Below are 274,369 nucleotides of genomic sequence, written 5' to 3'. Positions count from 1 at the left end.
AGTAGTTTTACATTTACATTTTTGTTTACATTTGTAACAGCTGGAGGAGATGATGGGAGTAAACTTAACTTGCATTTAATTTTCAGCATTGTTTCATTTGAATAGAAAACTAACCTGACACTGTTTTAATTGTCCTGAGGCAGTATGTAAACTCCCTAGATTTGAGCTTGGTGTCATGTTACCAATCAAGGACTTCACATAAATCACCTCCACCATTAGTCCCTGGTGCTGCGGGCCTGGGGGAAAAGGGGAAGGGTCATGGTCTCATCAAAACAAACCGTTTTTTAAGCATTAAAGTCCTCATGAATGTCTGTCTGAGAGCTATGCTCATTAGAAAATGCCAATTCTGATCTGAATGTGGCACTGGAGAAGAGGTTATGGGTTATCAAATTCAAAAGGGGTCTTACCATGGGAAACACAAATATGCACACCAAATTTCATGCCACTCCAGTCGTTAGTTTCTTTGATGTCTCGGTAACACTCAAACAAGTGGATGGCCAAATGGGCAATCTCATGACTTTGTGTCTTGACAGCAGTAATTAGATGATCTGTCCTGTTCCCTGTTGTCTTCCTAAGCATGTCAGCTTTGTTGGCAAGTTTCTTTCACCTTGTTTACATCATGTAGCAGTCTATTTGGAGATTTCTGACATGGGAGCTGTCAGTATGTCATCCAAATTTCAGCTGCCTTGCTGCCACATATCATCGAGAAGATGAAAGCTTGGGGGATGTGATCTTATCCCTCATAAGCCTGAATGAAGTGACAACAGCTCAGAGAGAATACACTGACACACACACAGAAAGAAAGATAATTTTGGGAGATTTTTTTTTCTAACAGACAGCAGTAAAAACAATATCTGAGGGAGGGATTAGAGCATCTGTGTTCTTCTGCTTTGAACTGCTGACAGATAAAAAGATGTTTTTGACACTAGCGGTTGCAACAGATTTGGGTGGATAATGGGGCCTGCAGTTGTCAGTCTAAATGTTTTTTATAGACAGCTTTGATACTTCAGCTTTAAAGGCTCTATACAGTGAAGCATAAAAAACTGAATGTTATTTCTAGACTCAGTTTTCATTTCATTCTGTGTTGTATTTTCTTGCGCATTGAGTTATACAATAGTCAACACACAAGTACTCACTCTACCCATATATATATATATATATATATCTCATGATTTTCTTATAGAGATAATATTCAGTATGTGAATTTGAGACAGGATGATAGTCACAAAAACTATTAGGTTTTTTATAATTTAGGGACTATTTGAATAATATAATATAAAATCATGGCCTATTCCTAATATTCAGTACATGTTGATATACTTAATTCTTAAATAGCCACACTTCATTCGATGCTTGAGAAAGACTCATCATTGTTTCTCATATTTGAATATTAATCCTTGCAATTGCATTACAATTGAGGTATTTGCCTCTGTTGGTGGTTTATATTTTACTTATTTAAGTGATATCTAATTCTTGTCATAGCATCACAAGTACAAGTGTAATTGATAACATTAAAAACGACTGCATTCTATTTAGTTGTGCTATTTTCAGGCATGATATTTTCAATTATTATATCATTTCTAACAAACTGTGTATTTTCCCCCCAGATGGCGCGCAGTGAGACGGTGTGCCGCTACTGTGGTGTCAGCTACCTGATTTTCCACGAGTTCCATCAGCTCCACACCAAAGTGGCTCAGTTGGAAGTTGAGCTCCAGGGAGTGAGAGAGACTGCACAGCAGGAGAAGGCCCAGCGAGAGGCACTGGAGCTGGGCAGGCTGGAGTGGGAGAGGGCACTTCACCTGGAGGTGCAGAGACAGGCAGAGGAGAAAGAGAAAAGCATACGAAAAGGGCTTGAAGAGAGGAACAAAGACATGGAGAGAGCTCTGAGAAAGGAGTTTGAAAAAACTTACGAGAGGAAGTGGAGAGAGATGAAAGAGGAGTATCAGAAAATCAGTGAAGAAAAAGAGCGACAACTTACAAGGGAGCTTGGAGACTTGGAGGCGGAGAGACTGAAGAAACAGAGAGAAGAGCTGGAGAGGAGGACCGAGGAGAGAGAGAAAGTTCTGAGTGAGGAACTTCAAACGGCCAATAAAAATTTAGACAAGCTTCGAAAATACTTCCAACAGCTGGAGAAGAGGTGAGGTTTGTCTGTGTTTGTCTGTGCTTCCTGTCCCTGGTGTGAAACGATCTCTAATGCCAGGCTTCATGTGGGCAATTATCCTGTGAGTCATGCTGTTAACACAAAATCACGTAAACACACTCTCAGACAAATCAGACATGTATCCACTATCTGGAGGGGGCATGTGCATCTCTAACACAAACCTTGCTATTATATATCCCACTAGCATCTTCTATCATCCAGTACATAGAAAAGGGAAGATAGATATATTCAGCTCATTAAAGTGTTTAATCCAGTTTAATGAAACAAGGCTGTTGTGCAACATTTATTAGGTTTGTTCACTGGCCGGAGTTGTTTTGCTCAACAACAAACATTAGCTGTCTGACTTAATATGAGAGGAAATAATGTGTTTGTATCCACAATGTATGACAAACATCCCTCTCATTTTATGAGAGAATTGAAAATGTTTTTCTTGCTTATATATTACCACCATAGGTAGTTGACATGGTATTTTCAAGTAGGAGCAGATGAAATGAAAACTGAAGTGGGCCAAGAGTGCTTCCTTGAGGAATACCACATTCAATACCTTAAGTCTTTGATAAGCACCCAGGCTGACAACGCACTCTCAGTTAAGCATTTCTGAAATTAATTATCAGAATATTTCTGACCTTTTAGTAGGGCGGCCTCTGTGCTGTGGTTTGCTTGTTATGCTATTTGAGAGGATGCCAAAATTAGTGATGCGTTTGCTATACATATTGAGTGCTTATGAAGAATGAGAGCACGTAATGGATGTATTGGACTGTTGAGTGGTGGAGAAAAGCATTGGAGGAGTAATATGGTTATCTGAAAAATGTTAGAGAAATGGGTTTGTCTGTCTTTCTTGGCTGCATTATTGTGAATTATAACTTTATCTGTAAAAACGTGGAGGGGACAGTTTACTTTTTCTCCATTATCAGGTTTTTGACAAATTGCAGCAGATTTCCATGGTGGTTTGTGGATTAATTGGCTGTTCTGTCTGTCCAGCAGCAACTTTATCTTGTGAGAATATTATTTGATCATTAAAATCACCAACAAGGTCATCAACTAAGCTAGTGGTGGACCAGTTCTTACCAGATTTTTTCTCATTGGTGGCTGTGATCTGTCTATACAACTGGAAGCGTGACTAGTTATACTGTTAATTCTCAGACCCACAGTATTAGAGAGGAAGAGCTTCTTTTGATACTCGCATCAACATTAAACAGTCACAGTGGAAATCAAAGGACCATTTTCTACACGGACAGTGGACTTAATAGACTAGAATGCAACAGAGACATTCGGCATGTTATAATTGAAAGTAATGGGTGCAGCTCCTTTTATTTTCATTACCACGTCATCTTTTATTGTTATTTCTCTCTCCACCTTCATATGTTCTGTATCTTAGCTGAATGCAACAGGTTCAGGGGGCTGAATGAAGCTATTCTAGGGAATGGTCAATGGTTTTATGAATAAGTTAGATATTATTAGCTCTCACTAATGTCAGAGCTCCTTTCAAAATAAATACATCCCATTTAATTTCAGTTTTTTAAGTGATACAGTATGATGTACACACACATGCACGCGGGTGGTGAAGGTACCTGTTGTGTCGCTTACATCAGCTTTAGTGTTGGTAATCAAATAGCAGGCGTCTGTAATCAAAGAGCCATCAGAGGGTAAGTTAAGTCTCTGGGAAATATGTTTGAAATGCTTGCATGCCATGACTCATGAGAAGGCTATGAAAGCCCAAAACATCTTAAGGCTCCCTTGTTGAAATTCAAAATAATGACGCCAATCTGAAGCCTTAAGTAGAAACCATTCAGGTAATGGCCTATACACCTCCAGCTCCTCCCAGCCTCAATATGAGCAGGGGTCTTATCAGCCACAATAACTGACAATATATATAGGGTTAAGCAGGGACTTCAAATTCTGATCCTACTTTATATTGTTTTATTTTGGTGTAGCTCTCAGGAAGGACTTGTCTTCTGATGTTAAAAAGAGACACTGGCCACCCACGCACTTGAACGTTATAGCAAAGTGGTTTGCTATTGTTACTGTTCATCACAGCTGGTCAAATTGCAAAGTTCTAAAGTTTTATTTTCATTTCATCCACTGTCCACATAAAAATGTAAGGTTTATCACATGTGTACCTTCCTATCTTTCCTCAACTCACTTATAGACCTTCCTCATGTGTTGGTAATTATCTGTGTATCCTACACTGAGCAATCTATAACAAGAAATTACAGAACAGAAATGTCAAAACCTGTCTCAAACATCCACTGTGAAAGGGTTCATAGTGGATGTTTTGCTGTTTTTCAGTCTCTGTTTGTGCATGTATGTGTAGGCCACAGCCAGTATGCTCACATGGCCTGCTGGGTTTCAGGTTGTCCGTATGTTGTTATGTGTGTGGCAGACTAGTGAGCCAATCCACTATCTGGTCTAATGTAAGCTGATTATCTCTCTCAAACACTGCCTCCTCATTGAGTCACAACCACACGCAAACACACACACACGCAAACACACACACACACACACACACACACACACAAACAACAAACACATGCTCCGCACAGTCCTGCTCTGGAGCCTTGGGGCCAAGCGTGGGTCAGGAGGTCAAAGTTCAAGCAGAGATAATGATGCACGGCACAGTGATGTGTGAGAGGCCAGCATGGGCTGACAGCAGTGGGTTCCCTCTCCTGCTCTTTCTTTCTTCTTTGTGTCTTTCTCTATTTTTTTACTTGCATTCTTTCCATCTCTGCCTGTCTTTAACTATCTCTCTCTCTCTTGCTGTATCTGTCATCTTGCTTTTATCATTTTATTTCTCTGTATACATCTCAGTGTTCATCTGCGTTAAAATATGCAATATTTCTTTTTTCATTTGAATGAAATATTTTATCAAATTCAGTCTTCTACCTCCCTCACCTGTTCATAAAACTAATTAGCTTTTTTACACCCTTTCTTAAACTCTCCTCTTTCTCTCTCTCTCTCTCTCTCTGTTGATCCCTAAATACTTTCACCAGCAATTTGGCAGTACTTTACTGCGATTGTTCACCATCACATACACAGGTGGTAATGAACAGATTAAAAAGCAAAAGAGGGAGGGAGAGAAAAGGTGAGAGCTAGCATGCGAGTGGGAGTTAATGAGGATGTTCTGAATGGCTGGCTGCACAGCAGGAGTGTGACTCTGTTGTTATGTGAGATGCGTTTATGATTGACGGCCCTCCCCTCCCTTCCTGAGTGACTTAATACAGCTTTTGTTGGGAGATTATGTAAGTTACCATAAAAAGACAATAGATTTTATAGGTAAATGTTTCTAGCCAGCAGGGTTCTGGCTTTTCCCAATACTGTTTTTGGATTTGAACCAGTTTTTTTGTACTGATCTACACCCTGACATACAACTATAACCAAACCCACACATACAGGTTTTCCTCTTCTCCTCTTAACATGTCACTGCTTTCTTCCTATAACTGACTTAGGTGTTTGATCCTGTGTTAGTGTGACAGGATGACAAAGGCGGTTGTGGTGTGTGCGCGTGTGTGTGTGTGTGTGTGTGAAGTGGGAGAGCCTGACTGGTAGCTTGATAACAACACTCCCCACACAAACCAAACCTGATTAAAATGTCACCTGTCAGACAGCATGTGTGTTCGTGACATCAGTGTTTGAGAGTGAGTGTGTGGATGACAGGAGTATGACAGAGGAAAGGAATGTGAGAGGGGTAGTAATTTGCAGAGTGCAATTACACCTGATTTTAAAATGTCACCTGCAAGACAAGTTCAGACACGGATGAGTTGGAGATATTTTGATCTGCCGAAGAGAAAGGAAGAGGGAGGGAAAGAGAAATAGACATATGCCATGTTCATGTCATATTACTTACCTTTTTTACCTTTATGATTTGTAAATACCACTCATGTCAACATCCCAGTAGTAATTATGACCTTGTATCTTCTTTCTGGTACCAATTCAAGTCTAATAGACAAGGAAGTCTTACATCTTCAATCAATCAAGATTAGTACATATAACTGATCATAATTCAAAAACTGCCTATAGCTCATCACCAGATTACCATTTACTCAGGGGTGTTAATTACAATCTTAAATGGTAACACTGGCAGTCAGGATCCTGAGGTATCTGATGGCCTACCATCTCATATGAGTAAGATGTGACAAAACCTCATTCAAACAGACACATGACACAGATCTGCTAAATTCACTTCCAGCTGTGTTAGACCTCCTCATATGAAACTCTTGGCCAAGGCAGGTGTAGGTGTCTTTCCAAGCCGGTTTCAGCCAAAGATCATTTGTATGGAAAAAGAATCGTCACTATGTAACCGTGAGTAGACTGTGTTTTTAAGGTTATTGAAATAGTATGAAGAATTACCCAGAGAAACATTTAAAGCCTAACAGAGGACTAGTTCAGGACTTCCAGTATTTGGAGCCAGCGGTTTATGAAGGGAAAGGCAAAGGAAAATGTATTTATATGGCACAATTCATATACAAGGCAGTTTCAAAGTACTTTACCGACATTTAAACTTAAGTATGAACATGTGTTTACATTTGGAGCTAATACTAATATAAAAAAGGAACAAAAAAATATAGCAAAATAAAAGCGCTAAAGACAACATTAGAGGTTAGAGGGTTTTTTAGCCTGTTTTTTAAGGAAGTCCAAGTTGCCATTCAAATCTGTTCTCAAACTATATTCTCAAACAACGCAAGGTGATTATGGAGTTTAGTTACTCTTAGTAACAGTAGTCACTTAGTAACTTTAAATGCTAAATCTTATTTATTTTGTCTAGGGATTCGAAGGGATTCAGATTTTGACAAGTGGATATGATACTGCATTTCGGTATGTAACCCTACACTTGGAATATACGCTGTCGTCACAGACTTAAAATACACACATTTGGTAAGCTGTCTCTCTCTGTCTCTTTATTTGGATTAGATGGGTAATCAGTTGAATGCCGTTCACACATCAGTGTAAAAAGAGATTACATTTCCGTCCCTAGTATAACCACCTGTTCATCAAAGCCCAGCAGTGTCCAACCTGCGGTTAGCACTGATCAGACGGAGGGTTAGGAAGCCAAATCAGATGCTGGGCGATTAACACCTTCAGATAGACCACCAATGTGTTTTTGACACATGTAGCTCTGTCAGTCAGAGAGTCGTTTTAGAACGAGAGAGAGAGTAGCAAAGAGAAGATAAATATATTAGAGATAAAGAAAATAGACATGAGTGTTATGAGAGGGAACAAAACAGGTATGGACAGTTCATCTGACTGAAGACAGGTTGAAACATATCAAGTAAAATGTGCGCATGCTTATGGAGCTGAGAGAAATGTCTGGGAATTTAATGCGCTCTGCTGGCTTCCCCTTGGCTCGCTGGTTTCAGTCTTGATCCAAACTGTGTGTCTGGGTGTGAGTCTGTTTGCGTCTGTGTGTGTTTGTGTCTGACTGTGTATGTGTGTGTGTGTGTGTGTGTGTGTGTGTGTGTGTATGTGTGTAATGCATTTGTGTTTGTCTGACCGTTTGTGTGTGCATGCGCCTGCTCACGCTTGTATACACCTGCAATGGGCAGGATAATCACTCTTGCACACAGTAACAAAAATTAGGTTTGGCAGTTATGAAGAATGAATCATAAAAAATTGTGAGAGCATGCACACACACACACACACACACACACACTCACACACACACATACACAAACACACCTGGGGCTGGATTGTAACGGTAGATAAGATGACTTGCAGGTGGGAGAGCGGGAGTGAAGGAGAGACAAATGAAGGATGACAAATAGAAAGGCATTCATTTGTAACAAGGAAGTGCTTCATGGCAAATTAGTTACGTACTCCTGTGGTTTTATTATAATTTCTGGTTTCCACTAGCAACCACAGAAACAATACACAATTCACTGTACTCTCCCGTCCTCTCTGTATGTGTATATGTTAGATAATATGTCAAGTACTATGTACAAATTCAAAAAGCCTTCAAAGGCAGCATGTGAGGTATTAGTACAGATCCAACTTCAAGTTCATATTACCACATCAAACACACAGACTGACACACAAACACAGCACTGTGGTGGCTGTGTGTATTTTAGCTGGTGGAGAACTCTCCCTGGTAGAGGATGACCTCTATTCAGCTCTAATGGTGGCTCAGCTTTACTGTGGGGCTCATGACAACAAGATAAACAAAAACAACGATATTAATGCGTATCTGACTGTGTGTCAGACACACACACTCGGATACACACACACACACAGAGTTTATTTGGTAATCAACAATAACATGTTGGAGCAGTAGCATAGCAACCCATACACAAATGAAACACAGTGAGGCGGGTTGCTTTTCTGAATGTGAATCAAAATTGACAAGCTGGAAGATATTTTCATATCCTCGGTTAGCCATAATATGATATAATTGTTTGTACTTGTACTTGTACTGTGTGTGTTTGTGTTTGTGTTTGTGTGTGTGTGTGTGTGTGTGTGTGTGTGCGCGTGTGCATTTATGCTGTTTTGATGATCATAATCATCGTTATGGCCTTACATGGTTACCAGATAACTTGGAGAAAAAATAAATAAATAAAAAAATATATATATATATATATCTGATTGACAGGCTCTTTTCATTTTGTCTGACTGCTCAGCTGTTCCTTAGATGATATCTGGCCATGTGCGTAGATTCAGCTGCCTGTCCTGTTTCCTTAAACAAACTAGCTGCAGTTTGTCTATTCTGGTGCTTAAAAACCAAGATGGCGAGGGCCATGAAAACAATATGGCGACGCCTGTACAGCGGGACTCAAGGCCTCAAAGTGGCGGTCCACAAACCAAGCCCCGAGTCCAGATAAAAATTCATACTTGAAATGTAAATACGAACATGGAATGATGCAGGCGGCACACAAACAGAGGCAGCGCTACGGAAACGAGTCAAGCTTGGCTTCCCCTATACCCGATCTTGCACGCCGAGTGAATCTGACAGCGGGGGGAACACCCTGCAGAAACTCGGCGGCTCAACTCGAGGCCTCTGTTGGTGAGGGACACCCGCTGCATCATCCCATCTAAGGGAGTGGGGTCGACTCCAACTCAGTGGGTTTGATCTTTTCAAGGTCTATATACAATCTTCCGTATGACAACTGGTGACATCATCTGTGACATCATATGTGAGGTCACCATTCCAACCAACTGTGACATCATCTGTGAGGTCACTAATCCAACATGGTGGCCAACTGTCATCAGAATCAGAATTCCTTTAATAATCCCCAGGGGGAAATTGCTTTTTGTTACACACAGCTCCAAAAGAATAAGAATAAACTTCAAACACACAAAAAAAAATCATCTGTGAAGTAACATAAGAGGCTAAAGCCTTAACACAACAAAAGACTAGGGCTGTACTGGAAATGGCCTACTAGACTGGCAGTTTGTATTGAATAGGACAAAATGTAGTTTGTCTTATACAGTTTGCAAACAAAAGCAAAATCTGCAGCATGCATGGGACCAGTCTACTTCACCTACTGTGTCCCACAATGCAAGGCGCTTACCGTTGTATGAACAGAGATGTTTCAGAAAGCCCTTTTTTGCCTCCGCTGCCCTAAATTAACAGTATTGCTGATCACCAAAATATTGTTTTAATTTCTGTAATGGTTAACCCACCAGTATGTTTAAGCTCTTTAATCAAAATGATGTATTTGAAATGATGTAAAAGGAATCTGGAGTAGTGGAACTGATGGACTGGACTTGAATCCTATCGAACAGATCTGGGATTTATTGAATTAAAAAATAGATCACACACAAATGTAATCCAAAGCAAGTCTCTGGGAACAGCTAGGAACTATTTGGAACTCAATAACAAAAGAGACGATCGAAAAGTCCATGAAAACAATCAGGGCCAAAGGAGGTCAAACAAAATATTAAGATTTTTGGTTAAAATATATGAATAAGGACTATTTAGTTGTTCCAGTTTGTTATTTGCCTAATAAATAATAATAAATTGTTTAATTTGAAACAAGTTTTTGACAGATTTCTAAAATATTTGTGTTTTCTAGTTTTTATGACAGGTGGTCTGATAAATTTGTTAAGCACTGTACATACACTACTCACAAAAAGTTAGGGATATTCGGCTTTTGGGTGAAATTTTAGGATGAACCTAAAATGCATTCTAACCTTTCCAGGTGAACTTAATGTGACCTTCTCTAAACTTTTGAATGCACATGTCCAACTGTTCATACATACATATGTATACATATATACATACATATGTATATACACTGTTGTCCGTAAAGTTGGAATAATTGTACAATACCCCCAATCTTGTTAAAGCCTGAATACACAGTTTGCAAAGGTTAATTGTGGTTTAAGTTTCACTGTGATGTGTTTGGAAGAGTTTGATCAATAAAGTTGAGAAGATATGCACTTTATTTATCAAGAATAAATCACATTGTCACAATCATTTCATGAGAAGAGGTAAAAAAAACATTTTATTCCAACTTTATGGGCAACAGTGTACATACACACACACACACATACACACACAGTAAAGGATTATGATGAGGCATTGATTGATCTAATTAAACCACATAAAGTTTTCATCAAAGCATTCAGGCGGTCTTTGACGAGCCTGAAATGTGTTTTAATTTTAGAAACATTTGAAAGCTTTACATGCACCGTGTCTGAGGTAGTGTGTGTTTATGCGTCTGCCTTTAGACGCATGTGCATTACGTTCTGTTTGCCCTCCTTTTTGGTCGAAGTAAAATGACTTTTAGCTTTGAATGTCCTGCCATGGTGTTGATCAAAACAGTCTTTTAAGTCACACACATGCGCACACGCAGTGGGTGAACAGATGACGCTTTGATATGGGGAAGCTTTTATGTCACTTCTAATGATGACTGGAAATGCCAGCACAAACACACACACACATACACACACAAAGATGCACCCACATTTCAGTGACTTACACTAATAAGATATCACTAAATAGTTCTATAGCAGATTCACCCTGACCACTGTCAAAGGCAAATGCTTGACAATCATCTCTAGTAAACAGGGCTCTAATCTGAGATCACTGTTGAGAGCAGGTCTCTTGTGGCTAAAAAATGAATTACACCAAATTTGTTTTGTCTGTTTGTATTGATACTGTAGATACTGCACCTTCTGTGCTTCTAGAAAAATAATGACAGGTAAAACAGCAAAATGATGTTGTACACATGGATGCTCACACGGGAAACTAGCAAAACAATACAGGCAATAATACTTCATAAACAATTAAAGGCAGTAAAGTACAGAGAGGCCTTAAAGCTATCATTTGCAGATGTCTCATAATCTGACACGAAGGGAAAGGATGTCCTAAACTTAAGGGCCAAAAATTACAATCACCCTTGAGTTTTAGCCTTAGTACAGAAATAGGAAAACAGACATAATGACATAGAACATTTTGTACACAGTTTGAGGCTTAAAATAAGCCCACTAGGGGAAGTTAAGTTTGGCTTTGTGATGTTGACCTTCAGTCCAAATCTCTGAAAATATGAAGGAGTACGAATCTGGTAAACTCACTGACACATGGACACTCCACAAAAGAGAAAAAAATGGTAGGTCACAATAAGACTGTGGCTGGCAGATCAGTAGTGTTGTTGATGTGTCTGTGTGTGTGTGTGTCTGTGTGTGTGTGTGTGTGTGACATGTCCTGATGAGGCAGTTGATTTGGGCTGCTGGTAGGGGGTACTCTAATCTGGCACGCACTCACTGGCACTGCACTACCTAGTTATTCCACTGACAGCCACTGCCCTAGGAACAGGAGCTCAGGCTCACACACACAAAGCACGCACAGATTTGTATACATAATACACACACATAAAAGTCACACACACACACACACATTCACGCAAACATACACTCACCCCTCTAGGGGCAGTGTTTTTTTACTGATCTCGCTTTGGGACTGGTGGGGACAGATGGGTGAACAGTGGGAGTCTGAGCTGCCATCACTTGAAAAGCAAAGGCAAGCACGCATACATACACAACATTTCACACAGACACACACCGACAGGATCACAGGCTCACCCATACTTGGTCAGAAAGTGGCAAACATACAAGACAAGGCAGGCTAAAATACACATTAACAAGTCTAACTCTCTCTGTCACACACACACACACACACACAGCGAAGCCACAGTCACACGCATACTTATTTACTTGTAAACATGGCCTCTCATTCATACACGCACACTCACATGCACATACACTTTTACTAGAAACATGCATACTTACTCAACCCATTCTCATCCCACACTGCTTGTAATCTCCCTACTGTACGTGAAATTCATCAAAGATAAAGAGACAACATGATGCAGTTCAGGCCAAAATAGCAGCATAAACATATTACAAGAACCAACATAGAGCCGACATACATAGAGACAGAAAAGGAAGGCATATATTAACAGCAGGCTTATTTAAACACACAATTTCTCATCAGAGAAATAAATGTATGCATTTCAGTCCTGGTCCCGCTCGAGCACACACACACATTTAAACTGCTTTTTTGCACTTCTGTTATATTACACCACGAATAACTAAGTCGTGCTCTGTGCGCGGATGATCATTCTTGACCTTGTGGAACATTAAATAGTGAAAAGAATCCAAGCTGAAAGACCCACTTACTTAATGATTCTGAGCCTCTAGCTATATCTTCATTCAGCAAATGGAGCTATGTAACGTTTGAAAGCTGTGAATCATTAGTAAATAAAACTTTAAGCTGTGATTAAAATTCAGCTTAAGACTGCTCATGTGTTTTCAGGTCACTAAAGTAGCAGTATTTAGATTATGATGCCAGTTAGTTCCCCGCTGGAGTAAGAATAGACAGGTGTAAGTGAAGTACTTATCACCATGTGTTCATGTTTATCTGTTGACTCTGTACTGTATGTGTCCTCGACATAACATGTCAACACAACTGACATTGTTACTTCAGGGCGAGCAGGGCAAGGCTGGCCAAATACACCACATGAATATGATAAGACTGGAAGATTGTAAGTTTACCTCAGAGAACCGTCAGCATGCAGACAAAGCAAATCACCTGCACATCAAAGGGGAATCGCTAGCATCAGTAATATCTCTCCTACACTGTCAAATTGTCTTGCCTCACATTTGTTTCTATAGTGCTGCCAATAAGCAGAAAATCCCCTGGCAGGATCACTGCATCTCACTCAAATTACACTTCTTGATTAAACTTTGTTGGTCATGATTAGTACCTGTCTGGTTTTAGCCTCTATTTGTCTAGTCTGCTCCTTGCCGTACTCACTACTCATTATGTTTATTCCTCTCTCTGTCTGGCTGTCAGTGCTTATTTGTGGTGTTTTAGGAAAGAACAGGATGTGTTGTCACTGTTTTTCTTAGGTGTCCAGATCACACAATCTCACTGTTTATGTGTCTGGTTTGTTTGCTCTTTGCTGGAATCTGTTGGATTTGGTTGCTCCTATCTGGAATCAATCAATCAGGCTGGCAAATGTGTGCTGAAAGGCAGTGCAGAGTAAAGGGCCATCCCATTACCCTTATTCATTAGCGAGCACTTCTTTTCCTATGCAATTTATCTCTGTTTTGCACTTCAATCCTATTAAAATTGCTCATATTCAAATAATAATTTATTATGTTTTGAATTATCTGAAACAGGATAAGATGAGCTAAGCAGGGAAGCCCATCTCTTTATATCAATTACCTCTGAGGAACATTTAAATTTTTCATCTCATCACGATCATCCTCTCCTCTCTATCATTAATGTTGCATCATCTATAAGCTCATTTTTCCCCATGGGAGTGCAGTGGCATTACGTTAGGCTTAGGCTCTCTAATGACTGAATATTGCTCACGACCCTCATTCTTCCACTCTTCTTCTTCCTCAACAGGCTGGAGATAGCAGCTTCCACGAAGAAGGAGGCAGAGCACTTGCTCGGAAAAGAGAAGCAGGAAGGGGAAATTCTCAGGTAAGACAGAGAGGATGCAAGGAAAGACGAAATGATACAGTGGAAGAGGGGTGGGATGGCGCGGTAAAGGTTCGGTAAAGCCAAAGCAGGATAGAGATGAAACACAAAAATGAAAAATGAAAAAAAAAAAAAAACAGCATGGGCTTCACATCACCCTGATTGGCTGTCTGCTCCTTGACCAGATGCATGGCAGGAAGGCCGGGGCAGATGGGAAACAACTGTGAGAGATGATAGAGGGAAAACAATAAAAGAGAGAGCAGAAAAACAGAGGAAGAAAAGTTAATTCAGCCTGACCCACTGGCTATTTCCTGGAAATAAAATGTGAGATTGAAAAAGACGTGGGCAGTTAATGACAGGAGAGGAGCAGAGGAGAGAAGTGAAGGTGAAGAGAGTGGGAGGGAGGAGATGAGATGTCAAAAAGTGCTTTTCAATCAGGCGGCTGACATTGAAAGCTGATAAATGAGTAAACCATCGGCTGAGCAAACGCATGCAGTCCCTGTCTCTCTTTCTCTGTTTTCACTATCTTAGCCTTATCACCGTTGACAGATCTGGCTCATATCTGTTCCTCCATTTGGTGCTGTCAGCCTTATGATTTATGTCATCTGACATTATAAAACTGGCTCTCGTGACAAGCAGTGCCAGTGCTCTCCTCCACTCCGCACACACACTCACACACTCTCAGGCACCGCGGAGCAGCTCCCCTCTCATGGCGTCTCATCTCGTCTGAGACTGCGTTCATTTTTGATCACCTTAAGCCACAAACCCTGAATAAGAAAAACAACAACCACTCAAACCCCACTGAGCTCTCAAAAACTGTCACATCACTTTGCACGGAAGACCCAGCCGTGTTCATGAGGTTTGTCTGTGAGTATACAGGCGTGTGTGAGTGTGTAACTCCATGTGTGCCCCCCCATGCCTGCAGTGTATCCATGGGTCTGTGTGCGCCCACATATGTGTGTGTGTGTGTGTGTGTGTGTGTGTTCAGTGTGCTCACACCAACATGTTCCTTTTAAAGTGTTCTTGGAATAACAGAATGTTCTATTCCAGCGCTCTAGTTTTCCACGTCCCTGCTTTGCATGGGTTTGTGACTTGATTGAGCGTGTGCCTGCACGTGTGTGTGTGTGTGTGTGTGTGTGTGAGCTCAGCTAGTGATCTTTCATGTTGCTCAAAGTGCTTTTTCGTCTGAACATATTTCAGAGAGAGATGGAAAGGGAGAGTACTGTAAAACATGGCTGTGCCCTTTCTTTTAAGGGCGTAATAGTTACATTTGTCCTCACTGACCCTCTATCTCTTTTATTCACTCTTTTAAAATCTATTTTATGTCCTGTCTACCTTTTTTCTCTGTTAATTATCAAGTTATCTACTGCGGAGGCCATTAGATGACAAAATAACTGATTTCATAACATATTATTCACTGTTTAGTCTGCAAGTCGTGAGAGAGCCTTCAGGCACAAATTTGTAAGAGGAGAATTGTATTTTTAAACGAGTAAGGACACAATCGTGAGCGTAACGAGGGGAAATGTACAACCACGTTTGAGCAAGTAATAAGACTTCTCTTGTTCACCTTAAATGCAAGCTCCAACTGAAAGCAGAGTGTAATCACGTGTTCAGTTTGATCTGGATGTGAAGTGGATCTCTCAGTCCATTTTCAAAATAAAACGACAAGTAAAGGTCAAAATGTGTTGATACTAAACTACTAATGTTAGAAAATCGAAAAGAAAATCGGAAAGTTTTAAGCCAGAATGGCAGAATGATTTTTCCAGTCCAATTAATTCAAAAGTAGTCCTAATAGGTACCATTTCTAACTTAATTTCCAACCATTTTTAATTAGTTATGTCTTTAAAACTGTGATTTTGCTTAATTTTAGATGGACTTTAGCCAAGTAAGTTTCTATGTTCCTCCCTTTTTTATTTTTTCATTTTCAAGAATGATTTTTGCCATTATTTGATAATACAGGATATAGTTCAGAGGCAGACAAGAACTGTGGGGAGAAAGAGAAATGATGTGAAACATAGATCCCCAGCTGGACTCAAACCGCAGACGTTGGGTTTAGATGGTATTCATCTGTTCAGACAATGTACACAGGATCCGGCTGTGTCTCAGCTGATGGAGACAGTTCACCAGTTTGTGTGTGTCCGCTGGCTTTGTGACCAGAGTATCTCTTTATTTCTTTTCCCCACTCATCTATCTTTTAGCTCCAGGTCTATTTTTGCTGAAGCAGCCCAGATCTACAAATGCTTATAATTTACTCCACATTAATTAGCGCAGCCGGACCCTGTTGCCGTACGGCCATGATCCTAACATCCAGCGTGTTCAGAGCCTGCCAATACAGCTACAAACTAGAACACACAGGATCAGGACTGCACGCTCAAAACTCATCCGGCTCTTAGAAATCTGGGTCTGCACGCTCTCAGATGTTGACTTACAGACTGAACATGTTTTGTGCTGTGCAAAACTCTTCGCAGCGACATAGCAGTTGCACTTCTATGCAGGGAATGTTGTCACAGTATGCTCTTTTCCAAAAAGGCTCTGCTTTAAAAGCCCACAGTTACACAAATTCACACCAGGGAGCAGTAACCGCAGTCTTCTGCTCTTACACACTGATAAACACCACTGGAGCAATTGGGGATTAAGAGCCATAGTCAAAGTAGGGAGAGAGAGAGTCGCACAAAGAATTTCACCAGCAGTTTGGGATTTTAAGTGCAGAGCCACACCTTTAACGTCTGATGTTGTCTTATTTGCGCATTTGTCACTTTAACAGCACTTGTTAACGGCTACCGTGGTAGACGTTACCAGTACTGTCTCAGTCTTTATGTGACAGATGATATTTTAGCCTTCTGTGAAATAGCAATCAAACCTTAAATACTCTCCTGGAAACTTTGTTCAAACTGAGTTTTCATGCTGCTTTTTTTTTTTTTCGTGCTTTTGTGTGTGTCAGAGGTGTGTGTGTGCGGCAGCAGAAGGCCCTTCAAGCGACTGTATCCACGCTCCGCTCCTCTGACAGTGAACTCACAGCTATACGGGGTTTCCTCAGCCAGATGATGGGGGCCTGGCAGGCCTTCAAATCTCAGATACTGCAGCACAACACACAGGTGTTCTCAGGTAACACACACACACTCACGCACACCAAATGAAGCTTCGCATTTTAGGGAAATATAAACAGGATAGAGTGAGAGAGAAACAGAGATTCAGATGCATGAGGATAATTTATGTGTATTTGAATACAGAGCGGACATGAAAGAGAAATGTTGGGGGAAAAAGGAGGCAGGAGGACTTGAGCAAATAATCTCTCAGCAGGAATAAATATTAGTTTAACTGTGGTGTGGATTCTTTTAGTTCTGAGGGCAGCGCCCACAATGGATGATTATAACGTGTGCATATACGTGTGTTTACTGTCGATACACAAACTCTTGTAACCTTTAGGCAGGAAGGGTTTATGTGTGTATGTGTGTGCGTTTTTGGGTTTATGTGTGTAAATTCTGTTAACTAACGGAACTGTTACTGTAAACTAAAGAGAATAGAACTACAGGCTGTGTCTGTGTGAGTGTGTGTGATCATCGCTGACAGTCAATGCCCAAAGGAGAGCTAACCTCCGGCTCACCTCATGGGTGGGACTCCTTCTCTGTGCTGCACGTTCCAAACAGCTGCCAAGCGTGTGTGTGTGTGGTGTGTGTCTGTGTATGAAAGGGAGGGAATGAGGGAGAATTTGATAGAGGAAGAGGAAGAAAAAGAAAGTGGTCTGCTGTTTGTATTGATGCCGTGTGAGTATTTGTTTGTTCAGTGACGTTAGCATGAGAGGCAGCAGCTGCACGAACCAACAGATGCACTAAAATACACACCCAGGAATTCACACACACACACACAGACACGCACACACACACACACACATACATGCACACACTACATATGGTCACAGAAATCTATATCTTCTCCCAAACACATCTATTTCATGGTTGGTGATGTAAATGATATAATGCTTAGATGAAGGAAAGTGATGTTTTTTTTAAAAAAAAAAGAAAAACATTTTTAAAAATAGACTATTGTAATACTTTATTCATACAATTATTCCAATTGTCTTATCTAATTTAATCAAGAAAACAAAAACATTTCAGTATCATGTGGTAAAAATAACAGGCTAGCAGGGACTGTTGGGCATTTTTGCTTGAAAAGTAAACCACGCTTGATTATCCAAATAGTTGACTGTTACTCCAACACCAATCTATCGTAACAAATATATCGCTGTAAATTCCTGAATAATATAAACATTTGATATTCTATAGCTGTGTTTATGTATGACCAGATCCTGCCGTATGTCCATGAAAGGGGGCCTGAACCTGGCCTCTATGTGGGAAAACCCCCAGGCCTTGTTGGACTGACACGCAGACCTCTACAAAGCGCACACCTTAGCCAGTCACCTGCATGTGACTCCAAAGTGATATGGGCGTTAGCTGGCAATTAAACTGTGCTACCTGTCTATCAGCGTTCTGTGGTTAGCGTCAAGCAGCAGAAGAAAGGAGAAGGAGAGGGGGGAAAAAAAGACGGAGAGAAACATAAGGAGGTTGCCTAATGTGAACAGATGAATGTGGTTTATGGTTAGGTGGAGAAGAGGAGGGAGGAGACGAGAGAGCAACCTCAAAGGGTGTGGAATTTTACAGAGAGCAGGACAAAGACGAGCTCTGAGAGCAGAGGAAAACATAATTAATCTCTGCTCATTTTGTGCTGATGTCAGCAGCTGTCTCTTACAACAACTTGATTTGAAGGTGACAGTTTGAGTGTGAGTTTTCATTCAACATTTTGGAAAAGAGAAGAGAGGTTTGACACTGAAATTAAAGTGAAAGGACTTGAAAAAGAATGACTAAGGCTGTATAAATTTGTGTGTGTGCGTTTGTGTGTGTGTGTGTGTGTGTGTGTGTGTGTTTGACCGATCTCTGAACCGCAGCCATCTGCCAACACCCTGGGCCATTCTTAGTCTATATGGTATCTATTTCCCTGGAAGCCAACTGTGTACGTGTGTGTTTGATTAGCGACAATACAGAGACATCAAATATGTTCTCACACAACTTAGCAAAGAGTTTTCCCTCCTGTCATGGGCCTGTTCAGCACACTGTCCACGCCTGTCCACTCTGTTAGACCTGTAGTATGAATAGTGCTATTACATAAACGTCCAGGTAGGAAATACACACACTCCAAAATGTATAAAATCATATCATAACAAAGCCTAGTAAGACAAGTTTCCTTGTACATGTGGCCACTTCGTTGTAAGTTTCTAGGAGGACAAATTCCGTAGTATTCTAGTTAAGTGAAACTCATCTTGAGGCTGTAGCAGCTCCACTCCTCCGGGTCTCTGCAATCTAGCGCTTCCATGACTTCTTTCCATGCTGCTGTGGTTTAGAAGTATTGCTTTTATTACACATAACAAACTAGGCAGACACCCAAAAATGTTTGTGGTACCCAACCACTTAAGAATGTGATATTATTGTAGACTCTCGTAAGAATTCCAGGCTGCAGCTGTGTGTGTGTTAATAGGTAACTGTAAAGGTACCTGTAATTTACAGGACCCTACAGTGTCACAGGGTCCTGCACATAACTGTTACTTACAGACAGCTCCTGATATATTGTAGATCCCATCATCCAATCAGAGAGAAGCCTCAGGTGTGTCTATGTGTGTTCATGTTTTTTTAGGAGAGGGTGTGAAAAAAATGCTTCATGAAATGAGTTATGTGACGTTATTGTGGAACATAGTAAATTCTGTGGGAAAGGTCTCACCAGTTGTATGTGGCACTGTACTGTGTTTCTTAAATCTTTGCTTTTTATCTTTTCCGTCTTGTATTGTAATATCTAATCTAATCTAAATTTAATATCAGACTGACTTCAGCAGTGAAGTGCGTCTAAAATGTCTAAGGTCGCTTTAACAGTGTTTTCCTCTTCAGAAAATGGGCTAGTTAAGTGTAAGTGTAGATTTTTTATCTTGTAGATTTCTCATACAGTGACCTTTTCCGTCATGTTTCATGATGACTCAGCAATTACTCATTACACTTATATATACCATCAAATCAGTGGCAACAGTATAATATATATACAAGAGGTTTGAGTAATAGCAGCATCTATTTATCTATCTATCTATCTATCTATCTATGATTGGTCAATCAAATATCCATCGGGATTCTTTCTAGTTTTATCACTGTGTAAAGCATTAAAACCTGACCTATTATGTTAGTGATTTTCCATAAATATCTTTAGTTATCAGACATTCTCTTCACTTATAACTTTCCCTGGCCATACCAGTGTTTGAGTCACTCAGAAAGGATTGTTAAGAAGGCATTTGTTAAGAAGACTGGTCAACTTGTCAAATGGAAGGAACACTATGTATTTATGTATTTACGATTAAGGTTTTATATTCTGTTTTTTTTTTCTTCAAATCATCACAATAGCAGTCATTACAGTACATGTACTGTGATTCACTTTACTGAAAATTTACTTGCAAACACATATGTATCCTGCAAAAAAACCCACCCAGTAACCGTACTGTAAAACTGCTGCAGTACCTCGGTGGCCAGCTGCCAGTAAGTTGCTGTAATATTTACAGCCGCCTTGTTGCACCGTATCTAAGCACTGAGACACATAATAAAAGCACCGTAGAGAGAGTCAGACACCCTGGTTTGCTTTCATTGCAGGGCCTTTCTGCTCCATCAAGCATTTATATACTTATTTCTGTTTGAATGTGTCTATTACTGTGTGTATTTGTAAGTATTTCTGTATGTGTTTTTGCAATGCCTGTGTGTCTTTCTATAACCAGTGGTTTGTTGCATGTTCTGCATTATGTCTCTCTGAATCTGTGTGAGTTTCTGAGTGTCTGAGTGTGTGTTGCTATACCCGGGTGGACCTTGTCATGTCACAGTGACCAGAAAGCAATTATTGGTGTATTGCTGCTTTGAGGAGGACCTCCTACACTCCCCTCTTCCTGCTGAAAGAGAGAGAGAGAGAGCAGCAAGATGAAGTGGGTAAGAGAGAAATAGGAAAACAAAAAGAGAGGACAAGGAAGAAACAGATGAAGAAAGACAGAGAGGAGAGAGAGTGAAGAGAAGACTTAAGAAGAGAAAAACAATATGGGAGAGCGAGGAAAACAAAGACTCTTAGAAAGGGAATGTCAGGCTGACATTGCTGGATCAGCTTGAGAGCTCTCCAGAGCCACAGCCAGGGTGCCCTGCCGCACCACTCCGAGGGACCCTCACTTACAACTCTCTCAATATACAGTAGACACACACATGTGCACACACACAAATACAAACACATAATACTTGTTTGACACACTCCTGTATCGACACTGCTAGCCTGCAAACAACTTGCCAGACACCCACACAGAGCCTTTGTCTGTTGGCTTTTTTTTGGCTGCTTTTTAGCTTGTAAAACAGCAAGGACAGGCTTCTTCGATAGTAGTTATAGTAATGCTAATGCTAATATGACCAATTTTAGCACTGATTGTATCTCCGATTCTCATAAAACCGATGCCAAATGGCAAATACCAATAAAATACTTCGACCGTGCATTCTCTTTCACGATAATAGCTGCGTCAAACATGGAAGAAAAGCAATCCCGAACAACTTTTAATCCTCCTGCAGAGGAGCAGTTCTTGCCTTTAAATTTATCTGACTAAAGTTAAGCCAACAAAGACAATATGGAAGTTGGGAACTTAAGTACTTTTCTCTGGTGTAATATCCGCTCTTGCCTGGTGCTGCAATAAGTCCATGGATGAGGCCTAAATATTGCAGTTAAGCATTTCTTCCAAGTCTGTTTTTTAATAAATGTATTCACCGGCCCTGTCAATGTGATTATGCAGAACAGAACGGCACAGGTTCAGATTCAAGTGAGTAGAAACTACCCATAAAAATATTTCCATGAATTCATGTTCTCCTCTGCTGCAGTGTTTATTAAAAGAAATAAATATTTGCATCTTGATCGCTAGATATTTTGTGTACACGTTGTATCTTAACTGTCAAGGTGAAAATGGACAGACAGTGAAGGGAGGAAACAGTAGCAATACAGCAGCTACACAACAACAAAGTCTGCCAGACTGCGGTGTACTGTTTCATGGCTTCCTCTGAGAACAAATTCCGTCATACTCCCTCCTTCTCAACACACTCCCCTCCTTCTGATCTTCCTCTCTTTCTCACTTTCAACTGCCTCCTCATGTCTCAATTTACCACCTTGGTTTTCTTTTCAGCCCCACTGTTTTTGTCACTCTTCCTCCTCACCTCTTGTTTGAGGTACTCTCGTGTTCCTGTCTGGAACTTCTATCTGTCTTTTGTGTTCCTCCTCCTCTGCCTCTTGTTTTGTTTCTCCTTCCAGTCTTGTCACTCTCGTAGATAGTTTCATTTGGTGTAGAGTTTCCTCCTTTGCTCAAGTGTGAAGTAACAATGGATGGAAAACTCTGCCTCCTGTACCTGTCTCTCTCTCCCTCTCTCTCTGTAAATCATACAGTCTAACAGCCTCTGGTGACAAGTCTGGCTTTGAGCCGGTGTTTTGTGCAGGCAAGCTTTTGTAAGCTTTTACAGCACATTCATTGTGTCAAGTAAACTCAAATCTATTGGTGTGTGTCTCTGTGTGTGTGTGTGTCTGTAAACAGTGCTGAGAGAGGAGCTGAAGCATTCCAGTGAGGAGTTTAAGAAAATGAGAGAAGAGAAAGAGCACCTAAGTCAGCAGCTGATGTAAGTGTCTACAGTATGTGGTAAAGCACACACAAACACACACATACATGAAAACACGCACAGATGGGGACGCAGGTGGATCTTGGAATGTGGAATATTGCGGGTGAAGAACAGGTCACAGCAGGGCTTGGCTCGATGTATAATTTTCCTCAACCAATCAGAACCTTTTGCATAGCCCCACTGGCACCGCCCAAACCAGGAAATGCGCATTTTCCACATACCGGGCCTGCTAAGCTGCAACAACAGAGGATTTGACTTGTATACACTCACACAAAGGTCTAGTCAGGGGTTTAGGACTTCAGAAAAAAATATGCCCCTGTGGCTTTTGAAAATATGCTGATGATGAAGCGCTATCAGTTCAAACGTTTTGCAGCTCCTTTGACATTTTTTCTCCTTTTCCTTCCTCCTTGATACCAGAACCTGCAGACAAAAATATACACAAACACACACAGACAAACACTGACACACACCCTCAGCACATACTACACAAATCCACCTGGAGATTCATGACATAAATCATATTTTACAGCTTGGCTAATGGCGTCAGCTGAGTGATAGACTGACAGGCATTGCCATCCCTAGGGCTGACTGAAAATATCTCAACAGTTATTGGATGGATTAACAAGGAATTTTGTAGACAGACAGTTGGGGTTCCCAGAGGATGAAATCTACTAACAACTGGATGGATTGCCATTAAATTTGGCATTTGGCAGATGCTTGAACACAAGGTAAACATTATACTGTCTAAACCTGATTGCATGACTTGTAGACTCGTAGTCTTGTTTATTTTATTTTCAAGAAGTGAGCCTCAAATGGATTATGCAGTAATTATGCTATATTTAACATTTTACTTGACACCATGTTGTATTGGTGCACAGCACAAGAAAATCAAGATGATTAGTTCGGAAAAATAGATAAAAAACCAATGTAGTTCTTTACCACAGAAGTCCTTACTCCATGCAAAACAGTATGTAGTGCTTTCTCTGACAACTGCCTATCTACTGCTACCGCAAGCACAAGAATTCTTCAGCTGGTCGTTGTTTTGGTCAAGTTTTGCCATCCATTAAAAATGTCTTTTTTGTACTCGCAAAGAATTCAAAATGGATAAATAATTCCATATTTGGTCCTATTTTGCAAATGGTTTGGACTGTACAGTAACAACTTTGCAGTGTTATCGTTATCCAACAGAGAACGCTTTTTAATCTTGGGTTAGTGATTCATTATATTTGAAAAATCAGCCACTTCAAAAGTAGACACAAAGAGACGCACAAACACAGAGATAGACTAAAACAAAAACATCCCCCTACACACTAAGGGAGTAAATGTTAAATGTTGCTTTTATCTGATAATCAGAAAATTAAAGGACTACTTGACCTGACAGACTGCAGATGAAGCACTAATTTGTTCACTAATGTTCCCTCCCTCTATAACTTCCTCACCATTCTCTCTTTCTCCATTCCACATGCTTTTGTCATAAAATTTCAGATTTTTCTTTTTCTGTCTTCCTTATCAGCAGTGCTGTTGCCCTCAGTTATGGGAAAGACTGTTGAATCTGTTGCAGCATGTGTATTTGGGTGTAGAATGGTAGTGTGTCAATCAATCAATCTTTATTTACATAGCGGCAATTCATAACAGTATTATCTCAAGACGCTTTCAATAAAGAGCAGGTCTAGACCAAACTCTTTAATTAAGAGAGAGGCCCAATGATTCAGGAATTCAAATTTAAGGATTCAAGAATCCCCACATGAGCAAACATCTGACATTATATTAGGCAACAGTGGCAGGAAAAAGTCCCCTTTAACGGGAAGAAGCCTCGATCAGACCCAGGCTCGAGCAGAACACATGCACCTCGCTTGCAGAGAAACTACAGATACATCTGGATGAATGTGCATTAAATGTTTGAATGTAATTTATGTCTATGTACAGCAAGACACATAACAACAATGGTTGTTTTACTTTAGTTCTATTTGATAAGCTGGGACTATTTGACCTTCTAGACATCAGATGAAACATTGATTTAATAATAAATAATTGATCCTCATATTCACCTCCTTCCACAGTAAGGTTTTTTTTATTTTATGCCTGTATCCTCTTGTGTTTCCCCCTCTATTGCTGATATTTTGACCGTTTTTGATATCAGCCAGATCTGTTTAATTCTCTCTCTTTTATACATATACTTGTTTCTTATTTCAAGGGATTTATATTAAACTAATGTAAACATCTGGTATTAAGAGTACTTTAACTTGATTTTTCAAGTTGGTTTTCTCTCCAAGAATCTCACCAAACCATTTCATGGAAAGATCAGTGCTCAGCTAATTCCCTTTTTTTTACTAGACAAATTATTATTAGACAATTTATTAGACATATTAGACAAAATAGATTGACTAGGTGTACACACCACTATGTGCGACTTCATATGCATATGGAATGTGCACGTCCGTCCAGTACGGGGATCAGGGCTGAGACGGGGAGGATGGAGGGAATGTTTGAAGTCTCACGCAACCCTGCAACCCACACAGACATATGGACATATGCTGTAGGGAGAATCAGCCTTAAGGCTATGTAGCATGTATGTGGAGGAGCAGGAGGGGGAGGAGGAGGCGGGTGTGTACTGAAGTCTGAGACTTTATTGCATGATAAGGTGTGTGTGTGTGTGTGTGTGTGTGTGTGTGTGTGAAGGATTGTGGAGAGGGAAGAGAGGCGCTCAACTCAGCTGTCTAATGTCTACACGGCAGCTCTGTGTACAATATAGAACCTAAGCTGTAGGCCAATGTTATCCTTAATATGGACAAATAGTCACGTACCTTCTATTTCTTTCCACCAATATTTCAAAAAACAACAACAACTGTTTTTATTCTAATATTTTTACACAACTTATTTGTAGGGTTAACTGTTCAGATGGAGTTTTAATTATTTTAACCTAATTTTTCTTTTTCTTTTTTTTAATTTTAATTTTATGAAATCTATGAAGGCTAAAGTCACAGTTTAGTCACAACAAGTTTGCGTCAGAGGTATAAGCATAATTTGCAAGTCCATATAAAGTGCGTTTTAGGTACATAGTAAAATTATGATACAAATCGTAATATTGTCTGTGTCACAAAAAATGGGATAGAAATATATATAATATATAAATAATAGACATTATTTATTGGAGGAGGTCTTATTATGTATTATATCATTATCATTATCATTAAAGTAGACACGTAGATGTGTAATTAGCATTTTTTCTGCTATCGAGGTGAAACTAATCTTTACTAAAGATCTTAACTTAATTTTGTAATGTACTTAAACAGCTCCAGCTGTCAAGTAAATGTTATGAAGTGGTATGAAATGAAAATCAAGTGAAGTAGCTAATTAATTTATACTTCTCTCTCTGTCCCATGCGTGACAGTCAGTCAGGCGAGGTCTAGACTGAGGTCCAGATGGGACGTCTGAGTTGATTGGCTAACCCTCCTTTCACTGTCCAGTCGATGCTGATTGGTCGTCTGTTCAAGCCCCTTCGTCCACAGCCGCTCGGTGCATGAGTGTGTTCTCTGTCCTTTCTGTCTCACTGTGCATCACAGCAGCTCCATCCCAAACCTCAGATGCTCGCTGAAGATCCAAGAACAAAAAATACCACTTTGTTTGTGTACAAGAGTTGTTGCCATGACAACTGCTGAACCTTTGACCCTCACCTCCATCAAACATCTGTGTTCCGCACCTGTTGCGTTTCTGTGGCGCCAGCGTGTTGCCCTGGAAACGCACATACACACATATTTCAGGGGCGGTGTGAGGACAGTGAGCGGCTGTGGAATCCTTCTGATCCTAGCATGCAATCTGATCAGCATGCCAGAGAGACACTCAAGGGCAGCTTGTTTTGTCATGACTGTTTACACACACACACACACACACACAGGCTTACACACTCTTCAGGAAGTTTTAGCTTGTTTTCAATGTTGCCTGTGCCCCTCAATCTTCTTGTATTCACAATATTTGTACATGGACGTCCCGTGGCTTGTGAATAGTGCTGTCTATGACGCTTGTATGATGTGATGATCATGTGATGTGATTTGGCAATTTGACATAGTTTGTCAAAGGATCACGGAGAACGTCACGAACCCCCTTCCTGTAACGAGTGGATGACGTGTATGTAAAATGTGTAGGAAGTCTTCCTGCTCCAGTCTGATTGACAGTAGACGTTGAGCTCATCTTTTCATCAGAGGATGAACACATGGATCATCCAACACAGACGCAGGCCAGGTTGAAAGGATGGATTAGAGGGAAGAGAGGGATAGATGAAAGACAGGATGGATGTGCTGAGCAAGGGAAGAGAGATGAAAGTGTGCACGATGGAATGAGTGAAGGTCAAGAGAGAAAGAGCAAAGGACTGATGTGATTGATGTGATACAGCTTGTTTTCATAAGGCAGATGCGCGCTGACTGCTCTGTACGTGTCTGACGTGCATGTGCATGTAAGCATTAAAGTGTGTGTGCTTGCATCGTGCTTCTGGGCCCGTCCGAGTGTTGGCAGTAAAATAACTATTGATCTTAGGGTGTATCGAAGGAGCTCGTTTCCCACAAGATCCTACCCTGATCTAACACACACACACACACACACACACACACTTCTCCCTCCCTAACCTCAGTCTTGCGTTTATCTCATATTAGATAAAATCAGTCACAGTCTTTCTGATTTGAAAATAATCCCACTCCTCTCGTTTCTCTCTCTCCGTCTCTCTGGGCTCTGTTATCATGTGAGCACATGTTGCAGAGAGGGTTTTGCCTCTTTTGTGGCTGTTTGGTATTTCAGTGACTTACCAGACACCACCCTGGGAGGAGAGGAGAGGCAGGGTGTCATTGGTACTTGGTACTTGAGGTCTGCCACCGGCCTGCTCGGACTGGATCAGCATTAATCTATGCTCCGTTTTCTTCTCTTTAATTTGTGGAGGCACACCCACATGTTTTTCTTGTCTGTTTCACTTTAATAAAACATTTCTGACCAGCTGACACAGCTAATTACTCAGGAAAAAAAATTATTTTAATCATGGCCAAGAAAGCAGAGTGGAGATTAATGTTTGATTCTTTCAGCATCTGTCATCCACAACAGCTGATTAACTCTCAGATAACTGAACAGGTACGTGTTCCATCTGTGGTCTGTAATTTGAGTGTCGAGTGTTGTCAAGCTGTGATTACACATACCAGATTCACAGTGGTTCCCTTGATTAAGTCTTGCTCAACCAGCAAACTTATGCAGTCCTGAACACATTAGGCGGTGATGGTGATGGTGATGGTTTCTTAGTTTATGCAGTGCAAGTTAATATGAGTGGAGCCCACTGATAATATATGATAATGAATTCTTCCTCATTTTCATCTTATTTCCATGTGCACTCCACATGCCGGCAGCCACAAAAATCCCCCAAGTGCTCCACCACTCCTTCAGTGCACTGTGCACTTGACAGCACTTTAAACCCTGTGCCTCACTGTAATTCACCCCGTTTTACTCTGTTATATTGGTTCAATCTCTCGTCTCCCTTTTCACCTTTGAAAAAAGGCAAGAACAAGAGACCGGAGGATAAAGACTAGTGGAAACAGCAGCTGGAAGTCAGATATCATGTCATCTCTGACCTTGAAGACAGAAAGAAGAGCGAGACGGAGAAAGACGAGGGACAGGCACAGCAGACTGCAAAGTACGGACAGTGTGCTGTAGCTAAATAGGAAGAATGTAGGAGCACTCAGAGGCCTGCTCTAAATCATCAGTAGCTGTGACAGCACGGGAGGAGAAGAGGGTTAAAAAAAGAGAGCAAGAGGGATAGAGAGAGGAAATCGGATGGAGTTGTGTGATGAGTGGTACAAAGAGAGTGAGGCTGATAACTGGTGCCAGACAGCTGTGGGTGTTATTCTGACTGTGTGTGTGTGTGTGTGTGTGTGTGTCTGGGCCTGTTTGTCTGTGAGTAACCTTCACATACTGTCAATGTAAAATGATTTCTGTCTAAAAATGACTTCCAAACATTATTGTATGTGGCTTTCAGCAGGATGTCAAGTTATGCAGGATAAATGTTGTTCCATTACTAAAACACTTAAAAGCAGTGATACTCAACTCAGGGCCCGCGGGCCAGATGTTGGCTCACCAGTCATTTTCTAATTCACAATGAAAACTGACGAATATGTCAAATATCACCACCTGCTGTTAGATGTAGTTGCCAGGTTGCAACAAGCTTGCCAACATCATGCAAAATGCTCTTCAGCGCTCAAACTGGAGGGAAGGGTGTCAAAGTGCACATAACTGTACTCATGATACGAAATCCATTCTTTTCCAAGAGCAAACTGTAAACTTCTAGAAACACTATAAAACAGTGAGAAGAACACTAATGACCATGTACCACGTAACAACTGTGATGATTCAGTACACGATTTAACTTAAACTTAATGTCCACAAACACATTGCCTCAAAGCATGCTAGGGATCTCTGCCGCCCTCCTGCCCCCAGCATGCTACAATATTACAAATTATAATATTATATTTGCACAGTTTGCACTGGCGCCATGAAGAATATGTCTGTGAGTTCACATTTCACTGAATCCTGATACTAAGGACTATTGTTCTGGACACATCGTAGCGTGCAGGAACCAATAGGGATTTTGTGGTGCATTTAAAGGCGCCTTAGAAACTCAGAAATCTGCACTCAAATGTTGTTTAAAGATGTCCTTTGTTTCCTTTGTTGAAATACATGCGTTTGTCGTAACTGTCTTATTGTTTTAGATAATTAAATGTTAAAATTATGAGACTATCCCTTTAATTTTTTCATAGATGATTGCTTAGAGGTAAAATTTGTTTGCAGTCACACAGACTGATTTTATTTTATTATTTGTTTAATCTGAACTGTCATGCATCTTGTTAATTATCGACCCTTAGTCCAAAATAGTCTTTTACCAGACCTATTGGTATGTATGTATCTATAAAGATGAAATTGGCATAATTGAAATAGACATTATAAGCAGCCATGTGACAACTATCGATTAGATAAATAACATACATGAATAAACACACAGGACAATACCAGATCAGCTATGGGCCATCTGATCAGTATTATTAGTCTTGGTTTATTAGCTGTCCCATGGCCTCCTGCAGTTTTGTAAAAGTGGCCCCTGTACAAGTAGAGTGTCCCAGCCTATAAGCAGTTACTATATAGATCTGATCAATTGTTAATAGAGTGATGAGCTGCACTGGCTGTTTTACTGAGTCCGCTTCAGTAAAATGTACCAATATTTCCACACAGTTGTAGATGGGCAGTGAAAACAGGCTGTCTGACTGTGAGCTTAGACGTGCGAGCCCTCTCACTCTGTATCCTCATTGCGTGTGGCTGCAAGGTCACAGGGCTAGACAGCCAGCTACACACTCTCACACACACTCACACACACACATGCAGACACACACACACACACACACACACACACACAGAAACACATTAACTGATCATGCCGCCAGAGAGGGGATTAGGCTGAGAAGCCGACAGGGTTAGGAGGGTTCGGCTAAAGTCTGTGTGTCTGTGTGCGTGCGTGTGTGTGAGATTGTGATTGTGTGTGGGCGTGTGCGCACAGGAGGTGGGAGTACCACATACTGTCATGGCACGCAGAATTAGAATTAAAACTGATTTCCAATTTACTTTCTCAAGAGTGAGGCAGCAGCAGCTGCACATGGAAGAAGAGGTGATTACAAAAACATAGCCACACACATGCACAGAGATAATTTACTTTGATTTCAGCAACTAAAAAGCCAAAAGCCACCCAGGGAAAGTTGTTCAGTTGCAAAATGGCAAGCACTAATATTTTGCAAGCCAAAAGAGTCATAATATACAGGAAGCTTTCTTAACTTTAGCTGATCCCAGAGGTATAGCAGTAGCAGTTGTATGGATTTGGTATCTTGCTCAAGTACTTTTCAGTGACACTTGAAATTGTAAAAACATACTCAGGGAGATTATATTTCCCTCTGCCTGAATGTGAAATGTGGCAACAATTTATGTGAATTATATTTTAGGGAAAGAGGAAAGTATTACTCTATGTTCAGCTATGTCGGTCTACAGTGGTCAAAATGGTGAAAGCTGACCATGTCATGCACTTTGTTGTCTCCAGGGAGCAGAAGACACAGAGAGAGGAGCAGCTGTCCCATCAGGAAGACTCTGTGAAAGAGCACAGAGAAGCACTACTCAGGTAAACTGACCTCTCCTCTTTAATTTCTCTCTCTCTCTCTCTGTGCTTTTTCTCCTCCCTTCTCCAACTTCACCACAATCCTCACAAGTACTCATTCCCCTCCAAATCATCGACTTCCTCCGCTTCGCTTCTCTTCCTCCTAGAAAGAGGCAGGGTCATTACTGTCAGCTGATGTGCTCTTGGATCAGTTGAGGAGATCTTAGGCTCCATAAAGTGCCAGTGACACAGGAGAGAGTCTCGTGTGAGGCTGGCGCAACAGATGGAAGCACTCCTTAGTTGGCGTGGAGTCATGTTTCTCTCTCTCTCACACACACACACACACACACACACACACACACACGCACTTGCTCTCATCTGTGCACAAAGGCACACACGTACTGTAGATATGCAGAGGCACAGTGTTGCTCCGACTGGAGTGCATCACAATCATACACAGGCAGACACATGTGCACACACACCCAACCCACATGTGTACACCCACAGACAGACATATACACCCAGAGCCTCTCATCTTTCCGTGGAGGCGTTAGATGTATGTGGCGTGTGTATTTTTTCACATGGTATCTGCTGGTATTCTTTTTCTAAGCCACTGGCAGCCTGGTGTGTTCAATTACACTGTCGATTTATTTCCCTTCCCACACAGCAGTCTCTGATCTCACCCTCTGGCTCCTATACAGCTCAACATATGATACCACTCCACTGGGGGGAGGGGGGGCTATTTCCGAGGGGATGAGAGTTTGGGGGGAGGGTGAAATAAGATAATGTTGTTCTGGTGGAAAAGTTTCGGTTTCTGCAGAGAAATCGATAAACAAAGTTGTTGCTGCTTTTAAGTTGAATTGGTTGTGAATGTGCACTTTGTCCAAATGGTTTTATGTGAGTTTTTGTGAATAGTTTCTTTTCCTATGTAGACCTGAAACAGATACCAACTGCCAGAACAGTGACCGTCAACATACTGGCATTAAAACTGTTTCTGTTGTCAGCCTTTTCTCAGAGTAAAGAGGAGAGATAAGAAATCAGCTCTACCTGTGGTTGATACCACTTCACTGCTCTTTCTCTCTTTTATCAGTCCACCTCTTTCTTTACTTGCCTTCTATTTCAGACAACATTTAATCCCACTCATTTGTCTGTGTGTATGTGGGTGACATTTTCCTCTCCTTGTATGTACAATATATTTGCATAGGTGTGTACTCTCAGTACTACTTTACATACCAACGCTCACTGTCAGAACACACTACAATGCTTCGGTACTTGGTTTGTTTCAGTAAAAAGAAAAACTTGTGTTTGAATTCAGGGTTTGTCCCAGTTTTGTATGTTTGTGTGTGTGTCAATCACCCAACTCCAGGGAGTCTGAAGAATAAACAGCTTTTCTCTTATGTAACAGACTTGCTCTGACACTTACACTCACCCACTGACCTCTTGCTGTGCCTGCAGGTGTGTGTGGTTGTATAAACATCAGTCCTACATGCATGCAGGCGAAAAATGTTTCCTCTTGGAATATTACTGTGTTGACAGTAATTGTGTGTGTTTAAATGTTTAAGTGCGTTTCTGCATCTTTTCAACAGGTTCAAAGGGGAGCTGGAGGAGGAGCACCAGAGGTGGTTGTCATGCCAACAAAGATGCAACACCATACAGGAGCAGCTGTTGTCGTGGCAGCAGAGAGAGGAACAAATGAACAGGAAGTGCTGCGCAGCTGAAGAGGAAGTGATACGATTTAGGGAAGCTCTGGAGAAGGTCCACCAGGAAGCAGGAGAGCTGAGGAGAGAAAGGTCCTGATCGGAATATTTGTTCTATCCTATCCTATTCTATTCTATCCTATCCTATCCTATTCTATTCTATTCTATTCTATTTTATTCTATTCCATATACGTATATGCTTTATTCATTTATATCCGATTCTTATAACCTAAAAATGGACAAACAAATGTTAGACCTTGAAATGTGTATGATGATCTACATATATACACAAACACACCCTTCTTAAAGGCCCAAGGCCTTAATTTTCTCGATCGGCTTCTGACCTTGGGTCATAGATTCATACATGAACACAATATTTTCTGCCAACGTTAGAACAGTTTTTCCTGTTTTTCTGTGTTATTCTCACTGGTTTGAAGTGGCCGGGGTTTCTTTTAGGAAAAGATGATGTCACGTACCTCAAAGCACCAATTGGCATTTTCAAACACTTGAATCCGAATCTTAAGATAGTTGGTGGGTTGTTTGGTTACTGTCAATCAAATCAATCAATCGATCAATAGATCAGCTAAGAAGAATACATGAAGAGTATAACAATCACAACTCGAAAAACAAATGAGAATGAAACAAAATATGAGGCTGCAGTGATTCAACGAAACATTCTTGCAAGAATTTACTATTGTATTATGAGTTTTTGGTCTTTGGTTTACTGGTCCTACTTGGAGCTAGAAAACTCATGTCATTTTGGGAAGATATGCTCAGATACTGAACTAAAATGTCAAACATGGCTGCTTTGCTTCCTGGGATCCAGCTTCACCACTCAGCTATCCTTAATTCTTCTGCTTTTCTTAACAGTGACACCACAACCACAGACCGGAGGCATTGTAAACCCCTGGTTGGGAAATAGACTGTTTTGTTCTAATGTTAAATATTTACAACCCCTTTGTGTCTGAGAGGACGTGGGGTGAATGCAGGCAGGAATCCTGTGAATGTTCATGTCAATGCAAAACCAAGAGCCTGCATCTTTCCATGAGGGCTGAGTGGGTAGATCTAATAGAGAGCTGGGAGCTGTGCCCAGTCTCTTACGTAAGGTGCTACCTCTCCCTGTGTGGCTGGCTCACACTGTCCAGCACACTGCTCAATAACCTTGCATTTATGGGTGTTTATCCATGTCAATACTGTATCTAGTTTTTTTACGACATGTCCCTGATTGCACTGTTACATACAAACCTCATGGGTATTACATAGTGCGACATTTACCCTTTATCAGGACCTTTAGGTTGAAATTATGCTTAAATTAATATTTTTCTAGTTAAGACGGGATCATGTTTTGTCTCTGGCATCAAAACAACATTATCTCTAATGTCTTATTCATTTTTAAGAGCAGAGGACAACTGGTTTTAGCTTGATGAAACTGCAGTTTCAGATTATCAACAGGTCAGAGACCTTTCTTAACCCGTATAAGCATGTAATGCAGTGTAATCATCATTTTATGTGAAATAGACACTGGACTGAAACCTTGCCAAAAGATAAAACAACACAAATTTGTCCTTCCCAGTAATTTTAATGTTGGTTGACACATTCAGCACACTGAACCTGTAGGCCTACCTGTATTTCTTCTTTTGTATAAATCAGAAACACGCAACAGTGTCTGTTACACTCTATGGCTGCTTTTATGAGAATGATCCTTTATTATGTTTTTTACCTATAACATACGGTTTTCTCTAAGTAACTCATAAAGTTAAATATAGATAAAAGAATGACATAAAAAATTAAAATGACATGGAAATAGACCCACACATGAGTATTTATGTCTCTCCATGCCGGTCAACTTCATGCTGAAAGTTATAAACCAATATAATATATGTAGACAAATACAGCTCTCCTGTGCTATCTAACATATATTTTCAGGGCCGGACGCCTCCAATTATCCTCTCTCACTTCTCAGAAAGAGATGTTTGTTGGATGAGCTGAAGGTTGTTATGCTTTCCCATAAACTTCTATAATATACGCACATACAAATCTGTCATGTATTGCCAGTGTGCATCCTTCCATGCAGGACCAAACAGGTGTAGGAGTTGACCTCAATGTGAATAGCAGACATTTTACATATTCAACTGTTGCGTATGCTTTAACTAGAATACCCTCCCCCCCCCCGGCCTCTGACGTCAGACTGCAACAAATCCTAAGGGTGCTTTGAACAGCCACTTGAATCACCAGTGTTCACCAATCACAGTCTTCCCAGCACCAGAGCTCTGTTCACCAGGACTGCATGTTCGCTGCATATTCTGAGACCAAGAGTCTCCGCTGAGGACAGACTGCAGATTATTTGGCTCATGACCTGCAGATTATGTGGTCGAGGCAACTGACTTGTAAGCTTGTGGCCCCAGGACGCTCCAACTGAGCTGAACCTTCCTAGAGATTTAGGTGACTCCTGACACACACAGACATTATATTTATTATTTGCTATCTGAAAGTCATTGTTTTATTTTTGATGTCATGTGGATGTGATACTTGGGCAAGCAAGTATCACATTTGATACTTGATGGTGTCATTTGTTGTATTTGAAAGAGACTTGCAGTTTGTCTGGGGAAACAGACTCGGCGCACTCTGCTGTAGACAGGAAGTAAATCTGTCAGCTGCCACATGTCTTTAGCTACCAACTGAAAAGTAGACTGAAATTGAAGCCATCACCTTCCTCTTTTTCATAAATGTTTGATTATGGAATGCCTAATCACCTTCAAGCTTGTATTACAAAAACATCAGCAAGATAAAAAAAGATTTCCTCAATGTTTTATGAGTCTTACACAAAATGGGCTGATAGAAATGAGCTGGGACATCACGCCAAATGTTTTATATCAACATGATGAAACAGCACCTTCTAGTTTGGCTGCAATAAACACTGTGGCAACCAACCCATGAGACAACCAACCCCGTTCTCCCCTACTGTAGTGCACAAATAGATGACAAATGTATGTATTAGTATAATCCTAATATCCTATAGGTGTATAGGACAGCTGCAACCCGTGACCTTCATCATGGAGTAGGCCACCAGCTGACTTCTTGCATAAGAGGGTTTTGTTTTCCTTTTTCAGGACCTCAAACTCACTATTCTGTGTTCTTTCAATCCTGTTGGCGAGGAGAAACAGAAGTGGACATTGTGTAATGATATCAAGGTCTTATGATGAGAAGGGATTTCAGGTCATTTGTGAAAACACCCTTTGATTTAATTATTCTATTGAACAGTCCTTTCAAAGAGAGTAAAAGCAGGCTGTAGATAATTAGAGATGTTAATATCAATAGCCAATTGATTCCCAAGACGTCGCAGAAATGTAATTATCTACCATCTGTATTATTTATGGAGTTCAATAAGGTCACAAGGTTTCCTACTAAGAACAAACCACAAATATGTGAGCACTAAAACTTTACAGGTTTGAATCTGCTGGCCGGCAGATTTGTGATTGGAGCTTTGAACCTTTCATGTTCTCGCCGTGCTTGTGTGGGTTTTCTCCGGATACTCCAGCTTCCTCCCACAGTCCAAAGACAAGCAGGTTAATTGGTGACTCTAAATTGCACGTAGGTGTGAGTGTGGATGTTAAGGGTTGTCTGTCTCTATGTGTCAGCCCTGTGATTAACTGGCGACCAGTTCAAGGCTTCCCTGCCTCTCACCCAATGACAGCTGGGATTGGCTCCAGCCCCCCGCGACCCTTAAGGATAAACGGCATAGATGATGGATGGATGGATGGATAAAACTGAGCGGGAGACATGAAAGTGAAAACATGCCCCTCGAGGCTGAATTAGTTATTTGATAGTAGTTATTTGATTTAATGGCATGGTGGGACACAAAGAGACACCCAAGAATATTTCTCTGCCGCGTCCTCAACTGAACTGAGTGTGTGTGTGTATGTGTGTGTGTGTGTGTGTGTGCGTGTGCGCCCTTGCCCCAGATGATCAGAGAGACTCCAAGAGGAAAAGGCTGGATTACTGACTTGACTGACTGTACTCACTTCACGTCCCGACCGCAGGCGTTCACACATATGTGCATGCAAACACATGCACACATTCCAAGACTCTTTTTTTTTTGGCCTTTTTATAAAGTCAAGATTTGACCATTTCTGTGACCTCCAGTGACTCATGAAAGGACACACTGTTCCCTCGTTCATACACTGCTCTGTCTTCCACCCTCACACATAGATTATCCTACACTTGCCTACAGTATATGCATTATCACCACTTCTCCTGTGCTTGCTCTTACCAAGCCTCCTATATTAATCTCATCTGATTCCATCTTTGTCCTCCTCTAACCCCTGTTATCTCATTCATACACACTCCACCCTTTGTGCCACCCTGTCACTGTATATTACCCTGAGTCAACCTTTCTTGTTTCTGATCTAACCAGAAACAAGAGTCACCTCTCCACCCTAAGGACCCATTTATGCAATACCATTCTAACTGTCTTAAATTGTATTGGAGAGTCGAATTATATTCCATACTGAGGAGTTAACACTTGAGTAATAAGCCCTTTACAGGGTTAATATAGGTTGATGTGGCCTTTTACATTCTCCAGTAGGAGATTGTAGCAACAGAAAATATTGCTTTACTACTGTCCCCATGTAATGGAAATATAGAGATATAAATATACGCCTTTTGCTGTAGTCAGGTGTCAAAAACTCTGACAGTGTAGCATTACAACGTAGCTCATTTAGAATGTAAGGTTGATGAGTTGATTCATCTCTTATGAAGACATTAGTACACGTCATCATTCTGCTTTGTACTACACTATAAAGCAGTATCATAAGTATAAATAAGAGTTCACTCTAGATTCTTTTAAAATAAAAATGACCATATAGCAAAATAACACATACACGTGAAAAATGAGCTAACGTAACAATTTATTCAGTGCTATAAACCAGGCCAGCTATTAGCAAAATCTGTCCTCCAAAACTGACAGTTTTATAATGAGGGCCAGTTGTATGATACTGAAGTCGAGACAAAGGTAAATTAAAGTCAAATTACTGCAGCTGAAAAAGGTGACTCGGTTACAGTAACAAGGATAATTACCCCGTTGTGTGTAGGTTGACTTGGAGTGACCTGCAGTTATCAATCTTGTATTGAGGAACAATGCAGACGGTGATGAAAACCAGTTGTAAGTGTGTGACACTGAAAAGACAGTGGTTTCCCCAGGCCAGGGTAGTGGGATCGTGGGATGGAAGAAAGTTGGGGAAAGGCATATGAGTGCAGAGGGAGGTAATAGAGAGAGGAGGATATAGAGTAGCACAAAAGGACACGAGGAAAGCGTAGGTAGGAGGAGAGGAGAGAGAGAGAGAGGGTGGGAGGCAGGGGTTGAGGCTTTGTTGTAGGGAGGAGGGATGGAGACCGTGACTGTGGTTGCAGTGGTTACTTCACACACTGTCTGGCTCTGGCATGCACACAGCCTGGGTCAGAGGGGCAGCACACGATCTACACACACACACACACACACATGAAACATGACAGCTTGCCCTTGATTCGGTATAACTGACACAAACTTAAAAATGGAGAGACAGCGCGAGAGAGGGTGAGGGGAAAAAGAGTGAAAGTGGCAGAAAGTGGAGAGAGTAAAAGATTTAAAAGTCAAGAGAGGTCAGGAGTATCTGTGCGGTTCCTCATCCATCTGTTAAATGCGAGAGGACTTGTTTCAAGTGGTCTCAAGCGCAGAGGAATGTTTTCGTGACAGAAATTATGATCCCAAAAACTCTCTTCTTTGTCTGTCCCCATACAGAGAAGCGATTTAATCCCTCAGGCTTTACACAATTAGGCTAATAAAAGACTATAAAAGATTAATGTCAGCATCACGTCTATACGATACTTCCTCCGGCTATGTTTACAGCTCTTTTCAGCTCTGTTTTCTCTCTTCTCTTGCTGTATTTTCTCAATTTTTCACCCTGTTTCCCAGTGGAAAGTATTATATCATCCTTGTCTGGGTTTTCTTTTATTGTGGCTCTTAGTCGTTTTTATTCACTTGTCATAAATGGCCATTGCTGTAAATTCATATGTCAAATTTTTTACAAGGCACTCCGTTCCCGCTTTGAAAAGCATGTGTGAGTGTGAGAAGATTTTTGATGTTGAAATTTTAATCATCTTTCCAGGTGTAGAGTTGCGTCCCTGAGAAAAGCATTGAGGATGAGATGATGTCAGCAGAGGTTCCTGTTAGCTGTTGATCTGGATTGTTGCTTCATACACAATAAAAACTATTTAAAATTGCCCTTGAGCGTCGCTGTAAAAATGGAATATCATTTGGAGTCGAGTCAGCCTTCTTTGTCTGCGTGCGCGTACAAAGATTGTATCAGCATAAAGTGGAAAAATGGAATGTGCCTTTTGATGAGGTAGCAGCCGCTCGCACGGCACATACACACACACACACACACACACACACACACACACACACACACACATATACACACTTGCCTGTCCTTAAAAGCAGTCTGGCGTGTGAGTGAATGAGAGAGTGCTCCCAGATTTTCCCATCATTCCTCCCTGTAATCCCCCCAGACCTCCTTCCGAGGGCTGAATTTGCACGCTCACGCTCCCCGGGGGGTCACACACACGCACTGGCCAACACACACACGTGCGTATCCAGGCTCAAAGTTGATTTTAAAACTTCTGGTATCTTTGCAGGGGTCTACTTTTTTTTTTTTTTTGGATGATCAGAAAGCCGGAATTAAATCTGACAGTGGGACACAAACACGCAAGTATTCACACACAGATACACACACACACAAACACGGTATGCATCAGCAGTTTGTTACATATTAAAAAGGCTTCAGCTTCATAAAACTGTCAAATCCCCACTTGCATGGGTTTTTCCACTGGCTAAGACTTAACAGGAAAACTGGTCGGTAGCATCGTAATGCTTGTTCAACAGCAACAGCCTTCTTTTAGGCTTATATCTCCTGTCTGAATCCCATCTTTTAACAAGCCTGGGACCCATTTAAATGAGCTTCAGGAGTCAGATCTGGGCATCAAACTTGCAACTCTTGGGGAGCGTTCATGCGTGGCTGTCTGTCTGCATCTATTTATGTCCTTCCCTGTGTGTGTGTGTGTGTGTGTGTGTGTGTGTATGTGTATATGCACGCGCATGTGTGTATGGTGAGTAGGCTGATGTGATTAGCCAAAGCCAGTGGAGTGAATAATATTGTGTCTGCCCTGACTAGGAAGAGATGGAATGTAGCTGCTGCTCTTTATTATACTGTAGATCATCTACTCCACTATCAGATGTACACAGAGTCAAGCGTGCGCACTCGTACACACACAGACATCAGCTCACATGCTTTTCTCATACAGATGGGCCCACTTACACAGAGTGCTATAAGGTAGTGGCTGTGTCACATTGGGGTACGCTGCTTTATGTATATGAATTTAAATGTTCTCATGCCATTGTCTGTGTGTGAGTACATACTCAGACGTCCGTTTGATCCAGTGCGTGTTTTCAGCTACAGTGGGGCAAAAAAGTATTTAGTCAGCCACCAATTGTGCAAGTTCTCCCACTTAAAAAGATGAGAGAGGCCTATAATTTTCATCATAGGTACACTTCAACTATGAGAGACAGAATGAGAAAAAAAAATCCAGAAAATCACATTGTCTGATTTTTAAAGAATTTATTTGCAAATTATGGTGGAAAATAAGTATTTGGTCAATAACAAAAGTTCATCTCAATACTTTGTTATATACCCTTTGTTGGCAATGACAGAGGTCAAACGTTTTCTGTAAGTCTTCACAAGGTTTTCACACACTGTTGCTGGTATTTTGGCCCATTCCTCCATGCAGGTCTCCTCTAGAGCAGTGATGTTTTGGGGCTGTCGCTGGGCAACACGGACTTTCAACTCCCTCCAAAGATTTTCTATGGGGTTGAGATCTGGAGACTGGCTAGGCCACTCCAGGACCTTGAAATGCTTCTTACGAAGCCACTCCTTCATTGCGCGGGCAGTGTGTTTGGGATCATTGTCATGCTGAAAGACCCAGCCATGTTTCATCTTCAATGCCCTTGCTGATGGAAGGAGGTTTTCATTCATGGCCCCATTCATTCTTTCCTTTACACAGATCAGTCGTCCTGGTCCCTTTGCAGAAAAACAGCCCCAAAGCATGATGTTTCCACCCCCATGCTTCACAGTAGGTATGGTGTTCTTTGGATGCAACTCAGCATTCTATCTCCTCCAAACACGACAAGTTGAGTTTTTACCAAAAAGTTCTATTTTGGTTTCATCTGACCATATGACATTCTCCCAATCCTCTTCTGGATCATCCAAATGCTCTCTAGCAAACTTCAGACGGGCCTGGACATATACTGGCTTAAGCAGGGGGACACGTCTGGCACTGCAGGATTTGAGTCCCTGGCGGCGTAGTGTGTTACTGATGGTAGCCTTTGTTACTTTGGTCCCGGCTCTCTGCAGGTCATTCACTAGGTCCCCCCGTGTGGTTCTGGGATTTTTGCTCACCGTTCTTGTGATCATTTTGACCCCACGGGGTGAGATCTTGCGTGGAGCCCCAGATCGAGGGAGATTATCAGTGGTCTTGTATGTCTTCCATTTTCTAATAATTGCTCCCACAGTTGATTTCTTCACACCCAGCTGCTTACCTATTGCAGATTCAGTCTTCCCAGCCTGGTGCAGGTCTACAATTTTGTTTCTGGTGTCCTTTGACAGCTCTTTGGTCTTGGCCATAGTGGAGTTTGGAGTGTGACTGTTTGAGGTTGTGGACAGGTGTCTTTTATACTGATAATGAGTTCAAACAGGTGCCATTAATACAGGTAACGAGTGGAGGACAGAGGAGCCTCTTAAAGAAGAAGTTACAGGTCTGTGAGAGCCAGAAATCTTGCTTGTTTGTAGGTGACCAAATACTTATTTTACAGAGCAATTAATTCATTAAAAATTCTACAATGTGATTTCCTGGATTCTTTCCCCCCATTCTGTCTCTCATAGTGGAAGTGTACCTATGATGAAAATTACAGGCCTCTCTCATCTTTTTAAGTGGGAGAACTTGCACAATTGGTGGCTGACTAAATACTTTTTTGCCCCACTGTATCTCTAAATCTTACTTAATGAGTTGTATGTCTTTATTTCTTGCGTGATTAGTTTTTCCATCAGAATCGTTGTTGCTGCTCCGTAGTGAGCTCCCACAAAGAGCCTTTCTCCCCCAAATGTGACCCAGTCAGTTCCTCAACTTGTCTCTGACTGGATTAACAGTGGTGCTGCCTCACATCTTATCGGCCTCACCAGCTGCTGAAATGATATTATATTTGGACAGAAGATCAACAAATCAATGAAATTCACCTTCTCTCGCTATCTCACCTCCATCTCACTCTTTTTTTCTTTCTTTCCTCCTCTTCCTCATCTCCCCCTCTCTTTCCCCAGAGGCTTTTGGGAGTGTTCCTGTTATATATTCTTTATGCAGCCTGACATGCTGAGAAATTCATCAAAAAAGAAGCATGTGTAAATATTATCAGAGCTTTTTGGATCGTGACAGATGCAGACGTGATGCTGGCTTACTTACTTATCTATTCAAGTGCAGAAAGTGCTGCGCTGTAAAAATGCTTAATGCAATCTCGCATGTGTGCACGTGGTGTGTGTGAGAGAGAGCATTTTATATTTGAGAGGTAAATTTTTTTTTTTCTTTCATGCTCATTTATCTGTCTGTGCTTGAGTCTCCTCATTAGCATCGAGGGCACGGAGAGTCTTCGTAAAACTCCAGAAGCTAAAGCAGCCAGTGACTGTGAACGTGTCATTTGGTCTCATATGCGACTCTTAAGGCATTTACAGCAGAGTGGTAATGGTTTTAAAAACAGATGGAAGACTGTTGGCTGCTGCTGTATGAAGTAAGGGAGTGAGTTATTTGGTCCTTGGGCAGTTGCTATTTGAACATGGTTTCAGATGTTGCTGTTGACCTGATGCCACATTTATCTTCTCATTAGTCTGCAGATGTTGTCAGAGGTATTTACATCAACACTTATCGTTATATAATGAGACATCTGAATGACGGAATGCTTCAGTGTGCGTGTGTTGCCCTGAGTTTTCATATACTATCTTTTTTCTATGTACGTGCACAGGGAGATCTTGATAGAGTCCCATGGCAGAGCCCGGACCAAGATGGAGGAGGACTACAGACAGCAAATGGCCTCAAAGGTGATCAAACTCAGCAGGAATGCGCTAAGCCAATTTGTAGTTTCGGGATCTGTCCCAATCCAGGCATTTTATTTAATAGATTAGCATCAACCATATAAATCCTGACACATTCCAACCCTGCATTTGCCTTTTGTGCTCTTTAAAAACAGTAGAACTTCACAGCATTGGGAGCGAGTTAGCAGCTGTCCAACATATCTCATTGCCTGCTAGTTTAGATTTAGTCCAGTGTAGAAAGAACGGTACACTGTGCTGCTATCTTGAAAAAAAGTGAACATAAGTATGATAAAATAAACACTGGCACAGACTCAGTGTCAGCATTTGGTCATTAAGGACTTGGATTGGGATGGAGTGCAACTAAAATGTAATCCAGTTGCCTTGTATAACTTGATATTAGTTTTATATGGTCTGCAGATGTAATGTTTTAATTATGCATGATGAACTCAAACAAATCAAACATTACTCAATGGCTTAGTGACTTTGGGTGTAACTGTTTATGACTGGCAGACATTTAGTTCCAGTGTATTGAAGTAAATAGACATTAGGACAGCATCCAAGCCATTGTCACAGTTCAGAGGAGTTTGGGGAGGGGAGGGGGTTCTGACACACAATGTGGATAAGATTATGAGGCTCCAAGACCACCAGCCTGTTTAACATCAGATAAACTAAATACACACACAAACACACACACGCTCACAAAACCAATCTGTGTTTTATTAGTCAAACAGTATAGTAGTGTCTCTTGCACTGTCTGACTGTCTGGCGGCAAGAGTCACTGAGGTTTAGTTGAAAGTCACAACAAAGAGGAACTTTCAGCAAAATAAAAGAATAGCAATAAATCTCTGCATCATATTTAGTGTCTGTCATTTACTGTTTGCAAATGATTCTTAATATAAGAAAAACATTATTGTTGTACTTTTAACTGTGCTGTGCCTTTGCTTAAGAAGGATGATCAGGTTATTACTGCTGTTAAAGATGCAGATTTCACAGTAGAGGTCCATTGCTGCTGTTGTCAGGTTATTATCAGATGTAACATTTGTGAATAGAATTTAAAATTAAAAATCACAATATAAATTCAACCAATTTTCTATAACTTGTAGTTAAAAAAAAATACTATCTGTCATGTCCCTGCATTAAAAGGCAAAGTGCTTGTGATTCTGTTCAGTCATGACACTCATTCTACACAACAGCTGCAAGGAACCATGTCCACTTTCACAAGCCTTTGATTTGCATACAGTCAGCCAGAACAACGAGAAATCTCACTTTATCACACACATTCAAAAGCACTGATGGATTGTTTTATGAGTAACGTACTGTTGAGTCAAAGGAATAAGTCTGCTCAGACTACAAGCTTTTTTAAAGTTATGCACAACACAATGTTGGGAATCTGTGAAACCAGTGGGCCTTAACTATCACTACAGTATGTGATTCTCTTGAGCCAAGTGTCAAAAGTCTTTCAACTTCAGTTCTGTTTGAGCACAATGTTTCACTTGATGTGTATTTGATCTTAACCACTGACCCAATTCTGCAGCAAAATCTCATTTAACTCCACAAATTGTATCATAGAAACCCACAATGTCATCAGGCATTTTGGGGGCACATTGATCAAAGAGAAACTGTAACAGAATGTAGACTGGAGAGAATTATGTTGATGTGATCTATGATTTATTCTATTCTAGTGCAGACCCCAAAAGTGCCAAACATACTGTAGATATAAAAGTATCACACACCATATGATAGATGTACACACACTCTAAACACATACTGCACATGTGAAGACCGATGTATGCGCTAGAGCAGCTCCCACACACACGTCCATACAGGTTATTGTTGATTATGGGCTTCCTGCCTCTTTTCCCACATGGGCTTATACCCATGGAAAGGAAGTGGTCATTCTTTGGCACTTTTTAGATATAAACAGCAGCTGTGCACATACACACATACACATACACACACTCACACACACAAAAGGATACACGCACGCAAACCATCCATGCTCCTCACACGTACATTCCCCCAGCAAAGAGGAAGTGGTGTTTTCTCATTTGATCCAACACACGCAATCATAGTTTTTCGTACAGTCTCTCAGACCGCGCCCACACACACAGGCTCAAATATACACATTTTCACACGCCAATCTTGTTTGTCTCCGACACCCACATCCACTATTTCTCTTTTTTCACACTTGCACACATAAATGCGCACAAGCACAAGCACACACAAATAAACAGACACACTCACATCCACAATGATCCCAGCCCACAGCACTAACACTCAGTTTCTCTGATCTTCTAGAAAACAAGGTGGCCTTGGCCAAGCCTGACTAAAAATATGTCACGCAGCTTCGGCCCCACTCTCTGGCGTTTTATCCCCCCAACGGTTCAATTGTTGAGTGCCAGAGTCTGATGACAAGGCCAGTCACACTGCTGTCATTGTCTCTCTGTGGGCCAAAGCTTTGGATAACCACATATGTTAAGAATAGGGTTAAGGCATTGTTTCTATTTAGAGCTCACACCAGCAATATGACACATAGCACAATATGGAACAATAAAACATTTGTCAGAAGTGTCTTTTAGAGGTCAGAGAGTGTGGATAGGACAGCAGCTTCTTGGGATGAAATGTGTTTACAGAAGCACTGAGATGTTTAAAAGGTTTAGAGAGCAATGCCAAATCTTTTCAAAAATCTTCCCTGGCAGTTCCAAACACTTTTGAAAGTTTTCATTAGAAATATTTTCAGGCTGTGTGAGTGTTTTGTACTCAGCAATTTGATACACTACTGCTGTCTCCTTATGTCTGTCTCTGTACTTCTTGTTAAACTCTGTGACAAAGCTTTGTGTGACCTTCCTCCTTCCTGTTTATATCATAAAAAAAATCAACACTTCACAGTCTCTTTTAGGACTCTGAGTTCAAGACAGGCCTTAGGATGTGGGCTAAACTGAACTTCTTCTTGAAGTTTTCATCACACCCTGTACATGCACGAATGCTGCTGCTGATGAAAAGAGTATTTTGAATGGTCATGAATCTCAGAGGGCTCTAAATGGAAAACTACATTGGCAGTAGCGTGTCATAATTGTGTAGGAGAATGAACGCACAAGTTTAAACTGTTGTGCAAATGTATCCTGAGCCTTCATTTTTGATATCGTAGCTTGCTGCAGTTCTGAAAGAGGAGAGGACCCAGAATGCTTTGCACCTGAGGGAGCAGATGGAGGCTCTTCGCAGGGAGGTGGATTCGGAGCTGAAAATCAACAGGGAGAAGAACCAACTTCTGCTGCTACAGTACCAGCGAGACAGCACGCAGCTTCAGCAGAAGGTGCGTATCCGTGAACTGAAAATAAAAATAAATAACAATCAGAATCAGAATTCCTTTAATAATCCCCAGGGGGAAATTGCTTTTTGTTACACACAGCTCCAAAAGAATAAGAATAAACTTCAATTTGACACAGTATCAGATGGCAGAAGTCAATAAGTTGTAACAGGCAGCTTATAATTAAGAGATTCTTTTCCCTTCCTCTTTAGCTGTCCTGTTCACATATTACATTTACTATATTTTGAGAAGAAGTCAGAATAGATGCTTTAAGATCAGTCTGTGTTTACAGGGAATATAACAACCATTGCCTTCCTGTTTTTTTTAAATAGAAATAGAAATGTAAGACCAGGCGTTCCCACTTTGTTCCTCCGTGTAATACTTGTCTGATCTGTCTATTACTGCCTGTGTTTCTGTTCATGCTGTATGTGTGTGATTAATTCCCTTAGATGCCCTCTGCATCACTGGAACAGCCACACACGCATGCAGGCTGTGTGCATGACATTGTGGTTTGTCTCTGAGTGTACTGAGGGAATGAAGAAGTAAGAGAGACAGAGAGAGAGAGCTCTGTCAGACTTTAAATCTAGCGGGGGTTAGACAACAGAAAACAATGACACATTAGAAAAGACTTCCTACTTAGGCTCACTCACACCCTCATGCATCTGCCCACAGAATAGTCTTTCACAGTATGAGTAAAACACAAGGAAGTTTCAATAGACATAAGACATCTAATATGACAGGTTGTGACCGTTCATGAATTTTCCGTAATGTAGTAAAATTGAGAAGTCCAACTCATCCCCTCCAGCTCCCACTGTGTCTGGCACTGCAAAACTCCCCTCCTGCCCACTTCCTGTGCGAGGCCCCCAATATATGACGCAGAACCCCTTCAAGCCAGCTAACATTTATGTCGTCTTCATTCCAGGATACATTTGCACAACACATTTGGTTGAGTCACAGTAAATATTTCATTCGAAATTCAAAAAAAAAAAGTAGCTGAGATGTCACATGGGACGACCTGTTGAATGAAATTCATGAATGAGTTGGCGAAGCTGTCCTTCAGTTCCTTCGCTGTGTGACAGGTTTTGACAAAACACACTGAACATGTGTTAAATGGGAATAATAAGCACAAATTGGAAACATTTTTCAACTGTTCTCCAGATGGAGGAGAGAGAGCGGGAGCTGCAAGGACTGCAAGACGAGCTGCAGGAGGAGAGGAGGAGCAGGGTGGAGGAGAGGAGGAGGAGGGATGAGGAGATACACCAGCGCTCGCAGCAGCAGGAGGCGCTGCAGCTGAGCCAAGCTGAAGCTGACCTACAGCTGATGGCTGAGAGGAATGCTGAGCTACAAGAGGAGGTGTGTGTCTGAGCATTTGTGCCACTAAAGTTTCTCCATCGCGTGGCGTTCAGTTGTCCGCACAAGCATAAGAAAGGCAGAAAAAGTTGTCACTGTACATGCAAAAACATGGACGGATTTGCATTTGCTTTATATTTTGCGCCGGTGTGTTTCCGTGCCAACGCTGTTCAAACAAAGCTGGATTAAATTTAGTAAGTGTGTGTTTGTGTGAGTGTGGTCACAGCAGAAGGAAGCGAGCGAGAGAGTTTAAATAGAGAGGGAGAGAGATGGAGACAGACAGAGTTCATATTTGCTTTGGCAGCAGAGTGTGCAGTGATGGATTTCTGTGCCAGCGCCTTCCAAATGGAGCTGAATTCAATTGTGAAACAAAAGTGAAAAGAGGGAGGCAGTGCACAGGGGAAGCAGGATGAGGCGCACATATGAAGAGCCCGAAGGAAGGAAGGAATGAAGGAATGAAGGAAGGCAACTGTGCGTGTGTAAGGGAGTGAATGGAGTGAATGTGAGAGGGAGCAAATTTGATGAAAAACAAAGACAGGACAGGAAGGAGAGCATCCCTAAAGTGATGAGCTTGACATTTTGTCTGTGAGTGTCTTTGTGTGTGTGTGTGTGTGTGTGTGTTGGGTGCCTGTCTCCAGGGGAGCAGTCACCACACATCTAAGCTGTCTGACCACTAACACACACACACACAATCACAGACAAAAAAACACCCTTACTGCCTTCTATCTCAACTTTCCCTGTGGTGCATTTCTCATTTCTCTTAGTCTGTACCCTGCTTCTTAATTTTTGTCTCTTTCTTTTAATTAATAATGAGGGAATGTGTTACAACTTAGAATGGGACTGGAATGTTTTTAAAAGTGTAAAATCTTTTTAGGAGGTGTGGATTCATTTTTTGGTCACGCTAGGGCGGCTCTTAAGTTGCTAAGTGCTTCACTATGTTCCCCTGCAAGTTGCTAACTGTGTCTGTCTACTGGTCGATTCTTGGCAGGTACTGTCGAGTTGGTTTATCAGAGTGTTTTTGCTGAAAACAAACTGCAGCTGGGAACAATGCTGATGAGAGTACAGTGAGAACTGAGGGGAACTGCATATCAGATAATAATTCTAAGTGGGGTTGTCACTGCAAGGGACCCCTCTCACATTACACAAAGTAATTTAAATATCAAAATAGCAATTAGTGCAGCTTTAAAATCTCAAATCAGAACATTACAAACATCGCATGCGTGTACAAACCATAATATCCTAAAAACATATAAAACTTGCTGGTGAAGGCAAACGTCAGCCTGCAGTGGAGTTATCAATGAAGGGGCAAAGATGCGTTTCATCCTAATCAGTTAGCAGTTGTCATGCAGCATAAATGTGACTATACTGTCCATTGTGCACCACCACAGAAAGCTCATTAAGAGCTGTGAACAGCAGCTCTTTCTGTTAAATTCTGAGGGAAAATGGTTCAATGTCAAAGCCGGAGGATGATTCAGCTAACGCAGGTGATTTGTTGATACACAAGTCGATTAATATCTCAGAAGGTGAGAGACGGGCATCCATTCCTAGTCTAGAAAGGTCACTAACTCCACTCAGTGCCTCCTATCCTCCTCTCATCACTCCTTTATCACCTCTTTTCCGTCCCCTTCCTTTTTGCTCTCATCCAGCTCAGCCTTGTGCTGCTGCAGTCTGACAGCCCTTGAAAAGCCCTCCCTTTTTGTCCACCCACTGTCTCTTTAACCGCCTCCCTCTCAGAGCGCCTGTCCAGAGAGGTTCAGCCAGTTCAAGGTGCCCTGATGCCAATTTCACAGCTGACATGCTCCTTTGTGTCATTCACGGACCTTCGGCACAGCAGCTCCTTCTCCCCACCACCCTTTTCTTTCTGCCCCTTCTCTTCTAATTTAAAGGGGCTTTTTTACTGTGCTGTGTCTGTAGTTTTAGAGCAGATCAATCAGTATAATCCCTTTAGATGACCTTTGTTTTTTTTTTTCTTTTTCTTTCTTTGTCTCTGTCTTTCTGTATTCAGAGCCTTTTAACTCTGCTCTTCAGTTCTGGCTCTAATGATCACTCCCAGTTCTTATCTAAGTCAAACGAAGCTTCTATCATCTATCTTCTATCTATTCTATCTTTTATCTCTATGAAGGTTTAATTGATCTATGTATGTTTATATATATGTGTGTGTGTGTGTGTGTGTGTGTGTGTGTGTGTGTGTGTGTGTGTTGGATAGAGGTAATCAGGTTGTGATCGTGACCTTGTGATATCGCTGTGTTGCCAAGATACCGTTGCAATGTCAAACAGGCATTTTCATCATTAAGTGTTGGAGCATGTAGCTGACCTTTCACCCAGTCAGTTTTCAAGACAAAAAAAAAAGAATCAATCTCTTTTGATGAAAGATATGTTTTAGGACTGAACACGAAAAAGAAAAATGCCAACCATGCTACTGGTAATATTTGTAATATTTGTCAAACTTTGTATCTCATAGGACGCTTCTTCCAACAAATGCCAAACCTGACACCTGCTGTGGTCTGATGCTCTTGCGTCCAATAAATCGGCAAAATATTGTCATCCCTTGGATAACTCATTACAGTGTCACCATTGCAACGTCATGGAACACATTCATTTAAAAACAGTGCACCTGTGTAAATATTCATACATTGAAAAATTGAGGATTTATTGAAAAGTTAAGTAACTAAAAAGTTCATATGTTCATAAATTATAAATTGTAGCTCAAAATAGCAGATGTAACAATAGAAATGCAATTGTTTTTATCTCAGTGCTACAGCATTTTTATCAGACTTTCAGTTTGTAGTGCCATCATTACCTCTAAAAGAAAGTGATGTCATTCTATGGCTGACGCAGTATGGAGACTAAGCTGGAAATAAAGCCTTAGTGTGTTAGTGTGCACATGGATACACACAATAACCCACACTCAAACACACTCTGGTATTGCCCCATTCAGTCTGAATCTTTGCCCTCCCTCACTGCTTTGTATTTTCTCTCTGCCCCACCCAAACTCTTTCTGTCTTTCCTTCTATTCTCTCTCTCTCTTTCTCTCTCCCTCCCTGTCTATTCTTGTCTCCCCCCCCCCCTCCCTCTCTGGCTATGTGGCAGAAGAACCAGGACAAGAGTCAAAGGTCACTGTGTCTGGGGGAAAAGACGCCTGACCTTCGACCTCCTGCTAACAGTGCTTAGGTCACACAACACACAGAACACACAACACACGCAGGGTCAAAAACGTGTGCTTGTGTGTGTCTCTGTATGTAGTCCCTCTTAATGCAAGTCTAAAAGCAACCCTACATGCAGTAAATGCAGATGACAGTCTTTGACTGTGTTTTTTGAACATCTGTACATGTAGTTTGTGTGTGTGTGTGTGTGTGTGTGTGTGTGTGTGTGTGTGTGTGTGTGTGTGTGTGTGTGTGTGTGTGTGTGCATGTATGTGTGTGTGTGTGTGTGTGTGTGTGTATGTGCGTGTGTGTGTGTGTGTGTGTGTGTGTGCTGGAATGTGGTTTACAGTGTTAGATTAAAAGCAGGGGCTCTGTGAGTCTGCGTGTGACTTCCATCTACTAGCCCTGTAATCCTGCTCTCACTAGGAGCCCCTAATGATGGCTGTCTCTCTCTCTGCAGCTAGACTGGCATGCACGACATCACAGACACACACACACACACACAAGCTGCACATGAACAAGCATGAGGGAGAATGACACTCCAAGTCTTGCGCACACACACAGAAAGGAAGTGGTCAGACACATGTGTGCCAACTGTCACACACACTCACACACAACGATTACATACAATGGCACAAGGCGTAACACACTGCACGTGGAACATGGATATAGTGGCATATAGGCGCCTATATTGAATATGAGTGTAAAAGCAGCATATACACATTTACTAAGTGTCCTTCGTTATTGGGGATTTCCCTCTGAACAGATTTGGACGGACACGCACAGTTCAGTAAAGAGTGTTCTTTCAACACATGTGCATACAGTGTTTTAGCACCTGTAGACAGATACATGCTGTATTTTACCCTCAGAAATTCCCATTGAGGCAACATATGTTATATATATGGTAGTCAGCCACCAATTGTGCAAGTTCTCCACTTAAAAAGATGAGAGAGGCCTGTAATTTTCATCATAGGTACACTTCAACTATGAGAGACAGAATGAGGGGAAAGAATCCAGGAAATCACATTGTAGGATTTTTAATGAATTAATTGGTAAATTCCTCGGTAAAATAAATATTTGGTCACCTACAAACAAGCAAGATTTCTGGCTCTCACAGACCTGTAACTTCTTCTTTAAGAGGCTCCTCTGTCCTCCACTCGTTACCTGTATTAATGGCACCTGTTTGAACTTGTTATCAGTTTAAAAGACACCTGTCCACAACCTCAAACAGTCACACTCCAAACTCCACTATGGCCAAGACCAAAGAGCTGTCAAAGGACACCAGAAACAAAATTGTAGACCTGCACCAGGCTGGGAAGAATCTGAATCTGCAATAGGTAAGCAGCTTGGTGTGAAGAAATCAACTGTGGGAGCAATTATTAGAAAATGGAAGACATACAAGACCACTGATAATCTCCCTCGATCTGGGGCTCCATGCAAGATCTCACCCCATGGGGTCAAAATGATCACAAGAACGGTGAGCAAAAATCCCAGAACTACACGGGGGGACCTAGTGAATGACCTGCAGAGAGCTGGGACCAAAGTAACAAAGGCTACCATCAGTAACACACTACACCGCCAGGGACTCAAATCCTGCAGTGCCAGACGTGTCCCCCTGCTTAAGCCAGTACATGTCCAGGCCCGTCTGAAGTTTGCTAGAGAGCGTTTGGATGATCCAGAAGAGGATTGGGAGAATGTCATATGGTCAGATGAAACCAAAATAGAACTTTTTGGTAGAAACTCAACTTGTCGTGTTTGGAGGAGAAAGAATGCTGAGTTGCATGCAAAGAGCACCATACCTACTATGAAGCATGGGGGTGGAAACATCATGCTTTGGGGCTGTTTGTCTGCAAAGGGACCAGGACAACTGCTCCGTGTAAAGGAAAGAATGAATGGGGCCATGTATCGTGAGATTTTGAGTGAAAACCTCCTTCCATCAGCAAGGGCATTGAAGATGAAACGTGGCTGGGTCTTTCAGCATGACAATGATCCCAAACACACCGCCCGGGCAACGAAGGAGTGGCTTCGTAAGAAGCATTTCAAGGTCCTGGAGTGGCCTAGCCAGTCTCCAGATCTCAACCCTATAGAAAATCTTCGAAGGGAGGTGAAAGTCCGTGTTGCCCAGCGACAGCCCCAAAACATCACTGCTCTAGAGGAGATCTGCATGGAGGAATGGGCCAAAATACCAGCAACAGTGTGTGAAAACCTTGTGAAGACTTACAGAAAACGTTTGACCTCTGTCATTGCCAACAAAGGGTATATAACAAAGTATTGAGATGAACTTTTGTTATTGACCAAATACTTATTTTCCACCATAATTTGCAAATAAATTCTTTAAAAATCAGACAATGTGATTTTCTGGATTTTTTTTTTTCTCATTCTGTCTCTCATAGTTGAAGTGTAACTATGATGAAAATGACAGGCCTCTCTCATCTTTTTAAGTGGGAGAACTTGCACAATTGGTGGCTGACTAAATACTTTTTTGCCCCACTGTATGTATAGTCTGGCTAGTCAGATTGTTAAAAGCTCACAGATGATCATGTCCCATTCTATGCTTAATCAGCTGAGTCTTAAAAACGCCATATTTTCATTTAATTCATCTGGCAGTTTATGTTGACTAAATCAAGTGGTTTCATGTGATATTTGAGTTCTAAAAGTGTGTTTTAAGACATGATGGACAATACAGAGCAAAGACAACACAAGTGGATCACATGAATGTTAGCCTAGAGATGTACTAGACTGGAAGTCTTTTACGTCTTTAGTGTCCTTAATGTTAAGAGTCATTTTCTTGACTAAACACAATTAGAGTGTAATACAACGATTATGGAAACTGCTATGCAATCGTCACCCAACTGCTGTTGTTTTAAAAGAACTTATGTGCCAAATGTGAGAGTCTGTGACTGATGATTCGTGTGGTGTGAATTACATTACAAGTCCACGCAGACTTCCCAACGGGGGATTCGCCTGAATCTTCCTTTAAGCTCCCTTTTAAGTTTGTCACCCGACCATTTTGGGATGTGTACAACACCTGTCTGTTATCAAACAACAGATGGCCATAATGATGTAAAACCATTCAAACGGCATGTGTTTGTAATTAAACGAGCCAGTGAGCAGTATTTATAGCAGTCGTCCATATTGATAGGAAATGCATGTAAAGTCATGAGAAAGCTATGAAGGGCCTTGCCAGAGCAGCTTTTTTTTTCTCCAATCTTTGGCTCCGTGCTTAAAGTGAGCAGCTTTCCTATTTCTGTCCGTCTGTCACATAAAAGCTGTAGTTTGTTTTAATCACATTTGACACAGCCAGAGAGGCTCTATTTCTCTGACCTGACTAGAAGATGTAAACAATATAATGTATCACATGTTGACCTCCCTGATTTTAGTGTCATTTGTTTGTGGTTCTGGAAAGAAAAATGCACACATACTGTATGTGTGTTTGTTTTTTTTAATGAAAAATTCATGTGTATCTGTTCTTGAGTCTGTACCTTGTTGTGTCTGTGCACTGAACCTCTGTGTGCAGCATCTTGTCTGCAGTTGATTGTGGGTTTTTTTTAGTGCATGACGCTGTTTATACTGGATCGCTATGACTGTGTTAGGGTAGCTTGCCTGTGTGGGTCTTGCTGACCGAGTCTCTTTGATTGCGCCAGTGTGTTAATGTCAGCGAGCTGTTCATAATGGCCACCTTTATCTTCTGCACAATTAAAAGCAATTGCAGCAGGGTTATCTAGCAGCTAATATGTATCTGTTGTCCCAGGGGAGGAAGACATTAAACAACCGCAGAGCAGAAAATACATTACACAAGTTGCTCTTCATATTTTATATATATTTTATCTTCCTGTTTTCTTCCTTCTCACATTACTCTTTTGCTTTTTCTTCCTCTCTCTCTCTCTCTCTCTCTCTCTCTCTCTCTCAAACCATCTCCCTCAGCTGCTCTCTTTCCTTCGCTATAAAGAATGTCCATCTTAAATCATCTAGCTTCATTTTAAGATGTTAGTGGGGGTCCAAACACCACAGGTGCTGCAACAGTGTTGTTTTTGTTATAACTGATATAAACAGAAATATAAAAATGTCAGTTTGTGGTTTTAGTGGGAGTTAAGCAATGGAGTTAATTTCTTGCCAAACCACAGATTATCCCTCCGCCCAGACACAGTCCATGAGCACGGATCCTGTTTTTTGTCTCTGTGCAGGCACGATGATACCGAACCTGGCTATCTCACCGTGATAACAACACTTCTTTGTTTTTGACCCAGCTGTTCTTTGCCAAGAAGTTCCATTTGTGTTGCGCAGCTCCCCGAAAACCACAAAATGGAGTTTTTGAATTTCTCTTAATTTACGAGTTAAAGGAACAAGATCCAACATGTTAGTTTGTCCGTTTTAGAGGTGTCGGTATGCGTGTGTTTGAACTTTGGACAGAGTTAGTTGTTTTCCCCTGCACTCAGCCTTTATGCTAAGCCAAGCTAAACACTTTCTAGTCACTCACAAATTCTAATGTTCTCATTTCACTCTGACATAGAAAGCAAATTAGCGAATATTCTAAAAATGATTATTGCTGTAATATTTCTTTAAACTGGAAATAGATGAAGTTATCCATTTTGCTCGTGTGAAGGAAAGGGAACAGACTCAGAACTAAACTAAATGACTTGCTGGATACACTGAATGCCTGAATGCCCCCCCCCCCCTTACTACCCTCCAGGTGGCGTTACTCCAGGAGACAGTGAGGAGGGAGTGTGAGGAGAGGGAGGAGCTCACTGCTGCTCTGTCTCAAGCTCAAGGGGAGCTCCTCAGGCTGCGATTCCCAGCGTCCCATCAGGCCTCCTCCAGATCTCCTCCAAACCCAGTGGAGAGACACACTCCCCCAGGGAACAAGCATTTCCATCTCCACAGCCAAGCCCGGTTACCTCTCGCTTGCTCTTCCACTCCCCCAAACACACTCCGACCTTCCTCTGCCTGCACAGACAAAGACGGAGGCCGAGGCACAGAAGGAGGAGGAGCAGGGAGGAGTTTGGAGTCCTGGAATCGTGGTGGGGTGAAAGGTGGAGAAAAAAGGCGAGAGGGGACACTGCTCAGACTGAAAGGGAGCGGCACAATGAGCGACGTCAAACGTAAGGTTAGTTTAGTGATGGAGAGGAAGGAGAGACTATAAAAAGATATCTGAGGGAACATATGTGTATGTAACAGTTATTGCAAATAAAACATAATTTGATTGTTTTGAAATATTATTTTCACAGTAATTTCATAGTATTTCAATATTAATCATTATCATTATCTTTGATAAGAAAAAATACAATTTCATAATAAGTGCGTTTTAGTCAAATATCCCTCTAATTGCCTACTCTAAAAGTCACACACGCACACACACATGTACAGAGAAACACACACTTTCTACACAAACACTGAGTCCCATTCTTACACCAGTAAACTCCCAGGACACACACTCTCCGACAGACATGCACTTGTTTTCTCACAACCCGACTCACGCAGTCTCCCTGGCACGCACAGGATTTCACAGACAAACACCCATGCACGCACATAGTATACACGCACACACACACACACATACACACGCACACAGACACACACACACACACGGCCTGTCACAAGGGCAGGGCTGAAGGAGCATGACAGCGTGTCCCCTGCCACCCGTGGACACAAACAAAAGGCAGGCAAACACAAAGGAAACTGTACGGCAGGCACCCCCAGATACACACACACACACACACACACACACACACACACAATTACCCAGCACTCTCCCCTCAGGCATTGTGTGTTATTGACATCATTCACTCCATGCAAGGTCTTTCCACCCCCCCTCCTTCCATCCCTCCCTCCCTCCCTCTCTTCCTCTCCCTGTACATTTGGGATGAATTGGCATGATGGGAGAAATGCGTGAAGTGTGTGTGTGTGTGTGTGTGTGTGTGTGTGGCATGGAACTAATTTCCCCGCTTGCTGGCACACATGGAAAGTTTTTAGCTTGACTTCCCCGTGTTCCTCTCTTCCAGTCCATCTGCGAGACAATGCATGTGCACGTCGCTCACACAGAAAGGTGGCATGATAATGATTTTATCCTGCCAGAGTCTCGATCCACACGGAGGAGACGCTCTGAAACACAAGACACTGGACACTGTGTGCCATTAAAACCTCATTTTCTACCTCGGCTGTGTTTGCAGAGAGTTAAACATTTACACATTTCCTTCTACACATAACAAACAGGTTCATGTATTTTTCCTGAAGTTGACTGTCTGGAGTTCTCAGTAAAAAAAATGAGTATTTAATTCATTTTTATAAAATGACTTCTTTTCATTCAACAAAATAATTGAAGGTTTTATGTATTCTTGACCTTTGAACCAGCGGATGACAAAACAGTCTCAACTCAAGGTCCACTTACTGGCTTGTTCCGAAGCTCCTTTGTAGAGAGTTGTGCTCAGCTGTTATTCTGAGTGTTTCTCGTTCATGGCAGCAGCAGCAGCAGCAGAAGAAGAGGATGAGGAAGTATTAGTGAGCCTTGAGTGAAGATGAATTTGTCAGCTTCGAAGTGCAGATCTCAATTTTGAACAGTCTAACCAGAGAGTAATTAAACAAGCCTAACATGCACAGGTGGAATTAATAGCATGAATGACTGCTGTATTTTATTTCAGTGAGCTGGTTCCGGGGCTCAGGCGCTGTGCATGCTGGGTCACTGACACATCTTACCGGGACACTTAATTGAATGGAGCCAGTGTTGATGTTGTTATTTACACCTGCGCTCTTCCTGATTGGACAAGTCAAAGCTTTAGCCGTGAAAAGGGCCCATTCTGACCTTTTGACAACTGCTCACATTCTCCCCGCACATGCACGTCTGACCGTTGACCTTTCCTTTTATCCCCGTTAAACTTCCTCCCACCGTGACCTGCACGTCTGCTGTGCATTTGAAGAGATAACCTCTCTCTGTGCCAGTCAGAGGCGTCAGCATATCCCACCCTATCCCACAGCACGCACACTCCCGCGTCTTTGACACGCTCTCTGCCTCCTTCTGACTCCCCCGAAACACAAGCACCGGCCTCTCACACTCCCTCTCTCTGTATCTGTGGCGCGCACACATAAATCTGTTTCTGTGTCAATATTCTTTTAATCTCTTTAGCCTTCTTTTAGTATTCAACCCCTCTGACACTGTTGCTAAAAAGCAATTCCCACCCAGCCTCTCCTCCCCGGCTATCTGTGCCATCACTTTATTTTTGAACCACTCTGCTCTTTTACTGGGGCTTTTTCCTTTGCTCATGCCTTTGCTTTGTAGCCCTTGACCTGGTGTCCTTCCTGGTTTGTGTGTGTGTGTGTGTTTCAGAAAGAGCCATGAGGTGTGTGTGTGTGTGTGTGTGTGAGAAAGAGAGAGAGAGATCAAGCCTGAATAGATTCATCTCCTTGAAACACTTGATATTTGCACAACAGGCGCGCAGCATAAAGCTCCATTACGTTGACATGAATGCCGTTTGGATCGCTCTTCAACATTCAAATTTAATCACCCTTAACAAATGCCCACACACAGAAACATGCATATGTACACACACGCATGCCATGCACACACATTTGGAGTGTGATCTCGTCGCAGTAATTATCATAGCGGGGCAGGCATGCACACGTGTCCCTGGGGAATCTGTGCAAGTTGCTCGTAAATACATACACACACACACACACGTACACTCCAGGGAGTGGCGTGTGTGTATAACTAAGCCCTTGTTCGTCACTGGGCGTCCCTGAACGCCTCTCTCCCGCGTCGTTATGGTCGTTCCGGAATTCTGCCGTCCCGTGAGCCCTCCCACACCCTATAATTAGTGTCACCCGGGCAACCAGAGAAAGAATGCTCAGTATTCTTGTCGTCGTGGTAACTGCGTAAGTGCGAGGGCCGGAGGTGCTGGTTGTAGGTGTTGGTTAATGACAGGGACAATGAGGCCTCAGTCTGCCACCCCATGTGGTGCATTAGTAAAGCCAAGGAGGTAAATGTGTGTGTGGACATCTGTCTGCCCCTTACATGCCACAGAGAGCCTCAAACAGGTTATGAAAGTAGGCCCTTATGCTGTGTTTACTGGATTACAGCTTTTGCTTACAATAGTCTACGACACACGCAGACATTCACATGCATGATACATATGAGCTCAGGAAATAACCAACCACGGCAGGATTTACCTGTTAGTGGGACCTGTGGCAATAATTTGCTCTTGGGCCTCCAGCGAAGCCCCCATTTCCTCCCTCTGTGAGGTGTATATGTACCCTGCTGTCCCCGTGCACACCGCACACAGCAGTCTAAATGTGGCGACTGTCCTTTTGACGGCAGGGCTGGAAAATAACCAGAGTTTTGTTGCTGGAAATCTACCTGGCCCCATGGTAAAAACAGCTTTATTAAGGAAAATCACTATTGGGTGGATTCATTCAATTCAATTCAATTCAATTCAATTTATTTGTATAGCCCAATATCACAACAGAGTGTCTCACAGTGCTTTACAAAGTTCACTGAAATAAACAAGTGTAAGCGAACAAACAATCTAATAAAGAGTCCAGCAGTCGATGAGGCCAATGGATCAGTCCGGTGGATCAGTCCGAGGCATCACCTGCCCTTTATGACCCTCCTTCTTCGGGAAGGAAAAACTCAAAAAACCCAGTGGGAAAAGAGAAACCTCCGGGAGCACCACAGTGAAGGAGAGATCCAGCTCCCAAGGACAGACAGGCTGTAGCCTTGGACAGACGCACATCCAATGGCTGATGGAGAACCACATCAGCAGGACCAGGACCAGGATCCATAGGAACCAGGCAACCACATCAGCAGAACCAGGACCAGGATCCACAGGAACCAGAGAACCACATCAGCGGGACCGGGACCAGGACCCACAGGAACCAGAGAACCACATCAGCAGGGCCAGGACCAGGATCCACAGGATCAACAGGAACTGAGAGCTGAGAAAGCACAGAAAGGCTCCGGGGAAGATAGCAAGTTAGAGGCAGACATTTGGCTGACATGAGACATAACGATGGAGAGGAAGAGGAGGATAGAGAATAGAGGAGCTCAGTGCACCATAGGAGTCCCCCGGCAGTCTAAGCCTATAGCAGCATAACTAGGGGCTGGTCTAAGGCCTGATCCAGCCCTTAAATATAAGCCTTATCAAAAAGGAAGGTTTTTAGTCTACTCTTAAATGTAGAGAGGGTGTCTGCCCCCCGAACCCAAACTGGAAGGAGGTTCCACAGGAGAGGAGCCTGATAGCTGAAGGCTCTGCCTCCTGCACTACTTTTGGAGACTTTGGGAACCACCAGTAGACCTGCATTCTGGGAGCGCAGTGCTCTAGTGGGGTAGTACGGTACTATGAGCTCTTTAAGATATGATGGAGCCTGAACCTTAAGAGCCTTGTTCATTCAGGGGATTGCAACTAGAAACTGTTTAATTTCAACAGGAAAAATGGTGGAAACCACTGTTATGAGCAAAATTAGTTAAGGTCTTAAAAACAGATTTTGACCAAGGGCTTTTCTACGAGACACGGCCTCAATGTTAGGTAATCAAGGGATGATCCAATGCAGCTCATATTTTGACTTTAATAATGTAAAATTCAAACTCAAACTCTCTTTGCCACCAAACCAACACAGACCACAATAAACCAGCAAAGAAATGTGCAACATGCGTACAACATTCACAGAAACACAGATATATTACAACACACACACTACAGCAGTGGCGGCCCATAAGCCACTTGTTGGCATTAAAACGGACTGAAGACTTAGACTGTATATCAGAAGGGATTCAGTACAGAGTTAGAGTCCTGAGAGCTCTCTGTGCTCCAGGAGGGAGCTCCCAATTTTGAGAAACCTCCACCAGTATGTCTCTAGTTCTCTCTGCTGTCTGTTTGTAGTTACTGCAAGGCTTCAGGCTATACAATCAGTGATTGAACACAATGTTCTCAGACCAATTCATAAGAAGAGGCACCAACACAGTAAATACCAAAGTCTAAAAATTAAGTACATAATTAGCACTACCTGGGTTACTGTATATTTAATCGGTTAAGTAAAAAAAAATGCTGACTATACACTACTGTACACTTGGAGTAAATATGTCATTCAATCACTGATTTCTTAGTAAAATCTTTTTTTATGTATTTATTTTATTTTATTTATTTATTATTATTTTAATTGGCGGATGGATATGTTCCAGAGGTAGTGGTGAGAAGTCTGGACTTTCCCGTAAAACACGTCACAGAAACCGTTGGTGGTGAGTCGTTTCCTCCTGCTGCCTTCGGGGGACATCGGAAACACCACAACTGTGGTACTGACAACGTTAATGTGAGACTTGTATTGCCAATGCGTGATGTAACGTTTAAGGAGCAAAATCTATGGGAGTGGTTGTGTAAATAATGGTAAAACTGACCGTCCGTATGTAGACAGCTAAATTGTTTGAGATACGTTAGTCATACATGCTTACACGTATTTTCTAGTGGAAGGTCTGAGCTTACAGTGGAGCTCATGAAGGAAGCATGAGAGAGTTCATTTGTACTTACTGATATATTCATGTTTATAATTAGGAAAACAATGGAAATATGATTGTATATCAGATCAATCTGTTTATTATCTAATATAATTCATTATCTGTAAAATTAATCATTAATTAACTTTGTTTAGACTGTGTCCGAGTCTATGGCTGTAATGTGTAGACAGGTGAGATTTGAAAATAACACATTTAAGAGAGGATAAATCAATTAATTTAAAGTAAGAGTTTTAATGCGTACTATATTCCAGTGGGGTATGTTAAATTTTAAAGAAATGAATCCCGTTTGTGTTCAATGATTTAATTTTGCGTAACTATTTTCCCACCGCGGATGAGCACAACGGAGTGAGTCTCAGTGGGAGAGTGACGTCACGTGCTTTGTCAGTCGTCCTGCTCCGCCGTCCGTCGGTCGAGGCTGGCTGAGCTGAAACGTGAGCTGTCGCTGGTAACCTCTGTCTTTCGGGTGAATATGGCCGCAGGTCCTCTTTCTGTATCTTCCAACGCATCCACAAACAACGATGGTATTCTCATTGGTGACAAAGTTTACTCCGAAGTGTACCTCACGATTGACAACTCGCTCATACCGGAGGAAAGGCTCTCTCCGACGCCGTCGATGCTCGACGGCCTCGACCTGAACACGGAGACCGACCTTCGCATCCTTGGATGTGAGCTGATTCAGTCTGCGGGCATTCTTCTCCGGTTACCTCAGGTAAAACCAATGGAACACGCACAATATGTTCTGTTAAATGTTATGGCGTTATGTTCATGTGTTTTCTAGTCCACAACACGTCTTAGCCCGGTTGTTAGCAGTTTGCTAACGTTAGCTCTTTGACGTTGGCGTGGTGGAGTTAAAATGGCGGCGGTCCATTGTGCGAGGTTAGGCCAGCCTGTACAAGACAAAGTGCAAACGTCCTGTCCTGTTATTTTCTCGACAGGTGGCAATGGCAACAGGACAGGTGCTCTTTCATCGATTTTTCTACTCCAAGTCCTTCGTCAAGCACAGTTTTGAGGTGAGTCCGTTCAAATTTACGGATCATTGTCAGGCTGATGGTTACTCGGTCATGTTAGCATAGCATCAGCATAGCACAACGTTATGGTTACGTTCATGGCAGCCATGTTGTCGATACGTTGTACCAGAGTATTTGAACTGCCGTAAGGAACAGAGGGGACATGTTGAAGATCAATTCGAAACAAATCACAATCTTTAAGTACAGAAAACAACGACAATTACTATTGTCCACTTGGAGGTCTTGTACATACATTTAATGCGGTACAGCTACCTGATAGTTAAGCATTTTGTAGATGTATAAGGTCGTTGGTTAGTGTGGCCTCTTACATCTGACAATTATATAATATTCATTTTGCAACCAAAAAATTCGACAAATAGACAAAATTGGTCTGTCTGAGAAAAGAAACCATCAAGTGCTGGTTTACAGGAGTGGCCAACATGGATATAAATCCCCTAAGACAATAAATGCACTTTTCCATTGTGATATAACATTTCCAATACACTGATGCCATAAATTAAGTGTTACGTCTATGTAGCAACCCTTCTCATAGAGAATACAGCCTCTGGCCCCAGTCTTCCTAGAGGTTTTGAAATGTCATAGAATAAAGAGGCAAATTATGGCAAGATCTCTTTACAGTCAACAAATTTATAAACTCCTTGTATACTTTATCACCTTGCCCAAACCTGCTGGTTACACGTGGCCACTCTTTCCCTGGTTGTGTTAAGTTATTGAACTTTTCCTTCCAACTATTTGCTTCAATCATTTTCTCTCCAGATTGTTGCAATGGCTTGTATCAACTTGGCCTCCAAGATTGAGGAAGCACCACGACGAATACGAGACGTCATCAATGTTTTCCATCATCTGAGACAGATCAGAGGCAAAAAGTAAGCACTGACATTGAATCCAGTCTCCACTGTTTGGAAATAACGTTTTTGTTACATGGAACAGTTGCATTGTATTTGTTTTTGCTTTTATCCAATATGATGTTGTATGATGTTGATCTGTTTTTGCTGTGTAAGTGCTCTTCTGTTTATCCATGTACTCTAAACCATTTTAAAACTTTTCAGTTTCCGCTTCACTGGTAGTTACAGATGTATTTGCCTACATGTAGCATCTGAGTTTGACATTACACTAACTATGATCACAACAAACTCACTTTAAAAATTGGAGGACATTACACACATTGTAAGACAAGGCACGACTACTTTAACTATGTGTGTGCCTTTTGTCTTCATAGAAATCTGTACATGTCAATACTTTAGGCCTTGGCATTAACTTGGCTTCTTTTTTCCCTTGCAACCAACTAACAGCGACCAGCTACATTTACCAAAGCCTGGGTGATGTGGAATGGTACGTAAGATGAAGCAGTCGGCATGACAACCATGATGCAAGGGGGTCTCTCCTCCCCCCAGGGCCACCCCACCCCCTCCTGTGGGAGACGCCCGTGGTCTGAGCCACCGTGGGGCACTGGGATCGGGGATGACAGGTTGGCCGAAGGTCCTTGGCCCCCGGGGCGCCTTGAGGACTTCTGTGGTTCAATCTTAAGCTTTGGGTATCTGTCCGTCAATCTGCGGACCATTGGGTAATGTAGTTTTCTTCTCTGACTGCTCCTCACCATGCATTTTGTTTGTGCTTCAAGAGCAAAACCCCATTCACCTACTGTTACCCATGGCTTTTATAGAAATATCACCTTGTTTGTTGAAGTTTGAATAATAAGAGACAAATAGGCTATGCAGGTTATCTGTTTTGTTTAGGGTCAGTGCATGCACTGTAGCTTTAATTATTGGGCATTATATACCGTTGATCTGGATCAGCATTAAAGTAACTATATCAGTTATCATGGCGCACAAACAGTAAGTCTGTCTTAGATGTGAATTTTGGCAGTAAAGCGTCATGTTTAGTTATGGACAGTACACTGATCCAGGAGAGCTTTCCATGCATGCGGTTTGTAGCATGACAACATTCACATTTGAATTATTGTTACTTGAGACATTTAAAATGCTATGTTTGGATCTTAAATGAGATCATTGTAGGTTCTGAAAAGGCCAAATGCTAAATTAGTACACACACACACGTTGTAGAAGTTGTAGGGATGTAGATTGTATCATAAATTGTACACCACGCAGGAGAGTGACAGCCTGTGAGCAGATTTGTAGACCAGAATGCATGCTTGCTTTGAGAAAGATGATTTTTTTTTTATTTAAACGATTGCCACAAAATGCCATTTGTAGAGCTGTTTGTCTGCATCTGTAGCATTTTAAATAATCGTTTTAATAAGCAGATGTTTTTTTTAGGTTATAATACGCGGTGCAGTGTAGTTGAAATATTTTTCAGATTTTCTTCAAGTCTTGATATCGTGCTGTACAAAAGAATAAGCAGGTGGTTTTGGTTACTCAACAGAGCGGTCTGTTAGAAAGGGAAGGATGTGAGGCGGATTGCAGTAGTTTTACAGTTTCATTTGAGTTTAAAGGCTGAAATGTTTATCTGTGTTGAGGTAGTGATGTAGGAGATGACCACAGTTGATATTTCTGTTAAAGCTGTGACACGGGGTGATTGAGGTCGAGGGCTGTCCCATAAGCTTTCTCTGGAACCACAGGAGTCCACAAAGCCCAGCAAACTGTCAGGGATTCAAACAGTTAAAACCTGTTGCTTTGAGTTGGTTGGAACGGAAAAAAGGAGTGCAAGAAATCACAAGGGCACTTTCTATTTTACTTTTATTTTCGAAGGGGGAAACCTTATTTCGTTTTGATTCCTTTTATAAACTAGGACTCCAAGTTCATTGATACTTGATCAGAACTACATAAATACCAAAAACCAAGTCATCAAAGCGGAACGGCGGGTCCTGAAGGAGTTGGGCTTCTGTGTGCATGTCAAGCATCCACACAAGGTGAGTTTAAGCCATACTTTCTAAACTGTACTGCAGCGTAGCTTAGCTTTTGCAACTGAGTTTGTACCTACATGCAGATGCAACCACACATGAAACAGTTTTGACAGACTTTTCTCATGTCACAGAACAGACTTGAGCTTGACCAGTATCAGACCAGGTGCTGCCTCTGTGATTTTACCATGCAATCGTTTTATGATTCCAGATCATTGTGATGTACCTTCAAGTCCTTGAATGTGAAAAGAACCAGACTCTCGTCCAGACGGCCTGGTGAGTTCCTTCCTAGTTCTCCACTGACCATTCCCCACAGCAGCAACCTGTGTCATGTCTGCAAGAAGTGCCACCAGACCTGGGCTAAAAATGGAAGTTGAACGAGTTTCAAATGGTTGAATTACTTGAAGAGCACCCGATTTAACAGCCAGGATCTTGGGTCACTGTCAGATAAGTGATATTCAAGTGCCCCCGCCAGAAATTTGAAAAGCATTCAACAACGATTTTGCCCAGGTCTGACTACGACATCCCCTCACTCCATTTTAACCCTTCCACCTCTTTTTTTTCTGATGGAGCAATTTGTGTTTTGCCTAAACCTGTTTCGTGTCTCACTCTCTTGTCTGCCCTTACATGGCTTTGCTGTAAAGTCTGTTTAATTTGCAGTGCCCAGGGAACTTGGTTTAACTTTGTCCTTTCTCTCTACTCTTTGATTAAAGGGTAGTCCATGCTGGTAAGTCACATAAAGAACCTCTGAACTCTGCCTCCTCCAACCACATGACCTCAGGAAGCTCCCCCCATTGGCTGGCTGCCCCTCTCCAGACAGCCAATCCCAATGCCGAGATTCACTGAAGGGGGCGGGCGGGCCTTTCCCAACAGCGAACATCGTCTTGTTTTCTCTTGGGTGTCCAAAAGGATTTGTATTTTTTTGGTCTTGCTACAAAGGTTTCAACTGTAATGCCAAGTAGCTACAGATGCATTTATAGTCTGACTTTTTTTCTAGTTTACTTGCATCTAGCAATGAAGTAAACCACAACAGAATAACATTTTTGACCAGTTTACCTGCCTGTTTTTAAAATAATTACAGTGGTATACTGTGTCCTGTCCCCAACTGACGTGGTGTCCAGACATGTGTCTGTTTTACAGGCTGATCCAGTTCTCAGGTTTTGCCTCCAAGGACCTGTCTCGCCCACCCAGCAGTCAGAACCCAACGGCCATGTGTTACCTATAGTTGCGTTGGCGTAGTTTCACACTGACCTGCCAAAGTGCAGGTTCTGTCATTTGTTTAAGGCAGGTTAGACTGGAAGTAATCCCTGTGCAGCAGGTTTTCATAAATCACTTGCGGCTGCTTCCATTGGAGCAGTAAATATAACTGATGGGTGGAAAGTGTTACACATAGTGTATACATACGGAGAAGTGTCACCACTGTAGAAATGATGTTTCACTACTTTGTGATTAGTTTTAGTATTTTTGCCTGGTTGTAATCTAAGTGGGATATGTCGAGTTAGTTTGTCGGGGTTTTACCATCATGTTTCTGTTATCACACGTTTTTTGTCTCTGACTTCTATGTTTCTTGAGGACATAGATGCTCACACCACCCTGTACTCGCCTGATTCGCATCCTGGCCATATTGTCTTTCCTAATGCTCCACTATGGCTAATCTAATTTGCCCATTGTCCCAGACAACCCACTGACACAATCTGTTTTGTAGCGCAGAGATTTCACTCGGCCTAAGTAGTGAGGCATAGATTTCCCACTAATGTCTTTAGTGTCTTACAGTGCTACGTAGTGGAATGGGTTTACAGATAAATGGAATCAGTGGTCATATGAGGGTCAGGTTGTTTTTATTTTAAGTGGAAAGTGGCTGTTTTGCATTTGAACCTTCCAGTCAAGATGAAGGTCACAATCCTCATGGCATGAACACTAAACATAGAAACTATACTTTTGCATTATGTGTAGCTAGTGTTGCCTCATTTGATTACATCGACCTGCCACTGACTCCAGAAGTGTTCAGTTGTGCATGCCACCATATGTGCTGTTCCTCCCTGTTCCCTCAGATCTAACAATCTGAAAGTGACAGCTGCATTTTCAAAGAATGTGTTACATCCGTATCCCTGCATGTTCCTGTCCCTTTCAAAGGCATGTGTCATTGTCTCGATCACCATCGTTCTTAATCTAGTTACTCTCAGGTCATAGTGTGGTAAGATGGTCTTGGCAGGGCTTCACCAGATTATTTCCCATTTGTGTCTTCATGCTTTACCTGTGACGTGCAGCACCCCCATGGATGCCCCAGAGAGAAATGGACAAAGTTAAACTCCACAGATGAAAATGCACATTTCACTTCAGCTCTGTGTTACTTAAAAATGCGGAGCTGTTTCTTCATGTTTAAGAATGCATAGCTGTTTCTTTATAGCTAAACAATGTGTATCCGTGTATATTTATCAGCTTATGCTGTCTGTGCCTCTAACGGTCAAATTCACTTGTTAATGCTTGCTTAAAAGTCACCAACCATAACGTTCTTGGTTTGGGAAGACTTGTCAGTTGTAAGAATTAGCTAGGGCTTATTCAGAAATGAAAAATAGAAAAAAATTTAAAGCCGTGATGAGGAGATGCTATGGGCTATAAATGTCACCTACCTACAGTAATAACGTAACGCTGCAACATGACCTTAAGGAAGTGTGTGTATGGGTGAGAGGTGGCTTTGTGTAGAGAAGATGCTATGTTTTGTTTCTATGTGTTCTTTCTGCCCTCATAGGAACTACATGAACGACAGTCTGAGGACAAATGTGTTTGTGAGGTTCCAAGCTGAGACTATCGCCTGTGCCTGCATATACCTTGCTGCCCGAGCTCTGCAGGTGAGAGAACATTTACATGGAACACCTTTTCATCTTGCCACAAAAGCCTCAACAGTTCTTCACCTTCAAATGTTATAACCTTTTTGTGCTGTTTTTTTCCAGATACCGCTGCCATCTAGACCTAACTGGTACCTGTTGTTTGGAGCCAGCGAGGAGGAGATAAAGGAAATCTGCATCACCACCCTCAGACTCTACACCAGGAAGAAGGTGGTTTTTGTTTGATTTGAGTAGCACAGTGTTGGTGTAACATTGGATAATCATATGGTTTACAGACATTTTGTGTGACAGTAAAAATCACATCAGCCCTGTCGTTTACAGTAGCTTGCACTCCAGCTCTATATGCCACAAGGGATACTGTCACAGCAAACCTATTAGCCAAGACAGCCCTGCCTGTTCAGTGTTGTCTGTGTGTAAACTGACTCTTTAAGGTTTTATTTTTCCACAGCCGAACTATGATCAGCTGGAGAAGGAGGTGGACCGGAGGAAGGTGTTCTTGGCAGAGGCTAAGCTGAAGGCCAAAGGCCTGAACCCTGATGGTACTCCGGCACTGTCCACACTAGGCGGCTTCTCTCCTGCTTCCAAGCCCTCCTCCCCAAATGTGGTCAAAGTGGAAGAGAAGTCCCCAAACCCTCAGACCCTCAAACCAGTTAAGAAGGAGCCAGACAACCGGACTCAGGTCAACAAGAGTCCACACAACGGGTAAGAAACACATACACACATGCACACACTGTATTTACGGTGAGGATGTTTCACTTATAGTAATTGTCATTTTTTTAATCTTATTCTTTTGTTATTACTTTGTTTCATAGGAAGAGCTGGCTCTTACAGCCAGTTATCAAATGTTTGTGTTCATCTCTAATTTCATAAGCCTTGTATAACTTTATATTTTTTCCCCTTCCAGGTTAAGGAAAGAGGTGAAGCTCGGTAGGAACAGCCGAAGCGGGAGTCGATCTCGTTCAAGAACACGTTCCCGTTCTAGATCCCGCTCCCCTCGCAGGCAGTAAGCTCACTTTGAATATTTAAAAACCTCTGCAGTTTACTAGCTTAAGAATTGATTTGCTTGATGGTGTAACCTTTTATTAGCAATGTGTTAACGGGTAATTTAGTTAAAACTGTAATTCTGTATTTCTCACCATCCTCTTGAACTGTTTCCACAGTTACAACAGCAGACGCAGTCGCTCAGGGACCTACAGTTCTCGCTCACGTTCTCGCTCCCACAGTCGCAGTCCATCACCTCGGCGACATCAGGCCTCTCCTCTCCTCCCCCACCTCAAGTCCAAGACGAGCCACCACGGCAACAGCGACTCCAAGCCCAGCGGACGCCACAGCAACAGCGGAGGAGGAGGATCTGGTCACAAGAGGAAGCGCTCGCGTTCTCGGTCCCGGTCCCGCACGCCAGTCAAAGTGGACAGGGAGCGGGACAGGGAGCGGGAGAGAGACAGAGACCGCAGCTCCTTTGACCTGTCGTCAAAGAAACACAAACATGAGCGAGGGGCCGGTCATCGGGGAGACAGGAGGGACAGGGAGAGGTCTCGGTCCTACGACAGGGACAGAGAGAGGGAGCGCAGCCACAAGAGCAAACACCACAGCAGTGGTGGACACTCAGGACACAGCCGCCATCGCCGCTGAGACGCACACACACACACACACACACACATGTCCACACACCAACAGACTAGTTCTAGGACTGATTGTCACAGAAGTATTTTCAGTTTGCTCAAATCAAAATCAAATCCGGCATGTTCTCTGAATGCTGTTCTATACAGTACACTGTCAGCAAATATCAGCAACTCCTCATCTGTACATTTAACAAAGTCGTGTTAGCAGGCACATCTCACACTTTGTCTAAAGGTTCAGTAATTAAAGGTGTCACAACTAATATGGAAGTAAACCAAATACCTGCTGCCAGCAACCTGACATGTCTCGAGGGTTGGGCACCATCAACTCGCAAAAATGTATCTTCATTTAAACCCAAATGCTGCATGTCTGCCATGATTGAGAGAACATGCCAAGATTGATTACATTTTGGTGATTTTACCAGCCTAATAGTTGGGCCTCTGGGTTTCTCATATGCATCCTGGCACTGACCATTTAAACTATATCATTTACAGGATTGTTGATTCTCTACAACCTTTAATTTAGTTGGCTTAAGCCAAATAACAAAACATTTAGATTTGTTATTGTGTGGATTTGTGTCCCTGTGAAGAACTGTATCAAAGCCTCGACAACGGAGGCGTTCTATGGAAACACCGTTCACATTGCCCGAGTCCTACACACAGCGTCTGCATGCACATGAGTCCTGGTGATAGAGTATTCATTGCTTTGAGTCGACACAGCAGCACACCTGTAGCTGATATTTGGCGGAGGTGGTTGATGTGTTTCTGTAGACTGAATGTGTGCATCTGAGGAACCCAGGATGCAGCAGAAACTACCAGCTGATTGTTTGCAGGTTCAAGAGCCTTTTTTGCTCCAACGTGGTCAGACACCATCAGTGGTTGAGGGAAAGCATTGATGCAGTGTGATATCAGTCCCAGACCTGTCATCGTCTCCTCCACCTATAGGGTTTGTTTTTTTTTCTTTTTCCTATGATGCCCTACACCCCCTCCCATCCCTCTAGCCGACCCTCGTGTTCTAGGTTTTACATGTAAAGTTATGGACTTTGGGAAAAAGAAACTTATTTACAGTGTAAAGATGGATTTATATCCGCTGACTAAATGTGAACGCTTTGATTTATAAAAGCGAACTGTTCAGTGGAAGGATTGAATGAATAATGTAAAATAAAAGCAATCATTCAGGAAAGATCAATATGTTTGCACATTTAGGGAATGGCAGGCGAGAGGTTTTTCTTTCTTTTTTTTTTTTGGACAGATGTATGTTGCTAAAGCTGTGTTTTGTACAGTTCCAAAAAAGCAAACTGGTTATAGATGTAATCTTGTTTTTCCTTTTTTTTTTTACAGCAGGGGATGCAGACTTTGTTTCAAAAATTTTACGGTCGTCAATTTGTTACACTGGTTTTTAGTCTGCACGTGTTCATGTCCAATTTTTATTCAGTAATAAATGAGTTATGCCACTGAACTGTATGGTCTTTAATGTATTGTTGAAGCAGCCTGACATGTTTGGTGTAGTGAGAGCTGAGACTCTTAATCAGGTTTGTATTACATGCTGCGTTTGATTCCTGAGAACAGAGTATTATGACCCTATAAGGAGCTGCATGTTGTCCTCAGCTCCTGGTTCTTGTGACAGAGACGATGATGCTCCGTCTTTAAGTCATATTTACCCCCGATGTGGAGATGAACACTGCAGACACCAGAGGGCGCTGTTGGCCTTAATACAAGTGCTCGGGTCTCCAAGCCGACTTACATTTCTGGAATTGAGTGGTGACGCATCTCCATATAGTCATATTTCGCAACAATCATAGTGCGCAACAAATAGAACTGAATGGAACTGATGACATGACAAAAAAATCACACCCCCATGTGGCCAATTGTAAAGGCATTTGCTGCAAACACACAGTCAGCATTTGAGGGCATTTGATTTGACCGGATACTCAATACATGATGAGGGTTTACAAAACGTCTCTTTGCCAAAAATGATGTATAACAAACGATTGCACGGAAAAATCCTCAGCCAAATCTTAATTAATGACAACTTTATAAACGAGATTAGTAGTGATCCTCCAGTGAACCGGCTCATGTGGAGCCATTTATTAAACAACATGTTCGAATTAGAGACGGGTTGTTGGAAGTCTTAAATGAATCACTGGGCTGTGTAAGTTACTGTCAAAATACATTTCTACAAAGGCTACTATTCTTTTTACACAGGCAGTGGTTTGGGGAACATGTTACGGAGACTCTGAGGAGTGAAATGGAAGCCAGTGCACACTGCCAAAGAATCGGGTAACTGTCTTCAAAGGTTCGTATAAAAGCACCTTTGCACACAGGTCACACACACACACACACACACTGCTCTGACCTGGTTAAGGGTCACATACACCACCGACAAATCCAGTGCAGTGATGAACCTACTGAAAACCCCGGCATGTAAAATCATCTGTGTCTCTGGTGAAACGGGGTAATATTCAGATATCAAGCATTTAGTCTACTGCTTCCCCTCTGACACAGTGGTGAGGAGAAATACTCTGGCACAGAAATGTTAGTCACCACCTAAAAAGTAAGGAATCGGTCCCTGTTACAGGAATGTGCCAGGAAAGCAAAACAATGTGTGTGTAGCTGTAAGACGCTGTGTTTAACTATATCTCACTTTTTTGTTTTATGAGTTGGAAGTGTGACATTAATGTGAGTTAATGGCTTTCATTCTCCTCCGATCAGTGTGAGGCCCCATGGAGAACACAGCATACTGTAAATGGTTTAATGACCGCCTGTAGGCACTCACATGAAGTATGGTACCAAATACTAACAAACGTGTTCGCCTGATTAATGAGATCATGCTTTCACATTTTTGAAATTCTAAGTGTTAAATTAATTATAACATTCTATATTTAGGTGACCTATAAGTTAGAAATGTTCTTTATCAGACATCGTAATAACTGATTTCTCCTTGCTTGTTGCTCACACATTTCATGGCCTGTAAACTCCTTAAACACAACTTTACTGTTTTGCTTCACTCTGACCGTTCTCAGCGTGTACGCACAAGCGGCCCGCCGAACGCCACACACCCGGCACCAAACGGCAGACAGGCAAACGCCAGCGACACGCAAGTGAACACAGTAAAGCATTTGGCAGCTAAAGGGTCCGATATTTCCCTCAGGAGTTGGTGGAGACCAAAAACAGAGCAACAAGGAGAGTTAAATAGACTTATTGTGTGTTTACCATGTGAACAGAAAGCCGCCTATGTGCTGGCTGTGTACACTGGCAGCTGTTTGCTAACAAGTTTTGGGGATGTAATTTGTAAGAAAATGTTTTTGATGCCCGTTTCTCCAGTGGACGCTAAAGCTTTTACATTTCTAATGTAATGATCGCTAACAGAAAAAATGTACTAAATGTGTGCTCAGTCTGCCACAGGTACGGGATGCAGTATCATCGCGTCACATATGAACAGAAAGACTCACAAATATCAGAGAAGAGACGTACCCACCGCTCATGTGATGAATCCTTTTGTCTGGCTGGCGGCTCGGACTGTTGAACTGACACTGATGGAGATCATCACGCATTTCTGGCAGGTATGCTTCCTGTTGTGGATGAGGTGTTAGGATGGGAGTTGCTGCATTTTTCTAATTCTGTGTGGAGACAGATGAGGAGGGAAAAGCACAGACACATGATTTATATTTTCCTCATCCTTGGACAGAGATTTCTGTAATGCCAAATAACTTTGTGTTGGGGTTCACTTGTGACTGACGCTGTGAAGGGATAATCTCCATGTGATTCAGAGGTATTCCAGTAACTGCATAAATACTGGCTTTGTGTTTTACACCAAACAACGGGGCTACGCTTGCACATGGTTGCCTCATATTTTTAGGGTGGACAAAGAAATGATTGTGGAGCATGTTATGGTCTGAACATGAGGGCATCAACGGGTGTCAAGCAATCATACAGTCATACAACCTCTGCTTATTGCCAAAGGATCCATAATACCTCACACGCTGAGCATGTCCAGCTTGTTGTTTTCCATTCGTGCACAACAAATCTGTTTCTTGAAGAGCTTTTGGACGCGTGAAGTTTGGGAAAGTCAAGTGATGGGCTCTGCCAGCCTCAGTTCAGCTGATGTGTGAAAGTGGTTTCTGGATCACAACGATCACGGCGGACTGACAGCGGGAGAGAGACCCAGTCATCAGGGGTTTGGAGTCACAGAGCTCCTGGGAGTGAACAAACAGATTCACGCAGGGCGGAAGGAATGCTGTGGTCTGTTCAGCGTTAGCATAGCACCTTCCTGCTGGTATTTACATTGTGGTTTAATAATGTGCTGATCTCCTGGAGGTCAGGGGTGTTGTGTACTGCTGCCAGTGTCTGTGTGTGTGTGTGTGTGTGTGTGTGTGTGTGTGTGTTCATCCTCTCCGATCAGGGAGTCCACCCAGTGAGTGAACTGACAAATTAGGTAAGGCTGCTCTTGCACAGAGACGATCCTTTGTTGAAATCACTGTCTCTTGTTCTTCTTGTGAAGATCCAGGAACCCATTATTCACTTTCCTTAGTTATCTCATTTGTGACCTAAACCAAACCCAGGTGCCCTGGAAGGACAGAAACAGAGAGGCATTGATTTCACTGGAAAAGATTTATTGTACAACTCTGTCAGGGGAAAAAAGACAAGAAGGCAGACATGCAACAGGCAAATATATAATCCACAACAGCACTAGTTTAAATGTCAATAAAATACAGCATTCATTTGTGTGCAGTATTAATATCAGAGTATCAGAGTACTATAAAAAACAATGGAAAAGAAAAAGGGAAGACAGCAAGGTAAAATTTGCCATTGTTTCAATACTTTCTCCAGACATGATTGAAGCTTGTAAAAAATACAATAAATATTGACCTCATATCACAAATCAAACATAAAGTCAAATGTAATTTAACAACACTCTAAAGTAAGAAAAACAAATTGCTATGATTTCTTTACACAAGGCTGATATTTATGCTCAAAACCTTTTTATACATTCAGAAACTTTAACACTTGTGTCAGTCGTCTCCACACAGACAGCGTGTGTGATTGTTGGACTCTACTACATGTAATCTCATTGTGCTTTAATTAGTCAAACAGCTCGATAGATAGATAGATAGATAGATAGATAGATAGATAGATAGATAGATAGATAGATGCTACAGTATCTGTCCTCCAGTCCATTTACACAGCTGCCTACAATATATTCCATTAAGAGGAAACTACTTGGAAGCTAGGCCAGCGTGACGGCAGAGAGTGTTCACACTGTTACTTCGAGACAACCTTGAGATTCATACGATCAGACGTTCACTTCAAACACCAAGAAATCAACACTGTGCTCTAAAAGGGTAAAGTTAGCTTCACGGTACATTCAGAGTTAAGGGCAGAGGACTTAAATGATTGCTCTCCAGCTGCTGCAACCTTGTCTGTAAATCTGCGAATGACAGTATGAGACAGTATGAAGCTCTGCTGAAGTGTTAAACACGTCGACAGGCTTCATTCATGCCACCTGTGTGTCCACCTCAGTGAGTCTAGTGAGGCTGCACAGGAGCACTGCAGTGCCCATGCTGTGTCGATGTTTAGCAGGTATTATCTTTACCATGATGTACCATCTGAGTTTAGCATAATTAGCTTTAAACAGGAAGCACAGCTGAAGCTGATGGGGATGTCAGAGGGATTTATCCTCTGGGGACCATGAGTGTTTGTACAACACTGAATCTTCATCCATCCAGTAGTTGTTGAGCTATTACAGCCTGGACTAAAAAGGTCCAGGAAGTGCGCCAGGCTTTGGAGCCATTTTCTACATAGAGGCCAAACTGTGTAATTACCACAACGGCGTCCATCACGTGATGCCACTGGGCCCAAACAGATTTTTTTTCCATAGACTCACATTGTGAAAGAGACGGCTGTAAATCAGCGGATACATTTCACAAGAGGGTCACAACCCCAAAAAATAACTTGTCTTATCAACAGAATTTGATTCGTTCAGTCAGTTAACATGTGCAAAGTCTAGAAGAGCTGCATGATTAAATCATTTCATTCTTATTTATCATGGCGAAGGACCAGCTGGCTCAGCAGACCTGAGATGCTAGTGCGCATGCTCCATGGGCCCAACAATACGCAAGATCCAGGTACTTTTATGCCAGAGAAGTCGAACGTTTTTGACACTCAGCAACAGAGTTCTGTTTATACATCCATGGGTGGACCAACCGGCAGACAGACTGACAGGGAAGAGCAAGGTTATAATGTTAAAATGATGTTGGTTTTTAGAAAATCCTTTATGAGTTATTGCAGGAAATCCCCCTGATGTTGGGATGCATAGCCAGCTGTGTATGTGGGCCATAAACCTAAGAGAAAAAGGAGGAGGGGGGGAGTGAAAAATGTGAAGGAGAAGCGTGGTGTAAATATTATGTGTAAGCAGATGCAGGTCACCTCTGCTGGGAGGGGGGGGGGGCACAGAGACAGCATAAAGTACAAACAGTGGCAACCTGACCCAGTGCGAAAGGCAGTGTTATGACTGCATGGAGGACAAACTAGGACCAAAGAAAATGTGCTTTTCTGTCACAGCAGTTAAGAATGAGACCACCTTAGGGATTTTCTGGGGGGGGAAGGTTTCATAACATTGCATTTTATATGTTTGACCAAAACCAAAAGCATTTGGTACCAAAGGGGAGAGCAGTACATTCACCTGTGGGCAGACACACACCCCTCAGATGTGGTTCCAGCTACAGATCCAAATCAGATCATACAAAATAATTGATTTGCTACGGCCGGATGTTTGTCTGGTTCCGGCAGTTTAGAGCTTAACTCAAGACATGCTTGTCATCTGCATGTTACAGAGCTCCACGTACAGTATGTCCTGCCACAAGCTGGGATCTTTCAGGTGGAAAGTAGTGAAGCTGTAAAGACAGAGACTAGAGGTAAAAGTGGAGCTCACATTTAACAGTCAGACTCTCTGTTCCACTTCATCCAGCCTCACTGTTGAAACAAAAAACAAGAAAATACTTTTAAACTAAGCTTTGGAAAGGCTCCGGTTTAAAATGATGGAAATGGAGTTTGCTGCATATTCCCGTCTCGTCTAAACAAAACCTTTCACCGAGTTGTTGTAAATCAATATGACTGAACTGGCACAGTTTCTAAATCCACAAGGAAACCACTAATTTATTTCAGTGTTTTCTTGGCAATCTGTAGATCTGAACTCCACGATTAAGCAACACCGCTCGTCATAAAACGCGGAATGAATCGCTGCAGACGTTTCTTGTTCGCAAAGGCCAAAAATAGCCCCATCCATACAGCATCGAGATTGCAAAAGACCAGAAATCTGAACGCTCTTGGGGGGGGCTTCATAAATCACTTTAGTACGAGAGCACTAAAAGAGGCTCGCACTGCATGTTGGATGAAACATTTCTGATTGTTACATAACTGAACTTAAGCTTTTGCTTACTGACTTTGGGGAAAAAATGACGTTAAACAGTACAAATCAAAAATAGAGAAAATGCATTTTGGTTTGATAGAGCTAGTGAGGAGAGACAGGAAAGGGTGGGGAAGAGAGCAGGGGAATGATATAAAAGATCGAGGCATAAAATGGGCACCGTACAGGAAAACACTGGGTCCATCAAGTACATCTATGTTCCACATTAGAACAATATGTACATTAAAGCAATAGTTAGATGACAACAATATCATTCACTCTCATGTCTGTACAGTAAAGATGGAGCTACAGCCAGCAGCGGGTTAGCTTAGCTTAGCTTAGCATAGCATAGCATAGCGGAAACGAGGGGAATCGGCTAGCCCGGCTCCGTCCATACATGGGGAAGGTGTGGTCTTATGGGGGTTTGTGTGTGGATTATGATTTATTGATTTTATCGCAGTGACCTTGAGGTTGCCAGGCAACCAGCAAAAAACCCAGAAGCCACTGCACCTGGCCAAGAAATAGCATGAGCCCTAGATCACTGTTTGTCTTTGGTTCTTGTGGAGATTAAATAAAGAAAATGGTTATTGATTAGAGAGCTTTGGAGGTGCTGGTTGGCAGAGTTTGTTATCTGTAGACAGAGCCAGGCTAGCTGTTCTTATGCTATGCTATGCTATGCTATGCTATGCCTTTGTCTTTACACTAAGCTAAGCTAAGCTAAGCTAACGGTCTTCTGGCTGTAGCTTCATATTTGCTGAACAGACATCATTTTACTCATGCCAAGTTAAAGCATAATTCCCAAAACATTGAACTCTTTCCTTAACACCATCCATACACCTCTCTCTCTCTCTCTCTCTCTCTCTCTCTCTCTCTCAAACACACTCACACACTCATTATTTGAATATTGAATGGCCTTCCCATCTGCTGTCCATTAGGCTCCTCTTCTTCATCCCTCCTGCTTTCAAGAGAAACGGTTCAGTCTCATTATTGCTACGAGTCTTTATGAGGTCTGTGCTCCTATTAAGTCTTTATTGCTAAATACTCCAAAACATCTCAGTCATCTCGCACCATTAAACACAAGAAATCCACAAGTTTCCACAGGTGCTGGTTTCGTTTGGTTGCTGAAGACACTACGTGTGGGCTCAAGCAGACGGGGTTGAAGTTTCCATAACGTGTGGCCGGCCCCGTCAGGTGAAGATCTTCTTCTCATCACGTTGTGTGTAACTTCAGCCTTTAACACTTATGATCGATAATATTCATTTCAGATGGTCCACAGTGGTGTAACAGTAAGTACAGGCAGTATTGTAACCATCCTTCATTCTGCTTGGATACACACCATACTGTGAGGCTTTTATCATTTTATTCAAAGTCTTTATTCTAAAAATACTGCATACGTTTTCTCTTTTTTGTTTGATTGCTTTTGATAGGTGCTCCATCGTCAACTGGATTAAAGATTTACTACCTGTTACAGACATAAAGTTGTGTTACTGGCAGTGGATGTTGTGCTGGATGTGTTTCTGTGTTCAGCTAAACGAACTATTAGTCAGCATATGTTTGTCTGTGTGTGTACAAGCTGTTGTCGGTAGCACAGTACGTGTCCACTGTGTGTCCAACTGTGTTGCAGTTGCTCTCACAGGTAGGTGGTAGCCTCTCTGTTCTCCCTCTCTCTGGCCTGAGCCACGGCCACGTTGATGCACTGCAGCCACTCCTCAGCGTGTTTCTCATCCTGAGCTTTCAGCACGTACGTCTTGCTGTCTGTGAAGATCTCAAAGGCCCGCGGCAGGCCGCGATCACGGCGCTTTTTGGCCACCACCTGTGGCGGAAAAACAAGGGGAGGGGGAGAAGGAGATGAGGAAAACTCAGGAAACTGATGGTTGCCTGGCTTCAAAGTATGTGGTGTCTGTCTAACTTACTTTACAGTAATTCAAGTATTAATCGCCCATGTATGATCAGTAGTGATCATAGTCGTACATCAAGGAAACTACTTAAAAGTCCTTGAATGAAAAAAAAAAAAGGTCAAGACCTTGAAAGTGCTTCATTCACTCAGCAGTAAACTGGTGCTTAAACTGGAGCCTTATCGGCTCCTTCAGCCAAAAATTCACCTACAATTCAAATTTTATACGTCTGGAGTGGTCGGCCAAGCTCGATGCACTTTGTTCCTACCTCACTCCCCATGCATCATATTCAGTGTAAAGTTATCTGTGTCTCTCTGCATTAAGGCTAAGCCCCTACCTCACACACCCGCCCTACCTGGTCAACAGTAACAGGAACGCTTCTTTTTCTTTTCAATTTAGTACCGTGGGTTAAGTGGGGACCTTGTGGCATATCAATAAATTACTGTTTAATTACTAATTAATCAATCTAATTAATAACACTAATGTCAATACCCTCATGCTAACTTGATAAATCAGGATAAACTACTTATCTGATTTCATGTAGCAAACGTATTTTGATTGGTAATATGTAGTTTATTTATTTAACATTAATGTTTGAACCAAGAATGATGAAATAGTTTCCAAAACAGTGGCTCTAAATCAATACAGAAAACTATTCATACATTTTTTTAAATAGTATCCACTTAATATGATGCAGTGAAGCGTCTGAACCACCTCAGATTATCTTTGATGCTTTTAAACACAGCTAAACTCTCCTTATTTCATCTTCAGGTGCACTATTGCCACCTACTGCTCCTCAGTCAGCCTGAATCACTATATAGTCCTGCCGCACAATGTTGTGTAAATATTAATATAAAATAGAAGAAGGACTAAAATCCAATATTAAGTGGTGTGTCCCATTTGTCCAGTTTAGGGTTAGAGCCACTAAGTCACATTACATGGAAGCTGTTAAAAATATGGCAATATCTTTTATTAAAATATTCATGTAATAGATATATAATTTAATGATGGTCCCTAAGTCAGCCTGCAGCTGCTCAGCTTGAGGCTCTGGGAGGTGAGCTAACCATCTTCCTGCTGTCAGCACTGGGTGAAACTGAGCAGAAGGATGCCAAGAGTTCGGAGTAGAAGTCTGTGGAATATCCAGCGTACCACAGCAGGGGAGGGACCACTTGGGAAAAGCTTTATTAGGATTCTCTCATGAATTGTTTGATTTCTGCTTATTTTGCTCCTTCTAATATTCTTTAACACTGACATCATGAGCACGTCCAAAGGGCCTAGAAATATATTGTTTTCCATACTATATGACACAAATTCCACTAAAGTTGATCAAACATTACCCATTTTTGAGTGATGTATGAGTTCCACAATGTTGGATCGAGCCATGAAGTAACAAATATTGTTAGAAAGCATTTTCCTCTACATATGATTATTATATCCCAATAAGTTGATTTGTTTTGTAGTGGTAGTTATTGATAGAAAAGAAAGAGTGCACTAAGGCCAGACATTAACCGTCCATAGTAATAAATATTCCTTTGTGCTCTCCAGAAATCTCTTTTTAAAATAACTTAAAACAATATTTTGACAAAAGCACCTGAGTATTACTGTCGATTAATTGATTGAGCTCAAAAAAGGAAGAAAAAGACTTCATCTACAGGCCTAAAAATGTCTCTACTTTATGAAAACTAGCACATTTAATGAGATACTGACTGATTTGCATTATTAAAAAAAAAGAAGACAAAAAGTCATACTACAAAACACAAAATGTACTGCATATTCACTGTAATCTTTATATCGCACCGTGCCGGGTTAGAGTGGAGCATGTGAACATCTATGTGAATTATTGGCCCTTCATTTTAAAATGACTTGTCCTTGAAAAGTCCTTCAAACGTATCATTACAAAAGAGTTACAAGCTGTGTGAAGTAAACCTACACATCTACTTTCTTCAGTTGTTTCTGGGGAGGATTCAGATCTTCCACTCAGTGCGCTGTAACATGTTAAAGTCTAAATGTTTTGGGAGCTGGTTTGTGAGGGACATTGTCAGTGCAACTCCTCACCTTGACGCTTTGCACCTTGCTCAGCTCAATGGGGATGTCATCCAGCTCGTCTTTCTGTGGGGAGGACAGACAGTGACAGAAATAAAGAACCCAGCAAAGCATGTGAATAAATGAAGTCTTTACTTTCCTACAGCTATTGTGCCTCATCAGCTGGAGCTGTACAATCTGTGCTCACTGAGTAAATACAGGTCACTGTCAATGTCACTGTCTGTTGTTGACTGAGGCAAAATGTAATCGTTTTATATTCTGTTGGATAGTTTATCTTATTAAAATCATCTTCATATCTTAAATCATACTAACCTATAGTGCAGTAAAACATCCAATATTTTCCTCTGTAATGTAATGATGTCCACACAAATATGGTTGATTTTTGCAGTGTCGTGTGAATTTTGTCAAACAAGTGTGTTAAGAAACCCCATCTACAGCCATGGTAAAAAGCTCTGTGTGCATTTTAAGCATGTCAGTACTTCTTGTCGCCGCGAATGTGAGACGTAGCCTCCTAATCTGAGCATCGCTGTGTCGCAGTGTTGCCTCCAGTCTGTTCTACCTCACAACAAACCATTTACAGGGTGAACAATTACCCTTTATTGTTCTGCTGCTTTTCCAGGGCAGGAAATGAAATCCTCCAGCTCTGCTGCACATCACGTCTCTGTTTTACCCCACTGAGTGTCATTCTGAATGTGTGTGTGTGTGTGTGTGTATTGCACTACAGCCATGTCTTCTTACCCCATAATTAGTTATGTGGTTATAACTGCATAGCCAGAGCTAACTGCAAGAATCATGGCAACTGCCCACAGTCTTTCTGTGGTGTGTGTGTGTGTGTGTGTGTGTGTGTGTGTGTGTGTGTGTGTGTGTGTGCGTGTTGAAAAAGCATTAAACTGGAGTAGACTTGCTCAGCGTTACCTCCCGGCTGGCTGTGCTGAGGGTCTGATTTGTGTTTCCCAAAGCAGAATCGTGTCAGTGGATTCATGTACTGATTCAAATGGACATGTGATTGATTTTAGCCATATGATGAACATTTCTATCGTAACCAGAAAGTCCATTAAGATTTTGTCTCATAGTACTTAAACTAAACACGCCTCACTAACCAGTTTTTGGCGGATACGTTCTACTTTTCATGTGTAACTTGTTTGTGCTCTCATTGCATATGACAGCTTTCATTTTAGGAGACAATGGTGCTGGTATGCAGCCAGAGACTAGAAAATCCTTTTGGATGGTGATGAGTACTCAAAGCGTCCCGACACATGAATGTATTTTTCTCTGTATTTGTTGAGACAGCAACATTATTCTATTTATATTACTACACCGTAATATTGTATCATTTTCCACATTTCTACGCTGACAAAAAAGTATTTCTTTCTTTTATTGCCACTGACATTTCAAACATGGCTCTTCAACAAAACCATTTAGTGCGCCAGCAGAATATCTTTATCCTTTTCATGATGTCTCTGACCTGCCGGGTTTTGGAGCTTCACAGAACAAGTCAATGAACCACAAGTAAGTGGCAGCGCAAGGAAGTTTTAAATGTTTTAACAGTGGAAACAAATGGGTTCCTAGAAAGTAGGAAAATGACTTTCAGCTGATTTGTGCAGCAAAAGCAATCAACAAATGAAACTTCCTTTACATTGATGTGATATAAAACAGGATGTGCCCAATTTTGCCACAGAAAAAGACTGCAGAAGAAAGAAAGAAGAAGAAAACTGTTTGTGTTCTATCCACATATCCTAGCTACTGTAGCACAAGTGACATTTAGACACATCATTCATTCTCATTTTCTCTCTCTGCTTCTATTCTTTTCTGTATTCCTGCATGAGGACTTGCTAAATCTAAGTCCTTGCCTGTCTGTAGTCTGGCATCACTCTCTGTCTGGTCCCAATTAAAGAAAAAATACAGTAAAGAACACAATGGAGCTCAGATGTAACCGATAGAAAATAGGTGTCCATCTTTTTAGATTATTTGATCCCCTTGGTACACAGAGATAGACTTAACTTTGTGTGGTGGTTTTGGGGAATGTTTCAAACCTCTCGGTGTGTCAAATCTGCTCGATCACTCAGTGTGGAGGAGTTTTTAATCTCAGTCCCCATGTGGGAAAAGGTCTTTCACAACATACCAACCACCTCCAGAACACGCTGGCAAAGACAGACTGAGCTCAGAGAACAAAGCCACAAAACCTTTCCAATTTGTGGCTGCTGCAAAAAGAGAGGAATAAATTACCATCTGGACAGGAGCACAAAGACTATTGTTTAGTGTTAAAAAAAAAATTTTTTAAAAAGGGAGAAAGCTCAACTCTACTTTTGCATTTCAGTATTCTCCCCGTTTCCAGATCTGTGATGTCATGCCTTGCTCTAGTTTTTGAGAGCTGATTGGATAAACATGGTACTGTCTGAAGATCAAGAAGACATCCGATCTCCTGCTGGCTGTGAAAATTATTTCCATTATTATTAATTGCTTGTAAATCACTGCCATAAACCAGGATATAGCACAGCTGTAGTAAAATTAGTGGATAAATTCAGACACACTTTTCAGCGTGCTGCATCTTCTCCATGTTTTTCATTGAGCAAACTTTTCCTTTGCACAGTAATTCTCTGTTCAGTGATCTCAGCCTTTGTTCAAGCTCGCAGTAAGTCACCAGCAAACACGGGAAAGTTGGAGGAAAAATCGTGCTGTTGGAGCCCAGAGGGAAACCTCCTCACCTTTGCTCAGATGAATGATCTGCCTTTCTTTCACTCACACTTTCACAAGACGATACCTCCTCTTGTGTGTTTGCTACTTGTGCGTAATGATATCTGCTTTGAGTTATGGGTGAGAGTGACTCATGTTGTTGCTGCAGCATGCTTTGGCCTTGGGAGTCCCCCATGAGTCCTTACCAAGGCCAAGGTTTGTTACAGTCGGATTCACCGGATGCTCCCGAGGGACAGTTTCGCTTATCACGGGATGAGATTTCCACTGTTTCATGCAGAGTTTCATCATGATTCAAATGACACGGAACAGGGAAACATTAATGAGGATTTTCTGAGTGAGAGGCCGGAGACAATGTGTATGTTCATCCATGCATGAGTGTGTTTGTATGTGAGGGGGCTTCGTTTTCATTGGCTACGTACTGATTTGCCTCTCCGGAAGAGCAGCTGGTTTCCTGCCAAAGTGAAGTAGCGGGTTTTCCAGCGCTTGATGAACTTCCAGCGGACCTGCTTCTCCTTCAGCTTCCCCTCGATCAGAGGCTGTCCCTCCTGGTTCACAACTAAAGCGCCACACAAACACATAACGACAGAAAGAAACAAAGGAGATAAAAATCAGAAACAAAAAGAATGAAATACAGGCCGAAAACAAGAAATATATTAGTGCTTCTTTGTTTTTGCCCATTCACTGTACATTACTGCTGACAATCGGTGGATTGATAACAAAAGTCTGCCTCTACAATGCATTCATGAGCCGGATGGAGGGTCAGATATCAGACTTGAATCAGCCACTGAAAAGCACTGTTTTCATGTGCTATGTTGCAAGAAACTCTAACCTGAAAGATAAACAATAAGCAACAATGGTGGTTGTGAAATAAATGACTTGACAGGTTTGGCGGCCGACCAGTTATAGTTCACTAACAAAGACCACGCCAATAAAGTTGTCGATTTCAAAAGGTTTATTAATTGGTGTGGAAGTGCGGCTGAGTTGGAGTAGGTAGGATGGACGGAGGGATGAGGGATGAAGGGATTGAAGTGGTGGTCTGTTGGATGGAGTAGGTAGATGGAGCGTGTTGGCTGGCAACATGAAGACTGGAGTAAACTGGGGTGTCGAGACTCTGGGTGGGGGAGCCGTCTCTTCTTGTCGTCTAGTTATTCAGATCCCCAAAATAACATACTTCAGATGGTGAGATGCTTCTGAGCATTTCGGGTGTCTTTCAGGTTGTTGTGGATGTGAGTGAGGTTTGCAGGTGAAGACCAGCGGCCGAGGATTTTGATGATGTGGTCTGGAACTCCCTGCCCAAAAGCGGTGGCGACTCCGATGCGAAACGAGTGCCCAGAGGAGATATTTGGGATCGGAAAAGGATTTGGCGAATGTGATGGTGGAACCAGAATCGTGTTGCTACTTTACCGGTTTCTGAGATAAACAGAGGGTCTTAGGGGGAGGCTTGACTGGCTAGTCTTAAGTTTAGGTATTCTCGATGAGACGAGCGTGTCAGAGGAAAAATGGAAATATCTGATGTGGATGCATGGTGAAATGGATCATAGACGTGGGTTGAAGTTGTGAAATCTGAGCAGTTCAGGAAACTGTCTACGGCTGCGCTGATGTCAGAGTGGATGGCAATGGTCTTTTTGACCATTCGTGCCCCCAAAGAATGGCTGCTATGACGACTGGGCACATTTCACAGATGGCAGAGGAGGGAGCGAGAGCAGAGGACTCAGAGGGCCGTTGGGCTGAGAACCACCTGCCACTGTAGTAGCCGCCGAAACCGACGGAATCGGCTGCATCTGTGAACAGCTGGATGTCTTCTGGCTTAGTCATCGTAAATGAAGGAGATGCTGTTCCAGGAGGAGAGGAATTGGTGCCACGGTTTAAGTTCCATCTTACAAGGGTCATCTAGCTAAATGTGGTCATGGAGAGAAGGAACTGAGGCGGCTATGGAAAGGAGGTGTGACAAGAAGGAGCGACCTTGTGGGATGATGCGGATGGTGTAGTTGAGGTGGCCTAGCAGAGAGAGACGTTGGCGCTTGGTGCATCTGTGGGCCGGAAGGAAATTTGAAATGAGTAGAGAAATACGGTTGATTTTCTCTGTAGGTAGGGATGCTTGGATTGATTGAACGGGGGACAGGCTGTGGAAAATGGCAGGGCTTTGTTTACTTGGAGCTGGGGCGCGAGGTATGGAGGCTGTGAGGAGCTCAGAATCTAGAGTTCCCCAGTACGTGCCTTGGTTGAACTGCTGTAAGCGTCCAGCGGCTTGAGGTGCAAAAGAAACGTGGCACGTATAGAAACCGTTGCTGAGAAGGCTGGTGTGGTGGTGGCAGCCGCAGCTGAAGTGGCCACGGAAGAGGGGACAGGAAGGGCGAAAGTATGGGAAGAGGAAGGATGCTGGGACCTGGCCCTCGGAGAGGGCTGATGTGGAGGGCCTGGCTTCTTCGGCCCAAGTGGGATGCGGCATGACGTCACCAGCGTTGCCGCGGACGCGACGCTGGGAACCCGGAAGTGCTCGATGTTTGTAGAAGGAGAGTTTTGTTTTGATGGGAGTGAAAAGTTTGAAAAGTTGTGCCTCATTGTCAGGGCGGTGGAAAGGGATGCTGCGCTGATTGAGAGCTTGCTTCTGGCGAGCGATGTGTTTGAAATGTTTGCAGGTGAATGACCCGGAATGGCGGCCAGGTGTGCTTCACCTATCGGTCGAGTGCCCGGATCCTGAGCGGGTCGGAGAGAGGCGTGTGGAGGGAGCGACATCTCTTGGACGCTGAAGGATCTTCCTCTGATGTTGGCGGGAGGAGACAACGCTGGAGTCGGAGGAGGATGAAAGAACGAGCGCGGTGGAGTGTGGACAGCTGATGGGATGGTTTGGGATGGAGGAGACTCAGAAAGTTCAGGAGGTGGCTGATCTTCGGAGGGATCGCTGTCTGAAGGGCTGAGGAAGAGCTGCTGATCCATGGTGGGGGTGAGTGATGCTGGTCATGTGAGTACAGATTCAGAGGGGGAAGAAAGGGACATGTGGAGCTTAAATACTTTGGTACAGACATGAGGCGGGATTGAGGCGTGGTCGTTGTTCCTGAACCTAGTTATAAAACTTCATTTGTCACTGTGATGAATTATCCAGCAGGTTTCAAGCCTCTACTTTATACTACAGGCCAGGCCAGATCCAGGCACCCGATAATAGAATTTATCATCACACCTGGCTACCTAATGTCTTTTCCTGTTTTGTTTATTTTACAATCATCACATCCCCGGAGTATAAAAAGCCTTTAATTTCATATATAAAATTTCTCAATGTAAGCAAGTCATTTACTCCAGTGTAAACCAAAATGTCTCTTCTTGAACCCAAGAGAAAGGCTGATCTGGAGGCCAAACAGCTTCAGTGAAGGTTGACTAGTGGCTGTTTATTCACATAGTTTAATGTGACATATTCCTGTTTCTCAAGGACAACAGTCTCAGCAAAGCCACTCTACTTAGTATGCAGAGCGATACGACCCAACTTTGGAGAGTGCGTAGTTTAAATCTAGGTATACGCCACAGGTGTGGAACATCTGCCCTCCTCGTGTCCCTGTACATCTGTAATTGACTGTAAAACTAACCAGTGAAGCGAGTCATTTTGTATTTTAAAGTTCTCTTCTCAATATCCTTTATTTCTATTCTCTTTAGTTCTTGGCTGTCATGTTTTATGACACTAAAGGAGTTTCAACTGTATTTGCGTGAAATTGTGCGATTCAAACAAACTTGAACTTTTCCACTTCCAGTCGACAACAATGGCTTGTTCAGTTCAATGGCACAAAAGCATTTTGTCTCACTCACTCATGTGTGTGTGTGTGTTCGTGTGTGTGTGTGTGTGTGTGTGTGTGTGTGTGTGTGAAGAACTCCCACAAAGTCATGTCTGGACTGGTCTGAATAGGAACACTCACTCACATCAACCTCTTGGACCAAGGTGGATCAAGCACAAATTTGTGTGAGTGTGTGTGTGTGTGTGTGTGTGTGTGTGTGTGTGTGTGTGTGTGTGTGTGTGTGTGTGTGTGAGTGTGTGAGTGTATTCATAATTGCATGCATCAGTGTGTTTATTGTGTTTATGTTCACAAACAGTTGTGTGTATGGCCTGTGTGTGCACGTTTGTGGCTGAGTTCTTCGAGAGACTGTGGCCAGTTCTAGTTTGGTGCCAGTAAACGAGGACTTAACCAGATGGTGATCGCCAAACAGAGCCGCTCTTTGTATCCACGACAATGAGTAAAGCAGCTCAGGGATTACTGCAATCTAATCAGACTGTGAATGTGGGGGCACGCTGGAAAGATGATTCACAGAGGTGCCCGACGCCAAACACCACAAACTTTTCAAAACCGTCTGAACCTCAAATGAGAAAAGAGGAGAAGCTCACTGTACGTCAAGTACCTTTCAGGTTTTAGACTGATAGTCAATCAAAGTTTTTATTACAGAAACATTATTTCAGGGTCTCAGAACATTTTATGGGTGTTTAGTAGCATGTTTTGACATTTAAGAGACTAAAAGATGAACTGACTAACATTGTATATTAAACAATAATGATAATAGAAATGATAATAATCCTACCCTGAAACTGAAGATGGAACAATATAAAATAGTAGAGAACATCTGGTTATGCAGGGCTGTAAAGGAAACACTGATTCCTTCGTTAAGCTTTCTTTTAAAGGATCAGTTCACCCAAATGTATTTGTTTCCTATCTTTTCTCTCTCACACCTCTTGTGATTTCTTGTCATGTCGTTAGTTTCGGTTTATTTTGTCCAGGTGACAGTAAAACATCTTCTCGTAAGCAATCTCAACAACTCAAAGGACACTGTCAAAAGGTGCAGTCAGTAGAAAGTAGCTTCAATGAAAATAATAAAACATAATTTTCAGTAATGTGAGCACAGCAAACAAAATGTACCTCCGTTGTACTGATGGAGGAGGCAGAAAACTCAAAACGCTGGCAAATAAAACCAAAATTATTACTACAGGTAAGAGAGACAAATTAAATCGAATGTCAAACAGATGTGCTCCCTGGACACACCACATCAACTTCCTGTCGGCCTGTTTGGACAGAAACACTGCTCATACACAACTGGAAGCACTCCCTCCACTGGGGTGCCGACTTGTCTGCATCATCCAAGAAATATTTCAGTATTTTGGTTGCAGAAATAAACTTGTCTGGTGCGTAAATCACGGTGCCTCGTGCCGTCACTTTGCTTTGATGCAGACACCTGGAAAGTGATCCTTGGATTTGTTGTCAGCCTCAGGCAAACGCCGTAGTTCACAACCCCTCGTCCAAGACGCGCACAATGAGACGAGGACGCAGACTGAGGATGTCCTCTCAGATAGTCAGAAGGAGCACTGCATTCACGTTCATGCTTTTATTAAGGTCTGCAACCATGTGTGACAGATCACCACTACATTTATTTCTAATTCGGATTCTAAATGAGACTCTTAAGCTACATTTTGAGCTTCATTGAAGATTTGAAAAGCTGACAGGAGTCAAGTGTCCAACTGAAGTCATTACCAAAAACAGCTGTCCCTCCCAAACATGTCTAATTACACCCTCAGGGCCAAATATGAAAATACCGTCACGTTGGAATTTCTCGTTTTGTTTGGCTTTTGTAATGCATGTGTATAAATGTGTGTGGCTTGGTGTTTGTAGTTTTTGGCTTGAGGACATAAAGCTGAGGCGTGAAGGGAACAGTTAGGGAACGTATCCTGAAAGAAAACGATGGGTTTAAGCCACAGCTGGCAGCACACTTACTCACCTTTGTTAACTATCAATATTAGGAAAATATGTGGCTGTAAACAAGTTAATTGCCCCCTGAAATGTCAAGTTTCCTTTTCTGAGTGACAGGATTTCATAAGTGGAAAAAATGCCAAGTCAATACAAAGAGAAAAACGGCTTCTTGTAACATGTCTAGCTTTGCAAACACACGTTTCAGAGTGGACAGAAATAGAAATATTCGGTTAACCAAGATTCAATCACTATAATTGATTTTGCTTTGTTTGTTTCACATTTTCACTTGCTTCCGGTAAAACCCCCAAAGGCTAATCGCTGTTGTTGTTCACCTGCATTGGAAGTGTGTTCATCTTACTGAAAAGCTGTGAACCTGGTCTTATTTTATTGCATCACTTATTATACTTATATCACTATAACTCTGGTTAATCAGACAGTCTCCTTGAAATCTCTCACAACAGGCATACCAGAAACAAAAAAAGTTAGACGAACAGTAGTCAAGTGAAAAATAAAAATGAATTATTATGAAATAAGAGTCATAAAATTATCAAATCAGAAAGCTACAAAACTTCAGATGGGAATGAAACCTGAATCCAGTCCTGCCACAGTTAGTGCATGCAGAACAGAGAACATAGGGTACTTCATATCTAAGGGCAACTATTTATTATTAGACTTTGTACGGCTGCAGTAAAGATTTATATGAGAGAAGAGAAGGTTTGACAGCAGAGCGTTATTGATAAATGTCCTAAATTTCCAACAAGCTTTTATAATGAACAGTTTTCCTTACTAGCACACTCCGGCCTGATGAGATTACCAGAATATTTTACAGCACCCTTGACAAATGCTGGCTTAAATAATTTAAGGGAATTTCTCAATCTCTCAAAACGCCATCATCCAATGACACTTAAACTTTGGCACAGTGTGTGTGTGTGTGTGTGTGTGTGTGTGTGTGTGTGTGTGTGAGAGAGAACTTCTCACTTCTCTCTTCAGCCAGTGAATCTCCTGAATTTGCAACATAATTCCTGGAGGTGAGAATTTCTGTCCAGTGTGTCTTCACTGATTGATAGGGGAATGATGGAGAGCCTGACTTGGGGGGTTTCCATTCCCTTTAGCAAACGGGGGATCTGTCTTCCAGACGTGAGTGAATGAATGTGTGTGTAAGTCCACATGTAGAGGCATGAGGCAATGAGGGGGATATAGGCATATTTTAAAGAGTATGTATGTAGAGTATGTAGTATGTTTGTGAGTGCCACCTACAGAGAGTGAGAGCGTATATGTTGAACCTGTGTACCTTATTCTGGCATGTCCACACATACAGTACATGAACACACACACACACACACACACACACTCACTCCGCTCATTACCGCTCACTTCAAAGACATTCCAGTAGTTAAACTCAACACTATATCATAAAGCATCATGGAGCTGCAGTCAGTAACCACGGGCTCCACTTTGGCCCTCACAGTGGAAAACACTTCACCTTTCTCTCTTTTTCTCCTTTACCATTAAAACGCGCTCCTTTACTTGAGTTTGTAACCTCTCTAGTAATCACAGCGAGCCACTCGGGCCAAGTCAGCAAGTTTTTATCATAATGAAGCAATATAAAGCGTTATAAAGTAAAACATTGGCGGGTGGCAGCTGGTAATGTGGTGCTTTTTGATGAAAACAAAAAAGTGGGTTGCCTAAATTTGAAACGTTCCAAATCCAAATTGCACTGGATCTGAAATCAAGTTGTTTCAGTGGGATGAGATCAGTTGGACAGGTAAGACAGTTTCCAGTGGACTGATTTGTTTTCTGTCTTTGACGACATCTTGTGAGCTCATTTTATGGACATTTTCATCTCGGCGAAAGACCTGTTAACATTTTCATAAACCATCTGAATTTGTCAACAGTTTCATGTACATGAATCGTTTGAATTAGCAAAGAGTTTTTGTCCAATATTATGTCCAGTACTGGGTTGAAAACAGAATGGATACAAGCACTGTGGTGCAAACAGTAACACTAAAGTATAAAAGTGTGAGATATAAATCCCTTCAGGTTGCAAAGAAGTTGCCTCTTAATTTGATGAGTTTGTGTACTGCAAAGCAATAACTGGCTCTTATTTTCTCCTGTTAAGCTAAATCTCACTTTACCGGCCACAAACTGAAACCCGCAGTATAAGATATCATATTTGTAATTCACAGAACCTATATGGTTCTAACAGTGGTCCACTGGTGGCCTGAGACGGGACAGGGACCTTTTCTACCTCCCTACATGTCCTGTCTGACTCCCAACTGCATATCACCAATCAAAGGCAGAAATTACCCAAAATGATGCTAAGAATAGTGTTCCAAATCTATTTGAATATTTTGAACAGATTATACTAATAGTTGTTAGAACTTGTCCTGCCCAATAACGACTACATAGACATAATTCACTGTATGATTGTTTTGCATAACATGTTACAAAGCCCCTTTTCCTCAGAGTAATGTACATGTGACCGTTGACAGCTGAGTAATGATCAGCTGCAGAAAGTGTTGGTTCAGGCCACTGAGTTCATGTGTGTGACACAAAAATATCCTCAGGGGGTAAAGGTCACACAGAGGTTACTTATTTAACAGTGCAGGACTGATTGAGTATTGACTGCCAAGTAGCATAAAGTAACTCCTTATTTCTCTTTTTTCTTTTCAGCTAAGAATATATCACACATACACAAGTGCACAAGTATGTTCTGGCTGTATGTATTTCACTCACACTCATTGATGCTCAGTTGACTTGGAACATGTTCATTTCCTGTTTCAGTGAAAAAAAAAAATCATTGGCTGGAGCTCCATGCTAATGATGGTGATTTCAGCTCTGCAGTTACAGGAGGCGTGTCAGACTCTGCTCTGTATGTCTGACCCGATTTCTAAAATGATGGGTGGTGGGTAACAATGTGTTTTATGGTGTCCAGGATTCACAGTGATGTGCTGGTTATTTGGAAAAGAATATGACAAGTAGACATATCATTGGTTTAACAACAGGGTGACTGCTTTAAAGGGTTAGGGAGTAAGTGAGGGGTAGTGGCATAAACTCTAATTTTGTAATTTGGGTGAACTAAGCTTTGAAGTTTTTACCTGACAGACATGCAGAGCAGTGGGGCCGAATGATTCAGTAAACACGTGCACACATGCTTCCAATCACACAATCCCTACGGGAAAATACTGTTATTCCTCTTCTAAATCCTCCTGTATTGCAGGAAGACTGGCGCGAATCTAAAAATCAATCATCCGTCCCTTGCAGTCATTCAGCAGTGATCACATTGGTTTGTTCCGAGCAGCAGAGCTGGAAGAATGGCTTCAATTTGGCTTCTGTACCACGTAATCTGCGTGCGTATTCTGTGCACGTGTGCGTTTGCGTATTTGAAGAAACGGGTGATGACAAGACAATGACATGTGTGACATGTCCTGTGAACCCTGCTTAATGACGGCTTCTATGTAAATGAGCCCAATCAATATAAATTCCATGTGAGTGGATAAAGATCATTCATCACTTAATAAACCGTCTTATATCTTGAATACCGATGGCTGTAGAACCATTTCCAAGCCAATTAACCTGTACACTATTATTCGAAGTGCTCATAACAGTAGAGAGGCATTTAACGTACCAGTCTGAACCAAACCAGATTACATGTTTGAGCTTTTGACAAATAGTTCTCTGAGTCCTTGTAAATGTTTTGTGGATGCTGTTTTTCATCCATGCACAACACAGTGCACCTAAAGCTAGTGAAACAATGTACTATGCTGTCGATGTCCATGCAGACTATTTCTGTTGTGAGGAGGACATGTTTTGGTTGCTTTGGGTCTCTGTTAGTCCCAGAGATTGGTGCTGAGCTGCAACGCTCCTGGCAGCGGAAATGAACACTGAAGTAAGACACAGAACTTTAACTGGAACTGATGGCAGGATCAAAAATGAATGCGGAACATAGGAAACGGTCTTATTGGAATTAGCCTCAATTATACATGAAGATTTCCTCTAATGCTGGGGATAGTTTATTATTAGCACTGACGGACAGTGTATGAGTGAGTTTCTCCAACCAGGACAAAGCTTCTTGCCTGTATCATGCTAGGACATGTAGCAATGCACCAAGAAAAGGCAGGAAAGTAGAAGACTGATAGCTAGAAAACATGGATGCAAACAATAGTGACTTCAAAATATTAAAAAAATCATCTTTGCAAGTGTTTTAGAGAGAAACTAACTTTGTGTGCAGGGAGACACCACACTGCACCTTTTTTAACTTTAATGGGTATTTAGAATTCTGAGCTACGATTGTACTTGTTTACATGCTGTGTCATTTGGGCGTAGTTATCTCACCAGAACACAATAACTATGTTGTGATTGTGAAATTTTACTGATGTAATAACAAAATAACAACAGGTATTTTCTCACATAACCCGTCATTATTATCAGGTAAACCCTGCTAGATACTGATGTGCTAATCACGTATAATCTAAACATTTCTCCTTCCAAAGCACATAAACATAAATGAACACGCGCGCACACACATGCACACAGTGAACTCTAAATGCATCCCATCTGCCGGTTTCCCTCCACCGCTAAACAGCTTCCTGCCTCTGGCTTTAACTTTCTGAGAAATACCTGCTGGCTTCTTATTAGCGACCATCAAACAGCGGAGCCCGAAAACACCATGTTCCTGTAAGGGACGGACGTTTACAGCTACTCATTAGTGACACCACACTTCCTTGATTTCAAGTTCACTTTCTAAAAGCCAGTCCCTCTCATTTTTACCTTCCACCCCCCCTCTAGAACATCTGCCACAAGCTGCCCTCTTCTTGCTCCTCTTATATAACTAATAACTGCTTCCATGTGAGACTGACAGAGAGATAGACGCAGATTTAAAGTCTGTTTCCCAAACTCTGTCACATTTGCTCTCCTGTGTGCTCCCCCAAGGCTAAAATGTCATTGATCAATAGATTCTGTGAATTTACTGTTTCAACACTCATCTACACACAAACGGAGATGGGCAACGGGAGAAAGATTGTTAACAGTGTAAATCAAGCCTGAGTAGGAAAGTCTACATAGGGAGGAGCGAGACAGGTGTATATAGAGTTGTTTTTTTATTTTTTATATATTTTGGTCACATTTTCTGAAGTTTTAAGTCTCCAGTGTGTAGAGTTGTTGAGTAGACAGACAGAAAACACACACAGAGTAATCTAAACGTGATTTAAGGATTTGGTCGTTATCCCAGGTCTGACTTCATCCGGACAACGTGCCCGTCAAAGGGGGTCACTGGTCCAAAGTAAACTAATCAGAACTGAGTCATGATGGCAGCAGCTGACTGATTACAGTGAGCCTTCATAACGACACTAAAATCAGACTGGCCGCTATTAAGTAAGAGCTGCTCTTTGCTCTGTTTTCCTTCAATGTTCTTGGAAAAGATTATTCCCCTTGAAGGCATTCTGAGTGAAAACATCCCCTGGACCTCTGCGGTGGTTTTAACATCAGACTCCAGGGAAACACAACTGTACCTGAGAGAGCTGGTGAGATGACCGAATATGAGGAAAACGTAGTTTACTCGTCATTTGCTCTGTTTAGAGAAGGGCAACAGGTGAGGCTACATTGTTTTTAAAGGTGGTGGGCATCAACATATTCCTCAACCTTCAACCTTTTCTCCCTGACTTTGTTTGGTTAGTTCAGTTGACACAGTGGAGAATGTAATTTTCTGGTTTCATAACTGCCAAAAAATAATCTGAAAATCTGAAAATGAAAAAAAAACAACAAAAAAACTGATTGTTGTAAAGGATAATAACGTGCAGGAGATGGAGGCGTTCCATTCCTGTGTGTGTGTGTGTGTGTGTGCGTGTGTGCATGTGTGTACCTGTGGCCTTCTCGGGGTTGTTACACATGAAGCATAGCCAGCCTCCCTCTTCCTCACTGAAGCCAAACAGGTCAAAGAAACGCACCTCCTCCAGCTGAATCTGGAGACTGTCCAAGTCCTGAAGACAAAAGCAGAGAAAACAGAATATTTAACTAAATCTAAACTTTCTCTAGTCGTATGTCTCTGTCAATACTGACAGTAGGCCTTTTTTTTTTTTTTTTTACAGAGGACATTTTCACAGGTGTAAATAATAAAACTAATAATGGCTGAATGCTGAATAACGGCTCCTGTTATTGTTCATGCTGGCTCACTGTGTGTCATGACTTATCGGGACACACTGACAGAAAAGAGTCATTGTTGATGTTATTAGTAACACCTGTGCTTTTCCAACTATCAAAATGTCTGCTCTGAAAAGGCCAGTTCTGAGTCTGATCCATCCATTCTTTATTTTTTTTTTTACCTACACACCACAGTGCACAATGCACACTTAGCCTACAGTAAGCCTGAGATTAAAATTCTGCCCTGATCCTGATCCCTGTTGCTCTTTCTAGTTCCTATTACACAACATGCAATGAAGACAAAGAAAGAAAGAGAAAACAATTACAGGAGAGGATTAACTATTCTGCAGAAAACTGTTAAAGCTTGGTGCTGTACATGCAGACACACACACACACACACACACACACACAGATAATCAAAAGTACATACACACAGATGATAAGTGACCCTCAACTCTAAGAGGTACTTAAAAGCTTGACATTCCAGTTATGGACTGTGCAAATATGCATCAGTCTGTGTGTGTCAGAGTAGAAAGCAATGGAAACCAAGACCCCCATTTCAAATCCCTGAAGACCCCCTGCACATGGTAAGACTTAAACTTAGCTTTACATACTCATAAACACACTTCAGTGACACTTAAACCCAGGAGATAATACATATTTATCTTATACTGCTTTGGAAAAAACAGGCACATTCAAGGAGATGATGGATTACTGTCATTAGTCTTCATAATAAATAGGCTGTCATTCCCTTGTGTGTGTGTGTGTGTGTGTGTGTGTGTGTGTGTGTGTTTGTGTTCATACTGTATTTGCGTTACTTAACCAAATCTCTCCATAATGAATTCACAGTTTAAATATCATGACCACCAACCTGGCAGAATACCCTATTTCATCATTTCTCTGAACTCTGACCTCCTTCACATTTTCTGATGATCCATTTAAGGAAAAGAAGCATTTCTCACTACAGCAACGTTAGACATGAAACGCCCAGAGGGAGCTGGATTTGAAGGAATGTAAGAAAAAACAGGTAGCTGTAATGCCTGAGCTACTAGTGTGTTTGACCTTTCGACATGCAGTCCTCCTGGCCTTGATGTTAATGAGCAAGGATGTAAATGTGAAAGATGTTTTTTACGTGTGCATTCCCGTTTGGACCACTTACACTTAAGACTAAAAGTCACATTTCGACACAAACACACACAGTACTGACCATGAACAAGAGCACATTTGATTAACAGAGTGTCAGATTATTGAGAACCATCCATATATCTGAGCTTTCTTTGTGTTGTTATTACTTGAATAATTGAGGTCAAAGGGCTTTGCCTGCGGATACAGGTAAACCAGGACCATGTGTGAGAGACGTGAGACAGATGAGCCATCTGTGGGTTTACATGACCATTAGTACTCAGACACGATTCATGGGACTGAGTGGTCTTCAGGAGACACATGCTGCAACGGTGAGCCCTGATCATGACTGTGAGAGACAGAGAGGTGGATGAAGAGGTGAAAGAAAGGGCAAGTAAAAGAGACATGGAAGTGGGAGAAAGGCTGGATAGAAAAGACAACAGAGAGAAAGGTTTTGATACTTGTACTTCACCTGACTATTTCCATGCTCTATAACTGTGTACCCCTACCCTGATAAAGCAGGAGTTGACCCAAAGTGCTTTGCAGTCGCAGCAGATGAGTTATCATATGCCTCAATACAGATGTACATGATTCAAGGAAGAGATACATAAAAGGCAATAATGCTTAATGTAATAAATCAATACAATAACAGATAAAAGGCAAATGAAAAACACCAGTAAAAGGATAAGATCAAAATCAATGTGCGAAGTTAACTAACTGGACAGAACTAAAAGCAAGAGAAAAAAGGTGGGACTTTAAATTTGATTTGAAATAGTCAATGGTGTAACAGGACTTTATGTGAGAAGGGAGGCTATTCCAGAGCTGGGGAGCAGCAACAGAAAAAGACTGATCAGCTTTGGTTTAAAGGAATGAGTGAGGAACAGAGAGGAGTTGTTGTGAGGACAACCTAAGTGACCGGGGCAGAAAATGGAATCAGTATGTATTGTGGTGCTAATCCATTTAGGAAATTAAAAACAAATAGTGAGATTTGTAGACGATTAGAAGGAGTGATGTGCTGTCTTTTTTTTGTTCCAGCTGCAGTTGCGAGGGATGACTGGGTCAACTGACTTGCTTGTTAAAATTCACCATCTAAGAAAAATGCCAAGATTTTTTTAGAACAATGCACAAATTTGAAGAAAGGGGCCCAGGCACAATACTTAGGCTTGTGACAGAGCTAGGAGAGCAAAAATAATAAATTCACCTTTAGTTGTAGGAAGTTTCTCGACATCTAGCATTTAATGTCGTTAAGGCAGACAGTGTCGTGTGTCATTGACATAACAGTAATATAAAGTATTGCATTTCTTAAACATACTAATGTAATACAATGAGAATCAAAGAGGCCCTAAAATAGAACCTTGGGGGATGCCAAATTTAATGGGAGTGAGGAATGAAGAACAGCTTCCTACAACGGCAGATGGATAGGTGAAGGATTCAGTATTTTCGAGTTGTGACTCATAGTAGGACCCAGAAATATATATAGGATATACTGACCTTTGCTTTGATTATGAGAACTGCAGAATTAATACTTTTTGAATGTAGGAATTTTAGTTGTAATGGAGTATTTTTATGTATTGGTCCTTTTACTGAAACCTGCAATCACTATCTAATACATTTATTGACAACGTCGTGACAGCGGAGTTCAATGGAGTTGATATGATGAACTTGTTGGCAAACATTTGCTTATTTACACACCCAGCAGTTATGGGGTTATATGGTAATTCATTTGGAGTCCAAAATTCACTCCTGATGTAGTTCTGCTTTTGGTCTTCACCAACTCCTGAGGGAAATATCTGGCTCTTTAGCTCTTACATGCTTTATTAAACTCACCAGCTAGTTGATAACTGTCTCTCTGCTGTTTGGTGCTGAGCAGATGGTGTAGAGTTGATTTTTCAAGCGTTTTTGCTCTTCTGCTGGCTCTATAGGCTCAATACTAGGAGCGACCCCTTTCATATTGTCATTTAATAATATTATTAAACATCTAATATTGTTATATATTAATTATAGCTGCTTTAACTAAAGGATCTGAATACTTCCTTCAATGAATGGTGATCATTTTAGAGACACAAAAATGAATCCCAGATACTCATTTAAGGAAATGATGCTACACAGATAAAAGTAATTAGTAAAGTTAAATTGTGCCTATAAGAACTGCCAATGTTGCCGGAACAGGATTTGCTTCTGACATTTACTTATTGAATAATTTTACAGTGATCTTCATACCAGTGAGTTTTGGCTTTTACAGCCAACGGAAAAAGAGTCTTTTCTGGACTTAACCTAATTTAACCTAAACAGATGCCATGGTCATTAAAATAGCATTGTTTACTGATTACAAAGCAAAGCTGATCTGAGTCAACTATTCTGTTAAACGCAAGAAGCCAAGGAAGAGAATGAAAGACAGACTGTGAGTCAGAAGTTGAGCAACAATGTGCAAGAGAGGGTAAATCAGTGACCATAGAGCCCAAATCTGCTGCTTAACACAATGAGAAATCAATCATAAACAACGTGAAGTGAGTGAAAACCACAAACTAAACTCAAACACCACACTGTAACACACACCTGACAGGCCATGATGCACAGAGTAGGTGTTTTTTTATTCGTTTGATTTGTTTAGAGTGACAAAATTGCAGCCGGGCAACACACCAGTGTGAATAAACACAGGGCCATTTTTGATTCACCAGGACCAGATCCATGGATTCAATAAAGAGAGGAAGAAACAATGGCTGGATTATGTGATTCTGAATATAATCTGTCTATCCTTATGCAACCCCCTTTACCCTTTCAATACACCCCCTCTCTCTCTCTCCTTCTGCACCTAACCCGCCCTCCCTCTATCATTGTTTGAAGATCATTATTATAATTTGATCAAGATGCAAGATTATAGTGCACATGACTGATGACGACTGCAGGCAGACAAAGGAGAGCTGGACCAAATCTGCAAAAACTGTCCAAAACAATTTTGTTCTCATATTCAGTTTTAAAATGCTGCCTTACAAAAATAAAATAAAAAAAAAACAGCCATTAGGGTTTGCGGGGTTGAGTAGTGGTTTCCACTATTATCCTTTTTGTCTTACTTATTTTTGTAATTTTTGTTAAAGGGGAACTCCGCTGATTTTAATCATCAGCGTGTGTCTTGGTAACCTTATGCACCAGATGGTTTGTTCCATCTGGGAAGTAATCCACAGACACTGTTTGCAAAAAAATAAAAACTTGATAAACCATCTGTCTAACACAGGCTAACTTCAACAAATCAGATCAATGAAACACATAATGTAGTTAAAACTCGCAGGAGAAGTGCCTTTCATTGCTCTTCTTTCAATGAAGAAATACTCTCTAGCTCAGATGTAACTGTTGCTTTAGCGGCACCTGAGCTAACCATTGCAGCAGCCATCGCTGTTTTTTGAACAGAAAGTTGCTTCTCCCCACCCACAGCTTACACTGATTGGTCCACACCATTGTCGTTCAGCCACAAGCGCCTCGAAAGATGGATTCTCGTGTGATGGTGATCTTGCGATTCCAGCTGATCCGCAAGGTATGTGTCTTGGGAAGTCTAAAAAATGTGTATTAAACCTTTAATGTCACCAGATTGAACCTTGGAGTCAACAACGGTTGGAGCTGAAGACTACAACTTTGAAAATGAAAAAATCTGTGGGTGTGAGTTAGAGAGATGCTTTCAGACCTCCGTCGTCTGCTTCTCATCTCAGCTTAAGCCAAGTGCCTCCAGGATACATTAGCAGCTACTATTATAACACACAAATCTCTAACTGAACTGATGGTGGGTAATGTAGGTGCCAGGCTTTGAATGTGTTGGTAAAAAATAACTGATATCTCTGGTTTTACTGCATCGTGTTTTGATACTTGGTTCTGATTTCTTGCTTTGTAAGTCCAGCAATGTTATAGCAGTGCAATGCTAAATCGGTGCACTATTGTTTTAAACTCCTGGATAAAATGTTAATTCGATTGGAAAAAAAAAAAAAAAAGGTAATTCTATTAGCAGATGTGTTATTTTCACATTTTAAAGAATCCTTCATTAACTGATTAAATAATTTGGCACACAACTAATTTTAAGTTTAAAGTTTAAGCATCGAACGTCTGAATTCAGTTAGACATGCTGGACTGGTTGATGAGATTGAACCTGGAGAGGAGAGAAGATGACAGCAGAAGAGGAGACGAGAGGACAGAGAAGATTTTTTTAGGTCGTCTGAATAAACTTAACCGGAGACAGAGAGGGAAAGGGCAGTGGGAGGTGGAGGCAGAAAGACAAGTAGAGAGGGGAGTGTTAGTCAGGAGACAGGTGAGTGGATAAGAAGTGGGAGTGTTGGAGAGGGGAGTGGAGGGGAGATTAATGAAGACAATAAACAAGGCACAGGCTCCACTTCTGTCTATTTACATAAACCTGTGTGGGCATACATGGATGAGAATTCAGGGGTCCCAAATCCTTTTGCTGCTTCAGCTCTTGCTTTCTTCTTCCCATCAGGCCCCCCCCTTTTTTTTTCCATCTTTTCCTTCCCCAAATATCTTTATCTAATCTCATTCCCAGCTCTGCCTTTAGCTTTATTCTATCTCTTGGTTCTCAGCCTTACTCCTTCATCCTCTTCCTCCACCAAACTTTATCCCCACCAAAGTTGTATCAACAAACGCTCCCGCTTTGGGCAAAAGACAGACAAAAGGTAAACCAATACTTGTTGAGTATCTCCCCTCTCAGACTTCCACTTTGCTCAGTCTGCCATCATATCTGGTGCCATGTCTTCCCTCTTTTCCTCTTTCCCTTCCTCTTTTCTTATACCACATCCTCTGTGAAAATTTTATACCAAGTCTCCACAATTGGCTGTTTCCCCTCCCTGTTTCTTCCTCTCCTCTTCAGTTGCATCTCTTCACATGTTCCTTTTCTTGCTCCTCATCTCTCCATGTCAGCAGCACATGCACCCAACTAAATATTCCTCTCCTCATATCAGTGATAATTGTTATTTCCATCTGATCCGTTCATCTCTCTCCTCATTACATCTCCAGTCACCCTTTTCTTTCTCAGATCTCTTTAAAGTTTAAACTTAAAATCCTTTTCTTTCACCCCTCTTTCTTCCCTCATTCTGATTTATGTCTATTGTGATAAACACAGTGATGGTGCAGCTCTCACATTTTGAGGTTCACGTTAGTTTAATCTTATCTTTCATCTTTATGTCCAAACCCAACCTTTTTTTTCACTATTTCCATGCTTCAAACCTATTTACCTTTTTTAATTACCAGATCTTTCTCAACCTTTACCTTCAGAGTCACCTTTCCCTCCTACTCCCCCCCTTGCCCATTCTTGAAGCTCTTACCTCTGCTCATCCCTCTCTTCCTCGCTCACTCTGGCTTCCTATTATCCTCGTTGTCATAAAACTAGTAAACTGAGTTGTCAGAGGCTGTTCATAAGTCCCTCTTAAATCTCTGAAGCCTCATAAAGCCCTACAGTCTTCCTTTAAATCTCCCTCTCAGAACAGACACGATCAATAACCTTCTCTGTTTAATATTTGTCATAGGTTTCCTCCCTTTACATCTCTTCTCATCTCGTTTTCCACTACATGTGTTTCTGATTGGCTGACAGTGACAGCAGTGAAGCTGTAGGACTTATAGGGAGGGCAAGAGAGAAGATAGGAAATGCAGAGCATATGAATGGGGGGGGGGGGTCGTAAACCGTCCTCCCTCTCTCCTTTTAAATTTATCTTCCTCTGTGGCTTCACCTGGTGCTGAAATGATGAGATGAGTCTAGTCTCAGACTCATTTGGCCATTTTAAATCAGTGTTAATGGTAAATGTAGTCCATTAAAGCAATAGATAGAAAAAATATGGTTTGGGTCTATATAGCTAATTTCCCCATAGCAAATGTATGTGAATTTTTATGACTCACCTATTCAAATAATGTTAAGGCTTTAAGTTCTTACTCACCATGAGAGAGCATCTCAAAAACTGCACACTAGCTGTGCACAAAACGTTCTCGTTTGTCACCTACCTCGTCATATGTCGGTGCTGGTGCTGTAAGAAACGTGAGATAATAGATTTGCAGCAGGAGAACTCTGATTCATGCACTGAGGTATTTATTGCTTCAGCTGACTACATTTACCAACAACGTACAATGTGGCAAAGTTTCCCTTCAACACACTGTCATTCTAGTTTACCCCGTCTACCTGGCATGTCTGTTGGATTGGACCAGTGCCTACATATTAAGTCAATTGGAAATATGCAAAACATCTCTGATCTACAGTTTTTATGCTTTGCTCTAATAATTTGAAACAGTGAGCTAATGTATGGAAAAGCTGCTGGTACATATACACTTCCTGCATGTACCTGTCGACAAACACGTTTTAATGTGAAGGCAGTCACTGTGAAAACTGGCTTTTGTATTTAATGGCTTTTGTGGTTGGCAGTATCCATTTTTTACTCCCCATAGTTTTCTAATGACAGATACATTTTTGCCTTTTTGGTTTTGAGGTTGTATTGAAACAGGGTAAAATGTCATTGTCATAACATGATATGACGCGGACCGACCGTTACATGTTTTTAAAGTGGAACTCGTTTTTTTCAGCACTGTGCACATAATCATCTAAACATCCAACAGAGTAAAAACAGCCTTTTCAGCTCAAAATCATCTCACACGTTTCAGTTCAATTAAGCGTAACTCTCTTTCTCCTCCCTAACTGTGACAAAACAGGCAGGACTCATATCTTTTTCGTACACTGACCCTTTAATCAGCTCCACGCAGAGAGGTTAACATATTTAATTAAATTTGGGGAAAAGAGAGCACTGTTATTGGTTCGGCACTTCCCAGCACAGCTGATATACTCAGTTCTGGTATCAGAATCAGTATCAGGGGAGGAAAGTCAGTAGGTGCATTTGTAGTTTTTTTACTACATTTTTTACAGTGTCTGTGTACAGCCTAATCAAGTGTTATGTTATGTGTTAAATAGTGAGCTTCAGAGGTGCTGGCATGTGGATTTTGTTACCTTTGGACAGAGAAAGGCTACCTGTTTCCCCCTGACTCCACTCTAAGCTAAGCCAACTGGCTGCTGGCTGCAGCTTCATATTGATCTTTTAACTCTCAAACAAGAAAATATGTAGTTTTTGAAATGCTGAACTATTCCTTTAAGGCACAAACAGTCCAGCTGGGGCTGCTTGAGAGCAGCAGGAAGCATATTTTACTGGTGACTGAGCAGGTAAATCACAGATTTTACTGGAGACAGATACAGTGAACGGGCGGAAGCTTACGACCATGTTTGAATCGTTGTGTGTCACACAGCATGAGTCCTCCTGCCCTGTGTACTGCTAGTGTGTGTGTGTGTGTGTGTGTGTGTGTCTGTGTGTGTGTGTGTGTGTGTTCATGAATAACTGGGAATGTCCATGCTCCATATGGTAACCACAGCTCGTACGTCTCATTTCAGCCACAACACACAATTAGAGAAACAACAGCTGTATTTTCTTTGTGGGTCTAATTGTTTCCTAGCGACTACTTAGCCTGTCACATTATGAAGGGGCAGCGTGAGGAACACCACCCACGTCCACACACTCTTACAAAAACAGTCAGTGAAATAGCCACACACAGACACACAGACACACGTACAACCTCTGTTTTTGGCTCGTTTCGTCAGGTTTTCTTACTGTAATTGAATCTTTCTCACACACACACACACACACACACACACACACGTATACAAGCATGATAGAGATGAAGAGATGAAGGGTGAGCGGAGGCCTTGTATACCAAAATGTCCATTTAGTGCTTTCCGTATTTAAACAAAGTGGATGTTGAACTTTGAACCTTAATTTATTTCACCACCGATGACTTCATCCCCTCTGCTGGAGACAGATAGCTTTTAGCAGGAAGCAGCATGTGCGCACACACACACACACACACACACACAGAGAGCACACACACACTGTGATCCAGTACCTTCCTGTGTGGGGTGGTTTGCTGTGTCATAGCCATGTGGAAGCTGTGAGCTCCTTTTAGCTGCGTCTTCTCCCAAAGAGAGGCAAGTCTTTGGACGTATTCGTCTCGGGAGTGCAGAGGGACACTGGACTTACTCTGGTCAAAAGAGAGAGAAAAGAATACAGCAACAAAAACTAGCTAAAAATGGAGCATTTTAGCACAGTGATACAAGTTTAGTAGTACTGGATGTGTATAAATGCTTTTAGACACAATGACGTGTGTTTGCAGCTTTCTGTGCACCTGTAGATGTAGCAGCATGATGTGTATCCAAAGATGAGGCTGTCGGCTGGTCAGGTTGAAACAGGACTTGGCGTACAGACAGTAGTGGCCCTTAAGAGGACAGGAGAACGACAGCTTGGCCACACATCCTCGATTTGAGTCTGTCGCACAAACACAAATGTACAATGCTGAGAAGCCGCCCACCTTAAAGCAAAATTCCCAAGCTAAATTCAGTTAGCCCTCTTTCTCTGTGTGCTTCTCTCTGTCTCTTGCACGTATATGGACTTGTGTAACCAATATAGTACATATTTACAGAGTGATTCATAGCGTGCAAGGACACTGCATCTCCTAATCATCAGTCTCCTCGGCCCACCACCACCACCTCCCTGCTCTCAGCCAATAAGAGGAAAACAGTGACAGGCCAACGCTTCACGTGCAAATCATCTAGTAGATCAGATTGGTGATCAAAATGAAACAATGAAGGTTTCTTTTCAAAATGCTTCATTTCAGTGTTTCATTTTATTTCATGTCACACAGTGAAAATGACGTTAGTTTGGCTGTATGTATGTAAAAATCAATTCTATGCAGTACAAATAGGTCTGACAGAAAGTGTGGCACAAAATCTCCCATAAAACAGCAAATTGTTATTTTCACACTTGAGTTTTGCTGGATATCTGCTACAAGGTTTAATAAGAAAATAAAACCATCGATGCTTCAGGTGACGGGAGTGGCTCAAAGTGATTTAGAGCCAAACTTCACCTTCATTTGTTATTCTGCATTAACAATGTTACATGCCAGAGAACGCAAGTGTCATAACTGTATGGATCAATAATAGAGCTAATGCAGTATTATATCGCATGCCTTGATCAGCAACGTCACACCTTTGGGATGAACTTGTGCCTTAAAAATGCACAAAGTAAATGTTCTCTTAAACTATAAGAGATAAATGTTTAAATCTACATGTGTAAGAACTAAAATATGTGTCTGTTCACGCCTCACGTGTCTCTTTGTTTGTATCCGATGGTCAGTGATGCTGTATATTTTTTGTGTCAGTGTGCGCGCGTGTGTGTGTATGTGTGTGTGTGCAGATGTTTGGATGAAGTATACATGAGCACTCTTCTATGAAATCCTCATCCCTTGGGATGGAGGGTCAGCAGCACATGTGTAGGTCAGCCAGCAGCAATGATGACATCAAACCAGCTGAGACCATCTGTGACATCATATCCTAAGTGCCTTGGGGTTGATTCTCATTAAGCGACTTAATACAAGAGAGTGAATGCAAAGCACCAATTATGGGATGAGGAATAAATGTGTGTCTATGTGTGTGTGTTAAAAAAGTGTATGTTTACATTAAACTTCAGATTTAACCAATTAAGCACAGGCCAAAGGAGGAGTTTGTTATTTTCTGTCTCGTTTCCTGCTTTAAGTGTGTGTCTGTGTGTGTCTGTGTTTGCGCGTATGACTCCTGGCTGCCTCTTAGTTAAAATGACATTAAGGCCAAAGGCGGAGGAATAACATCCTCTTCTGTCAATCAAGATATCATCACCTCTGTCTAGTCTAGTGCTGCGTGTCTGTGTGTAGGTAGGTGTGTGTGTGTCTGTGGGCTTTGACCGTTCTTAATACATTCAAAGGAATGAAGCCGTGTCCCCATAGGTGGGGCTCACTGCTGCAGATGGCTCAGACAGGAAGGATTGTACTGTTTCAAAAGTGTGAACTGGTGTGTATTGTTGACTTTGTGCATGAGAATGTCTGCACATAAACAACAAGTGTGTAACGCCCTGGAGTTCCTGTTGCACAGCTCAATGTATTTTGTGTCAAATGTGTCCATCTTGTCAAATATCCGTCTATATGCAAGACATTTTTTGCATTTCATTATATTTTCATGTTGGTGTCGGCTGTATTTAGCCGTATGATTTATGTTACAGGGTTGGGATTACTTTGAAAAACACCAGATCCAATATGGATAAGATGACAGAAACTGCTCAAAGATGGACACGAAGCTGTTTCTTCCAAGTGAGACTGAAGCAAGTCGAATTGAGAAATGGAAAATAAGCAGAAATCAAATAGGACACGAATGAAAATAAAATAAATCAAATCCCCAAATATGACAAGAATGAGAGGGAAAATGTGAAAATGGATTATAAACTTTTACAGAATGGATTACATTAGTTTGGAGACAGAAGAGGTTTCTCATTTCATTGTTTTTTTTTCACATGAACTGCTTGACCCCCCCCCCCCCCCATTACAAAAGCATGTGTGCACACACACACAAACTGCACCCATGTATGTAATGCATACTACACATGTATGCACAACCTTCATCTGTTTCTACTTTAACCTGACTCTGTTGTGTAGATGTAACTGAATATAATGACCCTGCCCACCTCAAAAACAATTCCCTGCCTCTGAACCTTGATTAATTTTCCCATTAGCAAATTAGCTCTGTGACATTTGGCCCACAGCGTTTGGCTCAGGTACATTCTTTCACTCCAGATTAAAAAGGTCTTGGGACTCAAAGCCACAGGTGGGGTGAGGAAATCAGAGCGTATTGAGAGAGAGAGAGAGAGAGAGAGAGAGGGAGAGAGAGGTTTTGGTCTTTTCTTTGAATTTGTTGCTAATATAAATACGTCCTTCAAGGTTGGTTTGCTGCTAATGTTTGACAGACAAAGGTCCATCATTTTTCATGTGATGCAACATGTTGAAAATCATTTTTCTAGTCTGACACCTTTGAGGTGACGCCAATCTGAATCGCAAAGACTAGATATTTATCACAATGTTTGCATCTATTGTGTTTTATGCTCGGTGGGTTGAATATAATGAAAACCCAGCGGGGGACAAAGATGACAAAGTAACAATAATGTTTCCCCTCTGGGAAAATCAAAGAGCCAATCTGAGGCCCTATTCTAGGGGGGGTTAATCATAATCATATGATGTCCTTCACCAGCTGGGCTGATTTGTACCCAATACCTGGAGACACAGCTCTTAACACAGAAAAAGCCAGACATACATCATATCAATCAAAGCTGTCTGTCCCGACAGAATTATTGGAGGCCAAAAAACAAGTATTCAGGACTGTAACTAATACTGAGATAGAAGTAGCACTTTATGTGCCCTCTGGATGGTATTACAACCACTGATCAGCACATGTAATATTAAAAATTAAACCCCCTGCAGAAATAAATCCCAATCCAAATGGGGCTCAGGAGATACTAATCAACTCACAAGTGACTGCTTTGCAAAGCTGCATCTGTGTGCATATGTGTGTACGTGGGATAAAGAGTGAAAGTGGGAGGGAGGGGGGCGAACAGGAGGCGTATTCATACCACATCATTAATCAGGCCCAGCCACCACATCTGACTGTAATCTCATTCAGGTTCAGCAGGTTACACAAACCCTCCCCCTGCCTCTCTCTGTCTACCACACTTTTATTATCCACCGACTGCATAGACCATTAACACTGTCGTCACATTGTTTCAAGAGCGTTGAAAAAGCTGCAGTCATGTTCACATTACCTTCTATCACACACTGCTCCGGTATGGGGATCTGCTGCACCATGTCTTTACAGAACTCCCTGATCGCCTCCATATTGTCTCTTAAATGGATGAAGAGTCTGTCGGCTTCACCCTGCTCCTCCTTCTCTCTGCTTTGGCCTCTCTCGGCCTCTTTGGCCCCTCTGTCCAGGGCAGCAGTGACGGGCATCGAGACGTCACCCGTCACTTTCCTCTCAGTAGGTGGTACTTCCTGGTTTTCGGAGTGTGAGTTCGCCAGCGTGTTGGAGAAGATGTTGTCTGGGCTTGGCTCCAGTCCCTCACCGTCCTCCCCGGTGTCTGAGTTTACGGAGCGTGAGCGTACAGCGTGGAGGGCGAGGCTCTTTGACCTGAGGGAGACCAAAAGTTATAGATCTAAACTATTTCAATTCTGTCTGCTTCCTGTTTTTGACACCCTGCACCAGGGTTTGGTTTGGCTCCAGGGTTCTGTGGGCAAATCACTGAAGCAAAAAGCTTCAAGTGGACACTGTTGACATATGAGGAGAAAAACATCAATCAGAATTACATAATTGTGGGCATAACCATACTTTTGACACTGACTTTGTATCTGACTTTTGAGTGAATGTCCATTTGGTTGTAAACAAACTGCTGTCATTAGCCAACTGCTTTTTAAGCTTAAAAAGACTTTCAGTTGAATATTGCACAGGGTAGTCACTTGAACTGTTGTGCCAGGCTGTGAGAGGGGGCAAGATGTGATGTTGTTTGTGCACACTGTGTCACTCCAGAAAGGCATTTATTGTGTTGCACGAAATTGCACGAAAAGCGACAGAAACAGTTGTGACAAGAGTGAAAAAATAGAGCTTAAGGGAAAAGTTCAAACTCTGGCCGGTTCTTTACTTCCGCACAGTTGTCCAATCACAGCCTGAGGTGTGTTTGAATGTTGAACTGTTGTCCAAAGCTACAGACATGGTCGGACATAGAAAGGGGAGGGGAGTTTCAAACAAGCATCTGAAGACCAGAATGAGGAAAAAGCTCCAAAAACTAATAAGAAGTCAAGATGGCTGCAGTAAAGGCCTTCACAGCAGCACCAAGGAAGACTTCAGCAAGTCATTCCCTGCTCAGGATTTGTTAAAAATCATTCTATACGATGATATGACGTTTATACTTTACCCAAAAAGATGAATTACATAGACGTGTGAGTAAAGAAAAAACACAACAAAAACTTTTGACGATAGTCAAAAAACGATAAAACGATCTTCTAGAGTTTTCTTCAATAAACAGACACAGAGTAATGTCTCCTTGGCTCGAAGGATCTCTTGTTAATTTGACTGAAAATCAATAAAATCCACCAGGCCCCACAGTGACAGTGATAACAGTCTATTCTTCATAAAAAGTCACATCTGATACTCAGCAGAGCCTCGTGCAGTTACACACCAACCGACCTGTTGAATCTCATCTCCCGTCTCTCCTCCCTGACGGCTTGGCTCAGGCTGTAGCGTCGGTGGGGCGCAGGGGAGTCTTCCTCCGCCTCCTCCTCTCCCCCCTCCTCCCCCATTTTCTCCTCAAAGGCCTGGATCTTCACCTGCAGCCGCTGCTCTGACCCCCCTCCTCCTCCTCCTCCTCCTCCTCCTCCTGCTGGAAGAGACGCACGGGGAGATGGCGGGCACGCCTCGTCCACTCTGTAGAACACACACACAGACACACACACACACACAGAGGGCAAAGGGCTGGATTGCAGGTGGTGGGCATGTAGATGAAGCTGGACAGAAACATTTGGATGGATTTCAGTAGCCGCATTATCCTCCTCCCCCCCTCCCTTCCTCCCTCCCTCCCTCCCCTTCTGGCCAGCTTTCCTGTAATTCCCATTTTTTCATGATGACTGACTCTATTTCTGTGTCTCTCACCCCATGTGTCCCCCTCTCTCCCTCTTTCGCTAGCTACATCTCACCTTTTCACCTCTCTCTTTGGCTTTGTTTTTCTTTGTCCCTCACTATGGTGCCTGTCTCCTCTCTTTTGCTCTCTAACACTAATTAATTATTCCCTTCCTCCCTCCATCTCTCTCTCTCTTTCTGTCTTTGTCCACAAGTGGCCTTTATAACTTCATTAAACACTCCACTTGTTTGCTGAAAGAGGACCTCCAACTGCCCCGTCGTTGTTTTTCTTCTGTCTTCACCCCTTGCTCTTTCACTATTGAACCACCCTGCCTCACTCAATCCCACGTTCCCTCTATCTTTCTTCCAGAAGACCCCAAGCAAAGCCTTTGGAAGCCTCCAATCCTGCACACAATGTTCTTATTTCAGAGAGGGCTGTGCTTGTCGTTCCTACACTGCAGCCAGATGACTCCCAGTCAACTTATGCACATTAACATGCAAACACATGCACACACACGCACACACCCACACAAACACATAAATCCACACAGACACATGTGCAAGCTGTCCTCTCATGTTGTGCATGCACAAGCACAGTCACTTTTCATGACTTTCGATATTGTACATTAAAAGACTTGCGAATTTGCTTCATCAGAGCTGTGTGTGGACTGAGCAGACGCTGCTTTACGACACAAGCAAACAACCCAACACTTATTATCAGACTCTGATTCAAATATTGTTCAATCCTGAGTGGTAAAGTGATGTACATGACCCATCACCTTTTTCTAACTTGAAAGCCCTGACAGGACCACAGGCTAAACAAAAAAATACTTAAACTGATGCAGGATGACATCAGCCTTAGAAAGAAGCTAGTTAAGACTAGAATGACTTATATGCCATCACCAACCTGTCAAAGCTGCAGTTTATGCACGTCCACACCCAAGATTAGTGTTTACGATTCAATATGCAACCAAATGTGAAATATGGTCACAATTTGCCTCTTATGGCTTTGAATAAAAAGGAGTTTTTTAAGAGCATTTGGCATATAAAATATCATCCCCCTCATCAGTTTATCTTATTAGTGTGAACTGTTATCATATTCAGCGTGTGACTTGTGCTGTGTTGTGTGAGGTAACAGTGGCCTTGACCTTTGAAATCTAATCAGTTTGTTCTTGAGTATAAGTGGATGTTTATGCAAAATTTTAAAGAAAGTCCCTCAAGTCCCATGCCTCCATAAACATAAGCAGAACAGTAGATCTCTGTAACGATTTTACAGACCATGAGGAATCCATTTAAATCTCCAAAATCAAATTCTGAATGAGAAAATAGTTTCGGCTTCCTCTGTTGTCAGATCAGTTTTCCTTTTCACCACAAAGATTCAGTTTATTTCATTAGTTTGTTTGGTGTTGTTTAATCCTGTGTCTTTAAATCCATACATTTCACAGAACAGTTCAACATCCTCATTAGCTTTCTTGAGAAAAGTTAGATGAGGAGATCGGTACCACCATCTCACGTTTGTATGTTACATATAAAGCAACAGCCAGCAGCCGGCTAGCTTAGCTCAGCACAAAAACTGGGGATTCAGCTATCGTGGTTAGCCAACCCGCACGTTGAAATTCAACTAATTAACATTTCATATCTTGTTTGTTTAATCTGTAGAAAAACAGAAATGTAAAAACAATAAGTGGTGGTTTTATGGGGAGTTACGTGCTTTGGAAAGAAAGCAAAAACACACATTATCCAAAATGCCAGAAACCAAAACTTCTAAGTATGTGGGGATAATTGCATTAATGTATACATGCATAATTACGCATGGGATTTTAGATAGATAGATAGATAGCTAGATAGATAGATGTAGTAAGGCTCTGTGGGTGTATTTATGGGTAGGTGTGCATAACAAACACACTGTAAGAGGATGTCAGTCCCTGTAAGTGTGTCTGTCCCAACCTGCAGTGCATGGCCGTGCTCTCCTCCAGTCTCCTCCCCAGCAGTCTGGCTATAGCAGTGAACGAGTTGCTCATCCTGTAGATGTCTTTACCGCAGCCTCCCAGTAAAGACGGGTAGCGGTCGGTCAGAGCTCTGATCTCCAGCAGCAGCGTGTGGTGAAAGCTGTGCTCCATGCTGCCCAGGAGGGACACCAGGTAGACCAACGAGCTGTGAGCATGAGTCTGCAGAGAGGTGATAACAGAGAGAGGGACAAAACGTTATGATGTTGTGGTCCATGCTGGCAAAAGCAACACGAAGGAGAAAGAAAGAATGAATTAAATGACCAGGAAGTTTAATCTACAAAAAAAAACCCCACCCAGTTCAATAGTAGTTTCTAATGTTGTGTACTGAAAGTCACAGAGAATGGGTCCAGTGTTGTAGAAAAGTCTCGTTCCACTGCATGTGTTTTGGTGAATAAACAGTGTGTTCTATCTTATTGGACACACATTAGTTTTACACTTCCAAGCAGTTTGGGGGGTTTGGTGGAACTTCTTTTGTTTCTAAATCACGACAAACAAAAATAAATGCAAACACATGCAGCTGGCTCTCAGTAAACTTCTTTTCCCAAACTTTTCCAGTATCAAACATACACCCACATTTCATCATTCTAAGCCTGCTGTTTGTGCAAACTGTACCCAGAACATATATGACCTGCCCACCTTTCACACAGAATAAGAAATCTCTGTTATGCATGTTGTTGTACTCATAAAGGTTCATTCTCTCTTTTATGTGTTTTCTGTAATATGCTAAATTATAATCAATACAGCCCTGCAAATGGAACATGCACTTTAATTGAATCTTTATTAAAAGTGAAAGGTTAACCTTACCCAACAAAAAACAGACAGAAGTGGTGTAAACCAGTCAAATCATTATGATAATGGACAAATAAAAGGGGCAGGATTCTTCCTCTTTTTTCCCTTTCTGTGTTTTAGGTCAGAACTAAAGCAGACAGAACTCCCCCATCTTGTGAAAACACAAGCACACTGCTTGGACTGAAAAAAGACCTCCGGCTGCTCCTCTGACTGAGAGACAAACGGATTGATTGATGGAGGGACAGGAAGACCGACAGAGCCAACCTGTGCTTGCAGAGCTCGAGCACACCTTGTAATGGGGAGAGAAGAATGCAGTTACTGCACAGTTTGGGCATGTTTCACAAGCGTAGGATGCTGAAACTACCAGAAAAGGTAGAACTTGACTTGGTACTGTAACAACATGCCAAGCAGGTATTTAGGAGTTTGTGAGGTCCAACACAAAAATGAAACAGCATGCCTGGAGCACAGGCTGCAGGTAGAAAGACTCAGTTCAGGCTTTTATTGTCAGTGATGTGACTTTTTAAGGACTTGCCATAATACTTCCAAACATTACAGCATAAGCACAACTTGCATCATTTACAGTTTGCAAGTGAAAGATTTTACAGTAAGACTATTAAAAGCCTGCCAGGTCATATGAAGCCCTCCCTAATCACCGAACGTTACAGATCGTGTTTAATTGTGTGGAAAAAGCATTTGGCCCTGAATTGATGTTCTAAACACATCAGTGGTTTAACTCATGACCAAATTCTTCTATAAAACCCTGCAAAAGAGGACAATAACAGGAAGTTTTAACAAAGGAACAGTTGTATTTAATTATAAGTTTTCGTGTTCTCCAAAAAGTTATGGTAGAGTAATTGGTACTCTTCCAAAGTGCCGATCTGACGGGACAGATGACGATCTGGAAAGGGAAATCAGTTCTTTCTGTCTCATGTGTGCAGAAATACACAAGCAGACCTACACATAAATACACATACATAAACGCACAACTTGGCCCATTCATTTTCATCACTCTATTATCATGATTCCAAAAACACTGGGAGCCAATCTCCTCCAGTAGTAGCACACGTGTTCGTGTGCAAGAGATATCTGTTGAAAAAAATTCATTTTAAATATATAAATATATAAAAAGAAAACACTGCATTACTCCAGTGACAAGCCAAATCCCTTCTCTTCTCACTAATCTGTTGTTTTTTTTTCCTTTCTTTCCCTGTTTGCTTGGTCGCTTAGTTTCCCCTGATTGTTCATCAGTGCGCTGATCTCTCAGCTTCCTTTGGAGCTGCAGTCTGGCACACAACCACCAACTCTCTCCCTAACAAGCCCCATGGAGATACTGCTGTGTGCATGAATGTGTAGTTTCTTTCCCAGAGCGCATTAGTTATTTGTGACGATGAGAATACATATCAAGGGAGAGATGAGTCAAACTTTGAAAGTGAAATCAAAACTTAATGTTAACTACTGATTGATTAATTAAATGCATGTTAATGAGGAATAGAGGAGCAAACCTCCGCCAAAAATACACCCAAACGCGTCTGTTTTTTTCAGTCAATTCAAACAGTTTGTGACTTTGTAAGTTAAATTTGTGAATTAATTCTCAATTTTTGTGTTGAAAATAAATGGGTTTTTTTCCTGCAGTTATGATCCTACGATCGTCCTCACCACCAGTGACTTCCACTTCCACAAATCAGCCATTTCTTCTCAACAGTTTTGGCTCATGGTACTTTACAACAAAATTAACTTTAAGCTATGAGCAAAGAGTGTAACACAATCTAGTATTTCACAAAACACTGGAGCGCAGTCATCTAGATCTATGGGTTCTGTCAGAATTCTGAGAATAAAGTCAGAACTCAAATAAATTGTCCTCATGGCCCTAATCCTCAGAGATCGTGCTATATCGCGGTAAAGAAGGCTCGCTATGGAGCCAGCTTTGCTTAGCTTTTGTTTGGTTCACACTGAACCAAACATGATGGCTAATTGGTCAACCCAAAGTGTGCTGTTGGATAGCCTACCGGCTTTCTAGAAATAAAAGAGGTGTGACGTGTGAGACAACACTGGTGTCTAGTGGCCTCCCATCCAGCCACCTCTTCCTTTTTTACACAGGTGTTGATTTAGCTCTGTAACTACCTCCACTGACGGGTCAAAGGCAAACAAAAATGACCCCCCAGTCTGTCTGTAAGTCAAGTATGCTGACCGTAGACGGCGAGGCAGAATAACAGAGAAGGCAGTGTAAAAGGGGCCAATGTTAACAGCCTTGGGGGTTTCTTTCTTTCAGCGCACTTTGATGAACATGGTGATATATGCTCATCTAACACACAATAAGACCAGAAACACAATATAGACTTACTCCCTTCAGGAGCTGAAGGAAGCCAGAGAGCATGTTGTGCAATCCTGTTACAATCAAGTACAAATGTGTAGGGCACAAACACGAACCCACAGGAGGTAGTCTCCACTGCCATCACCAGGAGGCCTCTGTGGAGGCATTTCCCAGAAAAACATGGGTTATTTTCCAAATGGTTCCAATGTGAAGAAAGACAGGACACTGAGGTCTGACCAACTGCGTGTGTGTGTATGTGTGTGTGTGTGCGCGTGTCGGTGTGTGTGTTTGTGTCTGTGCTGCAGCTGGATTGGCAGGTTCTTCGACAAAAAAGATTGAGCAGGAAGGGAGCTTTTGGAGGAAAGGTTGCCCTGGAGGAACAGAAAACTTTATTATGGTTTCCAGCGTTTTCCATGTGTGTGTGTGTGTGTGTATGTGTGAATGTGAAGCAGCTCGCTTCATCTAAAGACATTCATGCCATGTTTCCCCCTTTGGTTAATTTCCCCAAATTGTCACTAAACTGCCTAAAATGGACCCAGAGGAACAGAGAGAGTGGGAGCTCTCAGCCTGTCCTGCTGTCACCGTCATCACATTACACGCCGACTATAGTGTGTGACTTCATCCTACCAATCATTGCACAGCGTTGCGTGGACAATCGTGCATTACTTACTGCGTCTGCACAACACAAGTTGATACAATTATCTCATGCACTGTCAGGCAAGCCCCATATGTGACCTCAGCTCTCTGTACACACAGGCTTCTCAGCACAAACCTTATGGGGGACATACAAACTATTCATACTATTGTACTATCATTTATGCTATTTATACTATTTTTGGTGTGAATGCTGGCATCGCAATTTTTCTAATGTTTAAATATTTCCACTTTTTCATGCGTTTTCAGCTCTTCTCTACTTCTAAAAGCCTCCTTCAAACGCTGAAATGTTTAACATCTTTCATACATCCAAGGTCTTTTTCAACTTTCAAAATATTATCTAATATTAAATATCAACTTTTAGAAATACTCCGTTTTGTTTGAAGTAAAACTCACTCACTCTTCCGACTCATTCATACATTCACGTAGAAACTCCACTAAAACTGTGTAATGTTCACAACCCATGGGATTTATACTATTTCAACTTCTTCATATCTTTCTTACTTACTGGAACAAAATGTTCTCTGCTGGACTTGGTGACCATTGCTAGATTGCAGAGGAGGAGGTCTAAAGATCTACTCTTAAAGTTACTCTCACTCCCACAATTTTCACTTCACATACATGATTTATACATGAAAATGTAGGATCATTTGTGCTGGTCGCGGACAAACAACTATACAAACAAATGGTCTTTCGCATTTGATGCTACAAGCCTCCATGTGAGAGGAGTGCCAACCAACTGCCACATGATGTGATGACTGAGCAGAAAGTTGGGAGTCAAAGACATTTTAACATCGCTCCTTCTCACCGTTTTGACACTGCAAACATGTATTTTACATCCGTGCGTTCAGCAGAGTCTCCTCTCTCACACAATGAAAAAATCTTAGTGATAGGAATTACACTTTTTGAGTTTGACACCTTTATTGTCAACCTCCATTAAATAACGACAGCAGTGGGTGGAGTCTTAACTGATGTGACGGTGCATTCAGTTGTTGTGGGAAATCTCAGCACTCAAATCTTGGTCCCTCATGCCATGATCTAACTGTAATATAGTATAGGACTACTGGGGATGCAAAGTTGAAGGAAATCAGCAAATTAGTCCAGTTTGACACACAAACATACACACACAGTTTTAACTGTTTTCCAGCTTGCACCTTTCAAGGTATTTTCATGGCTGTTTAAATCCAGTATTTACGCGAACTGTGATCAGATACAGAACTGCAAAAATGACCCCACGTACCCTCAGTTAAATCTAAATGCATGTTAATGTGCAACACTCATGGAGAAAAAAACAGAACATGGAGTACATGATGAGAGCCGCGATGTCATTTGTGGATGTACAGGCTATACATTGTACACTATCAAGTGCATGATTTGTGTCATCCTTTCTATTGGTCTGTCTTCAAGTCTTGTGTCCTGGTAGGTTTGTTAACATTTACTGTGTTGCTATGTAACAAAAAGGTTTTTAAAGCCTCGCCAACAGAAGGATCTACTCTGAACCACTTTCAGATGGGGACAAAGATAATATAAACAGGAGAAGAAAGGTGTTAATGTAAACCATAGAAGACTTCTCCCACGTAAGCGGGCCTGTGAGGCCATACCCAGACACATCACTAAGTTAAACTAAAAGCTAACGTTAGCAAAATAAAATATTGACCAAATGAAATCTTCAACCCAATGATGGTTTTAGATCTAAAGCGAGAGGATGACCAAAGTTATTATAATCTATCCTGAGGAGGGCGTGCATGTCTGACCCATAATTTATGGCAATCCATCAGACAGCTGTTTAAATATTTCACTTTGGACAAAAGTGGTGGATGATGAAGCTTAATGACTGACCATCCACTGAGTGCACGTGTACGTTTGTGGCACATACATCACTCCCTACGTCAGCCAGCAGCCTTGCCACCTTGCAGTGTGCTCCACTTCCTAGGCTAATTGACCTGTAATCAGCAGCTCAAGTATTTTGCAAAGGGGTTCAATAACAGTCGCTTAATGGCTGAAACACCACTCTTTACATCAGTAGAAGTGCTATTAGGGGCAAATTAGCAGCCTAGTTTGCAGGGCGGCCAAATGTGTAACCTAAGGGTTGACCTGGACTAATGGGACAGTTTTAGACTCCTCTGAAACAAATATTGATAATGCATGTCCTCCAAAAATATATAAAAATGTATACCCACTGCAATGAATTGATGCAAGCATATAGTTTAGCACCCAGGAAGTTCAGTCACACAGGTAGTTCAGGTGAGATTGTCTCTTTTTGAATAATACATTTTCTCCTCTGTGATACAGCTGCTGTATCTTTTTTGAGGTGACTATCCCGTTAAATTGTGTTATGCCTGCACCATCAGGTTAAAGCCCACAGAGCTGCACCTTGACTGTTCTTTCGTATAAGATTTTTTCTCATCTAACCAGGATAGCGGTTTGTTGTGTTTCTTCATCTCTATTCAGCTGCAGAGAGACAGGACTCACTGAAGAGTTGACATGTGCTTGTTTAGGACAGACGCTCCAGATGAGCGCGGATGTAGGCGTTAGATAGCAAGTCAAAACCTCCGGATGTGCCCGGCCTGTCCGGTGTGTGAGTGTGTGTTTTATACTTGGCAGGACAACAGAGAACAAGTCATGTGAGAATGCAGCCGATTCCTCCCCTTATTAAAATAATCACTCCTGGCTGTTTCAGTGTGTAGGGGTGTGTGTGTGTGTGTGTGTGTGTATGCCCACTGCCTAGCAGACTTGAGGTGCATTAATAGTGTTATTTCCATGCCAATTTTACATTAATGCAGCCTCTTTGTTTGCTACAAACATCCAATGCAACAATAACACAGACACTTGCTGCAGAAAGCTAACAACACACACCACTTCAGAGTTTTTTCTTTTACTTCGTGTCTCTTCATGTTCCTTGATTGGAGTTTAGAAATAATTGCAAAGGGATCATTTGACATTGTGGGGAATATACTTAATCAATACCACAGTCATGTCTGCGTGCTAAATATGGAGCTGGAGACAAAAGTCTGTTGACTGAGCACAAACATGGGGAAACAGTTAACCTGGTAGTCCTCCTACCAGGACCTCTAAACGTGAAGCTTAATATGTAAAAAAGTATCTTGTTTATTTAATCTGTATAAAAACCAGAGTTTAAAAAGGATAATTCATCATTTTACGTGGGATTACTGGAACTTCTCAGGGTCTCCGCTTGTTACCCACTAAACTGTGATTTTACCACTCTGGCTTTTGTCCTGTTAATTTAAGATGAGTCATTCCCAACCTGTGTGCATGTGTCCACTAGAATGAACCCACATCTGATCCCATTCGTTCCCGTCCTTTCACACTATTTCACTATTTTGACTTCAAAATTTCATACTGGCTATATGCGATCATGCCGTCTGCTACTGAAACACGCGTTTCTACTTTAAAGTTGTTCAGTTGTTCATGTTTTCAGTGTGTGTGTGTTTGTACCTCACTGATAACACCCACGGCACCATGGATTTTGGCCACGTGACCCAGGAGAGCAGGGCATTGTTGTCCCACAATCCTTAGAGCTGGCAGAAAGCTGACCAGAGAAGAAGGGCTGGCCTGTGACACATCCACAAGTGCGCCCAGTAGGGCCTCAGTTAGGGACTGGTCTGCTAGGTAGCTGACTAGTGCGGGCACCTGAGGGCTCAACATCTGTATGGGTGGGAAGAAACAACAAAGATTAAGAGGGAAGAAAGTTAAAGCATCATTCATTCTTTTTGATTATGGCGGTAATTAGCAAGCAGAGGCTTGATGGATCTTTAATGAAGGCTGGAGGTGGGAGGAGTGACCTTGGAGTGAGATGAACAGACTGCTGACTAATAATAAACAAAAGCTCGACTGTCGGACTGTCTGGACAAACTGAGTGAATGAGCAGCGCCTCCTCATTAACTGGACCGGTCACACTGGACTGCACGAGACTGGACTGGATCAGACTAACAATGCCAAATTGCCGGCCCTCCTGCTGCTACTTTATGAGTCACTTGTACTGAATAATCAAATTAATATCAAACATTATCTGTTCCTCAGGAAAAATGTGTCTGAGTTTTGCAATTTCAAAGTTCCACATTCTTGTCATTTTTAATCTTTTCACCACGGCATCGCTTCCAGTAAATGAAAATTATGGTGCAGAAGATTTGGTAACCATCGTGATGAATGCAGCTACAATCACAAGAGGAATATTTTCTGTATCTGTGCGGGGGGTGGAGATTAGAATAAGTCCAGATGGTTGGTTTTGTCTCTTCAGTGCTTCACATGTGAGTGAGACTATCCGTGTTTTACCACCATGTGCTCTGTTTGCTGGCATGTGGTACTTTCCCCTCATGTTGAACATCAGCAGCTCTGCTCCAAAATATGCAGGATTAAGGGAATTCCTACTGAGAAATGTGTACTCCACATGCTCTGCTCAATTTCCTCACTTCTGACTACGTTCCGGGAGCTTTTTTCTACATGAGCTCATTACAGGATATGGCAAAGTTGGACGGTAAAAAGTCTGATTAAGCTTGACTCACAGGCAGAAATGTTACAAAAAAAAAAAAGCCACACACATATTCAAATGTCAGCCAAAGCCAAGTTAAATATATAACGTCTGCCGAGGCTAAAGAGACTCAGTTCTTCATTATCATTTTAAATAATAGGCTACAATGCATCTGGAGAGCTGAGGAAGATAGTGGCAGCAAAAAGCTTTTAAAGAATCTGATGAGTATAATATGGATTTAGATCGTTGGCAAAGTGACAGCGGTGTAAGTGGGTTAATTCAGTCCAGCTCATGTGGTTCTAAAAAATAGCACAGTGACAGTGAATGGTTTGATTTACCCACATTGTGCGTTATTTTGTAACACACAACTACACATGAAACTACAAAAACACTCACAAGTGGATGTTGCTCGGCGACCATTTGAATTAGTCTTATTAAGTGCTGTTGCTCTGGGGACTCCAGCTGTGACATCATCGCAGTGAGGTTGCCTAGGTGACAGTGGATGGTGTCGGGTTGTCTGGGGTAGACTGAAGGCAACACTCGTAACAGCATGTGATTACCTGCCGAAGAGAGAGACCGGTGAGCCCCACAGTCAAAGTCAAAACCTGTACACCAATACTGATAGCAGCTTCAGTGCCCAGTGTGAACAGTAGAGGTGGAGACATTAGACCATTGTCTTTTCCCAAAATGAACCCCCAGATATCCCGGTCAGGTGTTTTTATTATTCTGTCCACTTCAATAAATCAGCGTACACAACACAACAACAGCATCTCAAACCACGTCATCCAGGAGGTAGGATTTGTTGGAGCACTTGTATTAGACTGCATTATTTTTAGCTTGCTGTACCTAATAAACTGACTGCCAGCTGAATGTGTGTATCTGCTTTTGGCAAACCTGTGTTTTGTTATACCATCTGAGCTTCACTGAACTGAATCTGGCTGGCAGTGACAAACCCGCTTATATCAAACACATACATACAATCAGCCCACATTGCTGATCTACCCTTCACATGCTCGTGTGGTGGAAAAACCTGATAACGGTGAGACTGAGAGCACCAAAGCTGTTTTTTGACTTTTATTCTTGTATAAGAAGAGACGGCAGTCCCTGCAGAAGTGTGAGCTGCAGAGAGTTTCAAACACAGGATATTTATAGCACACAGTGCGTGGGGCAAATCATCATGATGTACACCAAAACAGCTTATCTTGTGTGTACAGTCGGAGTAGGAATCAGTTCACACCAGTGCTGGGAGGAACATGCAGTTACATACAGTTGGTACTATCACATGAAAAAGGCACAATCAGCATACGTAGAAAGGTACAATCAGTTTATACAGTAAGGCACAGTCCCCAGACTCAGTCAGAGTTATTATAGTTCTGTATTGTTTTATTAGTCTTTATTTCCTATTTTTTAATTCCAATCCACTTTAGTTTGTTAAAGTAGTTTGTTTCCAGGGCAGCATTTCTCATTTCAGTTAAGTTTTTAATGTTTACAAATGCTTAGTTTAGTTTTCTTGAGTTTCAGTATTAGTTTTTGCTTCCTTTTTAATCATAATTATGGGGGGGATTTGTCAGGGGCAAGATTGAAGAGCTTCAGACTTGATATCACAGCACAAACACAAAACTACGCACAGGCAATTGGCTCTCGTCATGCGGACATCCCAGTCTCACCGATGCCTCCCCATGCTTGTTGAGTTGACGAATACTGTATGAGCAAATTGACAAAGCTAATAAAACTAATGGCATTTCACAAGTAGTAGTTTTTATTGTTATTTCAATTAACTAAAATGTCTTTTCACACCTAGTTTTAGTGTTTAGTTTTTACTATAACCTTGACTTGGTCGTGCTGATCATTGTGAAAGCAATGACGACATGACATGATGATAAAATCTAAGTACATTAGGGTAAAACCAGAGCAGTTCTTGTGACTGGATCAGTAACTGTTGCTGAGCAAATGTTTTATTGTAGATTGGTGTGAGTGTGGCAGTAAACTTTTACTAGACAGGTTTGGGTACCTTTTTTTCAGTTTGTTTTCTCTTCCAAAGACATTTGGCAACCCTTTGGAAAACTTGTATGATTGTCAGGCGGCTTGTGTTTCTTAATCCATCAGACTTGTTATCGAGTTCGCCGCATGTCCCGGTTAAAACAATTAATTTCGCGACTGTAATTTTATTACTACCATGAAAACTGATGGCCAAAACTATGAAAATGTGTCCCAAGTTGTATGAAACCAGAATTATTTTCCCCAGCAAACACACACCAAGCCATGACACAACATCTGTATTCAGTAAATAAATCTTTCTCTATTTGTTGTCAGTATTTCTACCATGATGCTGATGCAGGAAAAAAAGAAAGTCAGTGCTGACGCATGACTGGACATAAAGGCATTTGTAAATCTGCACGCAGCCCAACAAAACCCACGGCATTACCCAACAGCCTTTGACTCACGTATGCAACATCTTTAAATGATTCACATCGCTGAACAAAGACTCTTGTTTTCAAACGGTAGGTTCATTATTGGTGACATTTCAACATTTCAAACAATGGCTTTTGTATCCTACAGCGAACCAACCTCCTGACAACAAAATATATTGCACATCTTATGTTTAACCGCAGTAACATTTGGAGCTTATTGTAAAAGCCAAGTATAGAATAAAGGTTAATGTCACAGATGGTAAACGATTTAAACTAGGGACAAATTATATGTGGGGTTGATGTTTGGGGATTTATTCTAATAATCTATTATTAAATTTCAGGGTCTTGAGGACCGAAGAGATCACTGAGTGAAGACGACGAGACGAATAGATTGATGAAGTCATGAATGGAGGCTGATTAATCAGATTTCGTCAATGTTCAAACTCAAACATAGAAAAAACAACTTAAACCCAAAAGGTGCAGAAGGGATGTCTGGCATAACCTCACCTACTTCCAAGGTACATGGAGACCATTAATGCATTTGTAATATAACAAACAACTTTGATGTGAGACCAAAGTATTTCAGCTTGAACCCAAAAGGTTTCAGGTTGAGTCCACTGTGATGATTAAACTAGATAAGCCTGCTTACATGTGCTGCAAGAGGAAACAGAATCAGATTGCGTGATAATAAGAAGGTATATTGCTGTTTTTAATCAAATTTTATCCAAAATTATATTACTCCAATTAAAGCCCACTTGCGGAAAAGCGAGCTCCATGTCCTGGTGGAGTAACGTTATATCAACAGGAGAATTACCTTTGCATTGACATCTTGAAGTAAAATTACAATACTGATCAGTATTTATCATATTTGCAGAACATGTCTTCCATAATATTTCAATCAGCTAGCAGCTCACATAGCAAACTTTTGATAAAATCTTACAGCAGAAACCTAAATAAGTAGTTTTATACGACAAGCGACTCACAGCTGTAAATCACTTTAACCACAGGCTTCATCCGGTAACAGATGACTGGCACTGATCAACAGAAAGGACTGACTGTCCCGTGCTGTGCTGTGCAGAGGCAGAGGAGGAGAGGAAGGGTGCACATAAATACTTGGAACATGGTGACTGGCTCTTGTTATGTCCCCTTCTCTTTCCTTGAAACATAGTTCATACTACAGACACAAATCACCATAAAAAGCTACAGACAGAGTGCATGTACAGAAAGACAGGGCTGGTAATAACCATAAAAATGAGGTTGTAGCATTTACAAGCATATTCAGAGGAATGTTAAAAGGCAAGAGGAGACGGGAATCTGCACAGAAACACGCTGAGCAGGATTTATAGTTATTACCTGTTACAGCACACTCACCCTCACCTAAGCACACACACAGCACATGTGGCACACAACCTGGTTGTTATTGATTAAACTATACTTATCAAACCATTTTTGATTTTGTGAAATCCCCATTTTATACTCCCACTATCTTATTGTGTGTGTGTGGACACTATCTGACCTTCATACCAACATACCAACATACACCCAAACATCACCATGACTTACAAATCTCAGTAAAATATCCTGTAATGACCTTTGGTTCTTTCGCACACAAAGGGGGCATTTTTGAAAAGCTCCTCAGACATTTTCCAAGAAAACTGAGAACCAAACTGATCTGTCAAACTATTGTTAACTTTATGTGAAGAGGCAGGAGAGGACGTGATGGCTTTCTTTCGGTGTGCTGTTTTCTAAATGACTTTGAATTTAAAAAATTACTTTAATACAACGTTTGGCTATAATATATTCTTTCTTTGTCCCCACTATATTAAAATGTCTGATTGAAATATTTCCATAAAGCTCCTAAGAGGACACTAAAACAGTCATGGAGAAAAGTCTTTTCTGAAGATATGACTATGGTAAAAAGCCATTACGACACAGACTAACGACAAAACCATAAACTGAGGATATTGCTAACTGTGCAGGGACCAGTACATCTAAATCAAAGTAACTTTCTTGGCTTTTAAAACTGAGATAACGAAAAGAAAAACATCCAAAATCCATTTATTTAGTTGTCTTTTCTGGAAGTATGTTATGCTGTGACAGCTATGGAGCAATTAGTCAACTAGTGTTGCAACTAATGATTATTTTCATTACCAATGAGGCTAATTCACCAATTATTTTCTCAGGGATCATTCAATCATTCAGCAAACTGTGAATGGCCATCACGATTACCAAGGGGCCCATAGTGATATTTTCAAAGTCTTGTTTTGTCTGACAAACAGTCAAGACCAAAAGGATGTCATCTGAATTTTTGACTAGACTGAAAAGTCAGAGGGATCACCAAAGTTATAAGGATTTGTCATATAGGAACCATGAATATTTGCACCAAATTGTGTGGCAACCCATGTAAGTGTTGTCGAGATATTTCACTCTGGGACAAAGCAGTGGACTGATGGACCACCCATCAGACTGTCATTCATAAAGCCATGGTGCTAGCATGGAAGACCAGAAAAATATTTCACATTTAAGGTGATTTTTTTGTTTTGTTTTGTTTTTGTTTGGCATTTCTTCGTGAAAAACTTGTTTCAGCTTAATTTTCTGTCAATCGACCAGCAAATCTATCTACTTTTATTGCGACTCTACTTTGGACAAAGACGGGAACATTCCTTTCGTATCCAACAATGTATGTGACTTGCCAAAAGAACCTCCTAAACACTGAACTCTTACAGAAAGGGGGGCCATTGGACAAGACAAAAATGCAGAGATCAGCACAAATGATATCCAGAGGGATGTTTCTGGATAACTTTACGACTTAAAGGTGTCTTGCATGCATGTCCAGAAAGTTGTATATCACACAGCTCGAATAACCTCAGTGGGTGAGGGTGGGGAGAAACTGTCAAATCAAAACGTAGGAGACAGAAGTCAGACCTCTCCCAGAAAGCCCATATCTTTGGAATTTTGTGCATTTTTATTGCATGAGCGAATGCCCCCCGCCACTGTAAATAGTTTACAGTATTCAGGACCATATAAAACATGACTGCACGGCTCTCTGAAAGGGATCCAGTTACCAGAGCGCAAAGAAAGAAATGTGAGGATTTTCATCACGTTCACATGATTCTAAATGTTTCATGCATTAAAACATTTGATCTAAATCATAAAGTGCACACCAGCTGCACCAGCTGCCCAGATGTGCACCAGTGACACCCATAGCTCTATAAGCATAAACACACATAGACTAAGTTTAAACTTAGTGACCGTCCTCCCCTTTCACCTAGATAACTTCAGCCCATACAGATTCTCTCCATCTGAACCTCCTCTTCATCCTATATCACTTGTGAAGAATATAAGACTCATCAGTGATGTTTTCAGACTATGACGAGTCCCAAACAGGCACATTACTCAACACTTCTTTCACTAACTGCTGAGTCAGCAGATTTCAAGCGCAGCTGGAGGTCCCCTCGACACATGATTTCAAAATCCAAGTCTTGTTGATCTGTTTGAGCAAAAATCCAGGACTGTTATTTTTCTCCAGAAGACAACCTGACCTCCAAACTCATTGTTTTGCCCTTGAGATCGAACCTCTTCAGGTGGAGAATCTTGCATCACACTGTGTAATGACAATGAGGGGAAAAAAATGACATTTTTTGCTTATCTTGCTCTTAAACAAAGAGTTAGTTTCACTACCAACTCCAACAAAAGCAAATGTTTTTTAATGGGCTAATGCTATAAAACATTGTTGTGGGGACGAAAATGAACATGATTTTTATCCCTGTGTTAAGAATATGAAGGTAATACTGTAACCGTATTCCATTTCATTAGTCATCAATCAGTTTCCCCATAGGTCTGTATTTTTTTTCATTTTGACAAGCTTTGCTGGCTTTGTGCTGCAATGTGCAGCCCTCCCTGTGGTGCTGGTGAAACAAAAACCTGATATATCGTTTTATGGTGATAAAAGCACTCTACATGGTCTCATGGATCACGGATAATGAAGGTTTGGTGGAATTATACATTTGATCTTCCATCTATAATGTTTTAAAAAGGACTGAATCCAAATAAACCTGTTCAGGAGCTCATACACAATGCAGAAGCCACAAACATGCATAACGTATATGCATACGCACTGAAGTGAATTTATTTACTGGTCTGTCAGAGAAACTTGTATAATGTGTTTCCAGTTGGCTTTTTTCCTACCTCAGGTCACGGTCATGAAAAAAAACATGGAAACATTTACACTGCAGACATGCACACACATCCTCTGCATATATCCACGTGTGTTTCTTTCTCAATTTCTATCTTTAAGCATATAATATTTGGGTATGAGTCCACATCCACATTGTTTTAATGCCTTTTTAAATTAAATTGAATAACATTTGGCCTTTCTTTGTCAGTTAAAAATTCTTTTATTCCCAATTCACTTAACCACAAATGCAGCTCCAAATCTACTTTATCATCTTCCTTCAAACACAATGTATGTTTGAAGGACATTGTGTTGAAAGTTTAGTGTCAGCATGTCTCTCAGCTTTAAGTCACACAGTGTCACACTATTGGCAGGGATTACAAAAAGTTGTTTTCCCTTGAATGACACATTCTATGAGTCAGTTTTTTCCAAAACTTCCAGGAATAAGAGCTCAATCGCTGTATGATCTACAGACTTCAATGTGGTATCAATCGAAGGATTAGAATCCATGCTTTCCTCAGATTTTTACAGCTTGTTCCTGTGTTTTGAGTTATGAGACACATGTCTGTCCTCCCTTGCTCTCAATTCGGTGTTTTCACAACTAATAAAATAGTGAAATGGAGATAATGGCTGAACAGCGTGATTATACGGTCTTGGGAAGTGAATTTTATTGTCATCAGCAGGGACGAGAAGGTAAAATGAAGGAATGAAGGAAACATGAAAAACACATCTCCTCCTGGTCATCACAGGGTTTTTAATGGGAGAATCCCACCAGGCAGCAGCAGAAAGTGTTGTCTGGTGTTAAGGGTGTCTAGAAAAGGAAATCATAGAGGAGAAAAAAAAAAAAGCTTTAATAAACTTGAACCAGGTTAAAGTAACATTGAGATCTTGCGAAGAAGATTTGCTCCTTTTCTCTTTGTGCATCTGTCTGAAAAACGCTGCTCCACCCAGATAACAAATGAACAAGTGTGTTTCAGAAGGTATTTGAGAGGGAAAGAAAACAGACACAATGAAAGAGAGACACAAGCAGGCAGAAAGATGGAGGGAGGAGAACTGAGACGAGAGTGGGAGAATTGGAAAATCCTAAAATCTCATGAGGAAGTCATTAAGTCCATCCCCTTGAAATACAGTCATACACACAAGAATATATGCAGTCACACCATACAAATGAACACACAATGTATACACACAAATGTGCACATACATGCATGGTGAAGCTCACAAATAAATAAATAAACAGAGCGAAGCAGGAGGACAATAAACCCATTTAGAAACCCCTGATGTCTGGGTTCCATTCAAACTTCCCTCAAAGCGCACACACACACACCCACACACACACACACACACACACACACACACACAGTCTCTGCATGGGGCAAAAATCAGGAAAGTTTATGCTCTCTGCTTCCTCCCCCCTCCATTACCTCTTTGCCCTCTTCTATTTCTCTTTCTCTCTGTGACTCGCAGGAGCTGCAGTTATATCTGATTACGACATTCTACCTCCAACGACGCATTACTCACCGCCTCGCTCGCAGGCTGGAGAATTGCTTATACACTTCTCTGCCTGTGAGAGCCAAACATTTTCACAAGGATGGAAATTTAGAGAAATTTTCAAACAGTTCTTAATTTTTTTTAATCTTCTACATGTCTGAACACATCTTTTTGTGTAATAATAACAGGGTCTAAGTTTAGGCTCAGATAAGTCTATGGATCAAAGACGGGGTTGGAGGAGGGTTCAGCTTGCTGTTAGAATCAACATTAATATAAAGATTATTTATCATTACTTTTAGAACTATTAGAACCATTTCAAAAAATCCCATCGGTCCGAAGTATGGTGTTCATTTTGATTAGTGTAACATCCAAATTAGCAGGAGGAAACAATACCATTTTGCAGATTTCATGCAGCAAATTTGATTAAATGACCACCCCGGCAACACTCCAAAAGAAAAAGAACAAGAATTGCAAGCAGTCAGAACCTCATATTAGGTAAACTGATTTGGAAGTGAAAACAAAGGCGAATGATGAAAACTATACCCAAACTACAACTATATCACAGTTTGCCACAGTTGTGCATGAACATACAGTTTTCCTCTATACTGAGGGATAACCAACACTTCAGGTGCACTCACTTTTACCTAAAAAACAGTGGTCCGCACCGCATGAACTATTGGCTTATTTACAACCTTTGGATCATCTGACAGCTTGTTTTTTTTTTGCCCTGTGATGATTTATCATAACTGATAGAACTGATGGACAAAACTACAAAAATAATAAAGAACAGGATTTATGGAGGGTGAAAGTCTACAGGTCTATGGATCAACACAGTAAATCAATGGAAAGTTCTCGTAAGTGTGTCTGTGTGTGTGTGTGTGTGTGTGTGTGTGTGTGTGTGTGTGTGTGTGTGTGTGTGTGTGTGTGTGTGTGTGTGTGCAGAGCCCTTGTAGCGTCTCACTCTACACTGCTGGGCTTCCTGCCAAAGGATTGCTCAGCATTTACAAAAAAGAATGAGAAAGAAGGGGAGACAGAGAGAGAGACAAAGAGAGAGAGGGAGAGAGAGAGAGAGGTGGGGAGTCATTCGGGAGGAGGGACAAACACTGAGTGAGGGGTTGAAAAAGAGTGGTGGACCTGCAGCACTGTCGAAAGTGGGACAGACAGAGCAGAAGCAGCAGAGAAACAAAACACACACAGCCAAGCTGACTGTAACCTGAACTCACAACACACACACACACACACACACACACACACACACAGACAAACAGGTAGGCAGAGCAGCGGACCTGAAACTTACCACACACACTCATTTGTGCTCACCAACTCTCTCACACACTCAGTCAGCAGCAGCAGCAGCAGCAGCAGCAGCATGTTTTGGTGGAGGCTCCCCCAGGCAGTTTGCGTGCTGTCGGCGTGTGTGTGTCTTGTTCTTGCATATGAGGATGATATCGAGATCAACTTCGCTGACACCTACTACAATGAAATCACAGACGGAGAAACGCCAGAACGTAAGTGTTAAAGTGTGAATGTGAGAGTGCTGAGACCCAAAGATTTACCTGATTAAGAGGCCGTGTTTGCAATTTCATTACATTCTGCAGCGTGAAATGGATTTGTTGTAGGATTCATGTATGGAGTTGTGTGAGAGGTGAAATAGGGACATTAGATTTATTGTTTTATATGTTTAGTCCCTGGAAATAAATATCTGAGATGCTCTTTGGACTGTAGATGGTGCACAAGGTGTCAGTCACAAGTTTCCTATAACTGACAAAAAGTGCCTAACAGTAGTTACCACTATGGATTGAGAAGTACTGCAACAATAATATTAAACTGGGAGATGGAGTAGAAATAAAGGGTACAGCCGGGGTCCAGTTAAACTGTAAGTTGTAAGAAAAGAGAGAAGAAGACAGGTCTAGGTCTATAGGTTTAGGTTATTGTCTTTGAATGCATTTCTCAATTGATTTATTGAATTTAAATGTGTGATACTGCTGATTATGTTGCTGATGTTCTTGTGCTGTGTTCTTGAGTCACCACCATCAGATAAATAAATTAAGCACTTTACTAAGCACTTTACATTTTATGTGCTGAAAAGGCACACTATATAGAGAAAGAGGCAGAGAGAGGACAAAACAAGCACCACAGTATGTACAGTATACAGACTGCTGGCAGAGACCCAGTTTGTGTATGAGACAAGCAGCATCAAAGAATATGCTGAGCCAGAGAAGCAGAGTGCTTTCTCAGCTGCCGACCGGGACGGACACATATTACAGCATGACTGACTGGTCACCAGCGGCAGAAACACTACAGAAACACTGTCATTATGGGAAGCTGTGTGTAAGAGAAAAGAACATGTTCAAGTGTGTACATGAAAGAGAAAGTGGGCCCCTCACAGCTCGCGTTTTGCATAATTACAGCGCCAACAGTTAACTGGGAGCGAACTTTGCTCTGGGCACAGCCTGCGAAGTGATTAAACCTAAATGAAGGCAAAAACAAGAGCGGCTTGATAAGAATAATAGAATATGAGCATGTGAACTACAGCAAAAAATAATAATAAAAAAAAAAGAAGTTTCTGCCTGCCAAAGCAAAAAAAAAGGAGAGAGCGAGAAGGACACACCAACATTCAGAAGTGGATTAAGTGAAAATAAGTCAAATCACAGGAGTTAAGTATGAAAAGACACAGATCATCATTTGAATGAATGAGGACAAAATGAGAGGGCTCATTACGCAGTGCTTTTTAAGATTAATGACAGGCTAAAAAAAACACATGTAGTAGATAAGACTGTTGGCAAGAGGAGGGTAGTGCTTTTCCACGTGGCCTTCCTCTAATGTGTGCTTATTTCAATGGAAGGAAATGTATACATGCAGTGTGCTAAAGATTAATTCCTGAATGCTACTTTAAACCCTTCGTCCCTTTGAAAAGTCACAAAAATAAATATAAGGAACAGTAGAAATAGTAAGAAATAATAAAAATGTAACAAATAAAACTACACAGTCAATATAGGGGGTGACCAGTTCATGATAACAGGTAAGCGCAGTAGCAGAGTTTACTTTATAAAAGCTCAGTAGGTCAAAGGAGCCACTGAGGCTCTAGGATCCAAGCTAATGTCTAAGGTCATTTTACACTCTGCTTACTGCCAGATCCATCACCATCCTTCATAAACCTCAGACAGACTGCTCTTTTAGTTTGGTAAAGTAAGAGGGAGCAGAGTGCATGAACCCTCTGCTTAATAGACTTTGATCCTTGAGGACAGGCAGCCACAACAAATCCTACAGTCCTTTGATAAAAACCCCTCTAGAAGACATTTACAGGTATAAACAGAGTTTGAGTGGCTCAGACGTTAATCAGAACAGTGTGTCTGACACATATTCTCACTCCTGGATTGTTTTAACCCCTTTCTTTATGTTTCTCTCTGCTGTTGTTATCTTTCCTCCACTCTCAGCAGGTCCTTCCTTTTTAAAAAAAAGTAAAGAAACTTTCATTTTCCTTCCTTCTTTCTCCTCCTTCAGACAGGATGATCCAGATGATCTTGACGGAAAAGCAAAGTTATTTATGAGTCAATTGTCCCGTTTCTTTCTCACATTCTTATCTCTTCCCAAACAATCTCACTTCCTCTTTTGCCTCCACCTGTGCTCTTCATTTTTCAACATGTTCAACCATCTGTCTCCACAATCTCCTTGACTAAATGAGACATTCTCATCCTGCAGCATTTAGTTTTCTGCTCTTCTGGCAGCTTTAAACGCATTTTCTTTTTTCTGTCTCTCTCCCTACAATTGTGGCCTTGATGTTCCTGTCAAAGCTGAAGAGATCATAGTACGTTAAACTCAGCTCAGCAGCAGGAAGTGCTGCTTGCAGTGTTCTCAAGAATCGCTCATCCGATCAACTTCACACTCGACGCGGCACTCCCTCGGGTCCTCAGCAATAAATCCACCTAGTGTGATGTAAATCTGATGAACAGTTGTTGAGAGAAGCAAAGAAAACACACACGTCTCAAGTTGAGAGACTAAATAACTCCTTCTCATCTAACTCTTTATAGTTAGAAGGAAATCATCTTTGAAAAACATGCTGAAGAAACCCCAATGATTCCATCTTCTCTCAGACATCTTACATTTTTCCTTCCTGTTTTTACCACCCCTCTCTCCAGCCACTCCAAGCTCAGCCCCCTGCAGCTCTCCGGACCTGACCAAATGGGACAAAATCTTCTCGATGCTGGAGAACAGTCAGATGAGGGAGAACATGTTGCTTCAATACGCAGACGATATCATCAAGGTGGAGATGGGCTCACTGCGTGGAGAAATGCTCAGGTTGGTTGGACAAAAGGATCAGAAGTCCATAGTCCATAGAATGTCCTACTATATACAATCCTTGATTCAATGAGGTACTTCGGACAGGGGCATCTACAAATGATTATTTTCAGTGTCAGCTTCGTGGTAGAGGCCCCACCTACTGGGAATTGTGGTTTTTAGTTGCTAAATGGAGTACTGTGGCATACAGATGGTAACCATACTTGCAGTAAAATGCAAAAAGGGGACACAGAGAACAGGCCATTCTAACTTCATTCTTACATGCTTATTATTTACCTGATTGCCTTATAATAACTTAATAACTGAATAAAACGCTTCAGTTCAACTTAAGACCAGTACCCTGAATTCATCCAGCTCAATTTAATTTCAAATGTTTTATGAGAGAATTGGGGGCCAAGGTGGCTTTGGTTTTCTGTGGATTAAAGCTCTTCAGTGTAAAAAGGTTCAAATCATTTACATTGATCCATCTGGTCAGGTTTGTAGGCCAGTATGGTGGCACCTGTGGGGTTGCAGTGGAGACAGCAGGGAGAAGAATGGCCTTACAGGTGGAGGGCCGGCTCAGAGAAACCCTGGAGCGCCTCAAACGAGATGAGACCCTTGATGTTGTGGGGAATTCTGTCGGGAATTTCAACCACCTGGAGGCGATGGTACAACAGCTCCTCTCTGCAGCACGAACACAAGCTTCCCGACTCTCCAAGATGGAGTCCAGCTGCTTCAGCAGCCCAGGAGCTGGGATGCCGATGAATTCAAAGACAGGATCCAGGCTTGCAGAGGGTGGGATGACTGGACACCAGGAGCAAGAGGTCACGTCCAGAGAGCTGGCTTTAGATGGAGTGGTGGCTGCGCTGCAACAGACGAGGGTGGAACTGGGGGAGGTGCTAAGGTCATCGAGGCAAAGATACTTACCTGCAGGTAAGAAATCCATCTTACCATGAGCAATCTGTCTTTACCTCTTGCTTTCTGTTTCTCTGTCTTCACCTTTCTCAACAGTGTCATCCAAACAGCCTTTCTCCTTCAATTTGTTTTCTGAGTTGACATATTCAGGTCACGCTTCAAGTAAAAGAATGAGAGACCCCCTCTGTCTGGCCTTGCTTCTGAATGCCAAACAACTAATCATGTAGCTAGATGTGTTTGTCCTAAACACTCGGTCTGTTAGTCTCCAGGTGTTGGCCGCCTCAAGCAGCAACCCATCCTTTTCTCTTCTCGTAGTAACATTAGTCTCAGTGGAGACGGTCAAGTGAATCATGGAGAAGGCTGGTGGGTGTCAGCTGTATAATGCTCACTTATTTCCTCTTACTTTTGTTTGTTTAACATTTATTATGAACATATTTTGATCGTCGTCACACAAGAAAAAAAAAATCTGGGTCAAAGGCGGGATGATGAGTGGGACTTCATTTCAATCAATCCAAACCTTTGCCTTCAGTTATGTTATAACATTGACTAATAACATCACTGTAGAGACAAAGTGACTTAAGCGTGAGTAAGTAAACTTGGACCAAGTTTAATTCCTCAAAGGCACCACTCACGTCAGAAAGACAACTTAATTTCCTTTAGAGTTACAATTTTATCAAATAAAAACTGCTAAGAAATAGGATAGGTGATATTACTCATGCACACACCTTTGCAGTCCAGAAATGTGAAGCTGACAATCATATAGAGGGGGGGGGAGTTGTAATCATTAGCCAGACGCCACAAAAACCACACCAAAGCATCCTGGGAAAGCAGAGCCAGATGGAAACCATCATGAAGACACACACACACACACACACACACACACACCACACACACACTCACTGACTCACCATGTTCAAAATGTTATTTTTCACTATTATATTTTGAGTGGCAGAAACCTGAGACAGATGAAACATCAATATTTGGGATTTCTGGTTTTAGTAGGGATCGAGTGTATCTGGAGGGAAAAGAGAAACAGAAGAAAGGCCGGGAGGGTTTGAAGGGGCGAGTGAGATCAAGAGAGTGACTAATGGAGATGAAAATGATGGAGAGAAAACTCAAAAGAGAGTGAAGAAGAATTCAAAATAAAGGATGCAGGTTGGGACAATAAGTAAGAGCTTTTCTCACTGTGAATTAAATGTGCGCAATGTTTTCATACACAGACACACACACACAGAAACACTTCAGTCGTACTATACCTCCAACAAACCTCATCAGCACAAAAAGCATTTACACTGCATCATGTAATGGAGAGTAAATTGCATGGAAAAACGTTGCTCAAAGGGATAAACACAAATACCACACACAGTTTTAACCAACAATGATAGGTTTCACAATGCAGAATGAGTTCAGAATGGAGAGTTTGAGAGTGAGTATGTTTGAATGATTAAAAAGACAGAAGAGAATGAACAGAAACAGAACAACCCAATGAACCAAATGACCGTGGTGGGTGTGCGTTGGTGGGGCAGGAAAAAACTCCCATGCTTCATGATCTCATCACCTCATCATGACCATCTTTTTTCAAACAGACTTTCACGTTAAATACTGCCACCTGATTGTACCTTTTCAAAGACTAATTCACTGCATGGTCCAACTGAGGAGAGTGCAGTGTAAGGCTTAACAACCATTTCCAGTCCATACTGGGTTTTATCCATATTATACAGCAACTAATTCTAATAAAATATATGACTGCATTTCAGTGGTATAGATCAAATCTTCCCCTGCAGCAGTCCAACTATTAGCTTTCATGCTCTCATATTTAACAATATTAAACACAAGCAATCTACGTTGAAAATTCTGTCTCATTCTCAACATTATCTAATGTGGAGTCCCCCAAGGTTCTATTTCGGGCCTAATCATTTTCTCTATTTATATGCTCCTATCTACAAGATATTTGATCAAGTACTGATGTTTAAACCCAGTTTCAGTTAAAGAGTCATTTTTCACTACTTTACTCTTTTTACTACTTTTACCCAGATTCTTGCCTCCTTTTGTTGTTGATGGTTGCTCTTTTTTATGCTTTTTTCCAGCTTTGTACATTTCATTTCTCCTTGTCACTTTTATGCCATATACATAAAAGTTGATTTGAAATCTGCATAAAGATAAGGTTGAATTACCAACAATTTACTGATACCTATTAACTATCATTAGCACGGACTGAAAAGAAATGTGTACTTACTTACTAGTGGTGACCTGTGTCTATTTTTCAAAATTTTTCTGTTTGGCAAGGTTCCCTGAAGTTTTTTTTTTAATATGCATTGCCTTAAACCTTCTGTGACATTTAGGAGCCATGGCTTCTTTTAAATACAAACGGCTCTCTAAATGTGAACGGCATTAATTTATGCCACATATCTTATCTTATGAATGCATGCCTCTTATTCAGTGAAAATGAACACTATCACTTCTTGTTGTTGTTTAGGCTGTGAAATGGCACTCCTCTTCCCCATGCGTTCCCGCCGAATCTACACCTCCGTCATACCAGATGTCCCTCTCTCTGTGTCCTCCTTCACTGTCTGCATGTGGGTGAAGCCAACCACTGTCTCCAACAAAACAGTACTGTTCTCTTATGGAAACCGTCGCAACCCATATGAGATCCAGCTGTTGCTCGGTCAAACCTCTGCACTCTTCACCATCGGAGGAGAGGCTCACCTGGTGGAGGCACGGGGTGTAGTGAAACCAGGAGGTGCATCAGATTGGATCCACTTGTGCGGGGCTTGGTCGTCTGAGCAGGGCTTGGCATCCCTGTGGGCAGATGGGAAAAAGATGGCCTCCACACCCGGAGTGGCTGAGGGACATGTCCTACCCGATGGAGGCTCACTCCAGCTGGGGCAGGAAAGGAATGGCTGCTGCCCTCTGTCTCCAGGCAGCGGTGTGCAAGGGTTCGAGGGAGGGTTCGATCCCAAGCTGGCTTTCGCTGGGAAGATGACGGGTGTCAACATGTGGGACAGGGTGCTGTCAGAGGAGGAGATTTCTCAGCTGGCTTTGCAGGAGGGCCAAGGCTGCGAGCAGAGGGGGAACGTGGTGGCGTGGGGAGTGACGGAGATGGTGCCACATGGAGGTGCTCAGTTCATGAACTAATAGATTCATTCTCTCTGTTGTGGAAGCTTTTACCATCATCACCATTATCATCATCATCATCATCGTCATCATAATGAATATCAGCAACATCATAATAAGCTTTCATGCTGAAACGGAAGAGAACAACTTACACACCAACATCATCTTTGACCCTATACTTAAACGTTTTAATTATTATGTTTCTATATTGTTTTCGTCATCATCTCCATCGCTAGTATCGCGAACACTAATGCTGAAATGAACTTTACTGGACATATTCAAATGAGAGAAAGCCAACGCTGCGAGAGACTGAAGTTTATTTTTGTATCATAGCCTTTTGAACTGAGGCCATAACACACACACACACACACACACACACACACACACACACATACACACACAGATGTACATTCATGTTAGAAAAGTTGTATTGTAGTAGGAAAAGTGCTGCAGGCTGCATTTACCAAAGACTTAAATAGACTGCAAGAAAGACAAAGAGTCTATTGTTAAAATGAACGGGTTCTGAGCCAGTAAGCAGAGTACAGACAGCCATGTAGGAGAGGAAAATAAAAGGTCACAGACAATTAAAAGAGATTATCTTGCAACCGTAGAGTGATGTATGTTTGAGAGTAATAATGCATTTCATCTCTTTCTATCTAGATTTGCACAGAAATGGTAAGTGCCGTTCATCAATTATCAATGAAAAACCAGTTTAACATAATAAAATACATATATAATGAAATATTTGCTTTTCTACCTTGAGCAGTCGTATATGTATAATTATTAGACGTTTCAGATTGTTACATTACAAGTAAAAACAGAGGCACCATACTAATGTGCTAATGATGTGCAGTACAACATATGATGTATGAAATACCTGTGTGACTGGAAACTGCTGTACTTGCTTTCATTTGAAGCATTGGCAACTAGAAACTCTAGAAAAAGCTTCAAACACAATGATTTACACAACTTGGTATTTTATCATCATCATTTTCTTGAATTTGTGAAAGACCTTAAATTTTAAGACCTTACATTTCCAAACTTCTTCTGCTTTCTCAGTTTGGTTCTTTTTATCAGTAGGTCATGTTTTAATTTAGGGTAATAAATGTGTGTCTTCCTTTTTGATACTGCATAAAGTAATAAGAGTTTAACCATTATATTTGTAATGTTTTTTTCAATTTGATAAAAGAAACTGAGGACACTGTTTACACGATCTACTCCTTTATGAACTAAGTTGTCTTGTATTATACTGTAAATTGCTTTTCGTTTGTGTGAAAAGGTGAAACTGAATGTATTTTGTACATAAATATATTTTGCATAACATGACTGAATGAATCGAGAGTGAGGTATGAATAAACATTTCAACTTATAGTACACCTGGATAAGCAGTGTCATTGCTTTTCTGTCATTTCAAAATCTCATCAGGACCATATTTGACTAAGTCTGGCTTATAGATATACTTATTTAACAGACTGCACTACCATTCAAGGCATTGGCCTTTTACACTGAACCATCTGAAAACTCAGCAATAGAGTTTGTAAAGGGGCAGGCATGTAAAAAAAAAACAAAAAACTTGGCAGGTGATTCGATGAACCATCTATCTAACGCAGGCCAACTTTAACCAATTGGATCAACAAACCATGTAATGAAGTTAAAACTCTTGCCGGTCAGCTAGCCGGTCAGGAGAAGTGTTATTCTTTGCTCTTCAAAGAAGAAATGCACTGGGCTTCAGACATAACGGATGCTTTAGCAGATCTACATTAATCTCTGCAGGAGAACAAACACAACTGACAACGCTGTCGTCTCACACTTAGATCCCGCTCTTAGCTCTTAGGTCCAAAGCACTGTGGTTCAGCCACAAACGCATAACTTGGAGTCTGGTAAATTGGATTCCTGCACGATGGCAAATCCAGCTGCCTCGTAAGCTTAACAACTGGACAGAAAAAGCCAGCGATCTGCAGTTAGTGGACAACCAGCTCTTCCATCTGTGCCTCTGCTACCTACTGCTGATCCAAAGCTTGCACTGTAATGTAGGTTTATTTGTGTAACATCCTCCAAACATAGAGGTTATTCAAAGTGCTTTAAATAAGGCAAACACATGCAACAGGTCAACATTTGAAAAATTATCTTTGGGGAGAAAATCCAAAGAGCAGAAAAGCAAAGTTTGAATCACACATCGAGCCGAAAATGTGACGTCAACATACTGCAGGCCACTGATTGGCCAGGGAGTGACGCCACTGGATGAGTCACGAGAGCGACTCGTTCACAAGAATCAAACCCGGCGTTTTTAAAACCATGGAAACAGCGACCGGGCATTTTCATTATTTCTGTGAACGAGGTAAACGGATACACGCAAACCAAACGCTCCATGTCCTTAGTTGTGTTGTGTTTGTGCCGCATACAAATTACGCTACCGGAGTTTCGGGCCGCCTTGCTATGACGACCCCGCCCACTTCCAGGTGGTACGCAACTAAAAGAGCACGCGGTGAAGCAGCAGTACCTCCGCCTCACTGAAGGGGGCGTGCGGGTTTATGCTTCTTCTGCTATCGCTCTTCTTCTACGCACTAATATAAACGTAGTGCGCAGGGTCAAAGGTCAAGTTTTATATTTTGTTCTGACCGGAAACGTGGAGGATTCCGTATCTAAGCTACAGAATATAGGACTTTCACAACAAAGTCACGGAGAGTTTTGTCCAGAAGGACTTCACTTACAAGTAAAGGTAAGACCATGCTTACACTGCTGTATATACTGTTATTTGCATTGAATGAGTATGAATTGTGGAAATGCACACTTTTTCTGAGCCGCTATAAATTAAACATTATTCTTGGCCAAATATGTACCTTATCTACGTGTGTGTAAAGAACAGTGATATGACATCCTGTCAGTGTAGACAAATGTTTTTTGTCTGCTGCTCACATGTGCGCTCAGGTTGCTGTGGCACATCCTGCTTCGGGCCCGTTACTGGTTTCTCTTGCAACCTCTGCACAGTCTCCAACCGTGTCTGTGACCGTGGCCTGCTACGAAATGGAGATGCCACCTTTCACACAGACTCCTATCCAACCCTACCTCCCCAAAACTTTCCTCACCCTGACTCCTAACCTTAAAAGCCAGAGAACAGTAACTTCCCATGCTATGCAGCAGGGGAGCCAAAAAAGACATATAACCTTGACAGATGACACATTCCAAACTTTGAGTCTTAACTTAAGATCAGGTTTTACTTGGAGAAGGAAGGAACTCTTGCCTCTAAAATCGTGATGAGGCCAAAGCAATGCCATATGTTTCTGTGTGTGTGTGTACTGTTGTGAGTGCGTCTTTATGTGTGTGTGTGTGACATATGATAATTACTAAATCCTGTTGTGGCTTACTGCTGCAGACTACAAAAACCTCCTTTCTGTATCCCGCTGCTGACGTCCTGTATCGAGTAAACACACACACACACACACACACACACCTCCTCATAAAAGATACGGATATATGATAGAAATACAACAGTACAAAATACAGCCACTTCCTGTCCCAACATATTGCCTTAGTTAGTGCAAATCAGCATGTGGCAACTTCCAGTATAACAAACACAGAGTATAAACACACACACACACACACACACGTGCCATCCATCCTGTTGTCTTGTGTAACCAACCCATCGCACGTCCATCATCAACATCACCCAAACCCCATTATATCGGCTCACTTCCTGAATAGAGGGCTGCTGGGGAAAAAAAGAGAGATCATCTGTTATTGTTTCTACGAGCTATATGTGGGCGCGGTTCAGCACAGTTATGAGAGTTTATAGTCTCGTGTTTATGTTTATGTTTATGTTGTGTTGTGTTTATGTTGAGCTTTCGCAGGGGAGGACAGAAGTAGGGGTTTGTTAAAAAGGCAACGCGAGGTTGCAATGTTCAGAGTTCAGTAGATGAGTCTCAGCAGCAGGGGGTAATAATCTGAAACTGCAGAGGCTGCATTAAAAACTGCCCAAGGAAACATAAATCTGAAGTCGCTATAATAACGCCCTCAGGCAAACTTTGTTCTTTCGCTCTTTTTCCACTCTCAGTGTGTGTGTGTGTGTGTGTGTGTGTGTGTGTGTGTGTGTGTGTGTGTGTGTGTGTTATATTCCAGCTTTAATAAGGCTCACCATCAGTTCATCACCCCCTGTCAAGCTGGATCACAGCCACTGGAAGCTTTAGTGTGCATTTGCATATAACTTTCTATCTCTCTAATCATTCTGTCCTCTTTCTCCCTTTATTTCACTTTCTTCTCTCTTTTTCTTTCTCTCTCCAAGCTCACAAACAAGGTCACGTTTCACTCTGTGTTCGCACACACGGGCATTCGCAGTGTGATATTATGTGATGACTTTTGGGATGTCATAAACCAAGTGGAAAGAAATTTCAGGGTCAAAGTTTTGAAACAAACATTATGACTATATCTCCCCTGAGCGGCTGACGGCCAGGAATTTCATACATGTTTGGGGACTACAAGGTGTGTGTGTGTGTTAAACACATTAATGTGTGTGTGTTTATCCCTGAGCCCTTACAAGGAAATGCCTCCAGAGCCAACTGGCATTGTTCAATATATAGCAATATTCTAAAAAAAAAGCATCTAAATAAAACAACAATAGCTAATTTGATGTAAAAACTTTGTATTTCTGGTCGGAAGCTGTTTCTTTCTTCAGAGTCAAGATTTTGTAGTTAGAGGAAACGCATCTTGCTGCCTTAAGCCCAAACCCTGGCTAAACTTCACTTATAAAATGAATCAGACAGCAGAGAGCTAAGCTGTTTCATGTGCTGAACCGCTGGCACAAAATGTGCTCGGTAGGGGCATCGCCGTGGTGGGCACCTCGCTCTGGTGCTGCGTGAGGTGATTAGCACCACGTGCTAATCACTGTGTGTGTGTGTGTGTGTGTGTGTGTGTGGGTGGGTGGGGGTGTGTGTGTGTGTGTGTGTGTGTGTGTGTGTGTGGTTACTTCAATATGTTGCCAAAAGCATTCACAAAGAAAAACGCACATGCAACTGCACACAGAAGCTGCACCAAATCATGTTCACATAATGTGCAATCGATTACTAGAGAAGGTAAGCTGTTTATTAACTGAACCCCTGCACAGCAACGCCCTTGGATTAATTGTGTGCGTGCGTGTGCGCGTGGGTGTGGTGTGTGTATGTGAAGGCCTGTGAAGTAATCTCCATCAGGCATTGGTAACTGCAGCCAAAAATATACTCTACACTAATGAGCTTGAAAACTGTCTTTTTTTGGGAAAAAAGGGTTAAAAAGGCAATATAAAGGTTGTATAGTGGTTTTATCCACTGATCAGTGATCAGCTCACTTCTCCTCTCTGACAACAACTGTGAAGAAGGGAAGTTAGTGAAGATACTGATCAGATCAATGTCGGACAATTGCACCTTTCAGAGCCCATTAGTTCTGCTTTTAGAGGATACGTGCACTTCCTCACACACACCGTAGCTGGAGTCATATTATTTGGTAATTGTTTTAATTCAGTTGTCTGAAATGTAATTCCTTGTGGGGTTTAACACAATAATGGTCTGTTAACTGTGTGAACTGATGTGAGATAAGCAGAAAAGTTGAATCAGCTCATGGAAAGACGGAACAGAAACGTACACAAATCAATGAGAATGAGCCTGTTTCATCTGTTTTGATCAAGTCGTGCTCTCTCTGTAAAGCATCCTTGAAAGGCGCAATATAAATCCAAGTTATTATCATTATTATTATTATGAGTGAAGTACAGACACAGCAGTTGTCCTAGTGCCTCTCCACAACAAAGGGAAATGATGATGTATAACAGCTGTTATTGACCATCAGCATTATCCTCAATGAGCTCACAATCATTATAACATTAGTCACTATGGCTTATGATAGGATATGACTGTGGTTTGCTACTACAACTGCTGATTACAACAGTAATCCATTTTTCCACTCCAGTAAACCAGCTGATCCCATTGTTGCAGATCTTCTAACAGCCCTCACAGTAAGAGCATCCAAGTATTGAACTATTTATACAAGCCAAACCCATATGTCAGCCATTAACAACTAAATAAATACGATAACACATTGTTAGAGAATCCTTTCAGTGTAAATTCTTAAGCAGAGCTTTCCTGCAAAGCTCTTTCGGTGACTCTCTTCCTCTTTATAGTCTCTACAAAAGGCACACGCCCCCACGCACACACATTTCCATAAGTGTGTATGATCTGTATCTATGTGGGGCAGCAGAAACTAAGGAGAGGAGAGGAGCTGCACTGTATAGCACTGGATTTGAACAGGTAAATGAACACAGGGGACCACTTAGACCAAATTTATAGGGGAGAGAAAACGAGCCAAGGTGTTGTTAAAAAGTTTGCATGTCACAGAAACAACATACTTTTCCTCTTTTTTTAACAGCAACATCTAGAGGAGTGTGTGGCGGCACGAGAATTACAATAGCCTTCTTCTGTGTGTGAACATGCGAATCCTACCTCCCAGCACGCTGTGTGTTATGGCCTCTGTGTGTTCAGCCAGCAGGTCAGCCTTGGCGATAGCAGCCAGGGAGAGATAACTGGACATGTTCCTGCTCAGCTCCCTGTTGCCTCTCTGCAGGAACCGCACCGCTACCGGGACAGCCAGCACCATGACCGACGGACAACTGTAGTTCTGAGGGGACACAAGGGGAGAGGACATTAGCAGTGACTTATTTTCTGCATTTAAAGGGACAAGCCAAATGGTATACGAACAGTGTTTTATTTCTTAACATCTGCAGTGGCCTGGGAGCACAGGTGCCTGACCTGTGGGGGCACTGACAGAGATATAATACTCGATACATCAGACAGTGCTGTGTAAAGATATCCTCACTACTGTTGGCGATACAATCACAGCTTTCAAAAAGCTGCAGATTTAAGTAGCACTTTATTTCAGCAGTGCAATAAGTGAAAGAAAGATTAGAATCTGGCTCTAAGACAGACTAGCATTTACCATATTATTCCAGTAGGGAGGGGAAGTGTTGCTTTATTTTTTTTTTTGTGGATGCAGACATATGCAGAAATGTATCCCTGTGAACATTTACAAGAGGAAGAATGAGGAAAGGGATTTGAAATGCACTAGCACCCTCAACAGGAGAGACTGATACCAAGTCTGTTTGAACATGCACGGGCCAGTGAGGGAGAGTCTCTCTGCTGTTAAGCCTTTTCGCTGCACAGGTCTGATGGGAAAGCAGGGAAGATTACACTTTTTTTTTTTTTTTTTTAAAGACCCATTAAAGGCACCGATTACATAAATCACTTTTCCCCCTGTGAACGTGTTCCATGATCTATCATTAATCTGCTGTGCTGACTGCACTCCATGGACCTTATGATTAACTTGTGAAACCACTTTCAGATTCAACGTACTTTTTGCTTCAGAATATCCAGAATGCTGCTCAACCTGCTGTTTATTGTCAGCTTTATTGTTGAGAGTTGAGAGTTTGCACAGTATTTCTCTCTCTCTCTGTGTGTCGCACCTCTATTCTGCCACATGATGGCAGCGCAGACAACGTATCCACGCGTTGAGATGTCAAGATGATCCATCAGACCGTTTTAATGTAAACATACACTCAGTTTTTGCCCAGCGGCGCCCCCACAGTTTCCTCATGTATGGACGTGCAGATACATTTATCTGTCCCTCCTCTACCTCATTCCTCTGATTAGGGGGAGACATATTAACATTAGGCACAGCACAGGTCAAGCAAACCATATATACACATAGAAGCCAGAGATCTGTGGGCACATACATGTTTGTTAATGTGTGTGTGTGTGTGTGCTGTGTGTGTGCTGTGTTCCCACAGTCTGTTGCTCACTTCTCTCCTCCTCTCTGAGGGAGTTTCAGTGGAAGGGTAGGGAGAGTTAGTGCATCTGTGGATTGACAACGACAGGAAAACAAGGTGAGAAGAAAAGATCGGAGAGGAGATGAAGATAGAGGGAGCGTAGGAGACGGTAAGGAAGAACCAGTGAGCCGGGGATAATGGGTTGAACGAATTCAAAGAGAGAGAGACAGATGGAGAGAGACAGAGAAAGAGACGGCGACAGAGTGACGCGCGAGAGAGGAGCGGGAAGCGCTCTCCTGATAATTGTTGGAGTTAGGACATCAGAGGAGCCTGGAGCTGCTGTCAGAGCTGTCAGAACTTTTAGCCTCACCTCTACTTGTGTGTGTGTGTGTGTGTGTGTGTGTGTGTGCGTGCCAAGAATCAGTCTCATTACAGCGGTATTATGCACATTCCCATTCCCACAGGAAATGGAGGCAGGGAGCGAGAGAAGGTGAGAGAGAGAGAGAGTGTCCCTCTGTGTTTAAGCCTTTTAGCTGCGGCGTTCTGATGGAGAAAGTCAGAAAGATTTAGATTCACATTTCAAGGACCCTCGGCAGTGATTACATGAAGTACGTTCGCTCAGAAAACAAATATTCACCTTTGGATATGGTGCACGATGGACGCAGAATTAAAACCGTCTTTCCCTCAACTTCATCCACATTAACTTCAGAATGCTTTTTAGCCTGATGCTTGCTGTTTTAGATTCATACTGTGGCTTATGATTTGAATGTTATCTGCAGCATTAAATGAAAAAATAAAAAGAATACCACCAAACAGTAAAACAGACCCTGTGTGTGAAATCTCGGTTTAGTAGAACCCAACCTCTGAGGGGCCACAACGTGAATCTCAGGGGTCGCAAAATGAACAATGTTTTGCTGTTTAAAATATTTTAGAACACTATAATCATTGCTTTTTTTCCCTTTTTAAGACACTGAGGAAGTTTAACAAATGAAGCAAACTGAGGGGTTTTTATTGGTTGAACTGCTCACAACTCACAGTCATTAAACCTGGATGGTACAAGTGGTGTGGTGGCGTCTTGGTAGGGGGGGGTGCACTCTGGCTTCTATCAAAACATATAAGATTATAAAATATAGTCATCTGTTATAGATTAATCAACCCAACACAATACACAGTAGTTCAAACTAGTTCCACCTCAGCCAAGTACAACAGTAAAACTCTACTACTACTACTAATAATAATAATAATCAGCTGCATATACTTTTGATACTTTAAGTATCATGCTGAGACATTTTCAATGTAGGACTATATTTTTATTTAATATAGCAGAATATTTACATACTGCAATATATGTCAACTCCTGCACTGCCATAGCCACTGTGTGATGTTGGCAAACAGTTTGGTTGACAAAGTTCAATAATGTGCCTTGGTATGTTTTTTCATATTTGTAGTTGGTGTGCCCAATTAGCTAGCTACTAGTATTTTTACTGCACACAGCTATTTCATACCCTCTGCGGTAAACTCGGCAGATTGCTTAAAAGACTCTTAAGTCGATTGCATGCAAGATGTGCACTGTTGCTATATCTTAAACATTATATATTTTAATAGGTGTATGGTAAATCCCACGGCTGTAAACTGCACTTATATGTACCACTGCAGCTCTGGCCACAAACCCACTTTCTTCATTTTAAGTCTAAACACTTTAGTGTGTTGACAGGTATGTGTAAAGATATGTTCAGTATGCACAGTTTGTGTTTCAGGTAACAAATAGAGGAGTGTTTCTCTCTGTAATACAATACTACAAAACGATGTGTAGTGTGTGTGTGTGTGTGTGTGTGTGTGTGTGCGTGTGCGTGTATACCTGCAGGATACAGCTGGTGATGTCAGAGGCTATCTTGGCGTGCGGTGTGTCCTCTGTGTTTTCACCTTGCGGGGTGAGGTTATGTTCCAGACACGACTCCCACAGCCCCACCAGCGCCGTGCTGTGCCGCTCGATGGAGCCCGTCTCCCTTATGGCCGTGGTGATGCGCGTTATGCAAATCTCCACCACTGCCTGGTCATTGTCATTGGTCAGATAGTCCTGTCAGCAGACAGTAAGAGAATGCATAAATAAGGATATGACGATAAATTAAGGGCAAAAACATGAATTATGGATAAGAACATGTATAAATAATTAAACTGACATTTGCCCTGTAATATTTTGGATAAATATCATCCGCGTGTGTTGTTCTGCCTACTGACCGGTGAGCAGGAGATGGCCTTGATCTGGTCCAGAGCCTGAGACAGACAGTGTTCGATCTCTGCGTCCTCCAGGGAAAACAGATCCCCCGCTCTTGACAGATCCCTCTGTCCCAGCACCTGGCTGAACAGCTGGTGCATCCTGGTCCGGGTTTAGTGCTCCTCTCAGGCCACCTTGGGACTGGTGCTGCCCAGTTTCTTCACTGAGAATGAATATATCCCTGACATAACGATCAAGGAAAACAAACTTCTGAATAGCATTTTGCTCTTAGTCTTAGCAGACCATTGGCACTCCTCTGCACTGTGGTCCCAAAGGAGTAGAAAATAACAAAGGGAACATTAGTAATATTTTAAGAATCTGTAAATGTGTGCTTATAATCCTCTTCGGTACAGGTATGTTGGACAGGAATGGACAAGTTTGGCTCAATGTTTTCTGGGTCTGCCTGAGGCCTGTTACCATGGAGACAAGGCAAATTCTGGAGAAAGCAGTCTTTCTATGGCAGAGTCCTGACGGAGAGAGAGAGAGAGAGAGAGAGGAAGATTAAATTAGCTCAGGTAAACTAAATGCTGGGGTATTCATTTTGTATACAAAATAACCTTCTGGCATAAATAGATTGAACAGCTGAGACAATTTTGAGCTTCTCCGCTAAGAGAAGCTGCAGAGATTTAATTAGAGATTTCTCACACAGAGCGACTTGGACAACTTGGACAGACTTAGACTTACAGAAGTGTAGTATATACCTTCCTCCCAACAGTAAGACAAGAAGGTTGATACCACCCTCATGTCCATCCATCCATCCATTGTCTATACTGCGTATCCTTCAGGGTGGCAGAGGGGGTTTGTTAAATACGGAGTTACCGCCAGTGGGAAGTTAGCTTAGCTTTGCACATAGACTGGGAACAGCTAACCTGGCTCTGTCTACAGGGAACTAGTTTTGCCTACTAACACCGTGACCAGTCACTTCAGTGAGTCACAGCTCCCGGACGAAAAGCTGTCCGAAACATAAGCCTCTGTAAAAGCACAACTCGCTATTTTCACATTTTGGTTTGTGCACTGATTAAATAGATTAGATATAAAGTGTTAATTAGTGAGCTTCAAGTGAAATTTGTTACGTTTTTTTTATTTTTTTTTACAAGTGCAGCAAGTTTAAGTTAATATGTGATGATGTGAACTAAATGACTGCTTGGTAATGTGTGACATATCTGCTACAAAATCATACAGATCTACCAAAATGTACACACACACACACACACACACACACACACACACTTTTGTGCCTGCACTCTGGGAATGTGTGACTACAGTTTCCTTTTCACAGAGGCGTTTGCTTAAACTGTGCAGCCTCAGTGACATTTTTTGGTGAACATCTGTGGGTGAAGTTATATTGTTACGTCCAGTCCATATTCGACATATTGTGGCAAATTTATAACCAAAACAGCCTCTAGATGAAGAAGCCTCAAAATGCTTTCAAATACTGTTGATAATGGTCCGATGAGAATAAACAGCCCTCTGCCATACAGTGTTCTGAATGGAGTCAGAGATCCACTGTGTTAATCATTATCGCTGTTTCTGCGCACCTCAATTAAACACTGAAACATTAACACTGGAAGGGGCACCAGAAGGGCAGAGGGGAGGTTTACACACACATGCACAATCTGCAGCTGCTTTTTCTAAGTGACAAGCATGTCTGCCCCCCCCCCACCACATAAAAAAAAAAAACTGAACACATGCACACATACACACACACGCTGCATGTTCCTTTACAGAAATAACTTGCAAGTATGAAACACACACACTCTTTGAAGCAGCCACCCAGCTTGTCTGCTGCCTTCAGAGGATGAGCTGCTAAGCGTATGTATCTGTGTCATTGTCTGCTCCCTGCTCCCTCCACGATCAGACGTCATCTCGTCCTCACACCATTTCTCTGAAAGTCACATTGGAGGGAGCTCAAGCTCGACCAAAGGACGGCACAAAGCGGAGCACTTGGGAGACCGTTATCTTTCCTGCCAAGCCGGTGATGGCCATGGAAACCCGCCCATTGCCAGGATACCACATCAGGAATTCTTATTGGTCTGAGCCAAGCTGCTGGGACCAAAACAACAAAACAACCATAAACACAGAGCGAGGAGATTTATCTGTCACACACAGACAGAGTCACACAAACCTCTATTATCCTTGTTGTGTTGAGCAGCAATCTGAGCTATTTCTGTGCATGGCTGGAGGTACAGTATGTGTGCATTGGAAGGGTATAAGTCATCGATTATCTGCAATGTAGTTTTTATATACCTATATATATGTTCTTGAACTTTATGACACAAGATATAAAACCTCAGTTGCCAGTTTATTGGGTACACCTAGCTGAAGTAATGTGTACCTCCCCAATCAGTAAGGTGGCAACAATATGCATTTACCAGGAAAAACAGAAATTCAGAAAGAAAGGGAGATAAAGAGGCAAGGGGAGAAGAGATGGAGAGGATCTGAGAGGAAAAAAAAGCCAAGAATAGAAACACCGGGAGAAGAGGAGGAATGAGAGTTGAACACACACACACACACACACTTAAAATGAGAGGCAGAGAGCAACAGAGGAGCTGACAGGGACAGAGAAGCAGAGAGAGAGAAAGCAAGAGGTGGATAATGTTTCGGTGTCCTGAATTCCCTGTGTAACCTGCAGACAACTCACATACTGAGCTTCCATTATTCTACCTGAATGCCTCACCAGCACTCTCCTACAGCAACACGCACTCGCACATGCAGCACAGCATGGCATACTACACACACACACACACACACACACACACACACACACACACACACCACCCCCTCTCTCCTCACTAGTGAACTGTGTTTATTTACTGTATCCCGTCCTCTCACTGTGTCACAGCCCGCCTAAATGACTGGGCGCTGGCATGTGTGTGTGTGTGTGTGTGTGTGTGTGTGTGTGTGTAAAAGCAGAGAAAAAATGAGCCTGAGGAATTTCACTTCTTAAACAATCAGCTAGTTACTATTAATCACCCAGCTACGGCTCAGCAAGCTCAGGAATGCAGCCTTTAAACCCACACACATTCGCACTCCCACACACACACACACACACACACACACACACACACACACACACACAGTAAAAGACTCTGAGCTTGCTGTCACCTGTACTTTGTGATACATACTAATATAAAATGGAGTGAGCAGTGAGCGGTCCACTGAAGTTAGTTTGAATGTGAGGCTCTAGCAGGCACCCACATGTTGCAGAAGAGCTGTGAGTGGGCCACTGGGTGAGGGGTGACGGGGGTGTAGGCTGCATGGAGGGGGGGGGGGCGGTGAGAGGGTTAGGGGCTATGTGAGGACAATGTGACCGAAGGGCCTCTCTCTCTCTCTCTCTCTTTCCTCCACCACTGCCACTACTGTCTTCACTCAGCGCTCCGAGAGAGAGAAAACACTGGCTCTTTTGTATGACCTATAAGACAGACCACCCCTCCCTCCCCCCGTCTCTCCCTCGCTGCTCAGTCGGCCCTATCGTTCTGTGTAATGTGCACCTGCTCGGCCTGCAAGACATCTCACACACACACACACACACACACACACACACACACACACACACACACACACATTCACACAAATACTTGAGAAAGGAGCTGGGTGAAAGGGAGCGACAGAAGGGGGCTGCAGAAGAAAAAAAGCACCATAGTCCTCAGTTTTCTCTACATTACCGCTTTGTATCTGACTGAATATGAATTAAGAAGCAGAATGTAGAAGAAATGCCTGAAATCTTTTCCTTCTCTCTTTCTTTCCATTTTTCTCGCCGTCGCTATTTAAGCACATAACTGCTGGGTGGATTTGGAGTTCCCTGAACTCTCTTGGAAAGCTGCTTTTCTAAAAACTGCTTGAAGTTCTTCATCTCACACCATTTAGACAAACTGAACTGGCCATCATTCTGCAGTCGGTAAACTTTCACTGACGATGTTTGCTCTAATTGCTCCTGTGACTTTTGCTCCTGTGTCACTGTAACTGCACTCAGATCTAATCAGTGTTCGCTTTGTTCATTTCTGCTAATATGCAAACAAGAAGCATGTTTTTACAGGTGGCACTAAAGGGACATTTCTTCATGAGAATGGCGGATGCTAAACTGCATGATGGAGTGTGTTAGCTCACCGTTTATGGCAGTTTGATACATGCCGTCGGAAAAGTTGGTGGGCATCCAGAGGAATAAACAAAACGAATAGAATAAAGGCCTAGTAAACCCGAAGCCTCTTTACTGTCTGGTTTTTAGTCTTTGAGCTTATTTCCTTTCCCTGTGAAAGTACTCATGAATAAAATAACTTCTTTAATAGCCGCAGTGAGACATAAACATGTAGAGGCTCATTTGATCTGGTCTAGGGCTGCAACTGACGATTCCTTTCATTATTGATTGTTCTGACTATTTATCAATGAATCTTTTAATTATTTGGGCTATACAAAGTGAAGAATATCACACGTTACAAATTACTAAAGCTGACATCAACACTTTTGTCCACGCCCTGAAGATATTCACTTTACAGTGATACAAAAACTGTGAAAAGCAGCAAATGTTCACATTATAAAAGCCTGAACCAAAGATTATTTGCTGTTTTATTTGACTCAAATGTTTACTTCATCAAACCAGTAGCAGATTATCTTTCTGTGAATTGACTAATCTAATAGTTTCTGGTAGTTTAAACGGACCTTCCTGAGTGCGTCCGAACCCCAACTCGATGCCTCGAAAAAACCCGTTAAGCGTCTCAGTCTACAATCGTGTCTTAAACTGACAATCTGTGTTCAACAGCAGCTAAAAAGTCTTCATCTTTCAGGCCAAAAGGCATCAAGTGTGGCTCCACATATTGGTCCTCGAATAGCTTCCTGTCATATCCTGAGCTGAGACCCATTGTCCATATTAATGGTGCGATTAAAGGCTGGTTACGTTGGTAGTCATTCCCTATAACTGGGCCAATCAGTTATGTAACTGATGCCATGAATTTCATGAATAAGTAAGACGAATAAGTCACAAAGAAGAGGCTCCCTGAAGACCTCTTTGGAAATAGGTCCACGCTGCCACAGAGAACTCAGTTAAGACTTCTTGAAAGACAGACCCCCGAGGTTTAGCTCGGGAACATACTGTAGGAGTGTATTGTATTATATATGTGTGTGTGTGTGTGTTGGAGAAAAGTTCTACATTATTTATGCCCTGCAGTTATGCAGCTGTGGAGCAACGATTGGGAATTACAGTACGACAAGGGCTGGGGAAAACAGCTACTGTAAAACACACCGAAGGCGGTGAGAGATAAAGAGGGGAAATATGGAGAGGCCAAGGGAGAAGACAGACACTGAGCATGAGGAGGAAGTGAATGTCTCGCTTTCTCTCTGGAGAGCAGTTAGTGTGGACCTGATGGGAGAAACCGGAGCCAGACCACAGGAACACTTAGGGATGTCATACTGGCTGATGCAGAGGCAGCAGATACGTTATGAATAGCAGAGTTAAGATGAAAATGGTTCAGACGCACGCGGACCGGTATCTTCCGTGCATGTGCGGCCTTTTATCCTGTCGATGGGTGAACTGATGAACCATTTTACCTCTATTATTAAGTAGTGCGATTACTGAGATACTGCAGTATGAGAATCAGGCATAATTTATAGTGGATAAAAGTTACCTGTAGGCGTCTGCAATGCTTCAATCCCTTTTGGTTTATCCATTTTTTTTTTTTTATAAACTCTCAGCTTTAACCCAGATTGGTCACACAGAAATACATTTTGGGACCCACAGTGCTCGATTCTAAGGTGAAACTAATTTGAGACTCAGACAGGAAAAAATAAAGATCCCTCTCTAATAGGAGGCCTCTAAAGGCTGAGTTCAACTTACTTCACCATGTGTTCATATGTGTGTGTGTGTGCGCGCCTCTTGTAGGCATAACTGTGTCAAATGCCAGTGGATCATCCTTAAGTGTGGAAGGAGGGCTCCTCTTTGCTCTCAGGTCTGGCTCTGCTGCCCTGTGAGACTCTGAGAGGATTCCCACAGCAGAGAGGAGAAGTGCTGGCTGGAATAGTGCATTACAGCCACACTCAGCCAAATAACATTCACGCGCATTTTCTCAACCATTCATTATTCATTACTCCCTGCTGCCTTCCGCAGCCCAAAACTCAGAGTCTCGCCTGAGAGCTGAGTGGAAGCGTGTTCCGGTTTCGGCGTATACGAGTCCGACCCAGGAGTACATGCCTAAAGGAATACATTTCATGCAGAAAACGTTAGGCCCTCAATGTTAATAGTGAGCTGCTTTCAAATATCCTCGATGCATGTTTAATATGTTTCTAAGTTTAGAAATCTTCTGATAACTTGCATCCTCCACATTATCTAGATTTCCTGCTTCCTGAGTGAGTAAGTGGGTTGAATAGGTGATTCATCCTATGATGAATTACAGCTTCCTCTTGCTAGGTGGGTGCATATCAAGGAAAAAAAAACAAAACACTGCCCTACTACATCAGGTTGTTCCCAAAAATATACCCATTTTAATTTCCTTGCTAGATGAAAAATCACCTAAATGCAATCAGCACAAGCAACTGTGTCCTCGTACAAAGATCACGTGTGTGGCTTTTGTGAAACCACATCAAGCCATAAATCAAATTAGACACCAGTGTGCAGCACGTGCACATATGCTCTGAAAGACATTATGAAATACAATAATATTCGAGTTAGGACTTTGCAGTCTGGAGAGAAACAGCGAACCAATGTGGGTTAGAGAGTGTTTCCATTTGGAACAGGCAGCTTCCACCTTTTTGAGCCTGACACATTTGGCAGGAATGGATAATGAATGAAAACATGAATGAATGAATGACTTTGCATGCTGCTGTTTGAATGAAGTTGATGTGAGTTTTATAAATGTATTAACAATAGAGCCCTTTCACACCATAGCCGTGGTAAATGGGGGAAAAGATTATGTCCTTTCTGTCCTCTCTTCCTGGGACATCAACATCTGTCTGACTCAGATGTCTGTGACCTTGAGGAGTCCCCCCCCCCCCTCTCTCCCCTGTTCCCACCCCCTCCCCACTCTCTCTATTCACACACACACGCATGCCATGCATACACACACGCAGGTGGAGCAACAGTAGATTTCAACTTGGACAGAGCATTGAGAGAAAGAAATGATGCACAGACTAAATGTGAGTAATGCGACTGAACTTGACTTTCAAGCTCTCGGAACACATTCCTCTGTATTTACACCGAAACACCGAGGGGGGGGGGGGGGGGGGGATCAGGTGTAAAAATAAGTGGCCTTGAATACCACAATGTTTCCAGCCAAACCTAAAATATATTCACCATAATGTCTCATGTCTTTCTGTCCCGCATTTTTAATTTTATGTCTATAAGAGCTCTGTACTGCGAGCAGCTTATACTATAATTAACAAGTATTTAAGCCTATATTACACTGAATGCTTCTAGTAAAAGCCCATTAAAACACCTCTCCAATCCACCTGCGCGCTCCACTGTGTGATCCTGTTTACATTTCCTGAGTAAAGAGGTATCTGGTGCGCGCTGGAGAGATTGGAGAGGCACATCGGCGCTCCGACCGCCGATTTCACCTCCTTCGGTCAACTTTCCCGACATCAAGGAATGCGGGTGGCATTCACACGTCCAGCCCGGCAAGCGCGTCCCTGTGTCTGATGACAGGCTGCCATGCAACAAGAAAAACCCGAAGCTGATTCAGTTCCTCGCGGCTACAGCGTCGGACAGCTTACCTGCTCCGTGCAGCGCGAGGACGCGCGGACTGTGGATGCGGAGCTTCGTTCAGCGCCTCCAAACCAAACGGTCCACAAGCGGCGCACAGCAACGCAAATTACCCCGCACAGCTTGAAGTTCCCCCACAGAGCAAAGCCTTATATCCATCTCCGCCGTCGGACGCCAATGGGAAGCGCGCCATCGTGCGGCAGACGGGGGCGCGATGCGCAACAGGTGGATGGAGGAGGAGGGGGGGGGGGGGGGGGGGGGGGGGGGGGGGGGGGGTGCTGCCTTCAGGTATTCTCGGGTAATATACAGTAATAACATATAGCTAACACAGTAGCTCTTGGAGGCTAAATGCTCTCCTGTGGCAGCAATGCTACGTTAACTAAAATATATTTAAACTTTTATTACAGCGTTAATTTTGCTCTAATCTTCGCTAACTGATTCTTGAAATTATGATTTGACAGTTTACACTGAGCTCTTAAAGGCAGCAGAGAGAAGGGTGGATGGATACTTTCATAGTCCTGCCAGTAGTTCACTTCATTATTAGTAGTGGTAATGATAGTTGTAGCAGTAATAGTACTGTTTAAATAAACAATTATTTATTACTGAAAGTGGGAAAAAGTCTATTGTTCTTTTGGGGCAGTAGAAGAGACGTGGCAGTAATGGGATTGTGCATAATAGAATTTATTTATTTTATATTGTTCCATTATATCACTGATGATCGGCGCATGTGAGCAGTAGGTGGTGGTATTTCCCCAAACATCATCCGTCGGAAGTGAAGCTCGACAATATGTGTGCTGTTTCCGGCAAAGTGACAGACGGAGAGGCCCTCCTGCTTTCAAAATAAAAGCGCATGAATTGTCACCTTTGAGGAACTACTGGTGTGAAGCTAGTACACATTTGGAAATAATTAAAGAAAAAACTATGTTGAATTTTCGTATTCTTAGACTAAAATACTAGCACTAAGTAAATTAGGAAAATTGCCACCATAATGTATATTACAGAATAGCTCCAGATATATCCAGGTGAAAAATGAAATGCTCTGTATTATCTTTACCACCCCCACAGGCCATTGCAATACCTTAATACCATACAGAGACTATATAATACAAAACATTATTTATTACAAATTGCTCAGGAGATATGGTCCTTATTGTCCTTTTGCTAATCAGTACATTCCAATTATAGAAATATTTGTACGGATTTTATTTTGAAAAACATCACAGGATGTTGTGATGTCATTCAGGAAGACGAGGTGCTTGGGTATCAGCAGCGATGGATGATAGCATGTCGAGCTAATATGTAAGTTCGTGCTCTTCAAAGGGCGTAAATATCGCTTACAGGGACGTGTGAGGATGCGGGAAAGGTTTGCCTACAAACACCCTGCAGCCTGTGCAGAGTCCATTTTGTCAGGTGAGCGGTTAGTGGAAGATAATGGTAGCCATCTTTGTTTGTTAGCATCTCTTCCTCAAGTCCATGCAAATTAGCCTAAACAGTGGCATTGAATAAAGCTAATGCAAAAAAGCTAATTTTAGAGTTGATAACGTGTCCTACTAAAGAAAACATTACTGTTCTATAAGGACTTACCTAAATATATGCATAATTATTAATTGAGGTTAACTCTGAAGCAGCTGTAACACAGTACTGACACAGTACTGACTTTTAATTGACAGACTTATTCTCTTGCAGACTCGTCAAATGTCAGAGCAGGTCTTCACACATCTCTCTCATGAGGTAGGTTGGCGCGTCAGACCTGCTGCCATCAGGTTTGCTTCCGGATGTCGGACTAAAATCACGTCTGCTTAACATCTGGAGGCAGCGTTAGGAGGACAGAGCCAGCGGGACGGAGCCAGCGTCTCTCTCCATGGCCGCCGCTCGGTTCCCCGGGAAGAGTGTGGCCGGAGCAAACTGGACAGCTCCAGCGCTGGGCCGGCCAGTGTGTGTCAACGGGACCCCGTGGATCCTCTACCTGCTGGAGGAGTGTGTGGATAATGTGTGGGAGTACTGCAGCGTGGTGATAGGACTCATATCCATGTTCTGTTTTCTGCTCTCCACTTTTCCGTAAGTAGGCTTAAGGATTGTGATGTCTGACATTCTTAGTCCTAGTGGTCATGTGGCTAAAAGTGTTTGTGATTTACAGGTTATGAACTTCATTCAATCGTATTCAAGTGTTTTATCTATCTATCTATCTATCTATCTGTCTATCTATCTATCTATCTGTCTGTCTATCCGTCTATCTGTCTGTCTGTCTGTCTGTCTGTCTGTCTGTCTGTCTGTCTAGGCAGGTCTATGAGGCGTATCGGAACGGTAAAGTGGAGGAGGCCATGTCTTTTGGCTTTCTTTTCTTCCTCTTCAGTGGAGACCTGACCAGCTTTGCAGGCTGTTACCTCACCAGTCAGCTTCCCATTCAGGTGAAAACAAACACTCAGACATATAACTGCCTCATTTGTCGCTGCTGAGACCTTGCAGTGTTTATTTCCGTGCTGTGAAGTCCATCCTAGTGTTGTTAGTCCCGTGCAGATCCCTGTTGTAGTCATATTTAATTTCCCCTTTTTTTGACCATGTCTGTGTTTGTACTGCTAATATTGTGTTTGAAACTGCCAATATTGCTATAATTCATACTATTTTGTCACCATCTTTAGACAGAAGAACATTTCACAAGACAAGACTCCTGCGAATTTTTAAGACTCTTGACCTGAATTGGTTGGACTGAAAATAACCCCCACCTCCACAGTGTCATTAGTCATAATCACTTAAACCTTGTTCTCATTGTCCCCCCTTATTCCTACCCATCTTAACCCTGTCTCTGTAGAGGGAACCACTAAACGGCATGAACTCAACGACTCACAGCCAACAAATGTTAATAATATAAGTTGCAAAATCAGTTTAAGAAAATAAAATAGATTCTGACTTTATTTTTTGCCATGTCCCTCTCTCAGGTTGTCACAGTGGTGTTCTACATCTTCACAGACCTGATCCTCATCTCCCAGTTTCTCTATTACAAGATCAAGAACAGCTCCAGCAGAAGTAAGCCCTGACATTGCATCTGTGTTAAAATGGAGCTGGCGAGTGATGCCTGTGCTGCCTGAGTCAAATATATGACACTGATTGAATGGAGTGAGTAAGCAGTCCCACTGGACAGAGCTACAGTATGTCCCAGAGATAATGAGATTATGTTAATTAATATTAACGTGTGGGTTCAAAAAGCTGATGTAGCCGATTTAACATTATGATTTAAATATTTGTTCCATTGGTTGGATAAATCCAACATGAATCGAAAATTCAGTGTTGTTATGAGGTCAAAAGACCAGCCATCAGCTGATTTCAGAGATGACAGGACAGTTCCAGCTGTTCTATGCTTACAGTGGCTACAGCCAATGACAAACATGCATGACTGCCTATAATCACACTATGACCTGTCCAAGCCTGCACTCAGCTCTGGTAGTTTTGTTTAACGTGGCCTTTGTTCCTGACTACTTGTAATATCACTAATACAGCAAAAATAACATCTTGTCTGTTGCTCTTTTTAGTATAAAACAGAAGTTATATGCACGATGTATAGGACTGTCCTCTGAATGTCATCTAATATAAACAGTTTTGCAGATTTTTAGCTTGAATGTGTCCTCACTGTGAGTTCTTTGTTTTGTGTGAGCGCTCTAGAAAGCCCGGCGTTGAAGTGGCTGTGCTTCATATGGTGTGGCGCTGCTACGTTAGTTCTCCTGGCTTTACCCAAACTCATCATAGACAATAGTACGACTTTAGACACCCAGGTAGGAAGATGGTGTGCAGTGTACTGTATATATTTGCATGCATGTGTGGATGTGTTCAGGCGTTAGATATAAATGTTTAGAAATCACATTTGAGTTGTTTTTTTTGTCTTAATATTTTCTGGTTTATTGGATACACATTAATTCACTTTTGACTGTTGCGATTGTGCGGTTTCTTGTGTAGAGCGATGTTTTGACCGTGCCACATCTCTTTGTCTCCTCATCTTTGCAAGAGTCCAACTACCTCTCGGTCAGTGGAAATCACTGGCTACATATGCGGATACCTGGCTTCTGTCTTCTACCTCAGCTCCCGTTTCCCCCAGCTCTATAAAAATGTAAGTGACAATTTGTTGGCGTGATTCAGTTGAAATGCTGAGTTTGTTTCGTTGCTTCACTGCATCGTGGTTTGCATGTGAGCAGTGCCATCCTGACAGGAGATCCTGGGCAGCGCTCTCAGGGTCTGACTCCAGGGGGTCCACACAAAACTGTACTGATTATATGTCAGCTAGTCATAAACAGGGACTGCGTTTGTGTGCCCGAAGAGGGAGCTGTGTGTTTGTGTATGCAGTGTGTGTGTCAAAATGAGAACCAGACGTTGAAGACAATGGTGCTGTTGTGCTGAAGAAACTCCCTTGCTTGACTGCAGCTATTAATCACCAGAGGGGATGGTCTCAGTAGTCTGACAGTGCCAGAGAAACGTCTGTGGACAAACAAACATATACTCCCTGACTATTGTAAATCATTTAAGTTGGATTTGCCCCATGGAAATTCCTGCATGTTCAAACATGCTTGTTTTTTCAGCAGAAAGCTGAAATGTATTCACCGTATCATTACTAAAGGGAAGTTACTCATCCAGTTTGGTGAAAGGATAGAAAAACAACTATACTATCATTTATATTCGCCCTCAGTAGTACTATGGCCAAGTATTGTTTAGGTGCAGCCCTATAGGGTGTACATATTTTGTTGGCAGGCAAGTAGCCATAACAGAGTATAGAACTCCACTATTCAGCCACTGTTGAAATTCTTACTTTGTTTCACAGCATTGGATGGATGCTCTCATTCCTGGTCACTTATAATGGAAAGAGTGGATGAACTCAGTTAGCTTATGTTTTTCTGCCACAGTGGCACGTCCTTCCTTCTGTTTGTGCTTAGTGGCTCTCCTGTGGGTTACTGCTGTTATGGTTGTCTGTATTTGTTTGGAGGACAAGTACACACACAGCAAAGTTAACTGTTGTGTGACAACAGTGTATTCATCATATCGTACCCAGCCTTTTGCCTTTTCGCTGACAGTGGTTTTCACATATGTATGTAGAGATGAAGATCTAGTCATAGCGCACTGAACAATACCCACAGGTCCAGTGCAGGTCCTGTCCTGCTGTTTGCTCTATTAAGTCTAAACTCTATCCGTTCCAGTTTCAGCGACAGTCCACGGAGGGCACCTCTTACCTGCTGTTTGCCCTGGCCATGATGGGCAATGGGACATATGGGTTGAGTGTCATCGTGGTCCTGCCTGCTCTGAGGGGCTCCAAACAGACCTTCATCATCAAACATCTGGCCTGGCTAATTGGCAGCCTGGGGGTTCTCATACTTGATTTCTTTGTATCCTTTAAATCAGAAGCCACAAGCTGACTCCAGAAAGTCTGTCGTACCTTCTGATAATACCTGCGTGTGAAAGAGTGCTGAACGCTTGCTCACATCCTAAACTTTTACTTGGATCCATATCAAAACATACAGCACATATTACTTATGCACACTACATGTTGAAATAATAGTCAGTGTGCTCTTTGAGTTAGTTAATCGTGTCTGGACTTGCTATAGATGTTAACTTATTCTATGTATCATAATGAAGTGGCAGGCAGAAGTACACTATGTAGTGTTTACATTTACCATTATAGTCCGATGTGTGCGTCCCTAAAATTATATGGCCACAAATTTGACCTTTTATGCCACCAATGTACACTTTAAAGTAGTGGTTTGACAATTTTAGAAGTTTGTTTATTTGATTTCTTGCCGAGACTTCGATGAGAAGATTGATTTGATTCTCATGCACATATGTGTGTACAGCTCCAGCCAGCTTATCCTCTTAGCTTATTTTAGTTTAGCTCAGCATAAAGACTGGAAACCGAGAGAAACAGCTAGCCTTGGCTCTGTCTGAAGGTACTTCCTGGTGTCTTGTCTTCACTCGACCAGTGAAGACTCTAGGAAGCGACTGTGTCAAGCCAGCAAATAGAGTAGCACAGCACTAACCAGCAGCTGGCTGCAGCCCAGTGCTTATTTATACAAAATGTCAAACTATCGCTTTAACAGAAGAAGAGATCTGTAGTCTGCCTGAGATGGTTTAGCATGATTACTGATACAAAGAGCATGAGTCATACTTAAAAGTCAGTGTTTCTGAAAAGAAATGAGTAGTTACCCGAAGAGAGTATAACACTGTAAAACACTGTATGTTTCTGTGTGAGCCTTAACATAGTCAGGTGACTGCTCAGTTCGTCATGTACAGGAAAAACAACTCTGCTAAAAGCAGCACACTCCTCAGCCTCCCAGAGGGGGAGCCTCTGCTGTGTGAGGAAGAGGAACTGTCAGTGTTATAGGACGCAGTGTGGACGACAGCATGGACCACTTAGTCGGCAATGGACTGGTCAGTCTGCGGATTGTTTTTGATCCTTCTGTAGGTTCTCAATGATTCACATTGATTCACACATACTAACTTCAGAGAACAGAGACTTTGCAAAGGCTTTGTATAGCAGCCATGTTGTGGTACCAGCATGCAATTCCAGTGCACATCTGATTATCTGCTCGTAAAAGGACAAGGACCTCTATGGTAAAAGCGGGACAAGCAAAAAGATCTGGTCAATACATTTTTTCAACAGCACCACTTTAGAGATATTTATATTGGGTAGGAGTGCCATCATCTGCTTTCCACTGGGATTTCTTGATTTTGTTTTGGACATGGTAACTGTATTCTTTATTTACCAGTGGGAGCCATGAACACTGAGAAGAGGAAGCTTAACACCAGATGTTATGGAAGAAAGAAGTGACTTACATTTACACATGTCGACAGGGTTAATACAGCTGCTGACGATTGCAATATTACACTACGATCCATGGAATGGGCTAAAAGTTTTTCTCTAACCTGAGTCGGTTATTGCGTGCCATAAAATACAGAGTTTGAGAGTTTGTGTAAGCACAGTAATAGAAGAGCCAACACTGATGTTCATATGTGAAGTTAACAGATGGTGTGATTGTCAGGTTTCTTTTTTCTGGCTCTCTGCTCTCCTGAATAAACACATCGTTTGTGCCTTTCTAAACTAAACACAGTCTTAATATAAATGCACTGTATATTCATTTCAGAACAAAATTATTTTTACATTAAGTTTACAAACTATTGACTGTGATTTATGTAAGCCACTACTTGTTCTTCTCTCTTTTGTACCCTCACCATCCCTAAAATTTGATCTGCCTCTGTAGCATCAACTGTAATGGCGTCCCTTTCTTGTAACATCCTCCTCATGCCGTCCAAAGACGTTCTATAGAGAAGACTTGACTGCTCGATAAGTATTCTAGGATGGATCTGAGAGTAGGAGCATTCATGGGATGTTATTGACAACTCGAAGAAATAATGGGGTTTAAAATTAGTTTGCAGGATGTGTTTCTGTCATCCGGTTTAAAGCAGAGAAGATGCTCTTCTTAGATCAAATGTATTTTTAAAAACACCTTATCACCTTCATCACTGTTGTCCAGAGTGACACAAAACAAGCAGACGACAACAAAGGAGAGCAAAAACAAAACAGAAGAAATTATAGTCTTATTGAAGAGAGAGATGAGCAGTTCAAGTCATTCATTTAGATCATTAGTAAAACTAACCGCACAGTAACGTTGTCACACAGTTATGTATGTGGGGCTGTTTTACCTGCTCCTCTGCATAACTAAAGTACTGCACTCCACAGATTTCTCTACCTCATTTTAGTGTGCACGTGATTCATTTCTCCCATTGTCAGAGCGCAGTGCTTCATGTGTCTGTTTCTACGTTAAGGGAGAATGAGCCCAGCACACGCTGCATTTGAAACTTTTAATCAGATTGTACAATATATTTGGTAGCATCTACTATGTCCAGAAAATCACAGGTATTAAGTATATGCTGGCCAGTATAATCATAAAAAACACGAACAGTATGAGTGACTCTTTTCTATTCTTAGCCAGTCAGGGGATCCAGTAATGTGGGAATGACACGAGGAGTTTGTTTACTAAAAGGGAAGTTTATGTGCAAATATATGCAGTAAAAGTAAGATTTTTTCTTTCTTCAATGAATTTAGTTTTTGTAAATTATTTTTATATTGCACGATTCATACTTTGATCATTTCCCAATGCCCTTATAGTCTTTTTTTAATCTAGCACAAAAAATGGCATATTTAGAACATGTAGTATTTATATAACTGTTGTTTTGACTTTAATGGTGGCACTGCATTGCTAAGATGTATTTATTTTCTTTAAGGGTAATGTTCACTGTTTTCAGATGTATTTATCTGTGGCCAATTCTATTATAATTCTAAACTCTGTGCTAGGTTATGTTTACTGGACTTTGTGTATTCCAATTTTGATCTAAAACCACTGTATGTATGATAATAACTGTATATGCATATTGTGCAAAACTTGAATAAACTGCACTATACAATATGTCCTCAGGGAAGATGTTGTTTTGAAGCGGGGAAAAAAGAGTGACAAATTTCTACAAGCCAGACACTGAAGGGCAAAATAAATAATTTTCTTTGGATATGAATCAAGTGTCACATGATGAATGTCGGCTCTGTTCTGCCATGGAAACAGATGCAACTTTCACACAGCTTAAAAATATTGAATCCTCCTCTAAACGTGCAAACTAACTATCTCTCTGCTCAGACAAACATAGAAGTAACTTTAATAACTATAATAGGAATATCTTTACACTTCCCACAACATGTTAGTAGGTTAAAACTTAGGACTGTTGTAGATAAATCCCATATGCTAGATTGTACTGTTGTTGTCCAATACGTTCCCTAATGAGTATTAAAAGTCAATAGAATTTACACAGCAATGATTATACCAACAATTCACATGAGTTTTACATTTCCAAGGGGAGTCTGGAGGCCTGACGTGGCTTTTGTGTGACTCAAAGCTACTGCAGGATGTCATTCTGTATTTAAGAAAACTTTTTTTCTTAATGTTGAATGTGTGGCTCTGATTACAAACTACCTTCACAGTATCCCAAGATGTCAGGACCACAGCAGGTCTTTGTAATGGGGAAACTACAAGCCTCCACCCTCTCATTGCGAGCCGCCTTTTGATCGATCTCTCCGGCGGCCAATCGATTAAAAAGGTGCCGCTGTGGGGGCGGGGATAGGGAAATTTCTGAGTTCTGGGAGGAGGGACTTCCTCCAGAGCAGCAGTTGGATGGCAGGCAGCTGCGGGGCTGACACGTAACTAAAGTTAAAGGTGCCATGGAGGCCTCGTCCGGGACTTGAGGTCTTACTTTCCCTCCCCCCGTCAGCTTCTCTGAACTGCGCTGGAAAAGTTAAACTCTGCAAAGGGGGAGACGGAGGCTGGAGCGGGAGCCTCGGTTCGTGCTGCAGTTTGGACGGTGCGGAGCTGCAGTTTGACGTGAAGTGAAGCGAAAATCTGAGCGGCTACTTTGAAGTCACGGGGGGGGGGAGAGAGTCGTGAGTGGATGTGGCAGCGCTAAAATAATGTATACAAGGGCAGATATCGGCACTTAACTCGAGTTTTGTGTTCGGAAATGCTCGGGGAGTGAGGGCGGGGGGGCTCTCTTCAGTCTGCACCGGGAGGTAGAAAGTTGGGTGGGAAGTTTCCAGCAGCAGAGACGGGGTTTTGTGGCGCAGACAGCGGGGAGGGGTGCGGGTCCAACATGGGAAACGGGGTGTGCTCCCGGAGGCAGCGGAGGATCTTCCAGTGTCTCCTGCTGCTCACCGTGGTCTGCGGGATGATGTACGGGGGGATGATATCCTACGAGATGCACAAGCAGCTCAAGAGGACCGAGGCGATGGCGGTGAAGTACCAGCAACATCAGGAGTCCCTCTCGGCACAGCTCCAAGGTAAACACGGCGTTGTTCTGTCTCAACACCAGTGACAGGCGTGGACGTGTCACACCAAACTCCGCTAGCAAAATTGCACATTTTTAGTTTTTTTTACGCCTCGCTTGCTGCCAGCAGCTTGCATTTCTTAACGCAAAGTTGAGGACTCAGTGTGAATCATTCGGCATCCAGTTTAAAACTCTGTAGTCAAAATTTTGTGCTGTTATCTCAACTAAAACACACACCTGTTATCTGTGCATTGGATGTGTGTCAAATGCAAAAATGAGTCCAAATGGACAAGTCCAGTGAAACTGAACTAGAGCCCCACTGTAATGCCAAAGCACTTTGGTCTAAGGTCCTTTGGTCTCATGATAAACTAGGTTAAGGTCTGAGTGGATTCAGCACAGAGGGTTAGTTTGGGCCGGACAGGTCTACCTCCTCCAGCCCCCATGCTACCCACAAGTGAGGTTTACTGCTGACTAGAGCCGATGATGTACACAGACATAAACACACACCTGGTCGGAGTCACTGTGTCCCCAGGCTCACCTTAGCAGTATACAGATAAGTAGCACCTTTAGGTCACGAGGTGAACCAGAACATCTGCTTCTGTCTCAAAACCCATTACTGCAGCATGGACCATTTGTTCATCATCAAAAATCATCATTATATTCTGATTACATTCTCCATTAATTGTTTGGTCTGTAAATTGTCAGAAAATTTGGAGAAATGCTTGCTTCGAATTTCCCAAAATCCAAGCTGACGTCTTCAAGTCGCTGAAAGTGTTAAGCCCCAAATATAGCTAAATACTCCAGCATAAGAACATAAGAAAAACTGAGAACCTGCAGCTTTAGAATATGAAGTGCTTTTGCTTGAAAAAATGACAATGAAATAATCCGACAACTATCTACTCATCAATTATTCGGCTAATCTATTGTCTTTATCGCCACGTTTGGAAAATAGCAACACATTCTCACAGCGGAGGACCTTTAGCATGTCTCCATGTATCACCGGAACCAATGTTTCCATTTAAAAACTTTTTGCATGTCCCACCTCTCCCAGAGGTTCAACAGTCTTGCCCTACAGTAACCTTACCGATTTACTCCCTCCACACATAAACACACTCAAACACACTGTGCTGAGCTGACAGGATGTGAGGTTTTGTGACATGCCATCATGCCATGAGTTTAAAATGAACAGTTGGGCGGAGAGCTCGCTCCTACACGGCTTCATCTACTCACGAGGCTGGTGCCCACCACATCAGGGAGTCAAACAGTGTGTTTAGCCCGGATTGTGGACTTGTTCATTTAACGCAGCCTTTGATGCACCTAACTATCGGTTACCTCTCCCCGTCGTCCACAGCTCAGTCCAGCAGACCTACCACGGAGCTGCCCTTAAGCTCCTGCCCACACACCCACGGGCCTGTGTTTGTTTCGTTGTCATGTGAAGCACTTTTCAGCAGCAAATTTAACTTGACTTTTTGTGGTAGAAGGTAGGCTCCCAGTTGGGTAATGTTATATGAGAAATGTGTTATTTTTTTACCAATTCCCCTTCGCACATTTTATTGTGTTCATTTCTAAGACAAAGGTCGTCAGGTGAGGGTGTAGGCTACACGTGTTCCACATTTAACGAGACAAGGCAGTGTTTAAATCCCACCTCAGCTGAAGGTCTGCGTTCCTCGAGCCAAGCAGCTTTTTTTTGGTCAGTTTCAGGTTGACGCTATACAAATGGCTCAGATGTCATTTTTCAAAAAAGCATCCAAGAAACAGAGCGCATGACAGTATAACGTGACACTTTGAATGAAGCAGCTGTTCCTTAACCCCATTTGCATCACTCAACTGGTGCACCACACCCTTGCTTTCACTGTGAAGCGATGGATCGTTCAGCCAATCACAAGGCCCAGGCCCAGGCCACATGATATCTGTGTCTGACTGTTGATTGCTGGTTTTTGTGCCCTATATTTAGAGGTGGGACATAGCTCGGGGGGCCTGAGCCAACCGTATTGATTCACTGTTGCCCACTATAACCACAGGCTGGCAGTTGTCAGTCATTTAAAAGGATCAACTGGCACTTTTTGGCCAAGCAGGCACTCTGACAAATGCATCCCAGTGATTTACCGCCCATTCACTCCCTCACACGGTCACATTTACATCATTGTTTGTGTGCTATTTGCAAAACATTAATCAAATGGAATAATTGCGGCCATCTCTAAATGGGTGCTGTAATATTTTTCACATCACCACCATCAGTGCTGTGGCTGGCTGTTTATTGTAGTGAACACTCTTCTCTCAACAGATGGAACCGCTTGTTTTTATCCATTAGACGAAAGGAAATTTTGTTGTTTGAGTCACAGATGCACTTTCTTTTTGGATTTAACAGGCATTTCTCAACAATAATGAAAGATTTTGTGAGATGGGATGACTTGATTTGGAAAAAAAAAATCGAAGCCTGCAGCAGAATGCTGTCTACACCCAGAATATAAACCAGCAGCTCATGTGAATATTTAAATACCACTAAAAACAAACTCACCTTTGATTTTAGAATTTTGTAAGATTGTTGGGTACGAGATCTCAAATCTCCAAATCTCCCAGCCCTTCAACCTTATTACAAAACACTCAGTAAAAAAAAAAAGCCTCAGCTGCCAGCTTAGACTAGACTTAGGTTAGGGCACAAAGTTTCCCCGACGTGAACTCTTCAAACCTAGCAAAATCAGTAAGCTGTGCAGACGGTGATCGACTGATTGACAGGATAACCCAGCTTATATATTGAAATCCTGCATCAAATATGTGAGGGTGAGCAATTAATTGGCTCCGTACAAACTAATATACAAGGTACAGAGTCACCAAATACTAACGGACCGATGGGACAACTTCACACCGACTCGGCTGACACACTCCCCTGGAAGGTCTTAACACTACTGGATTACCAATGCTTGGTCAAAGGGCAGAAGATCCATTGCCAGCTACGTTGAACCCAAGGAGGCGGATCACACCATCAGCATGAAGGCCAAGTACTCTTTTGATTGGAGACAAAGACTGAAAATCTGAAAGAATAGATGACACATCTGTCAGGGAGTTAACAGCTGTTACCAACCATATTCAATACACGTCCCAGTAATATGCAAATTATTATCCATGCTGGGTCTTCTGATATTCCGCAAAGGATAACTGGATTTTTTTTCCTGCTACTGGGAAAACTTGGTGTCATGTGCAGGATGTATACATTTCTGAATCACTCCCAACTCTGGGAGAGAGGCGTTGAATCTTTCAGCAGACTCTTTGGCTTGAAAACATGGCTGACATCAGCGGGCTTCACTAATGGGATAATTTCAGTATTTTTTGGAACTGTAAAGACCACGTTAAACCTGGTGGGTTTCATCCAAACATCCCTGGATCCAGAGCACTTGGTGCCAAGCTACGTCATGCCCCTGGGATGCCATATCCATCTTGTCCAAACAGGAACATGTGGAAGCGCACACAGAGACAGCCTGCCCACCCCCCCCCATCTCTCCCCTCCCCGTCAAGATCCTTCACCGCCAGGATTCACCATCTCACAGCGCACACAGAGCGGTGCACATAGCCACACAGCCTACCGCAGCCCTCTTCCTTCTCCCTCCTCATATCACCCACACTGCTGCTCCACTAAAGGTTAGAAAGAGGTCGACCAACAGAATCTCCACATGGTTAAACATAAACGCTGCTAATGAGATGAGAACGTGTCAGGCAGCTGAAAGAAAATGGAGTAAAACTAGGCTCACAGTCCACTAATTTAAAAGTGGCCATGACCGCCTGTAACAAAGCAGTTTGTCTGGCAAGAAAGGATTACTTTTCCAAGATTATTACAGCAAACGCTGGAAACTAGAATATTAATCTCCAGTATCGACCAGGGACCTGCTGCATTAGGGAGTTTCTAGTCATGTCCTGAAGTTTATCTATGCATCTCTTCAAACAAGTATCCTCCCAGATGCCTTCAGAACATACTTGACAACATAGTTTCAGTGCAAATCAACTCCTTTCTTTAAGTGTATAATATTCTGGAGGAATTTCAGTCAGGCTTTAGAGCATACCACACTGAAAGTGAAAATAATTGGTGACCTCAGACTAAACTCTGATGAAAATGAGGCTTCAAATCTTGTCCTCTGAGACCTGAGTGCAGCGTTTGATGCAATTGACCGCGATATCCTGATCAGTCGTCTTGAAAGGCTGGTTGGTCTCTCTGACTGTGTGTTAAACTGGTGGAAAACCTACATCAAAGGGGAAAAGTTTTACGTCAGTCTTGGAGATTGCGTGTCTGAGGATCATGACAGCTGGCTGCACTGAATTGCTGTGTAATTTAGAATTGACTTTCAGGTCCCCCTCCTTGTACATTAAGCCCTCACGGGCGGGGACCTGGCTTCATCGCTAACATTGTTAACTCTCTCGCTACAACACTGCGGTTATTTGCTGCTGGTTTATTTGAGGTTCCTGCAGACATCAGGGAAGCCACCTCACTCAATATTTTTAATACAAAGTAAAAAAAAGCCTTCAAATAGCTCTGCCTTGTACAGGCTTGAACTTAAGTTTTGCACTTGGGTTTGCGCTATGCACGACCTCCCTTCTTTGAATGTTGCATTTTACTTTATTTCATGCTGCTTCGGTAAATTCCAGTTATTTTGACTTGCTCTACATTATGTATTCTTTGTATTCTGTTTCAGTGTTTTTAATTTATCTTTATGTCACTTTTATGTCCATTTCACATTATGCACTTGATGCATGTCATGTCCTTGTTGTGAAGCACGTTGTGCTTTATTTCATGTATGAAAGGTGCGAAACAAATAAAGTTAATGTTGCTGGGTATAAAGGTACTCATTTGTGTTGTTTACCAGTAGAAGATGGGAAGCAGGTCACAGGAATTTCCACGAGGGCAGGAAATATGAAAGCCACAATATGTTTCCACAGCAGCTTTTGCGCAAGTTTGTCCTTCCTGCTGTAAATGTTGCTGCAATGATGCAATTCCATTGAGAAATGTAAGAACTTTGACTGATATATGAACTGTATGTTATATTATATTTTTAGCTTAGATACAGCACACGTGAACTATTGTACAACCCCACATGCAGTACTGGAATAAGTTAGGGTCTGTATTTAATTTCCTTCACTTCTAAACTGAACTGGTCGTGTGTGTGTGTGTGTGTGTGTGTGTGTATGTGTGTATACACAAGGGTTGGAGTGTGAGCACATGAACACTCACCAAACAAAAGGCCATTTCCCTGTGTGATTGATAGTATTCACAGCCTAGCTTCACATCACTGGCAAGTTCTAACCAATCCAGGCCACATCTAAACCAGTAGGCCAGTAAAGGTCACCACCATAGAGGGCTCCCTTGTTCTCACTCTGCCGATGCACTTTAACCACACCGTGAGGGAAAAGTTTCATTGGTCCATGGGGCAACGCTCAAACAATAAATGTTAATCCCAATGCCAGTTGAGGGTTGAACCAGATAAGGGTTGGAGTTAAATAAATCGGCATTTGTTTGGAAGCTCTAGGGATTGTTGTTGCTTGTTTTTAGGAAGAGTAGTCAGTACTACATTAGTAATTCTACAGTGGGAACAGTCATTTATGAGTGGTACCGATCTTTGAGTTGTTGAGTTAATTTCTGAGGTTGTAACTTGTGATGGTTCATATTGGAATGTAAAGAGGAAATGAAGAAAAATAATATGCATTTTAATGTTTGGACCAATTTTTAATTTATTCCCCTCTCACCACCTTGTGCTGTTATGTTTTATGAATAGCTGTTTATGCAAAGCACATTGTATGTCTGTATAAAATGCACTGTGCAAAAAATGACTTTGCCTTTTGGCACTATTAGTGGCTTTAAATAATTCAAATGGACATTCCTTTTTTAGACTGTAGTGTCTTTGTAGCTGTTGCCCTGCCCTGCTTGTCTGTGTTGTCCCCTAGAGAGAGGGTGTGTGTGTTTGTGTGTGTGTGTGTGGAGTCCCCTGAGCTGGGCTGAGCTGAACTAAGAGCAACACGGCCTCATCCTTGGCACTCCTCACTTTTCTCACTGCTGAGAGTGTACAGAGAAAATGTCTCTATTCTCATGTCCCACCTGATAAAGGTCAGAGAGGTTTGGAAGATACTTGTGCAGTCAGTTTAACTAGGAAAAGAAATAATTTGGAAAGTAACTCATTTGAAAAGGTCACGTGCTACTGAAACAATCCTATTTAGGGATGGGAATCGAGAACCGGTTCCAGTTGAGTTGACGTATGCGTCATAGCTTATTAGTTCAATGTATCGATGCCTTCAGGTGCACATTGCAAAATGGTGACTTCAATGTCACGCATGTTAGTCTGGAAAAGAAGGAGTCATGGAAGAGAGGAAGAAACACAACAGTGATAGTGACTGTAAAATGAGAATTTCAAGTAAGGTGTTGCACTATGGGACAAGGATTGTGCATAAGGTGTGCATGGCAAGGGAAGAGCGCGTGAGTGGTAGAGAAAGTAACGGTAAATGCGAGCGAAGCAGAAGAAAAGTTTAGCAATAAGTGTGCAGTTAGAAATAAAGGTTGCTATTTTGTTGGCAACAGCTTGAGAAATTAAGGCAGTTGGTCCCGAAGAAGGAAGCTGAGCAGAAAAGGCGAACAGTGGAAACACCAGCAAGACGCTCACTGTCCGGTTAGCTTGCTCCTCCAGTCCACATGTCAAAGTGACCGTAGGCAAAACACTTAACCCCAAATTGCTCCCGAAGTACACTACCAGTGCGTGATTGTGTCTGAATGGTAGTTTCCACCTGATGGCAGGGTTGGCAGCCTCCCATCACAGTATGAACGGTGTGTGAGTGGGTGAATCTGAGTGAATTGTAAAAGCGCTGAGTGGATGAAAAAGACTACGAAGGCGCTATGCAAGCACAGTCAAGCTACCGTCTAGAGTGGAGGTGCAAGGGAAAATAAAATGCATTAGTGAATCAATATCAGCAGATGTGGTTTCAGAGATAGTGGCTGAAAAAAAAGAAGACAATTTCACAGCTGTTGTCCAATTCAAGAGTAAACCAACTGTTTCTGATTTGCAGTTTCAGCCCTGAGTATGGTATCAAAAATAATATCAGAGCGATCTGAAACAAATTAAGGTGATAGACCATGTGGAAACACTAAGTCAGGAGCATGGCTGCAGTTATGTGTTGGAACAATCATCGACAGTGGTCTTGAAGTCGCCAATTATAATAATCCTGTGATAGGACCGCATCATAGATGAGTGAGTCTGATAACTCAGAGAAGAAGGTCATGTTGGGTCTAGGAGGATGATGAACAGCTACACAGAAGGTTGAGACAACACACTTAATGCTAAAAGCAAGCACATTAAAGCTTAGGCAGTCCGTCATAGTTATGGGCTGGCATTTAAAACGCTTATTAAAAACAACTCCTCAGCCTCCCCCACTCCCACTAAGTCGTCTGGGCTGACTAATAAAATCATATGAACCAGGGACGTCTGCAGCCACGTCTCTGTTAAGAACATAAAATCAAGCTGAGCTTAAAATAATAAAATGATTAAATGCAAACGACTTATTTGAGACGGATTGAGAAGGCCAAACACGTCAGATGGTGCAGTTGTTGGTCTGACCATGTCGATTCGGAGGAATGCATTTTTCTGCGTTATAAAATAGTTCCTTTACACCACCAAGCTATTTAGTTAATCAGTTTGAATTTAATGTTTGTCCTTGTCATTAGTACATTGCCATTAGTTAACTTAAGGCCAAGTCTGTCTCACCCTCTCTCTTACTCTGTGTGTGTGTGTGTGTCTCTTTACCTTCAGTTTCCTGGTTTCTCTGTTTTCTTTGCCCTCCCTATCTGTGCCCTCCTCTGTTCCACTTTCTACTTGCCTACATTTGCCTCTCTCTGCGACACTCTTTCACTCTCCTGAGTTATGCTATGCTATCCTCATGAAATTATTACAAGACAGTGTAATGGTTTATCCTGGAATCTGTTGAGTTGGCACTCAGAAGCAGGAACAGCCACATCATCAGTTCGACCGCCCGCCCCCCCCCCCAACTCAAGGCAGGAGAGTCAGAGGGAACACGCAAGAAACCGGAGGAAGAGTTTACTCAGTGTTCACAGTCTAAGTTTTTATTTTTAAAGTTAGGTGAGTCAGAGGCTGGCCCAAGACCATGACGAGGGATTAGTGCCAGAACAGATTGTATTTAAATAGTGACTTTAGAGTCAGAGTTGTTTTCTTACCCAAGTATTGACACAAGATGTTTTTTGAACAAATAAACCCAGGTTGTGGGTTGAGAGTATTTATTACCAAAGTGTTCATGGGTGTCACCGTTATTGTCACTTATCAAAGCAAAGTTACAGAATGCTTCACACTAAATAATAAAAAGAACAGAATACTTGAATGACCTCTCACTCATTAACCACGTGGCCATAAAATCCTGTTTTTCCTCCCTTCACTGAATAACTTGTGCTGTGTGAGGATATTGTCTGTTAATGTCTAACAAATGTCGTTCAAATGTGCAAATGACCATCCAATTTTGAATGTGTAAGGTATAACTAGATTCTATACATTTCTAAAAATGTGTACTTCTTCTGTTATCGCCGTAAAGCCAGACGTGTGCTACAGAGCAGTGTTTGAAGAGACAACTGGTCTCAAGTCATAATCTGGGGAGCAGAAACTCAATGTGACAGATGGAAAATTACATTTGAATGACAAAAAAGGCATTTGAATGAAAGTTTGCATTTAAATTGAGTTATAACATTGAACTTTAAAGAATAATCTATAGGTTTTGGTTTGTTTTTTAAAATCCAATTAATTTTTTGAACATGTTCTTTAAGTGTGGGCAGGACACGTTTAAACGTTTTTAGTTTAAATGTTATATCATCAAAATAACTCCTTCACGATTCATCTCCGCTAACTTTTTGGTTATTTTGGTTGTCGTCATTTGCTCCAACCTCCCCTCCGCCCGAATAGGGTAAGACAAACACACACACATACTGAACCTAAACAGCCTGTTTATACAGCTTGTTTAGGCTCACAGGAGTGTGTGTGTTAGGAGTGAGTCTTCATTTGAAGGAACAATAGTAAGCATAGGTAGAGCAGGTGAATCGGCACCAAGGGGCCTGCAGCATGCTAACCTGGTTATTTGGAGCACCGTTTGTGCGTGTCGCTATCTGTTGAATCACACTGTATTATGCCGCATTATCTCCATCCTTGTGCTCTGCTGCCACAATGACCCTAATTCCCCACAGGGATTATTTCTGTTTCAGTGGATTTAATCTTGAATGTAATGAAGGTAAAACATGAGGGGAATGAAAGAAGAATCTGTGTGAGAATGTGGGGTGTTTAGAGGGGGACAGCTGGAGAGATTAGAAGTGAATGTAAGAGCTAAAGTGGGATCTCAACTCAAATATAGAGGGATACAAGGAGCTTTGGGGACTAGTCTTCACAAAGAATTGCTCTCAAATTATTTTATTATACAATCTTCTTGTCAGCATTAAGATAAAAAGTTCAGTCTACTTTCAAAAACTCTCTTGTAATACTGTGATACTCCTTATGGTTTTAATAAGGCTGGCAGCACACACCACCCACCAGGAACAGAAGCAGTCTGAACCATACTAGTAGTTGTAGTTTGTAAATACCTTTAGACCACCAGTCTTGCGCGAAATACCACAGCTCTGTGCCGATGGTGGAGCTGTCATGTACCAATATCACAGTCTGGTTGAATAAATATCACATCTGGCTCCCATATCAGCCATGAAATGCACATCCTCTTTCTGTCTACCTCTGTACAATGAATGTGAATTACCTTCCAACTGAGTTCAAACCGCTCACTGAGGCTCTGTGTTTTCTCTCCTGTTTTACCCCACCCCATCTCTGTTTTACATGTTCAGTGGTGTACGAGCATCGCTCCAGATTAGAGAAGTCTCTTCAGAAGGAGAGGCTAGAGCACAAAAAGGCCAAAGAAGGTGAGAAAAATGGCACGTCACGCTCAACATCTGTGGCTTCAGATACAGTTTCACTCAAAATGATTCAACCCCCATTACAAATTTGGTGTATTGGCAAAATTTACGAACAACTTAACTAATATTACAGGTGGTTTCTCCAAATTCAACACAATGTGCCACTTTTTTATCAACCTCTTCTTGATAAGCACCTTTAGTAGTTAGTAGAGCCCCCTTTTGCTGTCATAACCTGTTGCAAATGTGATGCATAGACAGACACCAGGTTCTGACAGCGTTCCTGTGGAATCTGAGCCCATTCCTCATGGGCAAGAGCCTCCAGCTCTCTAACATTCTTGGGTTTGCGTGCTGCAACCGTCTTGTTCCAATCCTACCAGAGATTTTCTATGGGAATCAAGTCAGGTGACTCAAGTATCTTCCAGGACTTTTTCTGAAGCCTTGGTGGACTTTGAGGTATGCTTGGGATCAATGTCCTATTGGAAGGTCCATTGACGACCAGGCCACAGACAGCCTGATGTTTTCTCTAAGGATTTCCTGATACTTGATTGAATCCATCTTCACCTCCAATCACTGCAGGTATCCAGTGCCTGAAGAAGCAAAGCAGCCCCAGAGCGTCACCGAGCCACCGCCATGCTTCACTGTAGGCAGTGTATTTTTCAGCCTCAGTCTTCCTTCTCCTGACATACGGCTGAACCATAGACCCGTTTTGTTTCATCACTCCGCAGAACAGAATCCCAAAACTTCTGTGGCTTTTTTTATATGGCTGTGAGCATATTGGAACCGACTTATCTTGTGATTTTGGGTCAGTAGTCGTGTACGTCTTTGAGTTTGGGCATGGAGGCCTTTAGTGTTTAGTATTCTTCTTACTGTAGAAACTGAAACCTCAGAGCCTGCTGCCACCAAGTCTTGCTGCAGGTCTTTTGCAGTCACTTGAGAGTGTTTGGCCACCTACTTCCTCTGAAATCTGATGGCAGCCTTGATAGCTTCCTTTTCCTGCATCACTGTGAACAAAGCCCTAACCAGTCCGGATATTTGATGTGTTCTATCTCAGTCACTTAGTTGCATCAGATGTGCTTGAGACAACACCTGATTTCCAAACGAGTGCTCTTATGAGGGATTCTGTTGAGGGGGTTGAATCATTTTGAGACTGCAGGAGTCATTAAAAGTGGCATTTTGTGTTGAATTTGGAGAAACCACCTGTAATATTATTTATGTTGATCTATTTAAATTGTTGTTTGAGTTGTTCATTGAACACAACTGAAAGTTTGTACATTTTGCCAATACACCTAATTTGCATTGGGTTTGAATAATAATGAGTGTAACTGTATGCTTTGGTATCTTATTTTGCAACAAGGTAGCGATGTGTAAGAAGATGTCTGATCCAGGGCCATGAATCATAACTTTGTGAATGGCCTGAAGTGTTTATGGAAATTAGTTTTTATGGAGTTTATAACCCACCAGAGCGAGCCTCATTCTTATGTGAGTCCGTATCACAGAGCTGCACTTATTTCTCCTCAAAAGCAAGTCATTTCTCAAGTTAATGTGCAGTCCAAACCATCACATTTGGTAGAATTACCTGCATCCTGTAAAAATAAATAAGATTAACCTGTGCTGTTTCTGTTTTCTAGATTATCTGGTTTATAAACTGGAATCACAACAGTCACTCAACAAGGAGAAGGTATGCTTGCCTTACATAATTACTCCTCTGCTATGACTAAGCATCATTATTTAAAAGTATCTTTTATCTGCCTGGCAGTTTGATCACCAGTCCTTTGTTTTCTGTCTGCTTGCATTGCTTTGTTAAGTTGTGAAGTGTTCTTACTGTAGTGTGACCGTTGCTCAAATACTGCTGCTACTGCTGCCACCAGGGGATATAATTAGGCTTTGTTCAGACTGCAGGCAAATCAGATTTGTTTCTTAAATCTGACCTTTAAGGCAGAATGTTGGCACTGTTTGTAAGTGATCAGATCGGATTCCTGAGTCCGGACATCACCAGCCGATCTGCAAAGGTTGATGTGGTAACAACAGGGAAACATGATATGCGAGTGAGTAATGGATTTTGGCTACAATCAGATGGCAGGAAAAAAGGTGCCTAGATTTGATGTTTTTTGCTCATATATGACTTTTTGTTTCATAACTGTATGAACCCCACAAATCACATGGAATCTGATCTTCTTAATTCTAATTTGAGCCTCTTTCATGTATGATCCTTTCTCTGTTTCTGTGAAGCCATTCGCGTCACAATCCCATAACTCCTGGCTCTGACCCTGCGCCCACACACACCTCTGTACAGAAAGAGCAGCCACGAAAAGCACACAATTAAAATTACAGCTGTGTTTTTCCTCATCCTTCTCATTATCATCTGCTCACCAACTCGCTGGCTTCCACAGCACCATCACCTTCTAGATGAAACCATGAACGCTGACCAACAGTGTGCCGCATGTGACATCTTTGTTGTTGATCTTTTGTGTATTAGGATCAGTTCAGGACCATGACCAATTCACACTGCAATCCGATCTTGGCCACATCGAACACATCGAAAAAAGTGCCAAACAACCTGAGCAATAAATCCTAATTGAGCACCAAGTCTTGCAGTGCTAACGTAGTTTATAAATCCAATTCGAGTGACTGGACCTAGAAGCACTGGAATGGCACATCAAACCACCTCCAATCCACCAAATGTGATTTGGTGCATCCAATGTGGATCCACTTTGTAAGACTTGTAAGACTTTCTAAAATCAAAACCTGGCAAAAATCAGTCTTCATACAATCTTGATATGCCAAAAAAGCGGATTTGGGCTGGCAGTCTGACCAAGGCCCTAATCTCTTCTTTACCTGTTGTAACTACAGTTGATGTCAGTATGAAAGTTTTTTTTGTCTGTTTTTACAGCAAGACTCCAACAGCAGATTCAATTCTCTACAAGTGCAACATCAGATGCTAAAGGTATACATCACTATGATCCCCTTACACACAAACACCTCATTGGTTTCTTTATTGTTATCGTTAACACAGGCATCCTCTTACACTTTAACTTTCTTCCTCTCTGACCTCACACACATCCCTTCTCTCTCTTTGGTGCAAAGTTCATGTGCGGATGAAGGGTTTCGTTTTTGCTGTCATGAATACATTTACATATGCTTTTATGCAATGAAAAAAAAAAACCAAAACCCAAAACATAGACCACAAGGTGACACTAGTCTTTCTCCGCTGTCAGAACCAGCATGAAGACCTAAAAAAGCAGTATTACGAGCTGCAGGATCAGCACCAAGTCCAGGGCGAGGACCACGGCCGGCTGCTGGAGGAACACAGAGAGCGCTACAATAAACTGCATCAAGCCAAAGAGGTGGAAGTCTCACAACTCAAAGGTACTGATGGTCACACACACACACGCACACACAAATGTTTTTGTTGTTGCTGTTTGCACTACGTACTGTACCAGTGCAGTGTGGCTTTCTGTAGTGGTGTCATCGCCAAATATTCTTGCTTTGTCTCCATCTTCTGACTTTAGAAAATACTGCATGTGTGAAGTCAAGTATGAGTGCGGACTGTTAGATCCATACTAAAGAAATATTTTGTTCAGCTTGTGGTTAAAACTGCCCTCTGCTTCAAGCAGTTTTACTTAAAACAAAATCTCCATATTGCTCAAAGATGTTTACACGCATAATGATGTGGCCAGTGCTTCGGGCAGGGATATAAACTGACAAGTGGAGCCAGCGTTTGTAACATGAGTCATAAGGATAAAAAGAAACCTAGAACAGGACAAGTGGTTGTAATTACTTTTGCAAATGCTTTACAGTAGAGTAAGTGCCGTGTTTCATGTGTTTCCTGTTTGGATGTATGCTTTCTGTTAATGTTTTTGCTCTTTTGTGGCGGCAGATAACATGTATAACCTAAGAGAGGAGAACAAACAGCTGAGGAAAGCCCACCATGACATTCACATACAGCTACAGGATGCACAGGTGAGACTAAATCTGCTCTGTTTCATTTTTCTCTTTCTCTTCCTGTTGTTTGGATACATCTATTAACTTCCCTTTAGTATGAACAAACATGAAATGTGTGCTATCGACCTCTGAAATTAAAGAAATAAAATTCTGTCAGTTACTCCTGAAAAACTTTTCGTCTTATATTAAATTGTACTTCAATTAAAGATTTTTGGCAGTAAGATTTAAGCCTCTGTTTGGTTGCTCTTGTGCGTTCAGGTTCAGCATCAGGACCTGAAGGCAGCCCACGACCAGCTCGCACTGACACTGGAAGACCACAAGAGTGCGCTGGCTGCTGCTCAGGTAGGAGAGCACAGAGATATGCAGTCTCATTGTCCACTGCAGTCAATACAACAGCTGATTGATGCCGAATTGCTGCATCACAAGCAATCAAAGATTCAAGGGAAGTGTTTCGACATCTAGTTGAGAGATGGTAGAGCTGCAATATAATTTGCATTCTACGAATGTTAGCGGTGATGCCACAGAGACTTGGGCAGTGTTAATAGAGTGAAACAGACGGAGTTTCTGCTACTGCTGTACAGTTTCCGCTTTCACGATCAAGTGCAACTAAAACATCCTCTCCTTTGCTTTGCATTCATCTCAGCCTTAACCTTTACATTAACCCTCTCTGTAAAGCATAAAGAAATGTTTGTTGCAGTTTATTGTATAATCCCCAGTAGACAAGGAGAAGATGCCCGAGGTGTTGCTTGGTTTTTGGGTAATTAGATCAGATGTTGCCGTTTCTCCCGGAGACTGACCTTTGAAATGCCCGAACGGTTTATTGAATATACAGTACTCTGCTGATGTGTTTGAAATGCTTTCCTCCTTTTTGTCTGCATTGATGAATACTCGCTCGCCCTCCTCTCCTGTCCCCTCTCTCTTTCTGTCTGTCTGCATTTGCTAATTTATTTTAAAGCCTGTCCTGTTTTCCATCAGTGCTTCTGGCTGAACGGGCACACGCACACACACATGCACGCACGCTCACTCCCTCACTCCCTCACTCCCTCACTCCCTCCCTCACTCACTCACTCACTCACTCACTCACTCACTCACTCACTCACTCACTCTCACACACACACACACACACACACATACACACACACACACACTCTTTCCTTCACTCCAGGGGGTTTGGTTTAGTCAGAGCTGTCAGAGCAGTGCATCTAAAGCACGTTCCAGCCAATCAGCCAGAAAGATATAATGGAGGGAGTGGAGCGAGACAAAGAGAGAGGGGAGGAATTTAGCAAGAATTTTTAGAATCCTTCCCCCTTGGCCTGGTTAGAAGATATGCCTGTGTGTGTGTGTGTGTGTGTGTGTGTGTGTGTGTGTGTATAAAGGGTTGTGTCATTTAATGGTACAAGGGTCTGAACTGGAAGGTCAGCTTGAAGAAAAACGTGCGAAACATTTTAGATACATTTTGTCTTTCCCAAATGCACACAAATTGGTCATATTGTAGCTTTGTTAGCCACATATAGCAGCATGGTTCCAGGGATGGCAAACACTTCAGTCCAGGCAATTTATCCAATACTTTGGTTTATCACAAAATACCTGCAAAACTGATGACATCCCCATCAGCTTTAGCTGTATTTTGTGTTTAGTGTGATTAGCAAACGTTGGCAGACTAAACATCATACCTGCCTACCCAAGCATCAGCATGAGTGCAACATTATCAGTGTGAGAATGCTAGCATTAGCATTTCGCTGGCGGGACCACTGTGTCTAAGTACTGGCTCACAGAGCTGTTTGTGTGGATGTTCACTCTGGCTGTTGTCTCTGTGTAACAGCTGTGTTGTTGCAGATTCCAAACACGGGTATCTAAGTGAGAAGAGTGGTGGGACAGTCGTCTTATGCCCATCGTTCATTAGATGACACTTAGTTTGAGGCTCTGAAAATTAACATCTGTCACCAAGGCTATGTTAAAAAAAAAAAAAAACTCAATATCTTTTTGGTAAGGAAATGTACAGCACTTGTGTGTTTTTTTTGTTTGGAACATAACTTTCTCCTTTGACCCACTGAAATCTGTCACTGAAAAAGTGCCAAAAGCTGGAATCAAATAACTGTTCAGATTCATAGTTGTATTTGCTTCATGTTTTGCCTTAATCAGATGTTGTTAGAAGTCTTGTAGGACAACTTATGTTTTTTTTTGTCTTTTTTTAAAATGGGAAACAAGGGTTCTGTCGAGAAGGCTGCTGTCAAAGTAAGGCAGTGGAACTTAAGTGTCCTATCGGCAATAATATAGAGAAACTTGAAACCATATCCAGCCTACTCTGTCACAAGTCCTAGAGGTTCAGGATTTTGTCTCTTAGCCCTGCTGTGGTTGTGTACGTTGTTCCCTTTAGGTGCAGGTGGATGAATACAAGCAGCTGAAGGACTCCATACAAAGGGCTCCCAATCTAAAAGTGCCTGAGCAAAACCCTGCCTCTCAGCAGCTACAAGCAGCTGCCGTAGCACCTGAGTCCCACGTTCACGAGGCCCAGCAGACCACAATCCTGGAACAGCCACACAAAGACGAGCCCGTCCACGAGGAGGAGCACCACCATCACCAGGACTTTGAGTCCAGGGTAACGTGGGATTCTTTGGGATCACTTTACTATCAAGACAAAAGGCATACTCTAGATGAAAAAACGCACAAATCCAATCGTGTCTCTTGCTTTGTCCTCAGTTGGACCATCAAGACAGGGGGGTGCACGCTCAGTCCGAGATCCAGGCCCATCACACCTTGTCAGACAAAGAGGAGGATGGAGAGGGAGAGGCTGAGAGGAGGAGGGAGCTGGCCGAGGAGGAGATGGCTCAAGCAGGACAGCCTCAGAAGCTGGAGGAGGAGGACGCGGACCAACCACAGGATGAGCAGCAGCAGGGAGAAGAGGAGGAGGGGGAGAAAGAGGGGACGGAACGGGAGCAGCCGGACGAGAATGCCCTGGACCGCCAGAGACGCCAGCCACAAGAGGTCAGAACTGGTTTGGGCTTCCCGGGCTCCTCTAAACTGGGTTGAAATCAGCCTTGAACTGGTTTGAATTTTCTGCGTCTCATTTTGCGATTAGTTAATTATGGCATCATTAAAATTGTGTCGGAATAGCTTCCTTGAGCAACGTAACAAACCTTCGAATCATAAACTAATCACATGTGTCCTTGTCAAATCGGGGACACAGCCACTGCATAAATTGAAGTGCTAATCACTTAGCTTTAATCCCAGAGGAACCAGAATAAATTATAGCCTTTCCTCAGTGTTTACGTCTTTGATTAATGACAGCTTTCTCATTATGTATTGTGCTCATTGTTTTATGCTGTCAGTTTCATCTATTAAACTTTCCCAAAGGAGAAATTATACCTTAACTCTGCATTTATGTCTCAGATTAGCAGCAACTGTGTGTTTGATTTGCTTTAATTCTTTTACCTTCGTGTACATTTTTGATCGTCTCCTCCAAAGGGTCCACATGCGGAGCTGCATCCTGAGGCCCAGCTGCAGCACGAGGCGCACGCCCAGGTGGAGCGCGTGAAGTCGGCTTATGAGCAGCAGCAGGAGCAGCAGCGCCTGGAGGCTCAAAGGGCCGAGGAGCGCAGGCAGATCCAGATGCATCAGGAGGCCCTGCAGGCCCAGAGAGAGAGGGTGCTGAAGGAGAGGGAGCAGAGGCTGAAGGAGGAAAAGGAGAGAGAGCAGCAGCAGCACAGGGAGGCCGACAGACGGGAGCAGCTGCTCAGAGAAGAGCACCAGAGGTCAGATTGCAGATCAGAGCTGGAATCGCTGAAAATCAGATGCACAAAAGCTACTTTATACTTTCTAACTTGAAGTAATCCAAAGGAGATAAAGTTTAATTCGTAAATCTTGTAATGCTTTTCAGTGCAAGACAAGAGGAACGTGGAATGAACTGACTTAAAAGCAAGCTTAAACCGAGAAAAATCACCAGCTCAGTCAGGCATTGCTGTCGGCAATTTTCTTAATGATCTTTTTCTAAAGAAATGTCAAAAGGAACACTTAATGAGACTAGCATTGCTTTGATTAACCTGAGCAATAATAAAATCTCCCTCCTGCAAACTGCAAGTAGTAATTCACTGACCAAACTAATTATTCTCTGATCCTGGCTGCGACTGGCACATCCATAATCCAGGAGGAAGCATTTGACACTTTGATTAGATTTGTACAAAGACGAAAGGGAAAATTCTGTGAATCTTGATATGCAGACGTGTCCACCGAAGGGAACACCGGAAACAGTTCTACAACACAAATGGTATATATTGTCCTGCACAGATGCAGCTAGATATGGATCAGCAGCTCAAAAGAGTGTGTTGCATGTGGCGTTTTCAAACACACTATAACACACGTGCATTAAAAGCTGCACTCTAATGTGGCTCACAGCGCCCGTGCTCTTCTCACTGTCCCCTACTGTCATTGCTGTTGATAGGAAGAGGACCGAGTACGAGAATATGGACAATGATATTGTTCAAGGAGATGACGACCATCACACTGATGATGAAGAAGGTGAGACAGAGAGATTATATTTAATCCTGCAATAACAGTCAGACACTACTAGCAATATACCATCAGCTATGTTCTGACTGAAGGTTTCTCAGTGTTCACAGGAGCAACTGGCTGATATTTGGTGGAATATGTTTGCATCCTGTGTGTGTTAACAGAGCGAGATGTTCATATGTTACAAGAGGAGGAGGAGAGACAAGAGGATGATCACAGAGTGCCACATCAGCAGGTGACCGTCCGTCCATCTGTTAGCACGTGCAGCCTTATCAGTCTGTCCCCGCAGCTCATTCAGACGCTTTACATTCACGCCAGCGTATCACATGTCATACATCCATTCAGCCGTCCGTCCAGAAATCAATTCGTTCATCCTCCCTCCCCATTGCCCTACACTGGCGTGTTCAGCTTCCACTTGTCAGTCAGCCCGGTGATCTTTTAAGCCCCCTGAATACCAACAAGGCAATTAATACAACATTAGAGTACACTAACTGCCACAGTTTTATCCTGCCAAACGGATTCAGTCATTAATCCTCCACACTTCAGGTTTATTGCACCCATTTTACCATATCTGTTGCTCTTATTCTAATGTTAATGCACCATATATTTTAATTTTATGCAAATGTTAACCCACCTGTACCATTATTACTATTATTATTATCTGTTCCCCGCTCTCTTTAAATCCCTGTTGTTTTACGATCTCTCCTCCTGCAGGGTGCCGTAGACGGTGAGCTGGACCCCGAGGACGACCCCAACAACCAAGGAGAGGATGAGTTCGAGGAGGCCGAGGATGAGCGGCCGCAGCACAGGGCCGCACAGGAGGAGGAGGAGGTGGTAGAGGAGGAAGAGGAGCCGGCAGCGCCAGCCCAGCACAAAGACACGCACCCAGGCCGGCCCGAACAACCCGCTGTGGAGGAGGAACTGGTGGTGAGTAAGGATTAAGAGAGGGAGGAGAAACGAGTCGGCTACAGCGTCAGATACGCAGAGACTAGACTCTGCATCAACAGAGGCAACTGTAGAGATTACAGCAGGAGGAAGGAATGAACGCTGACCTAGGAAAAGGATTAGAGGTTGGGATGGAAACATTTTTAAAAGGGGAGAGAGCAGCTTGCAGAACCACAAGCCAGAGTGTGCACAACGCAAACACTGCTGAAAAACAGACACGTAAGGAAGGGAGGAAAGTTCAGGATGTAGAAAAACAAAGCATCTCTAAGTAGCACTTTAACATGTGTTTGTGTGAAATGTGTGTGTTCAGATGGCGGGAAACCCAGATCAACAGGAGGACACGCTGGATGACCAGTACCAGGAGGAAGTAGAGGACGAGGTGGGTTATGCTCGGACGCACACTTCACATGTTGAGTGAAGTAAGACCAAAAATGGCATGTAGGGAAAGGCCGTGGTAGATTCACTCTCAAAACTGTCCCACTCTGACCCAAACAACCAAGAGAACATACCTCCTTTTAAATGTATCTTTGGTGTGATTGGTTTTGAAGGCCCAGGAGGACATCGCTGGGGGCCAGAAGAGAGACGAGGAGGCCGAGGAGGAAGGAGAGGATCCGTATAACGAGGACAACATAGAACAGGTGGGTTCTCGGATAGGGAACCAGAGTCAGAGGATTTCTAGCTTCTCCTAACAGCATCCAAAATCCTTAAGCACCAAATTTTATTTCCACAACCCAAACTGGTCATTTTTCAAAGCGTATTAAACATTTTACCCCCAAGGTGCCCAGGTGGTGCATGAGAAATAAACTCACCCACAACCTCAGTAACCTAGGTGATATCCCTGTGCGCTCCCACAAAATATAATCAGCAGGCTCAGGAGGATGGTTTGAACAGCCGGTGATTCCTTAATGCTGAATTTAGTTAAGAAGTTTTTGGATTCTCCCAGTTAGTTCACTGTAGTCAGTTTGTCTTTGATGCAGCATCCAGTGGCCATTAGAAGACATTAGAGGGCAATTCAGCCAGGTTGAGACAGCAGAGTGTTACCAGTAATATTTAATACCAATTACTACAGTATATATAACTTGGGTCCCATTTGTATTCCGTGGGACTCCTCATCGGTTTCTGCGCCATTTCCTGAGCAACATCACACCCTGAAACAGCTACAGCAGAAAGCACCTGTTGTACATCCGCAAATGAATATTTACAGCACCGACGTATCGGCTGCGTCAGCTACACGGGGATGAGGTTGTGTAAGCGGGCATGTGTGTGTTTTCGTCCCTGTAACTTGAACCTCGCCTGTGCGTGTTCCGGTAAATGAGGCAGATCAGGTGTTGAGTCGGCCGGAGTGTCCGGTTACCGCCTGGACTCCGTTTATGAGGAAATCAGTTCGAACGGAGAAGCTCGCACACATTTTATAACTACAAAAAAAAAATCTATCTGTAGTGTATTCACTACTCCTGCTCACACAATGGTGTCACATTGGTAATAAACGTGGGGTTGGTCTTTATTTTTTTACGAAGAGGTCATTTGGAGAAGTGATATGATCTCCTGTTGCTGACATTCAGTGACATTCATTCATTAATTTCTATTTATTTATCTATTTATTTCTTGACAGGATCACTCTCCAGTCAGTTTAGTGCGGGTGATGATTAATGTGTTGAATCCTTTTGTCTCTCAGTCCCAGTTTGTTGATATGACAGAAGAATTTTTTATGCAGTTGAAACAAGCGTTTGTTTCTATAGATTAACATGATGGTGTATCTGTAAAGTCCTTTCACCGACCTGTGTGTCATACCCAGTCACCTAACGAGTCAACCTGCTTCTCCTTCTCTGTAATTTGAGCTCAGTGGAGCTTTCAGTCCATTCAGCTTCTTTCACCCACTGCTGTACTGTTGGTCTTGGCCTTTTACGCGAGTGTCTCAGCCATTATTTATTCATGATAGAATTAAAATCCTGTGTCTTACAATCGTATCGACTGATAAGCAGGAGAAACATGCTGGTGTGTTAACACCCTTTCCCTGTCACGGTCACAAATAATAGATTGTGTGGGTATGGAAGTTTAAACAGCCTTTTTCATGTTTGTGTCAAACTAATAGAAAAGTTAGCTATGTTATTGTTGTGCCAACATCCGCCCCTAATCTGTAAAATGGCATGAAACCATGCAAAGAAATGAAGTGAAACAACATCATTTCCACATAAACTAACCTGCGCATGTCTGAAATTATTAACTTTAGTTGACAGATGCCCAAAAATGTGCATAGAATTCCCATTAAATAGTGTGGCTGTGTGCTCACTTGCTCCAGGATGAAGTAAAAAACCAGGAGGGACCAAGAAAGGAGGGGGATCACAGAAAAGAGGCAGAGAATAACGAGGAAGAGAATTACGAGGAGGAGGAAGAGGAAGTAGAGGAGGACACGGCTGGTCGAGACAAGGGAGCCAATCAGAGGGCAGAGATGTAAGATGGACACAGACTTTGACCAGTTGCAGTGCCTTCGCGGCTGCCCTTAGGGTCTATCGGGTCTTTATTTCCCTTGTTTCCCAAAGGAATAAAACCAGCCATCCGTTCAGAATTCCAATCAGGAACATTGGGATATTATTTCTGGAAGAAAGGATGCTATTCCAAACACTGTGGGGATGGAACTGAGCAGCTTACACTGTGGAAATGGACAGAATTTGTTGGGCGGAAATGGGATCTTTTTTTTATTCATTTGCTTACCTGTCTACTCGCACGTCTGCCTGCTTGCCTGTCTGGTTCAGACAGGCAGAGAATGTATTTTTATCATGTGCTGTCTTTGAATATGTGTAAAGAAAGCAAAGATAAATTATATTATTCTGATGTCCTCATGTTCAGGCCTTTTATATGTATGTTTTATGCAAACAGTTGTATTCTTTGTAGAGCTCAAATTTTACTTCACATCTTGCCATTCCAATCGATCAAGTCATTTTCTGTTATTTATTATTGATTGTAACAACTCTGACAATCGTAAAATGGTGCAACACTTTTTTTTTAATTTCCCTTAACTGAACTAGTTTGTGTCGAAATGGCTTTTCCCAACTTGTTGAAGCTGACGCAGGCGAGTATTTTCACTGGATATTTCTGCAAATGCCAGTCAGAAAGACGTTTCTGGTGAAGCCGGTCTGTACTCTCCAAGTGTCGTACTGACATGTGCCTTTCCATTCTTGGAAACCTCTCCAAGGTCTTATTCATTTTTACATATGGAGAAGAATTTCAGTAGGACAGGAGCAATAGGAGCGTGCCAGTTAGTGCCGAACCTCTTGCGTATTGCTATAGCACAACCTTAAATGGGGACTATTTCACGTCGACTGCTGGTGTGAATTAAATTCACAAATCTAATGCAATTTACTGCAAAATCTTTAGTCTACTGTACAATGTATAGTAAAATAAATGCTGACCATTTGTACATTTTTCCACCAGTTATATTTGATACAAAAAAAGAGGGATTCTGAGTGTATCGAACCCAGATTGTCACCCGAGTGGTGTGAGTGGAATAAAGAGGTCAAAAGATTTCAGGTAATCGTGACCGTTTTCTGATGTTTTTTCTTTTCTGGTTCTGTACTTTCATCTTTTGGAAGATTTTAATTTGGCAGTTATCGGCCTCCAGTGGAGGCGTAGCATGGGGGGGAAATCCCTGGAGCTGCTCGCCCATAAGATGGATGCTAAAACAGCATTATGTCGTGGCAACTCAAACCCTAAAGGTCATTTGAGGATGCCGGCTGCCACTCAGACTATGTGGATGTTTTTGTAGCGAGCAGAGCCTTCCATGGAGTTAAGAACGGGGCTGTGATCAATCTTTACCCGTCCATCCTTTCTGTAGGACATACACAAAACATGAGAGGAATAAAATAAAAGTTTACTACTATCGTTAAGCTGTCCAAATTCTGTACAAGTTAAGGAAAGCTGCTTCTTTACTCCCTTAACTTTTAGGGAAAAATATGAGAGCGTACTGTAGTTCCTGGTTGCTAAGACTGGTACTACTGTAGCATTAACTGCAGATGAAAACTTATTTTGAGAAACTACTTTTCAAAATAAAGGAAAAGTAGTTTGGAGAAGGAAAATGATCATTTGGACTATTTAGGTCCATCCCAGTGTTAAGTGTGTTCAGACTGTACATTACTAAACACATGCTGCTCCTCATAGAAAGTACTGTAGACTCTGGATATCAGATCTGAAATGATGGTCGATATACCAGTCTGTGGATCAAATGACAGGATACATTTATTTTTCTTCCCCCAACTTTTACATGATAGACTGCAGGTCTTAGAAACTGCAAAAAATATAATCTTAAACTGTAAAAAAAAAAAAAAAAAATGTAGACATGATGCTACATTTTTTATAAGGAAGGTTCTTGGCTTCGTAGTGTTTTCCTAAATATGAATTAAGAATGAGGAGCTCAGTATGCTGGATATGTTGATAAGAGCACACAGCCTGCAGTTTGTCAGAGAGCATCTGGAGATCCGATGAAGGCTCCAGAAGACGATGTCGCCCTGTTGGCTGACATGACTGATAAAATGGATCAATGGACGTGCTCTAGACTTGCAGCAAGCTCATAACTTCACTTAAGCTGTGTGCAATTCCTCTGTCAAGTCTATTTTGAGGCAATGACAAGATGATCATAAATATGTATCAAGCAGAAGGGGGGGGAAGAAAAAAAAAATCATAAATATTTATTGACTTTACTCGAACCAGTTCTTCACGTCTGCACTGCAAACTGCAAAGTCTAAATCCTGCCAACCCCGGGCGTTGCCCTCTCTCTCTGGGTGAGAACGGAGAGGTGAGAAGATTGTGGGTGAACCCGCTCACACGGGAAATGAACCGACAAATCGGGATGAAATGAAGATCAAATGGGAGGAGGTTGACTGAGAAAGGCAATTACCTCTAATGAACAACATTTGTCCCCGGCACACAGCCTCAATCAAATCATCCCTCCTCCTCTCAGTCTCTATTTCTGCTCTACCTCTCAGCTCCTGTCATCATCCCTGTGCCTCCTCTCCTTCCTTCCGCGCCTTCTTCTTCTGTCTCCCCCTCTTTTTCTTTTTTTTTCTCCTGTCATCATCCCTCCACTGTCGTGAGATTGTTGATCTCCCCAGAGGGACTGTGGGATGCTGGAGGAGTACGACAGTAACAGGTGTCTCATTACTGTGCTAATAGCAGGCCACAGGGACACACACACACACACACACACACACACACACACACACTTGTACTTCTATCTTTGTGGGGACTGATTCCCCTAAATCATTCCCCAGCCCCGACAACCACAACAAAACGTCTAATCCCAACCCTTACCCTAACCTTAACCTAAACTTAAAACCAAGTCCTAACCTTGAAATAGCCATTTGAAGCTATGAAGACTGGCCGAAATGTCCTCGCTTCCCAAAAATGTCCTCACTTTGCTAGTAAAATGACTGTTCCGGTCCTCACTATGAAGCAAGCATAAGAACACACACACACACACACACACACACATATTTTTACAGTGACAAGCAATGGCAGAGATGATAACTCCTCCACATTCCTCACAATCATGCGCTCTCTCTCAGTCATCATTTCATGGGTGAATTACCAGGCATGAATAATTTTAACGTGTCGATGCCTAGAGCCGGAGTCTATCTTGAGATGCATGCCCACACGACTGCCACCATTTCTCAAATCTTTCATTTAACACCACTGCAAGATTTACTTGAAAGCTGAAGCTCCAAGCTATAAAAGGATGTTTTTTTTTCCACCCACGATTTCTGGAAAATCAACTCAAATTGCCTCTCCCATTTCACCGCCATATTGGAAGAGATCACAGCATCAAAAATGGGCTGCAGAGATAATTGATAGCATTTTGAATCCATCGCTTGAAGACGCTGGCTTCTCTCCTTGACCTGGATGCTGTTTGCAGCACGTACAGTGAGGATCCAGTGAGCCCATTATACCATCTTCTCTGCAGCAGCAATGATCTCTCATTCATCAGCTGCAGACCTGGTTCTATCTCTATCTCCACATGCACACACACAACACGCAATTGCACAAACAATCTTCCACACTTAAACGAACCCCAATGAGGCATGTAACTGGTAGTTTGAGCCTGGCTGTATGCTTGTTAGAGAGATATGGGCTGCTTAAATTGTGTTGTTGTGCATTACAGTGAGGGAAGAGAAGGCAAGCGCCGTTTGTGTGCTTCACGTCATACTTAAGACGTGAGTGTGTGTGTGTGTGTGTGTGTGTGTATGAACGGGTGCTTGCTAAGGTGCATGTGTGGCAGTATTCATACTTGTGTTCTGCCGTATCAGATACCAAAGTGTGTTTATGTTTCAGGTGCTGGCTGAAAATGAAACCACTATTAAAGGAGACACTGCTGCAGTGTATGAATAAATCAACTCCAGCCCACAGGAGCGGGGCAATGTGTGTGACCACCGCAACACTACTTATGTATAACAGTGTGTGTGTGCGCCATTTGCTTTATTCTTTTATCCAAAGCACTTTACAGTGCCAAGAGTATACATGCTTTTAGTGGGAATTAAATCTTGCCGGTGTGAGTGCTTTGCAAACTACCAAGGATTACTCTTTGTGTACATGTTTTGTGTGTGTGTGTGTGTGTGTGTGACCTGCAGCGTGAGGCCCATGGGTCATTACTCAGTCAGTCAGAGAACACAAGAGGCCGTTGTCGTGGGGAGTCTGGACACTAAATGTTTGATAAGCCTCGAAAGCGGATGTCCTGTTTCGCCTTCTCACATATTACAGATGTGCGCTGAAAGACAGAGCAACCGATCAAAAAACTCAGGAATCAATATGAGGATCTACCTTCTAGCTGCCTGCGTTGCTGTAGTTGTATCTAAAAAGATCTTTTGTGTGTGTTCGGTGCAGCCTGTGGCAGACACAGGAATGTGAGAGTGGCTCAGCAAAGTCCTGAGAGTCCTGAGCTGGTGGAGATGAGTCATGGAGCAATCAGATTAGCCTTCTGCCTCTTTCCCCTCCATCACGACCAAAACCATTCGATACACAGTGTATCTCTGTGCTGCACCACATCCAGATGAAAAAAACAACTGAGAGACATCGTGTGTGGGGGTATTTTCTATTTAATATGAAAATATGTGTGTAGGATGTATAAAAAAGATCAATAATTTGATATTTATCATTTCTACTAGATATAAAAAGCATTTTGCATGGCCTTGGAGCATTTCCAGTAACTGCATTGTCAGTATGATCAAAAAAAAAAGATTTTCGGCAACAGTTGTGACACAACCTTTAGTGCAAGTTCAGAGTTTTCTGAGGGGTATTTTGTCATGACTTCAGAATTTGAAGGATCAGGAGAATTGCCTCCGTACACATCTTATCCATGAAGGGATGTCATAAAATGTTGCACATCCTGGTGGTTTCTGGGAGTTGTGGTCTTGTGGGCAAAGAGTCTTCTGGCAGCTTGGGGATTCCATCCAGGATCTCTAGCTTTGGCAAACAGAAGAAAACACTGCAAAGAGACAACAGCAGACATAGTGAAAGAAGATCAGTAAAGTCAGTCTTATGTTTCCTTTTACAAACACTTGCACTTTTCTTTTTACTGCCTCTGTCCCTTGCTTTGATGCTCTCTCTCTCTCTCTCTCTCTCTCTCTCTCTCTCTCTCTCTCTCTCTCTCTCTCTCTTAACTATCTTTGTCTCCTCACCGTGCACGGTAGTCCTGAGTGAAGGTCACTGGGTTGCGGGTCAGGTTGAGGGAGCGGAGCGGGCTGTTCCCCAGCGATCCCAGCCCCCCCAGGGAGCTGATGGCATTCTCAGACAGACAAAGGTGCTCCACTGCTGGGAGCTTTGGCAGTTGACGCAGACACACCAGATGGTTACGCTGCAGGTTTAGCATTCTGCACCTGCCCGGTGAAAGAAAAAATAAGGCTTTACTTTCTTTTTTGTGGTTAATCTCACCCTAAATAACTTTGTATTAGATGGAAAAGCAAAACATAAGGTTAAAAAAAGCTGCTTTAATACTGTGAAATGATTAGTTGTGGTAGCCTATGAACAAGAAATAAGATACAGTTGTGGACAAAAGAGACCAGAGAGTTATGACTCGGTGCCTGTCAGATTGCTCTTCAGGTGAGGGAGTTGTGCTTCATACCTTGGCAGACGTATTGAACTCAGGTTTGTGAGGGAGTTGTCGACCAGCTGTAGTTTCTCCACACGGATCAACCGGCGGAGGATCCGGAGGAAATTCTCCTGCTGGAAGGGGTCACCCAAGTCCTGGTAGGACAGATTTAACTCCTGAGAAGAGACAGGTGGTGGAATCATCAGCCTCTCTCCTTCTTCCCTTTTCTCTTCCTCCCTAAATCCCTGTCTCTGTTCCTCCCCTGTACTGTATGTCTTTAAAATCACTCACACACACAACGCCTGCCGACTTACCAGACAGTTCTCCCAATTCTCTTGCAGTCTCTCCTCCCATCTCTGTCCTTCTCCCTCTCTCCTCCTCCTCCTGCTCCCTCTCTCCAAACAGATGTCACCCCCCTCTCTTTCAAACAGCTCCTCTTCTGATGGCCCTTTTTGATCACATTGTCAAAACAAAAGTCTATAACAACGTTCACATCATTATCAGCCATCATAAGAAAAGAAAAGAGATTTGTAATCGTGCTTGCAGTTCGAATTCTTTGTCACAGAAAGCAACACAAAAATAGAGGAGATACCACAGCTGGAATTACTTCTTTTTCAGATGAGACCGTTTCGAACACTCGAATTATGTTCACTTGTAGCAGTTCATTTGAAACTGAGCTTTAGTAATGCAGGTCACTGCAGCATAACACAAATTCCAGCTTTCCAGCTTTGGTTGTGACATCCCCCGTTTCTTTTAACCTTTACAAAAACCAAACAGACTTTTCTAAAGAAACACTCTCAAACCAAGAGGCTGCAGTGCAACAGTGTATGAAAAGAAAACTGCACTCCCTTCTTTTCTATCACATTTCCCATCTTGATTCATTTAATCCAAAGTTACTGCAGCAAACAGAGCACAAAGACACACTTCTACTGTGTGTGTGTGTGTGTGTGTGTGTGTATTTCTGACTATCACAGTGCAAAGGTCACAGTGCAGATTTTTTCATGGTGATCCAGACCTTCTCTGACCCTGGGGCAGGTCAACTGGTCCCCCGTGACATCACACTGCTCCAGACGATGCCACGACACAAACCTGAACCGACTGGATGGAAGCTGTTAGAAACAGAGGAAGAGAACAGGATGAATAACACGAACACTCGCAGAGCCAATCAGTGACAAATACGACGCCTTCTGTTGATCTATAATTGTGGTGCCCCCCTACAGGGAAATCTGTGAACGGGTGAGATGCATCAGTCCGCCCTGTTTCATTACAATGTAATCATTGCAGGTTTTGATATCATGCACAACACACATACAGTCAGTATGTTTGTCCAGAGGCCTTTGGAGCATTCAGTATAACGCTGAAGACAGCAGTGATTAGAAGAACAGGAGACACACTAAAGCTTAATGTACCGTATTTCCCCATTAGTACAATATAAACTATTGCCTCAGTGTGCAATTTGTATGTGGCCGAAGTCAATGGGTCATTTTTAACACCATTAACCAATACTGCTACATGTGTTAACAGGGTTCAGTTATCACCAAACTCCTCCAGATTGCCTGATGATGGACAAGCACCACTAATGTTTTACCTTTATCACTTGTTTATTATCCCTTTTCTCTCTTTCTCTTTTCTTTATATTATCTGTAATGAAATAATTCTGCCATCACAGATCTGCAGACATTCAAATACCAGATCCATCTACCACATGGATGGATGGATGCTGCTGGCACCAAATTTGAGGTAGAAGGCGTGTTTGTTTCTGTCTTAACGTTTGCTTGATAAACAGGAACTGTCTGGCCTGTGAGGTTCACTGCATGCGGTTTCCAATGATGAAAAAGTGAATGCATTTCTTCATCGGTAGAACTGTACTGAATACAGTTTTCATTTGTACATACACATACATTTGTGCATGTTTTTTTTTGTCCTGCAGGTTTCTCTTCCATTTTCATGGCTTCATAACTTAATGATGGATTACAATTTAGTTTTTCCTTTCGTCACTCCATTGGGATGCACTACTGGACTAAATTCTTCTCCCTACATGACCTTTTCAACCCCCTTACACTCATCTCATTCACCCTTACTTTGTCTGTGTAACTTAACACCCCCCTCTGTTACTCTAGACATAAGAATGACCCCACTCCACTTGACCACCGCGCCTCACCGACCGGACGCTCACGAAACAGCACAGTAGACAAAACACTTCAATGCAAATGTTGTGAGGACGGTCGACTGACAAATATACAGATGACTGAAATGATCATCTTCAAACAATTAAAGTAGAAAATGTGGATGATTCAGTCTACTGTTTAGCACGTGACAATAAGATGCACAGGTTCAGTTTTGCAACAGAAAAATCCATCATGTATGCAAGCAGTAAAAACAACCCAAATTCAGAAGCCATTTTCTACTTTGCAATCAAATTCTGAATGCCATTTTGCTTCAGGATTTAAGCAAAACCCACTACAGAGTCTTGAGTACACAGAGTATTTTACCATGAGTAAGGAACCCTACATGGAACATTGGGAGGATAAGGTAAGAAGCCATTTTTCATCTTTCTTTATTCAAATAGTCATGAGGGTGAAAAATCATTCGGCATAGCAATCTAGGCGAGAGGCCAGCGGCCTGAGGGTAAAATAGAGGGTGCCGAGAACAGACTGCCAATATTAGGCTCAGTTCATCGAGGGGGAAAGGGGTGAGGGAGGAAGGCTGAAACGGGAGGACGGGAGGATGAAAGGATGAGGAGAAAAGGGGGAGGACACAGGAGAGTCAATGCTGCAGATGTGAAGGGAGGGTAAGGAGCACAAATGTCCTTGGGGACAGCAGGAATGAGCGATTGCTGGTTTATTACTCTTTGTGTGTGTGTCTGTGTGTGTGTGTGTGTGTGTGTGTGTGTGTGTGTGTGTCTGTGTGTGTCTGTGTGTGTGCCACTCACAGGTGTAGATGCAAGCCCAGAATCAGGACTGTGGTCCACGGAGAGGGGTGTGCGTGTGACCCCGATCTCAGAGTACTGGGACGAGTGAGATTTGGGAAAACTGCCACTGAGAGTGTTCACACCTGAAGAACTGCGAGGCAGAGACAGACAGAGAACAGAGGAGATCCAGCACATTGTCACATCTTTGGTCCCTGACCCTGAAGGGGAGCTGTCTCTCCGTAATGTAAGCCCTGCTGTGTGCTGAAACCCTGACCACCAACCTGAGCGGGTAGAGTTACAGTGAACTGGGCCTGACAGTGCAGATTAGGGCCCGTTGCCATGGCAGCAGCGGACACCTGAGCAGGTGTCGTTAGCTTATAATAGCCGCTGTTCGCAGGGGACAGACGGACAGTGGTGCCTCTATAATTGATACTGCTTTGCCAGCAATGATTTTCTAGGCTTCTACACTTCTATATAAAGGCTGAATACATAATAACGTCATTTAATGATAATTCAGGATGTGTAAAGCTTATTTATTTTGAGCTAGCTTGGCCTGACGTTAGCTAGTTTACAGTTTGCAGGGGACACACAGGGAAGTAAAACGGACCTGATGGTGTAATTAAATGACACTTTACATACATAACTGTAGTTTATTTCTTACCTTTCTGACATGTCCCAATCGTCTGCTGATAAAGTCTCCTGGCCTTCTTTAACACATCGGCTCTGTTTAGCCCTGTCCAGCTGTAGCTGTTACCCATGGAGCCCGCTGGGTTTGACGGTGCTCACCGACAGAAAGTTGACCGTCCCGGAGCCTGACCCCAGTGTGGGCCCGCAGGTGAGAAGCTCCGCCGGAGCTGCGGGGCGCCGACTTATCGCGAGGCTGCCGGTTGCCTGGCAACGGCGTTCAGGTGTGTGACACACACACACACACACACACACACACACACACACACACAGAGGTGAGCTGCTGCAGTCTCTGGGGACATCAGTGCTGTTAAATGAACTGGGACCGCTCATTTACCTTGAAGGAGATCAGAGGAAATCTCTGAACCCTTCTCTCTGAGGGGGGGGGGGTTCTTAAAAGAAGCCACGGTGACACAGGTGTCACAGACCTTTTTAAATATTATGGAAATTTCCCTGTGCAGCTTTATCCTTGAATTTAACTCAGGAAGTCCCTGACAGTGACAGTGACAGCTACTGAACTTCCTGGTGCAGTCATGTGACCCAGTGTCACTTTGTGCTCCCAGGACACCATTTCCATTTCCACCAAATGGTGGTCTCTGACACAACTAGCTAATTTTAAATAGTTTGTTTTTGTTATTAAAAGGTACACTTCAAACAATTTAACAATTTTAACAATTCTAATACTGTCCTAGATTACAATCATCTTTCTTTAATTCTTTCATTTTTTTTTTGGTAATTGACACTACCCTTGTTTTATCTTGTTATAATTGTAGGCAAAATATTCCATTATATTTTGTCAAACATCTACTTGGATCTTAAAATATAGTGAAACTAAAGTTAGTATTTGCGAATATAGACCATCCTTGGTTTAATTAATTGAACACCTTTCAGAAAATTTGATGAAACATGTAGCAATAAATACATGCTCAAATATATTCTTTCAATCAAGAAAAAAAAACAGCAGAAAACAGACAACAAACATTGTGTTATGGCTTAAATAAACATTTACTGTAAAGGGCAATAACTGAGCAGAGGACCTCAGGCTCCTGGTGGATGGTTCAAGCTTCACTGAAGCAAATATTTCTATGGCATGTTGAAATGAGGATCAGTGGTGGGAAAATACTCAAATCCTGATTCTAGTAATACCACCGTGTCAAAACTATACCCCCCAAATCCTAAACTCCAACTTTATTTAACTAAATGGTCCCTTTCAGAGTAAAAGTTTGGTACATTAATGCATAATGTGTCACCTTTTAGATCTTAATTTGCAAAGTAACTAATAAAACTATAAAGTCTCACAAAATTGTCATCAGACCAGCTTGAGAGAACATCTCTTAGTTTTGTTGTTGTTGTTTGTGTCTTTGTGGATGTTGGAGGAGAAGGAGGAGGAGGAGGAGGCTGATTTTGGTTTTGAGTGGCACACAATGAAGACATAAGGCACAGCTATCACACCACCTGGTGAAAGTAATTTAGATTATAACTGTCTGCACCCATGGGCTGTCGTTCCTCAACAAAGCAGCTCTTTGTGTCTAAGATAGTGCAGCTCTGGAACACAGTGTGCACACTGAAGTGATGAAATAGCTATTAGATATTTCATAGAGGTAAATGAAAACCGTGGGTACTGCAGGGGGCTGCGGGAATGATTCCCTCTGAGTTTGCACAGAGGCTTTGCTGATTTATCCAGGGGCTGAGTGATCACTTGCAGTGGGAAACTACAGTGTTATCTGCTTTTCCTATTTATCATTTAAATGATTTCACTTGTTTTGTTCTCTTACGATGTGGTTCATCTTGTGTGACAATCATGCCATAGATAATTGGTGTTCCAAAAACATCGACTGAACGCAGGGAATGCAGTTGTCACATCAAAGCATCATTTCTTTTTGTGGTGTTTCTCACACAGCACAAACACTCGTATAATGGCAGAGAACATCTGTTGGGGAAGTAATTATCAAGGTTTATTTCCTAATCTATTACAAAAGGTCTATCTACAATCGATCTACTCATGTATGATATGATGTATGATTTTTAAATGATAGCACAGGCAATTAAAGGATGGCAATATATATAATATAATATGTAAGTCAGGTTGAAACATAGAAATTATAAAATGTACACTGAATACATACATTGAATTTTTACAGCCTAATTAAATACAATTCATCATATTTGGACCCTTCCAACTCTTTTATTTACCTATGAGATGCACCAAACCAGAATATTTCCTTAGTAGAAGGAGTTAAAATAAATGGTTTGTGCAACATGAACATACTGACTCTATTTTCTTTCATACAGTCGCCTGTATGAAGTGACATTTATCTGAATCAACATGCAGGTCTCATTCGTCCTTGGTCACAGTATATCCTTGCCTGGTTTGGTGATATGATCTGTTTCCTGTGTGTGTGTGTGTGTGTGTGTGTGTGTGTGTGTGTGTGTGTGTGTGTGTGTGGCAGCAAGGTGATGCCACAGGCCTGAAACTACTCCAAGATGCCTTGGCAGGACAATGTCTGCCCCGGGACGCCGAGTTACGGTTGAACAGCCAACTCCTGCCCTAAGGTTGGCTGTTCGGCCGTAACAGGCAACCATAGGCCATTATGCTGAGTCCATAATATATTCAGGCACCAAATATACGAAGGTCTTTTTCTTAGCGGATTTCATGAACTCAAGGGGCATTGCATGTTTTTCAGTCTCACCAGATCCTTCACTCAGAGAATCCTAAATGCTGTGGATGGCTCATAGATGCTGCACTGTCCTTGAAAAATTCAGCTTGCATTCAAAAATGCCTTTCACCAGATAGAAAAACAAACGTCCACACATAGAAAGGACACAGTCAGTCTTTTAATGGGAACACATTCATGTTTTTATTGAGTAAAAGACTGAATACAGCTGGTGTTACTGTTTCTCCCTGTATGTACATCCAAAACGGTGCAGCAGATCTGTTTCAGTGCGCCTGCATGCTCCAGTCCGTCTCTATAGCAACCCGCCTTAGTTACGCAGTCCTCTCTGCTCACCTGTGAGATGCCCAGCTGGCTTAATCAACCACTCAAATGTGATAAGGCATATTAGTTCATCAGCAGATTTGCCATGTGCCTAAAGTGTAAAAAATGACTAGAATACTGTCTGGATCAGATATATTACTAAGATTCATTGTATTAGGACAAAATGTTTGCACATGTTTATTCTGCAATAAATACTGAGCATATATATGTATATAGAACACAATGTCAAATGTACAGGGATATAATTAAAGTGTGAAACTTACAGTGCGCACATACTGTATCTGGAGTAAGAAAGAGTAAATATTTTGTATTTAGTAGTCGCTTTGTGCATTGTGTGTGTGGCCACAAGTGAGTATGAAGCTGCTGAACTTAAAGGGGTTGTGCGTGGATTACATATCATGTGTTCTTCTTGCTCATATACAAACCATCATGTACTAGAGAATATTTACATCTTCCTCTTTCCGCATGTCTGTATCCAAGAGTTTAAAGCTTCCAGTATCAAAACACAGTAACATTATATGTCGTATGTCATATTTCAATATATAATATATTGTATAATATTTAGTTAATATATTTTTTTTTTCCCAAGAGTATAAAATACAGCTGGAGATGGCGATAGGGGGATAGGTAGCGTTTATGACGTCAGGATCAGATTGGCTGATATCGGGTGACCTCCCACCGTGGTTACATGGAGTCAAAGTCATGGTCGTTGGGCTCGATGACTTCAGGGGTCATGACCCTGCCCATGAAGAGGATGGACCCTGGGAGAGGAAGGGATGGATAGAAAGTCAGGTCAAAACACACATATTTAAATGTTCAGAGCTGTATTGACATATACAGGGACACACACACACACACACACACACACACACACACCTGTCCTTCGGTTTCTGATGACAAAGAAGAAAGGGTGGTCGGCCATAACCTGTGGGTACAGCACCAGAGTCCTGGTCAGGGCAATCATTCCTGAGGGAAAGAGGAAGAGAGGGCAGTTATTTTCTGACAGAGGGGGGGGGGTGTTTAGTAAAACAGACTTATGTTGTTTTATGTTATATATGTGGCAGTGTTTGAAGTGTCTGAAGATCATGACGAAGAATAAAGGATGAAGTCTACCTGACCCGACAGCTCCCTCCGCCCCCTCCTCAGTCACCTCCAGGTAAGCCTTCTGTACTGCCTTCCCAATGTACAGGTCTTTGCCATCTGTTACACACACACACACACACACACACACACACAGATCAGCACCTTATCTTCAGAATACTGATCACTTGTTCTGACATGTGAAGATGGTGTGACGCTGGGTCTAATTTGAGAATGACGCTCTTTTTCTTTTGAAGCTCAGGGTACAGTGGAAGCTGGTACAGAGAGTGCGCACATATTAACGGTGACATCACGGACTGCCATTTGAAAGAAGTGATGTCTGATCAGACAGAAAATCCAAATGATTTGATTGTAGGCATTTAAAAAAAAAAAAACACCCTCTCTTATCTACCCTCCTGCCAGAACAGACCATGTCTTTGGAGTACATGTTGAGCTGAGGCTGTTTTTAGCTAGGACAAGATGTGCAGGACAGAAGCACGTCTTGTACAGCCTGCAGACTGTGATTCACAACATAATGCCAGCTCCACCTGACCAGCAAGAACAAGCTGCCTAAGAACGGGTCAATGAACATGAAGGGTGTTGAGTTTGTAATGATCTTTACGCTGTTTTAGTAATTCATTTTAGTTCAAAGTAGTTATTCTCTGTAAGTCTAGAGCATTAGTGGCTCCTCATATAGTTATTTTTTTCTTCACCTACCTTTATTTTATGTTATATTTTAGTTTTCAATGCTACTTCTGTGTGTGTGTGTCATTTGTTCGGCTTTCAGTGGGATCAGATTTTTTCGCTTTAGATGCAAACTATCCCAACATATTTGTGTGTCTCTATTCCTCCGTCTCTATGTACACATCTGTCTCTCTCTCTCTCTCTCTCTCTCTGGGTCTATTTTTACCAGATGATGTGACAACTCTGACCTGCCCACTCGGTGCCAGTTACCTTGGTTACCTTAGAAAGTACTGGAGGCTACTTGATCGCAGCCAAGACGCAGAAATATCAACTTGTCATGCTGAACCCTTCTGGGAGTTTATTTCTCATCTGTGTCTACATGTGTGTCTCATATGCCTGTGGTCTTCCACTCGGCTGACTGTTACCTGTCATGGCGGAGAGGTCTGCGTCGTTGGTGAAGATGTTCTTTATTCCTAGATCCTGCAGAGTGCTCCTCAGGTCGATCTTCTGCTCCACTTTGAACCTGAACAGTGCAGTCAGAGTTTAAGAGAGAAATTTGTGGGACTCAGTGGGATGCAGGAGGTTGATTTAGAGATCATCCTGGGACAAAGAGGTCAGACATGAAACCCTACATGTGCATCTTATTGTGTTTTGCCACCGTAGCATTAGCTGAAATACTAAGTTATCATCACATTGCATGCATGGTACAGTGTGGAGGTTAATGGGTAGATTTTTAAAGGAAAAAAAACACCGTTTAACATTTCACGGTCCTTCATTTGTGGTGGTAATTTACATTTCAGCAGTTTTGATGCCCTTAGAATGAAAATTCTGTTTTAATAGCCACCATTTCACCTCAAAGTTAACACAGCACAAGTGATCTCACTTCATTAAGCACGCCTTGCTGGTACCAGGTTGGATCCCCAGTTGCCTTTAGAACTGCCTTAATTCTTTGTGGCATAGATTCAACATGGTGCTGCTGGTTATATAAACCCAGAGATTTGGGTCCATATTGACATGATAGCATGATGCAGTTGCTGCAGCTTTGTTGGCTGCACATCACATTCAAAATGTATTCTACTGGATTGAGATCTGGTGACAGTGGAGGCCATTTGGGTACAGGGATCTCGTCAATTGTCATGTTCAAGACATCAGTCTGATGTCACGCCTGGACTGTTGATACAAGACCGGCTGGATCCATACTTTTATGTAGTTTACACCAAATTGTGGCCCAACTGTCTAGGCAGAAACGGAGACTCATCAGACCAGGCAATGCTTGTCCAATCTTTTGTGTCAAATTTGTCTCAGTTTCCTGTCCTTAGCTGACAGTGAGTGTTACTTCTGCTGTAGCCCATCTGCTTCATGGTTTGATACATTGAGCGTTTAGAGATGCTCCTCTGCATACTCCGATTGTAACATGTGGTCGTTTGAATTACTGATGCCTTTCAATCAGTCTGGCCATTCTCCTCTGACCTCTGCCATCAACAAGGCATTTTCACACAGAGAACGGCTGCAACCAACAACCATGATGTGGTCAAAGTCAGATCAGCTTTCTTCCCCATTCTGATGCCTGGTGCGACCTAAGGCAGACTGACCTAACCATGTCTACATGCCTGAACGCAGCGAGCTGCTGCAACGTGCTGATTAGATGTCAATGAGCAGTTAAACAGGTGTATCTAATAAAGTGGCCTGTGACTATATATATTTGTGAGTGTAATCTCTTACCTAGGCAGGTAGACCTCCACCTTCTGCCGTTTGACATTGTTAGCCCACTCCTCCAGCAGTGGCGCTTTGATGATGGGCTCCAGGGAAGCCAGCGGAACTTCCTGCCGAGGCAGAACGATCAGCATGGACATGTCCTCCCCCTCGTAGGGCATCTCCAACACCTGGTACACACCGCCAGCTTCCTGTGAGCCATCGCTGAACTCACCTGGTCGAGTTAAACAAACACAAATACAGGGATTGAAAGAAACGTACACATGTGCAACCATACATACACACACACACACACAAGCGTAGTGGTGTTTGTGAACTTTGCTGAGGAGGAAAATGCACATATGTAAGCACATTGATCAAGTGTATTGATTACAGCATGTGTGGTCATTTCCCAGATGCACTAATTAAAAAGCACTGACGCTTCACTTCAAAGGGTTTGATTACACTTGTGAAAATGTATAACATGCATACAGTGTGTAGTCCTGGACTACAGAGGGTGCTCTGTTGAAATCAAACCAAAATTTAATTAGGCAGGAAAGGATGGTGTGTTTGAGTGCGTCTGTCAGTGCAATGCCCTTTTACACGAACCACTCTGGGATCTAGGAAAACACACATCCTTGCACGTATATGTGAATATGTACATATGCACACACATCAAATACACTCACCCACGCTCATTCAGAGACAAGGGCACATATGAACGTGCCTGCAAACATCTGTAAGAGCTAATATCTCTCTACAAATGCACTGCAGAGGCTACGAAGCGATATCTTCATAGCCTTGAGGTGGATCTTCAGCAGACTTGTCCCTTGTATCTCATTAAATAAAACCCACAGATAAAAATTCTTATCAAGACAAAGAGCATTTACTTGAATCAAGCGAGACAGTGTTTGTTAGTCAGGATGAGTTAATCCTTTTATACTCAAGGCAAGTCCAACCAGATTTGAAATCTAAATATAAGATTATCTCACTTACTCAGGTTTTTGCAGTGTGAGATGGAGATTATAGAGCAATTAACACTGCCAGACTTTATCCCAATCTTTGCACATGATTTTCCTTTTGAAGACGCTTAAAAGGGAAAATTACAACAAAAAGACTTATCATCCTTCATTAACTTGCATGCGGCATTCTGTGTAGCAGCCGCTGATGCAGAGTGAGGCAATGTTGCAGCAGAGGAGTGGGGTGTGACTTCCTGAAACATTTTACTTAACCAATACGATTGTGCTTCAAAATGAGAATACAAACGCAGCCTTCTCCCCAAGGACCTGTCCCTGTTCTGCAGTTCTTAAGCACACACATCCACACATGCACACGCTACGCTCATCACACAAACACGCACGCACATTCACCAGTTCACGCATACACAGATTTCCTTGATCCCGAGCGTGCGAGGATGAGTGCGCGTGCACCCTGTGAACGTAGGTGTATGCAATCTCACAACACAAAGCCAGAACACACCAAAATAACTCAAATGCACCAATTTTAGCAGCAGTGCGGTAAGAATCTGTTGTAAGCCTGTTTGGCAGTACGTCAGACAAAAAATGACTGCATGCAAAAAAAAAAAAAAGACAGACTGAATCATTTAGATCTGACGGCATTATAGGCAACCTGCAGGACTCCCGTCTTGCACCGCACAGTGCTGGCAAAGCACCACACACACCAATATGTGACGCATATACAATGGATAAAAAATAAAAAACACCCCCTTCAAAGTTTTTACACCTCGTTTGTTGCTGTGGTTTGTGAATTTCATATAGCAACATGGGACTTGCTTTGCTTTGACCCCAAATATACAACATATCATATGAATGCAGTGAAATCATTTACAAAGTGCATTTACTGAACAAAAGTGAAATTTCTTAATTTCTTAGGTATACTCCCCCTCGATTGTATACTTGGTAGAGCACTTCAGGAGCATCCACATCAGGAGCATTGTGCTGGGAGAGTTTTATTGGTTTCCGCTGCTGGACAGGAATCCTCACATCATTCCACAAATTTCCAAGCGACTCAGGTAAGGGCTTTGACTTGGCCACTCCACAACAGCCATTGTCATTATTTGGTTAGATCATGAATTTCTGAAAAATTTTTTAGTCTTTTTCCCACCAACATCATGCTGCCACTGCTACGTTTCACAGTCCGGCTGTATTGTTCTGCTGATGGGCCGTGTTTGTGTTTCGTATGTTTGGCATGTATGCCAGAAAGTCTTATTTTGGATTCATCAGATCACAAAACTGTTCGGCAGATTGTTGCAGGATCTTCAAGGTGTGTCTTCGCTAACTTCAAAGGGGCTTCCAGATGGGCCTTTTTCAGAAACAGCTTTTTTCTTGACACCCTCTCATACAGGCCAGATGTGTGTAATATCTTTGACACTGCTGTGTGGTGCACGTGCTGCCCTCTGTTGGCCACCAAACCCTGTAGGTCTTTCAAGGTTATCAATGGATTCTGTGTCGTCTCTCTGCTGGTCGTCTAGTTTAGATGGATCCCTTAATCTTGGTAGGCCGTGCTCGGTGCCATAGGCTTTCTACTTTTTAATGATGGTCTTTGAGGTATCTTCTAAACCCTCACCTGATGTGTACCTTTGTCAATAGACTTTGTCACAGACTTGTTTTTAGAGGTCTTTGGAGCCCATGTTGCTGTCTTTGTGTGAGACTGCACTTCAAAACGCAGGGACGACGATAAACAGATGTTTTCATTCATGTCATCATGTTAAGTGCTGTGATGCCATACAGGTGCTGGAAATTGACTTATTGTATTATCTTGAGGGTATCTAGGCATAGTTTAAGAGATGCTTCATTAAGTTATTTAAATTGTTTATTTTCAATTAATGTTAGATTTTCTTAAATTGATTTTCACGTTGGAGTGTATATGTATTTTGTGGAGATCAGTAGGAAAAATACCTAGTTTTATTGCATTTTAATCTCAGGCTGTGGGTCAACTTAATCTGAAAATTGTTCAACTTCTTAGCAACTCCGAAGTGAAAACAGCCAGATTGATGACTTTGATAAAGTAGCCTTTAAAATGTATAAGGCTTAAAAAAACATTGTGAACTTTAAGACATCACCAACTCAGACAGTAAGCCCCAGAGAGTGTATTACATGTACTGCCTGAGTATAGTTTGTTATATAACAACATCCTGAGAACATCACATTTACCAATATTAGGTATGAAAAAGCAGAAAAAAAATCTGCCACTGAGCCAGACAAAATTGCAAATATTCCAGTTTTATATAAATATAAACTGAAGATCATTGGATTTCACACTGTTGGCATGACAAAACTAGTGCGTTAAGGAGGGCACCTTGGGCTCAGGATATGTGTGATGTACATTTTTCTATATTATGTAACATAGTAGAGACTAAACAGTTAAAAGTTAATTGGCCTGTGATCCATTGAAACTAAATGCACAGCGGCTTGTGTGCTGCATGTGAAAATTTAATGACTAAGTATTAAATTTGAGAGACGTGAAAGGTCTTTTCAGGGAGATTTGGAAATTCACAGTGGCTTATCCACTCTAAAATTACTCTGACTTCTTGAAAATGAGCATAGCAACTGACAAAATATGACATCCAATAATATAAATAGAAGCAGACATTAATGAAACACCCCAAAGACCCAACAGATAAAGTAAAAAGGACAGGTGAGTGAATGTGGGGGAAAAAGTGAAATGAAGTACAAAATCAGACTGTGTTGTTTGTTCTACCAACTGTCAGAGCAGATTTAGTTTAACCTGGTATAGTACTACATGACAGTCACCATACCGCTAATATTGTACGACATATACAAAATGGCCTTCAAATTACACTACTAAATCAAACAGACATACTAGAGGATTTAGAGAGAACATTTTAGCAGCCGTGCCCACAGAGCACAAACGAGGAGTCTTTCCTGGGAATAACACTCCAAATATGAATATTTTAGATCTGAGATTAACATTTTAAATAACCCCAGGAAATGTGAGCTGAAATTCAAGGGCTCCGGAAAAAAGAGTCGCAAGTACAATTCTAAAGACGTACACTCGTACACACACACACACACACATAGCTCATCCCTACCGTAGTAGAAGTCTCCCTGTTGGTACATCATGAGTGTCTGGACTTCAGAGCCGTCGTCCTTGCTGAAGGAGAAGGTTCTGGTGTTCTCTGGCCTGAACTGGTTTTTCCAGGAGCCTCTGAAGTAGACGGCGTTCACCAGGGTCAGGCGGGTCACGCTGCTGAAGTCCTCGGCTGATAGCAGCTGACGGATCTTACCTGGAGCGAGTGATTTGTACAGTGTATTAGGATCTGTAGTTGTTTTTGTGTGCTGTGATACAACACAAGGATAAGGACAGAGATTTGTTCAAATGAGGATTGGAAATGTATTGAAAACAGTTTGTTTTTGTACAAGATGATGTGATCAAACAATGATACTTCACAGTATGTTCATATTCATATTCATGTTCATATTATTGCCCTCCTTTCCTTTGTTCCCCTTCTATTATATGTTCTATGCCCCCGTCTCAAACTCACTCTCTGTATGATTTTCCACCCATCTGTTGATCTGCTCGGCCACGGCTGCTGATTCGCTGAAGTCTACGGTTTCCACGTCAGCCCGGAAGTACTTCCTCATCAGATGCAGAAACTCTGGGTTAAAGGTGACGCCTTCCTGCAGGAAGAGGCTGTTGGCAAATCGGATGACGTAGTGGGCGTCATCGCCCAGCAGAGCCGCCGTCAGGTTCTGCAGCAAAGAGAACTCTGCGCCTACAGAAGGGAGGGAGAGACGCACACATTCATATTGAACGTACGTATACAGAGTACAGTGCTGTGGATATGATCACCGTTGCATGCATTACTTTAAGGCCCATACGGTGCTTTTGTTCAACAGTACAGTAATAGAAATTTTCAAATTTTATGCATATAACATGCAAATAAATGTATGAGAAGATAAGAAACTGGGCACATATGTAAGCATATTTTATATTAGACCTAGCACTTAACTCTCAGTACTTTTATGTGCCTTTCTCGTGCCATTCAGCTTTCTTTCATGGTCAGGTGAACTCACAGTCATTAAAACTAGTGTAGAAAGTTTTTGAATATGTAACAAATGTACTGGCCTTGAAAAATGGTCATAGGCGTCACAAAACAAAGAATAAATTAATACTTAAAATGGAAACGACGACTGGCTTTTGACTCCTTGAGAATATACATTACTAATCAAGTTTAAATAGGATTTAGGACAAAAATGGCCATGCATAGTGAATGAATAGGTGGTATACACTTGAACTCAGAAATCAGCTACCTGGAAAATTTCTGCATATTGAACACATGCTGTGTCTAACGGTGTGTGGGGACATGTACATGTGCCGTATGTGTCTGTTTTTTGTGGATGTTGTATGAGGTTTGTGGTTAAGATCAATTCATACAATTATGTTACATTAAAGGGGTATTCTGGTTGGGGCAAGCTCCAAAAATGCTCGTTCCTACATTTCCCATAAAGCAACTGGATAGCATCTTTCATTAGACCCATTCATAATCTGGATCCAGCTCCTCTTCCTTCACCTGTGTTTGTGACTGCGTCTCTCACCTGGCAGCAGGTGGCTGAATCCCACAGCCTGTCGGATCTCCTCCAGTGAAGCCCCCCTGGCTCCCAGCTCCACCATGCCCAGGGCCACAGCCATGCTCAGCGGGGAGAAAATGATGTTGTCCTGATCCCCCGCCGCCTGCAGCCGGTGGTACAGTCTGACCGAGAACTCTGATGTGGAGTCCTCCGGAATGTCCGCCGCCCGGCAACCGTAGCGCGGCAACAGGATGGAGAAGAGGAGGAGCGGGGACATAACGTCCAGGATCAACATGGCAGCACAGACCACGGGGAGCTGGGTGAAGGAGGGATGTATGAGGGTTGGACGCAAAGACAAAGAAGAGGAATTTAATGTGATGATGGAGGGAGGGAGAGGGGGGAAAAAGGAGGATGAAGTGAATGAGCCAAAGGTGGAGGAGAAATATGTTTGGAGGAAAGATAGAAAGATGAATGAAGGATGGTGGTGGGGGGGTTAAGGAACAGGAAATGAGTGATTGGAGAGATGGAAGGGGGATGGGCACCCGAAGAGGTGTGGAAGGAAGGAAAACAAGATGAAAGAGAGAAAATGATTTGGGGAGGGACAGAGCCAAAAGTAGAGAGAGGAGGATTGCAGAGGGGAGGGAGGGAGAGAGATAAAGGTAGAGAAGATTATTGCGCAAAGGAGAAAAAGAGATGAAGGACAAGAGGATTTTGAAAGGGAGGGAGACAGATGAAAGAGAGGGCGAGCAGGGATGTGGGGTGACGAAAAGAGAGGAGAGGAGAGGAGAGGAGAGGAGAGGAGAGGACGGGGACAGAAAACAGTCAGTCAGTCGATCGTTCTTTCAATTTAAACTGTGAAGGCAAATGAGGGAAAATAGCAGCTAACAATTTCAACTTGTTAGCAGAGGTGAACTTAGAACTGTAAAGAGGACTCTATTTCTTAACGGTGCTCCAGATGAAGGAACAAGTGTGATGAAAGGAGAGAGATTAAATAGAAGAAACAACGGTTGGGGGTCTTAAATGGATGCAGATGAAAGGGCAGTGGGTCAGGAATAGAAGTGGGGAGGAAAAAACGAAAAAGAAGGAGGAAATGAAAATATGAATATGCAACCGAAGAGCTGTACACAGTTCCAGAAGTAACAGACACAAAGAGAGAGATAGAGATCATGAGAGGCAGTGAGATGGTACATAAACAACGAGAACAGGCGGTAACTACGGCTGTACTGCTGACTGCAGTCAGTGTTGCTGTTCAGAGCACATCTGCTAAATGAGCTCATACATATTTTATGGCCATTCTTATCATCTTGAGTTAAATCAGCTTCTTTCCTTCAAAATCTGATCTGCCCCCTGCGTGTGTGTGTGTGTGTGTGTGTGTGTGTGTGTGTGTGTGTGTGTGTGTTTGAGCCTTCGTGTGCGAGCGGACGAGTTTCTGTCTATCTGTACTCAATGACTGATTAGGAGGAGGCCTTTTACCTCCCCCCATCCTCCATCGTTCCCTTCATCTTTCCACGCCATCACACTTCTCGCCCTCTTTTTCACCCCCCCCCCCCCACCCCCACCCCCATCCTTCATAACATCGCTCTCCTTTCCTACCTTTCCTTTCTCTTTAACCCTCCCTTTATACTTTTTGAAATGACAAGGTATGTACACACACACACTGCACCATCTCTCTGGCGCTGTCGTTGCCAGGCAACATTGTTTTCTGCTGCCCAAACAACAACAAAAAAAAGAAAAAGACAGAGAGTCAATGATATTTAACATAAAAAGAGAGAGAGAGAGAGAGAGAGAGAGAGAGAGAGTAGAGAAAGATATCGAGCGCGGTGATAAAGTGTGAACTAACACATGGACCTTTGTTTTGTTGTTCGTCTCTCTCTCTCTGCTGTGCTGCTGTCATTATACGGTTTGTATAAAGGACTCTATTAGCAGTCCCATGCAGGGCTGGAATCTGCTGGCTGCTACTGTACGTGTGGGACGGCAGGTGACTGTGGTCACAATGTACCTGAGAGTCAACAACAACAACAACAACAATGGGCCAGAAAATTAGTGCCCCATCCTGTTGTGTCCTGTGCTTTCCTCTGCTGTGCACTGGCATGTGACTAACTATTTTCCCTCCAAAGTACAGCAGCCCAACCTGGGGGACCGCATTCATGTCAAATCCATTAAAGGATTAGTCTGGTGATAGTTTTTCTTATTTTCGACAAATTCCATTAAAAGACCAAAGCTAACAATGAGATGATCCTGGTGCTCTGTGTCTATGTGGTCAAAGCACGATGTCGCTCTTATTCCTCTGTGCCCCGGGCCTCCATTGTTACCCAAAAACTGTTGAAGACACATAAAGGAGCCACACTGGTGCACCGAGCGACATGGATACTGTAGTTTTGTTTGGACTCAATCCCACATCTGCTGTCATAATATATAAATGATTTCCACATCACCTTATATTATCTTAAATAGGTAATACATAATGGCCGTTTGCACATTTGAAAACACAAACATTAGTTAAATAGTCCTAAAAAAAACACTTATTAAAACCTTTTACATAAGACCAAATGAGCGCATTTAGGCGTTAACAGGCGCTCATCTGCAGAAGAAAGTAGAAATCTGCTCTCTCACATGGCTCAAAAGAGCACACGAATCTAAAAGAAATTCTGGAAATGTATTCGGTGACCCAAATAAAATCTCCTGCGACCCGCCTGCCGGTCACGACCCGATCTCTGGGAATTACTGCACCTTATCTGCAGCTGAAAGCAGTTAATAGCAATTTCACTACGTTTTTACAGTTAATGTCTGAGAAAATTACAGCAATCTTTTTTTTTTTTTAGGAAATTATTTATCTTTTATGAAAAATGTAACTATATATTTGTGAGTAATTTTTAAAGATTTACATCTTCAAAATGAACGTTGGCGTGGGAGTGATTGTTGTCATGGCAATTGTTAGTATTGACAAAAAACTAAATGAGCCTTTTCCTTAAAGTAATACCTCCTGATTGAATAGGCAGAGCTTGGCCATCAAGGTCCCTCATTCTCTTGCAAAACACATATCACCACACATCACTTCCACTTAGCGTCCCTCTAAACTGACAGTCAAGATCCCGTCTTGTTTGTTCTCCATCGATAAGTATTCTGACAAACTGCTTTTGACAAGCATGGCACTGACCACACTGCCAGCTGGATTTGCATCCGCATGAGTCAGCAAAAGGAAATGCATTTGAGTTCACAGAGTTTCATCACATGGACCGGAGTTACACAGATATGTTTTTGTTGAGTTTGGACTGCACTGTTTATATGGCGTCCATTGTTTTCAAGGCATAAAACTTGGTATCTAATTATTTTACTGAAAGAAAATCCAATTAAAACAACAAAACCAAAGTGAATTGATCTGTCCAACATGGAGCCAAAGCCTGATATGATTTTGAGTCAGTCCCACAGTGCCACATGTGCATTAATCTGCCTCTGAAAATAGTCAACAAATTCTTATTTACTTCTGCTTGAGTAATGTGTGCTAAAAACCACAGTGCCCTGCTGGTTTAAGCAAATTCTTTAAAATGTGACAGCTTCAGTTGGAACAAACGGGCTTTGGGCTGATAGCTAGAGACAGCAGGGAGGTCCGAGTGCTGAGAGATGGACTGGTGCATTATTGGTTTTGCTTCTTTTCACAGGACTTGTTGACAGCACCAAAAGTGCAGAGCAAAACAAACGTGTTTTAAATTGAATGAAGTTAAATTGAGATTAAGATACTGTGAGATATTTAACGAGATCATATATTAAGTTAGAATTGACTCATCTCATTCGGTGGCTGTATGGTCCATCAAGTTGGCTGGCACAGAAGTTGTGGTTAAAACCTCGGAAACACTCTTGCTGCATTAATGATCCACAACTTTAAATATATTTACACTGGGGAAGAGAAATCAGATGATGCCCAAAGGCACAAAACTGACGTATTGCATTTAATATACAGTTAGTCACGTGCGTTCACCTGCTCTCACATGTTGTGCAGTGAGTCAGACATTGCAGAGAGAGCGAGAGAGATCCAGGGAGAGTGAGAAAGGCTGAGGGAAGGGAGGGGGCGGCTGGCAGAGATGTAAATGGAGGTAATGTTCCTGACCTTCTGAGCTGTGGGAGCTGAACTTTTCTGAGACAGACAGCCCTGCTTTCTGTAAGGAAAGACCCAGCCATGCAGTTAAGCCAGGCAAAGTAGTGAGGAGCATCATTGTGTGTGCACCTCTGTGTGTCTGTGTGCAAGTGTGCATGTGTGAGTGGATAATAACACCATGGGTGGCTGGCTATTACTTGTAACGGTGACACCATTCTGACCTTTTGGGTTGTGGCACGCTGTCTGCAAGAGGATCCCACACTTTGCCAGTTTGACCATTGATGACTATGAGCCCAACTTTGGCTCCATTCTCCTTAGGCGGGGTTCCCAGCGTGCCTCCCAGGTAGGTGGGGAAACCCAACACCCAGCTATAAAATGTTCTCTCGTGACTAAAAGAACGGAATATGTCAGAAAATCTCTCATGGTTTAAGTTGCAAGAGTTTAATCCTGACAACTTGATTAATTCCATGCAATTAAACTCACTGGCCTTTAAAAGCAGCTCTAATCCCTCTGTGTAATCCTAATTCTCAGACAGAATAGATCGGCAGTTGACATTTCGACAATTAAAATGTGACGTCACCCAAATCCACAGCACGTACGTTAATCCTTACTGCCATTTAAACCCAACACCTTGAGACAGCATGCTTCGGCGGACAGGGGAATTTATTAAACATGGACATCCGCATTTGTGCTTCAAGTCCACAGGTACACACACACACACACACACACACACACACACACACACACACTTTGAAGTACACATTTCCACATACACTTCCAAGTCAGGGTTACCAAGGCAACAGCAAGTGATGGACATTTTTCGTTTTGCCAGGCTGACAGAGAATTTTTACCCTTAAGAGATATCTTCCTCCTTCCATGTAGGCAGATAAACTGTCTTTCCTTTTTTCACACACTACTCAGCACTTTCTGCCTCACGTAAACCCTCTCTTTGCAAGAGCTCCTCACACCAGCTCCAGTTCTGTCACTCAGTGCACCCTGTGACATTGTCTGGTACAAAAACACACACTCACACTCCCCACAGACACACACGCAGGATACTGACTGCACTCAGTAATTTTGCAAAAACAAGGCAAGCGCCGACTCTTCTTCTTTTCCTCTAGAAGTGATCACTATGGAGCTACAGCAAAGTCCCCCAACAGTATCTTCCTCTTAAGCCCACTTCTCTGCTTCAGCTCAAATCACAGCACGCTGGTTCGCCGGCTCTGAGTACACTTCCAAACTACTGAAGCTCACAGGCGCTTTGACGAATTCTGTGAAAGTGTTAACATCCCATTTCATCAAGGCCTTTCCCTGTGGGAATAAATTGCAGAGAATGATGTCTATGATTATCTCTGGCCCGGAAAAACCTTGAATTTCTACGATCTCTACTCTGTTAAAAATGGCATGGTAATCTGGCCCGATTTCCCCATGAATCTGTCTAATTTATAAAGGGCTTTGCAGTACAGAGATAATGGAGTCTGATTATCATTCACGACTTTCAAGTTTTCCTTGGAGGCGCCACAGCGGCCGCTTTCTACATATTGTTCTAGTCTCGAAATGCAAGAAGACATGCACACTCACACTAAAAATGATTAGACCTACATCACTAATCTCAAATCATCTCTTTGAGTTTCTCACTTTCCCAGTTTGATTAGACAACCTTTCCGAGACGTGGAGACTCCCAAGGCGGAGAAGAAAATGTACACAGGAAGGCTGCAATAAAGCCCACCAGTGGGCAGAGCCTTTAACTCCACTGCAGCCTAGGAGAAAGGAAGCACTAAACTCCTTTGGGGAGGTGGGGACTTCCATAACTGTGCCTAATAACGTGGATACAATTCATCGTCCACTCTGCTCTGTAGCAACCAGGCAACAGCAGCTGAACTGCTAGGTAGCTGTGCTTCGTCTCATCTAGAGGCACACTTTGGTGCATACATGTCCGTGATGGCGGAAGCTCAAAATGTAGAGGGATTCGCTTTTCATGCATTTATGAATAAATGATAATTACACTGTGCCTTTTTGAAGGTAAGTTAACTGCCACTTAAATGTGTTTTTGTGGAAATTACAGTTGGGTTTTTTTTTTTTACGCTGTGCATGTTAATCATTTAAATGAAATCCTCTGAGGTTTAACATCTTCAAAAGCGGAGCGCAACCGCTCCCCCAAAGCCACGATTACCGCCGCCATATTCACACAGGTGCTTTCTACATTAAAACATAAAGATGGAGCGTGTCAGCGAATACACTTTTCATTAAACTGTAAACATTAGAGGAAATTTCATCACCAAAAGAGCGAGGTAAAACTAGGCCATCTACGTATCTGAAGACCCAAAGTGTAATTTTAAAACTGGCGACTGTCATATTTTCCACTGCTACTGTGAAAGGTGAGGCTTTATTTTGCTGCTAGTGTTACGTTAACAAAGCTCCCTTGCTCTAAACCTTTTTCACAGCAGACATTTTGATTCGTCATGCTAGTAGAAGCACAGGTGTTAGAAATAACACCGACGATGGCTCTGTTCTATTCGAGAGTCCCAGTAAGCCACGGCAGTGTGAAAGTGAGGCACCGCGCACAATAACCAGGACCCTGAGACTGAAGCAGCTAAATGCAATTCAACCATGATTAATTTCATTATTTACACTTGTGCTTTTCTTACTGTGACTGTCAAAATGTCCTCTGTGAAAAAAGACCAAAGCTGTGACCGTTTGTCAACAGTGCAGTTTTGACACGGGTGGAGGAGGTGCTGAAGGAGCAAAAATGTAAGGTTAAATAAAGGTAATCAGCAGTCAGTGGTTATCCCTACATCAGCATCGCAAGCATTTCATCCACCTAACATAAACCACATTTTTATGTTTTAGTTAAGATCCAGCGAGATCAGATTGAACTGGACAGTAAAACCTGGGGGAGGGTTTACATCTAATATAACACAAACAGTCTTCAGGATTGGCTCATTTACAGCATTTCATTTGTAAAGTTGCTAATTCATTTAATTAAATGTCCTCACGCACAGGAAATTATAATCAAGTGTGAAATGTGTTCAGAGATTATTATTATTTTCTGTAATTTAGAAGGCAACCCAAGAAATATGCTGTAATGCACAGCGCTACTGGTGGAGAGAGAAACCCTGATTGATTTAAGAGGCCCAGAGCTGATTAACTAAAATGCTACAGCACTTTTGTAACAGCGTCACTAATAGTGTAGGCACTGTGTCTTTTGCTTTCCTTAAAATATTCCCTTATATTTCTGGATTTCAGGCACAATGCTACGTGGGTGCTGCTGTGGGTGTAGCAGTAGTTCATCCACCACGCTTTAACTACGGGCCAGTGACTGATTTTGTTGTTGACCAGCTCGGACAGTATATGCTGTGGTAAGAACTATATACTAAAATGACTGTATATACACACTGTGATCCCTGTCATTGCTTTATTACGCTGTAATCTTCCATGCACGTTCACGCTACATTGCACACTCATCCAATAGTCCAACCTGGCTGTGATTACCACTATTCCACTTTTAAATTCCACCCCTGCAGTTAATATCCATTCCTGTGGCAAAATAAATGACCTATCTACAGCCCATCCTCAGCTCAGTGCCTTAGCTCATTCAGCCCCTTGTTAGAAAATGACATAACCTGCCTGAAGTCCCAGGATGCTCACCGTACACTCCACAGAGGGCAAACAGAGGTTAACAATCCTTTATTAATCCCTGCTAACAGGGACACCCAGAGGGAGAGACACACAGAGGGAGATAAAGAGGTATGAAGACAGTTTAATAGACTGTGAGGTGAGGTGAGGGGGGGGGGAGACGAGCAGAGACGGAAACCAAACAAAAACAAGAAGGACATGTGGATCGAAAATTAGCAAAAAAAGAGGGGAAGAGCTGAATAAAGACAGACAGACAGCGACGGGAAGTGCACTGAAAAGCTGAATAGAGGCAGCCTCCATGCAGATACCAGCTACGACTCAGAGCCAGTGATATCTAACGACCCCCTGCGCAGCATGGCAAGATGGTTGACTGCTCCCCACACTCTGCCAAGACACACTCAACAGTGTCTCTTTTCTTTCTCTGTATCAGAAGAACACACACACACACACACACACACACACACACACACACTCTAACAGCCACGGCGCTGTGGGAGCGCAGTTAGGAGGTTTGAGCTGTAATTGGATCGGCCTCTATTTGGGGTCAGTGGTAAAAGTGAAAAGACTGGAGGCTTTTTCAAATGGACTAAAGACCAGGGAGACACCGGAGAACAAGAAAGGTCACTATCAACTAGTCCTGTGGGGGATATGTGTGCATGGGTGTGTGTGTGCGTGTTTGGGGGGAGGCAGAGGTAAGAAAGGGAGATGAGGCAGGAGATTCTGAATAAGACGCGATCGGCAGGTGAAGAGGCTGAGAGCAGAGAGATGGCACAACGACAAAAAAGGCGCTTGAATCGCTGAAAAAACCCAACGGTGGTTATTTTGCTCACTTCGGGGGTGTGGAGGGGCAGCTTACCAACAGGTACAAAAATGAAGAAGCGACTGAGAGAGCCGATGTTTCAGGCCGACTGCAGACGTAGGGTTTGAGTGAGGGCAAAATATGGGTGCCGCCAAATCCCTTTGACAGTTTTTCTGTCCTCATCACGGAGATCTGCCTCTCTCTCTCTCTCTCTCATTGCCCCTCGTCTACACTCAGCCCACCCCAACGCCACCAATCAATCGACAGATCGATTCCAGGGCGCTCGTGTTGTGTGTGTGTGTGTGTGTGTGAACCAGGGAGTTGATGTAAGCTGGACAGACTGCAAAAGGTTGAAAAGATTGCTGTGAAATGGTGCAGTGCATTTCCCTTAAATTTGCACAATTTTGTGCAGAGTTTGGTACAGAAATTAGAATATCCACTGTTTGGAAAATAAAAACAGATTAATGTCAAATGTTAAAAGATTACCAGATAATATCACCTGTATCTTATAGGTTTCTTTTCTGATTTAGTGTATTTATCCAGTGATATTAACCATTCACGGTTTGGTGCATTAAATCAAACAGATAATTCATTCCCATTCCCTTGATTTCCTCTCTCTGTGACTCGCTGATAAAGCTCCTGACCTCTTTCTCTCTGAATCTCTCTGCGCTCCCATCCTCCTATCTGGCCAGGTATAAACTAATCCCCTGTGTCTTTGCTGCGGCAGAATGTACAAGGGACAAACCTGCTGCCTCAGTGTGTGTGTGTGTGTGTGTGTGTGTGTGTGTGTGTGTGTGTGTGTGTGCAGGTGGTGTGCCTCAGTGTGTGACTTCATTTAGAAAGCAGAAGGACAAATTAAGAGGAAAAAACTGACCAAGTTTAGTTTAGCCACCTCTTTATGTTTTTAAGTATTTCCTCTAAGGTTAAGATTTTAACTGCCACACTGTTTTTCATGTGTACGAATTCCATGTCTGGAAGACGAATAAGATGGTTTTCATCCTGTTCACTGTCAGCCTTTTGTTCTACTGCATTTTCAGTCAATTCACATTCGGTAACCACGGGTGTAAATGCATTTCATGACAAAGAGATTAAATCAGATTTTTTTTTTTTTTTTCTCACTTCATACTGCAGCACATAACAGGTTTGATTCTAGCCTGAGACGGTGTGTCTGGAGTCAGCTGCTGTGCTTATTGCAAATTTCCTCTTATTCTCGTAGCAGAATATGGGACTGACAGAAAAACATCAACACTCCTGCACACACACACACACACACACACACACACACACACAAGGTTATTGTAGGAAGTCAAACACATGCAGCATTCAAACCCAGCCAGTTGCCTCTCGCTTCTCTCGTTGTTTCGCTAGGATGATTTGAAAGACATTTAATTATTGAAATGCAATTAATGCAGCGCTTAGTGGGAATAGTTAGGACACACACACACACACATACATATACACACCACAGGAGAGCATAGGGAGAACACTGCAGGCTGTATATCAACCAGTGATTCAGATGCATGTGGGATTAATACTTTGAGATTATGATTGACAGGGATAGTGCTTTCTCTGAACTGTGGGCCTAAAAGAGGATTTAGCAGGTCATTATCTTAGTTGCAGAGATAAAAGAGATCATAGGTGGATTGAAAGAATGAGACATGAGAAGGAGGAACACTGAATTGTTTATTATTGACCATGTGTTGGCGTTCTTTTTTTTCCTTACATGGTATCACTGTAAAATTCCTTTGATTTAACCTGAGCTGAAAGGTAATTTTTTTTTTTACATATAAATAAAATATATTGTGCTTTTCTCTCTCTCGGATATCTGAACCAGTTGAATCTGTGGACTCTGTCACATGGATTTTCACCAAAAGCGCAATTCACGCACACATACACACCTCTGCATGGAGGAATAGCATGTGGTGTGTGTCTTTATGTGTGTGTGTGTGTGTGTGAGTGTGTGTATGTGTGCGTGGGGTGGGGATAGGGTAGGATCAGGCTACTACAATCCGCCTCGTTAATTCACACACATTCACTCGCTGCGCCTTTGCCTGTATTTCAAGGACAAGACCCACACTGCAATGCCCGAGCTTGTCTCCAGTGAAACAAACAAACAAACAAACAAACAAACAACAAAAACAATCAGTGCGATCGCAGATTTAGAGACAGAAATTAAGCAGCATTGGGTGGTGGACACACGGGTAACGGCTTTAATCAATAGGCTTGAAGAAATATGTTTGGCAGCAACGCGTGTCTCCACCCGCCCACTTATTAAAAGCCTAACATTACACATGTGGATTACACCACAATAATCGCACTATTGCACTCATCTCATAAAAAAATCCCATCACATCTTCACATTCCTACACCTTCTTAAAAATATTCCACGGAAAAACTCAGAAATAGGGATCTTTTTTTTTTTAAATCTTACAATATCTGATCAGTTAAGGTTTGTTATCCTGTCATGTTGTTCAGATAAATAAGCAAAGCTTCAGTGACTGAACCAGTGCAGGTTATTGTATAAAACAGCTCTTACCGACAGACGGTGTTTGCTAAGGTGGATGGATGGATGGATGGATGGATGTGCGCGGTCTCTCTCTGCTGCTCTCCTCCAGAGCCGCAGCTCGCTGCTTGTTCATTTGCCGCAGGCTCCGCCCCTCCACGTCGATTGGCCCAATGAACGTCGACCAAAGAGTGTCGACGAGGAACAAAATGACTCACTACTTCCTGCTTCCGGCTTCGCCTCTACGGACAATCAAATAAGTTTACCTTTATCGTGTGTGTGGGTGTCGCACGGCCCAATACTTTCATTAAACGTTTTTCCTCTTTCTTTTTGCAAGCTCGCAGTTTTACATTTTACTTATATTAACTGTGTAACGAATATTCTTGAAAATTAATATAATAATTTAACTAAATGCTAAGCTGTTGCTTTTTATGTGTAATATTGTTTGACATTCATTTGAATCGACAGATAACTATCTTGACCTATCGTGTTATAGTTAATTTCTCTGTGTGTTTCTAACTAGCTTAGTTCGCGGTTATTTTAGCACTTAGTGTATTTAATTGTGTAATTGTGTGCTTTTTAAAAGTAGAAAACCGCTAAAATTCTTGTGCTTAACTCTTTCAGTGAAGCGTCGCAAAGGTCAAAAACACACCACCTGTGCTTTGTTGGGATTTGTAGTATATTTTGGTAACCATTACAATGACGAAGCATGAAGGAGACCCACCGAAAGAACTACAAACAGCCTCTCGTGTGATACCAGCGGATGGCTCTCAAACACCGCCCACCCCGGCGCTCAGCTGCAGCTTTATCAGGCAGAAGATTTCCTGAATGACACACAGACCACAACAAGTGAAGGTGAGTAGCCTCCACCAGCACACACATGAACTATCCGGCTGTTGTTGCCATATTTTTTTTTATTACCAGACACTTTGCTAATGACGTAGCGCCAGGTAGCTTAAGACGGAGGTCCACACCTGCTCTAAACAGCTCATGTTAGTTACCTGTTCGCTTTTTCCAATATAACCAACCTCCTTGTCATCTGCTTCTCTTCTCTTAATTGGCAGCGACATCACTGCAGCTAAGTGTCGTGGTTTCACTTTTTTTTTTTTTTTTTAACCAAGCTTCTCCATCAGCAGGATGTTTCTAAGGTAGTTTAAGTGACAAACTAGCTGGGGGGGGGGGCTCATGGTACCACAGCATCACCTCACTGAGGGGACCAGCTGTAACATAGGGAAGTTGTCACAGTGACCTTATTCACACAGTCAGAAAACTTCAGGAAGAAACAACAGCAAACAGCCACAGCACAATCAAGGTGCTCGGCCTGTAAATGTTACAGCTTAATAGCCATAATATTTTCCGTGTAGTCCATACAAGGGTCATGTTAGAGAGCCCCACGTGCCCTGGTGGCTTCAAACTAAAGGCTGTTGAAAGAAATGCACATTTGCGGTTGTGACCTGTATTTTTCTGTTTCAGCGACTCTGTGGTTCTGAAATTTGCGTAGGTTTCTTGGTTCTTGTAATGGCTGGCACAATTGACTCAAAAAGTAGTCTCTCAGGCCTTTTGTCCTGACAGACGTTTTAATTTGTTCTAGCAGTTTTCTTTTAATTCCATTAATGATATATATGTTCCATTCAGCTGTAAGCACTAAGCCGCCATGCAGGCTCACTGAAATATAATGCAGCCATCATGCTTATTTATCACAGAGGTGTAGGAAATATGGTTCCCTATAATATACACAGATACCACTGCTGTCCCTCATTTCCCGTCTCCACAGAAAAATGTTGAATAGATCTTTATACATTAACTAGATTGACTAAACACTCATTGATCATCTATGGTCTGACCTTGATTTAAATTACATGTTTTGGGAGTGATCAAAGATTGCACTAATTGACTTTCCCATTGTCTGTTTTGTCTGCACAGCAAATCTCCATGCCAAATATTCATGTGTTTTTAGTGTGTTTTGGTGATGTCAAAGCTGCACACATGCACAGAACTTCTCCCCTCTGAAAACATTGTCTTTGCTGACCTCCAGTGGTCCAACTTCTCACCCTGCCGTAGTGATGTACAGGACAGTATATCCAGGACCCTGCGACTTCACCGCCGGGTGTGGTTACAGGTGCAACTAGACACACTTTTATCCATAGAGGTATGCATGTAGATACCTCAGTGGTTGCAGCAATGCAACACGGCCGCCATGTTGGTACCTTATGCACATGCGTCTGTGGAGGCAGGAGGGCTGCTCACTATTAAAATCATCACAACCTGCTGAATTTTCAACCGATTTTCTCGCAGTTGGGTTTGTCACAAATGCCAGACATGTATAAATACATAAGATAAATAAATAAACATAAATAAGAGTTACTACTTTATTTTTTCTAGGTGGTAACGGTCAATTTCTATAATTAATTCATACTTTTTTTAAAAAGATGAACATGTTTCTTTCCTAATTTCAAAATGTCTGCCATTATATAATTTTCATTCAATATTTATAGAGTTAATGAATAAAAGAGACACAATTAGGTTACAATAAACACTGAAATTAGAACAAGTACATGTATGTCACTGTGTGGCTTAACATAATAACTGACTGATAAATATCACTTTCAGCATTACTTTAATAGAAGTAAGTTCATCTTTTTTTTTCTTTACCTTACAAATTAGTTTAACAGAACAGTCAATCTACTTTATTGTGACATATCTAATTCAACGTGTTTGTAGCAGTGAAATATTATAAAATAACTTCTCACTTGTAACATGTTATTCAGTTATTGATTAGTTTTGGCATTCCTTTCATTAGAGCATCCAAACACAGCTTAAAGGCCTGACATTTTTTTTTTTTTACTCTTTTAAGTGGCCATAACTAGGGGCGGTTATTATTAGGATTTTATGGATACCAATACTGCTTATAAATACCGATACTTAATGTTCCTAGGGCTGCGATGGTGTGGGATTTTTCTTCACTGCGGTGAGAAAGCAACATATGTCAGCAGTTTGGCAGTGCGCCCCTTACATCTGTCAACGGTGAATGAACAGGAGTGACAGCTCCGCATGCTGCAGCATATGCTCTCTGCTCATAGACGCCAACTTAAAAAGAGACGCTGGTGCTCAGAAGAAACCGTTATGTGAACACGGACCCTTGTGCTAATAAAAATATGCACAAACAAAGGATGAACTGTGAAGAAAGCTGTTATAGCATTAAAAACTAAACCAAAGGTCAAGTGCAAATGAACATGAATGAGTAAGAAAACGGTCTCAAATGAATAATTACTGTTCAAACAGCAAATGATATGCTCCAAGAAAAATGACAGCTTTAACAATTACGCTTTAGCCTGACATAAAAAGGTAACATACACATTAACTATTAATATAATTGTATTAATATATTGCAGTTATCAACTAGCTCAACCCTGCAGTAGGCGTCACATGCTATTGTCACAGCCCAGATACTCTTATTGATGCTTATCTGGAAAATGCATTGAAATGATCAAAAGCTAAAAGTTTTCCTGTTTTACTTTTATATCTAGATATTAATCACTGTGTGTGTGTGATATATATTAATATTACTGCTGCAGTAATGTCTATGTCTCATTTTGTTGCTTCAGATGTTGTGCCGGTGGTGCTAATTGCTCTAATTCATATACAGTTGGGTAGTTTAATTTACAGCAATGTATCATATTTAGTTAGAATATCTTATGTTTGTGGTGTTGCTGAGTTGTAAAGTAGCTAAAGCTTCCAGACATATGTGAAATAAGAAGTAGAATATTTGACTGAGCATTAATCTTATTTTTCATGAAATTTAGCAAAGTGAGCTCATGTTTTCGAACGTCCTTCCATCAGCCGCGATGAACACAGGATGCAAACGTGCTGTTACGCAACAACATTATCACCACATTAGAATGAATTAAAGTTACATAAATACCATTAGCAGCACGGTTAAGAAGATTATCAGCGTTTGGCGGCGGCAGAGACACATCTCACAGACACTGGATCTGGTATCTACATGTACAGTATGTATCTTTGACTTCTGACCACATCCATCAGTTTTACTGGATGAGGTGAAACAGATTTGAACCGTTTAAAGGTGAGGGTAGAAAAACACAGATTTTCACCCCTCCCTGGTGTTAAGTTACTCTTTACAGTCACAGAAGGGTTGTAACCATGCCTGCTCTTGCGCAGGTAGCTGTCTGCCGGTGTGAAGACACTGTGATCAATCCTCCTCTCATAATCCTTGTTAGCTTTTGATATTAAGAATCACTGGCAAACTGGACCCGTTTACAACCTTAATGGTTGTGTGATGGTGGGTAACAAAGGGCAAAGTAAAACATGTAATAAACTTAAGAGCCCTCTCGCGTATTATAAAAGACAGGACTACCAAAGGTCAGGTCATCAGGCGCAGACTCACTGGAATCTTTTTAAAAGACATGAAGACAGACTTGGTGAATGTTGCTGCCCTGCAGAGTAACATCATATTATATCATATAAAAGTGTGACACAATAAACAATGGCCGAGGAAAAACTCGTCCTGTAGATGTCGTCTTAACCACCAGGATCCACTGCTTCCCCATGACAAGACTAAGGCAGAAGAATAACTGAATATGCACGCCAAGGTTGTATATTTATCTCATTTTTATTGCAGCAATATTGGAGAGGGTGTACCTTGTTCAGATATGACTCATGCCTGTTTGGTCACTGTTACATCCAGTGGAACAGTTAAGCACACACCCTTCAGCAATGTGTATGATCACGTCTGTGACTGAAAGGCTTTCTGGGAAGGAATAAAGCTGGTGCCTTGTTGGAATCAAATGAAATAAAGTAAATCGTATTTTATTAATTTCTTCTTTCTTTGACTAACCAAATTTTCTGTCCCCTCTTCTCAGTACGATAACATTTTAAATGGCCCAAGTGGTTAAGTGGTTTCATTGTTTCCAGTTTTTTTTACCCTTTTTATTTCCATTTATTACCATCTATTGCTCCCTGCATGTTCACCTGTCCTATCCTCCTCCTCCTCCTCCTCCTCCCCCTCCTTCTTCTTCAGGTGCTTGTCTGCTCCCATTCTGTCAGTCTCTGTGAGTGATTGAATGCAGTGAATCTGGCATCAGCGGATGAGCACACGTGCACACGGGCCTTTGACTGGTCAAGGATAACCATGAAAGACACGAAGAATGAAGCCGACGATGCCTCGGTAGTCCCTACGACTCTCCACAAAGTGATGTATCCTGTCTTTAATGAGGTAAATAATGCAGGGTTTCAGTTGAAGTAAAAACAGGGGGGGGGGGGACAAAACAAGGTCATGGCTTGTTTAATGCGAGAAAAAAATGTGGAGGACACTTGTGGTAAAGTATTTATAATGGCAAATATAATGCAGTGGAGGTTAATGAATGGGATTCTGCGAGGTTCAAAGGTTTATTGTCCAGCAGAATAGAAATAAGGAAACAGGAGATGTTGAATGTCCCCTCTTAACTTTGACTTCACAACAAGGAAGAAGTGCCAGCAAGGTTGAGTTGACCTTTGTTTTATTTTTGTGTGTTTATTTAAGGTCTGCGCTCTGCATATTTTCTTGTCTTTAAAAGAAAATGTTATCTTATTATCGTTATGTGTTATATGTGTTATATGAGCAGAACAGCTCAAGGGCTGCAAATGTTGGTCTAACACTTTAGTCCAGACTGAAATATCCCCACAGCTGTTTCATGGTTTGTGGTGACATTTCGTACAAGCATTCGTGGTCCCCAGAGGACAAATCTGAGTGGCTGGTCATCCTCTAACGTGTTGTTGAGTTGTTATTTATGGTTCTGGCTTACACATCTCAGCAACTATTGTATGGATTGTCATGACATTCAAGGTCCCTAGAAGATGAACCCTAATCCTTTTCATTTATTCAGTGAAATTCTCAACTATTTTACGAACTGACACCAAATTTTGAACAGACGGTTGAGCTACTGTATTCTTCGTTGACTTTGGTGATCCCTTTAGTTTTCCTCCAGCGCCATGAGGTTGGCATGTTTGGTTTTAATTGAAATATCTTAACAGCTATTGGATGGATTGCCATGAAATATGGTACAGATTTCCACGATCCTCAGAGGTTGAACTGTAAAAGCTTTGATCCTCCGACCCTTCATCCAGCATCATCACCGGGTCACAATTTAAATTTGTCCCAAGATTTTGGTTTACAGCTACATAGCTGGGAAACTAAAGCTATTCCCCTCAGCCTCAGCTGTATTTACTAATCCAGCTGTACTGGATTAATGCTAATTTGAACTGCCAATGTCAGTGCTAATCCTCAGCATGTTGTCATCGTGAGCACCGCTGTGCTGCCTCAGTACGGCCTCACAGAGCTGTTAGCACGGCTGTAAGGTAAACAAGGTAAGCAAGTACATTGATTTCTATTATCTGGCAAATCATTCTGAAAACATGTACTAATGTAAATGGTTCAAATGCAGAATTGTAAACTATCAAATACACGGGGGTTGAAACAACACAAGGGTGTCAAGAGGTGCAAGTGTTGCATCAAAAGTGACAAGACAAAGAAAATCAATAGAAGGTACTGTATGTGGCAGCACTTGAAAACAAAACAAAGCAACTGGCGCCATTTATCAAGCAAATTATACACTCCTTCATACTGGAAACTGTTTCAAACCTACATTTGTGCTCGTTGCGTGTTAATAACATGCAGTTTTTCGAAGGGCAGGACTGTCATACTGTACCACGTTTGTTTTATGTTTGAAAGCTTGAAACAAACACTAAATTAAGAAACTCTGAAAAACAACTTTTGCTTTACTTTTTTTTTTTTTTATTGTAGCATCATTCTCTGTTCTTCTCTCCCCTCATTTCCAATCTGTCCAGTCTCCCAGAAACACATAAAATGCCTCAAAAAAGTTTAAACTGCAATTTCCACAAACTATAGCCTAAAGCCTTGTGTCAGCTCATCTCACATCTTATTACTGCAACCGCTTTTAGTTAATCATTTGTTTTTGTTTTTGTTTTTTTACAATGTTTCATATTTTTTGGTGAAGCTTAATAGGAAATGGAGGACATGTTGTGCAAATTGACAGACAGAACTTATAGTTTGAAGTAGTGACGAGCTCTGTAATACCAGAATATCGGCCCTGAGGACTGGAATAGACTTCAATTCTCCTGACATTAGATGGGGAACACAGATGGACTGACTCAATTCAACTTTTCACAATGCAGCAACACAGTGTTCTCCTTTGATATCGCAGGATGCCTGGCTTGTACCGTATGTGCTTCCTGCAGAATTACATTTCAGGACAGAGTAGAGGCCATGATAAGAGCTAAGCTGTGTGTGTTATGGTTTGTGCTATTGGCTGATGTGTGTGTGTGTGTATTATAACTTGCAGCTGGAGAAAGTCAACTTATCAGCAGCACAGACCTTGAGAGCAGCTTTTACAAAGGTAAAAAACAAAGTGTTTTCTTTCTTAATGTTTCAGGGGATGAACTGCCAGCTATCTTGTAATAACTGTGCCCACACTTTACCTGTTCAGTCATTTTAGGTGCTCTGTTAATTTGTGCATTTGATAAATTGTAGTGCCACAGAAACCCAAGGCTTACTATGATTATCTGTGTGTGTGTGTGTGTGTGTGTGTGTGTGTGTGTGTGTGTTTCAAGGCAGAGGAGAAGAGCCCAGGTCTGACACAGGAAGTTGTTATGAGAATCCTGGAGGAGAGGAACTTGAAGATCGACTATAAGGACTCTCCACTTGTCGTGGCTGCAGGTGATATGGAAGGTAGGACGCATGCAGAGAGAGGAGGAGGGCGGAATATAACGTGTCGCATAGGACAGCCATGCAACAGTAAAAGCACGAGATGTTACAGCAGGCCAGTCAGTCCTCCAGAGGCCGTACATGCACGGCACAGACTGTTGATCAAGGGCACTTCTCTCGCTTCCCTCGGGCTGCTTCAATGCCAACATTACATTCGACCGGTCGTCCACTGGGGGGAGCTGTTTCTCCACAAATCAACTCCTCTCCCTGGTCTCAAATATTCCTTTCTGTCAGTAATTGAATTCCTTGCGCCGTGTACAGTGATTGATGGTGGTAATGAATTCACACATGCACACACACACACACACACACACACACACACTTTGGATGAATTTTAAATGTACCTCCTGCATGGCTTAGCCAAAGTTCTGCCTTATTCCTGCCTTCACTTAACAAACTAAACACTGTCAATTTAAAATGTGTGCACCACATTCACTCGTATATACTTGATCCTGTATACATTCCCACTCTTAGACATGAGTTTCTCACAATTGCCGCTGTTATTAATTGCTTGATTTCATTGCCCCCCTCCCCCATAGCTATTTGCATGTGTTTTAACATGCTTCTCACCGAGGAGTTTGAGATCTGTATTTTTTTCTCTTCGTCTTTCCTTATTTCAGAGTTCCTGATTGACAAGCAAGAGCCTGAGTTCCAGAAGCTGAACGAAAGGGCCCAAGCTCTGAAACACATCCTTAGCACCATACCAGAAGAGATCAATGACAGAGCAGGCTTCATGCATACCATCAAGTAAGACGGCTCAGTGTGTGACACGACAGGTTTAATTCTATATAAAGGCTTCAGTCTGATGTTTCCTATTAATTGAATAAATTGCCAGAAAATGTCTCAAGATGACTTTTGCCAACCATCCCAATCCCAAACGTTTTTATTTTATAGTTAATTGCTTGGTGCAAAGACTAAAGGTCTTGCTCGCCTTTCCATAAAAATACACACACACACACACATCTACTTGCTCCACATACGTACACTTGCAGCCAGTTTGTTTGCCGCTAGCTGGAGTTAACAGCAAGACCTTCATTTAGCAAGACCGTATCTGTTTGTGTGGAATATAAATGAATAAAATGGTCAAAGAAAGATTTTATCTTAAAGGTAAAATTTATCTTAAGTTATAAACATTCAGACGGTGTTTGGCATTGAACGTTATTTGCTTCCTGTTTTCCTTCCCGTCAGTTGTGTTATATCAAGGAATGGTTAAAAAGCACTTAAAGATCATTGTTTATGTCAGATAGAATCCAAATTACGTTTTTGATTAGCAACACTAGACGAAGTGAAATCAAGACAGGAGAGGGATCTCATGCGTGGCAGTTCAGTTGTGACCTTGGGATCAGCATGTGTCAGAAGATAAGCTCAACGAGAAGGTCCACAACCGCATGTCACAGCATCTCCATCTCACTTAAGGTTAGACATCAAATCATCAAACAGACACAGATGCTTATGTTATGGAATAGTGAAAAAACTGTAAGGCTCGTGACTTGTTACCTCACACCCCCCCTCCACACTCACACACACACACACACACACTTAGGACAGAAAGTGAAAGACATTTCATTTTCTTGGCCCACTTTGCCATTATTTTGATCGAATTCAATACTCTTAGTGAGTCACTGCTTAAGTTACTTACACAGCGGAGGGCTTAGAAATAAAATCAATTCAAAAGGAATGCTGAAAAATTAGAGTTATGCAACAGCAGATTTCAAGTGCATGTGCGGGCAGCAAAAAAGTTGAAGGTGAAAAGCATGTTTGTGGGAAAAGGGGAAGAGAGGGAGACAACGAGCAGGATCAAACCACCGTAGTTTCAGGGTGTCGCTGCTCAATTAAAAACAGGCACATTTTACGGTATTGCTTTTTTTTTTAACAGGCACTTACTTGTGTGTGTCACTCACAGAGGCATTGCCAGCGCCATTAAGGAGCTGTTCGACGCTGCTGATGCTGTCTTCAGGAGACACCAGTATCAAGACAGACAGGTAGAGTAGATACGTGGAGGAGAAAAAATGCATACACACAAACGCAATAGCTGTGAAATACGAGGACGTGAAAGGCTTCTGTATTCATCGGTTAGGCGCTGGAAAAGCAGAGGGAAGAGTTTGTGCAACACACCAAGAGCTTCAGCGACACACTCAAGAACTACTTCAGAGATGGAAAGTATGACGCTGTTTCCAGTTTATTCTCTGTTTTAGGAATTTTTTTTCTGCCTGTTTTCCTTCCCTTTCTGTCCCCTCACTCATGTGCTCATCCTTTTCTTTTCCTCATGCACACACAGCTACCACACGTGCAACACACACTTGGGCACGCACGCGCACACACACACACACACACACACACACACTGTCACCACCATGTAAATGGTTGTCGTTTGATCACAGGCCTGCTTCTATCAAATCCACCATTGCTGAATAATTCCCTTGACCCATTTCCTGTGGATTCATGCTGGCTTGTATTCTCTGAAGCCTGACATTCTCCATTCCAGCCAGATCAAAGTGTTTCCTGGATCAATCCTAATATTGTTACCATGGTTTCTTTGCCGTATGATTGACACATGTGTCCTTGTGTCTCTGTCACGGTTGTTTTCAGAGTGATAAACGTGTTTGTCAGCGCCAACCGGCTCACCCACCAAACCAACATGATCCTGCAGGCCTTCAAGACTGTGGTGTAGCAGCCGGAGAGGACACACACACACACACACACACACACACACACACAGAGGCAGATGTTTTTATTAGAGAATAGTTGATACAAGGCTGTGTAATTTCTAAATACATTTTATTATATTTGGCTGTATAGTTTATAATTCTGTTGCCTGAAGGGAAGATCAGGTAGTCTGAGGTTCAAAGCTAATCACGTTGACAGTAATTGCCAGGGATTTCTACCTCTCTTTTATGTTGTTCTTTTATCAGATTCTTAGGTCGATATTTCTTCATTCCTGTGTTTCCATCTCTGTTCAACACTGTGTAGAGAAAGTTTAGGAAAAAAAAGGTTATTTCTCATGTCCTTTTTAAAAGTTTGGTCTAAAAAAAAGAGTACATGACGAGAAGTGGCATCCACTTTCCAAATACATCCCCACATTTTTGGACCCTCATTTTATTGTCATTCTTCCATTGTAAAACATAATCATGATCATGAGGCACTATTATCCTGCCACTATCAGCATACGTCATATTCAACTTATATCTGTTAGGTTGAAATCCTGTCAAGACTAAAAGGGCATTCAAATATTTATGATGGAGTTATATGTTTGCTGTATGCTGTCTTTGTCCTGTGCTGCTCATCATCAGAACCATAAACCAAACCTTCCACGTGAGCAGTAACTCACCAGCTGTGCTGCCTTTCTTTCTACTGTTGTTACAGAAATATGTGAAGTCTTAACCTTTACTGTCTACCACAGCCGCCTTTTTTTAAATGATGGAGTCCTCACCACAGGTTGGGGCATTAGTTTGGACGTGAGGAGTGAGCAGTTCAACCTCAGTGATTTTGTCTTCCTCTGGATGCTTTGATTTAAAGGTTTTTTTTCACAGACCTGAAGAGGTAAAAGTATTTCTCAAGAAAATAAGGATTTTTTGTGAAACGTTTTTGCTTTTTTAGCCTATGACCCCCTCAAATTTGTTCAGAAGGGAACCACTGGGAGGACTCACCATGAAACACTTTGAACCTTACATTTCGTTTTCTGTTTGCTGGTGAGATTTTCCTCAGAGATTCCACACTGAGATATATCCAGCAAAAGGTATCACAGTGTTTGATGAGGGTTATTTTTTCTTCAGAAGTCACTAATGTCACTGATAAACATCTATTTTAATGTCAGATACTTAACATCAGTGAGCAAATCCTTTGTATTGGATTCCAATTTGCACCACAAAGCGCAAGGACACAGCTGTAATTTTAGCCACAACCTAGTAGAGTCAAAACTACGCAGCAGTTGAAGGCCACTACAACGAACAGCAGAAGTACGTGTGGTTCTGACATTCGAATAAGCCATGATTTAATCCACACAAATGTATTCGACCATGAAGGTATGATTTGTTTATTTCTAATTCTTTAATTGCAACGGCCATGACAACATTCCTTGAACCAAATGTAAATGAAATAAAGGTGCTTGAAATTACTCAAAAACTCTTTAAACAAGAGTCATGGGGAGTGTGTTGAAAGAAGAAAAAAACCACTTTATTGCGAATCAAAGAGTTCTGTCATTTGAGAAAGATTTTTCAAAAGTGGGTCTCTCTTCAGATTTGCATTGTTGTATGAAAGTGCTTCATTTCCGCTCAGTTGCCCTTGCATTTTCTTTCTTCGCCTGCACCTCTTTCCTCCCAGTACTAAGATCCGTACCAATTTTTTCCCCATTCCAGCAACTTCATTCTTCTCCCTGTATAATAGTGGATTTTCCATGGTGGATTTGTGGTGGGCTATTTTTGGGCTCTGTACTGGCTCCTACATGCACCACTGTAATCCAATTGTGATAGTGTTAATTTTTAAAGCTTTATTATTGAAATTGCTGAGACCTAATTTTCTGATCCTGTCACCGTTGACGACCGCTGTAATCAGCTAATTCAAGTTATTCCAGGCCATTAAGTCACACACAGGGATTGGTCGTGGTCACTGAAGCGGGAGGGAGGGGAACGATAGTATCTGTGTTGGATGTACAGCTTTTGTGTGGATTCATGCTCGCAGTCATACAGGCAATCTGTTTGTCTCAGTTTAACAAATCTCGATGAAAATTTTTCTCCTTTTATCGTGTGTGTGTGTGTGTGTGTGTGTATACAGCTACGAGTGACCCACAGGATGTCCTCTCTAAGGCATTTGAATGGCACTATAAAGCTCTGCTAGTGTGTGCTTTATTTTTGTTCAGGTCCAGGTTCACATCACTACCTTTTTAAGTTCTTTGAATGCATGAACACTTTTATGAGTGGCAGTAGAATACTAATGTTCTTGTGAACTGTGTTGCTGTAGTTACTGTGTGTGTGTGTGTGTGTGTGTGTGTGTGTGTGTGTGTGTGTGTGTGTGTGTGTGTGTGTGTGTGTGTGTGTGTGTGTGTGTGTGTGTGTGTGCGTGTGCGTGTGTGCGTGTGTGCGTGTGTGTATCTATGCAGGGTGGTAATTGTACCTCGCACAGATTATCTTCCCTCCAGTGGCTAATCTGTGAATAGAAGTAACACACACACACATTGTGTTACATACAAACGATAGGGCCTGGACTCACAAACACAACTCTTTTTGACTACTTGGTTGCCAGGAAACTTAGCCTTTGAGTCTTTTAGAGTGTGGGATAATAAAGAAAAGAATTGTGTGTGTGTGTGTGTGTGTGTGGCCTCTGCCACTGTCTGGACTACTGGGGGCAGTTAGTTAACTCTCTGTGGGTGTGTGTACTGCAGCCGGGGCTGTTAGCCTTGATTGCTTCTCAGACATCGCCGGCTTAGACAAACCTCTGGACACAAAGCTTGGCTTTCTGGAATCAGCTGAATCTCATACGGACAATACCCAGCCAAGGACAAGGCAGACCAGCCAGAGACTGAAGATTTGTTTGAAATGTCATACATTTAAAAATGGTGTTTCAACACCTCAGAGCATGGGGATTCTGGGACGGTTTACTCTGGACACCCATTGTGGACTGAGGGGATGAAATTGGTCACCTCGGTAAGTTTGAATTCGTTATTAACTGAGAAACTGTGTGTTCAGCCCTACTATATGGACCTCATGATTAAAAACCTGCTTGACTGAAGTGTGTGTACACACTGGCAGTCCTGGAGAGGTAAAGCTAACTTGACAGTGATGTTACAGGCCGCTGTCATTATGCAGTTACAGCCTGGTGCTGAGATGGTGTTTTGGACAGTTTGACTGCAGTGGATGATACTCTGTCTAACTTTGATGAAGCCCAGATAGAAATCCAGCAGTGACAGTTTTGAGAGAATTGACTGGACCTGAAGTTGCCATCTAGGATGAAGAGAGTCAACCTCGGTAAGTGGGTTTTGTTTGCAAACAGATATGACAGCGCTGTACTGCACACTGTTATACTTCAGTGGAGTTGTCTAGTAACCCTCACACGACATGTTAGATGTGTCTTTCGTACGTTCAAACAGCAATATGTATTGTGCATCTGCTCAAAATACGGGCTTCTTTTTTTGTGTTCGTTTTATGAGCTGTCTGTTTAATCTCATGAAGACTGATGCCAGCTGCTTGCCACACAACAAACCAGGATGCAGTTGATTAAAAGTTATCACACTCATAAACAAAACATGATCAAATTGTCCCCGAGGTTTCACCATCCTTTTCATTCATTACTGCAGCACAAACATATCGGTTGCAGTCTACTACTTGTTGTCAGGGATGTAAATAAAGAGGTGGATAAACTATTGAATCAAGACCACGCTGCAATTAATCACTATTATAAAAAAGATAATAGCTTCAACAAAGCATTGATTTGTTTGTTTTTTTTTTGCTTTCATTACACTCCCTGTCATCTAAATCTCTGTGCAGTTTGATGCCTCTTCCAATGAATGTGTCTCATAAACGTTTGTCGGACTAAAGATGAAACTGAAAGTGTTTGCTGTCCTCCACTCCCCTTTGAAGTGTTTTGTAAAATGTTAAAAAGAAACTTTTCATCATCCCACACATCCCACACAGGTCTCTCAGACCTCAAACGTGCTTTTAATCACCACACAGGCTAATTTCACAGAGTTCTACCTTTTACTCACACTATTATTCGTGCTGCTCGTCTAGCTGACATAGTATTTAATGTCACATTACCTGAAATTACAGAGACTTGTAAAATTCTGCTTGAAACGAAGGACCTTTGTGCACCATTCAACGCGAGACATGCTTGGAAAAGAGTGAAAAGAGCCAAACGAAAGAAGTCCACTGCTGCTGTGACTCTGCTGTATGATTATGGTGACATGACAACCTGCTGAGAAGCAGATATAGATGGTTACTAAGGGATTACTTGAGCTGGGAACACCTCGTTTCGTATGTAACACCGAGAATCTATCATTTGATTGTGAGACTTCAATACAGACTCACATACACCGGCTTTACCTTCCTGACATTGTCTGGTATGCAGGTGATTGATTGACAGGTCTGAGCTGTAACCATGGGAACGAGGATGGAGGTGACACAGCTTGAGAGCAGGATGAGCACCGAGGACTATAGAAAGCTACAGGGCCTTTTCCTGGTGAGTGTTTTGTCTGCTTTTTTGTAAGTTATTAATGGTATCACATTACATGACCTTTGATTTCTGTGGGAAACTTGCAGGAGAGTTTTATAATTTATAGCGTATCTCTCTGTTTACCAACATCCCATAGCAGCACACCTCCAGGTCTCACAGGAAATGCTTCAGAAACCTGAGAACAGCCTGCAGCGCATTGTGTTCGAATACTAAAGAGACTCAGTGCATCTGTGTGCAGACATTGTCTCCTGTTGCTGTTGATACAGGATCCCTCGGGTGCACCTCGCTCCTTGTCCAGATGCGAATTCATCCATCTGGCTTGGTCCTCAGTGGGCCGCGGCTCCAAGGAGGAATATGGCCTCCTGTTTGACAGTGTGGTTGTCACTCAGGAGCACCGCGGCCTCCTTCTGGACACTGACGCTGTGAAGGAAGAGGGACGTGTTGACTGGGGAGGACTCTGCTCGTTTCTGCTTCTGGAGCTCTCTGATAAAGTGAAGAACACCAGAACCAGCAGCGTGCCTTGCTGGAGGCCACCGCGCACTTTGACCTCTCCGCATCGAGATCCGATTCACAAGGTAAAAAGGGTCGCTGACCTCTTGGAGACTTGGAGGGATGAAGAATTTGTTTTGAGATATTTAGAGCATGTTGCCCATTTTAAACACATGATCTGTTGCAGCAAGTTATCTGAAAAGCATTTTGACATTGACCAACTGGAGAATCCAAAACTGTGCTGACTGGGTGGAATTCCACATTATTAAACATTGTACGAGGAAAAGTTCGGAAGTAATAGGGCCTTGCTCATCAAAATGGCACACCTCTTTTGAGATAAATGGCTCTGGACTCCTCTAAGTTTAACATCTATTAATTAATATGTAAATGAAGTGGCCGGTATAAAGTGCCTGCCTCTGTGGATAAAGTGATGGCTCACCACTTTAATCTTTCAATCCTGAGAATGTCAAAATGTCAGAGTGTTGTGTAAGTTGTTTTTGAAATGGCTGGAAGGTTTTGACCCCTTTAGCTTATTAGATCAGTCATAAAGAGGGAGACAGACTAATGTCGCTGAGAAGACTCTAATTTCTCTCCGTGACACGACTTAAACAGGGCAGAAGTAAAAAAGGTAATATGAAAAAGATACAGTAAAACATTTTTAGTGTCTTTTAGCTAAGTGTTTTGGTTTTACAGCCTACAACCTTAGTGTTATAAACCCCCTGTGCGCTCCGTTTCAAACACCGAATGGGGGACAAAGTTAGCAACCAGACTGTGAACAAAGCAAAGCGTTTCGCAAGATAAAGAGCCAGATAATCCCACCAAGAGTTGGTGGAGTCCAAAACAGAGCTAAATGGAGAGTTAAAATTGGATTTACATTCGCCAGGAGGCCAGAAAACACCACACACAACAAGTTAATGCTAATGTTTCTCTGTGTCTGGTAAAACAACTAAAAAAACCCAATCTAACTCTCTGCTAATACATTAGTCACAGTCGCTTTAAAAAGTGATAATTGGTTCATGTTGTGAACACTACTTTAGCCACCAGGATAAAACAGCGTTTATTAACGGCATTTAGTTTTAACTACTTTATTTTTGACACCATTTAATGATTACAGAGTAATCAGTGAGTTTCAGTGAGACTCACTAAAACAAGTATTTTATTGGTTACGGACCACCAAAAACTGTCTGTGCTCCATTTGTTGCATTTGTAAAAAAAAAGATCTTTCATAAATCATTGTACGAGACTCTGTAGATAAATAGCTAATTAGAATAATTAGAGATAAATACATAACATGCCAATCTGAGAGATCTTGCAAAGCCTGCAGTTGGCTGTGGGAAAGCGACGCAGTCCGAAGTAATTACTGTGGTAGCACAGCTCTGACCTCTATTCTATAAATATTAATAAACCTTTCTTTCATTAAAGATATTCAGTGTTTCTCTCTCATCAGACACAGTCAGCTGAAGCCTTTTTTGTCTGCGGCTCTCCACTGTTTCCCCTTGTAGCTTAGCCAATAAAAATGCATCATTCATTAATCCCTTTGTTTTATTGATATCAGCACCAAAGAATGTGCCCTACTCACTTGTCTAATGCTTAATTGAGACGTATCAGTGTAGTTTTATGGCTAAAGACGAGCAAGAAAGGAAAGGAAATACTTGAAGCTACAATATGTTACATTTCATCTGGATCCTCCATTTCACTAATGAGCTTCACATTAAAATGTTTCAAAGTGAATCACAAAGAACATTAAAGCTGATCTGAAGGTCGTTTTACAAAAGTGTGAAATAAATAAATAGAGAGTGTTTTTGTTGCTTTGCCCAATCTGTGTTTTTGTCTAGGTCAAATGTGGTTGTTTTGTAATGTCCTCTGGCCTCCCCAGGTGTTGTACCTGCAGAGTTCAGGTCAGTATCTGACCGTGAGTAAAGGAGCAACTGTGGGGCTGCGGGACGGAGAGGACATGTCCCTTGTGCTCACACACCGACTGCAAAACAGCACAGTGGCACCCAAAGACCTCTGGGTCACAGACATGGTGCTGCTCCCCAATGTACACAAGGTGAACCCACTGTCAGAGAGGCCCATAACAAACAGGCGATCAATCAAATTATTCATCAGTGTTCTGGATAAGTCGCGGCACAGTTTATACAACTGAAAGAATGTTATTGCAGAAATGAATTTATACATTTGTAATGAATAATTTATATTTGATTAATCATTGATAAGTCGTCTCAATTATTTGGGCAGATATTGTACGGCACAGAGGTAAACACACACTTCACTCAATTAATTATTGATCATTGTTTTGGTTAATGGTATTACAGACATGATGCTGTTGCATAATGTAAAAAAAAAAAAGACCATCAATTATTGATCGCTTTTAATTAGCAATTCTGTAATCCACAGATTTGTGGGTGACACACATAATTCCGTTGTATAACACACATGAAGATTTTCCAGTCATGCATCAATTATCAGTCTGCGAAATTGTTAAATCATAGTTATATCATAGCGATGTGTTGAATTGCTGTCTTTTTGTATGTGTCGCTGTTTTTGATGAACACTTTTTATTCGCTGCTTCTTTCTTGTTCCCAGATAGCGGTGTCTTTCACAAGTAAGGAGTTGTGTTTTTATGACATACTGTCTCAACAGGAGTTCAGCTGCAAGTACAAACTCCAGGTAACAGCTACAGCTGTAATCCTCCTCTTAATAAAGAACCATGTATATATAGTAGTATGTTTTATTTCAAATTTTTTGGTTCTCTTGTTTTTAGGTATGTTTAATCAGCTCCACTGTTGCAGTCTGAATAATGAGCATCCAGAGAACATTTAAATAACTTGAGAAAAGTTTCAGTGGATTTCAAATATAACGTTGTGAACACCACTTTTTGTCTTCTGAAGGGTTTTAAGTTTACTCCCTGGTGTCTAGACTACTGGGTGGATCCCTCTCACCCAGACCAGGCCGTCCTCACAATAGGAGACATTGGAGGACAGGTAATACACAGACTGAGAAAAGCAAAGCAAAACAGAAAGAGGGAAGAGAAGAGGAAGGGAGGCAGGATATGTCTCCCTTCGTCTGAATATGTTGATCAATCTATTGCTCATTACCTGTCTGTGTGTGTGTCCAGGTCAGTGCTTTATGTTTTACCTCAGCTCAGATCTCTCTGTTTGAGAGACTCGGTCAGAGGACAGACTCTGACTCAGCAGACATCATCCTATGGGACGAGCTGGTCAAAGGAAAGCACCATACTTGTTACACTGTGACGCACCAAGCACACACACCTGCCTGGGTTAGAAAAGGTAGGAAATACAAGCATGCACACACACACACATACACACACACACACACACACACACACACACATACATGCCTGCATGTACAAGCATGTCTTTATTGTAGCTTTGTCATTAACATAGCTGTCTCGTGTCAAGTAACAGAAAATGGTAGATGTGTTCCAATGTGCTAAAATATCAGAGAGCTGGTGTCACACACACAGACACACACTTTCACCTTGGCAGCTGGGGTGACAGCCACCGCCTGTGCCTGTGTTCACTTTCTCAGTATCACTATAATAACGGCTTATGCAACACTGTGAAAATTGGGTGTGTCTCTGTCACTGATGCACACACACACACACTCACACACACACACACACACTGACACACACTCACACACATGCATGGAGTCCTGAATCATCCACTTTATAGTCTTGCATAGCCAGACTTTTGACTATTGGCATAAAGTCACGGGCTTGAGGTCTGGCCTCCTGAGACTCCCCACTTCAGCTCAGCCCGGGTAACAAAGAAGTCCCTTAGTTGTATCTCGATTGCATCATTCGCACAGAGCCACTCTGAAGAGTCATTGGGCTGTTTGATAATGATTCAGCAGAGGCAGCGCTCTGAGACAAGCTTGGCTGAAAGGGGAGATCTGGATAAAGGGGGAATAAAGTACATATAAATAAGCACAACAAATGGGAAAACAAAAAAGGATGGAAACATAGGAGACAATGCCAGAACATTAAAAGTGCTGCTTAATTGAAATTAGAGGGTGCATACTAAGGGTTGGTGTGTGTGTGTGTGTTTGAGAGTGTGAGGAAGGAGCTTGTGTGACTGGTTATGTGTGTTTGCATACCTCTGGGGTGCTGCTGCTGTTCTTTTGAAGTTGCCCACCCTGAAGTATGAGTGGGCTGTGTACCATTAGACATGGCTGGTTATCCAGACCTCCAAACCTTCAGGCTCACGGGCCACCAGAGAGAGGAGGGAGGAGGGGGGCTGTTGAGAGAAGGAGAGAAGGGGGAGAAGGGGGGGGGAGGGTGGCGGAACAGAGAAAAATTGAGAGGAAATTAGGAGGAAATTGGGATGGACACAGACCCGTAAGGACAAGGAAGGAGAGCTGTAGGAAGTGTGTCTGTGAGAGAGAAAAGCATTAACATATCCGCACAATGTTGTGCTCCAAGAAATTAAAAAGAACATGAAGGATACATGTCAGCGTGTAGGTAAAATCTAGCAAAATGTCCGGCAATTCGTACGATGACTCCTGCTGTGCTTCTTCTTCTAAATTCTAAACTCCGCAATAAGTGTGACTTTAGGCACATCACTGACGAAAGCAGGCCAAAGCAGATGTTATGTATCTGGGTCTGCATCACAAATAGTTTGATTTATGATTTGTGTGTGCCAGTGAAGGAGAGAAGGCCTCATTAATCAATGATGAGTCATGTGACACTGTCTGAAAATCCTCTGATCTTTTAATTCACAGGGAGGAGAATAGATGTGGTGTATGAAATGTAATCAGACGTAATTATTTGGCCTAGCTACGCGGCCGATCTTTGACCTACGACTGTCACATGCCATCTCACAGCCCGCACTTATTTGTGTGGTATTTGAAAGCTAAGCAGCCTCTAATAGAGGCGTGTGGCATCCAATTTAGCTGTTCTCAATCAGAGTGTTAATTGAGATAGATGGTGATGCAAGATCCATTACTTTTTCTGTAATACCAGTGAGCAAATCAAACGGGCCTAATTCTATGCTGTGCTGAGCGCCTGTGGATCGGTTGGTTTACTATACAGCAGGGTTGCGGTCAATGCACATTTAGCACAGCCATTTCAGAAAGTAGATGTCCTTCAGAGTTTGGGTAGTGAAAGCAGGAGGAAGTATCTAATCTGAAGACAGTCAACAGTGTGTCATCATCAAAATATGCTGCAATGATGTTTAACATTGGATTTCTGGAAGTTAAAACTAATTTAGCCCACACCCCTGCTAGAAACTTCTACTGCATTACTGCTCTATACAGGTTTGTACTGTTTCACTGTTTTTACTGAACTATTGCTGAATTGCTGCACCGCTACGAACCAGAGCAGTGCTGATTGTTCCTGTGTCTGGACTTTTACAGTCAGGGCCTCTCAGCTCTGAAACTCCCTTCATTAAGATCTGAACACAGAAATAAGAGACAGAGTTATTTTAATTGCCTGATTATATGTTTGTATGCTGTACTCTTCATGCCTAGTTTCAAATTGACTTGAACTCATGAGCAGGCTTATTTTTCCCCCAGTGTTACTCACTCTTTTGTAAATGTTATAAAGCTAATTACAGTGTCTGTCACACCTAATTTGTATTCCCTTCTTTTTCCTTCCTGCCTCCTGCAGTGTGTTACCTGGGCTCACTGGAAGCCTTTGTGTCGTGCAGCACCAGACAGCAGAGCAGCATGGTGATCAGCTGGAGGGAAAAGGAAAGCAGAAGCCTACGAGTCACGTCTTTCTCGACAAAGAAGGGTGTGTGGGACATGGACCACCACTCTAGACTGAATCTCATAGGTGGGGACCAACGTGGACTCATGAATAATCCTTAATTGATGTGATGTGATCTGCACACCATATAACATCTTTGGGTTGGGCAAATCACCTAAAATCAATATCAGGATTAATTGCCACATTTACCTCATTAATGATTATTAAACACTGCATAAGATTGTCCATCCTCGCTGTGGAGCTTTTCTCTGTATTGCAAATAAACAGAGTAATCTTTTTTTGGCATATTCAATAAGAACACTTTTAAGTAACTGTTTACTAATCTAGGAAAATCTAAAAGATGCTGTATTTCACTATGAAATCGCTATCAAAATAATTCACATCATAACTTGACTTTTACGTAAATTACATTAATGTAATACTTTCCTATGCACACACAAAGGCATGCAGAGCAAACAAAACCATCCAGTGCGTCAGCGAACAACAAATTGGTTGTGGGGGACCAAAAACAGTACGGTTTTCCTGTAAGTAATCAAACTTAGCACCTCTGCTAATCTGATTGGTTGCAGCCACCGCAGGTGTGGATCACCAGGTCTTGCTGTGGAACCCGTATGTGACCTCGGAGCCCGTTTGTGCGCTCAGTGGGCACACAAGCCCCGTCACGGCTGTTCGCTTTCTGCAGACCAAGCAACAACTGCTCAGCTACTCCAAAGACAAGGTAGGAGCGTGTGCCTGTGTGTGCAGAGCTCTGCTAGAAAAGATAATGATTAAGAGCCCTATCACTGTAATATTGACCGTTATAACTGGCTATAATTACTGTAAAAGAAGGAGGCTGTAGCGCAGGTGATTGGTGGCATGATTCTCACTGTTGCCATTACAAGAGCAGGCGTTTCTCTACGTTGAGGCCACATCTCCTTTAAACCCTTCTACTCTCTAATGCAAAGAGGATGTTGGTGATTGTGCTGGTTTTCTGTAGCGCTGTGCATGTTTGCCTTCTCCTGGCTTTTCTGAAGATAATGAATATTTTAGAAGTGATTTATGTTCCATCTGCCTCCTCCTCAAACACCATCTGCCACTGCAAGAAACTCTGAAAGCTTTGCTTTCGTTTTCTTCTGGAGGAGTTCCTAATCAAGCGATAGTCATCTTGTTTTGTGCTTTAAAGCAATATGGCAGAGTACTTGTGATGTAGCACTAACATTGAGCAGAGGTTGCTAGAGCAACCATTATTCTTAGTAATGTTGATCGTGTCGTGTAGTTCTGACAGTGTCACTGTGATAATAATTGATTTTTTTGTTTTCTGCGCATGTGTTGATGCATATACTTTCTACCCCTACGTTCACTCCCCAGGTCCTGTGTCTGTGGGACGTGTCGAGCCAGCTGCGTGTTCACCGACTGGCCGGCGTCTTCCCAAAAGCACGGGAGGACACACACACCCTCCTCTTCCTCCATGAGGACCGTCAACTCCTCCTGCTTTCCTTCAACAGTCTGCTGCTCCTGCTGGAGTGCATGAGGGAGGAGAAGAGGACGAGCAGCCACGACCACCCTGTTACCTGCGTGCTGTATAATAGTCTGTTCAGACAGGTATGCAGGTGAAATGGCTCCCTGATTCTTAATGTTCTTGATTTTCATCTCACTCAGAGACATTTGGCAAAAAGGCAGGCAGTTTACAATAGGTGAGTTTGAAATTCCAGTCTTGACCTTGGATGTGGCAGGTTTTGTTCATATCATGTGCAATTTTGGCAGATTGTCATAAAGATTCAAAGAGCATTTATAGGACTTCTAGTCCTTTGCTCTCAACCACCTGTTGATGGAGATCATATAATATGATGAAAAGCAACAGAGCAGCTACTAAACAAACCTTAATATGTGATTGTTCTGTCAATTCTACAATAGTGTCTAGTGCTTCTTTTTTGTATATCATGTATATCATATGCTGACTTAAAGTATGCTTTGATAGGACTTTGATTTGCCAGATGTTTCACAGAGGTAATATCAACTGTTCTTTTTTTTTTAATAAACTTATGTGTAATTTATTAATTTTTTATTGCATGTTTTGTGCCATTTGCCCCCTACATTGGCCAGGCTTATATGGCTAATTATTTTCCAACACAGACTATTATAAGAACAGCAGACAAATAAGAAAATAGCTAATGCATCCAATATGACTAACTTCATGAACTTTCATTTTTAAAATGGCATCCTCTCCTGTTTTTTTTTCCTGCTTTTGTTCACCCCTGACAGCAGCATCACGTGCATATTTTCTTCACCGGTGGCTTAGCACTAACATAAAGTCTAACGAAGCGTGGAGAATAGTTTGGCTATGTGAGAGTCATTAAAGAATACATCAGCGGAAGCATAAAAAGGATGAAACTGATGATTGATATCCTTTTTCTCTCTCTCTTTCTCTCTGCAGGTAGTCAGCAGCGACTCTGCCTCCTCTGTGATCTGCTGGCTCGCTGACACAGGCCAAAAGGTCAAGCAGTTCCACCGTTGCCATGGTAACGCCGAGATCTCCACCATGGCCATGGATGGTACGCAGACACGGCTGTTTACTGCAGGCACTGACGGAGAGGTCAAAGTAGGTGGACGCACACACACACACACACACACACACACACTCATTCGGCTGTGAACCATACAGCTGCAGGTCATTCCTCCACAGAGATGCGAGCTCTGAAATGCGAGAACGACAGGGAACAGACCCCCACTCTGTTCCCTGTCGTTCTTGCATTTTCATCAGGGAGTAGATGAAAAGATGTAAAGAGTGAGGTGAAGTGGCAGACTGTTAGACAGCACTTCTAGAAAATGAATACTGACTTGTAATTTAACCATGATTTTGACAAAACAGGGCAATAGGTCTGCCAACAATTGATCTATGTACAGCTCTTAACCACAATAAAGTTGGATTCATACTTGACGCAAAGAGTAAATGGCTGAACTTGTCAAGGAAACCTTAACAAGGCATTGTTTATAAGCCACCATAAGTGTTTATAATGAGTAACCCCGTCATCATCAGTCATGGAACATGCTCTTTGCTCGTGCTCTGTGACTGTATGTGCACTCCACATTGAAGCACTGCATTATGACTCCAAGGTAAGTGCAATTGTTCTCCACAGATACAAAACGAACAAGTAATAATTATAATTATGCATATTTTAATCAATATAATCAACCACATCAGCTCTATGACCCCATGAGCCCTTGTGAGAATGCAGCTATGTGCTTCTTGCGCATGTGCAAGCAGCGCCAGGTATACACTCACATGCCATTTGAAACAGCTACACAAGTCATCCTCAGCAGAAGAAGCAGGCACCCCTTGGGCCAATTAGTCACAAGATGCATCATCTCTCCAATTTTCATCAACACTGAACCCGTGGTGTAGCAGTTAGGGCCATTCAGAATTTGAAATTTTGACCTTTTAATTACAGCGTTCCCATCGGGCCAATCAGTGTTTATTTGTTAAATGCGGGAACACAGACCTGAAATCATCACACTAAATTGGACAGACAGTGTGAAATATTACCTGAGCTGTCACGTTTGATAGATGTACACTAGGGTAGTAGCTTGTATCATCTCATGGGCGGCCAAAAAAAACATCTCGACTTCCCTCCTTGAAAGAATAAGTGAATACAGCTGTTACTATTTCTGTTCCCAGTTTCAGTGTTCTCTGTTGGCATATGGTTGTGCTTTGAAATGAAACACATTTGGTGCTGTGATGGCGCTTTAAGAGTCATTTGTGCTGTCTTCTTTCAGGTGTGGGACTTCAATGGCCACTGCCTGCACAGAATGAACGCCGGCCTGGGCCGGGCTGTGGAGATCTCACAGGTCCTGCTGCTGAAGAGGAGTATACTTGTGATGGGCTGGGAAAGGTACTTAAGATGGTTACATTTCAGTGTGATTCTGATGTTTTGTGTTGTCACAGTATGCATGCTCTGTTTCACTCATTTAATTACTGAATAAAACACAAAATGTGCCACATGAAAAACTCAAATTCAGGACCCGGGTGGTTTGACGCAGTTAACACCCTCATAGACTATGTATGTTTGCACATTGTGCATGAAGGAGAGTGAACCTGTCAGAATGTGTATGTGAGAAACACTCTTTAATCAGGTGTATGTGTGTGTGTGTGTGTGTGTGTGTGTGTGTGTGTCCTCGCCTGCTCCCTCTTCCTGCCAACAATTCAGAGCCAACCAGACATCTGGACTCTAACGAGTATCATCACCCCATATTTGTATGTGTGTGTGTGTGTGTGTGTGTGTGTTTATTTGTATACTCACATCACATCTGCTCTTCATCTTCATCATCATCATTTCACACCCATTGAGCTGAACTCAGCAGTGTGCTATCATCAAGTTATACAACTTCCTCTCTCTCTCTTTCTTTCCTCTCCAAACACACAAACACACACACACACACACACACACACACACACACACACACACACACACACACACACACACACACACTCACACACAAAAATAACACACAAGCACAAACGCACAGCTTCTTGCTCTCTGTGGTGTCACAGTGGTAAAAAGAACACAGACGACAGATCAGCACAGTAAAAGAAAATACTGCCACTATGACTTTCATCACTCATATCATTTCCTGTTTCTCCACATCCACCTAGACCACAGTTTAATCCATACAGTGCTGTGCTGCATGGCATCTAATTCCTTGTGCCTTATGCTGCTCATACAATCTCATGCAGGCTGAAGTATCCACATCCCAATGATAGACATATTCCTCAGTTTGAAACCACAGTGCATAATTTTTTCCATTTCATGTACAATACTTGCCCACAGGATTTGAGTTATGAGGGAATCAGTGGGAGCTGAGCTCCTATCAGGAGAGGTCTGAGCTCCCATGAAAGCAGCAGAGTCATAAAACAGTGGGGGCTGCTAATATATTACCAAGAACAATTATTTTAATCACAAATAATATCATTTTCAAAGTAATGAGTTTTATTTATGTTAATAAGATAATTAGGCTAAAATAGTACGGTGGCACTTCACCAATAGCCTATAATTGTTGCAAGTAGTGGGTTGCTGTGTGCAAAAGTGTTGGACCACCTAATGGGCAGTGACGTCTCTCTCTCTCTCTCTCTCTCCAACGTTATTTTAGAGACCCTCACAAAGCTCAACTCAAACCCTTCCTGTGAAACAATAAAAAGCAATGAAAGTGCTGCCATGACACAGAGCCAAAGATGAACAAAGTAGAGCAGATCTCTTCTGAGATGATCACTACTAAAGTGTCTCATTTGATTTACATGTGCTGCAGCACTGTAGTATAAAGACACAGCTGTGTTGGTGCATAGCATGTGCAAACCAAAGTTTGGATCTGTTGCAGGGAAAACCTAATCTATTATCACTATGACAAAATAAGACTCATTAAAGTCAAATACAATCTCTACTGATAATAATCTGTCTCATTTAGAAACGGTGCAAAATGCTAAATTCTCCCTCAGAGAAAATCTGAAAGTCATTTATCCGGATTCAGTCCTGTTTTTTTTTTTTAAACTGTGCTACATGCACTACTGCCATTACAGCTTCTTCTACCACTACTGTTACTGCTACCACTACCAATATTGTCACTACACCTATCACCACCACTTTCTCACCTCTCACCACCACCCTCTCTCTGTGTCTCTGCAGGATGTTAACAGTTTTCCGTCTACATTCCTTCTCGCAGTCTTTGGTTGAACCGTCAGAGTGGAAGGGAGGCACACAGCATCGCAGCGACGTGCTCTGTGCCACAATCCGGCCACCACAGACTCTGGTCACAGGTGTGTGTGTGTGTGTGTGTGTGCATTTGTGTGCAGACTTGATGACCACTTCTGATCCTAAAAGTAAAAAGAGGCACTGCAAATGTAAAGACGACAGCCACTTCACCCACGCCCGCTGTTCACTCACACTCTTTATTAAGTACCTGACTTTTTGTGAGCCCTAAGCCAACTTTAATTTGAACAGAAGTGTATGCAGTGTGGTGAGGGTGCATGCGCATGTGTGCTTCTGCGTTTCTCTGCGTTCTCTTTCCCTTAAAAATCACACTTTTATGACTTAAATCTAGGCCGAGGGCTCATGCAGAGGAAAGAGAGAGATGGAAAGAGGAAACAAAAAACAAAGAATAGGAAATGAAAAGGAATCTTGGCAAAAAACCCTCTGTGAAAAATGAAAAATAAGTGGGAGCAGTTATTTGCTGATTAAAGTAAGTGGTGTTGTTATCAAAGGACTCTCGCTCTGCTGAAAAATAGTTCACAATCAAAAGTGCAGCTTTGCTTGTATGCGCAGCCTTTGCACACTTACAGTATAAGTGCAAGCTACAACTTAATGAGTTATTAGTAGTTTAGGCTATAAGTAAAAAAAAAAAGTGAATTGAAAATGATCTAATTAGAAACTTCCTGTGCAGCATTAACAAATAGGAGGTTTGCCCTTATTTAGTGTAAGTCATACTGCTGAAAGATACTTATTACGTATTTTATTCCTCAGAGGAACAACACCTTCCCTTTTCTGTATTCTGAGGTGACAACTGCCTCCGCCACAGGCAGGAACCTTTATTTGTTAGAGTCTGCTAATTAAAATCTTAATTAGAACCGTACTAATGGAAAGGTCAAGCAGTATATATGATAAAGAAAACACTCACAGTTCTCTGCTCAGTGTCGGCATTCATCTAATATCAGAGAAATCAAAATGTTTTTCCAATAACGTTTTATTGGAAGTTAGAGACACTTTATCACTTACTCCTTGTCTTTACATGTATTTTTGGATTTTAATCTCTCTCTCTCTCTCTCTCTCTCTCTCTCTCTGTGACTGTGAGGTAATATAACCATAACTAAGCACTACCCACAGAGAGCTTGGAGGGACAATTACGTAGACCGACAAATTTCCTCCTCTGTTTTTGTCTTGTTATTGTTTCTTTTTATTTTTGGGGTTGTTTCTTAATTTTCTTTTGTTCTTTGTCTGCACAAATAGTAGGTTGGACCAGCAAGCAGAAGTGGGTGTTTTTGAGTCTGTATTTATTACCTCATTATGGGTATTCCTTTGGTAGTAGTGTTACACGAAACATTTGGGGGAAAAAAAAGCAAATAAACTTTGCAGAAAATTACTACCAAAACGCTGAGGAAACTGATCTGTGCATGGATTTGCTATGAAATGAAATGGAGATGACTCGCATATGAAATCAGTCTTCAAATCACACCAGCACTTATTAAAATGCAGAAACGCCGCTCACCAGGAGTTTTCTAGCTTTTTTTATTCCACTTCTGTGAGTTCATACATTCATGATTTTACAGGGTTTTTTTTGGTTTTATGATATTTTGGAGGAAACATAAAACCTCCCTGTTATGTGATAAAATCCTTATAAGTGATAAAGCAGAATGAGTGTTAAGGTCTTGAGTATGTGAAGACAACATACCGTGAAATGGCAGCAAGGCCTCAGCACTCATCACACTCTTAGACTTTTCTGCCTGGGGGATTGAGCTGGCGATCCTCCAGTTACTGGTCCACTTCTATAACCATCAAACTACAAACACCCTGCAACCAATTTTGCCTCAGTATGCTCTTCAGTTTGTAAAGTTGTATCACTGAGGCTCACGTATCAAAAGTTCAGTTTCAGTTTGCCCGTCTGTGCGAGCACTAGCTCAAACACAAACTGCAGACCCTCTCTGGCCCTCTGAGATGCATCAACCCCAGAGATAAGTATGGAGAGCGATAAAGTGAGGGACGGAGGTGGAAAGGTAGATAAGAGTGGGTGTTTTTTGCGAAGCTGCAGGGAGAAATAGTTTGGAAGGAAATGAATAGCTGGAGCTGGAACAAAAGCACGATTCAGGAGCTGCTCCGTGAACTTGGAAACTTCTTCAAAGTTCCCTCCCCAATTTCTGTCGGTGTGTTCAGCTCCTCTATGTCTGCTTCCTCTCTCTATTTCCACTCTCTAGCTGACACTCCCCTTCACTTCTGTTTATTTTTTCCTCATCTCCCTAACCAGCCTGTTGCGTTTCCTCCCCTGCCCACACACACACACACACACACACACACACAGCCCCATGCTGCTCCCTCCACCTCCAATTTAATCCAAATGCCCAGTTTAAATTATGTTTATTAGAGCTCTCTCAGTGGGAGTGTGCAGAAATGAGACATAGTGCTTTCTGTCTTTCGTGTGTGTGTGTGTGTGTGTGTGTGTGTGCTGTATAGCTGCAAGGGTGGGGGTTTGTATATACCAGAGAGAATAAAATTATGTATGTTGGTGTGTTTGAAGGTGTGTTTATTTGCATAGCTCTCTGAAATGTGACAGTACGATTGCATTTTCGGGCTCAAATCGAATCACTGACTCCTTTTGTTAACAGTTGATGCAAGAAATTGACAAAACAAAAGCTATGATTGAATATTTTTCAGTTCGCCAGCAGAGTGTTTGCAAGAAATTCCCCTTTTATCTCAGATTTTTTGTCTGTCTTTCAGCCAATCAGGTTACAGTATCGATGCCTCCTCAGGTCTTGGCAACCTGTCTAATGAATGCAAATGATTGACCTTATAAATAGTGTTACTTATTATAAGCAAGGATAAAGCACGCTGCCTGATAATGTCTTTGGCATGGAAGTAATGGTTACCTAAAGAAAGACAAAAAGATTAAACCAGAGTTTTGCTAATTAACACATTGTGGGAATCAAGTGTGTGACCTTTCAGTTTTCACAATGGTTTTGCCATCAGAGGCACTGGTGTATCCAGATCAACTAGCATCTTGTTCAAAAAGGACTTTAGATGATGTAATTCATTCATAAATTCCTCAGACGCTTTAATATCCTGTGTTTTGCTCTCTTTCTCCGGCCTTTGGGCAAATGTCAGAAAAGGATGCGTCGCGATTTCCTACATTTCCACGCTTATCTACTCACACATTAAAGCAAAAGGTGGATGTTAATTTCTACATTAACTATTTTTTGCAAATTCCTTCCCCTCTAAATCCGTTGAGCACAAAGGTGGCGTTTAAAAGCGATGACACATTGATTTCATTTGCCAGCGTATCTCCTCAGGGCTGCACTGAGTAATGCTGTTTCACATCAAAGCATGCGTGTTGCTAAATTATGTGCTAGTGCTGCCAAGTGAAAGCAGTGGTGGCATCATGGCCACCAGTGACAAAAGTCAATTTAAAGTTCTGTTGGACACACACACAAGTTCAGCACGGTGTGTGTAGTTGCTGTGCGTGTTCGTGCATCCGTTTGTTTGTGTCTCAAGTTGAATCAAGTTGCAGCAGGAACATTTGGCTGATGTGGCACTGAAGACTCCTCATCCATATTCACAGTCTTAGCTAGGTTCCGCTTGGCTTCTCACGCAGACACTGTCAAACACACACACACACACACACACACACACACACACACACACACACCCAGCAGGGTTCATGTACACAGGGGTCCTGTGTACCTCCTCCAGTCACAACCTCCCCCTTTTCACTCTTCCTTCTTTCCTCGGATCCCTTAATCCTCCATGGCTGAACACCTTCCAAGCGACCAAGGACCAACTCGTCTGAATTTTGATGGACAGCCAAAATGCTTTAGAAATGGAAATGCAGGCGTCAAAATCAGAATACTGAGTGACAGCAATGACATCTTTTTCAAGCAGAGGATGCTCTGATTTATATAAACTGCATATTTCAAAGTTCTTTTTTGACAAGTTAGTGACTTAAAGGGGAACTTCACCAATTTTACACATCATAAAGCCCGTATAAAGCTTTTTGTGGCTCCAGGGGAAGCTGTGCAAAGGCTGATAAATGTCCTCAAGTGATGTCACTCGAGTCGATGTCTGTTGGAGCTGAAGTTTGAAAATGAAACCAATCAAAGGCTCATCAGACTTCTGTAGTCTGCTTCTTATCTGGTTGAGGCTACATTAGCTGCTACTAGCATAAAGCACGAGGTTGATCTGTTGGATTTAGAGTGGGCAATGTAGGTGCCACATGTTGATGGAAGGACGAAAAATCCACGCAATAAAAAGTTGATATTTCTAGTTCTGATGCATCAATTTTGATCGTTTCATTGTGAGTCAGATGCAGTCATGAGAGTGAAATGCCAAATTGTTGGAGTACTTAATGAGAAGGAGGTGTGAGGGATTGAGACGAGTGTGCTCTCACGTGTTTCTTCTTCCATTAGTGAACATGTTGTCCCTGTGCTTGTACAGTAGGCCAATGAGCTGTGTTGTGTTGTTGGAAACGGCCAAGTTTAAGTGTATTAGAGTATCTTTGCAAGTTAATGAAGGTGATGTTACTCCAGCTCCATTTTAAGGCTCAACATTGTACACACTCGCACGCACACACGCACGCACAACATGATAAAAGTCACTTGAAATACAGAAGCTGGCCCTGGGCTGCATGAATAATGCAGGCGACCCACACTCTCATAAACTTTATACGTCTTATTGCTCACACACACACACACACACATCCCATAGCTAACACACTCCTCACATATCTCATTAAGTCCTGCTGTTCAACTGTCGACCCACCTGATGAGATTCCTGCCTTTATATGATAAACACACACACGCACGCACACACACACACACTTTCTTATATATAATGTAGATTATTTAAAAAGCACTGCATCTTGAGGTGGATGTTAAGGGTTGAGTGGTGGAACTGATGGAAGTTGGGACAGATGTTGAGCTTTATCAACTTTGAAGGGGTTTTTAGTGGCTGGTTTGCATGATTCTGCAGCAAAGTGTGTGTTCAGGTGAGGTTTGTGTTAATGTTTCTTTTGAAAATGAAACCCTTTCTTTCCGTCCTAATGGACCAGGCCAAAGTCCAAAACGAATGTGCAATTTTAAGAGTTCATCAAAAGCTTTAAGTTATTGCGCTTTGTTTCGTCTTGATTCCGATGTGTGCAGGAAGCTACGATGGAGAGATTATAGTGTGGAACAACAGCACAGAAAAAGCTTTGAGGAAACTGCTGCCACATGCGAAACGCAGAGAAGGTAAGAAGCAGCTAAGTCTCGCACACAGACGCAAATATATTCAACCCACAACACTTTATTTTGAATTTTTAAAGTAAATGTTTCATGCTTTTCTCCCTGTGGTCTGTCTCTCCTCTTTTTTTTTTCTTTATCTTTCAATTCTTTGCTCATTTCCCAGATTCACATCTTGGTGTGGATGGCAAAGAAGACTCTGATAACTCCATCGCCGTCACTCGGTTGTTCTTTATACCAGGACGCACATCTGCAGCTGCAGGTGAAATACTGATAACAAAACAAAGACTGTGTAATCAGCCTTGGAGCGTTGGCGATTTTTTAAAATAGGTTTTGCAAGATATGAAACACTGAATGATATTAGTGTCGCCTCAGGAGCGATCCCAGAATAAACTCTAGCAATTTCATTCTAACCAAATAAATTGTGTATTTTGACCTGAGTCACACTGTTGCGGGAATCTGAAACATCTTCCCCAAAAAAATGTCGGCAGTTTTATTACGGTCATAAAGCCTTCCCAACTCGGAAACAAGGTGCCGATTTTGTCTTTTTGTTTATAAGGCCAAAGCCTATTTCACCATATATCCAGCCTGTGTATATATCCAGTATACTGTAGTTGTTATGTGAGAGCCTTATAGTTGTGCAAACGCAGTGATGTTACTTTAAAAAGCTGAATGAATGCTCCTGTCGAAAAGGATTTTTTTATAGCTGTCAAATACACTGCACAAACAGCCTCGTTTTAATTCAAATACACCGTTGCAAACTCACAGACGCACTCTTTCCCTGTGTGTATTGTGTTTACACATTACAAAGACAGTAAGGCTTCGGGTATCTTGTGCTAAGTTACTGTACGGTAGCTACACATCAATGATTGCTTGATGTGGTGAGTTTGCTTCAGGTTTTTCAATTTTTAACTACTTTTCATATGTAGCGAGTCAAGCTCTAGACTTTACTTTTCTTTCTTTATTTCAACTCTACCTGTGGTTGTTTGGGTTTTTATTCCACTTTGATTTATTCTCAGCCTATGGACTCTGGCCTTTATGCCTACTGCTCAGTCGTACTGAGGCAGCAGTGTGTGTGTGTGTGTGTGCTGTAGAGACTCAGCCCTTGCTAAGCAGTACAGAGCCATAGCATTTCTATATGAGCTTCTAGTGTCCCACATCAAACTCCTTCTCCAGCCAAAACTTAAAAAGCTACAATTGGAGATGGGCCCCTTGATGGTCTGTGGACGGTCAGACTTCGTACTGTATCTGCTCGTAGCTGAGTGTCCTGCAGTGCTGTCTAAAATAAGAACATCTGTATATCATCAGTGACTGTAGAGATAGACACAAATAGTTTTTAAGCATTCTCTGTGGTTCAGTGTTTGTGCTACATGGACACCAATGGTCCCTCCATCTTTTCCTACTGGTGGATGCTCAGGTCAACTAGCCAATAGAAATGTGTCTTACAGTTTTCAGCATAAAGAAAGTTAAAGATTTGACAAGTAAAACTTTTGGATTCAAAACTTTCGGTTTTGCATGAATTCACTTTTAATCACATTGTTTTTATTGCAGTATCAGTAGTTTTGCTCTCAAACCGTATTCTGTTTGATTGCATTATAAAGACACAAAAGTAACTACGGATGCTACATATTTGCTTTTTAAATGCACCACAAGCACACACTTCTGCAAAAGTAGGAGTATGCTGTGATTATTCCTGACACGTATGTTTCTTAATTTCCATCAGGTGGTGCGGACTTGGTGTCCTGTGGAGGTTCAGGTGTGGTCAGACTCTGGAACACCGTCGGCAGCCGTCTGGTGGGACAGTTCACAGCCCACAGCGGTGACCTGGGCTCTATTGTCATGGCTGTCTGCCCCAGTGGAAAATATTTAGTCACGGCCGATAGAGAGGGAACACTCAAGACTTGGGACATGCAAGTGGGTGTTTGCCGCACACACACATGTACTTTATATTGTAAATCATCTGCAGTGGACCACAGTAAATTACACTGAAGCTACAGTGGTGTGTACTGTGAGAAAAACAAGAGACGGAGTGACAGCGACAGAGATGGTGATGGAGATGGGTGAATGCAGAGCCAGAGGGAGGGACAGAGATCAAGAGGCAGACTGCAGTAGACAGCGAGGAGAGAGTGAACCTCGATATTTCCATTAGAGCAGGCATGCTGTTCACTCTGAAAATGACAGCACTGTCATTTCGAAGCTTCAGCCACTTGCCAGAGAGCAACCAGACCAGTCAATCATTCAGAAAATCTCCACTGATATATTAGCAGAGGGAGGTAATGTCCCCATCCTCTTTGGTATTTTTATTTTACATTTTAGAGGCAGTTTGAATGAATGACAGGAGTGTTTTTGCATTTTTAAAAAAAGATACAAACTGTGGGGAGAAATGCAGATTTACTATGTCAGGTTTTTTATTTTTCTTTCGCAGATCACCTCCACTAGAGGAGGATAAAACCATTAAAAAGTAAAGTAAAATGATCAGTAATTTCAGCCATGTTAGCTGATTAGAGGTACATGTCGGTTTATGAACGCTTTACATACAAAACACATGTTCAGCAGATGAAGAGTTTCTAGTAGCTCACACAGACCTTTTGACTTTTTGACCCTGATTACGAAGTCTTAGATCGCGCCATCTGTATAAAGCGTAACCGCATCACTGTCATGCTCATAATCGCAGTAAAAGAACGCCCTCTCGGGTATTATTGCCACAATATTCACAGCTCAAGCCTCTGTCACAGTTTATAAGAGGGGATGAATTGAAATGGGTGCGTCTCATTTGGCTTCCAGTTTAATTTATGGAGATTTATGTATATATGTAGGAGAGTTGAAGAAGTTGGACAAGCTCAGTGCACTGGTAGAAATCCTGTCCTTCGGCAAGCTTGGAGCACACTGCGGAATCAGCTGGATGACTAACATGATTGCACAGTATACAGTGTTGTGCTCTCAGACACAGGACCTCACAGTTCAGTGCCACGTCTCAGCCTGACATGATGCACTAGTTTGTGGTCGTATTCTAAATATTACACAACACGAGGCATTTGTGTTGATTACAATAAATGTACAGTATGTTTTTGCAGCAGAGCAGATTTGTTGCAATTTCTTGTATTTATTTAGAGTCATTGAGTGTTAAACTGGTAAATCTGCCATTTTTGCCATTGTAAACTGCTAATGTGCTGTGAGAGAACGGACAGCTTGACAGGCAAAGCAACAGTAACTGAAGGCTAGAGGTTTTTTTGGGGGGGGGGGCAGTGATGAGCTTAGTGGGCTTTAAATAACATAAATAAATAAAAAATACACAGATAAGGTAATCCACTGCTTTGCTCCTCTGTCCTTCAGCATTATTGTCTTGCGCCGGGCGACAGAACAACCGAAGAACCTCCAGAGCTGCTGTGTAGTTTCCGCCCACACCTTGATCGTGTGACTCACCTGGAGATATGTTTCCATAACGATACACTCCTCCTTCTCTCGGCATCGTCAGACTGCAGCGTGGCTCTCAGCTACCTGCCAGGCGATACCATCGGCCTGTTTGGACAGGTACACAAACACACACTTACACTGGTCATTTTAGTACACTGTGGTGGCTTGAGTTACATAACACAACCTGCATGTGTGAAATAAATTGTTCAGGATGGCAGAGATATTGTTGAGCACCACACTGTCAAGGTAACGGCCTCAGATCCTCGCGGTTCAAACGTACAGCTGTGCAGGCTGGCTCTGATAAAGCTTAACCTCCCACTCTGCAGCGTGCTGGTGGGTGGTAGTATCCAGTTGACGAAATGGATGTGAAACCCAGCATCAAACCATGGTTAGGCGTGCGTGCCTGTGTGTGTGTGTGTGTGCGTGTGTGTCAAAGGAGGCCCATATTGAGTAAGCCTGGGGCGGTGTCAGCTGAGTGTTGCTTCATTTCAGTTTGCCTCAGGCCCACACATGCAGGCGCACGAATACAGCCACACAAATACACCACATCCCAAAGAAGAACATGAGTAAATAAAAGCAAACATGGGTGCACACCTCCACACTGTTCATGCACCGCGTAGCAACACACAGAACCAAGCTCATAGACAAAGCTAAATCTAGCTTGGGTTATTTTGAATGTTATTTTGAATGCACCGTGTCACATTTCTATTTCATTAGATACCATGGGATTCATACATGCCTGTCAGAGGTGAATAAAAAACACAACATCCATATTCAGGATATTAGGTTATTAAAGGATACACTGTTAATTATTCAAGGTCATCTCATAAACCAGCACACTCAGGCTGATGGCAAATATTCGTGCTGTTTTTTATGTCTTCACCGCTGTTCGTCATCTGCAGGAGGATCTGTGGTCCTTGAAGAGACCTGTGCCTCTGCACCCTCAGCAGGAACCAGAGCGGGACCAGAGCGAACACGGAGGGCAGGAAGACACCAGACAGGGAGGGAGGAGGTCACCTCCAGCTCCCAGTGAGGCACCACCTGACCCAGGACCCGACACCTCTGCAGAGGGCGGAGACGTGGGGATAAAAGACGAGGGGGAGCGGACTGCTTGACGGAAGCAGGAGCGCACAGAAGAAAGTCTTTATCCAGGTGAAGAGTTGAATCTGTCTCAGGCGCCTTGTGCTTTAGTTGCATAGCTTCATTCTCACTGTCTGTGCAGCTGCACAGTGATTTTCACTTGGCCTGTAGGTATTCAAGATTGTCTGCAATGATTTTGAGCAACTCTTACATTTCATCTTTTATTCTAAGTTTTTAAAAAAAAGCATCTTAGTAGTCAGTAAAGTTTTTTTCTGTAAATTATCCTAAAACATAACAGCTACACTGAGAGAACTAGGCCACTGTCATGAGAACTGAGTCAGAAAAGTGCCTCTAAATTGTAGCTTTTTCCCATTTTCTGCCTATGCCTCAGGACAGTGTGGAGCACAACAGTGAATACTCACAACTGCCTTTCATAACAGCAAAGAAATGAAATTGCATCAATGCCACCGATTCTATGATTTTTACTGCGATGCTTAATGAGCAGAGAGAGATCACATTCAGCATTATTTTTCTGGGAATTAGAGCGTGCCTTATAGCTTGAAAGTCAATCCGCTGCTGTATTATAAAAGCCACTAAAAGTTGGCAGTCTTCACTAGAGTTCTCAAACTCAGTCTGCTATTTATTGCCAGTGGAATAGCTTCAGGCTGGTGTATAGACTTGACGCCATACATAAGAGTTTTCGATTATCTGGTTTTCTAGACTTGTGAGATAGATTTTCATGTCACACATAGTAATGGGGCTGGTTAGGATGCATGATGTGTGAACTCAGGAACGTTGTAATCATTAAACTGAGCCTTAAATATATCTTTGACTGTATTTATTTGGGTGTATTTATTGATCTTGTGGCGGTGTTTACAGTTGCTCACCCAAAAGTGGGCAGTGTACTGGACAGGAACTACAAGAAGAGACGGGGTTCAAAAGTAAATGACAAAAAACCAGGTTATAAAATAACACCCAGCCTCAGCCTGGCCGACAATTTTGTAGTCCATTTGTCTTCATGTAGTTTCTGTTCCTGCTTCACTGACTTTTGGGCCATGTATACTCATTTGTAGCACAAAACACTTCACACTTCGCAATTTAGTGTATTTATTGTCCAAATGGACTGTAAAAGGAATCGTATAAAGAATTAATTGTTTTAAGTTTTTCGCGTTTTCAAAGGAATGCAAATGTTGAGCATTTTCAAAAGAATGAAAGTATTCTCATTAAGATTCAGTTTATTTTCATTCCACGAGAGAGAGCAAGAACTAAAGCAACGAGACGGTTATTGCATAATCATTACCCTAAATGATTATTTTATGCTACATATCAGTAAATATGTGTCTAACACAACCTGGAAAATTAGCAAACAAGATTATAAAAGGCAGTTGTTTCCCTTGAGACTTTAGAATGAATGCTGTCTTGAAACGACCCCCTTATTTGTCTCTAGAAAAACACACTCGCTCACATGGAGATGGACAGCAAACTGATTCTGTGTCAGTCATTGTTTTTACCATTCTTTTATGTTAGGACACAGTGGCGGACCTGTACACATGAACACTGCATGTAAGTGTTGCGGTCTGTGCTAAGACGTTTTTTTATAACAGAGAGACGGGGAGCGAAAGCTGTAAAAGTCCCTCAGAAGCTACTCTTAAGAAACTAAAAAAATTGTCAAAATAAAAAGTGTCAGTGTTGTCTAGTAAGGTATCTTAAATGTATTTTTTGCAGTTATAGTGAAAGATGTCCTCTCGGAGTCAAGAAGAAGGATGTCTTCATTTTAAGCCAGCAGTAATGGTGTGCCTGCCCAGCAGTATAAAGCTCTGTAGGGGACAGGGCCACAGTTACTACATTTATTACCCCTTAATGATGGCGTTTGTAAGAGACAATGAATGATGTTAAAGAGTTAATAAAGGTCGATCAAACATAATTGCCCCCAAAGCTGTTTCTCCTTTTACTGACTGGGGCAGTTATGTACGGTGATATATAATATTTAATTGTAATGAGATGTAAAATCAAAGCCATGTCATGGAGTTAGGCTGTAGGGAATAAGAGGAAAACTTTTATTCAATCCTTATGATTATAACCTGAGCCCACAAGTAATCATTGCAATCGTTACATGACCATAAAAATGTAAGCAATCAAAAGAAGAATGTAATATTAATCTACAGTGTAATGGTTTCAAAGGGATAATGATAACTGGGAGATGTGGAGAAGAGAGACTTTAAGTGTCTAAGTTAGCCCGAGGGCCAGTCAAATGACAGAGTACCCCACATTTAAAAAGAATAGCTAACTTCTGAAATGCCTGAAAAGTGTCAGCTGAAGACGACTCTACAGGGGGAATCAATACTGACTCTGTGAATCTGTGTGTGTGTGTGTGTGTGTGAGAGAGAGAGAGAGAGAGAGTGTGTGTGTGTGTGTGTGTGTGTGTGTGTACTGAGCTCATCAGAAAAGTTTGTGTGCTTGATTTGGTGGAAGGGCCAATTGGCAGGTCTACACTGGGCTGCCAGCCAGCCACTGGGCATGAGGTGAGGAGAGTGAATGGCCTCACTCCATCACCAGCTGAGTGTGTGTGTGAGAATGTGTGTGTGTCTAAATAGCCTCAGTCCATCAGAGCAGCCATTTACCGGTGAGTGAGAGCGTCAGGTCTGTTCCGCTCACTCCATCACTGCGCGTGTATGTATGTGTGTGTGTGTGTGTGTGTGTGTGTGTGTGTGTGTGTGTGTGTGTGTGTGAGCAATACAGGAACCATGGATATTGATGGGTCTGGGTGCTTGGTCTAATCTCTGCGGCAACACAAAGTACTCTGGTATCCACAGGAGAAACAAGACATGACAATAAGACCCTGTGAAACGCACTCTCACAGAGGAAAGTGCAGGATTTAATCTTTGTGGTTTTACCCAGCCGTAAAGATCACTTGAAATTATAACAAACCCGATCAAAATAGTGAATAGTGGGAAGACATCTAATAACGAAATGAGTCTGTGAAATTTAGATGTCGTTAAATTTAGCATCAACTCCACACACACACACACACGCGCACACCGTGGAGGCGGAAAAGCAATTACAAGCAGGCAGGTTGATTTTGATTTTAATTGGAGCTCTTGCTGTGAGCTCCACCTGTTACCGTCGACAGCCAACAAACATAAATGTGGAGTTGTCAGTCCTGCGAAACTCTTTCACTCAAGTTTAATCGAAATTCCTGTCGACTAATCACCAGTTCCTCCTCCAAGTTCTTGTAATTAATTGGTTGAGCAGTTTTAAGCACGAGGTGGTGATTGGCAGCACTTTGTAAAACGTGTTTCATTATGAATATGATTTTTGCAGAGGTTATGAGCATACTGACTCTTTGAAGAAACTTATCATGTGAGCAGATTTCCACTCAGATCCAACCGTGCCGTTTTGATTCCACTCAGTACTGCACAATGTCTTGCTTTCCTCTGTATCCTCCTTTAAATCGTTTTCACAAAGCCTCTTGTCTTTTACTCTTCAGCTTTATTCACCTTTAAGATGTTTTCATCAGTCATGCTAACTTGGCTCTATGGACGGCGATGGTGGTTGTTCGGTTCATCACTTCATCACCCGAGTCAAATATCTCAACAACTATTGGATGGATTTGCCATGACATTTTCTACAGGCATTCATGGTCCCCAGAAGATAAATCTTACTCACTTTGGTGCACTCCTGACGTTTCCTCTGCTCCTTCATGAGATTCACATTCGTAGTTTTGAGCTAGAGCGTGATCACAATGCACTTTCAAGGGTTGAGATCCTCCCCCCTCTTTATTATAGTCTTGATTTTGTCTATTTTATGCTCTTACAATGTGTGTAAAATAATAACAGGAATGCATCAATGATCCAAATCTGGGTTTATATGAAAAGGATCAAACTGCTTGTTCGGGTCGCGGCGAGACCGCAGACCAGTTTGTCGAGACTGTAAGGCAGAGGTTACATAATCAGTTTGACCTGTTTTTGACAAGGAACGGTGACAGTAGGCTTTTCTTTGGAAAACCACAAAAAGAGGGTGAGCTGAAAAAGTGAAAATTGGTAGCTGGTTTCATTGCTGTATTTCTGTGGCGGATTATTAAAGTAATCAAATTGGCATGTCCACTTTAGTGGTTTTGAGATGGCAGCAGAGGAGACATAAGGAGATTAAGGGTTCAGGATGCAACAGCCTTCATTCACATGCAGCCATCCACAATGTAATCAGAGGGAGTGAAGGAAGCTGGAGAAAGAGCTGGGACAGGTGACTTGGAAACTATTATAGAATAAAATGGTGTAAAAGTCTATTATTACTCTTTTTGGCCACTTTATATCGATCAATAGACACACAGTCACTGATGTCTCTGAAATGTTGCTCTGCAGGTAAATGTTTCATTGCATCATGACATGACATAGAACTTCCCTGATTTAGATATTGATAAACTAATGGTTCTGGGACTTCCTGAGTGAATTGCGACTTCAACTCGACACATAATATAACATAACCTACAACTAGCAGTTCATTATCAAAACCAATGTGTGAGTTCCAGTGGTTTTCCAAACCCAAGGGGACTCCAGAAATTATCGTATCAAATAGCATTACTTGGATACACAACCTTGTTTACAGGACTTCAGATGCTGTTTGACACTTGAGGTTGCACTATAGCCTTGTACTGGCAAGCTTGCTGTAAAGCCAACATGGTCTGTGCAGTATGTAGCCTATGTTGTTCTGGTGACAGCTTGAAGAAGTACATTAAACATTTATCATTTCATAGTCATAACAGCTGAACCTTTCATGTAACATTACTTAAAGCATCTAGGATTTGCTTTCAAATGTCCAGTTCTACTGTCAAGTTTCTGGAAATTTCTCCTGCATGGGGGGGGGGACGACCCCCAGACACCTCTGGAGGGCTGATTTGTAGAAAGCCACACACTGACAATGTTCACCCCGAGTGTCAAATAGGTGATTAATTAAGGTCCTTGTTTTGAGTGGAATGTCTCAACATCTATGGGATGGATTATCATGAAATTTGGTCCAGACAGTCATGTTCCCCACAGGATAAACTTTTCTTCTAGAGCCATCATCAGGTCAAATATGTTTGTCCAATACTTTGGTTTATGACCAAATACCCGCAGAACTAATGAAATTCCCATCAGCCTTAGCTGCACTTTGTGGTTAGTGCAAATATGCATGTTAACATTTGCATGCTAAAATGCCAAACTAACGTGAAAGTGGTACATCTAAACAGTAAGATCTGTGCCTGATAAGAATCTCCTTGCATGTAACTGTTGAAGTGGAGCCTGCCTGCTTCATCTTATGTATAATGTGCATATTTGCATACATGATCAATTTAATCATTAGTTTCTTCTCCCTTATGCTTGTCATTAACCCTCCCTCTAAACCCAAACACATCTCGAACTTCTGATGGATGCTAATGACGGAGATTCAGGTCATTATCAGCAATGTAAGCTTTACAGCACATGTGCACTCACACACACACTCACACACACACACACATACAGATAACACACATAAACACGGTCACATGCTTAAATATGCTGCGGTACGTTACAGCTACATCCCCTCCTCTTCTTCATCTACAATTCAAAGTAGGTCCAGCATGCAAATGATATATGCCCAAAAACGCCCAATTAATTTTATTCACAGTGTGTAAAATATGGGGCCACTGCACAACTGTTCTGTGCTTAGAGAGTGGAGTTAAATTACTGGGAAGTGGGCTGATGATGCTAGCCTGCCGCTGCATGCCCCTGAGCCCATGGCAGTGTTAGCATTTCAAATTGAGTTACACGCTAAACAAGCAAAGCAGTGCGCGAGTGCTAACTCATCTGTTTATAGCAGGGCCTGCCTTGTTTGTTCTCTTGATGTGTGTGTTTGGGTGTAGATTTGTATGCGTGTGTTTGTATCCACTTCTAATTCTTTGCCTTAGTAATAAGAAAACAAATTACATTCCTTTGTATATGTGTGTGCATTGGAGAGAGTGTATGAAGGTGTCTCTGTGCACTTATATTTTCTCCTGTCCCCTTTCCCAGGAGTTTGTCTATGGGGCTAAACACTCATCATGTAAATCAGCGGGCTATTAGGAGCTGGCTCCTCTTCCTCTGCTTTCTTATGAAGATGAATAAGAACCAAGCCAGTGATAAAGGAGAGAGGAGAGGGAGTGAAATGAAGTCTGTGATTAAAGTGCACCGCTATATGGGCCTTTTGGTGCAGTATACTTATCATCACACTTATCATGTGTGTGTGTGTGTTTGTTCACACATTTAGCGTGCCTTTCAGCTCCACTTTATTCAAATTTAGCAGTCCAGGTCATTTTGCTCAATTTTTAAGGTGACATTCAAGTTGTGGAAACCTCATCACGCATGCACACACACACTCCTGTAGCGTGGGCACGGCCGTCATGTGTGGGTTCATATATCATACACAAATTCATATAATTTGTGATACCATTAAATTGCAATTCCACAGTACGAGTTCCCACGCATATTGCCTTGCGAGAATGAGGTTCACTTATTGGTGAGTTAAACTCATAATTGAGGTTATGGTTATTGCAAATATACAGTCAACTGTGTGTGCATACTGTATGTATATATGTACATGTGTGCTCCATACATTAACTGGCCTGAAGCCCCCTGGGCTTATGATTTTGTCTCATCTGTTTGAATGATGCATAAAGCTCTGTTCATATACTCTATATTTAAGATAGCTTCATTTGTATGTATGAGTTTGGTGGCAGGTAGAATGGTCTGCGTCTGCATGCACATTGCAGCCCAGGCTGCCTTATTGCAGCATAATTACCATAAATCAAATTTACATTTGTCATGTAATTTAGTTCTCATCTTGGTGTTGCCTAGTTAATTTTAGCGTCCACCACAAATAAGATTTATTGTCATACAGATTAATAACTGGAGCAAACACACACACACACGCACACACACACGCACACAGCTCCCACGCATGTCTCAAAGGAGCTATCATAATACCACGACTGTGTGAACATCTGACACTTCAGATACAGTATTTCACCCCTCAGCTCCCCACACTCCTTTGCTCCTTCTCTCTGGTGAGATTACCAGCCAATTTACTGAGAGCGGGTGTTATGACTCAGCTATGTAGATGGTCGGGAAGCGCTGAGGAACTCTGCCACAGGACAGATGTCACAACACAACTTCCAAACTGAAAGTGCTCTCATGTTTGTGGTTGATTGGGAAGTGCACCAGAAATATGTCCAGAATTATGAAACACTGATTTTTTTTTCTGTCTATCTAGATTGCCCCAAATGCCTTCTACACTGCTTGCTGAACACTGACATGGATTGATCACCTGAAGCACAGAATCTTTGAGTTTTGCATACACCTTGAAGCAGCATAAAGACAACACTGCCACAGTGAGATGTGCACTCTGAGCCAGACTAACACTAGAACTGGAGCCAAAAATAAAGCTAGCGGGGAGCCAGGTGGACAAATCCATAAATAAACATAATCTTTAAATAACTGCAGCCTTTTTGTCAAGTTAATATGAAAACAAGTTAAAGGAAGACACTTTCATTTCCAGAGTTTGCTTTGATTGACTTATTCTGGGCCTGTCGGTGATAGAAAACAAACACTTGATGTTGTTTTTGTAATGCAGAGACCAGGAAGAAGAACCGATCGACCAAACCATTATGTTTTTGACGTCTCTGGGCTCCCATTGGTAATCAATAAGAAGAATCCATGCTGTGATGAACACCAAGACAGATTTAGGTGACACTAATAGTGATAGTGTAAACTTTCACCAGCTTACGTGCATGTAGCTGACATTTCATGTTTGTCTGCGAGCTCACTTCTCTAATTCCTACCCGCCTTTCCATCCACTCTGTTTTTGTATTTCTCAACGGATTCAACATGGACGATGCCTGAATGACTTTTTAATGGCAGCATGATTACTGCTGCGCTTGTAAAGATGGAAAAGGCCGGGTATTATTTTCTATGAAGGGGAGGTAGAGTAGAGAACGGTGAGAGAGGGTCCATTTTTACCACGTTACCGGTCGTTCAGCCCACTCTAGCATGTTGAGTACAGGAAAAATGACAATCGCTCAAATCGGGCGTATGTTCCGTGTTATTGTCCCCTCTGAGAGGAGGAATGTGTGTGGGCGAGTGTGTCCATTCATGCGCCATGTCGAGTACGGTAAATTAAAGCAGGATAGCGTTTAAAAGACAGTGACCCAAAATGCTAGATTTAGATGAAAAACATGCATCAGTGTGCCGTAAAACTTTATCCACTGTTTCGACCCAACGTGTGTGAGCGCACAAGAGAGCTTAAATACATTCATATATGCACTTGAGTGTTTCTCTGTGTGTGTGTTTGTGTGTATATCTGGATTGAATTAGGGCAAGGGGGGGACATTTGACTTAGAGCAGGAAGATGCATGCTATCAGAATGCTAAGCAGCAGTTTTAAACAGTCTTAATACTGAGGGAGTGCAGGGCAATGAATTCACTTTGACACTGCGTGCTGCTTCCCCGGGGTAAGGCTGCTACTGATCAGCAGGTACACACGCACTTTGGTTGTAAATACCGATGCCCTCACTAGTCAAAGCAGGTTTCTTTTCCACTTTATCTACCCTAGTCTGTCCAAGTATGGAGCAGGGGCAGAGGAGAGGACAGAGGAAAGGGATGTATGTAAGATGAAGGGAAGTGTGGAGAAGACGGACGTAGACTCAGAAAAAAGATTTGGGATACATGGATAATGGGAATGGAAAAGGAGGGGCCGGTGAGAGGCGAAACAAGAGGGCAAAGATGAGAGGAACAAAGAGAAGATGAAAAGAAGAGAAGACAGTTTAGTAGGATGAGAGGTGAGTGGCGGTTAGAGATGGAGAGGTAAAGGAGGTGTGTGGGTGTAGGGGTTAGGCAGGGGGGGGGGGAAGAGAAATTGTAGATAAACAGCAAGAAAGATAAAGGGAGGTGGAGGTGAGGAAAGGATGAGGAGAGGCGGCGAGATGAATAGGCAACAGAGGATGGAAGACTTAAGTTGACGAGGGATGATGCTTCACGTCCACTTTAAGTTTTTTAGCAAGCAAATGTGTTTTTTTGTCTTTATTCCACTTGTCATGTGGTATTTCTGCCTGATTCTTTCCCCCTCCTTATTTCTGTCTCCACTAACCCCTTTTTGAGCTTCTTATCTTACATGCAAAAACACTTTGAAACATCGATCGTTGGTGCGATCGCCAAATTGGCCCCAACAGTTGTAGAAGATCAAAAATATAAAAGATTCATGCAAACACTTAGTAAACAGTTAAGACCGCCTGGAAGCTACTGTTTGATGCTGATGTCAATCCTCACATCACTGAAACATCTACTCAACTGTTCGCCCTCAGAATGAAAAAGTACAGCATTGCGTCCACGCGCAGAAGCATCCATATTCTGTGCACAATCCCCCTCCACACACATAAGTAGTCCACGCTTAAACATCCGGCGGTAAAGGTCCCGTGCCATCTATAGGCAGTACAGAATGGAGAATATGGTATAAATATTCATATATTATTACTATTCTGGTACCATAGCTAGCTACTGCACAGTTCTCCTTAAGGCCACAGTGAGCTCTTCAAAGGAAATGGATTTCTGAGTACTTTAACATATATTATAAAGCCCTGCATTTTAAAAAGTGGTTATGTATATATATATGTGTGTGTGTGTGTATGTGTGTGTGTGTGCGTGTGCACTCGCATAGTCCACATTGTCTTTTATGAATGCTAAAATCCCTTTGACTGAACCACTTTAGTGTGCAAATCTATAGAACATTGCATCAGAAATTACTGTAAAGAAGTGCCCCACACATCCATGCACTTAAACTGCTCCAGGCTGGTGGCTTAACTCCTTTCATTTGCTATAGGCTCTCCACACACTCCACACTCACTTGTGTGTTGGCTCACTGTGACAGTTTGGCCCCGTGGTCACATCCCCATGGCTGATATCCCCAAATAATCTCCGTCCCCTTTTCCATTCAACCACTGACTGGAAGCATGTGTGTGTCAGGAAAGTATTATAGGGTGTGTGTGTGTGTGTGTGTGTGTGTGTGTGTGTGTGTGTGTGTGTGTGTGTGTAGAGAGATGGAGATAAAAGGAGAAAGCTTGTTGTGTGACGGAACATAAGAGAAATTACAAATACGCAGTATTCAGATTTTAGCCGGGATTTTAATTTTTCATGTGACTGAAATATTGAAGCCCTCCACCTGCCTGCAGCGTATATCTTTTCCAGCCTCTCTTCACCTCCTGTTCAAGGTTTTTTAAATTCTGGACAAGCCCTCAGATCTCTCTCTCTCACACTTTCTTTCTTATCTTCCTCCTGTGCCCTTACAATCCTCCGTGTCCTTTTTCTCCCCCATATCCTGTCTATCATTGCTGCCTTCCTTGGTTTAAGTAATCTCCCTCTTTACTGTGTCTCACTTGTTCTTTCTCATCTTCCATGCATCCTTTCAATCTACTCTCTGGCTGCTGCTTGTTTCATTCTCTCTGTTGTTATCAGTACCCCTCCCTCTTTTACTCTCCCTGTCTGTGCATCTGTAGCCTCCACTTCTCTCTCTCTCTTTCTCTCTAACACCCTCTCCCTCTCCCTCTCTCTCTCTCTCCATCGCTCCCTCTCTCACTGTCTGTTCTTCCATGAAATTAAAGCGCTCTAAGCTGCTGTTTAATCAGAGCCTGTTTGGGAAAGTGCTGCGATGACAGAAACTGTCCATCCCAAGTGCTGTGTCTATGTAAGCATGTATGTACTGCTTGTGTGTGTGTGTGTGTGTGTGTGTGTGTGTGTGTGTGTGTGTTCATGACCATAATTCTAAATTATTTTTATGTGTGTTATTGCGTATGTGAGTGGTGAAAGATGTGTTTAGATGGCCATTAAGCCATAGATAATCAGTATTAGCAGGTGGTGTGGCCTGATACAGTGATGATTAACTAAAAATCTCACTTGTTTACTGTTGGGGGCTGGATAAATGAACACAGACCAACAAAGCTAATTAAATGCAATTTGTCACCACAAAGCGGTAGCTGATACCTCTGTGTTTAACATGGCGGAAGTGGGAAAAGGGAAGGCATGACTGAAACCTGTAAGCAGATGAAAGGGATGACTTGACTGACAGCAACGCATTACTGCTCCACACGTCTTTCCCCAATGAGACTGATTTTTGTTGGTGCTTAAAGGAGTAGTTTGACATTTTGAGAATTACATCCCGCTTGCTTTAAGTATGAGGAAAGAGCCAGGAAGTGATTAGCTTAGCTTAGCATAGAGACAGGAGGACATCAGCGCTAAGAAAACTGCTGAGACGCACCTCAAGCTCACCACATAAACAGAAAATATGTGAAAATAAGTTTGCAGGCTCGCTAGAAGTTCTGCAGTGGAAATATTTCTTGCCGAGAGCCAGGCAGATGGATTAACAAATAAAGAAAAAGGCATATACCCAGGCTAGCTATGTCCCCCTGCTACTTTTCTTTATGCTAAGCTAAGCTAAGGTAAGATAAGATAATCGCCATGATGTTGGTCTGCTCCTCTTACCCTCAGCAGGAAAGCTAATAAGTATATATATATACTGTATCTGTAAATATATATATTTCCTGAAATGTTGAACTATCCTCTCAGCAGAACATACTTTGCTTTCAAGGAAATTCAGACAGATTTGATGGAGAAAGTGAGCTAATGCTAATGCTAATGCTAAGCTAGTGCTATCTTAAAATGGAGGGTGCTGTGGTTAGTCGTGGTGCTGTCGCTTCAGGTTTGAGTTATGAGCTGCGTGCTTGGTAGTGTTGCAGGTACACCTGAGGGTATTTTCACTGCTTTTGTGTGTATCTGCCATCTGGATATCTCTTTGTCTACAGTGTGTACTGTGGTGTATTTACAAGATTCCCTATTTAGAAAATGCTCACACATTCCAGGTCTTATCAGAGTTTTGAAAACACACACAGGAGTGAACTGTGTAAACTGCTATATCCATACAGAACACAAACTGACAGGTACAAACAGTCATATCAGATACAATTACACAAACACGGGCATTAGTCAGAGACGCTGCTGCTGTGTACATAGAGCACACGGACTCACACACTAAAGTTGCACACAGGTACACACACACACACACACACACACACACACACACACACACACACACACGGCCACTGAGGCATAGACACAACAGAGGTATCAGATATGATTGATTCGAGGTGGTCTCTTTTTCCTCATGCTCGCATTTTGTGATTTTTATAAAATTCCAGCCACGCCGCACCACACTGCTGCACCTCAGGTCTGTAAATGTGCAATTTCTAAATATGCTTGCGACAAATGAGAGGCAGACAAACGGCTTGTCATATGTGATATATTGAGCAGATCGCATTCCCAGAAGTATCTGAGCATTTCCTGAGCATGGTGGCCATCCCCCCCCCTCCCCTTCCCCGGCCCGTGTGTAGAAAATCACAATGATAGCTTTAGAGGCAACACTCGTTCTTCAGGCCAAAGCTCTCATCACCGTGGCGCAATCAATCCAGGAACGTGTTCCACATCTAACCTTTAGATGGCAGTAGAGGTGCAGCTCACTGACAGTGGCTGTGTGCACGTGCAGGTGTGTGAGGGTACCTGCAAAAATGTGTTTGTGTGAGCGGGAGAGAAGCAGAGAGAGAGGGTGTGCAAGACTGATCAAGCAGTGAAAGGTATTGGAGTTTTATTTTACCTGCTCTCTCACGAACATTGTTTTACAGACATTGGAGGGAATATTGTCTATTCTAAATCTTGTTCATGCCACCATTTGTCTCTATAATCCATGGCAGAACAATAGGCTGATGTGATCAAACAGTATCAGGTTGTTCCCTGGTTATTAAACGTCATGTCTGACCCAGATTCCTATGCAGCAGTTACTGTCACACTCACTACCTTTCCTGGAGTTGGATATAAAAAAAAAACAACAAAAAAACAAAAAGACATAATGGCACATAATTTTATTTTGACGTAGCTTTAACAAAGCAGTCAGTGTTGCTGTCAAACCAACCACCTCAGCTAAAATTAGCAATTCATCGTCATCCAGTGGAGGATTGTGGTTTACTGTATTCTCCAGCTGTGTTTTCAATGCCTTTGACTGTTGCTTTTGATCTTTCTTTCTTTCGTTCTTTGCGCCCTGTTGCTTTAATTTCCCAACATCCCTGCCCGTCTGCCTTTTTATTTTGTCAGCCCGATCACGAGTAGAATCACTGCCTGCCATCAACCAGTCTTAAGCCCCATTAACTGTCAGATACTCATCTGAGCTTTGACTGATGTGTGTGATCTCTGCGTGTGTGCTCTGTCTGCATGGAGTTGTGTGTGCGAGCGCCTGCAGGTGTGACACGGGGCCATCACTTTAAGCTGCTCCACATGATGAAGAGCCACTCACGTGCGCTCCCGGTTGTCTTCCCCCTCCCACCCTCTTCCACCTTCAATCTCTCACACTCATCCGTCTTTCTCTCCGTTCCTCCCTCCCATACTCTCAATTTCTCACTTGGCCTTTGCGTCCAGCCCTCTGGCCTCTCTCCCCTCCACTAGAGCGCTCATTACCTCTCTTTTTCAGTGACATCCGATGGCTGGCTGGCCGGCCATCACTTCCTGGCACCTTGATATTCTCCTCCCTTTATCACTCTTTTTTTTTTTTTCTTCTTTCCCTCATGCTTCAACTCTCTTTATTGCTTACTCCCTCTCACCTCACTTTTGCTCTGCCTCTCTAATTTCTTATCTACCTTTCAGTCGGTACGGTCACGTACGTTGTTTTACCTTCCATCTCCGCTGCTGGATTCTCCCCTCTGTCACAATGTCAATGTCAGTCCCATATATGGCGTTTAGACGTATACAGCACATTAGTTGGTCCACACTTTTTTTTTTTGTGTTAAATCATATTCCTATTCCTAAAAGTCTAAGCATCCATCTCTTTTGATATGGTAAATGTATTTCGCATATCATTCATACAGGAGGAATCTAAGTTGATACACTGAAGCAATGCTTCAGGAGCAAGTTGGCGTTCAGTGTCTTGCCCAAGGACACATGCTGACTTCGAGGAGTTGTGGGATCTACCTCTGAGCCAAAGCAGCCCCATTCTCCTCTCCTCTCTCTCTTTTATTCTTGCTCATTGTATTCAGTTCAATTTGTTCCCTGTTTTCTTCTTTCCAATGGCAGAAAAACATACTCACACACACACACACACATATACAGTATGTCAGCCTAGATTATACACACCAGCTAATCACAAACCCAGCAGGACCCTCAGTGGGAAGTCAGAGGAGAATGAAGACATCATTAGGAGAGCCAGTATACTGGAGTCTTTTCATGGTGTCAAGGACTTGGACAAGTATTCCTGTCCATGTTCTTCTCCCACAGTGGCTTACAGTGATGGCATTGATCCCCATTCTTTGCTCTTGCCTCTCTATCTCCTCATCATGTAGCTCACATCTTTTAGACCGGCATGTCCGCTGAGTACTTCTCTTCACAGTCCTGGCCCTCAGAGGGGTTTTTCAGTGATGAGAACCTCAGCAAGAAGGAATCTCATTATTTTCAGGGGACGGGATCTGCTGTCGGATGTTCTGCACAGCCATGGGGGGAAATTATGGTTGTAACCCTTGAAACATCTACCTTAACAATATCTCGGATTCTAACGAGGGGGCACTGCAGTGGTGGTGGGCTTCTGGTGCACAGCAACATTTTCAGCCATGAGTTTTCTCACAGAACAGGTGCTGCAGTCACTGTTTTTGAGTACCTGCTGCGCCTTTGAAGGTTCGCCCTTAATATTCTGACTGGTACGCTGACTTTGTTGAGGTCACTGAATTTGCAGCCCAACTTCAACTTGAAGTGTAATTAACCAGAATAACTGAAAACCCCTGTGTAGGGTTTGACAGATCTGTATTGTCATTGCTGCTGGTTTCAGAAATGACTGATTGTTTTATCCTGCGTAGTGCATGAATTCTTTTTGCCTTCCGCAACAAATTAGTGAAGGAAAGAGGAACGATATTCTGGGGCTGCTACAGTTGGTGAAGCTGAGAAACATCATCATGATTTTTTCCTTATTTCTTTTAGGCTTCAAGACAGCAATTCTGAAGTGTACATTCCACATCCAAATCATCAACGTCTCACACATCAAGGTATCACACATTTCTTATAGGCTGTATTGGGCATTAGATGTCTTAAAGCATGACACCAGATTTGTACTATTCTTTTTTAGATATATATATGTACATAGTTGTAATTATATGGCTTGCCAGCATTACTGATTGACTTCAATTAATGCATCACATACATTCTTTTTGATTCCAAGCAAGTTTGATTTGGTAAGATAATTCTAAGGTCATGATGTAGTTAGTAGAGGGCTAATTGATTTCCCTACCATTTATTTTCAGTGACGGGCAGCACAAGGGCTCAGTCAAAAGACCCCCCCCCCCCCCCCCCCCCCCCCCCCCCCACACACACACACACACACACACACACACACACACACACACACACACACACACACAGTCAAAAGACACACAGATCAGGTGAACTAGAAGATTAAAATTGTCCGTATAAATGCACTGGTGTTAATCCGATGATGGACTGGTGACCTGCTTGCCTGCCATTTGTGCATGCAGGGATAGTCTCCGTCCCCCTGTGACTCTGAGCAGGAATAAGTAGGTATAGAAGATGGACGTGTGAAGGCTCCCAACCACCTTTTTCAAGGTTATTTAACAATTTCTCCATTATTTCGTCAATAGACTCCCAGGATTATCTACAACCCCCCTGTGCATACCAGGAGTCACAAAAATGGTGATGATTGTGGCTGGCTGACTACTTTCTCTCTCCTTCCATTCTTCCTTTCTCTCTGTCCCCGATGCTGCTGCTCTGTCACTGCTAAAAGGTTTCCAACCATTGCCAATATATATCCAGCATGAGGCCGCCGAGGAAGGTTTAACCCAGCAGATGACATTCACTACAGTGCCATAATCATTGCCTCCTAATGAATTAAATAGCCTTGACATTTCACAGCACAACGCTTGTCCTTTTCCTGCAACTGCTCTGCTGTTGTACCCCTCCTTTCATGCATTCTGTCGCTCTCTTGTTCTTGTTCTTTCTCTCGCATTGCCTTTCTGTGTTCCTTCTGGCCTCCTGCTAAGCCCCCCTCCCTACCGCCACCCTTCATTTCTATATCCCTGACTCTCTCTCGTACTCATTCTCTCACTTCTTCTCACTCATCGGTATGCTCCTGCACGCCCAGCTGTCTGTGCAGGCAGAGCTGAGAGAGAGAGAAAGAGAGAGGGAGGGCGGGAACGAGGGAGAGAGTCGCTGTTTAGCAGCCGAGACAGAATCCAGCTGGAGGGTCACGACCCTAAATGACCATCCACGATCACACACACACACAGGCGCGCTCAATAAGTCATACACCCACACTTCCCCGATGGCAGGAGCAATAGGTCATACGCCAACAAGGTAGGAGGAGAGAGAGAGAGAGACAAAAGAGAGGAGGTGAGGAAGCGGGTTTTAGGAATGAGGTGGAGGTGTGTTCAGTGCTTGCTGAGCCATAATTGTCCTGTGGTTTGGTAGGCAGGACGGCACAGGGAGGAAAGAGACATCGAAAAAGCAACAATGGAAGGGGCACGGCCTGCAGTAAAGGAATGCGTTTTGCAATAGTGTCAGAAAGTTTCTTTTGTGCTGGAATACAGATGAGGGCTGGATGGATGACTGCCTGGCTGCACTGTTACAGGACAGACAGACAGACAGACAGAGAGACTCACGCATGCACAAACACAGCCTCTGGGTCCGTTCAGGTTTCCTCTGTTAGCCCCATACTGTAGGTGTGTACGCAAGAACATCACAAAGGAATGTAATAATAATCTACAATGGAATTACTACAGACTTATAACCATTGCCCATTGTTATTAGAAATAATTAGTATTGAAATAGATTTTCTAAACAATGCCCACCCGTTAAACCTGAACAGTAAATTATTGTGTTTGATGCTGTCCGTCTTGGTACGTTTTAAGGCCTTCTCACCAATTTAATTGAATTCCTATTTTATTATATTTAGAGGGAAATTAATACTTATAAAAATGATAATCTTATCAGAGACAAACTCAAACATTTGTGTAGTATTGTGTAGTATGAAAGTATTTCTTGTCTGGTCTTTTTTATCACTGAAATACAATGGGCTAAAGCTAGGAAGATTTGTGATAATACTGCATAACAAATAAGATCCAGGAAGTGTCATGTAAAATAGTACATAGAATTGATCCTGTGAATGCATTGGTCATGAATGTACTTGATAGAGTTAGAATTGATCGCATCGCAGCCATAAGTCTTGTGGATTGGTGAAGGAAAGATATTTACACTGGACTATATTGGAACATGGACATCTAGTAGGCCCAACTTTTTGTTGAACAAATTTGAAACATAAAATATATGAATTGTAATGACACTGGCAATGTAAATAGTTAACTACCTTGACAAGTCTTTTCATCTGATCTGCACCCAATTGACAACTGGAGGCGTTTTTATGCATTCTTTCTATTCCTTTGTAGCACTTGGAGATTTTTGCAATGAAAAGTGCATTATAAATAAAATATAGTATTATTTCTCTTTGTTTCTATATACACTGTAGACTTTTACTGGTTGTGATAAAAAGAGAGATGGTCTTTCATTTTTCCTGCAGACAAACAAACAAAACCAGTCTTGTGGACACACACACACGCACACACACAAACTATCCCTCTCTTTGGTCTTATCAAATTCATTCTAGCACATTCATCTTAAGGGGCGAATGGGAAATTATTTTGCTTCTGATCTCTAATGATTGTCAACATGAAAGATCTAAACACCATCAACTTGGATAGACAACTCTAAAGTGTGGTAAAAAAATATACCAAGGGTTCAAAGCTCTATTCAGAGCTGTAACATTTATCTTGATGCTGTGAGGATTTTAATTAGATGGAAATTCCCGCTGCCCATGATTACTGAGGCAATACGGGACTTAATGTCTTTGAATCCAATGTTTATTCCCTGAACAAACAAAGGCACATAACTATTCTGAGATGTTGAGGATCAGTCAACACGTTCAGGCAGGGAAAAGTTCATGATATAAGGCAACTTCAGGTAAATCCCGGAAGTACTGAACTCACCAGCTATCGCGAGAGAGTCGGTTGCCATGGTAACTGCAGCCTAACACAAACGCCCTGAGAGCACACAGACTGGAGCATGCCGCCGGCGAAAACCTGAAAAAATTACACACAAACCGTGAATTCTTTAAATATTCATTTTAATTTAATGACAATAAAGCACGCCGAATTGAAGAGTGGAAAATTGATTGTGCTATTACGTGCTGGTGAAACGAGGAGAGGCACGGAGGGCATTTAAGGTTAGGTAAGTTACTTGTTGTCAGTTAGTGTGAAATAAGTGTAGCGTCAACTGCAATGTAACGCTGGCGTAAGGAGCCCCGGTTAGCCTTACCTGTGCTAGCTCTCAGGTACATTCTTGTGTACGTCTCATCCTGTCAAATGCTGTGTAGCAGCTCGGTTGTCTGCATAAAAGTCAGTATTGGCTAATATTAGCACTAGCTAAAGTTTGCTAGATATATGTTCTATGAGTTGCAGCTAAATGTAGCGAAACTAGTCCCCATTTTCCCATTTGAGACATGTGTTCAAGTCATGGGCAAATAGCCACATTAGTTACAATAGGTTGGACATTTAAAACTGTCGCTATTACTTTCTGCTTTAGCAAATATATTCTCGGTTTTGACCAACTGAGCTGACATGAATTATTCTCAGCCACTGTTGCCAAAAAAACCCCCCAAAGACATCCACTGTGGATGTGGGGTGGTGGTGGTGGTGGTGGTGTGAAGGCTGTAGCTTGATTAAAAGCTTCATGATGCCACAGTATGTCTGTCACCACAGTGTCTGTGAGAGACCTTTTTTGCACAGACAATTTCAGTCATGGCAGGAAAAACACACATGGGATTAATAATGTTAATCAAAACTGCTTCCTTCTCTCTGATGTTGTGAATAATGACTTGCTGGCTCAAAGGGCACTTAAACCTCACTGAACCACTGTTAATGTTATTACTTGCACGTGTATTTTTCATTAAAGTTCTGATTTTAGTCTAGTTTAGCTGTAGCCTACTGCCAGGGCCTAAACTTACAGTAGCTTATCACCTCCACCTTATGTCACCTTGCTATCAGATGAGTTACTAGCAGGTGTGGCTGCCTGATATCATAACAATAAATTATAGCTGCCTTACTGGTTAATTAACTTAATTGACTTTTAGTGCCTAAAAGAGTTGCCAGGCCTTTGTGAAGCATTTACTGTACGTTTGCCAGATACAATTTAAACACACAGGATCGCTCATTCTAACTTACTATTATACATTTGGGCAAATCTGTTCCAGTTATTTTGCTCATTTCATTGCAGCAGTATTCATTTATGGCAATATGTGATTTAGCCTGGGCCCAGCGTGATAGTCAGTTTTATTCCCTTACTGTTGGTTTTCATTGCAGAAGAGACTCTTTGTTGAAAGCACAGCTAAA

General features: G+C 42.1%; 11 protein-coding genes across 17 annotated transcripts; 8 read left to right on the top strand and 3 right to left on the bottom strand.

Moving 5' to 3' along the window:
- The first annotated feature begins 1,607 nt into the window (after positions 1–1,607).
- Positions 1,608–18,463, top strand: LOC139200170 (uncharacterized). The gene is made up of 4 exons (XM_070829407.1): positions 1,608–2,137; positions 14,010–14,087; positions 17,026–17,189; positions 18,411–18,463. Exons 1-4 carry the CDS (start codon positions 1,608–1,610, stop codon positions 18,461–18,463), a joined length of 825 nt encoding a protein of 274 aa, XP_070685508.1.
- A 12,395-nt stretch (positions 18,464–30,858) lies between these two features.
- On the top strand, positions 30,859–55,775 carry lekr1 (Leucine-, glutamate- and lysine-rich protein 1). Its single transcript, XM_070829406.1, has 6 exons — positions 30,859–30,977; positions 32,540–32,743; positions 42,747–42,822; positions 45,965–46,129; positions 47,282–47,476; positions 55,307–55,775. The coding sequence occupies exons 1-6, from the start codon at positions 30,859–30,861 to the stop codon at positions 55,754–55,756; spliced, it is 1,209 nt and encodes a 402-aa protein (XP_070685507.1). The 3' UTR covers positions 55,757–55,775.
- Positions 55,776–61,493: 5,718 nt separating this feature from the next.
- ccnl1a (cyclin L1a) lies at positions 61,494–70,923 on the top strand. 2 transcript variants are annotated; one of them, XM_070828645.1, is made up of 10 exons: positions 61,494–61,820; positions 62,047–62,121; positions 62,896–63,005; positions 64,888–65,008; positions 65,211–65,275; positions 67,749–67,848; positions 67,951–68,055; positions 68,294–68,547; positions 68,750–68,848; positions 69,006–70,923. In XM_070828645.1, the coding sequence occupies exons 1-10, from the start codon at positions 61,581–61,583 to the stop codon at positions 69,475–69,477; spliced, it is 1,641 nt and encodes a 546-aa protein (XP_070684746.1). In that variant the 5' UTR covers positions 61,494–61,580; the 3' UTR covers positions 69,478–70,923. The 2 variants fall into 2 exon arrangements, with proteins under 2 accessions (XP_070684746.1, XP_070684745.1); XM_070828644.1 differs by lacking the exons at positions 61,494–61,820; positions 62,047–62,121 and adding an exon at positions 63,432–63,607 and having other exon boundaries at positions 62,909–63,005.
- Positions 70,924–78,499: 7,576 nt separating this feature from the next.
- Positions 78,500–146,806, bottom strand: veph1 (ventricular zone expressed PH domain-containing 1). Its single transcript, XM_070828995.1, has 14 exons — positions 146,669–146,806; positions 146,289–146,507; positions 143,112–143,286; positions 120,664–120,827; positions 119,235–119,444; positions 111,963–112,183; positions 109,587–109,823; positions 108,169–108,533; positions 104,678–104,817; positions 104,399–104,533; positions 95,079–95,196; positions 83,921–84,057; positions 80,820–80,873; positions 78,500–78,682 (listed from the first exon to the last, which is right to left on the bottom strand). The coding sequence occupies exons 1-14, from the start codon at positions 146,804–146,806 to the stop codon at positions 78,500–78,502; spliced, it is 2,496 nt and encodes an 831-aa protein (XP_070685096.1).
- ptx3a (pentraxin 3, long a) lies at positions 86,353–137,993 on the top strand. Of its 2 annotated transcripts, none has more exons than XM_070828997.1 (4): positions 86,353–86,445; positions 132,483–132,642; positions 133,118–133,554; positions 136,013–137,993. In XM_070828997.1, exons 2-4 carry the CDS (start codon positions 132,545–132,547, stop codon positions 136,669–136,671), a joined length of 1,194 nt encoding a protein of 397 aa, XP_070685098.1. In that variant the 5' UTR covers positions 86,353–86,445; positions 132,483–132,544; the 3' UTR covers positions 136,672–137,993. The 2 variants fall into 2 exon arrangements, with proteins under 2 accessions (XP_070685098.1, XP_070685097.1); XM_070828996.1 differs by lacking the exon at positions 86,353–86,445 and adding an exon at positions 129,508–129,851.
- Positions 146,807–156,231: 9,425 nt separating the features above from the next.
- LOC139199949 (lysosomal amino acid transporter 1 homolog) lies at positions 156,232–162,795 on the top strand. Its single transcript, XM_070829158.1, has 7 exons — positions 156,232–156,450; positions 156,671–156,800; positions 157,329–157,416; positions 158,050–158,159; positions 158,390–158,491; positions 159,570–159,755; positions 160,631–162,795. Exons 1-7 carry the CDS (start codon positions 156,254–156,256, stop codon positions 160,745–160,747), a joined length of 930 nt encoding a protein of 309 aa, XP_070685259.1. The 5' UTR covers positions 156,232–156,253; the 3' UTR covers positions 160,748–162,795.
- Positions 162,796–163,592: 797 nt separating this feature from the next.
- On the top strand, positions 163,593–187,076 carry golim4a (golgi integral membrane protein 4a). Its single transcript, XM_070829636.1, has 16 exons — positions 163,593–164,242; positions 174,083–174,157; positions 175,780–175,829; positions 177,042–177,095; positions 177,367–177,517; positions 178,029–178,111; positions 178,352–178,435; positions 180,471–180,692; positions 180,794–181,078; positions 181,559–181,845; positions 182,532–182,608; positions 182,764–182,834; positions 183,314–183,526; positions 183,855–183,923; positions 184,093–184,182; positions 185,844–187,076. Exons 1-16 carry the CDS (start codon positions 164,056–164,058, stop codon positions 185,997–185,999), a joined length of 2,154 nt encoding a protein of 717 aa, XP_070685737.1. The 5' UTR covers positions 163,593–164,055; the 3' UTR covers positions 186,000–187,076.
- A 3,694-nt stretch (positions 187,077–190,770) lies between these two features.
- On the bottom strand, positions 190,771–192,042 carry LOC139200619 (acidic leucine-rich nuclear phosphoprotein 32-related protein). Its single transcript, XM_070829959.1, has 4 exons — positions 191,933–192,042; positions 191,652–191,794; positions 191,209–191,406; positions 190,771–191,015 (listed from the first exon to the last, which is right to left on the bottom strand). The coding sequence occupies exons 3-4, from the start codon at positions 191,397–191,399 to the stop codon at positions 190,898–190,900; spliced, it is 309 nt and encodes a 102-aa protein (XP_070686060.1). The 5' UTR covers positions 191,400–191,406; positions 191,652–191,794; positions 191,933–192,042; the 3' UTR covers positions 190,771–190,897.
- A 6,816-nt stretch (positions 192,043–198,858) lies between these two features.
- On the bottom strand, positions 198,859–218,339 carry serpini1 (serpin peptidase inhibitor, clade I (neuroserpin), member 1). The gene is made up of 9 exons (XM_070829762.1): positions 218,282–218,339; positions 207,245–207,533; positions 206,191–206,421; positions 205,738–205,932; positions 201,696–201,900; positions 200,399–200,496; positions 199,323–199,409; positions 199,086–199,175; positions 198,859–198,970 (listed from the first exon to the last, which is right to left on the bottom strand). Exons 2-9 carry the CDS (start codon positions 207,510–207,512, stop codon positions 198,894–198,896), a joined length of 1,251 nt encoding a protein of 416 aa, XP_070685863.1. The 5' UTR covers positions 207,513–207,533; positions 218,282–218,339; the 3' UTR covers positions 198,859–198,893.
- A 742-nt stretch (positions 218,340–219,081) lies between these two features.
- LOC139200446 (programmed cell death protein 10-A-like) lies at positions 219,082–229,245 on the top strand. 3 transcript variants are annotated; one of them, XM_070829747.1, is made up of 8 exons: positions 219,082–219,103; positions 223,287–223,481; positions 225,607–225,660; positions 225,875–225,992; positions 226,649–226,775; positions 227,932–228,010; positions 228,106–228,188; positions 228,618–229,245. In XM_070829747.1, the coding sequence occupies exons 2-8, from the start codon at positions 223,398–223,400 to the stop codon at positions 228,697–228,699; spliced, it is 627 nt and encodes a 208-aa protein (XP_070685848.1). In that variant the 5' UTR covers positions 219,082–219,103; positions 223,287–223,397; the 3' UTR covers positions 228,700–229,245. The 3 variants fall into 3 exon arrangements, with proteins under 3 accessions (XP_070685848.1, XP_070685847.1, XP_070685846.1); XM_070829746.1 differs by lacking the exon at positions 219,082–219,103 and adding an exon at positions 222,976–223,063; XM_070829745.1 differs by lacking the exons at positions 219,082–219,103; positions 223,287–223,481 and adding an exon at positions 225,236–225,485.
- Positions 229,246–229,457: 212 nt separating this feature from the next.
- Positions 229,458–262,247, top strand: LOC139200445 (cilia- and flagella-associated protein 337-like). Of its 3 annotated transcripts, none has more exons than XM_070829744.1 (21): positions 229,458–229,568; positions 231,597–231,667; positions 231,905–231,988; positions 233,088–233,198; positions 233,459–233,767; positions 235,558–235,731; positions 236,268–236,351; positions 236,573–236,665; positions 236,800–236,971; positions 239,314–239,481; positions 239,985–240,133; positions 240,763–240,996; positions 241,829–241,993; positions 243,169–243,284; positions 245,070–245,200; positions 250,283–250,369; positions 250,527–250,622; positions 252,084–252,274; positions 253,694–253,891; positions 254,677–254,926; positions 262,118–262,247. In XM_070829744.1, the coding sequence occupies exons 4-20, from the start codon at positions 233,118–233,120 to the stop codon at positions 254,887–254,889; spliced, it is 2,661 nt and encodes an 886-aa protein (XP_070685845.1). In that variant the 5' UTR covers positions 229,458–229,568; positions 231,597–231,667; positions 231,905–231,988; positions 233,088–233,117; the 3' UTR covers positions 254,890–254,926; positions 262,118–262,247. The 3 variants fall into 3 exon arrangements, with proteins under 3 accessions (XP_070685845.1, XP_070685844.1, XP_070685843.1); XM_070829743.1 differs by having other exon boundaries at positions 231,812–231,988; XM_070829742.1 differs by having other exon boundaries at positions 231,597–231,988.
- The last annotated feature ends 12,122 nt before the right edge of the window (positions 262,248–274,369 follow it).

The sequence above is a fragment of the Pempheris klunzingeri genome, chromosome 4 (genome assembly GCF_042242105.1).
Source record: "Pempheris klunzingeri isolate RE-2024b chromosome 4, fPemKlu1.hap1, whole genome shotgun sequence".
NCBI lineage: Eukaryota > Metazoa > Chordata > Actinopteri > Acropomatiformes > Pempheridae > Pempheris > Pempheris klunzingeri.
This window is presented reverse-complemented; position numbering and strand designations above follow the sequence as displayed.

Excerpts from the sequence above, each read along its gene's own strand:
- golim4a (XM_070829636.1), top strand. The coding sequence starts at position 164,056 with ATGGGAAACGGGGTGTGCTCCCGGAGGCAGCGGAGGATCTTCCAGTGT. Across the intron at positions 182,609-182,763 it reads TCACACTGATGATGAAGAAG|AGCGAGATGTTCATATGTTA; the intron begins GTGAGACAGAGA and ends GTGTGTTAACAG. Across the intron at positions 183,924-184,092 it reads AGGAGGAAGTAGAGGACGAG|GCCCAGGAGGACATCGCTGG; the intron begins GTGGGTTATGCT and ends TTGGTTTTGAAG.
- LOC139200619 (XM_070829959.1), bottom strand. The coding sequence starts at position 191,399 with ATGCTAAACCTGCAGCGTAACCATCTGGTGTGTCTGCGTCAACTGCCA. Across the intron at positions 191,016-191,208 it reads ACTCAGGACTACCGTGCACG|TGTTTTCTTCTGTTTGCCAA; the intron begins GTGAGGAGACAA and ends GTCTCTTTGCAG.
- LOC139200170 (XM_070829407.1), top strand. The coding sequence starts at position 1,608 with ATGGCGCGCAGTGAGACGGTGTGCCGCTACTGTGGTGTCAGCTACCTG. Across the intron at positions 14,088-17,025 it reads CAGGAAGGGGAAATTCTCAG|AGGTGTGTGTGTGCGGCAGC; the intron begins GTAAGACAGAGA and ends TGTGTGTGTCAG. Across the intron at positions 17,190-18,410 it reads CAACACACAGGTGTTCTCAG|GGGGCCTGAACCTGGCCTCT; the intron begins GTAACACACACA and ends TGTCCATGAAAG.
- LOC139200446 (XM_070829745.1), top strand. The coding sequence starts at position 225,393 with ATGGGGAACACAGATGGACTGACTCAATTCAACTTTTCACAATGCAGC. Across the intron at positions 225,993-226,648 it reads GGCTGCAGGTGATATGGAAG|AGTTCCTGATTGACAAGCAA; the intron begins GTAGGACGCATG and ends TCCTTATTTCAG. Across the intron at positions 228,011-228,105 it reads ACCAGTATCAAGACAGACAG|GCGCTGGAAAAGCAGAGGGA; the intron begins GTAGAGTAGATA and ends TTCATCGGTTAG.
- veph1 (XM_070828995.1), bottom strand. The coding sequence starts at position 146,806 with ATGCACCAGCTGTTCAGCCAGGTGCTGGGACAGAGGGATCTGTCAAGA. Across the intron at positions 108,534-109,586 it reads CGGGAGATGAGATTCAACAG|GTCAAAGAGCCTCGCCCTCC; the intron begins GTCGGTTGGTGT and ends GGTCTCCCTCAG. Across the intron at positions 104,534-104,677 it reads TCATGCTGCTACATCTACAG|AGTAAGTCCAGTGTCCCTCT; the intron begins GTGCACAGAAAG and ends TCTTTTGACCAG.
- ccnl1a (XM_070828645.1), top strand. The coding sequence starts at position 61,581 with ATGGCCGCAGGTCCTCTTTCTGTATCTTCCAACGCATCCACAAACAAC. Across the intron at positions 61,821-62,046 it reads TTCTTCTCCGGTTACCTCAG|GTGGCAATGGCAACAGGACA; the intron begins GTAAAACCAATG and ends TTTTCTCGACAG. Across the intron at positions 67,849-67,950 it reads TTGCTGCCCGAGCTCTGCAG|ATACCGCTGCCATCTAGACC; the intron begins GTGAGAGAACAT and ends GTTTTTTTCCAG.
- LOC139200445 (XM_070829744.1), top strand. The coding sequence starts at position 233,118 with ATGGGAACGAGGATGGAGGTGACACAGCTTGAGAGCAGGATGAGCACC. Across the intron at positions 236,666-236,799 it reads TAGGAGACATTGGAGGACAG|GTCAGTGCTTTATGTTTTAC; the intron begins GTAATACACAGA and ends GTGTGTGTCCAG. Across the intron at positions 240,997-241,828 it reads ATAATAGTCTGTTCAGACAG|GTAGTCAGCAGCGACTCTGC; the intron begins GTATGCAGGTGA and ends TTCTCTCTGCAG.
- ptx3a (XM_070828996.1), top strand. The coding sequence starts at position 129,713 with ATGTTTTGGTGGAGGCTCCCCCAGGCAGTTTGCGTGCTGTCGGCGTGT. Across the intron at positions 129,852-132,482 it reads AGACGGAGAAACGCCAGAAC|CCACTCCAAGCTCAGCCCCC; the intron begins GTAAGTGTTAAA and ends CCCTCTCTCCAG. Across the intron at positions 132,643-133,117 it reads CTGCGTGGAGAAATGCTCAG|GTTTGTAGGCCAGTATGGTG; the intron begins GTTGGTTGGACA and ends CCATCTGGTCAG.
- LOC139199949 (XM_070829158.1), top strand. The coding sequence starts at position 156,254 with ATGGCCGCCGCTCGGTTCCCCGGGAAGAGTGTGGCCGGAGCAAACTGG. Across the intron at positions 156,801-157,328 it reads CCAGTCAGCTTCCCATTCAG|GTTGTCACAGTGGTGTTCTA; the intron begins GTGAAAACAAAC and ends TCCCTCTCTCAG. Across the intron at positions 157,417-158,049 it reads CAAGAACAGCTCCAGCAGAA|AAAGCCCGGCGTTGAAGTGG; the intron begins GTAAGCCCTGAC and ends TGAGCGCTCTAG.
- serpini1 (XM_070829762.1), bottom strand. The coding sequence starts at position 207,512 with ATGTTGATCCTGGACGTTATGTCCCCGCTCCTCCTCTTCTCCATCCTG. Across the intron at positions 205,933-206,190 it reads GGTGGAAAATCATACAGAGA|GTAAGATCCGTCAGCTGCTA; the intron begins GTGAGTTTGAGA and ends CACTCGCTCCAG. Across the intron at positions 201,901-205,737 it reads ACAGGGAGACTTCTACTACG|GTGAGTTCAGCGATGGCTCA; the intron begins GTAGGGATGAGC and ends TAACTCGACCAG.
- lekr1 (XM_070829406.1), top strand. The coding sequence starts at position 30,859 with ATGGTGAAAGCTGACCATGTCATGCACTTTGTTGTCTCCAGGGAGCAG. Across the intron at positions 30,978-32,539 it reads CACAGAGAAGCACTACTCAG|GTTCAAAGGGGAGCTGGAGG; the intron begins GTAAACTGACCT and ends TCTTTTCAACAG. Across the intron at positions 47,477-55,306 it reads ATGCTGAGCTACAAGAGGAG|GTGGCGTTACTCCAGGAGAC; the intron begins GTGTGTGTCTGA and ends ACTACCCTCCAG.